This window comes from Carassius auratus, chromosome 31 (assembly GCF_003368295.1).
Source record: "Carassius auratus strain Wakin chromosome 31, ASM336829v1, whole genome shotgun sequence".
Taxonomy (NCBI): domain Eukaryota; kingdom Metazoa; phylum Chordata; class Actinopteri; order Cypriniformes; family Cyprinidae; genus Carassius; species Carassius auratus.
Window position 1 is genome coordinate 2,662,989 of NC_039273.1, and position 288,358 is coordinate 2,951,346.

General features: G+C 35.6%; 5 protein-coding genes and 1 long non-coding RNA gene across 14 annotated transcripts; 5 read left to right on the plus strand and 1 right to left on the minus strand.

The window, feature by feature from the left end:
- The first annotated feature begins 34,411 nt into the window (after positions 1 to 34,411).
- Positions 34,412 to 220,518, plus strand: cacna2d2a (calcium channel, voltage-dependent, alpha 2/delta subunit 2a). 2 transcript variants are annotated; one of them, XM_026212970.1, is made up of 39 exons: positions 34,412 to 35,067; positions 48,926 to 49,007; positions 75,933 to 76,049; positions 121,911 to 121,970; positions 147,093 to 147,137; positions 153,566 to 153,704; positions 166,208 to 166,339; positions 166,431 to 166,488; positions 180,534 to 180,584; positions 181,868 to 181,967; positions 184,951 to 185,112; positions 187,233 to 187,343; positions 187,615 to 187,693; positions 190,486 to 190,535; positions 194,646 to 194,735; positions 196,021 to 196,086; positions 196,939 to 197,013; positions 197,088 to 197,162; positions 197,300 to 197,371; positions 199,937 to 200,008; positions 200,105 to 200,166; positions 201,951 to 202,027; positions 203,846 to 203,863; positions 206,365 to 206,425; positions 208,426 to 208,523; positions 210,483 to 210,573; positions 210,731 to 210,793; positions 210,893 to 210,996; positions 211,764 to 211,862; positions 212,810 to 212,904; positions 212,983 to 213,030; positions 213,209 to 213,280; positions 213,368 to 213,520; positions 214,097 to 214,149; positions 214,398 to 214,453; positions 214,555 to 214,678; positions 214,765 to 214,874; positions 215,298 to 215,380; positions 215,652 to 220,518. In XM_026212970.1, exons 1-39 carry the CDS (start codon positions 34,952 to 34,954, stop codon positions 215,757 to 215,759), a joined length of 3,327 nt encoding a protein of 1,108 aa, XP_026068755.1. In that variant the 5' UTR covers positions 34,412 to 34,951; the 3' UTR covers positions 215,760 to 220,518. The 2 variants fall into 2 exon arrangements, with proteins under 2 accessions (XP_026068755.1, XP_026068757.1); XM_026212972.1 differs by lacking the exon at positions 203,846 to 203,863.
- A 4,463-nt stretch (positions 220,519 to 224,981) lies between these two features.
- Positions 224,982 to 225,590, plus strand: LOC113050209 (uncharacterized). Its single transcript, XR_003276746.1, has 2 exons — positions 224,982 to 225,067; positions 225,222 to 225,590. It is a non-coding gene; the product is annotated as an uncharacterized LOC113050209 (long non-coding RNA).
- A 787-nt stretch (positions 225,591 to 226,377) lies between these two features.
- On the plus strand, positions 226,378 to 236,820 carry LOC113050208 (hepatocyte growth factor-like protein). Of its 2 annotated transcripts, none has more exons than XM_026212973.1 (18): positions 226,378 to 226,512; positions 227,486 to 227,630; positions 229,385 to 229,500; positions 229,646 to 229,760; positions 230,350 to 230,486; positions 230,573 to 230,693; positions 230,911 to 231,029; positions 231,920 to 232,091; positions 232,527 to 232,657; positions 233,239 to 233,341; positions 233,418 to 233,554; positions 234,014 to 234,046; positions 234,134 to 234,248; positions 234,361 to 234,438; positions 234,526 to 234,675; positions 234,900 to 235,006; positions 235,539 to 235,678; positions 236,438 to 236,820. In XM_026212973.1, the coding sequence occupies exons 1-18, from the start codon at positions 226,458 to 226,460 to the stop codon at positions 236,597 to 236,599; spliced, it is 2,136 nt and encodes a 711-aa protein (XP_026068758.1). In that variant the 5' UTR covers positions 226,378 to 226,457; the 3' UTR covers positions 236,600 to 236,820. The 2 variants fall into 2 exon arrangements, with proteins under 2 accessions (XP_026068758.1, XP_026068759.1); XM_026212974.1 differs by having other exon boundaries at positions 234,529 to 234,675.
- Positions 236,821 to 240,058: 3,238 nt separating this feature from the next.
- On the plus strand, positions 240,059 to 246,675 carry LOC113050211 (high mobility group protein HMGI-C-like). Of its 4 annotated transcripts, none has more exons than XM_026212978.1 (7): positions 240,069 to 240,358; positions 240,570 to 240,710; positions 242,829 to 242,990; positions 243,197 to 243,280; positions 243,381 to 243,428; positions 243,910 to 243,942; positions 244,974 to 246,675. In XM_026212978.1, the coding sequence occupies exons 3-7, from the start codon at positions 242,886 to 242,888 to the stop codon at positions 245,037 to 245,039; spliced, it is 336 nt and encodes a 111-aa protein (XP_026068763.1). In that variant the 5' UTR covers positions 240,069 to 240,358; positions 240,570 to 240,710; positions 242,829 to 242,885; the 3' UTR covers positions 245,040 to 246,675. The 4 variants fall into 4 exon arrangements, with proteins under 4 accessions (XP_026068765.1, XP_026068763.1, XP_026068764.1 ...); XM_026212979.1 differs by having other exon boundaries at positions 240,573 to 240,710; XM_026212980.1 differs by having other exon boundaries at positions 240,059 to 240,729.
- Positions 246,676 to 246,756: 81 nt separating this feature from the next.
- Positions 246,757 to 254,599, minus strand: LOC113050210 (uncharacterized protein C3orf18 homolog). 2 transcript variants are annotated; one of them, XM_026212976.1, is made up of 6 exons: positions 254,290 to 254,599; positions 249,931 to 250,316; positions 249,203 to 249,228; positions 248,912 to 249,038; positions 248,458 to 248,491; positions 248,045 to 248,144 (listed from the first exon to the last, which is right to left on the minus strand). In XM_026212976.1, the coding sequence occupies exons 2-5, from the start codon at positions 250,201 to 250,203 to the stop codon at positions 248,486 to 248,488; spliced, it is 432 nt and encodes a 143-aa protein (XP_026068761.1). In that variant the 5' UTR covers positions 250,204 to 250,316; positions 254,290 to 254,599; the 3' UTR covers positions 248,045 to 248,144; positions 248,458 to 248,485. The 2 variants fall into 2 exon arrangements, with proteins under 2 accessions (XP_026068760.1, XP_026068761.1); XM_026212975.1 differs by lacking the exon at positions 248,458 to 248,491 and having other exon boundaries at positions 246,757 to 248,144.
- A 4,045-nt stretch (positions 254,600 to 258,644) lies between these two features.
- LOC113050213 (guanine nucleotide-binding protein G(I)/G(S)/G(T) subunit beta-1-like) lies at positions 258,645 to 285,009 on the plus strand. 3 transcript variants are annotated; one of them, XM_026212983.1, is made up of 11 exons: positions 258,645 to 259,026; positions 272,777 to 272,879; positions 277,798 to 277,836; positions 277,974 to 278,080; positions 278,479 to 278,542; positions 279,224 to 279,386; positions 279,829 to 279,895; positions 280,563 to 280,764; positions 280,893 to 281,109; positions 281,995 to 282,138; positions 282,705 to 285,009. In XM_026212983.1, the coding sequence occupies exons 2-10, from the start codon at positions 272,823 to 272,825 to the stop codon at positions 282,099 to 282,101; spliced, it is 1,023 nt and encodes a 340-aa protein (XP_026068768.1). In that variant the 5' UTR covers positions 258,645 to 259,026; positions 272,777 to 272,822; the 3' UTR covers positions 282,102 to 282,138; positions 282,705 to 285,009. The 3 variants fall into 3 exon arrangements, with proteins under 3 accessions (XP_026068768.1, XP_026068766.1, XP_026068767.1); XM_026212981.1 differs by having other exon boundaries at positions 258,646 to 259,026; positions 272,772 to 272,879; XM_026212982.1 differs by having other exon boundaries at positions 258,646 to 259,026; positions 272,772 to 272,879; positions 281,995 to 282,110.
- Positions 285,010 to 288,358: the final 3,349 nt, after the last annotated feature.

Genomic DNA, 288,358 nt, shown 5'->3' on the forward strand with positions numbered 1-288,358 from the left:
AGCAAACAGGTACTGGTAAGAGAGCAGCATTTAAAAGCACCAGCGTTCAGATTTAATCTGATTTCAACGATTCACTGCAAATGCTTTTTAAGAAATTATCTTGCATGGACAATATTTTAATTGAAAAGAAGCTTGAATTTTTATTTGGATAATCCATGTATTTTAACCTCAATAAATATATATTTATATTTTGCATGTTATTTTCTGTGTTGTGTGTATGTGTGTATATGTATAATATATATATGGTTTTTCAAACAGGTGTCTTTCTGCCATTGGTGAGCCAATCACATAGTCCCGCCCCCAAACTCGTGCTCTTTCCAATAGAGAGCGTAGAACCACAAAGACGATATCATACGGTTTGTGTTAGACAAGCCATGTCACAGATGAAAGAAAGTGCCAGTCTTTCCATAACTATGTAAAATCACACATCTACACTTTATTACCGCTTCAACCGTGGAAATGTCACTGCATGCTCATCATTCAGGTATGACTCCTCGACTGGGAATGTGATTCAAGGAAAATTGGCCCTCTAAACATTGAGAGCAAAAGGTTGAAAATATCCTGAATGAAAGAGTCATCTATCCATGTTTTCAGGATGTGCAATATTCATTGTCAAGGCCAAATGCTTTGTATGTTTTTACTTTCAAGAGTTCTGCGCTCCTTATCTTCCTGGCTCGCTGAGAGCTTTAATGGCGGGTTTGTTTGTTTTTTTACCTAAAAATGTGCATGAAGGTAATGCATGTGTATTGTGCCTGGATGTTTGTGAAAGTGGGTTGCTGTTATTCTCTTTGTAGAAAGTAATAGCAGCCGTTTGCCATATGGTGAGTGCTTCACAGCTGTGACTTTGTCTTTCATATTCTGTCTGCTTGTGTGATCAAGGTTGTATCTGTGTTTTAAGCAGTTTATGTTAAAGCAACTTAATGCAGTATTTTTTTTTTATTTATTTTTTTTGGTAGGGAGGAAAGAGGAGTGCAAGTAGCCCTTGTCTCAAATTCTGATTGAGATGGGTTTAACCTTGAGTGACCGCAATCTGCTGCCACATGGTCACTGGTGTTTGATTCAGTGCATACTGGAGAAATATGCTAGATTGTTCCGAGCATGCAGTACATACTAAATCCTGATTTGAAAATAAATGTTGCCAGTATATACTGTAGTGGTCACTAAAAAAACATTCTTTGAATGTTCTGTAAAGATTCCTAGCATCCGGTGCATACTAAAGAGACATGTATTTGTATATATTCCATGCTAAACAAACATTTTTTGAATGTTTCATAAATGTTCCTGTACTGAAATGCTTCCTAAAGGATCCTGATTTGAACATTGGCTGTATGTTGCTAGTACATAGTGTAGTGCACACTAAACTGTTAATGTTCCTAGCAGTCGATGCATACTAAAGAGGCATGCGTTGAGCATTGGCTAAATGTTTCTGTGTATTGCATGTCAAATAAATTATTCTTTTGCTGTTGTGTTCCAAAAAAAAAAATGTGCAAACTAAAAATACACGCTTTGAACATTTAGATACATGATTTCAGTATAAAGTCCAAGCGAAAACATTTTTTTTTCAATGTTGTGTATGAATGTTCCTAGCATGCATTGCATACTAAGTTATATTTTCTAGTAAATAGAGCACACACCAAATAATCTTGTATTTGTACAGTAGCAAAACTTTTTTCTCTAGTATGCTGTGCATGTGAAATAAATACTTGAATGGTCTGTGTAAATGTTCCAAACATGTAGTGCATAGACAAGCTTTGAACACTGGCTGAATTTTCCTAGTATATACTACATTCTAAACAAACATTCTTTGAATGTTCAGTTATTGTTCCTCAAATGCAGTGCATATTAAAGATATTAAACACTGGCTAAATGTTCCTGGTATTAGTGTATATATAGTGCATGTGATGCAAACTTTCTTTATACTTTCCGTAAATATTCTAATCATGCAGTGCAAGCTCGACATACATGCTTTGAACACTGGCTTAAAGTTTATAGTATGTACTGTACACTAAACAAAAATTATTTGAATGTTGAGTAAATGCATTGCAATAAAAGGCATTGGCTAAATGTTTCTAGTGTATATAATGTGTGTGTGCTAAACATTCTTTGTATGCACCATAAGTGTTCCTATATAAGTGCACACTAAAAAAATCCAGATTTTTTCCAAATTTATAATGCATGCTAAAGAAACATGGTTCAGAATGTTCCTAGTATGCAGTGCACGCTGTTTTGATTCATGACTTTTCCTAAATGTTTGGTAAACATTTCCCATTTTCTGGGGACATGTACTGGGGTGTCAAACCAGCAACAGATACTCAACAAAGAGTGTCTGAAATGGGAAAAACCTTGAGTGAGGTTTGTGCCTGTGTGGGCTGTGTGTATATATTTGTTTGAAATAGTTCCATTAGTGGAGACTGTACTGTGGAGTCTGACAGGCTGAATTGATTTGTACTCAAAAGATAAAAGCACTTTTAGGAAATCTAAAATTAATGTTCCTCTTTTACAGGATATGGCATGAATTTTTTGCTATCTTTTTTTTCTATTTTGTATCACATTTTTGTGACAAGGATTATTTATTGTAATTTATTTTTTTTATTTTTATAATTGTGTTTTTCTTTTGTTTTTTTTTGTTTTTTACTGAGAATTTGCTGAATTTATTAAATTTATATTCTGCAAAATGTTAGTTATTCCAATCTTTCTCCGTACTGATTCTAAAATCACAATAATATATAATATAAACACACACACACACACACACACACACACACACACACACACACACACACACACACACACACACACACACACACACACATATATATATATATATATATACATATATATATATATATATATATATATATATATATATATATATATATATATATATTATTAAATGTTACTATAAATTGCAATAATGAAATAAGTTGAAGTATTCTTAACTTAAGTATTCACACACACACACACACACACACATATATATATATATATATATATATATATACATATATATATTATTAAATGTTACTATAAATTGCAATAATGAAAAAAGTTGAAGTATTCTTAAAGTTGTATATTTTTTTTTAGTGCATGTCTGGTAGTTTGGGAACAAAGTATTTCCAAATTGATCTAATTTAACTATGAATTCAATCAGGAAAATAAGCGATGATATGGTTCTTTTAACAGAGTCTATGATGTTTGGATTGAGATTGTATTTGTCATCACTCTCCAGTCTGGATTATTGCTGTTCATCTTCTATAAACCTGTCATGTCATCTTAGAAACATTGTCTTTAACAGTGGAAAAACATCTAATCTGTTTTAGTGTGTGTATTATATTCACTCTCTCTCATGTGCTAGCTATCGTTCTCAGTCCAGATTATCATCCTGCGCCAGATCTGCTATCATAACCTTATTTTGTAAGATCCAGTCTTGCAGGTGAATCTCTTTCATCTGCAGCAGAGTGGTTTGGGAGCAGCTCACAGCTATATTTATCATTTCTGTCTCGTTTTGAACACTTGAAGACTTAGTTATCGTAATTCATCCTGAGATTTGCCAAGCACCTCCCAATTAACCCACCTCCCCTCTCCGTGTGACCTCATAAGTGACAGCGTTACACCCGCGCGCACGCCAGGGCCTCTGAAACACACACACACACACACACACACACACCATACACACGTCTGACAGTCTCAGAAACAAGGCGGGTGAGAAGTAGTCCTTACGAAATGTGCACTGAAGTCATATGATAGCTTTGTATGAGAAACAAATTTTAATTTATTTATTTGTGCAGCTCTTAAATCTCAAATTGTTGTATAAAGTTTGATAATGTTAGGGTTAGGCTATTTGAGATATTATTGACATATTATTGTAGTTTTTGTTAATGTTTTGAATTCAAATTTATTTGTAAATATTATTTTATTATGCATCTTAAAATCACTAAATGCATGTTATATTTATACATATTTGCTAAATATTACTCTGCAAGTGTGAAAAGTCACTCTAAGAAAGCTAGTTAACATTTATTGTGTTAACGTTATCTTTTATGGGTATAGGGTTTATAATTTTTAACTGTTAAAAATTGTTGTTTTATTATTTTTTCATTTATTTTATTAGTTCCCCCCCCCATATTGTGTTATATAAAATAAACCTGTTTTAGTTTATTCATTATAAATGACATTTTTACAATTGCAATAATAAATAAATGCATTTTTTTTGTCATCATTTCTAGTTTTTAATAAAAATGTCTAATAAAATATATTTTTTAATGTGATTGTAAATGTCTAAATTTATTTTCAATGATACATTTTCCCTTTTTCACTAAATCATGGCCATGATCCATACCAGATGCAAAATATTGTGCAGATTGTAAATTGAATGTGTTCTGCATTCATGCCATGTGCATTATCACATCGCTGTGGAAGTTATGTGCACTGCATGTCACGCATGTCTCATAATTCATATAAATGCCCTTGTACAGCTTTGATTTCGACCTCTGCTGTCCTACTGTATGTAAATTATACTGAAATTTTTATATTCGACAGCAAAAGGGAGGCTAATGACAAAAGAAAGATTCCCCTGTAGTTGAACCGAGGGACTGTTTGGTGTAGAAAAATGACACCAGATTTGACCCTTGCTAGTGCTCATATTCTGAATTAGAGATTGTAACAAACCCCTAACATCAACTTTTGTGTTCAGAATATATGTGCTGTTGTTCTTTAAGGACATTTTATTTTCTTTGTCAAAATGAAAGTGAAGAAAAATTAAGATAAAATATAGTAATTTAATAGTAAGCTTTTTATTTTACAGTGAAAATTTAAAATTTTTGCAATCATTAAATTAATTAGAATTTAAATTGTAAAGCACAAAAAAATATTTATATTATATTATCTGTCTTGACATTTTTAGCTTATAATAATATTGCATTATTATATAATATTTTAAATAGAATTCTATAGTTGTAGTGTAAAATAAAAATATTAATATTAGATTGTATTAACAATATCTATAACAATAAAATAAAAAAATAAATAAAATTTGTATAATAATGTTTTAATATTGCATATTTTGTCCATGATTTTATTATTAACAATAATAATTAGTATTCTAATTTTACAGTTATAATTTAAAATAAAATTATTTAAGATTGTATTCTTTTTCTTATTTTAAATCTCATCAGAAACTCATATCGTGCAGACATAATTTAAAGTATTCCCACAGATCACCATCACCTACTTTCATAAAATGGAAAAGAGCAGCAGTGAACGTTCATCAGAACATCTCCTTTTGAGCTCATGTCTTTGTAGTGACATATTGGCAACACATTTTATTTTTTTGACTGATTTATCTCTGCATGGTATGTTTTGAATAAATGTACTGTACAGTATGTGCATGATTGAACCTGTCAGCGGTTCGTACCTGCAGCGCGTGTGTGTGTGTGTGAATACAGTCAGCAGTGGTGATGGATCAGACGGAGATAATGAGAGATTAATCACAGGGATGTGATAATCACAACTGTCTCTGTCTTTACAGTGCAGCAGGCGGACGCTGCTCTTATCAGCACGTCCCATTTTCTTAAGTCATCACCCCCTCCCTCCATCCATCCCATACCCCTAGAGCAAGATAAGAGAGATCGTGCAACATGGGTGGAGGAACAAATGGACAATAGATAGAGAGTGCATGGTACAAATAGAGAAAGAGAGAGAGGCGTACAGATGCTTGGCTGGCTTGTATTGAATTGCATCGACGGCTCTGAGGTGATAAGACAGAGGCGCGGAAAGGCCTAGTTAACATGAATCTTATGCTCCGGAGGTTGTCGACACGGTTACTGCTCAACTGCCCCCTCACATCCACCCAGTCCCACCCTCAGCGGCCGCCCAGGACCACCGTGTTGTTCCCGATAAACGCTGCGGCTCTAGTGTGAGGTGGCATGACGATGGCGTGCATCTGTGTTTGATAAAGCGCGGGTTGTACAGCAATTTGTTGCTGCCTCTGGTGTCAGAGGAAACAATTATTACACTCCCACCCCAGAAATAACCCGTGGGGGCAAAAACAGAAATCTTTCAATTTTAAAAACATACGAGCGATTAAGTGTTGTTTGTTGTTGTTATTGTGCCGGCACTTGAGCGCGATCACGGAGGGTATCATTAACGCTAATATGTAGTTTTAAAACACAAAGCTGATGAAATGTCTGCACTAAGCGGTTATTTATTTCTCTTGAGCTGGCAGGCATTGTAATACAATAAATGCTGCTGATGATAGAAAGTAGATTTGTTCATTTGGCTGAATTATCAGTATGGATGCCTCTAATGGTGGGATGCAGTACGTGATTGCAGTTAGGTGGAGCTGTAGAGTCTTAAAAAGTGTTCAGTCCAAGAGCTCATCTAAAGAGTTTCATATGCCTACATGTTGAAAGCATATTTTGGGTTTAATTTTGCATGGCACAAAGGTGAAAGTATATATATAAAAAAAAACAGAATTATAACATTTTTAATTTGAAATTTCAAAATGGACAAATAAGCAATTGGTAGTAAATGCACATTTTACAGGCTATGTAAAAAGTACACTTAAACTTAAGTAAACGGTTGTACTAACCCAGAATTGGGGTTGAATATTAAAGCTACCTAAAAACACCACACGCACGAAACACTATATAAGAGTTGCTTGTGTCTTGAGTTGAGTTAAACTGGTTCTAGATCAGTTCGCCGTCACAGAGTCCCACTGGCTCTCGAAGCAAACGGCCGAATCACCAGCAGGGATGCTGCCGCATTGTGGGCCGTAATTGTAATCCCAGAGCCAAAGAAAAGGCTTGTTATGTTTGTTAATTAAAACCGCAATCAAATTTCTCCTTTTAACCATCTGCAAAAGCAAATATGTGTGCAATTCAATCCAATCACACCTACAACACACAAACACCAGGGAGGAGAGAATGGAGGGGGGAAATTGTGTCACATGCTAGTCTATTGTGCAGTTGACTGTTCCCATTTGATCAAATGGTCTTTGTGTAACATTAGAGAGAAATTAGCTTCAAATGAACAAGAATAGTAGTGAGCTCGTTAGTGTTTTTAGTATGCATTGTTTTGATGTTAACAGCTGTAAACCTAGCTATAAACATACCTACAGTTGAATTAATTTTAACTAATCTGCTTGGCAAGATTCTTTTCAATCTGTAGTTAACTTGAACGAAGAAGACAATAATGATAATGACAATGATAATGTATGCACATTTGAGTTGCCTTATGAATTGCATTGACGTATCCCATGAAACATTTACATCAAATTGGGTTTGCGTAGTTAAACTGATTTAAAATTACTTCTTTATATATATTTTCATTAAAAAAAAATTCAAGTAATTATTATTATTATTCTGAGTGCTTTTAGTTTAACTAATTTTATAATTAACTCATTTTAATTACTAAACCTGATTTGGTCTCTTTTATACAACATTTTTGTTTTTATGCTTACGAGCATCACATTATCATTTATTACCAGTTGTGATTCGAGTCTTTCATGTCCATGTAGAAAGTTCAAAATGATTAACATTTGTTTTTAGTTTGAATTCTAACTAAAAGCTTAGATAGTAGCTGTTTATATAGGCAGTGCATTATTTTGTAGAACAAAGCTTGTAGTGTTTGTGTGCATCTGCATGCAAGTGTGTGATTCCTCCAAGTGTATTTATTGATTGTGCTGGATTTGATTACATGCATATCAGTCAGCCTCACTGAGAAAACACACACACACACGCACACACACACACAGAGAGAGAGGACACCTGTCACCTTTGATAACCCTCACTCCAGTAGATGGCCTTTGTTTGCTGTCCTGCTAACCTTCACCTCTTTCCCTTCACAGGCGTGTTATATAACAGCATGTACACGAATGTGATGCTCCTGTTTGCATGATAAGTGACGGATGATCTGTACTGGTGTTTGTCCTGCTAGTTAATGTTATACATTAGAATCGAAATCTTTTAGAACAAACAAATCTGCTGACTCAAGCAATGAGAAAACACAAGGAGGAAACTGATCTTATGTTCACAGCAAGTCCTGCAGAATTCACACTAATGCTCATAGAATTCTTACATTCAAGATGCATATTCATATTTTTATTCATCATTTTTGTCTAATTTCTTTAATAATATCTTGTTTAATTTCAAGTATTTGATGTGATATCAAGGTATTTAAGTTACATTTTGTGAAAACTAATCCCATTTTGATCAGTGGTTCTCAACCTGGGGCGCAGTGGCATTTCTCTTTGTGCTGTGTGATATACAGACTGAACGGCGGCTCAGAACATCTTACCGCTGCATGTGATACGCAAACTACAGCTCTCGGCTTTTATTATTGATGTGCAAATAAACTGTGTGGTCTGTCTGCACTCTTGGCACATTGATTACTATAACATCTTACTTCTGCTTGAACACAGTTCAATAAATTCTAATTGTTGTCAAAATTAGTGTACAGTTTTATAATGGATGCTCACCATGGATGGCCATGTGGTCTGTTGAAAGCGCTATATAAATGCAGTCCATTTACCATTTACCATTCACCATAGAACCGAGTTTTGGAGAAGTTTGTGAGGATCACTGGTGTTTCCAAATGGGCATCAGATTCTCCAAACACAGACAAGAGTGCGTGTTCTTACAGAATAACTTTTCACTGATGACGTCGAGCTGCTTTCAGATTGCTGAGTTTCCACACATTCAGAATGTCTATTTTTTTTCTTTTGTATTTTTGTATTTTATGTTTGGGCAGGATTGAGCTTTATGTAGCCTTTTAAGTTGTAAAGAATATCTGCAAAGACATTTTTTTGCAAAGTATGTTTGCAAAAAAGAACACTGAATGTTTAAATATATCTTGTATTTTCTTTGTTTAAATTTAATTAAGGGGATTTGGAAAGTAATATCATTATACAATGGTTTTTATTCATCCACCCACAATCTGTTGTTCCATCCATTCATCCATCAATTCATCCATCCATCATCCATCTGTCTCTATCCATCCATGAACTTTTGTTCCATCCATCCAACTGTTATCCGACATTCTATCTATCCATCCGTCTATCTCTATCTATGCATCCATCCGTCCGTCTCTATCTTTCAATACATCCAAACAACCATTATATGACGTTCCATTAATCTGCCCGTCTCCATCCATCCATCCAACCAACCTTGATCTTTTGTTCCATCCATCCATCCATCCATCCATGATCTGTTGTTCCATCCATCCATCCATCCATGATCTGTTGTTCCATCTATGCAATCATGATCTGTTGTTCCATCCATCCATCCATCCAACCTTGATCTGTTGTTCCATCCATCCATCCATGATAGGTTGTTCCATCTATGCAATCATGATCTGTTGCTCCATCTATCAATCCATCTATCCAACCATGATCTGTTGTTCCATCCATCCATCCAACCATGATCTGTTGTTCCATCCATCCATCCATCCACAATCTGTTGTTTCATCCATCCATCCATCCATCCAACCAACCAACCATGATCTGTTAATCCATCCATCCATCCATCCACAATCTGTTGTTTCATCCATCCATCTAGGGGTGCTCCGATCACGATCGGCCGATCGTTATGCGCATCTCGTCAGTAAAGCCGGTTCTCTAATCAGCGGTTAATTCCATCAGGTGCGTGATTTCACATAGAGCAGCTGTTACTACACAGAGCCATTGTTAATAGAGAAGATGCGCAAATCACGTTAATTTTCAGCGTTTATTGGCGCATCTTCTCAGTTAACAACGGCTCTGTGAAGTAACAGCGGCTCTATGTGAAATCACGCACCTGATGGAATTAACCACTGATTAGAGAACCGGCTTTACTGACGAGATGCGCATTAACGATCGGCCGATCGTGATCGGAGCACCCCTACATCCATCCATCCAACCAACCAACCAACCATGATCTGTTAATCCATCTATCCATCCACAATCTGTTGTTCCATCTATCCATCTATCAATCCATCCACAATCTTTTGTTCCATCCATTCATCCACCGTCCATTCATTGTTCCTTTCTTGCTTCATTTTTTCCCTTTTTTTTCTTTCTTCCTTCCCCTTTCCTCATCACTTGTGAAATGTAATAATGGCTCCTTCATCACTGTAAAAGACAAAGCGCTGCCCAAAAATCTTCCATACACTCTGCTGTCAGGTCTTTCAAGAATTCATATATTAAAAATTCAGTATAGCTTAGTACAGTTTGACCTCTAAAAATTGCACTGAATATATCAACAGCTACTTTGAATGCAGAATCGTAATTCATCTCTAGAACATCAGATATTCAAACGTCGTATCTAGTGTTCTCCACCTTACAATGACGGCTTTCATTACAGTACCAATTTCACTGCGTTGCTTGTTGCAACATCATTTTGTGTAAACAATCAACATTTTCACCTCCATTGCACTCTGTCCAGCATCTCCTACTCTCTTTCAAAAAAAAATTACAGGTTGTGTACTTGGTGTGCATGTGTCTGTGAATGTGTTAATGTGTGTGTCTGTGCATTAATGGCTCCAGTCGTGTCTATAGAACTGAAATGACAATGAGCTTTTGCAAACAGTTAATAGAACAAGTTCATGCAACAATAACACAGGATTGATTTTGCTTTGTTACTGAATGTTTGTGCATGCATTTAAGTGTGGACATACACATTGACTACAAATTATACAGCATTCATTCATGAGATTTACTTTAGTTTGTAATCTAACCTGCACAGATTGTATAGATTAAAATATCAGTTTCTAAAATTATAATGCATCAAACCAGGTAATAATTGTATATTTTGTAAATGGGAATGTTATGTTCACACATGTACAGGGCAATTCATTTGGCTGCTGTTGAGGTGCTGTGTGTTTCTTTATGATAAGGACTGGATGTGTGTGTGTGTGTGTGTGTGTGTGTGTGAGAGTTTTATCTCTTTTTCCCATAAGCAAAGATGGACTTGAAATGTTTAGAACAAAATTAAATGTGAATCATTAGTATAAATTTTTTTTTTCCTTCATTGTAAAACTGGAACTTGTGATTGCCGGAATGTTATATTAAACTTTCAGGCATCACTGAATGGGATGCTAAATTGGAGATTACTACATTGTGCACAGTTCATAACTGTATTCTTCATTAACTGATGTAATATGAACGTAAAAATGTACTTGAACTACATAATGCAAGCTTTTTATTTTATTTTATTTTTTAAATATGATGTCATTCAGTAACTTGAATTTCTACATAAATTATAAGGTGATCCATACTTCAAACTTCTGTTCACCAAGGCTGCCACTATATGATCAAAAATCTAGTAATATTTCCATTTGAATATATTTCAAAATCAATAACTTGAATGCCCATTTCTGCATGAATTATAAGGTGATTCATACTTAAAACATAACTGTACGAACATATCATTTCACCATACATTTATACAAATATTACACTATTGCATATATTTGTATACATTTATATTTTGCCATCTTTTTAGTAATTTAAGTCATTTATTTATTTATTATTCTGTAGATTTTTTTAATAACCATTAATAATTCTGTCAAAGTTATGTTCCATACATGGACTTTGTTTGTGTTTCTTTAATTTCCTGGACTCCTGTTTAGTTTTGTTCTTTGACCTAGTTTTCATTAGTTCCCTTGATTAGTTTATTCTGTTCACCTGTGTCCTGTTCATTTAGTCATTAGTCCCCCTCTTGCTTTTGTATAAGTCCTCCATGTTTCTGTTCAGTTCTGGCCGGTTATTGTTTGTTTCAGTGTACACTGCGTTGTCTTCCTGGATTTCCTGTCTGCTCTTCTGTGGATTATTATTAAAGACTGTGTATTAGTTAACTCATGCATCGTGCACTTTATCTCCCATCAGCGAGTTTGATAAATTGATATTTTTTCAGTAAAATTCAATTTTTTTGTTTTAAATATAATATCTAACCATTAATTTTTTTTTCTATACCATATAATTATATATATAGATATATAGTTTTTTTTTAAATTGTAAATTAAACAGACAATTGGAATGTTTTACAGCAATATTCTAGTCTTTCTACTTCAAAATTTCATGTTTAATTAAATGTTTCTTGCCGTTTCTTTGTTATTGGTTGTGAAATTTACTAAGTTTATGATGAGAGAGAATTGTGTGTGTGTTTGTCTTTGTTTTTTATCTCTTTGTTTATGTGTTTGTGTGTTTGTTTTATGTGTGTGCTCGTTGCGTGTGATTTGAGGTCACTATTATTTAACCTTATGGCATATTATGGCTCAGCTATTAACCCCAGATTAACCTCAAACAGCAGAGGTCAGTGAGGAGAGAGAGATAACAGAAAGACTGCAGGGCAGCCATCTCACATCCGCAGATTTCAGATTTATGAAATGTATATACTCTGTCTTTCTCCCTCATTATCTAAAATACTAATTCATAAGCCTTGTCTGCCCAACTGCCATAAAACTTCGAGATCTCATATGAACAGGGACTAACAGAGCCGCAGAAATACAAACCAAACCATTGACAAAATGGTACTTAAAAAAAAAAAAAAAAAAAAAAAAAAAAAATATATATATATATATATATATATATATATATATATATATATATATATGTATATATATATATATATGTATATGTGTATATATATATACACATCGAGAGGAGCCAGCTGTGGTGGCTCGGGCATCTATTTCGGACGCCTTCCCAGGGAGGTGTTCCAGGCACGTCTCACCGGGAGGAGGCCCCGGGGAAGACCTGGGAACGCCTCGGGGTCCCCCCGGAAGAGCTGGAAGAAGTGGCTAGAGAGAGGGAAGTCTGGGCGTCTCTGCTTAGACTGTTGCCCCCGCGACCCGGCCCCGGATAAGCGGAAGATGATGGATGGATGGATATATATATATATATATATACTAATCAAAAAATTTTGTTTAATAATATTATATATATATATATATATATATATATATATATATATATATATATATATATATATATATAAAATATTATTAATTTTTTTTTTTGATCAGTTCACATAATGTAGAAACATATTCCCATATCTTATTCATTTTTAGTTTGGCAGGGAAAAGTGAGATTTACTCAATCTTTATTAACTAATAACCATAATCTGTATTTATGTAAAGTTTTCAGCATTTTTTATTTTTCGGAGTGAATCATTTTTTGTTGGTGTTTTCTTTTTCTGTTCATCTTTGGCACACAAACCCACTCTGCATTGCATTTACCCTACTGCCCATAAATATAATCCATAAATTGGTTTAAAAGTTATAACTCTAAATCCTGTTAACAGAGCCATTTGGGATTATTGTACCTAATGAACAGTTTCAACGCAATCATGTTGACCAATCGGAAGGCATTCGTTGCCATTCTACTGCTGTAACTCAAACACTGTGTTTGTATGACCTTCACTAAATGTGCTTGATTCCTCCAGGACTTTGAGAGAGTGCAGCGGGACATATTTATCCAGGAGTTTTAGCGTGCGACTCCAGAAGAGTTGGAGCAGGATTTGTTTTATTGTGGCCCCATGATGGAATTTCAGGAGAGGGAGGAGGCGGTAAAGCAGCCATGAAATTGGTGGTCGGATCAGATGTGAATCAGAGCGCAAGAGCGAAAGGAATAGAGAGGTAAGGAGAGGAGAGAGACCCTGCTGGCTGAAGGTGGGTCGGGATTAGAGGACTTCTGGGCTCTGGAGAGCCGCTTGAGAGCCAATTTTATTCTCTGGTAACTCGATCGAAGAGAAAGTCACTGGAGCCCTTTGTGTTTCGAGAGAGAGAGAGAGGGCAAGAGGGAAACACAACAGTTTAGGTGTTCAGATGATTAAAAACACAGTAAAAACTGGAAAAACTAGTGAAATATTATTACAATTTAAAATAACCTTTTGTTCTATCTGAAAAGTAAATAATGCTGTGATCAAAGCTGAATTTTCAGCATCATTACTCCAGTCTTCATGTCACACGATCAGCATTTATTTAAAAATAGAAATCTTTTATTAACATTAATTTATAAATTTATTAACGGTCATTTTTGTTCAGATTGTATCCTTGCTGAATTGAATTGTCAAAAAAAAGAAAAAAAGTACTCTAAATCTTTGAACAGCAATGAGATTGAGAAATAAAATATCTTTTTCCATCACACTTTTTCCCGTTTTCAGAATTAACTTTTCAATTTTGTAGTTTAATTATGAACACTTAATAACAACACTAATAAACAACAATAACAAAAATTTACAATAACAACAACATTAATAATAATGAATAATAATTAAAGATTTTTGCAATGTTGGACAATTTTTCCTTTGCTAAGCTCCACCCACTCGGTTACTGTTGCTCGGTCAGACATGTTTTTAAGCTTCTTGGAACAAATTGGAGATTTTTGCAGACAGTGCTATGATTTTCAGTATGATCTGCATAAAAATCAAAATGCACTGGACTGAAGTTGTGACGTTCTAAAGCATATTATCTGCTTTAACTTGCTTTAAGGAAATGTATTAAATTATGCACTAATGCAATTACAAATCAAAAAGGAAAAAGGAAAAAAATCAAAGGAAAAAGTCTCAGTTTGCGCTCCATTTAATCTGACTGCTGTTTAAAGGTGGATAAAAAAGAAAACGTAAAAGTAATTGAAAAAATTAGAGCAATTAGAGACCTAGAACAGTAGAGGTTGAGACTCAGGTTCAATCTTATGCTTTTAGACTTAAAGATGTGCTCATTTACCATTAGCCTCTCGTGACCTCTTGAGCTGGACGACAGACGGTTACAGAACATTAACGTTTGTCTGAGGAAACTCCGTCTTCCTTTGAAGCAGCTTCTCATCAGTCCACATCAGACTAGCAGCGGGATGTTACTGTTACCATGGCAGCTACAGAACACCTTGAGTTTATCACTGCCGTCTCTCACCTCCACAAACACTCAGACTCCATCAGTCTTACAGCTAGGACCTGCTGCAGTGCTTCACAGTTCAGAATGTTGATTATTAAAAGCTGTGCAGTGAAGACACAGACTTTGATGTGGTTCATTTTAGATAATAGCTTCATTCAGACAGTTCATTTCAGTGTACCAGTTAACAAAAGATTTGCTGATTCACTTTTTCAGTTGTGTTCGCAAAGTCATTTTAGACTTTGTTTTTGGCGATTCAGTTGGTTCATTTTAGTGAATACTTTACTGGTAAATAGTGTTAATAAAAGTCAGTTAGAATAGTTTATTTTAACAAAATAATAAGTCCTGGTGGTTTATTTCGAGGAATCAGTTCAACTAGGTTAGTGGTTATTGATTGCCAGCAGTTCTCTATGTATTTGAATGGACAGAACTGAGTTTGAGTTGTCGCTTAGTAGTGTTCACTAAATTCGCTTGTGACTGGGCGGATAAATAGATTTGAATTCTCATCAATCATTAATCACACATTCGTTTAATCCAACACTCTCAGTAGAGTTCAATAAGTGAATCAGTTTACTGATCGGTTCACTTAAGTTTTTTACATTATTATTATTATTTATTTTTTATTTATATAAATGTCTATTACTAGATTTTTTTATTAACTTTTATTAAGTGCATTTAGTATAAATTGATTTCATAGTTTCATCAAGTTTTATGCTGTCACCAAATTGAAATAAGCATGGTTGTTAAGCCTACAAAAATGTTTTTTACTATTCATTTAATGATAATCTAAAAGATATTATGCTCTGTATTAGCTTCAGAGCCACTGCTTTTTGTTAGTATCTTGTATGTGCAGTGGACTGCTTTTTCAAAAGCTTGTAATTGAACTCATTTTAACGATTCCTGTAGTTTGATCACTGATATGAGTGTGTGTGTGTGTGTGTGTGTGAGGTGGTTAGTCTGCAGGGTCACTTTACACTCTGCTGATTTAGGATTCGCTCTCATCAGAATTCTGCTCTTGTCAAGCGTTAAAGTAGGAGAGAGAATTGACTGTCAGTCCTTAATTGATAAACTCAAGCTCTCTCCCCTCCATGAGCAGCAGCAGCTGCCAATCAATAATCATTGAGCCTCTGCAGATGAGGGAATGTTTAGATACATATAAAATCCTCTGTGTGTGTGTGTGTGTTTGAGATGTATTTTCAGACATGCTGCCTGCAGTGAACACTAGGACAATCCCTGCTCCCTACGACTCAAGGGCAACTGTGTGGTGGTGTGTAATGGGCAAACGAGTGTGTGGGACGTGCAGTGTCTGTCAAACATTGTTCTTGTGGATTTGTCTTTGAAAAGAAATTGTATCTACATCACATTTGTCACCTGTGATGGATGCAGAAAAAAATAGGGGGCCACTATATTTCTACGATGTCAAACACTAGGGTCTAATATACAGTATATGTACATTATATATTAGGGTCTATAGTTAATATAAATATTTTACATATATACATGTATGAATTACATATTCAACATTTTAAATTCATTAATTTTTTTATAAATGTACTATATAAATATATTTATATGTAATATAAATATTTCACACACACACACACACACACACACACACACACAAATAATCACACATAAATATTCTACAAATATTATGCATGAAAAAGATATATTTATAATTGTCAAAAACTAAATGTTTTGCTTTATTTATTATAACTTTTTTAAATATGGCATCGCTACTAAATATATTGCACCAATTAAAATCATATATCCTTCAATAAAATACCATTAGGTTTGTAAAATTATCTAAATTACTCTGAAGTTCATCATATTTTTGCAAAATGTAATTTATTAATTTATATGAACTAAGTGGAGAAAGTCATATAGACCACTTTTACAGTGATTCAAAAGTGCTATTGTTGTTATGAAGATGGACACCCTAGTCCTGATTTATTTTTATTACAGTATATGAAAATTAGAGGCCTGGATATTCTCCAAAAACACCTTGTGTGTTTCATGGAACAAAGAAAGTAAGAATGAGTCAATGAAGACATTTTTATCTAAGAATTTAGCATTGTGACTTTATTTTCATGTTTAATTAAGCTATTTGAAGCAGTCACTCAGAGCATACAAACATTATTGCTGTGAGTTTTGCATCATCTGGCACCACTCACATGTGCTTTAAACCATTTTTTTAAACTTTCGTTTTTTTTTTTTTTTAAACCACACATTACACAAAATCTATGTGATGGCTTCAGTTGTGTGTAATTTTGTAGATATGCTTTAATATGTAAATGTGTTTAGCAGAAGAGTTTATCTGAAGAGATTCAGTGGTAATTCTTGGGAAATCTCAGCAGGGAGCCACACTTTCTCCAAACAACCATCTTACCTCTGCATCTGAGGTGTGTGTGTGTGTGTGTTATGCCCACTCAATGACTTTAGCGTAATTGTCTCTAAGGCTGCAGCACTTATTTCTCAGCAGACATTATCTGTCATCTAATTGGATGGAATGATTGGGAATGCCGGGAATATACAGACTCACACGTTCATTTATACAAGTCTCAACCAATCAAACATCAGTTACACACAGTTATCTCTGTTGGTGGTGTTTCAATTCGTCAATTTCTCAAAGATAATGAGACACAATTATTTGCTTAAAGCTAACATAAAAGCTGTTCACAACCAATTTTACTTCTGTATGCTTAAAAATAATGGTTCTTTATTGCCATTGATGGTTCCAAAAAGAGTCTTAAAGATCCACGTACATTTTCCATTCTTTATTCAAATTTTCTACACAAACGCACGCAGGTTTCTATTTTTTTTGTGGAAACATTCCATAGATAGGTAATGGTTTTTATACTGCACAAAATGTATTTTCTATCCCCTTACCCTAAACATACCCCTCACACGAAACTTTCTGCTATTTCAGTTTTTTTTTTTTTTTTTTTATTCTATATGATTTATAAACTTGTTTCCACATGGGGACCAAAAAAAATTGGCCACACAAGGTCAAAATGTGCTGGTATTACTTTTTTTTTTTTTTTTTGCAATAACATACATCGGTTAATCGTTTAACATAAAAAACGGTATTTAAGAGTATTTCAATGCATTTAAGAAAGTAAATATGGCCAATTTGATATTAGTAAATCGTATATTTCTAAAATAAGGAAACAAATACTTTTTTTATATTACAGTAAGTCCATGTTGTGAAGTGTGCATGCTAGAATATTTTGAATATAATTGCTAGAGCATTGTGATTTTAGTATAATATAGAGGCAAAAATCATCCTGGAATATGGTCATTTTCTTGGCCACTTTTACTCAGCACGACAAACCCAGCCTGTTCTCCAGAAATAAAAGCCACATGTGTATTTGGGAGAGACAGAGTGGTTTGGTGTATGTGTATGATTTCATGTGTTTTGGCTTTAAAAAGCCTGCATGCAAGATGAGCATCGGTGTTTAATGTATGTTTGCGTGAGTTGATGAACACTGGTAATTGATGATGTGCTGCCAAAAAATGTCTGACATATTCCCAAAAGTAAAAAGATATTTTAGAGCAGATAAACGGAGAGGAATTTTGAAAGCGCTGGTCTGTTCGCATAGAGAGCCCATTAGTCTAAATGTACTGATGGACGCTTGCCACAAAGTCCAGCCTGATTCAGACCTCTTATGAAGCTGCCGCGCACAGTGGCGGTTCTATTTTGAAATACACCCTGGGCGAGACCCCTTTCGAGCGCCCCCAACCCCCCCCCCCCCCCCCCCGCACACAAAAAAATAGCAAACAAAGTTCTGCACAAACAGCAATATTTTATTATAACAACTGTTTTCATATGATGTGAGATCATTGCATGCATGTTTCCAATTTGCCATTCCTGCACTTGTTAAATTGAGGTTCCTCTTTGAAAGCAATTTGCAGCAGAAGCACAAGAGGCTGTTGTTCTTAATTGAAGAAATCAGCCAACTTCTTGCCATCTTTTCACCACTTACTAATGTCTTATTAAAATATTAGTGGTGGCAACTTCTCCCATTACTTTCATTCCTACGGAAAACAAAGCCAGGTGGCACTTTACTTGGTCCTCTGTGAACCAGCTCAGTCCGAATCCTGTCAGTCAGATGTGAGGGCCAGTGGGGCTCAGTGGGTGTTCAGCTCCAGGCATTTCTATCAGACAGCATATTGGCATATTACTCAAAACACATAGCAGTGAAAAAACACAGTCCTACTCATAAATTATCAGAAATATTAAAATTACATTAAATTGCAGTTGTCTTGTAGCCCACACACACACACAAGATATGCACACCTGAAAGCTCATGCTGGGTAGAAGTAGAGGCAAAGAGGTCTTCATCCTCAATATCAGATATTTGTGGAGACATATGTGTAGCGGAGGAGGTGGTTGGCTCATCCTGACCAGTGGCAGAGGATGCTCCAAAATATTTTAGAAGTGCCCCTGAAATTGCAATTTAACTGCATTTGAAATCAAAAGACCATAGGATAATGTTTTATTAAGCTAAAACAGCCTAGGGTCAAATTGACTCAAAACATAATAGAAGGGTTACATAAACATGCTCTTACACACTAAATGTATGTCATTACACGCTATATCCTCCTAGATCCGGAAAAAAAATATATATATATTATTTCATTTTTTTCCCCCCATGTCATCACATTTTTTAGAGCATAGAAACAAATAGTAAAAAAAAAATACATTGAAAAATTATATTTTATTCATGTTATGCTATGGTCACTGGGACTCAGTTGTTTAAAAAAATAAAATGACTTTAAATTATATGTATAGGCAAAAACAAAAACTTTTTGGGTTTCAGGATATTTTTCAACCAAAATTTGTATATCAATCTAACTTTCATGGAGGTGCCATTAGGTTACTGCCTCAAATTATACGCATGACACACTTTTAGTTATGACTTGTAAAACTATACTTAGGAAACAATACTTAGCATACTGTGTAGCAGATAAAATGCAGTTGGTTATTTACAGGGCCTAATGTTAAACCAACTGATGGAAATGATAACTGAACTTTTAACAGTTTTATTGCAAAGCACAATATTATAAATTAGATCTCGTGATTGAGTTGAAACCAAATTAGTGTTGTATAAGCATAGCAAGCATCATAGCAAAAAGGTTAACAAAGAGTTATACCCACCACCAATTAACATTAGCCCTTCATTCATGATATGGATACTGTAATCATACAGAGACAATAGTTGCATACCTTTATCTTTTGCTCGTTTCTCCTCTTCTTCTTTTCTTTTTTTTTCGAAATTGGGCACCTGGCTTTGACCTTTTCTTCTCCATCTCTGTTTATTTGGCACTCGACAATCAACAGATTTCCCAGCCCCTCAACTGTCACTCACAACCAGAAGTCAAGACTAAACCAATTCACCTTGATGACCGCATAATCGTTTTGTATTACCTAGTTTCATTTGCAGGAACTATAGGCCTGTATTATAACAGTATGAATGAAATGTGCGTTATTTGGAAGAAAGTCGAGGTGTGTGACTGACTTTAGCCTATTATTAATTATATTACTAGTGTGGATCCCCCGTCCCCGTCCACCCCCGCCCTGTCCGTTCCATTTGAGAGAGACCCAGAGGTGAAATGTCGCACGCGCCTCTCGCCCCACTCCCTTACACTTCTCTCACAACACAAAGATTCTGTGGATATTTTCAGCAAGCAGGGGCGCCGGCAGCTGCAGGGAGCGCCAATTTGCCAATTCCACACACAGCGAAATGATATAAATGACGAAAAACCGCTTCGCGACACAGAGGATTTTTTGTTTATCTGCTCGTGTTGCCGCCCCAATGTGTCACGAAAAAATGACGCCCCGGGCGGCTGCCCGGTTCGCCCGTGCCTAAAACCGCTACTGGCCGCGCATTTAAAGGACACAAGGAAACATTTAATGGCTTTGCAAATAAACAAATGAGGACTATGAGTTTGTGGTTCAAAAAGATAGTTTTAGTAAATGACATCTTGTCATCTCAAACTGATGTGAAATATCATGTCAGGATGAATATATGCCTTCAGAAAGATGAGGTAGATGTTTTACAGTTTATTTTAGCATTGCAAACCTTGTACTCAAGATCATGAAACTACAGCATGCACCTTAGAAAGTTATTCTGAGAAATATAAATGATGCTGTCAAGACTGACAAGAACAAAATCTGATCAAACTGACTTTAACTTGTCCCTGACGAGTTCAAAAACACTTCAGAAACAAAAAAAAAAAATAAGAAAAAGTTAATCCACAAATTCTCTCAGGCCAACCAAAATGTAGCAGAGTTTGTTTCATTTTCAGAACAGAGTTGGAGAAATGTAGCATTGTATCACTTGCTCACCAATGGATCCTCTACAGTGAATGGGTGCCGTCAGAATGAGATTACAACAGCTGATAAAAACATCACATTAGTCCACACCACTCCAATCCATCAGTTAAAATCCTGGGAAGTGAAAAGCTGTGTGTGATGTGATGCAATGTAACATTTCTCCAAATGATTTTTCCCAAATCTGTTCTTAAAATGAAATAAACTCATCATATGTCATGGATGGCCTGTGAGTAAGTAAATACTCTGTTAATTCCATTTTTGAGTGAACTATTTCTTTAGGAAGCACATACAAATGATGACAGGATTTTCATTATTGGCGAAACTGTCTCTTTAAAGCTCATGTGGATTTTAACTAACTGTTGATTAAGTCAGATCCCCATTAATTGCTGTACAGAAAAGTATGTTCAAGTAATAAACAGTGTTCATTATTGGTCTGTCTGCAGGCTGTAAAAAAAACAGAAGCACAGTTGAACCGTTTCTGTGTTTACATATCTAATTAGACTGCAGATCCAGGTTTAATTATACAGATATATCAGTTGTGCAAATTGTTATTTGTGTGTCTGCTCCATGAGGTCTCTAGTGTCTCCTTGTCGGACACAGACACAGATCCACACATCACGGAGCGCACATGGTGTGTATAATGTGACCAGCTCAGTGTGGGTTAGCATGTGTGCCATGCGTTCCTGTGGGACTGAGAGATGCATCTGCAACAGTATCACTGGAAAACCAGACCTGCAAACACAGTATGACAGCGAAAGAGCTATCAGATGGTGTAACTATAATAAGTCAATTAATGCACAACACTTCGATCCCTGAAGCAGATGGGCTACAGCAACAGAAGACAACACCTGTCAGCTAAGAACAGGAAACAGAGGCTACAATTTTGGATGTGTCTCGATTTCTGCTGTGACATTCAGATGGTAGGGTCACAATTTGGTGTAAAGAACATGAAAATATGGATCCATCCTACCTTGTCTATCGTGTTGTAATGGTGTGGAGGACATTTTCTTGGCACACTTTGGGCCCCTTAATACCAACTGAGTATCGTTTAAATGCCACGGCCTACCTGAGTATTGTTGCTGACCATGTCCATCCCTTTATGACTATAGTGTACCCATCCTCTGATGGCTACTTCCAGCAGGATAATGCACCATGTTAGAGAGCTCAAATCATCTCAGACTGGTTTCGTGAACATGAAAATGAGTTCACTTTACTCAAATGACCTCCACAGTCACCAGATCTCAATCGAGCTTTGGGATGTGGTTGAACGGGAGATTCCCATCATGGATGTGCAGCCGACAAATCTGCAGCTACTGCGTGATGCTATCATGTCAACATGTACCAACATTTCTGAGGAATGTTTTCAACACCTTGTTGAATCTATACCACGAAGTATAAAGGCAGTTCTGAAGGCAAAAGGGGTCCAAATCGGTACTAGCAAGGTGTACCTAATAAAGTGGCCAGTGAGTGTGTGTGTGTGTGTAGGTATGTGGATATCTGTAAACAGTTTTTGGTTTTAACTAGGTAAAATAAAAGTTATTGTTCAATTTAAGGCTGCAGTAGGGAACTTTTGACGCTCTAGCGGTTAATAAACAGAACTGCTTGCGTCTTGCGGAAGAACATCGTAGCCGGAACTACTTCTCTCTGTTTATGTCTATGAAGAATCACAAAGGTACTGGGTTACTCCGCCGCGGTACCCCCGAAGCAATCTAAAATAGTCTGAATATAAACACTTATTATAGGTGCACCCTAGTGATTCAGGACAAGCCAAAAACACGGTTTGGAAAATAGATTCATGGTGTACTCGCTTATTATGTTCATTTTTCTACATTTTGAACACAAACAAAGTTACGGACCGCAGCTCTGATTGGTTGTTTTTTACCGGGAGCGATGGAGTTTCTGCAAATGGCAATAGGACACTGGGAGGAGCCAGAGGAGCTTGATTTTTTCACAGATTATCTGTCTCATATTCTACTGTCAGGACATAATGACAGGTTTAACAAATATGTAAAAACAATTTTTTACAAAAGTTCCCTACAGCACCTTTAATGTGTACTTGTTTCTTTGTGACATATACTAGCAATTTCTAAATAAAAATGGTTCCTATATTTTCGACAGTTTGTAATAACTACAATGACCAGCTAAGAAATATAGTTTGGAATGTTTACAGTTGACACATTAATAAAGAAATCAACCAAGTCTGTTTTATGAAAACTGTTTTACTTATTTGACATGATGTACCCTTAATAAATGGCTTTTCAGACATGCTCTGCTGCTTAGTACCATGAACTCATTAGTTAACTCATAATTAAAACAGATTACATATGCATATAGATAAAGTCATCACCATGAAACGGCATGCCTTGGCTTTAGGGGCTTGCATACGGTTCCTCAGAGTTTCTCTTAAACAGATTTACCTCTTGAACTGCTTTCTTATTTGACTTTACCTCGTGAACTGGCCTTTTGTTCATTTCTTTCAGTGTTTGTTTTCTATGATAACTTTAGTATCTAACTGAACCCCAGCAACAACATTGGAAAGTCTGCCTTAATACTAGAATCTGTACTATTAATAATACAGTTCAGCCCTAATTTTGACTCTTATAGTTGCTAAACAGTTAATTTGCAGGCACAGGTGTGTGTATGTCAGATAATTTCATTAAAGCTTCAAACATGGCTTATCCAGTCAGGTTTGAAAAAAGTCTATTTAAAGTCCATTTTCCTATAAAGTGAAGCCTGTGTGTGGTAGAATTAGACCTTATCTCTTAATCCCCTCATTAGGACATTATCAATGCTTTAATGCTACTGTAATTAATGGGCTGTTTAAAGTGACATCAAATGAGGAACCAGATGCAGTGGTCACTTTAAACCGTTAGCACATATGTGAGCATTCACATTACTGCAATTAACACACGTGCACTATAATGAGTGCACAGAACAGTCACACACTTTCATATCGACACGTGAGCATTCATATAAACAGACTCTCTCTTACAGATCTACACCAAAATGTCTGTTAGTGTCCCATTTTCGTTGTAGCCCTCCGAACACCGGCCAGCCCTCGGTTCGCAACGGTCTTCAATTAAAGCCAGCATGTGTTGCTCAGATCCTCCTCAGTAAATGTCCACTGACTCTTTTAAATGGCACTTTTCAATGCATCTGTTTGATGACTAGCATTACTCAAAGCAGAACTTCTTGTCGGCTTGAAACGGCTCTCCAAATGCACAAAGACTGTTTTGTTGAACTACAGTATATTACTAGGAATTTTTTTAATGCCCTGGAGGCCAAATGTTTCGAATGATTAAAATTTTTAAACGGTTTTTGAAAGAAGCCTCTTTTATTCACCAAGGCTGAAACTATTTAATTAAAAATACAGTAAAATCAGTAATATTGTCAAATATTTGTACACTTTAAAATGACTGTTTTCTATGTTAATATGTTAATCTAATTTATTTCTGAAATGCAAACAAAAATTTCAGCATCATTACTTTTGTAGCATTATAAATGTCTTGACTGTTGCTTTTGATTAATTTCATGTTTCCTTGCTGAATAAAATGTCAATTAATTACAACTTTTTAAAATTATACTTAATCTACCATTTAAACCTTTAAGGTATCATGATTTCCATAAAAACATTAAACAACATTAACTTTTTTCAAAATTGATAATAATCATTAATGTTTCTTGAGCAGCAAATCATCATATTAGAATGATTTCTGAAGATCATGTGACACTGAAGACTTGAGGAATGATGCTGAAAATTAAATTTTGATCACAGGAATAAATTACATTTTCAGATATATTCCAACAGGAAACAGCTCTCTTAAATTGTAATAATATTTCACAATATTATGGGTTTACTGTGTTTTTGATCAAATAAATACAGCCTTTCTGAGAAAAACAACAAAACAAAAACAACAAAACAAAACTTAATTATTCCAAACTTTTTTTGCCACCACTGTATACCACAGTGATTCCTTTATATATTTAACTGTACTTTGCAGTACCATGCAAATAATATTATGTACAGGTTTGAGGGTATTTTGGACTGTGGGTGTCTCTCTTGTGTGTTTTGGGGGTCTAACCAATGTGTTCTAGCGCGGGACAGACTTAGTTCTGCTCTCCGCTGGAGACGGATGCGTTACAAGCTCAGGCCTGACATCACTGTAGGTGTTATTAAGATGGATGAAGATATAAACAAATGCAATCGGGTGTGTTTAACAGCATAACCCTGAAGCTCTGAACACTTTTGAAATCCTGAGATGCCGTATCTTGGAGGTGTTTGCTAAGGCAGCAGCACTGCTGTTATTATTGCTCAGAGATTTGAAAAGTCGCCAAGTACATTTACGCTTACGCTTATGCATCTAGACGCTTTTATCCAAAGCAATTTACAAAAGAAGAACAAAATCAATTTGTCAAAATGCCAGCAATATTTATAATATTCAGTGCTAGGTTTAGACAGCTAGATTAGGAAGCAAACTACAACCGTTTGCAAGTGGTTGAAGCAAGTACAAATACAAATATTAAACTTCATTGCATTGTCTTATTATCTGTTTAATATTATTAGCATTATGTCTTTGGATTTTATATTTCAAACTAAGAAAATGTTAATATCATTAATATCACAAATGCATCATTTATTATATATGGTTGAAATAAAGAGATGCTATAATGTCTTATTTGGCTTCATAATATCAAAGAAACAGTTTGTAAAAATATTCATTTTAATAAATTTAATATGTCTAAACATTCAATATATAATATTGAATGTAAATGTGTGTGTGTGTGTGTGTATGTGTGTATATATATATATATATATATATATATATATATATATATATATATATATATATATTAAATTTAATTAAACTTTTAAGATTTGTAAAAGTTATGTATTTAGAATGTGTATTGAATATAAAATATAGGATTTAATTTTCACATGTATTTATTTAGTCAAAATGCTAGTAGTATTTTATATATTATGGATATGTTATCACAGTAACTACTGTAGCTATTTAAGTCTGAGAATTTCCCCGTATGTGTTGGCTCTGTTCCATTTTTACCTCTTTTCATTTATCTTTCCTTTTGCTTTTCTCAATTAATCAGTTTTTCTTCCTGTCACACACACACACACACACACACACACACACACACACACACACACACACACACACACACACACACCTCCTCTGCTGAGGCATGCATGAAAGAGGATTTCCTGAAGACCAAAGAGGGCCATTACCCAGGGGTCATTAGGTCTCAAGTAGAGCATGTCAGCGCTGTAACTCTATTTATGTATGTGTGTGTGTGTTCATAACACACATTTTCATGTTGCAGCATGTGAGTTCAGAAATGACTGTAGACTCTCCAATACAAATGCTCTTCTTTAAATTCAGTGTTTTAAATCGCCAAATAATGTTTGGTCTTAATAATTTTGACTTTATTTGTTCAGTCATTTTTCTTTTCTGTTTCAGCTGGTCAGACTTTGGTTGTCGTCTAATTCAAAAACAGCATTGCATTTGTTTTATTCTTGACATTTAAGGTGGTCTTTAGAATAATCGCCCCCCCCCCCCTAAAGTACATTTAGCCCCCGCTGGTTCCTGCCAGTTAAAATTCACAAGAAACAGCATTAAAAGCATACATATTTTCATTGCTCATGCAATATTCAGAGTAAAATGTCTTTTATAGTCACATGTCATCGTGGGAGTTAAAAACAGGATGGAGAGAAATCTTTCAAATGCACAAATCTTATCATAATAGAAATGAAAATTGTGAAATTGCATTTTTTCTTGTCAAACACATTTAAAAGCATTATTCAGAAGGGGCTACATTTCCCTAAAGAGGTACATTTGTGTTTCACAGACAAACTTTGTCATTTCAGTTCCATTCAAGCTTTCAACTTCTTCTGCTTCACACATTTAGGATAAGATTGAGTTGTGAAATACAGCATGGCCTTTGTGTTTGCAGTTTTTCCCAGGTTTCCTCACACACAGTGCTCCACACAGAGAATAAAGCTAGTGTTTCTTCAAATGTTATTGCTTTGTTCTTTGCTGCCATCTTGATGCACATTAGTAAGCGTCTGTAACCGCCACATCCAGACTATAAACCAGAGATCCCAGTCCTGTCTTAATCAGTGCATGACAGATGTTCTGTAAGTCAAGAGCGCTCATTCAGTCCAAACAGTGATAAAAATGTCTTCAAGCCATCTCAGATCAGCTCCCTAGTGCACTTCCTCCAGCTCTAATGAATCTGACTGATGAAACATCACTGCTTTACGCCGTCTCTTAGGTCTAGCTGAATGTGTGTGTGTGTGTGAGTGTGTGTGTGTGTGGGTGTGACTCATCATCAGTTTAAGGCACTCTGGCATTTGAGCATAAAACTCCCAGAATGCCCTGCAGCTGGTGGGAAAGGTCTCTGCTAATGTTCGCCGTCTGAGAACAACACCGTTATCTTCTGTCAGCCGCCGATTAATCTTTATTGTAAATCAGATGATGCCCACGACATTTCATTGACTTGCCATTAGGTGTAATGACAGTGTAAGAATTCAGATAGTTTATGTATCATATGCATATTTAAAGCACTACATGTACATAAATGCCAAGATTTTTCCATGCCAGGGAGTTTCAAACAATTGGAAATTATTTAGAGAGAAAAAAAGTGTTTTTAAAAGTGTGTTTAACAATACAATTTAATTAATTTTTTTTTTTTTTGTATTTTTTTTTTTTTTAAGGTTGGAAGTGGTTGGAATTCATGAGATACATTGTGATTTACTATATATATATATATATATATATATATATATATATATATATATATATATATATATATATATATATATTAAAAATATTTATTTATATATGTGTACTGTATTTAGAGCTACAGAATTTGACTTTACATTTTCATTTTTCTTTTTAAAGATTGGTTGGAAATCATGAAATACATTATGATTTAATATATAAACTGGTTAATATTATTTTTGAAAAAAAAAAAAATTATTTATTTATTTATATAATTGTTCAACAAGTGTTTGTATGTACTGGTAAATATTATTTATCATAATTTACTGAATTTATGTGTGCATTATTATTATACAAATTATTATATTTATTACATTATATTATTTATTCAACAAGTGTTATTTATAATAAATAGATGAATGAATAGAAATGATTCAATATTTGGGCTGGATATGCACAGTAGGGTGGATTCTCTCCCCCAAATCATTTCCCTATTTCACAAAATGCATCACATTATGGAGTAAATGTGGGTTGTGTTTTTGCTTTGAAGTTAACTTTAAGTGTGGAAAACTATAGTAAGTGCTATTTTCATAGGTCCTTGTTTTCCCAGGCTTATAAATCAGCAAACATGACTCTGAGTGGTGTTGTAAAGCAGTGTTAAACAAAGACCAGCACTGAGTGTCTTTTTTTTCTCTTTCTTTTGTGCTGAACATAATACTGCACGGCCAGAGACAGGAGAACAAGTGGATAAAGATATGTTTGTTGGCCGCTGGAAGCCGCATGTCAATAGGGTAATTTAGTGTTAGTGAGAGAATATGTTGTGGCCTCATTCTATCTTAGAGGCAGAAGCCATACACTATGATTAATTTCTCTCCAAGGATGTCCTACTTGCGTGCCTGTGTGTGTGTGTGGCCGTGCATGCATGCATTTATGTATCCATGTATACATGAGTATGTGAGTTTCCCCCTTAGTGCTGCCTTCAGCATCTGCCTCTTTTGCTTGATCAGTATCTGATGGTTACTGACAGGCTTTTCACCACTCGCAGGCTCTCAGACCGGCTGGAATCGATTGAATTTGAGGCCATTCATCGTAGTGTTTTACTCTCGTCTCATTCCCGTATGTTGTGTCTCGTTGAGGAGCAGAACGATTGCTGGAGAACTGTGTTGTCTGTCTTTCTGCCTCCTGTAGGAAAGGACGATCCCAAATGTGATCTCTTTTAACATCTCACTTCTTTTTCATAGACAGCATTCAGTTTAAATGGTGATTTTGAAATCAGATGAATTGTATTTATGTTCCTGGTCTTGTTGTAAACAGTTCATTGATGCATGCAGCTCAGAAATAATTTGTCTTCAAAATCTTACATAAATTATAATTGCAACTTGTTCTGCCTCTGAAAGAACTTTACTGTACATTTTGGAAGATGTCACCTAGGCCCATCAGCTTCTGATTGAAAACATCAGGCAAACCCTTTTTTATTGAACTTTCTTTTTTACTCAGAAATACTGCATGATTAATGGAAAAATTAACCCGAAAACATGATTTGGCTTTGTGGAAATATCAAATATGAATATTTAAATTTTTAAACTTTTTAAAATTAATTAAATAATTTAAAAAAGTTCTTCTTATTTTTCTTCAATACTATTTTATTTTCATTTTACAGTGAAATATGAAAAAAGTAACAATTATTTTTTGGGGGAAAAATATTAATACTAATTCTAATACTGAAAACTGTTATTATTCCTAAATTGTAAACAAACAAAAAAATACTATTGTAAAATAATAATTATAATAATAATTTAAAAATGTATTACTACTAACTAAACATTTTAAACAAACATTTTACTATTATGCAATATAATAATTATTATGATTATTATTATGTCATTCATATATTATCACACCATTTTTTTAATCAAAAACAGCTTTGAAAGAAATCAAAATCAAATTTTTTAAATCAGAAAAATCACAATTCTATAGATTTTTCCCCCAAGTTGCGCAGCCCTACTGTTTGATATAATGGCTTTAATTTACTGCGTCTCAGATATTTCTCCTTGGTAAACAATCCCAGTTTTGTCTCATGTGTCTCCTCTAAGACTTTACGAGATCTCGAATGTCCCAAACTGTGGTCAAGTCTGCCATTGAAGTTTGGAGGTCTCAAGATGAACTTCTCTATTTCTAATGAAACTCTCATTAAAAGACCAAATAATCTCTGTGAAAAATAAATGGTGACACTATAGTCATACTGTATGTCAAAAGAAGGAGGAGCAGCCAAAAGACCCAAGCAACTACTCAGAAACCCCAAAACCATGGAGGTGAGAAACACTCTCTAGTTTCTATTTTTATTTCTTTAGGCATTTTAGGGGGACATCTGAGAAGGCTGATCCTTAAACGAAACCGAGCTGTGAACACCATTTAGACCAGCCTCAGGGCTATGAGATTTAGGTCTAGGCTTTTCACTTTCTCTCTGTCTTTTCCTTGACACAATGTAAGACTCAATTAGGGAGAACAGCGATCTACAGCAATGCCAAACACACTCCATTGGTCTCCTCTATGCTCAGTTAAGCTGCTTGTGTGTCAGGCGCGTCTGCAGAGGAAGAGGGATCAGTGCCTACTTCTCATTTTCAGCATTGGCCACTTCCCAGGAATCAATGCTTTTCTGATGGTTGGCTGGATTCAAGAAAGGGGGCAGTGGGGTCTCCTCATTACGCTTTCACTAAGGGACTGATGCTTAATGTGTCTAAGCTGAAGGAGGCCTGCTCAACCCATTTACTCTGGTAAAAACAACATTTACACTCACAATTATACTGAGATTCAGTGGCAGTGTAATTTAAATAAACATATTACACATTTGGTTCAGGATGGTACAAATTCTGTAACATATTCATCATTTATTCAGTATTTATTTCATTTACATGAAGTACAATGGTACTGTCATGTTTTTGACAAAGTACAATAGTAATACCCATTTTATGTTATTTTATTTGTTTTACTTTCATTTTATATTTTAGAATTTTTTAACATTTTATACTTAAATGTAATATATTTTATTTTACATATGTATATTTTTTACCGTTTATATGAAATTTTTTTTACATTTTAATTTAATTTAAATGTATTATTTTTTATTTTATATTTTACACTTTATTTTTTTATTGTAGGTGTGTGTATGTATAAAAAAAATTATTTAACATTTTTTAATATTTTTTTTTCATAAAATGATTAACATTCCTTTAATTATTATTTTAAGTATTTTATAATTTTCTTTTCTTTTATTAGTTTTGTTTCGGTTGATTAATTGTAAAATCAGCAGTCAGTTTTATTTAAATGTGAAGATGAATACAGTGATAGCTCTACAGCTGAATTTACACAAGGTGTCAATACAATAAGCAGCTTTCTTCCACTTTAGGTCTTTCCCAAAACATTTTCTGTGCATCTTTCTCTCCTTACATGCCACATATCTGTTGTCATATTTTCTTGAATCTCAGTGCATTTTCATTCAGTGTTTCTCTTCTGTCTGTCTTCTCCTTCACGCTTTCCTTTCAGCAGAGGTGTGATGTGCTTTTACAGCAACCCTGATGCATTGGACTCTAAAAAAAGATGCCATCATCATGAATTAGACAACCTAATAGTTTACACATACATATGAATGCATTCTTATATCCAGCCAATCAGTTCTTCTCAATTCAGTGTCAATCCTGCTTCACGAAAGCTGTAAATAAAGGCAGACAATAGTTTTTAATGTAGTTTTTAAAACTACAAAATTTGTATAAATCAAATAAACCTTAAAGACTATAATTATCTGTCATAATATCTGATCTATGTCTATGATTTTGAATCGTACTCTAATTAGGTGCCAAAAAATGAAGGAAAATTGCATTAGCATTTGTATTTGCACTTAACATTAAGATGAATTTATTTGAAGTATGATGCTTGATTTTTTTATTCTTCATTTTTTTTAGTGCCTAATTACTTATGGTAAGAGGAAAGCTATAATGATATATTAATTATAATGAATTAATGATTAGCTTACTATTGAATATTTAAATGCATGTTTTACAAATCCTTTCCATTTAGTGAATATCATAAATAAATGAATAAATATTTTGAGCATTATCAATAGTAATGATGCTTGATTTAGCCAATTTCAAAGTCATGTGTTTAATACACTTTATTTAATACATAACATGCATTTTACATCTCATAGTAATTGGCCGACATTAATTGAAGAAAAAATCATTAATCCTCATTATTACTGTTGCTTTTACTTCACATATAATTATTTTATAATTTAATTTTAATAATAGCTATTTATATGTAAGCACACTGTCATACACCATTTAATATTAATATAGTGTATGTCTTTTAAATTATTGATAAAATTTATATATTCTTTATTCCCTAATCTAAACTCAAATACTTATCAAGAAATGCAACAGACAAATGTACAGTGACAATAATTTTAGTTGCACTATTATAGAGATTTTAAATTGTCATTGTTAGCCTCTTCGGATTCAACTACTGTTTTCAAAATGGACAAAAGAGGTTTACTTTCTTTGAAGTCTTTCGAACTTGTAAATGTATAATTATAAACACACGGCAAGGAGCAGAAATTGAATGGAAAGGAAGGCTGGCAAACTGAATCATGATGCAATTATCCATCCTGCAAACACACGGGAAATGAGGATAAACTGAATGCAGGAGTGACTGTGTGTGTGTGTGTGTGTGTGTGTGAGGCTGACACTGTGTTTTGTCTGCTCTGATCAATACTGAGTCAAGGGCACCTGAGACAGCGTGTTTGAGGAAGAGGCAGTGTGTCGTTTGTCCCTTTCTGATCAAATTGTGCGATAACATCCTCGTGATGCAGCGGCCCTGAAGGACATCTGTGTTTCACGCTCTAACTAGTACAGACAACAAGAGAATAACCAACTCATGAATTAGGGAATTCCCACAAGATGGAATGAATTCAGGCTTTCTGCTCATTGAGCACAGAACACAAAGCCAGTGTGTGTGTGTGGATCCATCTATGCATTGATTAAATGAATTTAAATGTCATTGGATTATGTAACAGTATTGATGCTGCAGGATCTTTTCTCTTCACTGACTTCACTGTTCTTTATTTTTGCACAATGTCTTATGATCAACTGGTGTTTTAGTGATTTTTAGTGTTAGAGTTCCTTGCAAAAAAATTGTTTTCAATACTTAAAATATATAGTATATCTATTTTTCTTATCATCGATAGCATAACAAAATTTGCTTTGTGAAAAACTTTTAGACCATTATGCACATGAATTCTGGTACCATAGTTCTTCTCAAAGTACCCTAGTATTACCACGTGAAACTATGATATCATAATGTTGTCAAGTCACCTTTATTTATATAGTGCTTTAAACAAAATACATTGCACTCAAAGCACTGAACAACATTCATTTGGAAAACAGTGTCTCAATAATGCAAAATGACCGTTAAAGGCAGTTCATCATTGAATTCATTGATGTCATCTCTGTTCAGTTAAATAGTGTCTGTGCATTTATTTGCAATCAAGTCAATGATATCGCTGTAGATGAAGTGACCCCAACTAAGTAAGCCAGAGGCGACAGCGGCAAGGAACCGAAACTCCATCGGTGACAGAATGGAGAAAAAAAACCTTGGGAGAAACCAGGCTCAGTTGGGGTCCAGTTCTCCTCTGACCAGACGAAACCAGTAGTTCAATTCCAGACTGCAGCAAAGTCAGATTGTGCAGAAGAATCATCTGTTTCCTGATGTCTTGTCCTGGTGGTCCTCTGAGACAAGGTCTTTACAGGGGATCTGTATCTGGGCTCTAGTTGTCCTGGTCTCCGCTGTCTTTCAGGGCAGTAGAGGTCCTTTCTAAGTGCTGATCCACCATCTGGTCTGGATACGTACTGGATCTGGTGGCCACGGTGACCTCGGAATAAGAGAGAAACAGTCTAATATTAGCGTAGATGCCATTCTTCTAATGATGTAGCAAGTACATCGGGTGTTATGGGAAGTGTTCCCGGTTCCGGTTTACCTAATTAATGCAGCCTAAAAATCCTCTAACGGATTTGGATATTAAAAGCATATTAGTATGTTATGTGTAAGTTGGTACATGAATATCACAATATGAACTGTCATCGATTCTCTTAGCTATCAATATAATTTTGGCTGATACCTCAAAACATGCGATGATATGATTATGATTACGATTTGATTGAACATTTAATTGAGTCTCTAAAAAAAGGCTAATATTGTGTCCCAATTGGGAAATCACAATATCTATCTATCTATCTATCTATCTATCTATCTATCTATCTATCTATCTATCTATCTATCTATCTATCTATCTATCTATCTATCTATCTATCTATCTATCTATCTATCTATATTTCTCTATGATAGGGAAAAACAAATAAAGTTACTAGCACTTAATTTTTACACACTGTGCATCTGGATATGTTGCACACATATGTGGTTATATCGAAGTGTGTATACAGTCTATGGTGTTTATGCACGGCTTTAGAAACAGAAAACGTAATAAATAAAAATATAAATAGATGAATACATCATTTTACATTTTTACAACGAATACTTTTTTGTTAGTGTATACAACTCCCATTGCTTTCCTGCAGAGACCTATACTTGGATTTAGTGAGTATAGTTTGGATAACTACTACTAGACAAGATGGTCTTCCTTAGTCGCGCGCCCCCGTCTGTCACGCAGTGAAAGCGCGCTTCCCCCGTGTGTGTGTGTGTGTGTGTGTGTGTGTGAGAGAGAGAGAGAGAGAGAGAGCGCAAATAAGGCTCAGCAGCGGCAGCAGCATCAGCGCATCTGCGCGTCTCCGGACTGCCTTGCATCGCTCCAATCAATCCCTCAGCCCCGTTGCAGATTGAGATTTAATAGTGGCTTTGGATCTTAACGAGCCTTCTCTATCCTCGTCGACAGCTCGGCGTCTGCCTCCGTTGGCTTGACTACCGGTTCCGTTTATATCTACCCAGTTTCTTGAAATTTTTATGGAAAATGGCGATGTTGGCTCAGTCCTCCAGTCTGCTCTGCCTTCTCTCCGTTCAAACTGTGCTGCTCCTCAGCCTGTCCTCACCGGGAACGGCGACGCTCCTCTTTCCTCAGCACTACACGTAAGTAGCTCAGAAGCGCGAGCGCGGATCGAGGCGTCGAATGCGCGCGTTTCACAGCATCCCAGTTTCGCGAGACGCTCAAGATATCTCCGTTAACGCGTCATTCTGTTTTTATTTGTAATCGCCGTTCGTATTTGTAGTCCTAAGCAATTGTACATGACTGTTTACCATTTCCAAGGAGGTTAGTCGTTCAATTATTTATCGAAAGAGTCGTGACAGGAGCACGGCGATAGTTAGGGCTTCCGCGTAGATTGCTTGCTGTTTTTGCTGTCATGTTACCGAGTACGGATACGGTAACGACTGGAGTGTGTTCTGCACGTTTTAAAAGCAGCTACTTTTTGACGAAGCGCATCGCTCAAACGAGGTTTTATTATTGTACTGGTTTCTATTAGAAGCCGGATTCCATCAGTATTTTTTTTTTCAAGTAATTGGTCAAAAAGGTCTGGGAACCCTTAAACTTCTGTTACTTTAAAACATATGCTAGTTTTAGTTTTGCACTATGCACTGAAAATACTTGTGTCTCAGGTTGAATTCAGATATGGAGAGCATGATGACTTTTTTTTTTTTTTGTATCAGTGACCTGTTTGATATTGATTATTGCATACGTAGAAACTACCCATGATAACTGCCTGGAGGAAAATTTCTCTTTCATTTTTCTTTTGTTTAAACATTAGCTTTTCTCAAAATTAGACACAAGCGAGACAACTGTTGACATACAGTAAGAGAACAGAGCTATAATGAGGTTTACTCTGAATCTGATGCATTTATTTGTGTAAAGGTGAAACAGTGGTGATGTTAACGATTTCTCTTTCCTGTGTTTGTCACAGTGGTGGACGAAGTACACAAATCAAGTACTTGAGTAAAAGTACAGATACATATGGTAAAATATTACTCCAGTAAAAGTAAAAGTACTCCTTTTTCAATTTTACTTAAGTGAAAGTACAAAAGTACTCAATTTTTTATGTACTTAAGTAAAAAAGTACTGCAAGATAGATGTTTGCAATTTTATATAGGCTACTTAATTTTATTTTATTTTAGCACATTTTTTATAATCCTACTGCTCAAAATACCTTGGATTTTTTCAAAATAACCACTATATGGAGTCAAGATATATTTTTGTTGTTGATATGGACTACATTGATGAGAGTAATGTTCACTGTGAAGCTTACACTGTGATGTACCTGAGAGAAAACAGAGCTGACCCTCTGATCTTTACCAGTAAGAACAAAGTATTTTAAAGTTAGTTGTTTTACAGAACATCAAAGTTACAGCACAGACCAAAAGTTTGGACACACCTTCTCATTCAAAGAGTTTTCTTTATTTTCATGACTATGAAAATTGTAGAGTCACACTGAAGGCATCAAGGGCTATTTGAGCAAGAAGGAGAGTGATGGGGTGCTGCCCAGATGACCTGGCCTCCACAGTCACCGGACCTGAACCCAATCCAGATGGTTTAGGGGTGAGCTGGACTGCAGACAGAAGGCAAAAGGACCAACAAGTGCTAAGCATCTCTCGGGGAACTCCTTCAAGACTGTTGGAAGACCATTTCAGGTGACGACCTCTTGAAGCTCATCAAGAGAAAGCCAAGAGTGTGCAAAGCAGTAATCAAAGCAAAAGGTGGCTACTTTGAAGAACCTACAATATGATATATTTTCAGTTGTTTCACACTTTTTTGTTATGTATATAATTCCATATATAATCCACATGTGTATATTCATAGTTTTGATGCCTTCATCGTGAATCTACTATTTTCATAGTCATGAAAATAAAGAAAACTCTTTGAATGAGAAGGTGTGTCCAAACTTTTGGTCTGTACTGTATATATGACATGATAATAAGGCCTGAAGTTAGGAAGAACATTTTAAGGAAAAAAATAATAAAAAAATTTTCATAATGATTTTTTCCTTCTCAAATCTTGTATGTGGTTTAAAAACACCCCTGGCCAAACGGGGTGCATCTCTTCCCACTGATAATTACTGTAGTTACCATGTTCTGAACATCACATCCTTTCTTTTCTAACCAGATGTAATCTATATTATGTAATCTATATATATATATATATATATATATATATATATATATATATATATATATATATATAGGTGGCTGAATAAAAATATGTGGACATTATTTATAAAAATTACATCAACTTAGCACCAACAAGCTTGTTAGCTAGACACTTAGCATCAGCTAACAATATTTACTTATTTTCAGAACGATGAACATTCATGTCTGTCTACTCGTCTAGTTAATCCAAACAATATACATATGTATAACTTTACTGTCGATAAACAATATAAAAACAGATGTCACATAGGACATTTTAATAAAACTGTTAACATTACGGCAGCGATGAATTTGAACGTGATTGAGTTATTGTATTTAATCTGTGTTGTTTTAAGGTTTTTTTGTTGTTGTTTTTTTTTTTTTTTTTTACCTAAAATGTATGTGTCTGCATCGTCTGCACTCGAGCATTTCAGTGGGCTTAAATAGATCACTCTTTACAACGGATTTAGTCCCCAAACAACTGACAGTTTTGACCTAAATATGATATTCAGTTACAATAATTAATCCAAAATTTCGACATTAATAACTTACTTTTAGCAACGTCAGACGCACGCGCGCTCACAAGATCTCCCGGTTCTTACTTCTGGGGACTCGCAGTCTCGCACTAAACGGTTCATTTGAATCAGTGAGTGGTCGACACCAGAACAGCTGCAATCGGATCATTCTAATTCGTAAACGAATCGTTTGATGTGATTCGCGATCCGATTTAAAAGTTTATTTTGAAAAGACTCAGTTCGTTCATGATGAATCAGACACCGCTTCTGCGTGTCGGAGCACGTGATATATTATAGTGAGTAACGATATGTTTTATGAAATGTAGTGAAGTAAAAAGTACGATTTTATGCTTTGGAATGTAGTGAAGTAAAAGTAAAAGTTGCTCAAAATAAAACTACTCCAGTAAAGTACAGATACTTGAAAAATGTACTTAAGTACAGTAACGAAGTAAAGCTACTCCGTTACTGTCCACCACTGGTTTGTCAGTCAGTTCTCCCTTTTTTTTCTTCCAAAAACAGCAGTCGATTTCTAATGCATTTAATCTGATATGCTAGATATGCAAGTATCCTCCCATTCATGAAGTTTAGAATTGGTGTACCGCAGCATACTATCAGTTGTTTTTGCTTTGGAGGCATGTAAAGCATCTTTTATTTATTTATTTATTTTTTTGCTGTGGACCAGCCGTTTTCTCTAGTGAGGGTGTTGGGCCCATGCCAGTTGTGCGCTCGCATGGGGCAGACGCTGGATTTGTCCACTGTGTGCCCACACATGCCAGTCCCCAGTGGATTATCTCGACTCCCATGCCGTATGAAATCACTGAATTTTGATGCTGTTTATGTAAGGTTTTACGTAATGTGAAATGAAGTTGTTTGTGATCTCATTACTGACATTTGCAGCTAAAACTTATATCTCTTTTTAGATGTATACATTCAGTGTTTTTTACTCAACTGGTGGGTTGCAGTCCAAAAATGGGTCACAAGTCCATTCAGATAGGGTTGCAATTCTGCAAATAACTCTATGATCAGGCATAGTAAGGATAGTATAACAAATTAACTTTTAGTTATAAGAGGATAATTTTTGTTTTGTTTTAATGTCTTTGGTTGCTGACATCAAAGTACATTTATATTTGATAAAATTGTTGGTACAGTGGTACAATTTGACTACTCAGTTTAAAACAAAAAGTATCTTTTATCTGGGCATATCAGAATTTGATATAAATGTAATAAAGATGTATTGTTCCATGCTTGGCACGATAATAACTAACCTATAGGTCTTCAAATAATTTCTGCCTTGCATAAGAAAAGTGTGGCGAATTTGAAAGGATTGTTTCACTTTGCAAACAGCGCAGCATATGTAATCTGTCAGCCTTGATAAGCGATGTCTATCAACCTGTCAGAATCACAGAGATGCTGCCAGAGAACAAATAGCCCATGTCTGGGTAGTATTATGCACGGTTAATAACTGATAATCTTCATAATACACTGGTATAGACTGTCTTTTGCTCTCTCTGTTTGTGTGTTTTCTGCTTGCGGTGTTGTGGCCTGTAGTCACAGATATTTGTAATGCTTATTTTACACATCGCTTTGAGCCTTGAGGCCTGCTCCTTTTTACCAAACCCAGTAAGCAAGCATGACCACCATGGAGAAGGATTTGAGAAAAGAAAAAAAAAATCTATCAATAACCAAAACTAAATCATGCTTACGTTTATCAAAGCATATTCCATTCAGTGTTTCAATCGTGTAAAGGTGATAATAGGCAAGTGGTGATGTATCCTTTTTGTTTTTAATATCTTTTAACCACGGTTTTACTGGCATAAAAGAAAGTGTCTGTCATGTTGTATTTAAAGCATTGTTCCAAAATCTAGTGAGCTGCTTACATTGGCAGTCTTTTAAGGTGTCATGTGCACACTCCAGAGACAGGAGCTATTTTAAAAATCAATAATATAATGGACAACACAATCGAAATGTTGACTGTAAATGTATTGATAAAATGATTTTCATCTAATTAAAATGCATATGTTGCTGCCTCCGTAAAACGTTCCACAGTTCTCAAGTATAAAGTTCATTGGTCAAGTATACTTCCTTATAAGCCCACAATACAGCTGTCTAGGTTATAAGTCAGCTCACTCGTTTCACAACAGAGCCTTTATGTCTTGAAAAAGTCTGGTCTTTTAACTGATAAACATCAGCTATTGAGATAAATGTGTACCTTGTTATGTAAGTCATATAAAGGCCATAACAAAATTCTAGTTGATGATAATGTTTAAGGGTGTTTTATGTTACAGATTTGCATCATGGTGACACAGTATGAGTGAGAGGCATGCGCTCTCGTGGTACAGATTACCTCCAGTCACACGGCAGGCTGGTTAATGGCTAAATGACTCAGCATTTAAATAATTAATTTGGAGAGGAAAGTAACCTCTTCTTAGTGACAGAGTCTCTAGACAGAGTCTAACCAAGTCTCCTGTCTTCTTTCATCCGTTTTTTTCCATTTTATTTAGACGTAGCTTTGAGTTCATGGTTGACAAAGACTTGTGAATGTGGTTGAATGGTTAAATGTAACTTTAAAAAAGAAACGAGAATCCCTTTTATATTTGTTATTAAATTTGAAGGTCGTTAACAGGATCCAGTGAATACATATAAATATAAATGAAAAAATATAGTGATTAGTCTAAATTATTAATGTAATTAATTATGTTTTGTCACAAAACTCTTTGAATACCAAATTCACCGGATTCTACTTCCTGTCATTCCAGTTCAACTTCCTGTGAGGGTGTGGCCAATTTAATTCAAATTCCAATTTATGTATTATATGAAATTAGAAGTCAGTTGTTACAGTAAATTCTGAATTTAACCATATTTTTTATTATAAGTATTATTGTTATTAGTACATTATAAAGTGTAGAATTTGTTTTTTACTTTGTAATTGCTAGTAAATTTTACAGTTAACAGAAACAGCACACGTTAAATTAGACATGAATTTAAGCAGAAAGACCAAAAAAATATTTTCTCTTACTAGAGTAATCTCTGTTTTATTTACAACTTAAAAATATTGCATATCGTATGTTATAAGATTATTCATGTAATTATGCAGATGGTGAAGCTTTTAAGCTTGGTTAAATCAAGACACAACTCCATGAGATATAAAAAAATAATATTTGTTTTAGCTGTCAATAATTAAGCTCTGTACAAGCTAAAATATGTCTCATAAAATGTTTAAAAATATAAAATAGTCTAAAAATCTCAATGTTATTAATGTCAGTGTTATTGTGTAGTGCGCTCTCCGTGGTGCTGAAAGTCACAGTTCAACCACATTTACATGCATACTGGAAATTTAAGCTTTTTTTCTTCAGAGAGAAGGAGATATATACAAAAAAAAAAAAAAAAAAAAAAAGCTTGTAATGATAAAATGTCAGCCATGCACAAAACATACTTTTTTCTGTTTTGAAATGGTGAGCGTTGTATGTAGAGTTTGTGTAAATTGGGTATGTTTATTACGGTACCTAGTGGATTAGTAGTAGGCAGTAAAGTTTAACGTAAGTTATTTGGGTTATATATGATACTGAACACAATGAAATAACATGTAGAATCTACTAGCGGTAATGTGAGGATTACTTCCTGTCTAACATGCTTTAGGCAGCAGTTTTGTGATTGGTTTTCAGTCTTTGCTCTACCTAATCTGCTTTCTTTCTTTCATGTGAAGTGAATTTGAAACCTCACTTTGAGTGAGCACCTCTCTGGATCTTACTGCTGGTTTTGTGGTATTTAACCTGGATATTCAGGCTGGTTAGTAAGACAACTTCAAAGACGAGAGTTTTGTAAAGAGAAGTTGTAAAAAGCAATAGAGATGGGCCAGTGTGAGAGAGTTTTTTTTCAGCCATTTGAGAAAATTAACATTTACCAGTGGTGTTTTAATTGTATTTTACAGTTATTGATTATGTAGATGTGCTTTTTTTATTTCTTGGAAATGTTTTTTAATTTTCTGCAACATAATGAATGTTGTTTCAAATTATTGCTGATTTCCAAGATAACATTATTATGAGCATATGGCTTATATATTGTGTGTGTGTGTGTGTGTGTGTGTGTGTGTGTGTGTGTGTGTGCATATATATGTTGATATGTTTAACATGATATAATATTGTCAATACATACTTGTTAAAGTCTTATATCTTATATAGTTATTTATTTTATCATTTACATTTATAGATATATGTGCGTGTGTGTACATATTCATTACATACATAATATACATTTTATATTTATTATATATAATAAAATATATAATATAATATGTAATGTATATATAATATAATAAAATATAAATATTATGTGTAAATTTTATATAATAATATAAATATAATAATAATAATCATATAAATAATATAATAAATGTTCTATATACAGCTGAAATATAAGTAGTATGTATATAATAATAATAATAATAATAATAATAATAATAATAATAATAATAATAATAATAATAATAATAATAATAATAATAATGATGATGATGTACAGTAAAAGGTGAAAAAATCTACTAAAATCAACATCGTGGTTAGGCATTATATAAATGCGTTTGGATGATGGAGTCATAAAGCATGAGCTGGCACATTTTATAGCCTGTCTGAGCATAAAAGAGCAAGCATTCTAGATTCCTGCACATGCTGGAGGTGATGTCATTAGCGGTTAGCATCAGTACTTCCTCACTCAGAAAAACCTTTATTTCTCAAACTGTGACCTTTTTTCTGTTGACACGTTTCCTTCAGCAGTGCCATTGTCTCCTCAATCCATTTATTACCATCTTGTTAAACTCCTCTTATATCATTATGAGCTGTGCAATCTCATTTCTTTCTTCACTTCCTGTGTATCTGTCAGTATCAGATCGATAGATTACAGGAATCTCCCTCGGCAGTGGCTCGACCGCGTGCATTAGGGGTTTCTGAGGTCACAGTACTTATAATAACAGGGTTTGGCTTAGTTCGGTTAATTACGTTTGAAAAGCATGAAATGTGAGAGGAAGCAATGAGTCAGAGACTGGTCTCGTGGATAAACACATTTAGGAAAATTTTAAGGAAATTATGCCACTTTTTGATCCGACGTGTTTTTTTTTAATGGTAAAATCTTTTAAGGTAAAAGCAAACCATATTGGAGATTTGTTCTTGCTTGAAAGATGCTGAATTGGCCACAGAGTGAATCACTTTGCTTTTTCCTTGAGCAAATTGAATCTCAGCTGCCAAAAGATATTTAACTTAACTGAATCAACTTCTAATGGATGTTTTGTAAGATGACACTAAACCAAAGTAGCCTTCAAATTGAATTGACTATAGGTAACTGCTTATTTCCTGATTATCACGATTACCATATCTCTTTGTTAGAATTATTGATTTGAACACACCCCTAATTTATAAGTATGCAAGGCAGCATGCATTAGACAATTTTTTGTCCATTGCTTTTAGGGGTGGATTATATAAGTTAAAATTCATACCATTCCTAACATTGCAAGCGCCATGCTTTACTAGAAATCTACTACTACACACTTGAACACACACACAAGTTTGTGCTATGGACAAAAGCTGTGTAGCAATGAAGAGATTGTGCTGCACTTTTATTTGTGATCAGAATTAGGTTTAAGATACAAGACAATAGATCCACTTGAGCACACTCAGAACAAAAATAAGATTCAAATAAATATATAAGTAAAAATTTGATTCATATACATAAAAATTAAGAAGGTTTAAATGAATTCAAGTTGCCAAGCCAACACTTGCAACACTTGCTCCGCCTTCTGGGTCTTCTGATTGGTCCACTGTTTAGGAACTGACATTGATGAGTGGTGCTGCGTGTACAAATTGAAATTATTTTCTTGACACAGCAAAAAATCAATAAAGTGGTGTAACAGAAATGAGTCGAACCAGACAAATTAAAGAGTCTATCAAAGCTGTGCGTTGAAACACGAGCCGAATTCCTCAGGAAGTCGTAAATCAGTTCTAGTGCCACAAGAACCAAGCAAGATGACCAACCAACTTGTTCACACAACACCTTTCAACATTAACACCACTAGAACAATTATTGACAATTTTAATTTGCAGAAGAGATTGTCAAATTTGTTGTTCATAATTGAAATGCAACGCTGGACATCATGAGTTAAACACTTCCATTGACTTCCCCCCACCTAGCAGAACCAGGCTGAAATTCCTGGGGGGGGGGGGGATTTAAACCTCTGTCTTCACAGAACATCCCTTTGTCAGAGAATGGCAAAGAAACTGCTTTTGTACAGATATATGGACCACAATGAACTCAAAAAGACTTATAAATGAATCAGTCCATCGCTTCACTCCATATTCATTTATGTGTAACCCACACATTTGATAACATCATATTTATAACATCATGTTATAATCACTTATTGTGTCTGTTTTTTTTTTTATAACTATGGCATAGTTTAACGATTTGTAATTATGTTTGGTATGTCTGTGATCCAATCTGCTTGCTTGAATTAGTTCAGACAATAATTTATTTGTCCCATGTATCGGTGTCGTGTTATAGGAATCATGTCCAAAATTAGACCCTGCCAGAGCAGGAAAATTCGGACCACATGCTTGGTAAGATAAACATATGATTTATGATACCCCCCGAGCCAAGACAATATCTGATTGGTCAAGACAACATTTGAGGTGTGGCCAACAGGCCAGTTTAAAAACTGAGGATATCATAAAATCTCTGCTATTAGTCATGCCTGCTCTTAGCTTTTAGCTTGTAGCTTTGCTACCTAGCTTTAGCTTTTAGCTTCTAGCCATGCTGTTTAGTCATCACTGTTCTTTGAGCGCGGTTGCAGCGTGCTTCAGCCTGCACGCCTGCTGCTACTTAGCCACGATGAGAAGGAACACAACCATGTCTCGTCAAACTTTATTTATTTTCTTTTCCGTTTGAGAGTTTCGTGTTCTGAGTTAAGTTTTGTAACGTCGAGTCTCCGACGCCTGACCTCGGGTGCCCGTTCAACTTCGACCAGCGCACACGACTCTGCACCTTCAGCCAACGCCCAACAACCACGGGCTTCCTAAGACGTCACTTCAGCCACTACTGAACTTCCAGCCAATCAGAGACACCGGGATACCCCTTTCAACGGGAGTCCCTTTCACAGGAAACGAAGGCAATGTATCCCCAGATATTTGTTGTGCTGGTGTATCTAATATAATTTCAACCCCATTGAGGAACTCAATGCGAGTGTTAATTAAGTGATTGATGGTTGCTCATGTCTATGCAATTTAACGTATTGCTGTAAACTTGGGATTCCATATTTCCATTCTCTTAAACTCATCTTTCCCTAACTTTATATATTCCTGCAACTTGTGTGAATGTGTGAGTGCGTGCGTTTATGTGTTTATGTGTGATTAGTTTATATGTCTTAGATTTATCTAATAAAGCCTTATTCATATTGAAAAGAGAAGTATCTTGTGTTTTGTGCTTACAAGTTAATGTCTTAAACTGTCGATCTTGTTACTATGCTAATTGATAGTGTTTCACTATAGTTTGGATATTAGTATCCAGCGCAGATTTGATGTTAAATCGCAGGGCGTCTCAGTGATCAGCCGTGAAACAGTGATTCTGTTCAAATTCCCTTTAAAATCTTAAATGATTCCCTTTGAGCTAAATTGACCTGTTTCCGTTACAGTGGTTCGTTATGTGTTGTTTGGCACTCTAGAAGAAATGAATTGCTTGTGTGCTGTATGTACTTTGTTGTAAATCCTGTGTCTCATAAAACATGGTGAGTTGTCACTTGCCTTTGAGGAAAACAGTGCTTCAACCGCATTAGATGCCAGTTGTGGATTTTTGGAGGAGTGTTTTCTTTGTTGCCGTTGTGACTCATTCTTATGCTGATCTTTCTATCCTTGTTATTCAGATGAAACTGACATTTCATGTTGACATTTTTTTTTTCTGTCCTATCATTCAATGACAAATTACCATGTTGTTCAGCTGATGGTGGAGATAGATGGGAGAGGGTCATATTGTTACCGGCTTCTTTGGATTTGCAGTGAAACAGCTGTTATGGAGAGAATAAATATCTGAAATCAGTGCTCTGAAAGCACTGGACTATTTATGGGTGTTTTAAGGTTTACTCAGCACTGAAAGAAGTTATGATTGCGTTCATGCATGCCATTACTTTGGTTTCAGTCTGTGTTTCTTAGTGCTTTTTACTCAGCTCAGTGTACATTGAGATGTAGGTGCTAAAAGCCCCTAAAGCTTTTAGTGTCAATATGTGCATGTATTAGAAAAGCCTCTCCATTCATTGTGTATTCTTACGTGGGCATCCATTATCTTGTATCTTAAGTGCAAAATTGGAAACATATTCTTAAATTAATGCTTATGTCTATGCTTAATATGATGCATGATTGTTCCCACAAGTTCAGACAGCAGTTTATAACATTATTCCAAAATTCAGCTATTTTATATAACTAATTTCATGTTTAGTTATTTTTGAGTCTTGGTTAAACCAACAACAACAAAAACAACAATCTTTATTTCTTCCTTTATCTTTTTTGTTGTTGTTGTTGAGTCTCAAACATTTTTCATTTGTTTGAAAACAGTTTTCTTGATGAACATTGATTTATTTATTCATTCATTTGCTTCCTTTTCACATTTTTTAATTGGTCTTTCCACTGGAATAACACTCTTTTTGTAATTTCCAAAAAGGGATATAATATAATATAATATAAATTTTTTTTGTAAATATGCAATACTCTTAAACGTATTTTACAAGTTTAAGCTTTGATAAAATAACATGAAAAAAAAAAAAAAAAAAAAAAATATATATATATATATATATATATATATATATATATAATATATATAAAAATATATATTTTTTTTATTTTTTATTATTATTATTTAAATGATACAAATGATAACAAGTTTCATCCATATAAGTACGTACAACAAGATGCACATTTACAGTGCAGTTTGTGTTTGTGTCCTCGCATACAGAACGTTTCTGGCCTAAGACAGCATTTTCTTACTTTCCACTCTCTTTCCATCTCTCTTCTGCTGAATCTCATTGTGTTAAGAGCCTTAGGAGCTGCAGGCAGATATATAGCTCTGATTTGTGGACGTTTGATTGCTTCATTCGGGTTTAGCCCAGTTAGTAAGTGTTGTTGCTGCTTAGGGAGGCACTTCTGTCAGAACCAGGCTTTCTTTATCATTCGGCTCCTTAAACATCCACTCTTACCTGCCAACAGCCGAGCAGCCCATTGCCATAGAGAGAGAGAAAGCGAGGATGAGAGTTTGGAAAGGTAGTGATTAAAGTCAAGATTAATCCAAACTGAGCCTATTTACTTTCTTAAAGTGACAGTTACCTCAAAATAAAGATCCTGTCGTCATGTACTCATGCAAATGTGCTGTTCTTATTCCTCCTAGGACATTCAAGATCACAAGATCAGAGTCTAAACAAAAACATGTATATTAATTGTTCATTATCACCCCCGAGTATGAAACAGACTGTCAGTTTTCTAATATAAAATCACTGTCAAATTCTAATAAGTCATAAAAGTCCTGCTGAGTGTCTGAAAATACTTTTTTTGTCTATCTGTTTTGATTGAATGCCTTTGACTTCTTTTAATTTATATCTTTGATGCTACTACACACAATTAATGCTAACAGTGTCAATGCCATTTATTTGCCAAATCCCAAATAAAATACCTTTATTAAGCACAATAATTGCATTAAGCACTGTACTTGTTCTGTTAATCTTAAAACACAGTGCAATGTAGTGCAAAATTAGGTAAAACAGGTAAAACAGCTGTAAAATGTTATTACAGTAATGTGCCATATTTTACTTTTTTTTTTTTTTTTTTTTTAAGCATGATGGTGAAAGATACTTTCACTTTGTCAACCCCGGGACAGTTGGTGTCATTCCATTTTTATACGATTTATTTTAATTCCTTTTTTAATTCACTCCTTATTGCTGCCTGGTCAATGCTTGCAGGGTTGGAAAGAATAAGCAATGCGTTTCTAGTAACTGAGTTTTTAATAGTTTTTTTATTTAATTTTTTATGTTATCCTTCAAAGAAATTAAAAAAAATTCAGCATCGTTCTTGTCAGTACAGGCTCATCTCTGGTCCTTCATCACCCAGAAATATAGTAAAAATAGTTTATACAGCTCTTTTGAAGTCCAACAGGCAAACCACGAACCATTTCATTCATTTATTTAATTTATGAAAGAAGAAGCAACAGCTGTTTGGTGAGCGAATTGTTCTTTTGAGTCAGATCTTTATAGTGAATCAGTTGATCCAGTTCACAGAGTCACTGGTTCTCGATCCGGTTTCTCTTGTTCAACTGGATGTCAGTGTATTGGGAAAAACAGGAAAATTGACAGGGAATGTGCACTCTTAAGAAATAAAATGTTTGTTTTTAAAAGCATTGTATTATTAAATGCTAATGGAATAGCTGAGTTCATTCATTCTTCATTCTTATCAAGTAAATAAGACTTCTCAGTCAGAAACACACACATATACAGCATTTCCTTTGGAGCTATTCTCAGGCTGTGTATCACAGATAAGGGTTATTTATTACCCCGGGCCGTGGTTACAAATCTCTGACCATTAGGCACTAGCAGATAAAACTGTTATAGGGTTTGTGTGACACTGCTGAAATTCCCCTGTAATGTTCTCCATCAGTTTCCCGAACACTGAATATTAAAACACCTCATGACACCAGATGTGCTCTAGTAGATATTAAGCTTTTTATGAAGTGTCACACTGTCCGTAAACACAAGTATATGAATATAGAGCAGTAATATAGTCCGTTTTCAGATCGCTCACTGGAGTAATTTAAACATAAGACCCAATGAAATGACTCTGAGCATGGTTTTATTTAATGCGTTGACCCATTTTAAAGCTAATGGACATGCACTTAAAGCAATGCAACTCCAATTTTGATTTCACTAAAGATTGTAAAGTTATCATTAGGAAGCTTTTACTATATATATATAGTAAACATATCAGAGACATATGAGACATACAAGGTCGCAGTCAAAATAAAAGCACTTGTTTTAATTGAATTAAATTGGATTGAATTGTTTTTATTAATTAACTAATAATATTTTTTTTTTCAACTCCCAGACAGCTGGGGGAAAAAACAAGCACTGTCATTCTATTCTATTCTATTCTATTCTATTCTATTCTATTCTATTCTGTTGCACACATTATATACTGTAGGACAGATAGTATGTGAATTGGGATTTAGCCATCGTGTGAAGGTAATCATTACAGATGTGATTAAGCAGTGCTCTCTGTGTCTAACAGGATGATGCACTGGGCAGGTCGCATAGAGAAGGAACTGGAGAAGGTGCTGCAGCTCGTCACTGGAGTCCAGCAAATGAAAGGAGTAAGTTGAACATCTTTAACTTGTTTTATTATTATATTAATATTGTGTCGTTTCAGAGCTTTAGGGCAAAGGCGTCTCTCTTCACTAAATCAGTGTGGAATCGACCATAATATTAACACTGTATTATTTACCTTTGTTGTGACGCCTTAGGAAGAAGCTTTAACTTGTTTATGATGTTATGATAACGGTGGTTGCATAAGATGATTACAGTAATAGCAGTGTTGTTTGTGGTCACTTCAATAGTGACATTTCATAACAATCATTTTCTGTTGACAGCGGTCAGATTCTTGAGAACTAAGCAATTATTCAACCAATAGATTCTGAAAGCCTGAAGTACTATATATTTAGTATTGTATACAGTATTTCACATGTATATTTCACTTGTTAAATTAGAATTCTGTATCATTTGTTGAATTGTGTGAAATAATTTGTTAATATTTAAATAGTCTGAGACCATGAAAATGCAGTTTTTAACACACACACACTATATATATATATATATATATATATATATATATATATATATATATATATATATTATTAAATTATATCCACGCACATATATATATATATCGCTGGCTATTTCTATTTTTAAGCTCTGGCAGTTTTTGTTTGTTAGCATTGAATATATTCTTCTGGCATACACAGCAGAGTACCTGATAGGGATGCTAAACATTCTCAGTTATTTGCAAGGGAAAAAATATATATTTAAATTTGTCCAGTCGTATGTGTGGGTGTCTTTTAGAAAATCAGTTTGGGACACTGAATGCATACAAACCTGTGTTTGCACTCTCAGGAGCCGGAGATTGCTGAGTCTGTGGTCCGAGTGTGTGTGTGTGTGTGTGTGTGTGTGTGCAGTGAGTCTGTGAAAGCGCATTTATCTCCGGCCCAAACAGGAGTCGTCACAGGGAGTGCTAAATGGCCCAGCATGTGCAGAAAAAGACATTTTCTAAATGGATGCCTCTCCCTATATGTGCATGTGATAGAAACCTTCCCTGGGCCACGGCAGCCCGCTAACAAGATTGCTTTCCTTTGTCACTCTCTCTTTCCTCGTCATGCCCAGTTTATTCCGATATTCTTTTCCAACCTTTCTGAAAAAATAAATCTTGCAAATGTATTCTAAGTTTTTTTTTTTTTTTTTTTGCTTCTCAAAGTTATTTTGGTGAAAGTAAATGGAACGGACTGGCTGCATTCAGCGCACAACAATCTTGAATACAGATTGCTTGAAAAATTGTAAACAGGTGAGTTGGAAATATTTGGAATGGAGAGAAGGAGACAAAATGGAGAAAGAACAAATCAGAAAGATCACTATGTTAATGCAAGCTGAACGTTAATTCTTGACCTTAACGGAAAGTCAGATAGCAGATGTTATTCAGACCTCTGGATAGATAAACTCAGTAAACATGGTTAGGACTACTGATAGAATCTGATGACATTTGGCCTTTTTGAGATCAGTATGGACTGATATCTTTACCTGTTTAGTTGAATGAACTTGAATTAAGTTTATTTTATTTTGGAGTTAATTGTGAGTAAATATATTGTGTGGCAACACAATAAAAACTGGCAAACTTGAAAAACTGGAATTTTACTGGGAAAGTGACTATTGTATAATTTTTATTGTTAATATTTAAATGAAACCATGAAAATGATGTCTTTAACACTAGAACTACCAAGGCAGTCATTTTGACCGTTTTAAAGATTTTCAATGTAATAACTTTGTTGAAATAAAACCCATATAACTACAGTTCCATGACTTTTCTTAAATTAATGTAAATTTTATTTTAACATTGTTATTTTATTAAAATTACAAAACACAAAAGAGTTCTGAGTATTTCTACCTTGAATGGCCATAACGGTCAATTTGACCGCACATATTACAGGCGTTGTATCTCCTCAGCGCTTTTTCCCGCCGTTAAAGATGTGCGTAGCTGTTGCCTAGCAACCTTTCTCTGGCAGTTTTGTATGCTTTTGCTAAGCTAAAACTTAGCTTTACCGTCAAAATGGCAACAAGAAAGAAAATGACTGTCACTGAGGTTTTATCCTTGCTTGAGAACATTGATGATGCAGAGTCTGATGGAGGAGCAGAGAGCGATGTCTCTTGGTCTCTTGACAGTTCGTCTGACACTGATTCTGAGAGTGATTCAGAGTTTATTATCTGTCCTAATATAACAGAGCTATTTATTCATTCTAGATTTCATTAGAGGCTGCATTGTTTCCGATTTGTGTGGTCCAAACATTTCCGATAATGCTAAAGCATTGTAAACTCCAAAAGTCAAAATGTATTGAATAAAGACAGATGTAATCATTTCCAAAATTCACAATATGTTTTTATCTAACGAAATATTCTGCTTCATTTTATATTTGTTGACATTTTGACTTTCAAAAACAACATTTTAACTGCTGTGAAAAACTTTGATCTCCAGCTTGCCGGATGCAAATTGCGGCATGCACTTTATATATATATATATATATACTTTATATATATATATTTTTTTTGTATAGTGCTTTTCACGATGCAAATCATTGTAAAGCAGCTTTAACGAAAATGTAATTTCTACATTATATTTAGTAATATTAGCAAATATATATTATATTATATTATATTATATTATATTATATTATATTATATTATATTATATTATATTATATTATATTATATTATATTATATTATATTATAATATTTTTTCATCTGGGGAAGGATGAATGTGGACATATGCTTTGGGTGCTGAAAAAAGTATATCATATTGCTTGTCATGGTTTAAAAAAAATAGTTAATTTTGTTAATTTGCTACCATATGAAGCAGATTTTGTTTTACTTGACAAAACAGTGTTACTGTGTGTGTGCTGGGAACTGAATAATTAAGATTAAAGAGATGCAGCTGACAAAAAGAGTTTTGGAACCCCTGAGATAAATGAACATCCTTTCTGCTGCATCACTTGCTTCCTCATTTACTTTGCTTCTTGAAATTAAATGGAATGGACATGGAAGCGCTGCTCCCTTTCTTTCTCTCTCTGTTTCTATTTCTGTCTGTCTCTGTGTCTTTAGTCATTGATTGTTAGATAAGCAGATGTACGGCTTTAATCCCACACACACTCCTTAACAAACTACACTTAGTTCAGTAGTGCGGCTAAAAATAGAACACACTCGTGTGGCTGTTTCTGGGCTCGTCTTCAAGGTTATGACAGCTCAAGTTGGGCCAGTCATCTGCATATTTTATGCCTTGTCCTCAGTTTAGCTATTTCTTATTTAAATCTTCTTTTCTTCTTTTTTTTTTTTCACACAGAAGCCAACTGTGTGTGAGTGTTTGTTGGGTGTTTGAACACCTGGACTGTTGTGTGTTTTGTGTAAGAGACAGAAATAGACACTGAGTCAAGAAAAGCTTTAGAAAGTGCTGCTGAATGCACACTACTCTCTGATTCAGATAGAAGTTTGAACTACATTTCCTTGTCCTGAAGTAAAAATACCATGGCTTGCAAGAAGAATAGTGTTAACAGTATAGTGTCTTTCTAAAATATGAGCAGTGCATCACACCACAACCAAACTAAATCACATGTTACTCATCGAAGCTGGTAATTTGACATGCTGCACACTACTAATATATATATATATTTAATCAAGTCCTGTTCATTTTATGTGATAAACAATAAAATGTTGTTATTGAATAACTGTACACATAATAGTCATAGTTGTAGTGTAACATTAACATTAACAAAAGTCATAAAATCTGTTGAAAAAATAAAGAAATCAGTTACAAAATCTAAACCAGTTTTATTCTCTTAGAATTTTTTATTAATATTATGAATTAATTAAATATTAAGTATTCTTATATTTTTGTATAATATTGTTTTTGTATTCATATTTTCTGTTTTCGTTTTAATTTTAATGTTTTTGAAATGTTGTGTGCTTTTGTCATTTTTATAATTCTTTTATAAACATGTCTATATAATGTGTTTTATTTTTTATCTGTTAAGTTATTCTATGTGAAAATTAGAAAAGTTGACAGGTGTGTGTGTGTGTGTGTGTGTGTGTGTGTGGGCGGTTTGTTCTCAGAGGTCTTTATAATCAGCTTCAGGCTTCAGCTGACACCAGCGCTTTGAAATCATCATGAATTGTTCACACACGCCCATGTATTCACACAAACACACACACTCTTGTGGACGTTGGTGTTTCATCAGGGACTGCAGATGTAATTGCTGATCGGTGGTTTGGTTTAATTAAGTTTCTAGTTTAATTGCACTTAGTACTGAAGTCAACATGAAATTAAATTTGGCTGAATGATTTAAACATTGATAATAATCAGAAATGTTTCTTGAGCAGCAAATCATATTAGAAGGATTTCTGAAGGATCATGTGACACTGAAGACTGGAGTCATCACAGGAATAAATGTTAAATGTAAAACAGTTATTTACATTTTTTTTTGTTTTGCTTTATTTTTGATCAAATAAATACAGAGATTAAATATTAAGATACTTTTCTTATATTAAACTATCAGTGTTCTGTTTTCTCTCGCACCCTGAGGCCAAAACAAAATAAAATCACATAGACCTCAAATGTGCCAGGAGCACTTTTCTATCTTTCAGTGATGAAACCCTAAAGCAAACCCGGTGAACCAGGTTCACCCGTCAGTGTGTATATGCCTAACAGTGTGCACACCGTGTCTTTAAATGTAGAGTCCACAGTTTGCAGGGATTGTCTCTCTCTGTCTTTGTGTAGTTTTGCCTTTAGGATTGTCTTAAAGGCATAATTGATTCAAATAAAATTCTGTCATCATTTACTCACCCTCATGGCAGAATTCACTAAACTAGTTGACATTGGTATTCACGTCATAACCCATGTGTGATGCAGTATCACACATGAGATCTCTTTAATATCTCATTTATTTTGCCTAGACTGCAATGAGATTACATAGAGAGCAAATGGAGAGTAAATCTTCTTTTCTAAGATGTTTCTCCTGAATCTCAAAGTGTATCACTTGCTCACTAATGGATCCTCTGCAGTGAATGGGTGCCGTTAGAATGAGAGTCAACCTGCATCTTTTCCCCACCTAAACTGTGAGCAAACGCAGGCAAGTTCCCGATAGGAATGAAAGGACACGGCAGCTTGCAGGGAATGCTGGGAAATCTGCGAGCAGAGCATTCAGCTGAATTCAGATCAGCGTTCCGGTTCCTATTGTGTAGGCTTCTACTTGTGGAATCTTAGAATGCCCTCTCGATCCATTGTTATGCTCCTTAAGCCGCTCTGAAGCACCAGCCCACACCTCTTTTTTCTTGTTTTCTCCCTCATATTTGTTTATTCACTCTGACTTCTCTTGTTTCTCCAATGGATCGGTTCGGATACACTCCACATGGTCTGTCTTTTCTCTCCAGCATGCACACACTCTTAAAGCTGGCTTTGGTTCTGATCTGTGCCACTGGCCCTTCTCCCAGGTTTTGTTGTTTGATGGGATTTGTGCTTTGGCATTACAATTGCAACAACTCTCTATCACACACACACACACACACACACACTCATTGACTTCCTGCAGTACATACAATAAAAATGATTGCATTTAGAAGCTATGCACATGTATGCCAGCTTATAAAAGCTAAATCAGACAGTTGCATGCACTTCCATCACTGTCAGATACAGAGCAGCCCACATGCACACATACTGTATGCAACAAAGGCAAAGAATGGCTTTTGGATGCTGTTAAAGTCCAGATGCAAAAATGAATGCATAAATGAATTTCACTCAAAACCAAAATTTCTTGCTTCAATAATAATAATTATTTAAAGGATTTAATATATATGTTTGTTTAATATACATTTAAATTATATAAATTAATATTAGATATATTTTTAGCATTTTTTTAATTTTGTTAAATTTTTAGAAATTCTTTGTGAGATTTACTGAGTTGACCATGTGAGTGTGACTGTAGAGGAATGTGTATTTTTGTACATGTACAGCTGTATTAGATATACTAAGTGAGCGACATAACACTTGACATAGAGAGAACCGTGTAGCGTGTGTGTGTGCGTGTGTGTGTGTGTGTGTGTGTGTGCATGGGGTGGCCAGCAGGGCTTAAAAAAAATCTATACTTTAACATGTCGCGATTCGGTAAATTTATCAAACTAAAATGAATAAAACTGTAAAGCTTTTGCAAGATAAAGGAAACTATTTTCTGCTGTCTCAGTTTTCGTTCCATGAACTTCGGATCACGTCACATTAAACCACCAACTTTGTTTCTTTTGTTTCGTTAATCTGTCAATTATTTAAGTGAAAAACATTCTGTTTAGGCCAATATAAGCTATTCCTTTTTAAGTTTTATTCTGTTTTCTCCATTCACAAGTGCTTCAGGTGCGCATGATCTGTTGAATCCATCTTACACTATCATCGGATAAGCTCTAATGCATTGTCATTGCGACTTACCTATGCTATGATGGATTTACAGCCGAGCGTGGCCATTTCATGTGTTGGATGCGTCAGCTTCACATTTGCAAATCTAAATTGCTGATTGGTTGACAGCATATTTCAAATATTAAATGAAATGATAAAAATAACATTATTGACCAGTTAATATCCATTTAAAATGTTCAATTCTGTTCGGGACTATAACATTTGATTTTGTGTCTGTTTCTGGTTCTGTTCTGGTCAAAATTTAGTTCATTTCCAGGTGTCGTTCCTTGAACCGGTTCAGAGCCCTGGTGGCTGGCACTAGCAGCTCATTTCACACACAGCCGAGACTTCAAAGGCAGCCCACATTAACCCGGTGTTGCAGAACCCTGCATGAAACCGCATTTCCCATCTTGCCTTGCTTTCCATCTTCTCCCTTCACACCCGCATTCATATTGAAATGACCTGATGTGAGCCTCGTCTGTCGAAGATAAAACTTCAAACGAGTAAGGCACATGATCAGGTGTATAAAGTCCGCACCTCAGGTGTAAGACGACGCTCAGGTGTAGCATGAAAAGGAGGATCTGAATGGTTCTGGAATCAGTGTTGTTGATATTGGGAAACTGTGACATCAACATAGAAAGACACCGTGGTAAAGTCAAAGCAAAGAAACAGAGCTCAACCAGTTAATCTGACAGAGCGTTAAATAATTGTGAGAGGCCTGATGATGACTGTGTGACAATTAGGCTGATTATAATGATGGTAGTTAAGATGTTGATAGTCTTTACAATGACACCAGAAAGCTAATGATGGTCACTTAACTGTGTGCTAATGAAAATGATAAAACTTTGTAATATAATATGATACTGATGATGGTCTAATTATGGTGATAATGCATGTAGTCTAGATGTTCAACCATCTTAAAGTCATCTCAAACTAAATGTCTGGAATATCTTTTAAAGATTTGATGACATGTAGCTCACAAACTTTGCCAAATGCCGCAATTAGTGCTTGTGTAGAAGCGCTGGATGATGTGCATATATTTATTTTATTTTATATATTGCTATTTATTGTATTTTTTTATTTTGTTAAATTTTATTTTAAATTGCTATTTATTTTATTTTAGAAAATATTTTATGGAATTAAATAAATAATATTAAATACTGTAATACATCAAGTAAATAGTAAAACCCACCTAGTATTTATTTACATCATTAAAACAATTTAGAATAATTATTATTATTGTTTTTTAACAAAATCAAATGATTTTTATGTAATTTATTTAGTTTAAAAAATATGTATGTTTTTATTTTATTTTATTTTGCTCAGACAAATCTCTTTGGAAGTTTTTGGTGTTATGCATGTAATCTTTTAAAGAAACAAAAAAATAATAAAACCTAGGTTAAAATTAATATGCGTGTAGAAAGAAATTGCGGAGTGAGAGACATAAAACCAGTGCATTTTAATGGCCATTATAAAATATGATTTAATTTCAGAAATATGTTTAAAGACCTTGGTTAACATAAAATAACCAAACCATTATCTGCACTCTGTATCGTTTCTCACAGATACAGTCTCTCTTGTGACTAACGCTGGTTGATCTCAGCGGTGTTGGTGTAGTGTGCTATAGATTTGTCTTTCTACAGTATAAAGTAACTGTGTTTGGGGCTGAACTCCAGGGCTTTGGCTCTCGATGAATTATAAATCTCAATCTGGACTGGTCTGTTATGGCAGGGATAATGTTGTGTGTGTGTGTGTGTGTGTGTGTGTGTGTGTGTGTAGCTGGACCAGTCTCAGGCAGGGATAAAGCCGTTTGTATTGGATAGAATATGCCCCAGAAAGCAGATGATATAAACGATGGACAAATCTCTGATTGAGCTAGATAATAGAGTTTATGTGTTTGGAAGCATGTGTGTTTGTATGTCACTGGGAAAAATATTAGTTATATGTTATTTAACATATGTTTTCTTTTAAACTCACAGCGACTTGCAGTGCAACTTGAAACAGGTTAGTTTGCTGTGGAGCAACATACCTGTAAGGTTAAGTGCACAATCATCAGGAAAGAGATTTACAATAAATCTACCGGATATGTGACTTGATGTGGATTACCAGAAATTAATTTCATCCTCGGTTTGTAAAAATAATGTGTTTACACTAATGCACTTTCTGTGGGTGTCTATGGGGAGAGAGCTATTGCACAGGTATTATTAACGTTAAATCACATGCTATTTCAAACATGTAGCCACAACATCTTAAACTTCATATGTGACATTTTATTGTAGAGTTACATCTGATATTATACAATTCACAGGAACTCATTGATGCCATGAAACTCACAAAGTGCTAATTACCGTGGAAGTGTTTGGTGATGTGCATACAATTTTATTTTATTTTAGAAAATAAATTCATATTAAACAGCGTTATAGAAAATACAGTTAAACCCATCAAGCATTTATATATGTCATTAGAAATAAGCTTGGGGAGCTCGAAAATTATTTCCACCACTAAACGTTGCTAAAAAAAACTAATTACCTCAGATAATGCACTTTTTGTGTCAAGTAAAGTCAACTTTATTTGTTTAGCATTTTATACAATACTGATTGTGTCAAAGCAGCTTTACAGTGTCAAACAGGAAAATAGTTTGTCAATAATGCAAGAAGACAGTAACATTGTCATTTTTCCAGATAAAGAATATAAAAAAATATATAATAACCTGCTGTTTAACTATCATAAAGTTGTCTCAAACTTGAATATCCTAGTGCTGTAAAGCAAACTTTCTCAAATGCATCAATTACAGTAGTTCTTCTGTGGAAGCGTGTGAAGTGCATAACCTTTTATAAATAATTTAAATCGAATTTTATTCATTTCAAATAAATGTTTTCTTTATACATTATTTTTTATAAATATTGTTAATTGAATAATGTTATATTTTTAATATACATTTAGCAGACGCTTTTATCCAAAGTGACTTACAGTGCATTCAGGCTATCAATTTTCTCCTGTCATGTGTTCCCTGGGATTCGAACCCCCAACTTTGCGCTTGTTAACACAATGCTTACCATTTGAGCTATAGGAACACTAAATATTATAAATAATAGAGTAAAACCTAGAAAACCTTATTTACATCATTGCATCTGACATGAAACAATGAATCTTCTTGCAGAGAATTGATGTAAGATACAAAAATACAAGCTGCATGTTTTCTTGCTCTAGAACGTCCGCAGACATCCTTTCTTAGTGCATTAATTTAATGTTCTGACCTAAGCCACAGAAAATTACAGGCTTTTTAAACTAGAAAACTCTTTTTCTGTTCTTCTTTTATATATATTTTTGGAGTGTCTACATGTCTGACACATCTTCCAATACAGCCACTGATGATTCCACTAGGTGTGTGTGTGTTTTATGTGAAGGTTTAAAATGTCTAAATCCTGCATGTGTGCTCTGTCGGCGTTAACCAGTGAGACGTTACTGCTCTAATTAACAGCTTTTAGTCATGGCTTCTTGAATGACCCCATTTAGCACAGTCCTGTGAAGTGTTACAGTGACCGCTTCATCATATGGTTCAAGCAAACAGCAGACTGAAACGGGATTTGTGTAGTACATAGTACTTTGTAGATTATATTTTATTTGACGTATTATTGGAGAAAAAAATATTGAACAGTGTTATAAATAATAAATACATATAGTAAAATCCACCCAGCATTTGTGTGTCATTACACTCTCAAGAATAAAGGTACAAAAGCTGTCACCTGGGCTGTACCTTATCAAAAGGTACACTGTTGTTCCTATTAGATTCTAATATGTACACTTTAAGGGTACCAAAATTGACCCTTTAGGTACAAACATGTACCTTTTGAAAAGGTACTGCCCAAGTGACAGCTTTTGTACCTTTATTTATGAGCGTGTAGAATAAGTTTGGAGAACATTATTTCCACCACAGAAAATCCCTTTAGAAACCTCAAATAATGCACATCATTGCACATAATTAATGTAAGACATAAAAAGACAATGACATAATGTTTAATTATCATAACTTCGTCTCTTAGATATCTTTATATCTTAGATGCCATAGTGCAAACTTTGCCAAACTAATGCCATTTTATTTTAACTGTTGTTTTGAAGCTTTGAGCATACGTGCATAAGTATAAGTGCTTTTTAATTAGCTGAAAACTGACCTGTAACACACACAGTTTTTCCACTACATTTCTGTATGAAGAAAGGGTGATAAAATTCACAAATTTTGTGTTAGTGTGTTTAGCATGTAGCAGACTTACAGTATGAGACTCTCCTTCATTTACAGTAAGCACTCATCATTACTGCGCTCTGTCTTCGGTTTTAGTTCCTGGTTATACTGTATATCCACTGAGAGCTTTACCTCTCTTCTCATTTGTGTTTTGAGCTTGTCTTTATTCCCTTCCCTTGTTTTGTCACACAGCTGTGGTGAAATCCTCGTGCTTTAGTCTGAAGGCAGCATGCATTCTCTCCGATTATGCCTGTCTTTGTCAGGTCATTTGTCCTGCCGCAATTATCATAGTGATGGAAATGAAAGACACAAAAGAAGGAACATGATTTTCAATAGGCAGCAAGTCTTTGTTCGTTTCTAATATGACCGAAAGATTAAGCAAAAAGGGGAAAGCACGGGAGAGAAAAGGCACGTTTGTTTTGTAAAACGTTAAAATGTGAGATGTATCTTTTGCATTACGGCCATGTTCATCTGCCATCTCTGTGTGTCTGTTCCTCTTCCAGACAGGCTGAGCTTTTTGTGGAATTTGTAACAGCAGAAACTTTCCTCGAGTCTAAATGGATCAGACACACTCCATAGTGTCGTTTTTCTACATCCTTTTTAGTACATCCTTTTGATATCTAGTTTAAAGGAATGTTCCGCATACAAAACTCTACAGATTACAGATTTGTGGTTTAGTGTTGATTACCACACAGATAATAATTTTGACTAGTCTTTTATTTCGCAAACGTATGTAAAACTCACACTTACAGTAATGTACTTACGATTGAAGTCAATGGGGCAAAACATGGAGGCTTTAAAGCAGAAATGTGTCGTGCAAAAGTGCTTATATCCATTCTTCCATACTGAAAGTATGCTATTTGAGCTTTAAAGTTGACTAAATCGATTTTCTAGTGGAGGGATTACTGTTGGAAGAGCTTCTAGATGCATTACCAACCAATATCAACCTTTCTGTAAGTTGCCGTGATAACCAGCTTTACATGGTCATTGCAGGTTAATAACTTTACACAGACAAGGTTAGCAAGCGATTTCATCATGTTTACCCTCATAATGCTTGAATTTGGTGCCTAAACTTACCAAAAAAGTGCATTTTCTAATTTTGTTCCATTGAAATAGACTTCCTTTCTCCCCATAGACTTCCACTGTATGTGCATTATTGTTAATAGTTTTGGTTTGTTTTTACTAAGAAGTTGACATTATTTTCAGTGGTAAATGTTTGCACTTCACAGATGTTAATAATAGGTGTTATAGAGATGCAGCATCTTTTCATCTGTATATTTAGCAGTCAGTGGCTCTGTAGTGAATGACCCTGTATTTTTACACCTTTCATTAGAGCTCTGCTTTTGTGTTCAGAGAATTTAATTGCTTCGTAATTGGGTGTTTTTTTTATTATCAAAGTGGGGTGAAATTATAGGCTTGAGGTTGATAAACAGCAGAAAGGGCTGTGAGAGAATTAGCCATGCTTGGCCAGGTGAATACTGAGTCACACCGGCAGAGCCAAATTTCCCACAATTCATTGCCTGCTTAGTGAGCTTCTTTGAAATCTTCTTCCTGCATGCATGTATATTTACATGTTAATTTATGCATTTAGCAGACGCTTTTATCCAAAGTGACTTACAGTGCATTCAGGCTATACAGTTTTTTTTTTTTTTTTACCAGTATGTGTGTTCCCTGGGAATTGAACCCATGACCTTTTGCACTGCTAATGCAATGTTTTATTAGTTACATTTCATCTAAAGATTAAAATAATAAAATAAGAAATAATTGTAAAATTGAAAAAAAAAGCATTAAAATTGAGCATAATTTAGCTTCTTTTGTGATATTACTTTCTTGATCAAAATACATTTCCCCTCTGAAGTATCAACCACAACCCATTCTTGCTATATTAAAGCGATGAAATTTACTCCACAAATACATTTTTAATTGCTTTTTTAATATTTAAGTGGCACTTGATACAAACCCCATTACAGTCTCAGGTTAATTTCAAGGTTACTAGCACATATCAGGGGGGTGCTCCATTATTTCAGTTAACTGAGCTTCCATGATGCATGGGATTATCATATTATTTATTTCTGCGACTGGTTTCTATATGGCTTTTTCTGGACGCAACAAAATAGGCAGCTTTTTAGGCATAATGCACCATAAAATCACAAAAATACTTTCCGACAGCTCTCACAAATCAAGATAGAAATCAAAAGCTTTCATAAAAAGCACTTCTGGCACAGGTAAGCCATTTTAAGATTGCACATTTGAAGCCGAGTGAATATCTTGAAATGGCAGTCTCTAAAAAATCTCCCTGAGCAGAAATGGTAGTGCATTTGAGAAGAACCCCAGGGTTATGATGCCCTCCGTGGACGTCTGGGAGTTTCTCTGATAGCGGTTTAGAGAAATGAGCGCCGGCCACATCTTCAGTCAAACCACCAAATGAGTTTGTTTTAATAGTTTATGTCTGTGCTTCCTAAGTGGCTTTTAATTCAATCTGACACTGAATATAAAAACCCAGTCGGCACTGAAACGCAGATAGCACTCAGCATATTAATATTACCCGCCACCTTCATTTATAATCATTCAAAATCGCAAGCACCACTGTTTATTTTTTTCCATTCGGCGCTGGATGCCGGTTGTAGATGAGATAGGGGTATTTCCTATTCCATAGTTGTACGATCCCTCTCCATTGCTACGGTGGGAAGAACGAGGCATTAATCTTCGCCGGTTGGACAGAGGGAAATTAATGATCATTTGCACTGACGACATAATCGGGCTTCACGCTGTCCTCCGATACTAAATTGCCATCTTTGTTCCACGTAATATCTCTCTCTCTCTTTCTCTCTCCCGCTCTCAGTCTTTGCTCGTTTCCCGGTCGTTTGCCGTTATCAGTCATTAAGTGGCTGGTTTCCATGGCAATATCGGTCTAGTAGGGTGTCAACTGACCTCTGGTCTAACGTGGTGAGATTACCTCTTCATGCATGCAGCTGCAGCAACTGTTGGTTTACATGTGAAGGTCACAAAATGCATGTATGTGTGACACGGAGTGGAAGGGTTAGCTCACCCACAAATTATGGTTCAGTCATTGCTTGCTCAACTTTGTGTTGTTTCGAACCTCTTTCTTCTGTAGGACACAAAAGGAGGTGTTTTGCAGCATGTCCTGGCTGCTCTTTTCCATACAATGAAAGTGAATGGGGACTGTGATACATGTGCATACAAATAATACCTCTAGATGCATGGCATATGTTTTTACGCCGATCATGAGATTTACAAAAACCAATGAGCTTTGATGTTAAACCTGCGGTGGCATGATTTTAGGCACCATTTTGGAATTAACTTCAAAATACTTTTCCATACAATGTAAGTGAATAGTGACTGGGATGCATTCTTGTACATTGAAACGTATGTGTCACGCTACTTTTGAAGTAATTTAAAGGACGTGACAGATGATTGTATTTAATGCCATTGACATGAAATGTGTTTTTGAGTTGCCTCAGTTAAATGTACATGAACATACACATGAATAATGACTTTAGTTTCTTTCTGTTCCTCACATAAAAGTATAGAATGACTTTAGAAGAAGGTAATGTAATGCACAAGTCATATGCTTGTGCTAGTGCTTTTTTTGTGTCATTTTTGGCACTTGACAGCACCTGGTCACCGTGCACATTATGTATGGAAAGGAGCTGCTTCAACATGGCATTTTGCATTTATGAGTTTGACTTTTATGCAAAGCAACTTCCAGTGCATTCAAGGTATACATTTTATGAGTTCATACAGTTAACTGAAACGATCAAAACCATGAAAAGAATTAAAAATAAAATTAATTTAAACTGAAATAATATAATCTATAAAAAGCTTAAACGTATTTTATTTCAGCTAATTGCCAAGGAGACATGTAATTTCCATTAAGTTTCATATAGTAATATCAAAGTTGCTAAAATAACTAAAACCAAAATTAATAAAATCTTAAAAAGACAAACATAAAAACAAACATAAAAAAACAGACAAAACACAACAAAAATCTTTAAAAATAAAGTGAAAGCTGAAAATAAAAAGATTCTTAATATTAATAAAACTGAACTAATAATGCTTTTTATGTGCATTTAAAAAATGTATGTGCATTTTTGCCTTTCCTTCCAGAATTTGTGTTTTGTTTTTTACCCAAAATTCAGATAACAATACTGTACATGGATGGAATGATAGCAAATTATACTAAAATAGTGCATAGAAAAAGGAAATTCATACAGGCTTAGAGTGACATGAGGGTTAGAAAATGATGAGTGAATGCTCATTTCTGGGTGATTTACTCCTTTAACAAAATCAGGATTTCTCACAGATCACGGTCATTGCATGACCTCCTCACAGACCCTCGTCCAGTCTTTATTTACCGTAATGGAATGTACGCATTAACACAGCATGCTGAAAGCCTTATCTCCTTACACTTCTCTTTAAGTGTCCTCTCTTCTCGCCAGTCACTTATAAAGGGCTTTGACCCTATTGGCGTTTTACACGGGCGGCATGTCTCCCTACACTCTCTTGCTTGCTCTGTCTGCCTCACCAGACAACACGTTAAATGTCGTGTGTGTGGGTTTGTGCATTTATGCTAAATGCTGGTGTCAGGGCTGCTTTGTAATGTGAGACATGCTTGTTTTATACATATTTGTGATGGTCATCATGCCTACATAATATATGAAAATGCTTTTTAGATGCCAGTATATCTATGCCTAAATACAATTTCTGTTTAAAACAGACTAAAATACACTTATAGTTGTATGCACCCAGTCAAGTGCAGTGATGTCGCACTGCAGAAAGTGTGACTGTTGTAGTTTAGGTGTTTTCTGAAGCTTTATATACACGGATATGGTTTAAACAGTCAAGGTCATTGATGGAAAAGCTAGTGATTAGGTTTTTAGTACTGTCCCCTCTCACATAGTTTTAGTTTGTGTGTATTTCTTAAAAGTTTTGCTTGAACATTCAACATTCAAGTACAATAAGAAATTGTAAATGAAATAATAAAATGAAGCTTATTTTTTGTAATTAATTGTTGTTGCATATTGTAAAAATAAAACAAACATTTATTGTCTATTTAAAAATAGTTAATAATAATATTAATATATTTATATGATTATTATTTAAAAAATACATAAAACAATTATCAAAATAGCCAGAAACTTTACAGAAATTTGTGCTTAGTTGTCATTAAAACTGTTACAAGCTAAAATCTTAATATTTCTAAAAATATTTTTGCTCATACAATCTTTTTTTATTATAATTTTTTTATATATATAAATGTAATGTACTTGATACAATATGTGAAACATTTTTTTTGTTGTTGTATTATTTATTTTTCTGAAGCATCTATGAACAGCAGTCTTCAGTGTTTTTCCTCTAGTCCGCTCAGGAATACAGCCATTATCAAGTGCGAGTGATCCCTGCAGATCTTTAGCTATCACCCTAGAGTTCTCTGTCGATTGTTTGAGGATTCTGCAGTGTGCCCTTGGACTTACTTTGTAGGACAACCACTCCAGCGGAGAGAAGCAGCTGTGCTGGATTTCATTCTAATTGTGAAGCGAAATTCTTTGGTAACCCTTTGCAGTCTTATGAGCTTCAGCAACCCTTCTCAAGGCTCCTGAAATCTTCATTCTGCACTTTTTGTGAAGGTCTGGTAAACACACTGCTCATGCGGCAGCAAAGGTCAAATGAACTTGTATGATGATTGGAACAACTCGCCTAAATTATTGTTTTCAATAAGTAATTATATTTTCCTCCAGTGACCTTGTCAGTGTGGTTTGCTAAAACTTGCATCCAAATTACCATCTCTAACCCCAAGCGTTAAATGTAAAACATGCATTGCATTATATATTTATTAGTGAATGATAAACTGCTTTTATTGTGAAATAGTTGATAACATCAGTCAATAAACCTACCATAAAAATTACAGACCCTTTATTTCTTCGTAAAAGAAAACTTACAAAATCAGCAGGGAATCAAATAAATATTTTCCCTACTGTATAATGGTGAGCAATTAAAGGCTGATCAGATCTGTCATTTCACCAGCGGGGTGCACATCTGGCAAGCCTTCATCAATCTCCTCCTCCTCGGCTGTCTGGGTTTGCAAACTTCCTGTCAGAGTAGTAGTTGTAAAGCAGTGTTCTTTTGCGGTTTGATTCTAACAGTATGTGGCCATCAATTATGTGCTCCCTTATCAGGGTAAGAAGGAGAGAGAAAAGAAAATAGCCAGTAGGGAAGATTTTAACCGTTACAGGGTGGAATCTTTTTTTCAAATGGGTATGCATGTTTTATTTTATTTTTTTTGTTTTGTTTGTGCATTCATATTAAAGTCAGCATGAAGCTGTACTTTTTTCTTGTTGTAATTCATGCATGTTATAAAAAAAGACAATTGCAGTAAACATACCTTCTATAAAATTACACATTTCTTAAAACATTTAAAACATGTTTCAAAGTAACATATTAAACAAAGATTTGAGATCAAAACAATGTGGCACTCTACTATGTGAGTAAAATGGGATACAAATGCCATTTCATGTTTATGTTAACCTGCCTTTCTTTTCCTATTTTCATACCATACCCAAATTTCTCAGTCACCCCATCATTAGCTGTCCGCGGGGCTAAAAACAGTCAACCTCCCATATACATTACATTTGATGCTGGTCCGGTTCTTGCACTCGCTCATGCCTCATCGCGCAGCTGAATAAATCACTCTAAACTGAATTTAATGGCTTCATATCTGAACGGGTTTCTATGGACTGAGACAGGGATATTTCCTTAAGTGAGAGCCAACTTTATTGACTTAGCCTGCACAAGGGCAATGGCTGTGCGCTTAGAATTCATTTGACATTTGAGGTGGCGGGGGACTCGTTTGGTGACATTTCGCCGCCATTTACAGAAATGCGTCCAGCAGAATTCAAAGATAAGAAAGACTGCGATTACATCGGTCTTTTCACGTATTGTCCAAGGACACATTTGTATGTAATTTTACCATCTGACCCATACATCCTCTGTAGGTCTCTTTTCCACAAATCCCCTCATGAAAGTAGAAACTGCTCTCATATATATATATATATATATATATATATATATATATATATACTTCAGTATTTTCTACTTGAAAGTGTCATGTTTCATTCAATTTGTTCCTTGTCTTGTGATTTTTGTTTGATGTAACATTTTTCATTGCAGTTTTTCATTTTACATTTTTGTGAAATTTACTAACAATTTCTGTAAAAAAAATAAAAAAAAATAATCATTTCTACACCAAATTATAAACCTTGTTATAACAATTTACAATTACAATTAATATCTAATTTTGTATTTTTCAAGCATCTTTTGGGGGGAAATATGGAGCTACTTGACATCTAGTATTGCAATTAAAAGAAAAACTATTTGATCATTGGGCTAATACCATTTCAGTCTTTGTACTTTTTCTCATTCACTTTCTCATCACTTTTTTTTATTTCTGAGTGAAAATCATTTCAAAACAAACCCAACACTAATTAAAAATCATAATTAATGTCTAATTTTTTTGAACTAGACAGAGGTGGTTATTGAATGGAGATTAAATCGAGACTTTTCTTAAAACTGTCCTGCTTCTCATAGGTTTCTCTTAAAAATAAATAAATAAATAAATAAATAAAATTCCATGCCAATTTTTTAAGTTATTTAAACAATAACAATGATTTTTAATTGCAGATAACATTGTCTGCAACCAAATGTTAGAGTTCTCATTGTGACCATGAACATTTCTCAACAAATTCTTGTAGAACCAGTTATCTTTGCTATTAATTTATTAATTAAATAAGCATTCATTCATACATTAATGATAATGTATGATTTGAGTCCTAATGTCAGATAAAACTGATATTTAAATAAGTCATAACTACAATAATAATCTCTTTTATTGAGTGATGAAAGATCTACTTTTGGGTGACATAATTTTCCTCGTATGAATGTGACTTGATGAATTTGGATCAGGCAGATTGTGTATCTTGGCACAAACATTATTACTTTTGATTAGCTTGAGGTTTCTGACTAATGATTGTGATTCCATCCACATCTATTTTCGGTGACAGTATGAGTGATATCTTAATTCATTCTGGCTTCTTTGAAGATTTAGTCTATGTTTGGTTCCTTGCGTATGGACAATCATAAAACACGCCCCAGTCGTGTGCCCAGAGAGGATTAATGATGAATCATTGAGGTCTGGTCTGCTTCTGGGAATTCTGCAAGAGTACATTGGGTTTAAATTAAGCAACTTAATCCAAAAAAGGTTTTTCAGTAATCGAGAACAATTAGGAGCAACATCTCTACATGCTCTTGTTCTAAATCACACACACTTTAATTTGAGCTCAATCCTGAGCAAGAACCTGCAGGCTACGGACTCACACAGAAGCCAGAGAGAGGAATGGAGATAAGATGAGACTAAAACAACTGAAGCAAACGGAAGTGGTGTGAGAAACACTCCAGCATGATTCTAGGTGTTTTTTCTGGACATTTATCCAAGTACGCACTTCACCTCAGCATGACACACGGTTTGTGGTATGATATTTTGTTGTTGAAGTTGATTTAAATGCCAAAGTTGAATGCTTAGGAGCTTTTAAGATCTCTAAGCACAAGTACGAGCTTTAGTAATAATGATGATTTAACAAATATAATTAATAATACAGTGATTCAGTGGAGGAGAAGAGACTAAACATGTGCAGTCGATAGATTGTGCTCACGTTGATGGACAGATGACGACCTTCATTAGCAAAGCAGGAGATAGAAGGGCGATTAGCATGATGAGCTCAACACACACACACACACACACACCTCTTAGCTATTGGTACAATCAGCTCACCAGGGGAGGCTTCAGGGTTTGTAGCTGTGAGAGGTTGTGTGTCAAACTCAATCAAAGACAGCCTGAAGTGTGTGTTTGTCTGCTTGCGTGTGTGTGTGTGTGAAAGAACTTATGTGTCACAGCTGGTTTCTGTTTCCACCTTCTCTACATTAATTAGTTGTCAGCTCTATCCAAGGAATACAGACGTAATTGGCAGATTACAGCACAATTTTTCTTAATTGCATCCTGTGTTGTGACATTGACTTTTAGGTGCATAACTGACATACCCACACCGAACCCAAACCTCCATCAGCCCCTTGGCCTCCAGTTTAATGTATTCTTTCATTATATAATGTTAAAACAATGTTTATATGTGGGACTTAGTGCTTTTGCATTTCTTCTGTGTAAATGTTTATTTACCCAAAATTGGCTTTAGTAATGTAGTAATTTAATGTGTAAAAAAGGTTTACAGCAATAATAACAAAACTGAGGTTTGTGGCTTGATAATAAAAATCTAAAATAGACAAAATATTAAATATTAGTCAAATTAAAATAAAATATATATTTTTATGAATAAATAATAAAATAATTGTATATATAAATAAAAAATTCTAAAATGAAAAACAAAACCTGAATAAAATGCTTTTATAAATGAATGTTATATTTGTTTGCCTGCGTGTCATGTGACTTTTAACCAGCACCAGAGATCTGTGAACGTGTAATCTACTTAAAATAATCTGACAACAATTATTTAAATAGTAATTTCAAATTGACCTTCAAATAGATATTTTAAGTAACAGTTGTCATCTCCTGAAGTTTGTGAATCACAGGCTGGATTTCGTTTCATGTTCACTTGAAATGAATCAGGCATGAATGAGTGAACTTTTGCACTTCTAGAGAGAAAGAAAGAGTGATTGAGTGGTGGAGGACAAAAGAGATTCAGAAGAGATGAAGCACACACAATAACTTATTTTAGCAAGTTAATAAAGAGCTGACATTCATATCCGTCTTAAAGACTGATACTATAAAAAGATGAGGACGTAGAGATAGAGGGTTTTTTATCCTCATTGATAAGTGTGTGACATCGCCATCTTTTATATCCGTTCTTCTGACCCTGACTTCATGTGTTTTATGGCCGGATGGTGTATGCGTGAATGTCTGTCTGAAACACCCAGATCAACAGTATATTTGAGCGTTTGAGTCGTAGCCGCTGCACTGGTACTTAGCATCAGCACACACATCTAATAGCCCATCTGCTCAAATGGTCAGTTTCCTCATAGACACTGACATGAGCCAGCAGTTAATGTGATATCTATCAGAGTTTGGCTCAATCAGACACATCATCGCTGAAAATGCTTCTGATTTATTGCCATCCCTGCTGTAGAGTTCAGCTAGAGACTAACATGAATTTGCATGCTGGTTTTTCTTCAGGCAACTTTTATTTCCCAGGAGTTGATTTGTATTAACACAATAGATAACAACTTTTTCCTTTTTGTTATAAAGGTCTGTTAGAAAATATGAAATATGAGACACATTGGCTACGTTTACATGCACCCAAATAATCCATTTTTAATCGGATCAATGGCTCAGTCGGATTGAAAAACGTTCATATAAACACCTTAATCAATCTGATTGAGCTCGATTGGAATGAAATTTCGATCGGATTGAAGGGGGTGGTTTATTCCTCTTCTAATACGATTGAGTGTGCATGTAAACACTCGATCTGATTGAACCATGAAACTGAAAGAACTGTGCATGTGCAATGACGCACAAATAACGTAGGCTAATGACGTACTGTATGATGCACGGAACTCTTGCTTTTAATGTTGTATAAATGCATGTCCTGTCATTATACAACTCTCATTTCACTCGGCTTGTTAAGTGGAGCAGGACAACCTTGTTTTGGATACTCATTCACAGTTTATATGTATATTTATCCATAAACGGGTAAATATTAATTCTGCTGTTAAAAACAAATAAAGAAACCATGTAGGAGAGTTGTTATTATGTGCAAACAGTGAGTAACTCGATATTATCCATATGTCACTTTCACTTTTCACTTCCACTATCTGAGCAGTGTTCGCATGTCAAAGAAATCTATTCCAATTTGAAGCTTATGACATATAAATGTGCACTTCAACCCGATCTCTTTTTTTAGCATTCATTTAAACACTACATTCAGATTCATCAATCGTAATGAGTTCAGTCCGATTGACCTATATATATATATATATATATATATATATATATATATAATAGTAAATATCCCTTATGAATAGAATGTTTTTCATAACATTTTAGAACATTTTCTAACCTCAAATTATGCAAATTATTATTTTTTGTTTCATTTGGGATGTTTACAATTTGAATCTTATAGCCTTAGCATTTGAAATGAGTCTACCAATAAAATACAATTTGAATTGACAGTATACTGTAATAAAAATGCTCATGACTTTTGCCAAAATAAAAAAATGCTATATGTATTACACAATGTTAAATATAGAGGATAAATTAAATAAACCATTAAGAGTGTAAGAAAGGAGAGTTTATTTCCTGAAGAGAGGAAACACAGAGCTTCTTTAAGCTGGTCACTGCAAAACTTGTTAACCAAGGATGTTATGCTGTTAAAGCTGCTATATAAAATGATTTGCTCTTCCTCTCAAATGACTTTCCTTGAGCTGATGTCATCAAGACCTCTTATTTTTAGCCCCTCCCCTTTTACCACCTGTCATATAGAGACCATCTAGTTTATTCCTGATAAAAAAAGTCCTGTTGAAAGTTCTTTTGTAGAAGTAAATTGGTTTGAACGGCTTTTTATGTTGACTCCAGCATTTAAAACACAACATGGTGTGCTGGTATAAACAGCAGCCATGTCTGTCTTCACACAACAAACGTCCATCTCTCTTTCTCCTGAGCTCCAGTTCCTCGTCCACTCTTATCCTGCTTGATCTATAGACCTCCTTTTCTATTAGTAAGTTGTCTCCAGTCTCTGTGGGAATATCGCTCACATTATATATGTTTTTTGTCACTCAAGTCCCTTAGTCCTTTCCGTCTCACCACATCTGTATCGAATCTCTCCGTTTGAATCTCTGGAGGCCATATCTTTTTCTTCCATTGACTGCTTCTTTTTAGCATTGTCTGACTCAGAGTTTGGCCATCTCTCTCCCTCTTGCTCTGTTTTATTGAACTGTTCCTGTGCCTGGCGGGATGCGTGCGCTGTCTGCTTGGCGGAGTCCACTAATATTCCTTAATGACGCAGCATCTGTCTCTGTCAACAGACCGCCTTCATGGGCTGATAAGCGGAGCCGTTTTTCTCTCAGACGCAAGCAAGTCGCGTAAAAAAAAAAAGAGAGAGAGAGAAAACCTCAAACAAATCTTTTTGCAAAGAAAAATATAAGACACAAGGTCAAATTGAAACTGTTTTGCTGCTTTGTCTCTGGAGTTTGGAAAAGGAAGCTGGCTGTCAGGGTGGGAAAGTAAATCTTCTGGAGTGTAATTACAGATACAGTGTTTACTGAGAGAGATGTTGTAGGTTATCGTTGTTTACTCACCCTCATGGCTTTCCAGTCCGGTATGACTTCATATATATATATTAGGGGTGTAACGATACACGTATTCGTATTGAACCATTCGAGGCTTTCGGTTCGGTGCACGGTACGCATTATGTACCGAATGGTTCGTTGGACTAATTAATTATATTTGAAAAAAAAAAAGAAATTGTGAAATATAATGATATGCGTTCAACAAGGTAGCCCAATAACCCTAACGACGTAACAGGCAACGCCCCTGACACCCCCGAAGAAGAAAAAAAACACCAACTTATATGTTTTATGTTAGGCTACTCAGTCAGGCGCTTGCTCACTCAGCACGCGCTGAAGGCTCGTTGCAACATGGCCAATGCGTTTAACAGACCAGAAATAGAAGATCCTCCAATAACCAACAGGTCTGGTGTTTGGGTGCACCTTACCAATCGATCGGGGCATCCAAACAAGCACGGAAATCAAAATGGACTAGTACTGTACTGTGTCAGAATTTCCTGAGCAGTACGATACAATTAACAGGCCTGTACGTTACTAGATAGAAGAACTGTTATAAATAGAACGTATGCACGGGCAGTTTTGAAAACTCCACCTACTTTGCTCTTGGCATAGTGCAGCGCAAATCGCGTTGTATCTGAAGGGCAACGCTGAGCCCAGGGTCCAGCGCAGCGCGTACCGCGTCCTGTGTGAAAGACCCTTTAGCCATTTCGCAACGAGCCTTCAGCGCGTACTGAGTGAGCGAGCGCACTCTGTAGTGGAAAACGCAGGTTTTAAGAACATGCGTAATTGAGCCCCGTTACAATATTCCTTCACGAGCCCATTTCAGCCAGACCGTAATTCCTGCTTTGTTCCAAAAAACATAAGCCCTATAGAGAACCAATTGAGTAAAAACACACAACTCAATATAAAGAGTTATAGAGTTCCATATAAAAAGTTACATCTTTGTATTTGTTCATAACTACTACAACAATATAACATTTTCATTTTTTTTATATAAGGAGCTGTTTTTGTTTTATACAGTATGCTGCTAAGAAAACACCATAGAAGATGGGTAAAGAATAGCTCCATCATTGTTCAGTGTAAAAAAAAAAAAAAATACTTTGTTAGTTTTAATAAATAAATATTTTTTTAAAAATCAAGGAAATTTATCTGCCAATTTTTTCTTTTTGCTGTATCTAAAACGTACCGAACGTACCGAACCGAACCGTGACACCAGTGAATCGTATCGAACCGAACCGTGAATTTTGTGAACCGTTACACCCCAAATATATATATATATATATATATACAGAAGGTAATGATGAACTGGGGTAGAATTGTCTTGATGGATAAATAATTTCCTTTCTTTCTTTCTTTCTTTAGTGTGATCTCAGACCATATTTGAGCTTTTTCCCTTGTTCTCTTTCTCTTGCACCATCTGTGTGTTTATACTAGCACAGTCTCAGTTTGGCATACTGGGACGCGTCTCTTCACTAATGAGACACCGTGTGTTCTGTTTCTGTCCTGTTATTGGAGATCACACTAGTTTGTGTTGTGTGTGTTTGTCTGAGAGTATCGTTATGTACTTATGTGTGTGTGATGTGTGACTGCCAGTGGAAGCATATTGAATTGGACGGGCTTTCGCTCACTCTGGTTCAGTGTGAGTGTGTTTGGCCCAGTTCATCTAGATCTCTTGGCCCGACCCAGACAGCAGACCCTCCTGCCTGCTGTTCCTGCTTCCTCCATCTCAGCGCTCACACACACACACACACACACACACAAACACAACATCGAAAGTATATTATTTTATAAACATTTTGACTTAATTTCTTTGCATGAAAGCTAAAGTCCATTAGTCACTTCAGCATTTCACACTTTACTGAATACAAATGTTTACAGATTAAATTTAAACCTGTTTTTTTTATGATTATTATTAATAGCCTCTCAATAAAGGCGGTTTAGCATTGACTATATATCTAAATGTTTTTTTTTCTTTTCCTTTGAACATATTGAAGGCATTACAAATCTGAAAATTAAAAATAAGAATGATTATTTATTGATTCTTGTATCTATCTATCTATCTATCTATCTATCTATCTATCTATCTATCTATCTATCTATCTATCTATCTATCTATCTATCTATCTATCTATCTTCAATATTTTTAATTTGTCTAACATTTTCTGGTCTAGGTGCTTCTAAATGTTTGATGAAATTAAATTATATTTAATTTAGGTTTTTTTTTTTTTTTGCTGCTATTGACCTTCCTGGCATTTAGGGGGCAGCATTTGTGTTCAGACAGGAAATGCATATCAGTAGAACACATTATGTTCATCACATCCTAAGACAGAAAGAAAAATACAAACATATTTAATTAATGAATTTATTAACTGAGTTTAAATGGGAACTGTGTCCCTGTTTTATGAGATCAGTATCTCAGTGTTTATCAAAGACACTAATGACTTTTTCAAGGGCTTTATAATTGTATTCCAAAAATAACAAGTAACACAGTTTTAAAACTAGGTTACACTAATGTCCCTTCCCTCTCTAGTCGCCAGCCCATTCCATGCACTGGCCACTATTCTGTCCCAATTCACTCAAGTTGACGTAAAACAGTGCTTGTGGTTTAGCCATTATCTGGTGACAGGGGAGCACAGCTTCAAACATGGTGTTAGAGGCCGAAGCCCTTACTAAAGCCTCCACCAGCTGTGTGTGTGTGTGTGTGTGTGTGTGTGTGTGTGTGTGAAAGAATTCCTCTTTCTAGGGGGATTGCAATTGGCTTTTTGCCTAGTCCTCAGTTTGACATAGATGGATTTGTGGGTAATGGTGTCCCTGGAGTGGAGGGGATAACTGGGCGTCCCGGGGGGTCAGATTACGGTGGACAGCATGGCGGTGTGCTGAGTCAGACTGTAAGACCAGACCTGCTACTGTATGTGTAAATCACTGGGAAAAGCATTGACATCAGGAACAATGCTGACCCATAAATCCACATCAGATTATGGCATGACTTGTACTCTTTTTCTTTTAGTTTAATTTAATTAAATACATGTTCGTGTTTTTTTTTAAATGATACTTTTTAAAGGATACTTTTTATCATTGTTTTGCACTGTGCAGTTAACCCAGTCCATTCGGAGATCTTCTAGTTCACATCTGTTTAAGTTTTGAGGTTTCACTATTTATATATATAATGTGTTTATGTTTAGTTGTTTCACTTGAAACAACTAAAGGACCTAGACCATAAACATAAGCTTACTGAATTTACACATAGGAGCCTGATTAATGCTGATGCTAATTTTAGAAGAAAAATTTCAGATGGCACTTAGAGCTGCATATATATATATATATATATATTCAGAATTATTTTACTTAACAATCAACAATTTTTGGTAAAATATGTTACCTATACATTCTAATATTTTTATATTTATTTATACTAAATAATGTATATTTACATTTATATAAATATTAATATCTAATTGAACTAAGAATAAAAAAAAAAAAAAAAAAAAAAAAAAATATATATATATATATATATATATATATATATATATATATATATATATATATATATATATATATATATATATATAAATGATAAGGTAAACAGTTAAATTAAACAACTTAAAGTATAGTGTAATGATTTTCTTGACGATTAAGTGTCTTAGAATATACCAGTAGTTTCATGGTGGCTCAGTTTACTGGATCATATTAACTAAGATATTACAAAAGATGAATGCTTTTAAATGTATCCATCCATCCATCGTTGACAAAAAAACTCTTTTAATTAATGTATTAAATTATATATATATTTTTAAGAAAATGGATAAATGTTTAGATTTCTAAATATTGAATTTCACATGTAAACTATATATTAGTTTTGAGCTGCAAAGGTCTGTCATTTTTAAAGTAATTGGATACAAAGGAAATTAATGTATGCCTGACGTTTGACCTTTAACCTCCCACAGATTTATAATGAGAAGAGGAATCAGTTTTCTGTGGAGCGAAATACACCCAAGCAGCTGGTGGAGAAGGTGGCAGGAGACATCGCCAAACTGCTCAACAGGAAACGCAAAGCTCTGGAGGTGAGCAGCGCTAACTATCGCTCTCTCCCAGCAGGAAGTCGAGCCATTGATAATCGTGGTGTAAAACTCTTATCTGTTACATTAAAACGGGCAATCGATCCACTGTCTCTGTTAATCAGAAAAAAATTGGATTTCTAAAATATTATTACCAATGCCCACTTTTCTCTATTAGCCTGCTTAACTAAGCAGGTAATGAGTTTGTATTCTTCCAATCTGCTCCCTCTTCAAATCCACAGGACATGACACAGTGACACATAAGATGCTCGTAGAGTTTTCAGGGATGAATGGAGCATCAGATTTACCAATTTCCATAAAAAATGCTGTGGTGCTACCATGATATTTGGACATATGCACCATGATATTCTTTGAAGATCTTGAAGTGCTTTATGTTGTGTTGGTTTAAATCTTTTAGAGGCTGATTGAAATATGCAGGCACACGTGACAATTGTGGAATATGCAGGCCCACGTGACAATTATAGCTGAAAAATGAGTGTTTATTAAGCTTCAGAAATGAGTCATGTGTTTTGTAAGTGAAGTACTTTAGTACTTTTGACTAAAAGTAGCATATGAACACTGCCTGAGGTCTTTCACTGGGAGACACTCAGAATGTCTTATCATAAATTGGTGTTCGAGCGAGATTAGCTGAGATTCTCCAATGTGAGTCATGCCATGCAGACATGCAGGCGACTCAGAAATGATTTCTCCTAATTCTAGTTTGACGAATTCTTCCTATTTAGTCAGTGACTTTCTACTGCATCCTAATTGCACAAATGCTACTTTGATGGTGGCGTCTTTAAAGCACATGAGAGTTTTCCCATTAAAACACTCAATGAGACGTTGTGCCTCTTTGGGATCTCTTTGAGAAGTGGCGTCACCTTTTAAAACTCCATTGCAAAAATATTGCAAAAATATTAAGGCAAGATACCATAGGTTAATATGGTGAATAAATGTAACCAATAGAAATCACCATACTTTCCCAGCTGACTGTGTTTACATTAAGTATTGGAAAAGTTTTCTTAAAAATGCAAATGAGGTGATATTTAATTGAATATGTAGTAATTTGCATACATTTCCAGAACAAAAATGTACATTGGATAAAGCCAGGTTCAAAATTATTGTTTTAACTTGTTGCCAAGTTACAGGTTTTTAGAGATGAGATTTTGGAGATCTCTTTTCATCATTTTATAAAGAAAACACTGTCAATAGCCAAAACAAATAAATAAATAAAACAAACAACAAAAACGATAAGAATTAATAATAATAATTGATAAAAACAACAACAGTGATATTGATGATAATAGTTATAATTATAATAATTTTCTCCATGTTTTTAAGAATAACATTTTGTATAAAATCAGGGAAATGCTATTTTAACAAACCCCTCTATAAAAACTCTCTTCAGACCATGTATAAAAATATACAGTATATACAATAAAAAATAGATTTTGAGAAAACGGCCTTTAAAGAAAATAAAGTTAGTGTCCATGCTGGAAATATTAGATTTAGCCATGGATGCCATATCCTGTCAGAAAATATATTTTTTGTCTGGTGTCTGTCATGTCTTCGGTGGTAGCCAAAACTGTATTAACGGTCTTCTATCAGCCATCAGAGTTTATTGAGTAATCTTAGTTGTGTATGTTTCAGAGCTCAGATTTCTTGCCTTAAACCTGTTATCGGACTTATAGCTTCATTATACTAGCTCAACAATTCTGGCCCATCCCTACCAGCTTTTATTTTTGCTCTACTGATGAAAAATTGTTTGTTTACAATGTTGCAGTTTGAATTCTGTTTCGACAACACAATCAAACTATATTTCCTTCACCATAATGGATTCATTATAATGCATTTGGGATTGGCTTTTCTGCAAATGATGCGAGTGATGCTTGTTTAAATTTGTGCCAAAATGAGGCAACTGGTAAAGGGATGTCATTTTGCTGCCTGCTGAAGATTGTTGCATGGTACAGACTTGCTAGGCAGCTCGGTAGGGTTTGGAACGGAGCCGATGTTTCAGAGCTTTGGAATTGAGTTGGTTGGCCGCAGAGTTGGCCTCTGAGTGCTTTCTTGACTGAACAGCTAAAGATAGGGCCCGCTGCTATCAGGGCCAGCGGTATGCTGGTGACTAGACCCAACCATCACCCAAAGCCCAGCAGACTCCTGATAACTGAGAGAAAGAGAGATGGAGAGAGAGAAAATGGGCCCAGAATGAGAACACCCCTTCAGGCGTTAGGAAATGCAAGGAAATTAAGTTCTGAAATCATTGATTTCAAAATGAGCTGAAGATGGAAGAAATCGAGAGGGAAGAAGGGGTGATGTAGGACATTGGATGTAGAACAAGGTAAAGCAAGAGAGAACAAGAAAGAGAGGAAAGAGGAGACATCTTGTAATCTCATGATAAAGAGTTGGTGGGGATGAGTTTTGATAGTGTTTAATAGAAGCTATACATATTAAATCTTGTATTGTGATTTATGGCTGTTTGCACAACTGAATCAGTGTTTGAATGTCGATAAATTAGCTGCAATCTCATAATCTTTCACACAAAGTAAATGATGTGCATAGAATCAACAGATTTTGGGCCAATAAAAAAAACTTATTTAAAAAAACCTTAATTTACATTACAGGAGTTTTCTACATACAATTTGGTTTATGTTTACTATAGTCATTGAAGTAGTTTTATGTGGAAATTAATTTTGAAAATTGGGTAAAAATTTTTATTTGAGGTTCTACAAAAAATTTCTGTTTCAAGAGCGGTAACTGGTCCACACCTGCGTCGACCTGTTTATTTGCTCCTGTTTCTATAGATCACAGATAATGAGTGTGATAGATAGACCCCTGCACCCCAATTCATGTACTATCTGGCATAAATAATATGTGAGATTAAGATTAGTATGTCCCAAATCATAGTCCATTGAAAATAGTTCACCAAAGCGCCAGGAGGATGCAATTTTTCCAGTGGCTTTAATTATTAGCAGAAATGCAAGCAGAATGAATGCCTATATAAATTATTTGTAAAACCATTCTTATGTAAGTTTCCCCAATGGATTACAGTCTTAAACAATTCTTATATACATTTTCTCTGAACATTGCCAATTTCAGAGTAAGTCGTTTGTCAAAACATTCCAGTGTTAGCTGTTGCATTGAAAGTGCAAAACAAATTTCTGAGTAAGTAGTTGTAAATCGTCGCATTGAATTGATTATGTACATAATCAATGCCTGTGTAAATTGTTTGTAAAAGTTCATATGTAAATTGTCGCTTTGATTGGCTGTGTACATAGAGAATTTCTAGGTAAGTCATTCATAAATTCACATCAAATTATGTGCATAATAAATAAGGATAGATTGTCTGTAGATTATTTCTTATTTAAATTGTTTGCTATATAAAATGTTTGTAAAATAAATTTCTGCATATTATGTGCACAGCATATTTCTATATAAATTGATTGTAATACATTTTATTTGTAAATTGGCTTGCATTAGTTGCACGTGTAATTATGTGCATATCTGTATAGTCTGTGCATCAGTTTTTACATAAATTGTTGCTTTTTAATTATATATTTTTTTGTAAATCATTCGTTAAATAGGATAGAATTATGTGCATATTGAACTTTTGTCCTTATTTGTTCATCAAACATTTATTTCAATAATGGTTGGATTTGCTTGATTGTGCACAACAAATATTTATGTAAACCGATTCAAATTCTTACATAAACTGTTACTTTCCATTTCATATATGACAAATTCCTATGCAAACCATTCTTACATAAACTGTTATATTCAGTTGTTGTATGAATGAGATCCCTCTGTGCTTCTTTTTTGTGTTCTACTCTAGAAACTCAATGTGCATTGGGGTCATCCATATTGTCCTGAAATGAGTTGCTTCCTGTCTGGTAGTTTTTCTGGCTGCATTTATCAGTATTTTAATGACCTGATACAGACTCTTCACAAAGGGCTGATGTTGTGCTCATGGAGAGATGGTGCTCTTCTGGAATGCCCTGACTGTTTCTGCCTGTGTCTGTGTGTTAGTGTCCTGCCGCCTATTTTTGGAAGCTCTTAAATCTTTATTACTGTGACCGCGGTGCGTGTGACTGGCAGATGTCAAGGCAGGGCCTGGGAAGCTGTCATGTAAACGAACAGTGCTGCAGCCGTATGGATCTCAGCTGAGCTCAGCTTTGTGTCTCTCACCCTCTCTCTCTTTTATAGAATCCAGCTGATACTGCAGAACAGAACCTGTCAATCAAACTCAGCACATGGCATCACTTACATTATGTCACTTACAGGCTTCTGATGCCATATTCTCCTTCTCCTAATACAAACCAATGCAAAAACAACATCTTACTAGTAAGCAGCATTTCCAACGGCTGGTGGTGTGTGTGCTCATATATGATGTAGATTGTGTATGACTGACCCTGATGAGGACTGCTATGATGAACTGGATCGTGTTGACTGGACGTCGCACAGATGCAGCATGTGACTAAGTGAATCTCTCTCGCACATGCTATGAAATCCAGTATGACATGGTGGAAGCAGACACGTAGGGGAAATGGGTTTGTTGTTGTGTACACCTAACACACTTCATCATACTGTGATTTGTTTTTCGGACTGAGGTACCCTGGTGGACTCTCCTCTGCCCGTGTATAATTGGCCGGCACCACAGATCTTCATACATGCTAAATTTAGTCCCGTGCTCTCTGACATCCCTAAAATTAAACACACAATTAGTTACTCCTGCTGTTTCACTAATGAGAGGACGGTTTTGATCGGCCTCATCAGACAGGAAATACTCAGTAGGGCAAAACGGCGCTTTTGTGTTTCTTTAGGGGCACATTAACAGGGACGGGCAACACTTTATATTAACATTGTTAATTAGTGTAACAAATATTACAGTGTAGAAAATAAATAGTCCAGACTCTTAACAAAATATATGATTTTTAAAAGGGGGGCTACAATGGTGTTTCGTGTATTCAGAGTTGTTCACAGTGTTAAAGAGATGGATTCTCATGCTAAACATGGCCAATATTTTTTTTAATAATATGGACGAATGACAGAGAATACCTGTGCTGAAAATCTTACTTCCAGGTTGGTACAAGTTTCGGCTGTTTTTTTTTCATGGATCTAATGACGTAGACGATGGTGGAACTCCTTATATGAGCATTTCTCTCGGAAAAGCACGCACGCGCACACGTCGACCAGAGGAGAGCGAGACCACGCACATCAACGCACTTCATCTGGAAATCGTCGCCAATTGCTGCATAGGATTTGTTTGAGAATGTCTCCAGATAAGTGTGTTTTTGGATGTCAGGGAAAGTTTACCGTGTTCAGCTTCCCAAAGAAACCAGCTTTACATGAAACAGCAGATGCAGTTTGTTTTTCCGGGGCAGCAACGGAGTGTATTAATGCCTTTGTGTGTTCTGGTCAGGTTAGTGATGGCATGCCTCCAGGAGCTCGGCTTTTATATGATAAAACGAAATACTTTTTGGAGATATGAAGGATGCAGTACAACTCTATAGGTACTTAAGATTTACATGAGATTAGGTGAAACTGTGTATGTTACGTACCCTTTAAAAGAAGTATTTTATGCTCACTAAGTTTGCATTTAGTGTATTTGATCATCAATACACATTCTGAAATATTACAGTTTAAAATATATTTTTTCTATTTAAAAAAAAAACAAAGATATAATTCGAGATAAATGCAGATATACAAAACGTAAACAAAGCAGCGCTTGCTTACCTTTTGAATATCAGTAACGTTGATAACGTTTATTATTTTAAGCAGCTAATGTTGTTATGAAAACATTTACACATTAGAATGACTAAACTATTCATTTTCTGCATTTCAAGCCCTGTTATTTCCCTCTGAAAAAGTAAATCTAATTAATTGGCATTTGTGTTTCAAATGGTATAAAATAGTCTTCAAGCTAATGGTAACAAAATATTGAGTTCCTGTTGATCTGTGGTGCAGAAAAACTCCAGGATGCGGAGCAGTACTTGCTTAGTCAGGAGGAGGTGAGTGTGACGATGACAGATGGAGGAGATATATTAAGAGGAAGGCAGTGTTGGGGGCTGCTAATGTATGCAGAGCAATTGCACGACTTCACAACGCTAATCTACATACACTTACGCACTTACTTTCAATTAACTTTCCACCGTTTGTAGTCTTGCCGTAAACCTATTCTCTCACCATACTGTTCCCAAAATTGACGTTGGCCTGAAGTTTCTGGGTCCACTTGTACGGCGGAAACAAAAGCAGTGCGATTATGCTTCCCCTCCATCCAAGTGCCTCTGAAAAAAGAATAAGAAAAAACTAAGAAAAGCAATTTAGTTTTCAATTTCCTGCAGGCCCACTGTGAAGCGCTCCAGTCCCTTTGGAAAGGGAGAGAAGTAGGCCGCAGTCACCTTGATGAAAATAGCACACATCAACATCAGCTTGTAAAAATCACACATAACCGCTCAAACCATTTGACTTGAATAGCTGTAAATTATCTGTACGCATCCTGTTCAGATCATAGCAGTCATTAGAGCACAGTTCTGTGGATTACAACATCCGTCTACCACATCAAAACAACATGTTCCTCTCAGATCGAAACAGCTTTGTCTTAATTTGTCTTAAAAAATCCCAAATGAGACTGCTTTAATATCTTAAAAATATTTCTTCACTGATACCAATACTACTGATGTCTCTATGAAATAGTCCCTCCCCCCACCCAATTATTAACCATTGACTAGCCATTCAGCATTACAGTATAATTGAGAGCTATCATTTGAACATCTATTAGACTTTAAGAAAATAACAGCTTTAGTTTAAGTGAACTTAAAACAATCATCACATAAACCCAAGATAATAAATGTCATATTTTACTTCCTGTACCCTTCAGCAAGTAGGAAATATACAAAAATTATATATAAAGCTAAATTCTAATGTAAATAAAGATATCACAGCATGGTTATTGCCTATGGTTATTTTGGCTGTTTTAAGAGCTGCCATTGCTAAACATGATGTGGATCTGACACACATCCTATTTTTTACAACTCTTTACCTTTTCTGATCGTCTTCAGTTCTTAAAGTCTCTATACTGAGCCGAGTTGAATCGGATGTGTTGGATGAGGGAAACAGGACTTGTGCTCCAGGACAGTATTGATAATCATTTCAGAGACATGTTCTTAAATTTAACTCATATAAAAAATACTTGCATGCACAGTTTCCATGCAGCTTTAACAGCCTATTTGATATATATATATATATATATATATATATATATATATATATATATATATATATATATATATGTATGTGTATATGTCTATGTGTGTATATATACGTGTGTGTGTGTGTATATATATATATATATATATATATGTATAATATTTATTAATCTTAGTTAATGGTTATTTTTTGCTAATATATTGTTAAGTTATATATCAAATAAAATAAATAAATATAAAATAAAAAAATAAGTTGCATCTATTATTTTAATTTAATATTTTTATCATCTTAATATATTTAAATAATCTCAATGATTCTGACATTACACTGACATGGACTGACAATGAAAAATACTTATGAAGTATTATTAATCTTAGTTCATGTTGAATTACTAACACATAATTAAAATCAAAAGATGCATTTGTTAATATTATTTAATAGTCTTGATTTACCTTTGTACAATTAGTGTGTCAACTACTGATTCAATATAAATATTTGTAAAGATTTTAAGTTACATGAAACATTCCATGAAGTTATATGAGCTTTGAAAGGGCAAACACAGAGCCAAACCGTTTTCCATTCTTGTTATCTTTTTCTTCAGATTTGTATGTCTCTCCATCTCACTATTTTGTGCATCACACCACCCTCTAGCCTGTGTCATTCAGATCTATGAACATCCATTAGCAACCATCTGTTACCACCTGCAGCAAAAGCCATTACACCTCTTTCCTGGCCTCTCTTGATGTCTCTCTCTCTCTCTCTCTCTCTCTCTCTCTCTCTCTCTCTCTCTCTCTCTCTCTCTGTCTCTCTCATACACACACATTCTGCTCGTTGCCATGCAAAACCTCACTCTCCTGCTCGGCTTATTAGACAGATGAACACCTATATGATGTTGAAGCTCCAGGTCAGAACATCCGCCGATCGACGAGCCGATCTCACTCACCTGCTGGCTGTCCAAACATCACAAACCTTGAAGCAAATCAGCTAGACACTTCTTGAATTGCACCAAACTCCCAAATCTCATCTAGTTCATCCCTAGATGTAATAAGCTGGATCTGGTGTTACCCCAAAAGCAAATATATATATATATATATATATATTTTTTTTTATTGTATTTTATACAGTCTGGATGTTGTTGTTTTTTTGTTGTTGTTGTTGTTTTTGTTGTTGTTGTTTGTTTATATAAATGGTTATATTCTTATATTTCAATTTTTGTATTGCAGAATTTTTTTTTCATTACAGAAAGAAACTACGGAGCCCCGCACATGACATGCAGAAAAACATAGTAGGCTAAATCATGTGCACGATTTACTAATTAGTTCCCTCAATGTACTAAAACATGCACACGATTACTATTGCGATCCCTCGATTTACTATTTCGTTCACTCGGTTTATAAATTGTGCACACGATTTAGCAAATTGAGGGAACGCAATAGTAATCGTGTGCACGTTTTAGTACATTGAGGAAACTAATTAGTAAATCGTGGGCACAATTTATTTATTTTTTCTTGCATGACATGTGCGGGGCTCCATAAGAAACAATCGTTATAGTTTTTATTTTATTTGTAATTAAATTAGGTGTTTATAATTAGTTTTATTATTATTTAAATCAGCACAGATTAGAGCCAGTCTAACATGCTACCATGATGTAGAAGTTCTTGGTTGCTTGTTTGTTCGTGTATTTATATATTTATTTTCCATAATAAGAATATGTGTAAGACATTTATTCAATCGTAATTGATGCAAAACATGAAAAAGAAATACAATTATTATTATTATATTCAACATTATTTTGAGAGTTTTTTTTATCATAGCCATGCATTTACAGTATATATAATCAATATCTTGAAACAACAGTCTACCAGTCAGAGTCAAGATTTCAACTATTAATTAATTAACAATTAATTAGTATAAATAGAGAATAACTTATAATGAGTCCAAAATCCACAAATAGAATCTAACACCTCATAAAAAAAAGGTCTGTCTGACCGAGAACAGAAATGATTTCTGTTTAAAACAGCTCTAATCCACTAAAGCTCTCCTTAGTATTTCACTAATAAAGTCTGCATTTCTTCATACTATTACAGTTTTCTCTCAAACATAATGCAGCATCTATTTTAATAGGAGTACTGCATCATCTGACACACTCCTGGATTGCATTGGCTGTATGTGCGCCTGACACTATTGATTTGACGCCTTAATTGTTACGAGATGCTCTTGACGAGTTAGAAATGCCTCCTGTGTTTGAACAGTTGTTCGACTAGCATCTGTTTGACGTACTCCTGTGTTTCCTGTCGAAGAGCGAGATGAATAAAAATTTGCACTCTTAGCATTTTCTGTAGAGACACGTGAAACATATATTAAAATGTCTGAGTGTGGCTCGACAATTATAGAGTGTCTCCTAAGATACCAACTGTATCTGAAGTACATAAACAATGTTTTTGGTTAATTTTTTCCCACATTGTTGTCTGTGAATGCATTTGGAGTTGATTCACGAGTCTATTCAGCCTGTTGTTTTTCTTGGCTGCAGGCTACAAATGAAAGAGATCGCTTTGTTCGAAAATGGGCTTTTGAAAATGTTCCTCTTTACAATTTAAAATGAAGAGCAAATCTCTGCTGAATCGCAAATAAAGAGTAGTGAAGAGGGAATGTTGCACTTGTGGGAATGAGAGAGAGATATAGGCATGTGCAGGTGTGAGATTTGCATATGTGGGATAAGAATATTTTTTGAGTAAATGTCATATACAAGTCAGCATGAAATGGCCTTCACAAACATTTCACTTCGGTAACCATAATATCAGGTGAAACAGGATATGCAACATGAAAAATTTCATCATGGGGTTTTTATTTATTTATTTATTCATAAATTATTTTATTATTTAATTAATTTATTGTATAATGTACTTTAAAAGAATGTACCTTTATAGAATTTCATTAATGTCCATTGAGGATTCATATACAGTTGTTAGATTTGATATTGACTTTAATTTGACAAATATAAACAAAAATAAACTGAGTTCAGATTAGCTTGCTAGCATCATACTACTCTTACTATTTATATTCTGTAGTAGGAATAGTATGGTAGTCTTTACACTTTGCCATGCTCTTGTGTACTTGTGTTATCTGACTAAACATTTCAAATTCATAATAAAAAATATGGTTGTGCACGTTCATTATGAACAGAAAATGAGTTTGAATCAGAATTTGAAGCTGACTTAATTTATGCTTCTTGCTGTCTTTGCCAATAAAATTGATGAACAGAGCAAAAACAAAAAAGCTGAAGTTAAAGAAACATTTTTTTTCCCCACAAAGTCATCTTTTCGATGTTTATCATTAACTGAACAATATAAGATCTTGTATTCACAGCATAGTTTACTTACAATAGTGAACTTATTTGAGAGTGGATGAGTAAAAATAAGAGGAAACTTACTTTCTGTAAGGAATCATTGGTTATGCATGGTATGCAAGCATTTTCATTATTATAATTTGTTTAGTTTTTTTGTATTCATCACATGCATTTGTGTGTTTGAGTTGTCCTTTTTGAAGAGTTGAACTTTCACTCACATTTTATTCTACTTTTCCTCTTGTTCTGTCAGTGACTAGTAGGAGACAGTCGGGCTGCAGTCGCTCTCAGACAGGATTTGATCAGTAGTCTGTGCGTGACACACACACACACACACACACAGAGAGAGAGAGAGAGGCGGAACGCTTTCATGTCACCATATAAAGTTGTTTGATGAGCAAACGGCAGCACCAGAGGGTCGGTCAGAGTCAGACAAGGTCTTTGATTTCCATTTGAGCAGCTAAACGAAAGCACTTGTGTCAAAGACAGAAATCACAGCTCTGGTCCGAAGGATTAAATCAGTTTTTTACGAATTAATTTTAAATGTAAAAAATGAATTCCTTTTCTTACCTATTAGCAATGTTTTATTAAGAATAAATTAGAAATAAATGTGAAAATAATAAGCGCAATTAAATTTTTTATAATACATTATAAAATGTTTTTGTTTTAGTTTTTTTGTTGAAAAAAGTTACATTGTTTGCGAACAAATTTTCTTACCCATTAGCCAATGTTTTCCTTTCCTCGGGTTAAATTAGAATACCTTTTATGTAAAAAAAAAAAAAAAAAAAAAAAAAAGTAAAAAGGTTTGCAAACAAATAACTTTTCTTACTTATTAGCAGACGTTTTCCCTTTTTACAGTAAATTCAAATATATATTTTATAAATAAAATATATTTTCTTATCTATTAGCAATGGTTTTCAAGCATAAATTAAATCCATAAGGCAAGAGTAAGACAGAGTAATATGTTTCCATTGTTTTTTCTTGTTTCACTGATTTACACTAGAGCTGATAAATGATCATTCAAAAATGAATTAGACTCCATGTTTTAATCTTGTATTGTCTTTTTAAGTGGATCCTTTTAAATTGGCCTTCATTAGCAGTCGGCTGGCTCTACAGATTGAACATTATTAGTTGAAGTGCTGACCTTTTCGACTCGTTCTGTAGCCGTCCTATCTCTTATGCCTCGGTATTTGGCTGTGCAAATAACATGAGACTTGAGGTCAGTTGTGGGCATTAGCCTGGGTTTCAGTCCACGAGGACGGCTAATCTGCGCTTCACCTCTTCTTATCTTGCCGCCTGGCCGCTCGTGGCTTCCACGGGCTCCGCTGAGGGAGAACGCTGCTCTCCACTGCCTTCAGGCTCCAGAGACTTCTGCCGAATTATCATCAGCGCTTCCCCTCCTCTCCTCGCTGCGAGATTGTCCATCTCTCTCTCCTACTTTCCTCTCTCTGGTTCTGTCAGATTTTCAGACTTGAAGGTCAGCGTGTGGGAAGTCTGGAGGCTTAGTTTAGCTGCACAAATAGTCCGTCTGCACTGGAGACACGTCTAATTTTCTTAAGAGAGCAACGAGCATATGCCTTGACAAATGCTGACTGTTTTGGCCAAGCTGAAGCGCTTGAGTGTTTTATATTGTGTGTTGTAGATCATCAGATTGAGTTGTTTGTTTCTTACGCTGGTTTAGTTTCAGCAGTTTCCTCCAAGGTGATTTTCTATGTGGAGATTGAGGCTGAGGCCCGGAAAACTTACACCCATCTTGTTGAATATCGTGCAACTTAAAATATTTTTCTTTAAAACAATGCACAATCTTCTATCTTTTTTCTTTTGTTTTCATTTGCTTTGATGCTTCTATATGCTATATATAGTATGCTATATATAGTATTGTTTAAATGCTTAAAATGATCAAAAATACAGTAATACAGTTTTTTTATATTTTATGATTTAACATAACTAACTTAAATATAACAGTTTTCTACTGAAATATATTTTAAAATGTAATTTATTGATTTTATGCAAAGCTGTATTTTCAACATCATTATTCCAGTCTTCAGTGCCACATGATCCTTCAGAAATATTTTTAATATGCTGATTTGCTGAAACATTTCTGATAATTTTTTAATGATGAAAACAGTTGTGCTGCTACGTGTTTTTGTGGAAACAGTGACACATTTTGTTTTAAGGATTCTTTGATGAATAGAATGTTCAAAAGGATAGCATTTATTCAAAATAGTAACATTTTGTAACTTTTAAAGTTTACATTTATTGTAACATTTAAATGTCTTTAGCATCACTTTTTGATCAGTTTGATTAATCCTTGCTGTAAAAGAGTATTAATAAAAAAAATAAAAAAAATCTAAATCTAAGCGAGGAATTTCGGGTATATATTTTTTAAATATGTCTACTCCATCATCATAATAGTGATGCTTGTCTTAAAAAACAGTTAAACTCCAGTTTAAGATGTTTGCTGGTTTGACTTAGTATCAGACAGCAGCTTGTCTGAGAGTATTGCAGAAGCAGCGTTTGATTTGTTACACCAGCACATCATGTTATCGCTCAGAGTCTGAGTTAGATATTATAAATGATTGTCTATTAGAGTAGATGATTGTTTATCGTGCCCTAATACCCCCATAAATAAAAGAATGCTCAGCCAGTTTAGAGCAGCAGTGAGTCTGCGTTCAACCTCAGTCTCAACCGATCACTGTCAGAGAGCGCTCCAAACGCCTGCATGCGCCTGACAGCTTGTCAGTTTTTGGTGCTATCTCAGTGGGTGAAGACCTGACTGTTATATTGATTGGCAGAATGTGTATTTTTTTTGCATGTGCTAGTGACATAATTCAGCCGCTTGTACATTTCCTAATTTCCTTCATGTGTTTAGTTGACATATTGCGGATGTTTGTGCAGGGCATAAAAAAAAAAAAAACACAAGTATAAAATATCATTGGTAGAGTCGCTTGCATAACAAGCATTTGAAAATGCAACATGCACCAATGATTGAAATGATTGGTTTATGGCTTATGTCCATGTAAGGCCTGGAGGAGAAAGGCCAACTTTGACCTTGACTAAATAACCTATAGGATGCGTGTAGATTGCCTCTCGCTCCTTTTCTACCTCTGTTTTTCTCTTTCCCTGTCCTGCATCTCATTCTCTCTCTCTCTCCTGAGATCTCTGACTTCAGTAATCCAAGTGGCTCAAGATAAAAGCGCTGGCGTTGACTCCAGTGTCTTCACTGCTTTAATACAAATTAATCCCCATCATTGATTACAAACGTACAAGCTTATGCACAGCTTATCAAAATAAGCCTGTACCTGGTTTAAAGTGTGCCGCGCCACTCTTGTGTCCGTTTGCACGTCGATGCATGTGTCGCTTGATAGACGCTTTTTGTTTAGCGGTTTTAATTTGTACATCTCAAGAGATTTTTTTATCCTTTTCATGGTAATAATGAAACATCTCTGGTGTCTCCACTAATTATTAGCGGTATTTGCTAAGCAAAGCATAACGATTCTTATTGTTCACACAGGGTTAGGGACTGAACGTTGTTGTAACCCGCTCTTCACTGCTTGTGTTTAGGACATTAATGAAGCAGTAAATAATGCAGATTATTATGCTTCTGCTTTCTACATTGATTTCTAATGTTTGTATTGCAGCAGTGTGCAAAGGTTAATATTAGATGTCATTTACAAAAAGGGTGGAAAATGGTTGTGAAAAACTAAATTATATAAAATTATATAATTCTTATTATATTATCTTCTGGAACATTTGCTTTGTGAATAATGAACATTGCATTGCTTTATATTTTATTTAAAAAATGATTATCATGATATTCTTTGAATATTTGCTTTTGGAATAATGACTAGTACATTATCCATTGCATTTATTATTTTATTTTGTAATTAGTTTTATAAATGTATATTCTATTCTATTCTATTCTATTCTATTCTATTCTATTCTATTAGATGTCAGTTTGTTTTATAATGAATCATATAATTTTCTTATTCTCTTCAGTATTTGCTTTCTGAATGACCAATGCTTTATCCCTGGCATGTATTATTTTATTTCATAATTAATTTGTATATTATATTATGAAATGATCATGATTCAGAAACCAACATTAGATATTCCAAATAGGCATTTAAAATATAATATATGCAGTGTGTTGGGAGAGAATTAATGCAGTATAGAAGTGTGTTTATTTTGTGGTCATAATACTGGATTGATGCAGTGCTAAAATCAGAACATTTAATTTGAATTAATTAGCATTTGCTGGTAATTGGAACATAATTCTAAGGATTGCTAGAAAGCACAACAGCAGATAATTTCTCAAATATGAGAAATAGATAGAGAGATAGATACAGTTGTAAAAGTAATGTTGTGGTAAGTAACTATTGTGAAATCTAGATTTGGCTGGTATGTGGATAAAAATATGGATAATATCCACAGTAAATGAATGTAAAATGCGGTAGAATGCGTTGTGAAATTCAGCAGTGTGCTTGCTGATCCCACATGGTACCCAGGAGGCTTCATATATAACGAAGAACTGTGAGATTTTATGGAGCACAGATACATCTGGGACACCCCAGAACATTTCAAAGATTGCTCAGGATGTAGACTGCATTTACCTCGAGTTGTCTGTCATGTTTCATTACGTATGACTGATTTTCCAGCAATGCTTTATCAAAGTGTGAACATTTGATATGTGCTTATGAATTCAGGCTGTCTGAAATGTGCTGTATTGTAGAGAATACACATCCTTTCAACATCCACTTACTGCATAAATAAGTGTATTATTGTTCATTTATGTTGTATTTATAATTATTATGTACTGCAAATTATTACAAATAATATTATTTAAATATATTGTCTGCAGGGTCATACACTGAATATCTGCAAATTATGTCTCTTTATAAATCAATAAGATTTGGTTCTTGAATATTAATTTGCTAATGTGACTGGGTGGCCTTTTGAAGATTATGAGCAACATCAACATGAGCTAGTTAATATTAATGTGATGCCTTCATCTTGTAGTGACATCACAACCCGTTCATCATCTCCATCACTTTTTCCTGTCTAAGTGAGCAGTTCTTGACCAAAATAAGCTCTAGCTCTAACAGTTTAACAAGACTAGAGAAGAAAAGAGAGAAAAGAAGACAAAAGAGGAATAAACAGAGAGGGAGAGAGAGAGAGAGAGAGAGTCTAACCTTGACGGAGAGAGTCTTCTGACAAGCATCTGGCGGCTGTAATAATTTGGGAAATAATCTGCGCTCACAGAGGCCCAGCAGCCTGACTGCTTCAACGCACAGCTCCTGATCGATCTCTCCATTCAATCCCCACATTACATCCATCAGAGAAAGAGAGAGAATGAAATGACTGAGACAGATGGAAACAGACGGATAGAGAAAGGAAGAAAAGTTCAGACAGATGGAAAAGGGACGCCACTGGCAGTGAGATCGACTGAAATGATACGGCCAAAACTCTCCTGCAGCCGGAGAGATTTCTGGAATTTCTAGAATTAACATTCATGCTGCAATTTAACTGTATAACATGTAGCTTTACACCAAAAGAGAGGGTCACAAATATGTGGCATACAAATATGTGGCATACAACATATATATATTAGCATACAGTACCTATACAGACTAAAAAAAAACACAGGATTAACAGAAACAACAACATGACAGATGATTTTCCGAAAGTAAATACATATGACATTTCTCACTAGTGAGGTAATAACATCGCTGGTTAGAGATGCTGCTTCAGAAGACTGTTGAGGGACTCACAGAGGTACGTTAGCCTAATTCACACAAGCTATCTCTCTCTCTCTCTGTGTGTGTGTCTCTGTCTCTCTTGCTCTCTTTCTAATAACTGCATTAATAACTGTGTTAGAATGCTATCAATCCTCCATTACCAGCTTTAAATGATGTTTTGGAACTAGCAAAAGAGGCATTGGATGAGATGAGGAAGAAATAATCCTGTCACAATAGCAATTTAGGTACAAAAAAACAGAAGAATTCCTTTATCCCTTTATCAAGGCTGGATTTATTTGATAAAAAATACAGAAAAAACTGTAATATTGTGAAATATTATTACAAATTGAAATAATGTTGTTTTGTTATAGTATACTTTAAAATCTAATTTATTTCTGTGATGCAATGCTAAATTTCAGCATCATTACTCCAGTCTTCAGTGTCACATGATCCTTCAGGAATCATTCTAATATACTGATTTATGATCAATTTGCAAGACAGTTGTACTGCTTAATTTTTCTGGAACCTGTGATTTTTTTTAGGATATTTACTGTCAATTTTTATAAATTTAACACACCATTCCTGAATCAAAAAAAAAAAAAAATAATAATAAAATAAAATATATATATATATATATATATATATATATATATATATATATATATATATATATATATATATATATATATATATATATATATATATATATATATATATATTTATTTATTTCAAAAAAGAAAGAAAAATTTACTGACCCCAAACTTTTGAATTGTATGGTATAGTGTTACAAATTATTTCTATTTTAAATAAATGCTATTATTTTAACATTTTATTCAACAAAGAATCCCAAAGAAAGTATCACAGACTCCAAAAAAAGTTTTCAACATTGATCATAAATCTATATATTAAAATGATTTCTAAATGATCATGTGACACTGAAGGCTTGAGTAATGGTTAATGAACATTCAGCTTTGCTTCACAGGAATACGTTACATTTTAAAGTTAATTAAATTAGAAAAATATTTGTCATAGTGGCGGTCCGAGTAATTCCTGTTAGTGTAAGGAATGCATTTCAACTCTGCTGGAGTGATTATCATCACAAAATGTGCATTATTTGCCTGAGACAGAAATTAAGAGCCGTTTTGGATGTAGATTTTATAATTATGCAATAGCAGGTTTACAATTGCCATCCAAAAACACAAATATCATCCCCATTAAAATCCTGCGGGCTGAGCAGCCGTTAATCAGCTTATGTGTTTCCTCTCAAGTCATTACGCTGCTCTAAACATTACTACAGAACGAGCAAGAGACTTTACCCACTAAAAGCACATCTCACTCATTTCCTACTGCATATTCAAGCAACTTTAGATGAAGATGTTTATATTTCATTAGGGTTGCACGTTTGAGTTAACTTTACGAGATTAATTAGCTGAGTGTTTAATGCCGCTAAATAGATTTAATGCAGTTTATGCATTCACCTCATTTGACATTTAAACCAGCTTTATTTTGTTCTGTCCTCCTTCTAAAGACTGATGGGAATAGATGCTCAAACATGCATGTTCAGTTTAGTCTCATTTATTTATTAATCTATTCCAGATAGGACTTTTAACAATAATAAAGTCATCTGCAGGCTTTTTATTGGCATAATTATTGTTGAACATAATTCACATTGAGCTGAACAGATATACTAAATATCACCTGTGAGCAGAATCCCATGAAATCTGCACCTGCAGATATACAAAACCCCACATTCCGTTTTCTACATGTCTTCTGTACCTTATGTTTATTTATGATATTGTTTATATATGAGATATAAATTTGGCTGATGTTCATATGAGAATCATTGTGTTTTTAGGCCCTCTCTTGTCCAGACCTTTTAACTCTCTTGTCTTCTATTGCCATGCTAGTCTGATATACAATAACATAATTAGTTATGATGTATGCTAGGAATTTTGTAAGCTTGATTTAGTTTTGGACAGACTGGGTAACTATTGCAGGAGATAAAGCAGGTTTATGCCAAATTATCAAAGAACTGAAGACCATTACAGTATTTCAGTTTGTATGCTAATTGTTCTATAAATATCAGGCAGGTTTACAGAGTGTGGAAAACGTTTGGAAAGACCTGTGATGGAGCTTTAGAGTGATGAAACGCCAAACTGTGAACAAATGTTTGATGGTGCTGAGAGGAGAAAGACACCACGAGCAGGAGTGAGAGAGAGAGAGAGAGAGAGAGAGAGAGTGAAGGGGAAAAGAGAGTGAAGGAAATGGATAAGATATGAATTGCTTTCTCCGGAGAATAATAAAAAAAATGAGATTAGATCAGAAGTTTCAAGGCAGCTATGTAAACTATCACAATACAAACAATCTCCTCAGAAAACAGCGATCTCTCCATACCTTTCGAGTCTGTTTTGTCAGGAAATGTGCATGAGAGTCTGTAAATGTGTGTTCTTTCAGGCTGTTTTTATTTTAAATGACATAATTGATGTGTATATTCAGAATGAAATGCAGGCAAACTGTGTGCATTACTATGTTATACAGTGCGCTCCATAAGTATTGGAACAGTAAAGACAAAACTGCTCTCTCTGCTGTGGAGTCAAGACATTTGCAAATATGATTAAAAGATGAATATGCGACAAAACTGCAGAATGTCACATTTTATTATTAGGTCTTTCGACACATACATGTTTTACCAAGCACTTTTAGAGTTCATCCCACTATTTGATGTGAGAATAAGTATTGGAACAGTTGAATTTAAGGCAGATGTACAATATTAAAAGCTAATATTTAGTTGCAGATCTCTTGCATGCAATCAGAGCAATGAGTCTGCAACCCATGGACATCACCGGACTCTTGGTCTTATGCTTTAAAATGCTTTCTCCAGCCTTAAATGCACCCAATTCCCAACTGTTGCTTGTTTTGAGGAGTTTCTGTCTGTAGTCTCTTCTTCAGCTGGTGAAATTAATGTTCAATCGGATTTAACGCTGGAGATTGATTTGGACAATCTAAGACTTTACATTTCCTTGCCCTGATAAAGTCCTTGACTGAACTGAGAGGATGTTTTGGGTCATTGTCTTGATCCAATATGAAGTGCTTTCTAATGAGTTTAGTGGCATTTTCTTGAATATTGGTAGCCAAGATGATTTTGTACCCTTCCAAATTCATTCTGCTCCTGCCATCATACAATAAGTCATCATTAAAATGAAGAGGTCCTGTTCTAGAGACAGCCATGCATGCCCATGCCATGACACCACCTCCACCAAGCTTTGCAGATGAGCTTGTGTGCATTTGCAGTTCCATTCTTTTCTCCAGACTTTTGCTTTCCAATCACTTAAATAAAGGTTAATCTTTGTCTCATCGGTCCATCAACTCAGTTCCAAAACTCTACTGGCTCACATTTGTGAAGAATCTTGGCTTTCTATTTTTGGTGCTGATCAGAGGTTTGCATCTTGTTGTGTAGCTTCTGTAATTCTGTGTCAAATTCTCCTGTGGACTGTAGATTGACAGAGATCTCCCCAGCTTTCTGGAGGTTGTTGGTGATTTTACTGACATGTATTTTAGGGTTCATTTTCACAGCTTTTATGATTTGTCTATCATCAACCACTGTTGTTTTTCTCAGCCGATCAGGTCATCGTTGGCTGCTGATGTCACTGGTGGTTTCCAAACTCTTAATTTCTCCATGCCCTTTGTTTTTTCTGTTGTTCTTCCTCTTTTCATTTAGCATCCAAATTGCTTGCTTTTCTTTCATAGTCGGCTTCCATGTCTTCATCCTGGTTTGTGCCGTCATCGTTGAATGCAAGACTTAGAATGCAGAAGAAATGGATATAACTGATAAGACACATTCCCTGCTTTTAATATCTGAAGAATGTAAAAAAAAATATATTTGTATAACTTGTTATTGCATGATGTAAACTTGAAATTCTGCAATTCTGAGGGAAAATACTTCAGTTGTTGGATCTAAACTCACAACTGTGAGGAAAAATTCAGAAAAAGTCAGAATTGTGAATTAAAAAAAAATCACTATTACCTTTTTTTATTCCATGGCGCAAACAAGCTTCCATTAGGAGGAGATCTTTAAAAACCATGATTAATATTTCAGAAAGATTCATACTTCTGATTCATATGCCACAGTAGAAATAGAAGGTCAAGCTCTTTGCATTCTGGGATGCTGTATTCCAAGCAGTGTGCTCTAACTGTATATTTCTTATTTTGCACACTGTGCAATACCTGCAATACAATACAATAATGCTGCACACTTGAGTATGTCATTCAGAACATACTATGTCAGTTCGTAGGGGTGTTATGATATATACCAATACCACGGTATCGCCACTTTGGAGCCACGGTTCAGTTCTGCTCTGTTCCCTCTGGGGTGTAGGGTTCATGGCATGGCACCAGCAATGCTAAACAACACTAGATTCTGTTTTAACTTAATAATAATATCAATAATTGTTCTGTAAGTTCATGTTTATTAATGTATTAACAATTAAGACTTTTTCTCAATTGAGAAAAATGTTGATTTGTAAAATGTTTCCCAAAAAATCTAATGCATAATTTATTTTAAATAAAATAAAATAATGCCTTAATAATGCAAACAAGTAACTGGAAAACTTTACTTAGGCTACAGTGGTTGAGAGCGCATTAAAGCCCATCTCTCAGAGAGTGTACGAGTACTTTATGGGTTAAAATAGCTTGAATGTTTCAATCGCGCTTGTATTGAGGCATGCAGCTCACTTTCAGAGCAAACTCTACGTGGCTATTATGAATGGGAGGCCATTTGAGCATTTTGAGAAAGTGGGAGAAGACACAATACCACTCAATCCCAAGCTCTTACACTTTCTGTGAAATTCCGTCTTACAGAAAGTCGGATCTGCTCTGATAACCTGTTATAGTGCTATTATGCTATCGTGCATAAATGTGTGGCAATTTTCTGCTTATTAATATGTTCTCATTACAGTGTTATGTATATGACAGTCCCAGTCAGTTATTAATATTCTGCATAGTTGTTAGGGTTAGGGTTAGTGTTAGGGTTAGGGTTAGGCTGTGTGCTGAAGAGATATTCACTGTAGTAGGCCTACAATGAAGAAATATATGACAGTGTATATAAACGATTTTCCATAAAAATGAACTGATATGACATATTCTTTTACAGTCGTCTTCTTAATATAATTTTATGTAGCCCATATGACAGATTTGTTCTGCACGTTGTCCTTAATGGTACTTTCCTTTTCAAAGAGATTTAAGCAATTCAGTTTCAGAACAGCCACACACATTTTAAGTGTATCAGCAGGGGACAGGTAGCCCAAGTGACTATCATGCTAGGCCATGAAAGTACCGCGGTACGTACCGTAGGTGGTGAATCGCGGTTTTTCTTACACCCGCATCGATGACATATACATCTTAAATGGGCCACTTCTATGCCTGAATTTCCGTTCTGCAGAAAGTGTGCCCACTAAAAAGACAGACAAGTTTTCTAAAAGGTGTCTGCAGGAAGTTTGCTGTTAGATCAGGTTAAAATCCAGGCCAGTTGTTCTCAGAAGACGGTGACAATTTAAAAAAGCTCATCCTGGAAGATTAGAAACTGATGTTGTGAATCCTCTGAGGTCCTGCAACACGATCAAAGTATGCTGTAGAGTAGTCTACCTAGAGTTAGTACATGTGCTTCCTTCACTTTCTGATGTTCTGAAATAGGCTTCTGATAAAGATGGAGAATATGTGTCACTAACAGTGGAAGGTCAATCATTTGATTAATTATTAAACTTCAGCAGATGTGTATTTAATCTGGTAACATGATTTCTTTAATGCATATTTTATTACATGTACTGTAATAGTAACATGTTTAAGTATTGTTATTGTATATTTTATATTCTAATTATAATCTAATTCTAATAATAAAAAATATTCTAATATATGCTCACATTGGTATTATGATTTATGCATTGCATGTTTTATAATAAAATGTGCTGTAAAATATATTTATATACTACAAACTATACATATTATATTTTATTGTATTTGTTTTATCTATATTTTATTACATATATCATCACATCATATTATATATATGTATATGTTATTTGGGTCAGCCTTAATATTTCTGTTGTATCTTACCCATTTAGAAACCCTAATCCATGTCCATATCTGACACCTATTTCATTTATTACATGTCTTGGTTGAAAGTGTCCTTTCTAAATCAAGGTCAGCCAGTGCTTTTTAGCAGAGACCAGTATCTGTCTTATTTTTTTGTAAGCTTTTAGACCCCTTTATGTCCTGAAAAGATTGTAACGACCGATAAAAGAGGAGGAAGCAATTGCAGGCAATCAGATGTAGTTTATTGATAAAGAGTGTCCAGAGTGTTGGCAATGGCAAGGAAGGTCTACGGTGGCGTGAGAAGAGCGGGATGGTGAAGTCAGCGGTGCAGGTGAAGGTGGTCAATGGTTGGAACCAGGAACAGACCGGAACACTGACACGCGGACGACAACACGAATCCAAACCAGCACACAAACACGGAAGACGATATTCCAGCTAGTGCATGGAGACATAAGAGAGGATCTGACAACAGAGAGAGAGCGAGGTGAGTATAAGTAGCAGAGGTATGATGACGATCAGCTGGAGCGAGACAATCAACACCCAGGTGATGACAATCAACTAAACGAGCACATGGAGACAACGTAAGTACAAAAACAATAACAAAACATGACACGGAGGAAACACTGGATTTCCTACCGTGACAGTACCCTCTCCCCTAGGACGTCACCTGACGTTCCCAGCCTGCTTTACCTGTAGATTGTAATCATCTATAAGGTGGTGATCCAATATGTCCCGAGCAGGAACCCAGCTCCTCTCCTCCGGACCGTAACCTTCCCAATCCACCAAGTACTGAAAACCGCGTCCCCTCCGTCTAGAGTCCAGAATATGATTAACCAAATAGGTGGTTTCCCCATTAACGAGACGAGGCGGGGGGGGAACCGGAGCAGGCGGATTAAGACGGGAAGAAATCACCGATTTAATTTTGGAGACGTGGAACACGGGATGAATCCTCCTGTACGCCGGAGGAAGGCTAAGACGCACGGTAACCGGATTAATAATCTTGGTAATAGAAAACGGGCCAATAAATTTGGGAGCAAGTTTGTTAGAAACGGACCGCATAGGAATATTCTGGGTAGAAAGCCACACTCTTTGACCGACGACGTAACGGGGAGGCTTCGACCGGTGGCGATCGGCCTTAGCCTTGGTGCGCGACCTAGCCTGGAGCAGAGCTCTGCGAGCTCTGGTCCAGGTGCGGTGACACCTCTGGACTAATGCGTGTGCGGAGGGGACCGAAACCTCGGATTCCGTACTGACAAAATTAGGTGGTTGGTACCCTAAACTACACTTAAATGGAGACATGCCCGTAGATGACACTGGCAAAGAATTGTGTGCGTACTCCACAACTGAGAGTTGCTGACACCAGGACGAAGGATTATTGGAAACCAAACATCGCAAAACCCTCTCGACATCCTGATTGGCTCGTTCGGTTTGACCATTGCTCTGGGGATGGAACCCGGAAGAAAGACTAACAGTCGCTCCTAACAATTTACAAAACTCTCGCCAAAATTTGGACACAAATTGGGGACCCCTGTCAGAAACCACGTCTGTCGGGAGGCCATGTATGCGGAAGACGTGGTCAATGACAGCTACCGCTGTTTCCTTGGCTGAAGGTAATTTGGGCAAGGGAATGAAATGAGTCGCCTTCGAGAACCGGTCCACTACGGTTAAAATCACCGTATTGCCTTTAGAGGGCGGGAGGACGGTGATAAAATCTAGCGAAATGTGGGACCAGGGTCTTGAAGGGACAGACAGCGGTAAGAGTAACCCATCTGGAGGTCGATTGGAAGTCTTACCAATAGCGCAAACTGAACAAGCCAAGACGAAATCGTGGACGTCACGAGCCATACCAGGCCACCAAAATCGTTGCTTGACCAGAAATCTAGTTCTACTAACCCCTGGGTGACAAGCAACACTGGAACAATGACCCCACTGGAGAACGTCTGACCGTAACCTCTCCGGCACAAACAATCGGTTCGGTGGGCAACGAGCCGGGGGCGTTACCCCTTCTAAGGCGGTCAACACCTTCGATTCGACCTCCCACCTGAGCGCGGAGATAATGATGGTCCCCGGTAAAATGGGCTCGGGAGTAGCAGTACGATCGGAACGCTCAAAAAGACGGGATAAAGCATCGGGTTTGATGTTTTTGGAACCCGGCCGGTAAGAAAGTGTAAAATCGAAACGACCGAAAAACAATGCCCACCGAGCCTGCCTGGAGTTAAGTCTTTTGGCGGTTCTAATGTATTCGAGATTCTTATGGTCCGTCCATACAATGAAAGGTACACCCGACCCTTCAAGCCAGTGACGCCATTCTTCCAGTGCAAGTTTGACTGCCAACAACTCTCGATTGCCAATGTCATAATTAACTTCTGCAGGAGATAAACGGTGAGAATAATACGCGCACGGATGCACCTTTCCGTCTGAGGATGCGCGTTGGGATAACACTGCTCCTACCCCCACCTCTGACGCATCGACCTCCACTATGAATTGACGTGAGCGATCAGGGGTGACGAGAATGGGAGCTGAAACAAAGCAGCTTTTCAGTTTGGCAAACGCAGCTTCAGCTGCGTCTGACCACCTGAACGTCAAACTAGGGGAGGTCAAGGCGGTCAGAGGAGCGGCTAGTTGGCTGAAATTGCGAATGAAACGCCGGTAAAAATTGGCGAACCCCAGAAATCTCTGCAGGGCCTTGCGAGACTCTGGGGATGGCCAATTCACCACAGCCTTAACCTTCTCAGGATCCATGCGAACACCCTCAGTCGAAATGATGTGTCCTAGAAAAGAAACAGACTGTGCATGAAAAACGCATTTCTCCGCCTTGACAAACAATCCATTCTCTAGCAACCGCAGAAGCACTCGTCGTACGTGTTGCACGTGTTCCTGGAGAGACGAAGAAAAGATCAATATGTCATCCAGGTAAACATATATGAACAGATCGACCATGTCTCGCAACACGTCATTAACGAGTGCTTGAAAGACTGCCGGCGAGTTGGTTAGCCCGAACGGCATAACGCAGTACTCAAAATGGCCTCTAGGGGTGTTAAAGGCAGTCTTCCACTCATCCCCCTCCCTGATGCGGACCAAATGATAAGCATTACGTAAGTCCAATTTAGTGAAAACGGACGCTCCCTGCAACCTCTCAAAAGCTGAAGACATAAGCGGCAAAGGATAGGTATTCTTTACCGTTATGTTGTTCAGCCCTCGGTAGTCAATGCAAGGTCGCAAGGATCCGTCCTTCTTTCCCACAAAAAAGAACCCCGCCCCCGCTGGAGAAGAGGAAGGGCGGATAAACCCCGTTGCTAGAGAACTGGATATATATTTCTCCATGGCCGCCGTCTCTGGAACAGACAAAGAATATAACTTGCCCTTAGGCGGAGAAGTACCTGGCAATAACTCTATCGCACAGTCATAGGGACGATGAGGAGGAAGAGAATCAGCACGAGACTTACTGAACACCTCCTTCAGGTCGTGGTACTCCGCGGGCACGCTAGCCAAATCCACTGCTTCCCCCTGAAACACAGACTCAGAAACATTAACACCAGCAGACAAAAGACAAGACAAATGACATTCCTCGCTCCAGCTAACCACAGATCCAAGGCGCCAATTGATGCTGGGGTTGTGTTTCTGAAGCCAGGTGTGACCGAGAACGATGGGGGATGAAGGTGAGTCCGTAATGTAAAATGATATCTCCTCAGTATGATTGCCAGATGTGGTGAGGGAAACAGGTAAGGTGGTCTGAGTGATGACTGGTAGTCTGTGTCCATTGAGAGCAAAGGGTGCAATGGGGTGTTTGAGGGAGGTGAGAGGAATGTTAAGCTTACTAGCGAACTGGAAGTCCATGAAATTACCCTCTGCCCCAGAATCCAACAAGGCGTGATGCTCGAGTGCGTGGGTGGACCACCGTAGACTCACCGGAAGGAGTGTCGATGTAGATGAGGTCTTTCTGGCAGAGATCCCACCCGATAGTAGCCTCCGTCTTACTATCGGGCTCGGTCTTTTACCGGACAAAGCTGGATGTGATGTTCTTGACTGCCGCAGTATAAACATAGTCCCAGGGATCTCCGCCTGATCCTCTCCTCCCGGGAGAGCCGAGCTCGCCCCACCTGCATGGGTTCAAGATCTCCCGGTGGGCTGACCGCAACATCTGAGCGCTGATACTGAGCCTCCGGTCTGTTCGCGAGAACTGCTCTCCCCCTCCGTCTGGTGGCTTGATCGAGTCGATTCTCCACTCTGATGGTTAGGTCAATCAGACTGTTGAGAGAAGTGGGGAGCTCGACGGCGCGGATCTCCTGTTGGATGCGGTCAGCCAACCCATGCAGGAAGTGATCCCACTGCGCCTCCTCGTTCCACTTACACTCCGCCGCCAGGGTGCGGAACTCAATCGAATAATCGGAAACGGACCTTTCCCCCTGACGTAGGTCCGTGAGAAGCCAAGCCGCTTCCCTCCCGGCGGCGGAGCGGTCGAAGACCCGTCTCATCTCTTCCGAAAGTGCGTGGAACGAGGCACAGCAGCTGTCTTGGTTCTCCCACACCGCCGTCCCCCAGAGGGCAGCCCTTCCCGTAAGTAGAGATAAGACGAATGCCACCTTCATTTCCTCGGTGTAGAACGTGCGGGGCTGCAGGGCGAAGTGCAGAGAACAATGAGACAAAAAAGATCGACAGAACTCTGGCTCACCCGCATATTTCTCCGGGATGGGGAGGCGTGGTTCGGGCTGGGAAATCCCCCCGGAGACGATCGGCGGTGTGGGTGGCGTGGGAGGCGCAGCGGGTGACGATAGTTGTTGTTGTTGCGTCTGGAGAACGAGCTCGGACACCTTCGTCACCATTGCTTGGAAGGCTCGACCCATCTCATCTATCGCCTTGTCTTGGCGATCCATACGACCCACAGCTCGTTGCAGAAATTCTTCGAGATGAGATGGGGAGCGATCGCCTGCTGCTTCCATGATGGTCAGATCCTACTGTAACGACCGATAAAAGAGGAGGAAGCAATTGCAGGCAATCAGATGTAGTTTATTGATAAAGAGTGTCCAGAGTGTTGGCAATGGCAAGGAAGGTCTACGGTGGCGTGAGAAGAGCGGGATGGTGAAGTCAGCGGTGCAGGTGAAGGTGGTCAATGGTTGGAACCAGGAACAGACCGGAACACTGACACGCGGACGACAACACGAATCCAAACCAGCACACAAACACGGAAGACGATATTCCAGCTAGTGCATGGAGACATAAGAGAGGATCTGACAACAGAGAGAGAGCGAGGTGAGTATAAGTAGCAGAGGTATGATGACGATCAGCTGGAGCGAGACAATCAACACCCAGGTGATGACAATCAACTAAACGAGCACATGGAGACAACGTAAGTACAAAAACAATAACAAAACATGACACGGAGGAAACACTGGATTTCCTACCGTGACAAAGATACTCTATATATTCTTCTGGTCCCTCGTTTGAAAGCCCAGCGGTGGGTCTTGGCTTGACATTAGCAGTGTCTCGGCTTGAGGAATTCTCAAGGGTCTTTTACCTGATTAGACTTAGATTAGAGAGCTCTTTCTGTCTCCCACATACACACTACATCTCTTAATCTTTCCTTTGCACCTTTTCTTTGCAAAGTCTTCCAATTACATCTAATCCCTCATTTACATCATCAGATGAATAAATGTATTTTTGGAGCGGTAGACGACCATCAGTTCTGTCTGGAGTATTTAAACTCACTGATTCTGTCTGATCTGTCTGATTTTACAGATCTGTCCTTCGTTTGGGCAAATGAAGAATCCAGCACGAGTTTAGACTCATCAGTGCTTTGCACTAGCAAATAAAGTGTCAAAAACTTTTTTGTAAAATGTACTTTTGGTGCACTAGTGGAGCGGAATTCACTTTCACTTCACTTTAAAGAAATACTTTGGGTTCAATGCAAGTTAAACTTAATTGACAGTATCTGTGGAATATTGTTGATTACTAAAAAAAATAAGAACATTTTTAATCATTTTTCTTTAAAAAGGCCAATGTTGAGGCTATACTATTGATACAGTGAGTATTTGAACATTCACTTTCATTATACATATGTCTCTCCAGATTTGTAGCTTTTTTTAAATAAAAAGAGGGTCAAAGTCAAATTATTATTATTGTTTGTTTGTTAATTTAATTTTTATGCTATACCACAAGTGTATATGCATATTTTAAATGCTTTTTGTCTATAAGAAACAACTTTTCTGAGACAGTTAATGCGACAGATCACACTTTATTGCTGTTTTGAAATATGTAGTTAAAATGTGAGTTTGGCAGACTGTTCCAGATTTTGGAATGTCCCCATTTAAGTAGAGGTGTGTGGCCGCCGAGGGAAATGACTTTTCTTGAAAGGGTTTTTATTGAGCTTTACTTGGATCCAGAATATTCATTTAAAAACTGCTTCTGAAAGATTTTTTTTGTGGTGCTCAGCAGTGTTATTTCAGTATTATTTATAAACAATTATAGTATTATCAATATTAGTAATTTGCTTTTACCTTTATATTTTCGTTCTTTAATTTTACTTCAAGTTTTAGCAAAAAAATTTGATTTATCTTTTTTTTTTTTTTGTCATTTATTTTTATTTCTGGTTTGGTAATTTTATTTCTTAAACTTATTTCAGCCAAGACAAGTTTTTAGCTTTGTTTCAACTAATGAACGTGGTTCTCAGTAGTTTGGGTTAACAGCAAACAGTACTTGTGCTTAGGAAAGCATTTTATCATATACCTAAGTTTGCCTACTTCTAATGCATCATGTTAGCATACTAAATTCCAGCATGCTATAGCAAGTAAACGACTGACTGATGTAATATCCGCTGTTAGACTGGACCGTTTTCATGTTGGGTCTTGAAATAGGCAGGGACTGGTATGAAGTCCATGTAAATGTAATGAAGTGAGCGAGTACTGATTTTGGAGTTGGGATGTTGAATTGCTCTGAGCTGCTCGTATCATGGAAATTATTTTGCCGTCCTCAACATCCACGCTCCGTTTGCTCAAGGCCTCCATTTTAATTTGCCAATCTGTTGTAATTGGTTTGAGAGCTGGCTGGCTCTGCATATTTTCTTAAAACCCCAAATCGAATCTGACACACATATATGTGTATATGTGTGTGTGGGTGTATGTCTGTTCGCTCGTGGACATCTCAAACACCAGTTCCGACACACACGAGCACACACACACACACTATCACATGTCTACGGAAAACACGGCCGACGCAGATTGTCAAACACAAACGCTGTCTGTTCACCAAAGCACCGGCATCTCACCACAGATCTTTCCCTCCTGAATATGAAAAATACAATAACTCAGAGGCACGGATATCTGTCACCACGTGCTCCAAGTGACCTTTCTTTTTTCTCACAGCGTTTCATGATTGCCGCCGTGGATCTGAAGCTACATGAACGTGATTGAAGTAAAGGGCAACGAGATGGGAAGCAAAAATAAACAGTTTGCCCTTGAGCTCCAGACACTGTGTGTGTGTGTGTGTGTGTGTGTGTGTGTGTGTGTGTGTGTTTGAGACGAGGTAGGGAGAGAAGGACGTGGAAGGGTGTGGGGCGGCTTGATAGACTAAGATAACACTGCCATGTCAGTACCTAAAAGAACATTGTTGGCTGTCATCTCTCTCCGACTATCTCGTCCGCTCTGTCTGTCTCTCTCTCCTCATCTTTACTGCTGTGTATATTACCAGACTCTGTTCGAAAGCCTTGTACGCTGCCTATCAAGACAGCGTGTTCTGACTGTATGTATATTTCTGCTGTCCAGTGATGTTGGTGTGAAAAGGATAATAATGAACAGTGTTTCTTTTTGTTTCCAATACTTTTTATAATTGCATGTAGTTTACAAATGATTTAATTAGTACATCTGAGCTATTCTAAACCCAGTGGGAAGATTGAAATGTTTATTGTTAAACTAAGTGTGCAGTTTTCAGAAATGTGTTTGGTGTTGCTTCAGTAGTGTTGTTTTTCTTTGTAGCTTTAGATTGGAATTGATCTTGCATGACTGTAATAGTTTCTTCATGTTGGGTCTTTAATTATTCAGCTACTGGTCAGTTTGTATTTTCATTTCATGTTTAATACAGGAAAAACATGAGGAAGATTTAGACAGAGGAATAAGGAATATGATCAGTGCACATAAAATATCAAGAAGAATGAGATAGCAGTAATTTTAAAATGGACAAATATTGGCTGATTAAACTGTTTTAGCTATTTAATATTCGCTAAATAGTATAACTACATAAAAAAATTACTTTAACTGCATATGAAGTGGTGTCTGTTAAATTAAGCATCACCGTTACTGTCCTTTGTAATAATCTGAACAAACTAAAATCTGAAGTATTGAATTAATGTTTCACATTTTATATAATACAGATGTAAACGGTATCTAAATCATGTGTTTTCTAGAAGTGGTATGCTGATAGTATGAAGAAAAACAAAAAAACAAGCAGTTCAAAACAAACCTAGACTTCCGTAGTGTTATTTTACTATTAACCCTTTTTAATAACCCTTAAAAAGCCATAAAAATAATAAATGTACATTTGACAAGTAAGCAAGCACTACCCAGAACAACCTAGCAACTGTTTTGACTTTATGGTATTCTTAAGAAAAGTATTGAGTAAATATTTAGAGTATATTATGCATTATTTGTCTTATGAAAGTATCACATTTTTGGTATAGCAACATGCTTGATATTCTATTTGAAATCAGTTGTGTATCAAGTGTTATAAGTGAGAAGTGCAAAGTTGTTGCATATGTAGTATTTCTGAGTAAGAATGCTGTCTTAGAAGATAGCTGTCTATGTAGATAGCAGACAGGGTGGATGCTGACTCGCAACAGAGCTTATGAGACCTTGCTGACCTTCTCTTCTGCCTCTAGCCAACCGCACATCGAGATGATATTCGGATCAACATCAGAGCGCCGCGGAGCGGTTTTCAGGGTGCCGGTGTTTGTGTGTGAATGTGCGTGTTCTGTATTTGCTTTACAAGCACAGGTGACAGACTCAATGTGGCGACATGTCTGTCTCTGTTTGTTTGTGTGGAACACGACGGCAGGCAGCGAGTGTCCTCATGCCGTCCTCTTCAGCCCACGCTTGGATTATATTCAAAAACTGTTGAGGCTATTCAGCCGGTGTCAGCACTTATGCTACCTGCACAACGTGTGTGTGTGTGTGTGTGAGTGTGTGTTTGCTATCTTTGTAGGTAACACATGTAAAACCTAACAACCCCGCGTTGCGGAACAATATCTTAAGATCCCAGTGAGTTAAACCTCTCATAAAGGGACTAAATTAAGATATATTTCAGAAATACTAATGTTATTGTCAATTGCATTGTGCTATCATAAAATGCAAAAAAATGTCAGAATTATATATTTTTTTTTAAATTGATGGGTCTTCTGAGAGATGGGTTTTGCTCAACTATTTAGACTCATATAAAAATGAGTGTTAAAATGTATCAGATATCAATCAAAAAAAGTGGGTTTGCATCAAAAAGTCTTTGTTTTGTCATTTAGGATAGGTGAATTATCTTCATTTAGGTGAAGTATGTTGTATTTTGATGTTTAAGATTGACAGCGAACATCTTGAGTGTTTTGAAGGAGGGAAAGCCTGTCTGAGACTGAGAACAGACGGAGACATTCAAAATTCAAGGGTTTTCCAGAGAATGGGCTTTCTCGATTGTCTGAGCAGACATGTAGATTAGTGGTGGATTTCTACACCCACTCCACTCTTGTGTGTTTGTCTTGTTTACTTGTCATCCGACCCATTATCCTGTTTATTCTCGTCCACTTGAGCTTGTTGTCTGAAAAGAGTTTTAGTTAAATTCAGACAGTCGTGAGAGTGAGAGAGTGAGAGGAAGAACAGAGGAGAGGAGTGAAACCAGGAGGAGGAACAAGAGAAGGAATTCTGCTTTTAAAACCAACAGATGAAATGTAAAGCTCTGATATTAATTAAAGTGCGAAGAAAAAAAAAATGTTTGAAAATGAGTTGTGTTTGATACATGTCTCACATAATAGATTAAAGGATAGATATATAACATAAATTAATGATTTAAAAGTTTGAAGTCAGTAAGATTTTTGTTTAAAAGAAGTCTCTTTTGCTCACCAGGGCTACATTCATTTGATGAAAAATACAATAAACCAGTCATATTTTGAAATATGAAGATTTAAAATAACTGTTTACTATTTGAATATTTCTAAAATATAATTTATTGCTGTGATTAAAGAAACAGCATTTATTTGAAATAGAATCTTTATTACATTACAAATGTCTTTAATGTCATGTATCCTTACTGAATAAATGATTAAATATTAATTCCTTTCATACTTTCTGAATACAAGTATTAATTCCTCTCCAACATTTGAACAGTAGTACACACAATAAACTGTTTTATATTTCTAAGTATGCAAAACTGTATGTAATATGGAACATTTCAAACAGTAGTATTCCACATTGTTGTCACATGGCCTGACCATTTTGCATGTTTAATTCAGTAAATATCGTTCCGTTCGGGAATAAATTCAGTGATTATGCATTTCAGTATATTTAGTTTGACTAAAATGTCTTGAAACATAATGTGATATTTTAAGCAAAATCTGGAAGAATTTTGGTATGATCTATTGGAAACTGATTGAAGTGGCTGCTGTGAGGGCAAATGAGTAATTAACAAAGAGGGAGAAAAACACACACACGATGGCCAGAAGCTGAAAGTTTTGAATTCCTGTTTCTCTGTGGTCATATCTATGTGAGTGTGTGCCCATCTGTTATTGTGTGTGTTTTCCGATTCAGTGGCTGTAGTGATTGGGTTTAATCCCAGCTGAGCGCTGAAGAATGAAGGAAGGGTTTAGAGCCTCTCTGTTCCACCACGTCTAGAAACATCTGAGACCTGGACACTGCTGCATCTTCCCTCAGGTTGAGGCCAGATCTTCTAAATTTGTTCATTGGGAACTGTGGGAAATGTTAAAGGTTCTTCATGGAACCATCTATGCATATAAAGAACCTTTATTTCTTGGAGTATCATTCACCCATCACTGAGAAAACCTTCATTTTTAAGAGAATAATTCAAGTTTATTTACATAGTGCTTTTTACAATACAAATCATTGCAAAGCAACTTTACAGAAAATTAAGTTTCTACAATATTTAGTTGTTGCTTATCAGTGGTGACTGTCAGGTTATGTGCATAAGACAGAAATTATCAGGAAAATTAACACAAGACGTAGTCAACCAGATGATAAACACTATTAACAGCAATTATTATATCATGCAATCACACTTGTAGCAATATTTGGTAGTTCTGTATGTTTTAGGGTTAGCATCATCTGAGGTCCTCTGAGGGGTTGGCATCATCTCTTCTCAGGTGTTCTGGATCCAGACTGGAGCTTGTGTAAGTAAACCAGAGAATCAAATAAAGACTAATTAGCATAGCAGCTGTTCCAACCAAGTAAAATTAATTAGTTTAACCCAAGCTAAATAATAATAATGCGCATTAGATCAGAAATAACTGCAGTCACAAATTATGAGATGCATTATTTGAATGCTTGGCAAAAGAGATGTGTTTTTAATCTAGATTTAAACAGAGAGAGTTTGTCTGAACCCCGAATATTATCAGGAAGGCTATTTTTGACTGTAGAGGAAGTAACAGTACATCCGATGAGTTTCAAATTGCAATCTACTAGATTCCGTGTACTGTTTTTTGGTCCAATAAGTTATACCTCTGTCTTATCCAAATTTAATAGGATAAAATTATTGGTCATCCAAACTTTTACATTTCTAACACACTCTGTTAGCTCAGATAATTTAGAAGTTTCACCTGGTCTCGTTGAGATATAGAGCTGAGTATCATCAGCATAACAGTGTAAACTAATCCCGTATTTTCTAATATTATTACAAAGGGGCAACATGTATATTGAAAATAGCAGAGGATCTAGGACGGATCCTTGTGGCACTCCATATTTTACTGGTGATAAATGAGATGACTCCCTATTTAAATAAACAAAATGGTAGCGATCGGACAGGTAGGATCTAAACCATCTTAGAGCCTGCTCTTGAATACCTGTATAGTTTTGTAATCGATCTATGAGTATGTCTATGATCTGTGGTGTCGAACGCAGCCCTAGGATCAAGTAAAACTAGCAATGAGATGCAGCCTTGATCTGATGCAAGAAGCAAGTCTTTTGTCATTTTAACAAGTGCAGTTTAAGTACTATGGATTAAAATGATGAGTGGCCCCAGTGACATTTTGCTTGACTCCAAAAGAGTTTATTAGGTCAGTAAACACAAGTCCTAATGCATCATTTGTATTATCAATGTGAATATTAAAATCTCCAACAATTAGCTCTTTGTCGACTGTAACCAACAAGTCTGAGAGGAAATCTGCAAATTATTTTAGGAATTCTGTATACAGGCATGGTGGTCTATACACAGTAGCCAGAGCAAGAGATACAATAGATTTATTTTGCATTTCTGACAGTGTAGAAGTATTTCTAATGAGTTATATCTATATCCTTTATTCTGGGTAACATTGAGAATATCACTATATATTGTTGCAATGCTCATGCTTATAACAGTAGTTCGGTGGAATAGACTCATTTAGACCAATAAAATAATTTGGTTTGAGCCAGTATAGGAGAAACAACTGAGAAGCATTGATGTGTTTTGATGAATTCTCCTTTTAAGAGAGACGATTAACATTTTCAAGGGATCTCAAAAATCTCCATATCATTTCAATGGTCTCCAGGAGAAACATTTGATATATTAAAGAAATCTCATTTGTGAATGTATTATCCTGTGGGCCAGTTAGACTATCATGTAGGCCTCATGAAAGCTTCTTTATGTGTTTTTAACCTGTACTTCTTTTTAAGTAAAGGTTGCATGTATTTGTTTGTTCAAATGTTTTACTTTTCCATACAGTCATTTATCTGTCTATCCATCTGTCTGTGTGTTCATCCATGAAGAGCCACAGCAACAGAGATGTTGACTTCTCTTGCACACGTTCAGCAGGAATTGTGTGTACAGAATAAGCCTTGAACTCTGTTAATTGACCTCAGTGCATCAGATCTAATGAGTCACATCCTGATGTGTCATGTCTGCATATATTTGGAATAACATGCTGCCATATTACTCTATATACTGTACATGCTGAGCACTTAATGCAGTATGTTGTTTTCACTACCCAACCAATTCCTGATACATAAAATCACTTTTCAATCAATTCAATCTGTTTTTCACTGAATATCCTGTTTAAATTGGAAATAGGTCACATTATGAAGGTAAAATATGTTGCAGATGCCATTTCATTTCGATTTAAAGATATGTTTTGCTTAAACTTTGGATAAAATTCTAAATAATCATATTTATTTACAATATACTGTAGTTGGACTGCACAGAATTAACCATATAATTTTTTATTTCAGTTTATTTATTAAGTGAAAATGTATATATGATACCAGCATTTTCCGCTAGCATTCTGAGCACTGTCATGTGTGTTGAGCATGAGAACACAATGGCCAATCAGAGCTGTTTAAAAATCCACTCAACAGTGCTCAGAATGCTTGCGTGAAATGCTTGTATCGACACATTTTTTACATTTCAGTACCGATTGATTCTGTCATTGGTACTTTTCACAACACTAATATCAAGTAACAAAAATATTTCTTGAATTTCTTGGAGAAAACAGAAAAACTATAGGATCACATACAAAGGAATATAGGCATATACACTAAATATATTTCACTTAAATCATATTGACAGATTAACGAAACGAAAGAAAAAATGTGCTAAATGATGGTTCATTGTGACACGTTCCAAAGTTTTAGGGAAGGAAAGCGAAACAGCAGAGAGGAAATCTACTAAAGATGATGCTGTATTAGCTGTGATAGCTAAGTGCAGCTGGTTATTGGCTAACGTTAGATCTCTATTTTTTCCTTTTCTTTTTGAGTAAAAAAAAATAAACACTATACTTTATTATTATTATATTATTATTAGTAGTCAAATTATAGGCACATAATAATGTTTTTTAAAAAATAACATTATTAACCAATTTTCTTCCACCCAAACCAGTTTTGGAACGGTAATAATATCAGAGGAACACAGAACAGAAACATTAAAATATCGATTCTGCTCCGTGAACCAATTGAATTATTTTTTTTTTTCATTTTCAAGCCCTGCATTAGGTATTGTTATCTTTATTTTGTGTAATGTAGTATGCCTACAGTCTCTGTGTGTGTGTGTGTGTGTTCTCTTGTACATGAGTGATTATAGTTTAGTTATAGTTATAGTTATAAAATAGATTTTTGAGTTACTGTGAAAAAGCAGTTATATGAATATTAAGATTTTTCATTTTTACAGCTCTTGGAAAGATTTGATTTTCTTGGAATAGAATAAATCTCTCTCTCTCTCTCTCTCTCTCTCTCTCTCTCTACAGTATATATATATATATATATATATATATATATATATATATAGAGAGAGAGAGAGAGAGAGAGAGAGAGAGAGAGAGAGAGAGAGAGACGGAGAGAGATGGCAAGCTAAGAGAGAGAAAAGGGGGAGTGAAAAGAAAATGAGGCACAAGAAGAAAATATCTATCTGTTATCTGCCTTTAGTTTTTAGCCATTTATTTTGTGTAATGATGTCAGCATGGTGCCGATCATTCCCCCTGCTGGACGGGTCAGATGCTGCAGTTTAATTCTGTGGGTCAGGGGTTTGGGGTTGTTTAAATCTCTGCCATAGTAATACTGAAGCGTGCTTTAGCAATCACACCAAATAATGTCTAAGAGAGAGATGGAGCGCAGGAAAGACAGACAAAACGAAAAGGAAAGACGATGGATTGATAGAAAGCAAGTTGAGGCAATAAGAGGAAAACAAGAAGACAGTACAAAACAATAAGTCTGAGAGATTGAATTGCTGTGACACACGATTACTGATCAGACAGATAAGAAGAAGCCATATTGAATTTTCACTCTGCAGTTTCGCTGACTTTTAAAATGACACTTTGTTGTCTGCAAAGTCCAGGACAATGCCTTAATTAAAAGAAAATGTGAAATGACATTCACATCTTTTTAATTTTGCCATATTTTAAACTGAGGGGGTCATATGACGTTGCTAAAAAGAACATAATGTTCATTACGACCAGAGAGATTTATTAAGACAGTACACAGGATCAGTTCTGACTTCACTTTGTCTTTGTGTATTACCCTGTGAATGCCAAGCTAAACACACTTGACAAATTTGCTCTCTACTGTAAATATTGCTCCAATCAGAAGTGTCATAGGTGTTTAACTGTGCATGTGTGATTTGTGCACAGCTTAGCGGTCATCAATCAGTGATCCGGTGGCCTCTCAGAGTTAAATGTCAGCTAATGTAGTCTCGACATTAACAGCGAATCCCCTCAGGTTAACCGTACTGAGCTGATTATATTCATCCGCAGATTTTATAATACTGTGAGTGTGTGTGATACAGTCTTTCGCATGCAGCTTTGTGTAAACTATCGGTTGCATTAAATTGTAGCACTTTCACAAGTAAAGTCGTGGCCTAATGGTTAGAGGGTTGGACTCCCAATCGAAGGGTTGTGGGTTCTAGTCTCGGGCCGGCAGGAATTGTGGGTGGGGGTAGTGCATGTACAGTTCTCTCTCCACCTTCAATACCACGACTTAGGTGCCCTTGAGCAAGGCATTGAACCCCCAACTGCTCCCCGGGCGCCGCAGCATAAATGGCTGCCCACTGCTCCGGGTGTGTGCTCACAGTGTGTGTGTGTGTGTTCACTGCTCTGTGTGTGTGCATTTCGGATGGGTTAAATGCAGAGCACAAATTCTGAGTATGGGTCACCATACTTGGCTGAATGTCACTTCACTTTTTTTTTTTTTTTTTTTTTTTAAACTGGTTTTAATAGTGGTGGCTAATAATCCAGGTGACTATTTATGTATTTAATATATTACTTTATTTATTTTTGTTTCCTTTCCAACTTTATTGTTTAAATTAACTTTTTACAATAACTTGTATTAAATTTTTTGTTATGTTTGTAGTTTGAAAACTACTAAATAAACAGCTAAATAAACTAAAATATAATAATGGAGATAAAAAATGTTTATGTATTTATATTTATTTATTTTCCCTTTCCAAATCAATTTAAATAATAAATAATTTATATAATTTATTTAGCCCCTTCAGCTTTAATTAATTTAGTTATTTGTTGTCTAAAATATATATATATATATATATTCAAAGTGTATTCAGCGTAGTTGTTTGTACACTAAAAAAGCAAACAATAAAATAAAAAATGTGTATAAAAACTAAACAATATAAAATAAATGAATACAGGTCTGTTTGCTTTTGCTGATTTCTCCAGGTTGCTATTTTTTTTATTGCTTGACTAATTTATTGATATGACTCATATCTATTTTGTTGTTCATAGTCTGAAAATAATAATATTAATGTTAATATAAAAATAAATAAATAGATATGTGTCAAATCAAATCCCTGTGTGGAGTGAATTTGATTTAAATGCGATTTATTAAAATGTGTTTCAGTCTAAATCGTCAGATCAAAAAGTGTTTTCTGGATACTTCATACACAATGCACACATTAAAACATAGATTTAGCCAATTTTTTATTAATTCCTACCCCATAGTTTGAACTTTGCAGCTTTCACTATGTAGTATGTAGAGATAGTGTAATTTTGCGCCAATAATGGCACCAAACACAATTGCAGTGATACTGATCACTGCCAAACATTGCAATTCCATTTAATGCTGCTAGTGATGCAGAAATTACATACTTGGACCAGTTTGTTTCATATTGAATGGAAGTCTTACTTATAATCTTACTTATAAGCACAACTGTGACTTAAAATGCATATAAAAGCATATGAGGGTGTATAGAAATCTGGTCAATAAGACATAGTGTTTAATAGGGTTTCAATTGGCACCCTGGAGTGGAGTGTTATTTGGCGCTTACATTACTCCTAATGGTGTAGCCATTAAACGCAACTGCCCTTGAATTAGACTCACCTCTCGAACGCTCGCTCTGTTATTTCTCTAACATTAGGTACATTACCGCAGCCAGTCTATTAGTCGTTTAAGCTGCAGTTTGAAAGCTTTTGAATGCAGTCAGTGAAAGGTATGTAATTGATATTTTTGAAGGCTTTTGATGAGTGCTCTTTTGTTGAGAGTCAGGTGAAGGAGATTGTCTGGAAGTCTGCTCACATTCCCGGTGGAAACGAGTGGGTGTTTTTGCACCTTGAGCCCGGAGACGGGCGGCAGGTGTTCGTGGGTGAGTCTGGATGCAGATCAGGTGAATCTCCCCAGGAGAATCATGAAAAACAGGGCTTGAGAGAGAGACAAGAGCGCGTGAATCACCTGTGTGGGAGCAGCTCTGATTGTGCTACGTCCGATGGTGTCCAAAAATGGAGATGGAAAACAATATCATGCTCCCACGCATGATTAAAGCCGTGGTTCACCCAGAATGGAATATTCTTGCTAATCTTTTACTCACGCTCATGTTTCACCTTTCTTTCTTCTGTGCTGCACAAAAGGAGGTACTTAGAAGAATGTCCATGCTGCTCTTAGCCAAAAAGGCTGATGTATATGCATTTGACAGATTCTTTGCACAATTCATGACTGCATTCAAGTTATATTTTATCAGTTTGTCTGTTGCCCACGAATATAACCCATGATTTTTCTGGGTTGTGCACCATTCAGAACTGAATTCAGACTGCCTTGCAGAATTGCATTTTGAATTTGAATGTAGGAAGACTTTAATGGAATTTAAATTCAGTGCTTTGATCAAAATTCTTCTTCCTATTACTTCTTATTTTTAATGTTAGTATAATTCTGGTTTTATACAATCAGGTTGTTCAAGTGGGTTGACTGATTGTTGGATAGACCTATTTATTTATTTGATTAATTATATTTTTTTAACTAATCCAAGAGAAATTGAAATATATATATATATATATATATATATATATATATATATATATATATAAATAATAATAAAATGAAAAGAATAATAATATATATTTACGGAAGTTCTAAGCGGCCATGCATTAGAATTTTTTTCCTTTTTGTTTTCTCGTTATAACGACTTAATTTTCTCGTTATCTCGACATAACGAAAGTCGTTTTCTCGTTATAACGATTTATTTTTCTCGTTATCTCGACATAACGAAGTTCGTTTTCTCGTTATAACGACTTATTTTTCTCGTTATCTCGACATAACGAAAGTTAGTTTTCTCGTTATAACGACATGACAGTTTTACTGTTGCTATAGTAACGAACTCAACTTTGACAGACATCTGATGGACAACCATGCAGGCGCTCTTACTGTAGCCTAAATTTCAACAAATTTAGCTTCGCCTAGGTAATAACGTCTACAATACTGTATATAAATAAAGGCTGATCAATCACTATTGAGAGACAGTACAACAAACGTTTTGTTTTTGTAATTAACATGTTTAAATGACAAAACCGCGCCATTAGAGCTGCTTGGATTAAACTCACTTTTCATTTTCCCTTTATTTGAAATAAAATTATATATAATTTGTAATTTGTAGTACTCATTATATGATGTGGCAGATATCATGTGTGTTACAAGCTTCTGTTTGAAAAGAGCGTCCATGTGTAGGACTACCTGTAGTGTGTGTGTGTGTGTGTGTGTGTGTGTGTGTAGAAAAAAACGATTGCAACATTATAGAACAAAACTGAATTAAATTAGCCTATGGATTTTACATATACATCACATTTCTCATCAATATGGTTAACAATAAAGATTAGTAATAAGGAAAAGAAGCACATCAGCCTACATCGTTAAATCCCGTCCTACTGTAGATAAACAGAATACAGTGACGTCAACCTTGTTTTTGATAAGCAGTTATTTTATGACACAGAACGCGTTGGTGAAACTCATGCATCTAGCAGGAACTTAATACACAAAATATTCATATTGATTCAAGCATTTAACATTTATGAATTAATTAAATATCAGTAATGAAGACTGCACAAATTATAGTGATCATGAGGAAGGTCCGCGTACAGTAAAGTGGATAGTGTACAACGCCCCATCAGTTATATTCAGGTCTATAGTGCCACCTGCTGGCGCAGTTGTGTAACTTCTTACAGAAAATTAAGTCGTTATAACGAGAAAATGAACTTCGTTATGTCGAGAAAACGAACTTCGTTATGTCGAGAAAATGAGAAAATGAAGTCGTTATAACGAGAAAACGAACTTCGTTATGTCGAGAAAACGAGAAAATTAAGTCGTTATAACGAGAAAACAAGAAGAAAAAATATTATAATGCATGGCCGCTTAGAACTTCCGTATATTTTTTAATTTGTTTAAATTATAATACTATAAATTCTCATAACAATAATTCAGTTTCAAATTCCAGTTTATTTGTTTGTTTGTTTTTTATGGGAAAGAAATAGGAGGATTTCATATCCTGTTGTCCTTTCTTTATTTTGCTGACATCTCAGCTGTGAACCTCAACCAAAGTGGCTCTCGTTAGAAGAACACCTTGTTCAAAAGTCTGAAGAGTTCTGGTGATTATTAGTGGGGAAAAACTTTTGCAAACTTTCCTCTGTCCTTATCCGGGCGAACTCACTGATCTGTGGTGCTGTCTAAAGCTGTCAGGTGTTCGTTTCTCCTTCATGAGCACAGGAAGTGAGAACTGCATAGGTGAGATAAAAACTCTACTTTTTACTTCCAGATGGGGAGAGCATCTTTTCCACAGTTTTAATAGGATCAGCTACTTGTACATATTGCATGGTCCACATTTAACCAATTATAAGTGCTGATGCAAGCAATATGCAGCCAATTAAACACTTTAGAGGGCAACATGTTGGACTGGAATCAGTGTTAATTTTGACAGCGAATTCGGATTTAGTCTTAGTCTTAGTCTTTTGAATAACACACCATTTAGTTTTAGTCACATTTTAGTCATCTGAAATGTTTTAGTCTTAGTCTAGTTTTAGTCGACTAAATATCATAAGAGTTTTAGTCTTAGTCTAGTCTTAAGTCTTTTAGTCTTAGTCTAGTTTTTTTTTTTTTTAGTAGAACAAAGTCAACTTAGTTGACTTGACTAAATGTTTCCATCAGTCTGTTATGGAATGGTATTTATAAAATAAACATAAGGCCTGCTCTCAATGAAAAATATACATGCTCTCTGAAAAAGATATGCATTCGTCCTGAATGATATGCAATGCATATGACATTCTTTCAAGATGAAGTACAGTATTATTGAAATAGACAACCACATATATTATATTTGTATTGTTTGTTCATTCTATTTCTTTATTTGTGCTATTTACACAAAGTTTACATTTTTTTAAGTTTGTTTTTGTTCATTTAAAATAGCACTGCATAGTCTTCACTGTAAAATAAAATACACAATCAAACCAAAATGTATTCAGACACCTTCAACGTTTCTTACAATATCACAGTTTATTTGCCTGTAGTTTAGAAATTGGTAATAAAATATGACAATAACTCAGGATTAAACTGTGTCAGAACAACAAATTCATCTTGATAATGTCTGATGCAATGCTTAATTTGGTTCAGTCTGTGGTGTGAAAAGGTTTCATTAGCAATTAAAGAAAGAAACACTTAAGCAAAACATGCTCAGGTCCCTATTATTTTTATTTTTTAGTCACTAGTAAAACAATATAATCTATTCTATCTGATTTTTGGATTGACTTTGGATAAATTCTTGTTAAAACTACAAAGTAATTCAATCAAGAGCAGTGAGTGATTTACTTTCATTTTCATACATTAAAGACTCTGACAGCAGAGCTAGTAAATTAGGCGCGGTCACTTTAAGAGACAAATGCATCCATTATAAAGATACGCATCCGATTTCTTTCCAACTCTTCACTTTCACTGAAGACATAACTACAGACTTTTTCGAACACACTTTCCAAGACGGGTATTTCGACATATTTAGTATGTATTTGTTGTCGGTACAAAAGCAAGAAGACTTTGAGACGCGTCTCTGCTTGCTCCCTGAACACCAGAACACCGCGCTGCTGAATTGAGCTCTTTCACTTTTCGCTCTTTTTCTTATGTTTATTAAAATGCGATTTGTATTTGTTCGTTCAGGTGCAGGAGGACGCAAATGTCCTGAAGGAGATCTCGGTTCAGTGTTGCGCGTAACCATCTGCTCAGTTCAGCGTTCCTGCATCGCGGGGCTGAAGCCAACTTGATGCGTTGAATGCTCGGAGCTCGTTATAAAACGTATTCTTAAAATACACATTTCTGTTTTAATAAATGCTCATATTAAAACATAGCATTACACATAAGTAGGTACAAAAATAATCAGTGATACATTTACGACCCCATAAAAATTTGGGTCCAAATGGCATTTCAAAAGGTCGCAGTGTAGTTCCCTGTGTAAACAACTTAACTGTTATGAAAACGTCCTCGAAACTGTGCGAATTTCTGCAAACTCATCTTTGTTCTCTTTTCTGTGTAACTGCTGCTGCGTTTGTTTAGCTGTTGCGCTTGCATTTGCCGCGACTTTTTAAAATGGCTCGGCTGCTTCTGCATAGATCAACCTACCCTCAAAGATTCGCTCTGATTGGATCTCTTCTCCATTCGTCCCTCCCATATATTTTCGTCTAATTTTTATTCGTTGACTAAAGTGTCAGTTATATTTCGTCACGTTTTTCGTCATCATATCTGACTTTTTATTTAGTTTTTATTTAGTTTTCGTCCGTGAAAAAGGTTAGTTGACGAATATTTTTCGTCATAGTCTTCGTCAACGAAATTAACACTGACTGGAATCAAGTCAACTCAGAATTTCCTGCATCCTATTTAGAAAATTGCAGTAGCATACAAATATAAGTAGGAATATCTCACATCTTAATTTAAAATATTAGGCTGCATCCTAATTTGCATACTGTGCATTCTTATAAGTATGCAAAATTCGCTTTAGTGCATGCTAAATCATATTGATTGGTTCAGTATTTTCATAACATGCACGGTGTTTGAACTAATATTGACCACACTGGTGTTACTGATTAGGAGTTTATCATAAAAATATTATTTAGAATGCACTAATGCAAATTTAGCATTATACGAAGAATGCATGTAGTACGCAAATTAAGATGCAGTCTAAAATTGTTTGTACTGTAACACCATTTGTACATTAAATGTACTTTATTGGCCAATATTACCCAAATCATGGTGTGCTATGATTAGAGATGGTTATTTTGTGTCAGATGTTTGGGAAAACATTTCAAGAAGCATTTTTAGACGTGTGAATTCATGAATGATGGATTTAAAAAGAATGCAGATGCTGAACTTACATGCAAACACAAATAGTGTGCAACAATAAGCTTTTTCATTTCATTTGAAAACACACTTTGAAGACTACTACTGTATGTCCCAGTACTTCCATACTTTGACTACATACTCAAAAGTACATACTTGCCATTATCAGTGAAGCACGTACTTAGTGTGTAGTAGAAGAATGCAAATTGTGCAGCAGCCTGTGAGTCAGTGTAGTGGAAAATAAATCTGTTCATGAATGTAGATTTCTGTGAAACATCTGTCACTATGACTTTCTGGGAAAAGTTTCCTGACATATTGAGCAGGTTGAAGTGACTTATCACCATTAGCACAGAGGAGTGGGATGTTTCTGTAGAGCTGGAGCTTTTCAATGATGGTGACGCATGTAATGAATCTATAACATGTTGAGCAGCCCACGTGTTCTGTGAACTGTGTCAAGAGACGATTTATCCTACATTTAAAACAATACATTCAACACTTTATATAAGATTTGTTATATTCCAGTGCTGCATTCTTTATGCTAATTTATAAAGACTTTTTACATCTTATACCCTACAATGAAGTAAATAAACTGATAGGCAGCATTTGCAGAAAATAATACTATAATGCATGTAGTTATAGCTGAATTGAATTAATTGCATTGCATTTTATTGTAGATAAAATATGTACTCTTGTGTGTATCCTTTTGCTACCAATGAGTCTAGTTGACGTACTTTTGAAAAGCAGTTTTCCTGCAGTTTGATGTGCTGTACTTCATCTAAATTGATTAAAATCATGTGCTAATTTATTTATAATTATTATAATTATTTGTGCAGCGTGAGCTCATATTAATTAAAAAACTTCATGGAAAATTTGTATGCATAAAAATATATTTCTCACACCTCAGACCTTTTTAAAATGAACTAGTGAAGACAAAAAATGTGGATGGCTCGATCATTTTGAATCTCTTTGACCCAGAAACACTTTGGAGATTTAAGTGCTGGAATAAAAAGTGCAGTATTAGCCATCATTTGAATAATGATGCGTCCGCAACAGTCTGAAGTAGAGAAGTAAAAATAATCATAAAGTTTGTACTTGAAAGCCCAAAACGTATGTGTTTCTGAGTCGAAGTGATCCAAAAGGATGGACCAAGTTCAGACTTCATGTCATTGTTGTTCTGTTACCCATTATTCTTCACCTTTGACATTTCTTTCTTTCTTTCTTTCTTTCTTTCTTTCTTTCTTTCTTTCAGAGGTTGGCTAGAGAGGCTGAAGACATCCAACGGGAGCATCCATGGCAAGACGGAATCAAGGTAAGATCAACTGTGACAATCTTACTCAGTTTACTCAATCGATTGCTTTCTTTCAGTAATGGTAGAAGAGAAACAATTATCTATCTATCCATCTATCTATATACACACACACACACACACACACCCATATATATATTAATGTTAGCATAATTCTGGTTTTATACAATCAGGTTGTTCAAGTGGGTTGATTGATTGTTGGATAGATCTATTTATTTATTTGATTAATTATATTTTTTTTAACTAATCCAAGAGAAATTGAAATATATATATATATATATATATATATATATATATATATATATATATATATATATATATATATATATATATATATATATATATATAAATAATAATAAAAAAATTAAAAGAATAATAATATATATTTACGGAAGTTCTAAGCGGCCATGCATTAGAATTTTTTTCCTTTTTGTGTATATATATATATATATATATATATATATATATATATATATATATATATATATATATATATATATATATATATATATATATATAGTTTAAAGCAAACAAAAAGTGATTAAACAAAATATATTTTATTTTAGTACTTTAAATGAAAATAGGAAATTATGCTTTGGAAAGAAGCTAAAAAGTTCAAATATTTTTTTTTTAAGGTTTTATTCTTATTTAATGGTAACAACCATGCCATGAAAAGTTTGTTTGACAGACAGACAGAAATTGTAAAGCTGCTAAAGTATTGGCATGTCAATAAATGCCACACCTACCTTGTGTTGTTTTATAGCTAGCATGCAAAAGTTCCGGGTATCAGCCGGGCCGTATTTTTACATAGGAGCATAGTTGCTTTGAAATGGTCCCTGGTCTGGGACGCCCCATTGACTACTCGAAGAGGCTTTTTTCAGTGCAGTCGACTGGCTAAGTTAGTCATGTTGTCAAATGCTAGAGTAACTCTTTCAATGGAGCTCCTTGAGCAAAACTCCCAGGCGCCCATGGAGGGTCGAGCTCAGACGCCACGGCAGTATTATGAGGAACAGGTTGAATCTGTGAGCTTATATGCTGTGACAACCAAAAGATGGTGTAGATTGCTGATTAGTTTGATATTTCACATTCACTTGTAACCATCACATTTTGTATTATGTATTAGTAATAAAGTTGTCCGAGCTTGTTTTTTAGAGCAGGTTTGTTCATGGCTACAAAAACACCATACCAATGCACTCTATACATGCGACTCACACAGACATAAACACACATTCATGACACACACACACTGCTGTGCGATGTTGGCTGTCTCCATGGAGACCCTGCCTTGCTGTCATGCTACACTTCCCACAAATGGATTTTTAACCCCGTTGCTCCCGCGGGATATTTGAGAAAAGGCTGTAAAACTAATAATTATGAGACCTCCTCTCTGAGTGCCCATCTCTATTCATGGCTGCTTAGCCACTTAAGTCAGCAGTGAAGGAGGGAGGCGATGGAGGACGCAGGCCGCTGTCTGTCACCCTGTATGCCGCCGCATCAGCTCAAATGACCTAACAGACTTCAGACTTTATACAGATCATATTATAAACGTACAAGCACATACTTTGTCATCTTTGTTTTCTGTGTATCACTAAACAGTGGCTATTTCGGAAGGTTTTGTAAAGCCTTGGATGTCTTTGTAGGTGGGTTTTATTTTTAAAGTCAGCATGAAATGAAAATTCCCCCATTCTGTACTCTTAATGCATGTTATTGATCTTATTTTTAATGATTCATCCATATATACTTTTTATTTAAAAAAAAAAAAAGTTGGCAAAAAATGGAAATTGACCCTATGGTGGACCACCCTGAATGTGGATCACAGCTGAGATCATTTGAGAGTTGAATGAGAAATGTTTCAAGCTCATATTGAGATCTTAGTCTTTATTACTGTAATTACTGAGGTCTGTAATTAACAAAAACACACAATAATCCACAAGTAATCCACACCACTCCAGTCCATCAATTGACATTTTACGATGTGAAAAGCTGCATATTTCTAAGAAAAAAAATCTATCACCAAAGTATTTTAACTTTAAACCATAACTTGTGGCTAAAAAAGCCTAGTCCACAATCTATAATAGTGTTTCCTCCAGTGAAAAAGTCCATCTCCTGTGGTCCTGAAATCCACTGACAAATTAGTTTAGTAATGTTTTGGACTGTTTGTGGTTGTAAATCGAGCTTGGCTTTTTCAATGGAGAAAGTATATTATGAATAGGACTCAACTGATTGATTAAAAATGTCTTGATGGATTTGTTTCTTACAAACATGCAGATTTTTATTTCATGAGATGTTAACTGATGGACTGGAGTGGGTTTCAATTACTTGTGGATTATTGTGATGTTTTTATCAGCTGTTTGGACTCTCATTCTGACGGCACCCATTCACTGCAGAGCATCCATCAGTGAGTAAGTGATGTAATGTAAAATTTCTCCAAATCTGTTCCCATGAAGAAACAAACTCATCTACATCTTGGATGGGCTGAGGGTGTGCAAATTTTAAGTAAATTTCCATTTTTGGAAGAACCAATCCTTTAAGTAAAAAATGTCCATTTAGATTGATTGCTTGTTGCTTGGAGAAACAATTAAGACATTAATGAGATCTTATTTATGCATTGGAAAGTATTGCTAGACTATTGAGATTGGTCAAAGCACAAACACCTGTTGACTTGTGCTTTTTTTCTAATGTTAGAGGTCAGAACTATTGCACATTTCAGTCTGTCTTTCGTCTGTCTATTTTTGCAGTATTCATTTAGCCGTCTTTCATATACGTCTTCTCTCTCTCTCAGTTTTCTTCACTCTCTCCTCTGTGCACACCTTCCTTTTTCACTATCTCTCTCTTTCCTCTCGCACCTCCTTCTTATCTGTCCTCGTTTCTAATCAGGCGTGAAAACAGTTTGAAAATATCATATTGTTGCAAATACTGCAATTGAATTCTAATGTTGTGCGGACATTAATAATGTATTTCGGGGCTGATTTCATTTGCCTTTATAATTAGGCCAGGTAATGAAGCACTGTAGGGGCCAAACCAATTCACTATCTTCACAGGAGAGACAAGAACGAGAGGAAGGCCGTTGGGGATGCTGGAATACAGCATGGGGTCTCTCTATTTGTCGGTTTTAGATTTGTAACAGTTTCACCGTCTCTTCTGGAGCGATGCTGTAATTAGATTAGTCTCACATGCTCTTTAGCACATTAGGAGCGCAAAAATGCACACGTCTCAGAGCAACAGCTGGAGGAAAACCGAGAGATGGTGAGAAAAAGAGGCCATTTGTGTCACATGGATCAGATGCAAAATGGTAGCATTCTTAGAAGTACAACATGTTCCAAATTATTATGAAAGTGACATATCAATATGATTCCGGTACAATAAAGAGATTTCATTTCAGCTAACTGGTATTAATCTCAGACTGGTTTGGTCAATAGTTTGTCAGGTTTTCTTAGGTAAACAGAGATTATTGAACCGTAAAAATATTTGTGAGTGACTCTTGGTCAGACAGGTGTTTGAAGCATGAAGATCCTCTCCGTGCAGACTGGCATTTTCAGTCACTGCGAACCAAACCTCACAAAGAGAAACCTGCGCAGTGGCTGTAGAAACACATTTTCAAACTGTTTTGCACCATGGTATTTATGCAGCATGAGATAGTGTGTTATCCTGCATGAAAATCCAAGAACAATATTCTTCATTTTATACCACAGCAGAAAATGGTCAGTTAGATTGCAGAAGTCATTTTGACACCCTTAAATGACCTTACATCTCACAAGCATCACCCAGCGCCTCCTCGCTGATATTGCAGTCTCATTGGAATAGGATGGCCATTCATCAACTATAAGAAATCCATTTATCTGGACCATCCTTTGTCCTGAAGCATTCTTAAGCAGTGTTTGGAATAATGCCGTTTAAAAGAACGACGTTAGGTAACGTGACGTTAGGTTATTTTTTCAGTAACGGGGTAATCTAACTAATTATTTTTTGCGTCGTTATAAGGCCGTTAACATTACCGGACATTAAATGCGATGCGTTACTTTACTTTGCAGTGGTTTAATAAACTATGTAATCCGAACTCACCCCTGCCTCACACAGCGAGTGGCGTCACACACACACGCATGCACGCACACACGCGAGATTCGCAGCAGCAGCAGAGATTGCGAGTCAGTTTGCAAAAAAAGTTTGCATTTTCAAGGTGTAGATATAAGCACGTGCAACGTGGATGTAATGTGGACATGTAATATGTGACACACGCATTTACAATGCTAGTGGTCAAAAACACTTTTCATACAAAAGATAATAATTGGAAGTGCAGGATAAAACTCTTGCTGTCTTGCTGACGTGCAATAAATATTGAAAGTTATGTACGAACACCTGTCTGTTCTACTCATTTTAACTAACTTGTGAAAACCGCTCCAAAAAAAAAAAAAAAAAAAAAGCATTTTTGACATAAAGCAACTTTTTTTTTTGTTTTTTACAGTAACGCAAATAGTTACTTTCCCTGGTAACGAGTTACTTTTATTATAGAGTAATTCGGGTACTAACTCAGTTACTTTTGGGAACAAGTAGTGAGTAACTATAACTAATTAATTTTTTAAAGTAACATTCCCAACAGTGTTCGTAAGTGAATAAAACGATTTAAAAACAAGTCTTCTTGTGTTTTTACAGCCACTGTGCAGGTTTCTCTTTGTGAGATTTGGTTAGCAGGGACTGAAACCGCCAGTCTGCATAGAGAGGATTTGTTACTGAGATCATGTGAATTTGCCTGATCATGTGTTCTCAAAATCATGTGACAGTTTAAAAGGGATTTTGTCCTTTTAAAACGTGCACTGCTTTTATTAGTAGCCTGTTATATTCAGTGGGTTTGACTGTTAAATAATGGGTCGTTTTAAAGTAGCTTCCCCATCTCCCCAAATCATACGATATATGATATGATATGATATTTGATATGATATGATATGATATGATATGATATGATATGATATGATATGATATGATACGGTATGATATGCATGTGCTCGTTTTCTAACTAGCAAAGCTGGTAAAATCGCGTTCCTTTAATGGTCTTTTCATGAGCCCTGACACAAATTAAATATCATTAGTATATGCAGTCATGTGTGTTTGTTAGTATATGTCCATGTGTGTTCTTCTCTATGCATGGCCAGCTGTGGGAACGAGAACACCTGCCCGTCTGTGTGTGTTTGCAAAGCTTTTGTTCATTACCTGCTTCAGTCCATATGTGCTTTGTGCTAACAGAGGTGACATCATCGGCCCAGATTCCCCGAATACCGTGGCTGCTGTTGCCGTAGTGACCGGCGAGGCAGCTCGTACTTCATTGATTGAGTCACCATTACTTTGCCCCGCGCGCTTCCCCTGATGGCCAGACATCGCAGCTGCCATATACACTTAATTACCATGACAGGCATGATAGATAACCGCACACCTCATCTGTTCCGAAAGTCCTGCGTCTGTCCTCGCCGTCACTCTTTTGATCTACATGATTAATGTACTGTTGTAAAACACTATGAGACACTTTACAGAAAGTCAATTACTGACATAAATCATACTGTAGATTTTTATTGTTGAATATTAATATATAAAACAGTACTTTTTAAGATCGAAATTGTATTCATTTTTTTTTTACATGAAAATGCATTAATAAATATTCTTTCTTTCTTTATTTCAACTTCCTATTAGCAGTATGTGTTGCGGGACAACACTTGTTGTGTGGGTAGAGACTCTTTTGTGCGGAGAATAATTAAGGTGTGCTCACACTAAGCAATCTTAACCCCCAAAGCCTGGTTCGCTTGACTAGTCGCTGATCGCTCCATTTAGCAGTCCCTGGCTCGGTTGGAAGAGGTGGGCAAGAGCGCAGTTCAGTTATATATTGATCAGTGAGTGTTTTATACCTTATTTGATATATAATTTTTTATTTATTTTATAGACATTTAAATTTCATGATGAATATATTTAATACATTTTATTTCAGTTTTAAATGTTTATATTTTTAGTTTTTATTGAGTTATAATAAATATTGTTAAATATTATTACATATTATTCTTATTATACATTATTGTTTAAAATATAAAGAAATGAAAAGTGTGTACAAACTTCTTTATTTTTTATATATATTTCTTACCAATTTCATATATTTTAGTTTTATTTATTCATTTTATTTATTCATGTATTTAAGTATTTAAGTTATTTAAGTCATATTTAGTTTTAATTTTCTAATATATTTGGTAGAATTTAAATTCATGTATCATGTATTTCATGTATTATATATTAATATATTTATATATATTTATTTTTTTCATTTTTTTTTATTTTTCATATAATAACTATAGTAATGCAAATAATAATATAAAATATCAAATATGCCAGAGCTGCATAACAGGTATGACCTGATTGTCCTTGTCAATATAATGAATTGTGGATCATCAAGATTATAGCAGCGGTAGTGTTAGCATTATATGATTTCATATCATACTATATGTAGTGTTTGACATGTTGCATTTGTTTGTCCAGCCACCTGTCTCTGTCCACAATACAGAATGAGCTGTTTTAATGCAGTGCTTGTCATGTTTAACCACAGTATCGAGCTCTCGTGGCTTGGCTTGTAATAACAGCAATGCAAGTCATGGCACGCTGTCCTTTTAAATCCATCTGAATGCAATAGTGTGTGAAATAGTCGTTAAATTATTTTATTGCGTCTTATTTCTCAAGGTCGTTTAGGCTAGCCTCTCTGTCAGAATTGGTTTGAGAGCCATTTCTTGGCTGATTAATGCGATTGTCTCATTTAAACTGGTGCATGCAGCACAACGACTACCAAAAGACTACATCTTCTCTGGCTCGATGCCCCGCCACTGTTTCACTGGATATTTTAATACCATATTTAATACTATTCAATCCTGTAACTACTGAATGCTTCATTTGTCAATATTTGACTCATAAGAGTAATTTGTTAGTGAATTTGGTAGTAACCAAAGTACCTTTTGATGCACATCTGCGTAGACATAAAGGAATTTACATACAAATAAAAGCCTTCTGCATGTCAAATAAGAAATAAGAGTCAAGATACAATAAGATACAAATAAGAGTCTTCTGCGATCACAAACTGTAGTTGCTTTTTAATAAAGTTCTGCAACGTGCTATTATGATAATAGCTACATTTGTTTTTGCTGCGCTTAGCACTATGTAATAACTATTTTCAATGTGACACAACTCATTAATGTGGCTGTAATCGTACCATCACTACAATTAAAGCTCTAATCACTACCAATGAATGCATTTGGATGGTTTCGTCCATATCTGTTTCTGCTAGTGTTAGCTGTGCTTATCAGCGTATGTCACAGTACTTGTAGCTGTCAGTTTGAAGGTAAAGAGCTGCGAGGAAGCCCAAGCCTGTTTGATTAGATGCGTTTGAAGAGTGTTGTGAGGAAAGGCTCGTGCTGTGTAAGACAGCAGTGAGAGGAGCGAGAGACGGGGAAAAGATGTGCACTTTCCATCCAACGTGTCAGCAGTATGTTTGAAATGCATTAGCGCTAATAGCTGTGCCATTAGAGGAGAGAGGAGAGGAGAGGCGCTCTGTGCTATGAGAGAGACTGCTGTCTTCCAGGCCATTTGCCATAATCATCATTCTCTAATCAATCAAGCCTTTCATCAGAAAACAAGAAGCTTGCAGTTCTTCTTTTGACATTGCATTCATGAAAATTTCCCTCCGCATATGTTAGGATGTATTCTGACTTTAGGATTATGGTTTGGGATATGCATTCACTCGGATGTGGTCTGTTAAATTTAGGAATTTGATTACAGTGTGTACTGTATTGTGTGACTGAATTACATTTGTAAAGATTTGTAGGAACTTAAAAATATCTATAAAACACCTGCACAATTTAATGGAGACTGTGAAAATAAAAATAACTAATTTTTGAAAATGTGCTCATTTTGCCAGCACAGGTCATGTATTTGTGATTTGTTATTTGATCCGGCTGCAAGTTTTACCTTTGTAACATTTTTGGATGATTTAGACAACACTTCCCTAATCAAGGTCATGTGACAGTGGTGTAGTGTACTACTATTTGAAATGTTTGTCACATTGTTTGGGAAAGTTTTTTATTTCAGTCAGAGTCATACACACAACTCATTGTGTTAGACAGTCATACATGATCAGTAACATTAGATGCCTGAGGGAATCACTTCTCACTCTTCTGTCATGTTCATTTTGACTCTCTTTCCTCTGGAGGGTCACTAACACGGGTCGCATGTTCCATTATCTCTCCCTTGAATATGCCTCATGCCTCTAGAAACTCAACCTGCAGCTATAAAGACTTACAAAGAGTTCACAGGCTCCTACGGCCCTCAACATCATCATTTTAAACCTGGCAGCAGATGCATTTCTTAGAAATCGGCTCTTTGAAAAGGTGCCTTAAACATTTACTCATCATCCAGTTTTTCCAAACCTGTATGGGTTTCTTTCTTCAGTTGAGCACAAAAGCGATGTTTTGAAGAATGTTGGTAACCAAACAGGTGACTGTAGCCAATGACTTTCAAGTTATGAAAAAATAAAATAAATATTATGGAAGTAAATGGTTACCAACTGTTTGGTCACTCACTGAGTGTGATTCATAAACCAGTTATTCAGACCAGTTTGGATCAGTTGATTTAATGATTGTTTTTACTTTCTACTGAAAATTCAATCTGTTCCCCAAGCAAAGCACTTTTACGGATTCAAATGACTTTGTTTGGACGATTTTATAGTGCTTTCATGTCCATTTTGAAGCTTTAGTCCTAGTTGTAATTGCAACAATCTTCATGTGTTTGAAACAACAATTAATGACCAAATATATATTTTTTTTAATTTTACAATTTTCTTTACAACTCCACAAATTGACTGAATTTTATTTATTTTTTTAATAGGAGGGTGATTAAAAACCATGATTTGACATTGTGTTAAACCAGATTATCAAGCTGACAGATATAAAATTAATAGCATAATAAAATAAGAAGAAAATGCAACAGCCAGAACAAATTCACAGCCACACACACTATGCGCTCAAGGACATATGGAAGAGGTCCAGAATGGAGGTTGTTCTAATACATCTCTACTTTTAGCTTGATTAAAGGTCTTTAAGATGGCCCTCTAAAGCCAGTAATGTATGCAATGGCTAATGGACCCCAAGCACTTAGAGGGGCTGGGGAGAGAGAGCAGTTTTGTTCCACTTTGAAGAGCCAATTATCTCAAAGACTGTTTTTATTGTGGCAGAACTGCACTGCTTGGCTGCGGGGCAAAGCTGGCACCAACTGTAGTACCGATCCAAGCCACTTTCATTAAAACAAAAAAAAACTTTCACTTAGCATTCATTTAAAAAGGGGGGGGGCAGTTGGGAGTGAATGACCAGAGCTCTTCCACCCTCAATACCACACTGAGACCCTTGATCAAATGCACTGAACCCCCAACTGCTCTCCTGGCGCCGCAGCAAAAATGGCTGCCCACTGCTCCGAGTGTGTGTGTGTGTGTGTGTGTGTGTGTGTGTGTGTGTGTTCATTACTCACTGCTGTGTGTGTGCAGAGCACAAATTCCAACTATGAGATACCATACTTTGCCACACGTCACATCATTTTCACTTTTTTCATTTTCATTAGTGGTCAGAGAGATGGATGTAATCTACAGATACTGGAGCACATCTGGCAAATATGAAAAATATGACAAAACTATTTGTAATGGAAAACTATAGTGTAATACTTTTTTGAATAGCATGTGAATCAGTATGCAAAACCTTTTAAACATTTCCCATGGCATCTTTCAGCAAGTGGCGTCCAGCATCTGCATGCATTCATTCATTCATTCATCCAATTATTCATATAGTATAGAGTTTACTTTTAGCATGTATTATTTATATTTATACTACTTTAAAAATGTTGGCAGATAAAATAAAGAAATCATGTATATGTATTTATTTTTAATTAGTTTGTTTATTTAATTATTATTGTTTATTACAAAATATTGTTATTATACATTTAGTTTGTTTATTATATATTTAGGTATATTTAGAGGTCATCTATAGCTTATTTATTTTATTTATAAAATAATATTACCTGGTTGTATTTGACTTTGAGTTATTTTGTATTTTGTAATTAAAAGAATAGGTAGGTTTTTTTTATTTCACTTTAATCAGTTCCTCAGTTCAAGCCTCAAAATTGCTTAAGATTACTTTAAAAAACTGTAGGGAGGGAAACTTTAATTAATTAATTAATTAAATAAATAAAGCATACAATATATGTTGAATTATCACCTTAATTTCTCTATTGAAAATTACAAGACCCTTGATTCATTTTTTACAGTGTATTATTTGAAAAATGTTGGCAGATAAAATGAAAAGATAATGTTACTAATGTTAAAATCATGGCAGCTATTGCTCAATTTGTCACATTTGAAGGCATTGCATTGTGGGATACAGTATATTGTGCATTTTGATGAATGTTGTAGGTCATCTGTGTTGCACAAAGCAAATCTGCATACAGGGCACAGTGTACATATACTGCATACTGTTAATATATGATATTGTTAATATAATATTTGATATTGTATGATATTGTGAGCTGTGCTGTGAACAGCCTGAGAGACATAAGAGCCTTTTTCATGATGAAATGAGTCTTAATCTCGACCTATAGTTTCAGTCCAGCGCACATCAACATGCATGTCGTCTGCACCCTCTGCCTCCAGTGGTTGCCTTGGTGACCCTTCAGCTTTTGTAATTTTAGCATCCTGATTGGAGTCGTCTCTGTAATTTACTGGAGTGTCTCTCCTCCAGGTAGAAGCACTCAGGCTGCTTTAGCTCTCAGCCTCCTCTGCACTCCTGCAAACCACGTCTTCACTGAATATTCTGACGCTTCTCTCCGGGAGCCATCACACTTCTGTAGGCTGTAGAAGCAGTTAGTTTGTGTCAAAGTCAAGGAGAAATAGAAAGGTCAAAGAGAAAAACTGACTTTTACCTGCACGGCATCCATGCAGGCCTAAAACTAGAGTACTCGTCTTCACTTTCTTCACTACTGTCTACACTTTTACAACTATGCATCATTTCAACCGAAAAGTGAGGAGAAGCTTTTTAAAGAATTCTTTACTCTAGTTCTTGTGCCCTGTGCTGTTGCTTTTTTCTTTAATCTCTAAAAGACTTTATAAAGACACTCAAAAAGCATTTCTTGATGACATGAGTTTTTGTAATCTAGTGTTCTGCTAATACCATTAAAGATGGTTTATTTTGAAGCGTGTTCTCAGAAATGCTATTAGCCCCACGTATGTAACAGTTCTCGTCTTGGTGTCTGATGTCTCGCTTTATTACTTGATTCGTATCCCTTGATATACCGGCTTTAGTAGCTGCCACTTACACCACATGTGCACTTTTTTCAAGTCGCTTTTGTAAGAAAGCATCCGCAGGCAACATAATTGTAAATGATTGCACAGTCTATATAAATTGTGAGGTGTTGTGAGGTCTCCCACGCAACTTCGCAAGGCCGGACCGAATGAAGAGATGGGGCTCAGGGGTTGAGGTGTCTCTAAAGCCTCTCCATCGATCCCTCAATACAGATCGATAGCTCCCCAAATCCACCTCGCCACGCTCCAAAAGACAACAGCCCATCTCATCACACGCTAAACCCCCATGAAGGGCTTTCTCTCCATCAGTGTGTGTGTGTTCGTCCAAGATTAAAGGCAAAGTGAAAAGAGAAAACTAGCTCTTTTGAAAATGGTTGAAATTACACAATTTTTCTCATGGACGCGTTCAGTTGGTTGATGAGTTTTCTAACACTTCCGTTGAATTGAATGGTGTTGTTTGCAGAGTAATTTTGTCATACATTTGATGCTCGCAGATTTAGATAAAGTAAAGCACCACATGTTGATCAGCCGTAATATTCTGCTTCTTTTAGCATAAAGTCATTTGGAAAACAATCAGTAGTATATTTCACAGCTAGTTAGTCGGTCGATGCAGCGTTGATTCAAGTACTGCAACAGTTTAAAGCATGTTTGAAAGTTCAGCACAAAAGCATGAAGTCTTGAGGGTTTTCCTCGCTTATAAAGAGAACATTGTTTATCAGGTGGAAGACTTGAGACCTGTTTTTTTATGCAGCATGTTCTTTTTTTTATCTGGCCTTGTTCACATTGAGGCAAATAACACAAAAACCCCACCCACTTCTGTGCCACACTAAAAACTAAACTGAAATTACTTCTGATGAAATATAATTGGTCTGTCATTGCTTATTTTATATTCTCAGGTGTCTAAATCTTTGTGAATGTTGTATCTGGTTGTAGATCAGTTTGCAAGAAGATGTTTTTCAAATTCAAAAATAACTTTTTACAGTGATGTTTCCTAAGGAAGGCATCATTCAAAACTACCATTGCTCATACATGTTTATTTCAAGCAGTTACCTTAACTATTTGTGCTACAGCCGATAAATCCTATTGATCTGTATTAAGTAAATACTTATTACATAGAACCATGTAATAAGTATTGCAACAGGAAGTTTTTTTGTTTTTTTTTGAAAGGGTAGAGATTATAAAATCTGTAAGTAACCAACCCCCCATAGCAGTTGCATAGCACCGGCCTGCCAATCACCCCTAACATCCTTAGCAACTATCTAATTAAACTAATCATTTATGTATTATTAGTGTTTGATTAATTGTGAGGGCAGATGACCTGTATGTGGGTGATTCTTCTATTAGAATAACTTTTCCTTTTATTCATAGTATTCTTTTTTACATTGTATAATTATTGAAGTGTTTTTAAATATAAGATGATTATAATAGTTTTAAACTTTATTTACTCACTTTTTGTATTTATTTATTTATGTTTTATTTATTGCATTTGTGTCTTTATTTTATTTTTATTTTTTTTGATGAAATGTTAACTTTGGCATAATTTCTAAACCACTGTTGGAACTTGTTAGATCTCTGTAATTGTTTAATATGGTAAAATCAGTTAAATGAAAAAAAGTTTTTTTTTTGTTTATGAGCACAATTTTATTTACAACACAACTAAAATATCTAAAAACTGGAGGAACCTGCTTTATATTCAATTCCTTTTTTCATCTTCATGGTGTTTTTCACCAAATGTTTCTCTTTCTTTGGATCTTGCTGGTGTAAAAACAGACGGCATTGAAGGAGAAACCTGTTTTGACAGCCATCTAACCGACTGCTGTATGTATAAATATGTTTGTGCTCATATGACAGATAACAATTTCGTCCCTTCTATATTGCTGGACATTTTGAGCACATTCACACTTTTCAATTGTAAATGATATGCCTGGGAAATGTTAACAGGCCATTTGCATGGTGATTATGCAATGTGTGTGTGTGTATGTGTGTGTGTGTGTGAGAGAGAGAGAGAGAGAGAGAGAGAGAGTATAGCTTGAAGATGATCTGGTGATGTGTTGGTCTAGTCAATACATATGTGTATGAAATGAGCCTTTTGTACATCTACTACAGCTGGACTGACATGCATCCATCTCTCTCTCTCTCTCTCTCTCTCTCTCTCTCTCTCTCTCTCTCTCGGTGTCCTTGACTCGATGAGTATTCTCTCTGAAAGGTTGCCTGTGATTTATATGTTGTCTGCAGATTTTATGGACATCGCTGCATTTTGATGGAAATGATTACAGGGTCGCAAATAACAGGGTTATGACGGCAGCGACTGATTGTTGATTGGCTGCTCTCAGGACGGCTCTGAAGAGGGCCAGCGGCTCTTTGGCTCTCTCATGGAAAAGCGCTCATTTAAAAACACTTTTAAATAAGTAAAGGGGGGGGGGGGGCAACAAATGTTGGACAAAACGTGCTATAATAGTGAGGAGAGATCAATTTTGCATGAAATGTATCAGTACTGTTAATGCTGATGTGTTGTTTGTTGAAATGTTCAATTTGCCTTAATTTCTCTGTTTTGGACTTATCATCCACACAGACTTTTTCCTCTATAATTAAGAATTTAAAATAGTAATAATATTTATTAATACGGTAGTAGTAGTAGTATTCTACTAGCATTTTATACTAGAAGTATTTTTTTATTTTTTTGCATTGTTTTTTATTTTAAAGCTTTTTTTGAATATTTGAGCTGAATATTTCATTCAAAATGAATGAATTTCTTTTTTCTTTTTTTACATTCGAAGTTATTTGGCTGCTAACTTTGACTTATTTTTACTTTTATTTATTATTAACAAGAAAATAATTTTCTGATATTCGTACAGGATTGTTCAGTATGTAAAACATTTTTGCATAGAATTTCTGAGAAAAAAAAGTGTATATATTTGCATTGAATTAAAAAAAAAAATCGGACTATAAATCGCCCCTAAGTATAAGTCACATCAGTCCAAAAATACGTCATGAAGAGGTAAAAAAAACATATATAAGTTGCACCTGACTATAAGTCGCAAGATCAGCCAAACTATGAATAAAAAGTACGACTTATAGTCCGGAAAATACTATATGTATATATATATCATACTGCTATGGTTAATGTGTTGTGATATCATTTTACACATACTATAATGTAAGATTTAATAGACGGTGGCCATCTCTAACTATTGCTGTGACCCTTATTTAGAATTAATGATTAGAACAAACCCATTTTTACACAAATTATTTCTCAAATTGTAATTGTTATATGTTTACTAAGCAACCATCCCTGAGATTTCTGACTGGAAGATAATCAACTATTGAAAAAATCCCACTGAAGGAAGGACCTGAGTATCATAGATGCTTGTGGGTGGGCTCTTTTGACTTTTGATATTGATCTTTGTTCGTTAAAACACTTTTATCCAGATCAGTTTAAGCTTGTTGCAGTGTGTGTGTGAGTGTGTGTGTGTTGCCGTGAATCATGCCATTATCAGGCAGTGTGTCCACGCCGTGTTACGATTTTATCTGCTGCTAGACACAGACTCCTCAATGGAACCCTTTCACAGAACAATAGAGGACCGTATTACCCACAATGCAACGGGACAGCATTCCCTCGCCTTATCAGAGGATTGGAATATTCACAGAGCGATTGTGCTGCCTGCAGCTCCAGTGATCTGACGGCAATAGAAAAGCCACAAAAGGAGAGAAATTAGGAGGAAATAAGGTGTAAGAAAAACAGGTTATGAAGGAGAAAAGGTGGAGAGATGCATAAAAGGATTGGGATTTTAAATTAAATGGTTTTAAATGAAGAATGACAAAAAAATCTGAATTGAAAATGCATAATTTGTATGCAACTTGCTATACATAATATTTAATTATATATTGTCTTATATATATTTATACCTACAGTGTGTGTGTGTGTGTGTGTGTGTGTGTTTTCTCTATATTTCTACTTCGGTATTATATATATATATATATATATATATATATATATATATATATATATATATATATATATATATATATATATATATATATAAAATTTAACAATATTTGTATGAGCTGCCAGTTGAAATGAGACTGTGGCACGTGCAGCACACTGATGTGTTTGTTACTCATGGAAAATGGCATTCACTGCATCCAAATTTGTGCCGCTTACTTTAGCTGTTTTATCCACGTTTATTTGTGTATTGGCAATAAAATGAACATCTGTGCACTGCTCAAACACAGTAATTGTTTAAAAACCCTGGGATTGTGATCGTATGCTAATAGGGCTCTGGACCCTCAGGCCCCTCACACACATCTGCATTTGATGTCAAACTAAAATTGATCCTATTCATTTCTTTAAAAAATGGTCTAGTTATATTGTGCACAGTTCATAGGTGCATGTTACTTTAAAGAAAAAAGATCCTACTAATTTACTACTCCTACTTTACTGATCCTTCATCAAATTATTATTCACAGCATGTTTTCTTCCTGCTGATGTATTAACCAATAATAACTTTTCATGTTCCAGTCGACTGCTTTATTTCCAATTCAATTATTTAGAAATACCTCAGTATTGATATCTGGATAATTTGCTGTTTAATTCTTCAGTTGAAACTGTTTCTGAAAACTTTGCTAACTCTAGTGATTTTCAAAGAAAAATCCAGACCTTCTTTTAGATAGACAAGTACCAGGGTTATTACAGTAAAAGTAAAAAAAAAAAAAAAAAAAAAAACACTTTCACTACTTGGAATAAAATCAGTTTTGACTGAAATAAAATAAAATCAAATGTATAAGTCAAAATAACTACATTTGTATTTAAAACAACAGCCTGGCACTACAATTGAAATGAAAACATCAAAATATTAACTAAAACTACACAAATAAACTGGTGTAGAGTGATCATTGAAGAGCTGACACTAGAAGATAAAGAGCTTACAAAGTGCTGAAAAGTGCCTTAAAAAATTCAATACATTCACATCTCTCTCGCTATCTTAGCTGACATGTGTGTAATGAGTTAATGTAATGGGTTTTGATGTAAAGTACAACAGGGATCGATCATCTGTATGTTTCTCTGCCTTCCTGTCACTTTGTCTTATCTATTGACGAGTCGACAGAATAAAGCATGCAACGTATTGATGGATTCAGGAAACAGAAAACAACTGCATGTTAAACTTTAAACACAAGCGTATCTGCAGTATTGAGGTTTTTCTGACAGGAATGTTTCCCAGCAGTAATGTATCGTCTCCTCCGCTGTGGATCATCCGTCAGCGTTTGTGTGACAAATACAGAGTCTGACAGCCACTTTAAACTTAACACAATCACGATTCAAGATGAGTTGTTTCCCGGTGTGAAATCAGAATTGACCCTGTTTACTCTCTTTAAATATTCCTGGTGTTATTGTAAACATTTCGTCGATCAGGGCCGTGCACAGACCTTTTGAGGGGCATGTGCTGAAACTGAAAAAGGGCACCCCCCTCCCTTTTTTTATATCAAGATTATTTAGTAAGCCTGCATAACAGGAAGAAATGGTCACATCTTCATGACAAATTCATTAACACAAAATAATAGTCTCAAAAGCTTTACATTTATTCACGATTAATAACAACCATAATAATAATAGTAGATAATTAGATAATATAGATAAACAGGGTTTTAAGGGCTTCTTTAAACCTAATTACAACAGCTCTTGTGTACTCCCTCTTTTTTTAAATTGCATTTATAGCGAAAAAAAATACTTGACTCATACATAAACATGTTAAACAAATAATACAAATTAGCTTATAACACCAAACAGAAACCAAAATCTTTTTTTATTGAACTTTATGCACTTTTTTATGAACTTTGCAAAGAAAAAAAATATATATATATTCTCTTTTTTAGCTATTCTGTTTGGTTTTATAAGCTAATTTGTATTATTTGGTTTACATGATTATGAATGACATTGAGAAGAGGGGAAGGTGAGCAATGAGTCAAGTATTTTTGACAAACTTTTTTGAAATATAATTTAATTATGTCCAACTCAATTCCAGATTATAAGAAACTATAGCCATACCGTAACTATAACATATCCAACATCCGCCTACCATGTTTTACTACATTTTATACATGTCAGGACAAACGGAGAGTATACCAAAACATGATTAGCCTAAATGTTAATAAATTAAGTGTATCAGCAATCATAAATCAAAGAAGAAATTTCTTAGAAATATATTTTATAAATGTTATCTAGGTGACGAGGATCACTCGTCGCTTTGTGTAAGTTCCAGTACGAAACAGCGCGGGGGCGCACCTGTTATGATTTTCCGATGGTAAAAACAAATTATATGTTGTTGTATTACTTATCAATATATAGTTTTTGACCAGCGAATGTGTGCAAATGTGAATTTTTTTTTGTCCGTCATTAAAACGGCGACGGTGCCTGCCGCTGCCGGCATCACATTACACTTTAATCTACAGGTTACAAACTAGTTTTTGTAGCTATATAGACGGAGCGCTTGGTTTTTCCTGTGGTAAAATGCATTTGGCCAGAATCGCATTTTATAAAAGATTAAATGCTACTGTATGCACAGGCCATTTAAGTGTTGGCTATGTATTGGCTATGACTAGATGGCAAATGTTAGCCCTCTCTCTCAGGCGACACCCCACATGTCTCAGTCAGTCAGTCAGTCAGACATCAAATAAATAAAATATGAGCCTTTATAGACATAGTGTTTAGTAGTACTTATTCAAACAACAAGATATTTATTTACCCTTCGCAAAACTTTGTTCAGCTCAGCTGTTGTCTACTGTGCGGCTGATGTGGAACTTCAGTTGATTCAATGAATATAGAGGGGGCGGAGTTATCAGCTTACTGACAGCTTGAGGATCGAATAAGATTTACACAAGCTCGTTTTAAGAACTTTCATTTGCTAAATATTTTTAAAACAGACAGACAGATGCAAAGGGTGACCAATAGCATTGATAAAAAAATATTAAAAAACACCACCAAAAAAAAGGGCACTTCGGAGTGTAAGGGCAAAAAAGGGCATGTGCTCTGCACAGGTTGAGCCCTACCTGTGCACGTGCCTGTCGTCGATGCATGTTAAGATATATAGAGACACTTTCACAAAACAAAAGATTTATCCATATTTTAATCATTTAAAATATAATACAGTTTTGTATGATCACTTTTTCTTATATATATTTTATGTTAAGATTTGACTATTTCTTTCATTCGCTTCAGTCTTTCATATATCAGTAAAGATCAAAATAAGTATGTTGTTTAATTTGAATGCTGAATGATTAAAAAAAGTTATTTCACCCATATTTTTTACATTTTATGTTCATAAAAGTTATTTGAAACATTAAAGGAGACATACAATTATAAGTTTTATACAATTTATATTTATAGAATAATTATTTTTCTAATTAATTAATTAATTAATTAAGTATAATTAAGTATTTATATTTATTTTATGGTATAAATATTTAATGAACATTTGATATATAATTAGGGGTTCGAGCACAAAGTGCTGAAACCTTTTATGCAGTTTATTTGTATATCAGCTCTGAATCTTTTGCTCCCAGATTACTTTTATACAACGTTCCTGATATTTACACTCAATGTATATTCTTGTAATTTATATTCTTTGTTTCATAAATTCATAACTTGCTCCACTCCTGGAATAACTTTCCTTTTCACAAATGCCTATTAGAGTATATTAACCAGCTGTTAGAGCAGTGCTATTTTATTACTACTACTACTATTATTGTATTTGTTAATAATTTGATTTCGCTTTTTTCTTTTTTTCTTTTTCTTTTGCTATGTTCAGCTTTATTTAACAGTTTATTTATTTAATAACCCTACGATAATAACCCTTGTAGACACTGTTCAGTTTGTGACTGATATTGAAGTTTTACAGCAGTGCTGCATTTCAGGACACACAGAATCAAGAATATTTTGATAATAATTTTTGCTCCCAGATTGAAATTAATCAATTTGCGATGGACAAAATCGAATCCCGCCCTGTTCCCGCTCATATTCTAGTTGAATATCCCATTTCGCTGGGAAATCCATTGGATTCCTTGAATAAGTGAGTTGCGTACTGTGCAATGTGTGTTTTAAAGATCAGATCGGGGGGGACGGCGTCTGTGTATGTGTGTGTGTGTGTGTGTGTGTGTGTATGTGTGTGTGTGCTGTAATTATGAAGCAATTAGTGTGTGTCTGGAGGAAATAGAGGCTCCGTTCTAAGCTGTCTCCATGGATAACACAGAGATCGTTTGTAATTTAAATGTCAAAGTCTCTGAGGCTGCTGTGAATGTATGTGGATGGAGATGATCAAATGAGTTGAGCTGCATTCAAAAGAGCCTTTGAAAGATGAAAGATGTGTTCATTTGAGCCCATGTATATTCATTGATGCTGAATATATATTAATTGATAAATAGCAGCTTGTAATTTGTGTTTTGTTGCAGGTGTCAAGTAATTTGTGTATGGTAATGTTGCAATGAACTAGTGTACTGTTTTCTGCATACTGTGCAGTATATTCTGTATAATGTTTACTGTGAATTTTAAAAATAGTAAAAATCAGATATTTCATAATTTTTTGGTTGTTTGTTTTTAATTCGGAGAGATCCGCGTTTTAAATGTATTTACTTGAACATATGCATATTACATCTGGTAAAATGTCATAACTGTTTGAAATATCAATTATGACTCCAGGATGAGAACATTAAAAACATTTGTCTTTTTCTGAAAAAGTTTGTCTAGAGCATTGCATCATGGGATACAGTCTTCCATGTTCTAGTTATATGCTAAACATTTTAGTGAATGTATTAAGTCAGTTTGACTATATAATGGAGAATTAGTATTAGTATGGTGGTTTGCTATTATGAACATATCTCCCCCTGCTGGTAGAAACAATCACTGCTCATTCATCACTAGTGTCAAGCATGAAACAACAACCAACTTAACTACTTAAAAAAAAAAAAAAACTTTTGTCACTATTTGCTCTCCATGATGTTTTTCCAGAAGTCTATGATTTTCTTTCTCCTGTGGAAAACAGAAAGTCCATGGTGCTCTGCTTTTAAACATTGGATTTTTAGTCTCCTTCAACAAAAGAAAGCTGGGTTTCTGACAGGTACAACATGTTGATAGAATTTTACATCTGTATGACCCAGCTGTCGAATCTGAGAACTAGTGAAATGACAAGAAGGTGAAACAGTGAAATGAAAGGACAAATCAGCATTATTATGGATGTGGAACAAAGACTGTTTCTATAGCAACAGAAGCTGACCTCCAGTAGCCTGGCTGTAATCACAGACCGAGGAGCACTGAACAAGAACTGTGCTGATATTTCATTTGTGTTTTTATTGTTTTATTGACTGTTGTCATTGTACTACTTTTGACTTGCACGCAGCGAAACTACAAGCACTTTGGCAGGAAAAATGCACACACTGAAAAATAGATTTGATGCATCTAGATAATTAAAATTAGTTAATGCACCACAATTCTTGAAGATTTTTTTTTTTTCACAGTTTTTTGTGCAATAAATTTAAATGAAATAGATTAGTGGTATTTTCTAAACTAGCATCATCTATCCTTGTAGTCTTTAATTAAATACTCTACTAAATGAAATGATATTATATTTCTTTTTATATGCCAGTAAACCGTAAAAACTCATCTGTATGAATGTGTGTTTATTGTGAAGGGATGGAGTGAGTTGAAACGGGGTGCAGATGAGAAACAGACCGGTTATAACAGATGGGCCTTGATGGACTCGAGTGTCCCGGCAAAACTTACCATACTCGCTTATTGGAGAGATATTTATTTATTTATTTTTATATTATTTTCATTGTGATTTTTTTTGTGTGTGATTCATTTTTTTATAAAATAAAATTTTTACGTCTTTTAGTTTCAATCTTTCTGAAAATCCTGCTATGAATTGTTCCACGTATGTAAATGAAACTGCAGTAAAATTAAGTGAACAAAGAACCGAGTTTGATTTTTTATGGGTTTATTTTTACGTTAATAACCCTGAATATCATGGTTTACCTATAATAGATAACCATACACACATACTTTGGCAAAGTATAGCGATGTGCAAAGAACATGGTAATACCCTTATATCTGTTTTTGCTAGGAGAGAGAAAATGTAACATTATGCTACATGTGTGTAGTCCATTATTAGTGTTTGACAGGTGTGTTAGTGTGTTGAGCACAGGTGTGTGATGACACACTGCTTGTGCTGAGCTGCTGCACGACTGTAAGATCACAGTTCACATGTTTACGGTTCACACACACACACACACGCTGCAGCCCACTGGCTCACTAGAGACACCCACACTCCGCCAGAGGGATTGTCTCTGCTGAGAACTTCTATTAATAGAGTCTACTGCCGCCCATCCTCTTCTCTCCTCTCCTCCCTATCTCTTGCTCCTCTTTTCTCAGCTCTTATTGCTCCATCCCTCTCTATCTCTCTGCAAATTCTGTCTTCTCTTTCATTTTCTGTCCTTCTCATTCTCTGTCACCCGGATCCTTCCTTTAAACCCCTCAGAGAGTGTGTGACCTTTCCACAGTGTGAGGGTCATTTTACAAAACGTGTGCCTTATCAACATATGTGTCATTAATGAATTTAACAGTGCATTTTGCTTTGCGCTGGTATAAACAAAATGTGTCAGCATAAATTCAGTAACCCTTTAAAGATTTTAATTTTTTCTTTACTTGCCTTTTTTCATGCATTTTTTTTTGTTGGCCTTACGTTATGCACATACAATAAATACAGTTTATTTATTTAATTTTTTTAGAATTTTTTATATACTGATTTAAATTTCAGTTATACATTTATGCTATAAATAAATAATTAGAAATATTTATTTATTCCTAATATAACTCGGTAATATATTAAAATAGTATTGTGTGTGTGTGTGACATATATTTATAGATATTTATAATCTATTCATTTTACATATAGAATAATATATTTATAGGATAGTGTATATTAAAACAGTATCATAAGATATGTTTAATACATATTATTTATATGAATATATGTAATATTTATATGCATAATATTTATTAGTTCATCTCATGGTTCATATTTTGTATATTTACATTTTATTTATATATTTAATTTATATTTATTTTATTTTTTTCAAGGACTACAGTAGGTTTATTTTTTTGTTGTATTTGTCAGAAGGTCTCAAACTTTTAACCCAATTACCATGATTTTTGTAAATGTAAACAGCTAATAAAAGTAAGACAGGCATTTCTAGAAATTTCAGAATGAAAGAACTGATCTAATAAATATCTTGAACTGAAGGCATCCTTTAATGCATCGATTAACTCCTTAACTCCGGTGGCAGGAGTGTGTTTTTGTGGAAAGAAGCTTGAGAGACCCAGAGGGGCCGGAAGAGAGGTTTGGGGAGGAGAGGGCGGGAGGTCATCGCTCACGGACTGACTGGCTTTTTCATTTGAAGGAATGGAACTTTTCTCTCGCTCTATTTCTGTCTCTATCTGCTGATCTCCTGACAGAGTCTCGCGGGACGCTGCTGTGCGCGGGTGTGTGTGTGTGTGTGAGTTGCAAGGTTGTGTAGATTTGTCAGCATTTTGACCGCCGCCTTGTGTCCAGCTCAGACGCTGTGGTTGTCACTGTGTTTTTGGCGCTGGTTTGTTTGGATTGGCACTTTAGACAGTGACGGGAATAGAACTGGCATGGACCGAGAACCGGAGAGAAACAGGGTATTTCGGAATCGCATACTAGCATTCTACCCATTCTGTTTCTGCAGTTATCAGACTGCTTATAGTTATTATAATCATAGAATACTTTGATGAATCTACACAAACAACTATATTTCCAGATTAAGTAAAATAAGCTCCAATTCTTGACATCTCTTTCTTGACACATTAACTGCACTAACAAACATCATTAAGACCATTTTCGAAATGCAATGATATCAAATGACTGCAGCCACTGAACTATTCATGCATATATATACAAACAATAACATAATACTGTTTGAAGCGTGCTATTTTGCATATATGTGCAGTAATGCATTATACAGTATACTCTGCTGAGTGCATGATGGAGTATGTTTCTAAACATATCAAACAGTGGTATGCTACATTGTCAAATGATCTCATTATGTTGCATCATGTGTAAGTATTCAAGTGGCATCCAGTTATCTTAACAATAAATACAATTACTAGTATTTTTACTTTAATCTTTCATCCATCCAATCAAAAATGAGTCAAGAAAGAGATCACTGCTTATACGGTTTGGACTCATTTGTCACTTTGGAAATAGAAAGTGAAGTGTAGTTATTATTATATATATACTGGACTACTGGTCAAATCTTTGGGAGAATTGGAATTGTTTTAACATTTGACAATATTACTGTATTTTACTGTGTTTTTGATCAAATAAATGAAGTCTTGGTGAGCAGAAGAGACTTCATTATTCCAAACTTTTGACTGCCTGTGTATATGCACAGTATTTTGTGCAGTCCATACAGAAAAAGAGAAAGTAGTTTGCTGTTCCAAATGAAGAAAACAAGTGATCCCTTGTGATGGTTCCCCCTGTGTGTACACAAGAGAGGGAGGAGATCAGACAGAGACCCCCGAGAGACATCAGGACTCATGATCATGCTACTGAGAGATGCTACAGCACTGATGCTGATCCATTCAGATCTCAGACACAACATCACTCGCATTTACACAACCACGGGATGCTTCTCTATTCCGAAATATGGCAAATTATGTCCGGAATGTTTCTAGGAACATCCTTTGGTCTATTTCAGCTTGTGTGTCATGAATGTTTCTCTCATTTTTTGGAACAGTTTCAAGCACACTTTATAATGTTTCCATTATTAGACATGAGGTTAAATTTACTTTTTGAGTTTTGGTTTTTGAGTAAAGATATGTCAGTATTTAATGTGAAATATATCTAACATTAAATACCAACATATATTCATTGAAGTGGCGAAAAACGTTATTTTCTGTTCTATTATAACAAATTATGAAACTCTAAAGCAATGGATGTTTGCTCCAGTTTACTAAAGATTTTTGTTAAATAAAGATTAATATATAACTTTATATTTGTAAATATTTAATGTATGTATTAATATTATTAGTCCTGTTTGTTTTCTCACAAATTGTTTGTTTTTTCACCTTTAATGTCAAATGGAAAAGCAGTGTCTCAGTATTTATATGATATGTATTGTATATTGATGATTAATGTATGAATTGTGAGGCTGGTGTCAGCTAAACATCTTAATCGATATAAATGCTTAGGTTTAGATGGTTGGGTGAGATTTGAGTGAGTGAGTGATCCTATAATGTCATCCTTGTGATAAAATAATAAGAAGAAAAGCATGATTTTGTCAGAAGATGCTAGTGATCATCTGGTCAAACTAATGGCTTGTCAAATTTCATCTCACGTCAAGTCAGTGAGTTATTATTTTAAAAGAAGGCTCAGTCTTTCTGCTTTGCGATCAGATGTCTAATTCAGAAAACAAAAAAAGATTTGCATGTGATAGTGAATACAAAAGCAGACAGCATCAAAACAAATGGTATTTACTGTCTCACGACAGCGGCCCCAGGACAGCGCTGCAGTTTCATTATTGCTTTATTTTCTTGGCAAACCAATAAGCTAATAAGCTAATCTTTCTTTTTTTTTGGTCTCATATGAAAATATAATGTAGAAGGCAGGGGACATGAGCTGGAAAGTTATTAATGGTCCTTAAGGCAATCATTTTTACATAAATGTTTACGTCACTAATATTTATGTGTTGTTTCATTTTAGGAAAATGACATCCAGTACTACGACTCCAAAGGCGACTCGGATGGTGTAAGTGACCAATATTTGTGTTTGTTTTTTACTGTTTCAAATGAAAACTCTTGGTTTTTGTGTGCTTTTGTCAGGAGTAGTTTCTTGTATGTTTAGTATTTAATAGCTGTAGAGGTTTTCCCTGAATCTTTTTCCTCTGATCTCGAAGTGTGTCATCACATTAGGATAAAATCTGAGTTAGGCCACAAATAGCATGTACTGTAACGTTATTTTGTAAATATCGTGTGTTTATACTAGTGTTCTAAATATTTACTTTATTATTATTTCAAAAGTTAGGTATGTTCAATATTGGTTAACATTATATATTTATATTTATAATATTATAATAATATCTATGTATTTATTCAATGTTATGTATTATTATTACTATTCTTATATAAAAAAAATCATACAAAGATTAATAAAAAAAGTAAAAAGTTTGTTTATACTAATCTTCTAAGGAAGTATTTTGAATTAATCTGTTATTATTTTATTTGTTTATTTACTGTTGTTGTTGTTATTACTATTATTTCTATAAAACTATATAAAAAGTAATGCTAAATTGAGTTTAGTTGTCAGTAAGAATATTTATATATTTTTATTACATATTTGACAATAGGCTTGTTTAGTTTCCTTACATAAATCATTATTAATTTAAAGGTCCAGTCTTAAAGTCAAAGAAACCTAAAGGATTTTAGGAGAAAAGTGAGACGATGTTGATACTTTAAGTGATGTGAAAGAGCAAACTTTGAGCAACTAAGTTCTCCTCTGGGACACAAATATACATGTCACCGATTTTTTTTTTTAACATATTTTATACTCAGTAACAACCTTTTCACTATATAAGTGAAAGGTCACGGTGACTCTCTTCTGCGGTTGATTGATTTGACAGCGTGCAGAAGGACGCGGTTATATCAGGCCGGATGAGTAGAGGAGGAATGGAGGAATTGTAGAGCCAGAGACGTCATAAATCAGAGAGTGATTTTGTGCAGTAGAAGCACGGCAGGCGTGTGATTAATGATTGGGCGCTTTAGGGGCTGTCAACGTCTCTAATTGGAGGACATCGCTCATCATTAAAGGGGCCAAGGGGACGGCAGCCCACCGACACCCTCGTGACCCCTGCCAGCCCACGAAACACAGGGTCAGAAAGAGTGCTTTCATATCCACGACTGCAGTCACACACCTGCATAACTCCAGAAACTCTCTGAACCAATATCAGCACAGCTTCTACTGTATTAATCACATTATTAATACATTATTATGTATTGTGTTGTTTTGTTTTTATTATGTTTTGAGGTTTTATATTTTGGTTTTATTATATTCATAATTAATTAGGTTCATTAGATTAATTAAATGTGTTTAATAACATTACAGTTAACATATTTAGCTTGTTTATCAATATAATAGTTTAGGAGTGATTTCTAAAGGCTACCAGGAATCATTACTTTTATTAATTTCAATAATAAACAAATCTGTTTGCCATTTTTCATTACATTTTTCCAGTTGTCAGAGGATTTGGCAAAGATTATTATAAAAAAAAAAAAAATAATAATAATAATAATAATAATGTTTATTTATTTATTTTTAGTGTTTTATTACATGTACTACTCTAAAGAATAATAATAATAATAATAATATAATAATAATAATAATAATAATAATAATGTTTATTCATTTATTTTTTTAGTGTTTTATTACATGTACTACTCTAAAGAATAATAATAATATAAATATAAAAGACAAATAGTAATAAAAATAAAAATGTATTATTATTATTAGTATTAGTATCCATTACAATTTGTCCAGCAAAAAAAAAAAAAAAAAAAAAAAAAAAAAAAAAAAATATATATATATATATATATATATATATATATATATATATATATATATATATATATATATATATATATATATATATATATATATATATATCTTTATTTATTTCATTTTAGTACTTTTATTACATTAATAATAATAATAATGATTATAATTAAAAAATATATTATTTTTATTACTATTTGTATCTGAATTTGTACAAATTAAAAAATTTACATTTTCAATATATTGATATTGTTTCAGTGTCTATTCAAATGTAATAAATATCTATGAGTATGAATGCAATAACAACAGAGGAGTTGCCGTCGTGTTTTAGTCAACAAAGTCAGACAAAAGCTGTTTGGTGTTTTTCTGACTGCCAGTGGAAATCAGGTCCATCAGCTCAACCTGAGGTTTCTCTTTTTATCATCACTGTCTTTTCTATCTATTTCGTCTCTGTCGTCTCGCTTGGCAAACTGTGGCATGGTGCCATTCCATTCCCTCCCACTCTCCTCCTCTTCCATGCTGTTTTGTGATGCCCTTTGGAGCTTTGCTCTCCTCCACCTACTGCAGGAAAGATCTGCGGGTTTTCCTGCCCTGGAAGTTGTAATCTTCAGTCCTGCAGGCAGATCTCCATCACGAGCCGTTCTAATGATGTTGACTCTTCCTCAGACCCACTGAGGAAACCTTTGGCTTGATGTGCCGCAGGAAACTTTTATGTCTTATTTTTGAGATGTGTTTCAGATACTTTGCAACAGGAAAATCAAAAGAAAAATGATCAGAAATCCAGATGGTTAACCGATATCTAAAAGAGTTCAAAACTGAAGAAAATAAATTGTAACGATCGTAATCCAGATGGTGCAGTGGCTTCATCTTTAATTGATTACATCGCCATTGAACACACAAAGTTATTTACATTAAAACACCAACATCTGCCTGCTGGATGTCAAGTTGCCAAATGCTCTGATGTACAAATAACAGATTCGAGGTTCACTTACGCCATGTACATGCATAAAGAGGTTTTAAATTTTAAATTCACAACGTTTTGGCATTAAACATTACATGTACTGCAAAAGAAAAAAAAAAGATTTAAATTAGGGTTAGGGTTTAAATAAATGATGCCATTTTTGTTTCTACAAGTCATCATTAGGGTTATTATGTTGCTAAATTTGACTGTGCCACTAGCACACTAACCCTCAGAAGGCAAAAGTGGAAACAGCGTGTAATTTTGTTTGTGATTAAAATGAACCCTTGAAAGATAAAGGTGCGATTGAGAGAGTCCTCAAAATGTAGTTTCGGGCTCTCTCAACATTTAATTAAACCTTCAAAACAGGGTGATCAAATTAACAAACGAGGTAATGAATAGAGTTAAACAGGTGGTGTATGAACAGGGAAAATGAGCCAATCACTCCGTCCTGTGTGGATTTTGAGCTAATAATTAGAAGCTGTCTTGAGTAATTATGACTGGCTTCGTCTGATGGTAAAAAACACTCGAGTGAAGGATAGTCAGGTGGAAGAGTAAACAAATAAAGGACATCGAGCTGAGATCCCCTCAAAGACGACTTTTCCAAATCAGTTAACTGAAACGTGTCTGAACAAGCTGAAAATGGGGGGTAATTGTGTGTGCTATCTTGAAAAACACAGAAATGTCTATTATCAGGGTGGTGCGGTCATTTATAGCTTTCCTTCACTTTAATATCTCAGTTTAACAAGCAGACTGCAGTGATTTTATGCATCAGATCAAAATTGACTTTTATGTACATCCTTTATAAATGTTCCTAGTTTTATTATACATTATTCATCCCTGCATCAAAGAAATTCACTGTTTGTTTTTATGTTAGCATCTTCTCTTCTTTGCTTTTTCTTTTCATTTTTCAACATACTGTTGCCTTCACCTTTATTAAGTAAAATGTATTGAAAATGTCATTTTCATGTTGGCTTTGTTCAGAAGAGCATGCTAGCATATTACTATATCTGCAGTATACAGTACTTTGAATGCAATGTGAAAATGTTTATGCATGAAAATGCAACATGACCTTCTGCATTTGCCAGAATATGCAGTGCAGAACTACTGAATACTGTATCCCTCAATGCAGTGTCCTCCACTTGATCTTCCATTTCCAGTGTGACTAAAGAACCATAAGTAACATCAGCCAACATTTATTACATCATCTTGACTCATCGTTTGATCCGAATGCCAAAAGTTAGGATATTTCTACACAAAATTGAATTGAAAATATGAAATCCGTTTGATATTGATATCTTTGTTTATTTCACAACTTTACAGCACTACGGATTAAACATGCAAAATAGTGAGGCCATGCGACAAGTGTTGCACACTACTGTTTTCAACATTTATCATGACATATTGCATACTATTTCATGTACTAATTTTCAAAACTACATTACCCACTAGTAATGTATTCTGAACACAGCTGTTGTATTTAAAGGAATAGTTTGCACAAAAAGGACAATTTGCTAAAAATGTACTCCTCTTAAGGCCATCTAAGATGTAGTTTATTTATTAATTGGAACAGATATGGAGAAATGTAGCATTACATAATTTGCTCACCAAATGGATCCTCTGCAGTGTATGGGTGCCGTCAGAATGAGAGTCCAAACATCTGATAAGAACATCACAATAATCCACAAGTCATCCACACCACTCCAGATAAACATCGTGTGAAGTGAAAAGCAGCGTCTTTGTAAGAAACAAATCCATCATTAGGGCATTTTAACTTCAGACTGTTGCTTCTGGCCAAAATACCAGACTCTTATTCTGACGGCACCCATTCACTGCAGAGGATGTGATACAAAATTTCTCCAACTCTGTTCTGGTGATATGTTTTCAAGATGAGTACATTTTTAGCAAATTTTCTTTTCAGGATGAACTACTAAGTATCAATATTTGAAAACTAATTTTTAAATAAGTGGTTAATCCTGTTAGTTCGGCAAAAAAAAAACATTATTAGCTAGAGTCAGATATGAGCTAGTCATGAGTAAAGTCAGTGCACCGTGTCATTTCAAATTATTTGCAAGGAAAACTGAAAGAAATCCCAAAATGCTTTTCGATCTCCAAGAGGTTATTTGCGTTCTTTATGTGTGTCACATTGAGGGGTATTGGAAAACCACTGTCCCCATGTTCAGCTCAACAACAGTTTATAATTGCATTTTAATAGACGATTAAAGTCAGGCCATATATCAGCCCTCACACTTGGCAGGAGGCTTGAATTTAATTTTTAGGAAAAAACAAAACAAAACAACAAAAAAACAGTGTTTACTATGTCAACCCCAATTAACTCCTGCCACTCTGTTACTGTACACCACACTTCACCCTGCCACGAAGGCAAGGGTGTTTGATCGTGAGATGAAGAATCAAAGACAAAGAGAAAGATTAATGTTTGTATAATGATTATTGAAGAAAAGGTCAGACCGGAGATTAAAGACGACAAAATTTGCCATATTCTTGTTTATTTTGCATGTTTAATTAAATTTTGTGTAAGAATGTCTATGCTTGAAATAATGAAAGGGATATGAATCAGGATTATCATTTAAGTTTTTTTTATCACACTGAAAATTATAAAGTTGAGCGCATTGCATTGTGGGATTCTGGTTGCATCTATATTTTGCAAATGTATTTTGCAAATGTAGAATGATTTCTGAAGGATCATGTGACACTGAATATTTTAGTAATGATGCTGAAAATTCAGCTTTGCAACACAGGAATAACTTACTTTTTAAAATAGAAAGCATTTATATTAGGTTACAATATTTTACAATATTACACTTTTTACTGATTTTTTTATCAAATAAATGCAACCTTGGTGAGCAGAAGAGACTTCTTTCAAAACTTAAAAAAATTAGAATTATTCCAAACTTGTGTTCGACATTATACATAATATACATATTGGACAAAATTGTATGGAAGAGCAGCATTCCAACTAAATGCAATTATCATGCAGTTTATGCATAGACTCAATTATTATGCTAAGCACACAAGACTGTGGTATTTAATAAATGCAAACCATTAAAATCCTGTGATCCTGCCATTTTTTTTTTTTTTTTTTGCTGGCTTGATACTTTCACTCACTGAAGTTCTTTGAAAGCCAGACTTTTTGAGTCAAATTTTGATTCAAGATGCATTAAAATGCTAATTACCTGCTTGTGTGGCAGATTCAAGTCGAGGGTAGAGCAGCCATCATTCGCCAAACACTCTGGTGATTTATTGACATGGTTAATCATCTGAAGGACTTCAGTGCCAATGGATCTTGAGCCATCACCAACTCTAATTGATTTTCTGTAATTTGCAAACACTTTGATACCTGCTGTTGTATTGTGTCTTGGATGAATAGGCTGGCGATGTATTACGCTTTTCCTCCAAAGAGCCACCACCTTTGAGTTGTGGGGGCATGATTACCCCTGTCATGTCAGTGCAATTAGTGTTTGTCTAATTAATCATGGATGCATGTGTGTATGTGTCTAAATGATTTTTTGGTTTGCTGTGTGTCAATCAAAGCCGTGTGTGTGTGTGTAGAGCGATAGTGCCCTCTTAGTAACATAGACATGTGTGTTTGTGTGTGTGTGTGTGTGTGTGTGTGTGTGTGCTGATGTTTCTCTGCTTCTTCTCGTTGCAGCAGGATGATGATGATGGAGAAAACCTCTTGCAAAATCCAAACTCTCTTTCTTTGGAGTTTGTGGATGATCCCAACTTCAAGAATAAAGTCAACTACTCGTACACAGCCGTGCAGATTCCTACTGACATCTACAAAGGCTGTGAGTACTGACAAAAAACACATACACTACTGTTCAAAAGCTTGGCAACAGTAGCATTTATTATTTTCAGCAAGGATGCATTAAATTGAATTAAAAGTGATGGGAAAGTCATTTATTATGTTGCTACATATTTCAAATAAATCCAGTTCTTTTGAACTTCCTGGACATCAAAGAATATGAAAATAAAAGTGCATCATAGATTCCACAAAAAAAAAAAAAAAAAAAAAAAAAAAAAAATATATATATATATATATATATATATATATATATATATATATATATATATATATATATATATATATATATATATATATATATATATGTATATATATATATATATATATATATGTATATATATATATATATATATATATATATATATATATTAGTGCTGTCAAAATTAGCGCGTTAACGCATTCGATTAATTTGAAATATTTAACGCGTTAAAAAAAAATAACGCAATTAACGCGGTTGCAGTTTTTTTTTATTTCCAGTTGTGGCCTATGTGTGTTCAACGTGCAAAGAAATATGGATAAGACCAAGGAAGGACTTTTAGACGGAAAGTTTCAGTATAAAACTCTGCCGGATTACTCTTCAGTCTGCCGCACGAAACATTACTCTTCATTTAGTCTGCCACAAGAAACAGCAACATTAAAATCATGAACTCTAATGTCATTGTTTAAAAAAAAAAAAAACAATGACTGTAACAGTGCGTAAATCAGACCTTTCTGTAACGCTAACGTTAATAAGCTTAAACGAAGTATTTTTTGTACACAGTGCCACGAACTGTCAATCACCCCTGTACGCGTGCATCACTGTCCTCCTCGCAGCTGCAGCAACTTGCGCTCTCTCTCTTCATCAAGCTTTAAAACAAAAAGGGAACAAAAAGATCATATTGTCTTTGTGCATAGGCTATTGATTAATTAGATAAATGAATATCTAAATTTGTGCCTTGCCGTCTACGGTATTTTTTTAGAACTTAGAAAAAAGATGCTGCAGCCAATGAACAGCCAGCGGGGGCTGCAGGACGACTCAACCTCCGCAGACAGTTTTTAATGTTTATCAGACAATAAATACTCAAGATTTTGCTTTAGTATAACTCACAACGAGTTTCACACACCTTCTCCGGCCACGTTGAGTTGTTGACACTTAACAGTGGGAAAAGCGACACATGCGCTATTCACTTGTATAACTGAAGGGTAAATGGGTAATGTAGTTTCTGCTCTGGGTGGGATGAATTAGGAAGCTTGCATTGTGAAGGGCGCTCTGAAAATCGGCAGTGCAGGTAAAAGATTAAAACCTCTATTAAAACAGATGTCCAAATGAGCGTACCGGTACGCTACAAGCACGTTCTGGGCGCACGGAGAGGTGGCGGTACGCTCAAGAGCTATATTTGGAAGTGGCGGTACTGAGTACCGGTGCCTACCGGCTCACTTAAAGCACTGGCAATGACTATACTTTGGAATTTTTTTGCAATCCACTTAGAATTCAACATGGAAATCATTTTTGTTTTTTATTGGCATTGATTGTTTTGAAATTCAAATGGTACTTACATGCCTGTGTTTTTATTTCTGTAATAAATATGGCTTTCAAGCCAACAGTTAATTTGGAGGATATTGATGGTTTATTGCAGGTATGTTGTTTACATGAGAAAATCTGTGTTACAAGTTAAACAAAAATTCCAATAAACAATCATATTTTGAATTTAAATAGTTTCTTTGTCTTGAGTTTACATTAATTATTTACATTTTACATTTACATATCCAAAAAGTTTCAGTCTTTTAATTGCGATTAATCGCGATTAATCGCGATTAATTTTAAAAAATTGTGCGATTAATTAGTTAATTTTTTTTAATCGATTGACAGCACTAATATATATATATATATATATATATATATATATATATATAAAACAAACTTTTCAGAATTGATAATAATCCTTAATGTTTCTTGAGTAGCAAATCATCATATTAGAATGATTTCTGAAGATCATGTGATACTGAAGACTGGAGTAATGATGCAGAAATGTATCTTTAATCACAGTAAAAAATGATGGTAACACTTTATTATAAGATGTCTGTGTTACATGTTATATGTTCTTACGGTTATAATAACAATTAATTATGCAAAATTACATGCAAGTAACCCTAAGCCAAACCGAAATCCTAACCCTCCCATATAGTGAGTACATGTAGTTAATATTACTCAGTATTATATACATAATTACACTATAACAAGGACACCTAAATTATATTTTAAAATATATTTAAATAAAAAATTATTATTTTAAATGGTAATAATATTTCACAATATTACTGCTTTTACTGTATGGAGACTGTTCTTCCTTCAAAAATGAACAAAAAAATAAATCAACCGTATTACTGGACTGCATTGGCTCAGCAATTTGCTAAATTGAATGTATTGTGTTATTCTATCACATTTTACACTTTTACTGATGGTTTTTGAGGATAAGAGCGAGTCACACAACCTGTCAATGTTGACATCGGTCTACTACTGTAACTTTAACATCCACACAGCATATGATTAATAAGTCTATTTTGCTTATTATGCATTAAAGCACTGCGAGTTGCAATTTAGTAATAGTGGCAATAGTGAATGCATTGTAATGTTTTTTCCCTCTTCTATCAAATCAAACCTGTGACCAGTGGGTCTTGAATCACCAGCTGAGAACTTCTGATCTAAATGAACTCTAGTCAGAACTCTAAATAATCATTTTTAAAGATCAGTTACAACTCCGTATACACATTTTCTTTTATTGCAGTGTCTAATGATCGCTAGCTGTGTAGCTGTACTGTTTAGTAGGATTTATTTGGACGTGAACCTTCTTTTACCTCTTTCCTCGTGGGACTGAAGCATTTTCATCTCGCATTTTAAGCCGAGTATGTGAAAATATCCAGCGGTTTGTGTGCGTGATGTGATATCTCTCTGTCTGATGTCTGTGGAGGATTTTACAACTGAAGTCTTGTGTCTTTGATAACATCTCCCGGGAATCCCTTGAGCGGTCCTTCGAGATGACAGCAAGATTCAACGTGCATGTTCTTAAATGCACACAGAATGGTCTAATGACAGACAATTGTAAACTACACACACGTATAAACTACATTTGTAGAGTACAGCTTTAGGAGAAAAATGTTCACTCTTTAGAAAGTGTTTCTGCGTCGCTCTGTGATTTGTAAGTGTGTTGACTAGGATAGATGTTTGTAGAATGTCCTGAGTGCCTCCTTCATCTGTCTGTGGATGTTTGTGGGCTTATGGGTAATGGATGATTGTTGAAAGATGGATGCTAGAAGAGTGTGATCCAACATTTGGACTCTGCTCTGACACATACCCATCACATGTCACTCTATAGAGGGTCTCTGGAGTCTCAGAGCTCTTTGATGCATAACATGGACGCTTCTCTGACTGAGAACAATTACACAGGTTATTTGAGATGTGAACAACATACATTTCAACTGTGTTTTAGATGACGGTTTACTTTAAAAACAAGCACATTATTGCATAAATAGAAGTAAAACACATTGGATCCATGCCTTAGTGGTTTACACACATACTGTACATTTATTTTTAGATTGATTCTATTTTATTTAAATTTATGTTATTTTTATTAGGGGCACATTAGGACCAGGAGCATGAATTAAAAAAAAATTATATATATATATATATATATATATATATATATATATATATATATATATATATATATATATATATATATATATATCATTTTCTTTTCTAGTTGACTTTAATTTAATTGTATATGGAGTTATTGTTATTCTGAACTGAAACTAAATGAGAAATACAAACATAAAAAACATTATTTAATATTAATTAAACATTAACAGAAATAAAATGTAAAATAATAACATTTAAAATGTAATAAAATACAATATAAAAAATAAAAACTGAAAATCCAACAGAAAATATAAACTTTATTGTAAACAAATTATAAATACAAGTATTTCTTCTTTTCTTGAATTATATAATTATATAATAGCAAGTCTTTCTACTGTGAATTTTAATCAGGTTTTTTTACTTTAGAAATACACTATTTTAATCCGTGAACTTTTGTGACGTCTTGACTGTCTGCTGTAACTTGGTGTAACTGTGGGCTCATGGGAGTTGTAGTTCAATAAAGGCATAAGAGATAACCTCTCACAATACAGTATAGCCTCTCATACCTTATTGCTTACGTAAAAACCCCACTAATAAATCACAGAGAAACCACAAACAGGGATGTTGTGTCCCGCCAGAAACTCTCCAGAGCTCCCACAATCCACACACAGGTCGAGTGAGGACTCAGTCAGGCTTTAGCCGGCCGTTCTGTGTAGCGCTGATGTGAGCGGACGTCTGAGAGACAGAATGAGACCAAAGCAGAAACTTTCCTCTAACCGCAGTGGATCTGACTGAAAATGTTGTGTGTGTGTGTGTGTGTCTCTCTCTTCATGCAGTAAATGGGCCGGCATGTGTGTGTGAGTCCTGCTTTAGTGGCTCTGCAAGGCCTCCTCGGCCATTTATTGAGATTGAGAACGTTTCCTTGCCCGTCTGTAATGAACCGTTTTATGATTCATTATCCCGCCGATGAATTCCGCTGCCAAGTCTCCAAACTTTCTAATTAGCACGGGTCAAACAGCCACACAGTTTCCGTCTAATTATCGATGCCTATTACTGAAGGGACACTGGAGGAAAGCCATAGTGAGGTGGGTGGTGCGATGCTCAGACGAGGTGTTAGGAGAAAACCAGCAGCGCAGCAGAAAACTCTAGTGCTCAGATGTTGCTCTTTCATAACTCGGGAGTCTTAATGAACATCTCATTTCGGCGCAACTTCTCAGATATTTTAATAACACTTTACAAAAAAGTTCCATTAGTTAGTAGTTAAAAAATACTTCTAAAATAATTTATTTGTCTTAGTTAATGTTAATTTCACTATTTATTAATACATTACCTGAAGACTCTTCTGTCCGTTAGTCCACTATCACACCGTCAGCTCAACTCCAGCTGACTGAGAAACTCACACATAGTCTAATACAGATCAAGTTCATTCGTTATTATTCTGAGCAAATGTCTTTGAATTGAATCTCTGCTGTAAGAAACTGTCCCTGTCTCAAGTTGTTTTTCAGGCCTCGGTTGTTGTTGGAGATACTGTAGGAAATGATGCTTATTAAAAGACTAATTGTGTGTGTGAATGAAAGGCGAGGAGGAGCAGCTTTCATTTGTCTGAATGAACATATAAACACCTCCCGTGAATGATCACAACCTTTTCTCACCGTTCCTCTCAGACTTTGTGAAAAACAAACCAGGAACCAGTGAAAAGCAGGTCTGGTTTGATTGTAATCATGTTTTTGTTCCTTTCAGATGCCATCTGTGGGAAAAAAGACATGCAAGTTGACATACCAATATAAGAAGTGATATTGTATTTACATTTACACATCACTTTTATTTAAAGTGACTTGCATTGCATTCAAGCTAGATATTGTATCAGTTCAGAACCATTTCCTCAACATGGCTAGTTTATTTTAGACAAAATAAGAACAGAAGCATGTAAATGTATCAGGAAATATTTTATATAATACATTTTAATGTTAATTTTATTTTATTTTATTAAAAATAAGTCCAGGAGCTTATTCATATGTAAAAGTAAAAATTAATTCTGAGCAATTTTAATGTCATTCTTTTTTAACCATCTTGGCAACACTTTATATGCAGTCTGTCTTTCAGTATTAATATTAACGGTTATTAATATGAATTCATTTTGAAAATTAATGCATAAAGTTATTCATGATAACTAACAACTGATTTTACAGTGTACTATAAGGCATTATGAATGCATTATAGTGAATTAAGAATTTCGTTATAATGCATAATATAATCCTGGTTTCACAGGAAGTGCTACGACCACCTCTAATGGTGTTTTACATGCTTACAGTTTCTGTATAGTCTGACGGTGTCATTACCAGGACTGTACTGTAATATCAGACCACCGTCAATCACAGCATCTGTGTGTGTACCAACCCAAGATTTCATTTTCTTCCCTCTGCTGGAAGCCAGATATAACCGAACCCTCTTTGAGATGAGACTCTACAATAAGAAGTGGGACTGCTATAAACAGTGGATTTAAGTCGTTTTTTCTTCCCTCCCTCTTCAGCGCCTCCTCGCTCCACGCGCTCGTCCAGCTCAGTGAAGGGGCACTATCGCTCTCCGCCACACTAATTAAAAACCTTAACGCAGCCAATGGCTTCCTTCATTCACCAGAACATTCACAAATTATATTTCCGCTGTTTATTGGTTACAGTATCATTTTAATTAGATTTTTTTTTTCGCTTTCCACTTTTCCACCAGCAGTCTGAGATTCTGCTCTTCGTAAGCAGTTGTGTTTTACCCCTGTTGTTCTTGCTGAAGCCTTTTTTTTTTAAATATATATATGTATATATATATATATATATATATATATATATATGTGTGTGTGTGTGTGTGTGTGTGTGTGTGTGTGTGAATACTATATGTGGTCAAAGCTGAACTGGACACATGCTTTATTTAGTAAACCCTAATCAGCCTTTTTCAAAATGTTTAAACCTATGTTAATCATTTAGATATTTGCATTAAATTGTACCTATTATTTGAACTTTTAAAGGGGACATCATCCATTTTCCACAAGTTAGTATGATTCTTTAGGGTGTTTATGAAATGTCTGTAACATACTAAGGTTAAAATTCTTAAATAGTCTTGTGAAACAACACTTTTTTTACCATGCTAAAAACAGCTCTCACATCAACTCGTTTCAGTGCATGTCTCTTTAAATGATAATGAGCTACTGCTTACCCCACCCTTCCCTTCTGTGGGGTGTGGCTATTTGAATCAGGTGGTCTTATTCAAATAGCCAGCTTTGTATTTAGAAACCAGCTGCAAACTGAAACATAAAACAGCCCATAAAAAACTTGCTGTGTGTTTTCTTTTTAGCTTTTCTGAGCAGAAATTTAACTAAATGCAAAAAAAACCTAAGAAATTGAAAGTTTCATCCATTGGCTCTTTTAAGAAAAAAAATTGTGTAACTTTTTCTCTGTAAAATCTAATCAACAGGGATTGTGGTATTTTTTTTTTTTTTTTATTTTTTCATTTGTGCTGTGAGGTTGATTCAGTCATACACTATGAAAGAAATCGGGTCATAGTAAATAAAAGAAAGAACACTGTAGTGTGTGTTATTAATGCGTGTGTGTGTTTGATGGGCTGATGGCTGGTTGATGCTGTGGCAGATCATGCATTGTGTGTCTGTATCGTGGTGTTCGCTCCATCACCTGAGGTCAGGGTGTGTGTGTTATGATGTACGATCCACTGTTCTGACAGATCACTGACACTGATAGTGGATGTGTCTCGCCGTCTGTGGCCTTGATGTGCTCAGGATGAGATGTGGATGCTAAGGTGAGCTACAGTTTGAGAGCTGTGAATGTGATTGTGCAACAAATAGAGTATGTTTGTTCCCTGTCTTATTTGTTAAACAGCAAAATTGGAAATAAGATTGGGTTATTTTACTCTCTTACAAACAAAACTAAAAAAATTTTATATGGGTTGGATTGAATGGTAATCTTGTGAGCATTTCACTTTTTTTCTATAAAGTTGTATATAACATTCTCATAATTTTGATAAACATTAAGAAATTATAGAGCTGGCTGACCATTTTTTAAAACTTCTTCAAACAGTACAGGGTTATTTTTTTAAATAAATAAATATAATAATATATTTTATTTATGGGTCTATTTCATGACACTCAATGACACATTATGAGCGCAATAAAATAGTATAAAAAGAAATAAAGCATAATAATAAAAAAGCACAAATAGCATAAAAATGTGTGGCATATATAAAACAGACACAAACAGTGAAAAAAAATCTAACAGAATAAGCTCTTCTAAAAATATTGGTTTTAAATAAATGTTGTAAATTAAGTACTTAAAGAATGAAAGAAATATTATGCATCCTGTAACAGAATTTTGTAATATATATATTATTATTTTTAAATATGATAAAAAACTATATGCAATTTTTTTTTAATCTATTTTGTTGCAAAATGCATTAATTAAAATGATTTAATTAAATTACAATTGTCCGTGTACTACAAAAGTGTGGTTTTGGATATGTTTGTGGTAAGTTGATGTTAAAATTATTAAACATAGATTAATAACATCATGTTAAAATATTTTAAATAGATGTTTAAATAGAATTAATAAATAAATATATAAAATAAATAGTATATATATATAATCATAAAATATTATATAAAAAATGTATTATATATTTGTAAAATAGAAAAATATTACATTTTTCATCTAAAATATTCAAATATTCAAATATTAGTTTAGATTATAACTTGACTAGATAGACATAGTGGCTTTGGAGTTATTTATTTTCAGTGCGTCTTAATGACTGATTCATTCTGACTGAATCAATAATGAAAGTGAACTCTGATCCAGACAGAAATTATAATCAGAATTATCCATTTTATGTATTTATTTATTGAAATGGTTTGTAACAGTTATTCAAGAATGAATAACAAGAATCTAACCACTTTTGTATATGATGAAAAGTGTCTATATGAACATCCTCCATCATTCAGCAGCCGTGCTGAGCAGCTCTCATCCAGCACACAGAGTCCGGTAGCGCTGCTTTACTGGGTAATAATAAGCATGACGGGATACGGTATGAAGGATTTCTGGCTCTCAGCACACCCCATAAATCGGCCTCGTAACCTGGGCTGCTCCTCGTGTGGCGCTTTGCTCCATAACAGACCGAGCGTTCAGCACAACCGCTGCTCTTAAAAGTGTCTGAGGGATTGTGCATGATGGATTCGCACACACACACACACACACACACACACACACACACTCTTATTCTGAAGGATATCCCCATGTAGATCCACCCCGCCACACACAAATTCTCCCTCAGAGGATATTTTTCTTTTTATCTATTGTCCGGTGCATGCCGTGTCCTCAGTAAATAAATCAACCAGGGCCTTTGTTTTGCATCTGTTTCCTTATCTACCCAGCCCTCGTAATTCTGCTTAGACAACCTGCCACAGCCCTGTGTGTGTGTGTGTGTGTGTGTGTGTGTGAGAGAGAGAGAGAGTTTGTCTCAGCTGCTGTCCACTCTGGCGTGGTTGAATCTGCATATACCACCCTGTGTGTGTTTGTAATGCTATAAACAGTGTGTATCCTTGACTCAAAGACACACTTATACACACCCTTAAATGTCAGACACTGATATATAAGAGTAAAAAACATCATATATAGATTTAGAATTAGTGCACTTTAACCTGATTTTACTAACGTTTAGTTCTATACAAAAGATTGGTATTTCAAATAAATGCTGTTCTTTTGAACTTTCTATTTATGAAATAATCCTGACAATTTACATTTATCACTGTTTCCAAAAAATATGAAGCAGATAATAAATCAGAAATGTTTCTTGAGCAGCCAATCAGCATATCAGAATGATTTCTGAAGAATCATGTGACACTGAAGACTGGAGGAATGATGCTGAAAATTATGCTTTGCATCACAGAAATAAATACAAATTTACAATATATTCAAATAGAAAGCATTTATTTGAAATTGTAATAATATTTTTAAATGTAATTGTTTTTAACACATTTTTTTAATCGCATAATAGCTGCTTTTGTGAGCATAAAAGTCTTTCAGAAACTCTCACAGACACACACACACACTTTTGGCAATTTGAGGGAGAATAATAGTGCAATGTGAACTGCAATGCATCGTGGGATGCAGTTTCATGTGCTCTGGATGCATGCATACATTCATGCACATTTTGTCAAATGTAGTTCATCATCCAGTTATTGCACGCATACAGAAAGTTGACAAACTGGGAGCCGACTGCATACTGCAGAAAAAAGATAAGGAAGCAGAAAGTGAATGAGAGAGTGTTCGTTCAACACGGAAGAAAAGAGAAGAGGAAGAGATGGATGGTGGAGGATGTTTTCTGGCAGTGTCAGGTCAGCGTTTGCGCTGTGTGTCATGGAGGTGGGTAGCTGTGGATCAGACTCTAGCGACGGAGAGACCACAAAAGATGGAGAGACATTAGTGACACGCTGAGCATAATGAACAGAGACAGAGGAGGACAACAGAGAGCTGAGCGGAGAAGACAGACAGATGAGAGAGTGAGACACCTGGCAAAAGTTTTACTTGCTCTCTGATACAAACAGCATGTGACAAAAGTGGAGAACACGCTTAGAGAGAAGCTAGCGCACCTGTTCAAGCGTTCTACAGAGGTGGGATGATATCAAGACACAACCAAATCCAGTGTGTGCAGAACATTCCTTCATCGAACTGAGATAGAAATTATCATCAAACATTAGTTTAGTCTTCTCTAAAGCTCACTTGAATCAGTTCGAGATCATCAGACATGATGTTCTGGTGCATTTTTGTAAGCCAGCTTCTGTATTTTCATGCAGAACTGTTTTATTTTGTGTCAATTATTGGTTAGCAAATCAGTAAGACTGCTGCCTTTGTTTTCAGACACTGTTTTAGTTTTGCGTTTTTATTAAGGGCATTTCCTGCCTTGCTGATCTAACATTAAGATGGATTTATTCGCTTTATGACCGAGCACAAAGACCTCTTTTTTTGTGGCTTTTAGATTAGTTCTGCTAAATTTAAGGTCATCAAAAAGCTAGTGTACAAAGTAAAAAGTTCTTAATAATTAAAATTATATATAATTCTTTTGTTTAAAAAAAGGATGCATTAAATTGAAAGTAACATTAAAAGTGAAATTAAAGATATTTAAATATTTTAAATAAATTCTGTTCTTTTGAACTTTTTGTTTATCATTAAATCCTGGAGGAAAATGTATCACAACTGTTTCCAACATTTTACTGAGTTGCAAATCAGCATATAAGAATGATTTCTGAAGGATCGTGTGACAGAAGACTGAAAATGATGCTGAAAATACAGCTTTGCATCACAGGAATAAATGATATTTTAAGATTATATTCAAACAGAAAACAGCTATTTAATATTGTAAAAAATATAATTTCACATTACTACTGTTTTTACTGTATTGTGATTAAATAAATGCGGCCGTAGTGTGCAGAAGAAACTTCGTTAAAAATAAAAATATCTTTCTAACCGCAAAACTTGTGAACAGTAGTATTAAAATATACTCTTTTTCTCTTCTAAGACTAAAATGGACCAAAGACTTATATGTTTTGACAGAAGTATATACAAACTGTGTCCGATAATATGCTCTCTAGCCACTTATAAAATGTAGCATCTAGTTCAGGATTTGTCATTGTGTCATTGGTTGTATCTTTGCATCTTTAGTTCTTTAAAGCACCAGTACACACAGTAGATGCTAAAGAACTGGAGAATAAGAAGATCTTGAGCTTCTCCTTTCCTGGTGTGTATGTGTGTGTGTGTAGAACAGAAGTGGGTGGTTTCTCCCTCCATACAGTGATAACCTTGTCCAAGGTCAGGCGTGATGTCTGACCGCTCTCCTCGGGCACCGCAGGGATAGATGGTGTCTGACCGTTGGCCTCTCTGAATATTTCCATATTAATGGAGCTCTGATGCGAGTGTCTCGGTTATCACAAACATCTGCCTCTCGTTTTTGGTCTGATATTGTTTGTGGATATGTGACCCTGTATCACAAAACCAGTCATAAGGGTCATATTCCTAATGATTTTTGGCATTAAAAGAAAAATCGATAATTTTGACCCATACAATGTTTTTTTGGGCTATTGATAAAAATATATCCCAGAGACGTAAGACTGCTTTTGTGCTCCAGGGTCACATTTGAGGATTTTTTTGTCAGCAGTTTAAAAGACCACGTGTCTCTTTACTTAGCATTTACTTCAACAGATCACCTCTGTGGATTGTCTTATATCATTAACATTGTTAATGTTGAATTCTATTTGTAGAAAGTGCATATATTATGACAAAGCACAGAATATCAAGAAAATTTGAGGAAAGTTGCAAAATTGCAAAATAAACATTGCAATAAAAAAGATTAATGGAAAATAAAATACACTACAATTCAGTAAGTTTTCAATCAGTATCAGATTTTTTTTTATGCCTTTCAAAGAAATGTTTCATGCTCACAGAGGCTGCATTTATTTATTATATCATTAAGCAGTAAACAAAAAAAAGTCAAAATATTATTTTAAATAACTGTTTTCTATTTGAATATATTGTCAAATGTAATTTATTTCTGTGATCAAAGCTGTATTTTCAGCATCATTCCTCCAGTCTTCAATGTCACATGATCTTCAGAAATCATTATAATATACTCATTTGCTGCTCAAGAAACATTTACTATTATTATTATCAATGTTGAAAACTTTTAATACTGTAATAAATAGTTTAAACTGATTAATATTTTATGGAAAAATATTAATTTACTATTTCAAACTGAAGCTTGTCCAGTTTGAAATAGTAAAAGGTTTGTCCACAGACTGTAATGTTTGGTAATGGTGTCTCCTGCAGCTCCCACGATCCTGAACGAGCTGAACTGGACTCAGTCTCTGGAGAGGATCTTCATTGAAAACAGTCGTGAGGATCCTTCGCTGCGCTGGCAGGTGTTCGGCAGCGCCACTGGAGTCACCAGATACTACCCCGGTAAAGCTCTTCTGTAGGAAACTCTTCTGTAATCCACACTACATCCATTTCTGCCAGCAAACCCTTAGTGTGTTGTGTTTTCCCTCTCTAGCCACAAAGTGGAGAGCACCCAACAAGATTGACCTGTACGATGTGAGGAGACGCCCGTGGTGAGTAGCGTCAGCCGCTGGAGGAAAGACTCCATTCAGTCTGACTTTGATCTTGTTGTTTTCTCTGCTGCGAAGAGCAAGCAAGCGTGTGAAGTTCAAATGAAGTCAGCGGGGTCAGTCTGTCCCCATGTGCTCATGACAGATCTATAGGGAAGACTTTACATTATGATTTCTTGCGTCGTTGCGTTCCTACACCAGTAAGTTAATGCTTTAGCAAGCTTTTTTCTGTGTGGGCACAAGCCTGGCTCAGATGCAACCTCCAAAATGAGAATAAAACCTAGCTGTGAAGAGGAAATCAATGGAAAATTGGCAGAATTCATTTTTTTAGCTGAATTCATTCATTCATTCGTTCATTCATTTATTCAGCTGAAGTAATTTTTTATTGAGCAGAATTTATTTAGCTGAATTTAAATGTAAAATATTTAAAATATTAAGTATTAAAAATGAGTATTAAGATTTAAATTATTTTAATTAATTGTTATGTAATTATGTTTTATTTAACAATTATTTTTATATATTTATATATTTGGCTGAAATTATTTTATTTTTATTAGATTTGATTAGATTGATTTATGCATGTATTTATGCATTTATTTAGATGGCGTAAAAATATGTATTTATCATTATGCATTTTTAAGCTGAAGTCATTTGTTAATCGGTTTAATTCTGCAAAGTTATTTATTTATTTACTTGTGTATTTATTAAGTTATTGTGTTTATTTAATTGAGCATAAGTTGTTTATTTAGCTGAAGTTGTTTGATTTCATTTTATTCAGACATTTTCTTTTTATTTATTTTGCTGACAGTTTTCATGCCTTCTTTCATGCACATTTATGATGTGGAAATATACTACACTATACCTGTCACAGGAACAGTCCCCTCAGGTTTAGCCCAGGGTTAGGTGTCATGATCGAAGGCATAACTTTAGCCGCTACGCCACATCACCCCTGCACACAGAAATACATATTTGTCAACTTAATGTAGAAAGAAAAAGCTATTTAGGTGGAAAAGCAAGGTATTTAAATGGAAAACAACTTGTTATCGGGTGCTGGCGTGTTAGCCGGCTGGATGAGCGTGCCACGGTGTTTCCCAGAGTATGGGAGTCGAAGCGAGCTGCTAATGAGCCTCTTCTTTGACAGAGTAATTAAGTTCACACTCAGGGAAAGTGTCTCTGGTGCAAAAAAAAAGCAATCCCCAATATACCTGTAAGAAGCTTTTAACCTAAAGACAAACAACATGAGCAGGCAGCTAGTTAGCTTGTTTGGCTGACAAAGCGCTAATGTTGCTGATGAGCCGGAGCGAGCTCTACATTGTTTTTGTTGTGATGCAACACGCTCTGAAGACATAATGAGTTGCTTTTAATGCTTTTGTGAGTGTGTAGGCTAGCGGTGCTGTACAGAAACACAACAGCTCTATAAGCGCAGGGATGATGAATGCTCCACATGCTGCTTCTGTTTTCATACGTCTACAGTATGCGGGTTTGTGCGGTGTGAGGTATCACCAAACTCCTCCTCAGATGTCTTAATAAGCCATTCATTTCATGATTATGGTGCATATCACAGGATAAGCATAAAAAATGTTTGTATATGATGCATCCATGTAATCTGATATTCCAGAATATTATATATCTTTTTATACAAATTCACAGTTCACAATTACAGATGAAAGATATTTTATTTGATTTTATTTCTGCTTTTGTAAAAAAAATTATTGGACTCAAATCAAAATAAAATATGATGAATAAAAAATAAATCATGTGAGGCATCAATGCAATAACAGATTCTTATTTTGTGACACTTAAAACAAAAACAAAACCATCAGTACAGCAAAACTGTCAATAATTATGGGATAAGACACATTTTAAAGCTGTTTTATTTACAAAAATTCTGTAAATGTATGATTATATTTATATTAAATTATAATTATATTCATTTAATTTTATTAGTCAACCGGTTCTTGACTCGAGAACGAGTCAATCTTTCGTTCGTTATCTGGTGATTAGTCACATGGCAGTTAGTGCTCAGGTGATTCACTTGTAAAACAAACTGGGCCAGGTGAGCAGAGATGGCAGAGGAAGATTACTCTGATTTGTGTGAATGCTGAATGGCTCTTTATAGGTATTACAGCGCTCTACTTTTGGCACATTTGTAGCAGCAGCGCTAGCATCTAAGCATGTGTCACACTAGCCGTCTGCTTGCTGCTCTTTAACCCCCCGCACACATCGCCAGAGCAGCTTTGAGACTGTTGCTTGGCAACCTGCACTCGGCTCTTCTGATTGGCAGAGCTGTGGCAGCAGGGGAAGTCAGGATGTGTCAGGTCAAGTTGGCATGATTATGGTCTTTGTGTATTACATTCTTTGCACTGCTTGACCACTCAAATAACAGCCTGCTGCTTAGCTCAGCTAATGTCCCAAAGACACTAGAGCAGGAGTTTGGAAGGAACTTTTAATATACTGTGTAATATGTAATAATGTGCTGTTTTAAAACAGATAGTTCTGGTACTGGATGCTGCATTGGTTTATATAGCGTTGCAACCACGCTAAACACAATACAGCTACAGTTTACTCTGTTTTCACTGAGAAGTGTCTAACAGCTATTAGCTACTATTAACCACAAGTTCACATGTCAAGGACTTTGTCTTGAAGCAGAAGGATGATATTATGATAAAAACACTTTGTTTAGAATTATAAATGCAGTTATTTATGAGATCTTACAATATGAAATATATGTTTAAAAATTAAATATGTGTGTAAGGCAATATTTCATATTTTATATAGCTATTTAAAAATGTAAACTGGAGAAAAATATGTTTATATATATATATATATATATATATATATATATATATATATATATATATATATATGAAAAAAAGTCATATATTTACCTACTGTTTAAAAACAGGTATTCAAATAGTACCTAATTAAATTGGCATATTAATGCACAAATAATTGTCTCCTTTTTTCGTTTTTCTTTTTAAATATAAAGACATTTCAAACACATTTGAGCATTTTTGCAGCTTTTGAAGAAATCTTTGGTGGAGGTGATCAGCACTCTGACAGTCTCTTCATCATCTCTGACTCTGGCTGGAAAATGAATGGCCCAGTCGACACACTTAATTGTCTCCAATTCCTCTGACATGAATTATTAACATGCCTCTATTACAACGTATGTCTGCACACGTTACAGAAGGACGGTGGGAGAGTGATGGAGAGAGCGTGAGTGACGGCTAAAGGTGCGAGGATTGATTGGAAGAGTTTGAAGGAGAAACAGAGAGAGGTGTACTGTATGTTTTGTTATCGGAGTGTTACAGAGAAGCCATTACCATGCAGGTTCAGCCCAGCGTAGCAGATATTCAGCACAGCCAAAGCACATATTGATTTCTGAGAAAAGTCAATCTGGCTCCTAAGTAAATATTATGGCAGCTGCTCAAAACGCCATGAAGAGCTGCCGAAACTAGATGGAGGCCTGTCAGCCCTGCTTCTGCTCTCCAGTCAGATTAAACACTGATGGTGAAACTGTCAGTCTGTTTCAGTGCAAATGCACTCTGAGAAACTGATTTGCATTAATATTTGTGGTCGAGTGATAAAATCCAGATATAGAACGAGGGATCCGATGCATATTTCAGTCCCATATATATTTTAAAGTACCATAGTCTGATACCAGTATTATACCATGGTTCTGCCACAGTCCATTTATTGTAAAGGAACACTTACAAAACAGTGAAAAGGTATATGATGGTCAATTAATTTTTAATTACATTGGCATATTTCAAAGTAGTAATGGCAGCAAAAGCTCTGTTTTTACCATCGGTCATGGTATTTTTGCCCATGTAAACATCCTGTTGCATGAAGTATCATGGTATTTTTCAAAATATCATAGTACTGCTATAATACTTTTTTACATGTTACTCCAAGGTACTTCAATGCATACTCTGAAATTACCATGGTACAAGTCTAAATATTAGGACCATGTTCACATGTATACAATACCACAGTATTTTTGGTATTTTTTATTGTAAATGGTGCATACATTTCAGTATTTCAAAGTATCATAGTATTATAATCATTGTACCATGGTAAGCCACAGTACTATTGTACAGGAAAAGAGTACCATAGTTTTTCAGACATGTACTATGATAGTACTGTGGTATTAATGGAAGTACCATGGTACATGAATTTCATTACAATGGTATATTTTAAAGTACTATAGCATTACCAGTAATTACCAGTTTTATATTTTAGTATTTACATAAATTACCATGCTATTCTTGGATATGGTAAAAGTACTATGGTATAGGATATGTTACATGTTACACAATTTTCAGTACTATTTTTTCAGAGAACCATAATATTACCAAAAATGAACAAAAATAATGTCAAAATAAGATTGGAAGAGGTTCTGTTTTGAATTCATGAAACGTTGTATGTTTCTCCTCTAGTTTAATCTCTGTAAAAGCCTAAAAGGACAAACTGACTGGTCATCCATCCATACAGATCTGCTGATCTCTGCATCAATTTATTGAATAATCAAGCAAATAAAAGTGGAATAAACACACGACAACATCTCTTTAACACAGCTCACCTGCTTCACAGGCCTCAGTGTTTTAATCTTAATTCAATCTGTTGAAGAACACATCCAGAGGAGAGCTAAGAGAGCAGCGGGCCATAAAATAAAAATCCCATCAGCGCATACACACACACACACAATTCCTTTAGCAAACACTCATGGGCTCCAGACACACGTATTTAAAGGGAAGTGAAGTCAGTACACTTCAGTAAACCCCGTCACGAGCTGCATCGCACCTGCAGATGTGACAGTGGGAAACCAGCAGCTGCACACGTGTGGAAGTCAACCATATCATTTCAGCCGTGATAAGCACCTACAATTGACTAATTTTTAGTGGGAGAGCGTGAGAGCCAGGAATAGGAAAGCGAGACAGGGAGAGACAGACAGGCAAGGTCAGAGAGCATAAACACTCTCGCTCTCGAGGTAATGCATTGATTTTTACCCACGCTGCACCGTGATAAAAGTACCTCATGAATTCCAATGTCTTTCTCCTATTTGAGGGAATGCAACGCAATCAAAGCGGCACGAGGCACATTACAATGTCAATCCGTGCTTTTACTCTACCAGCACCTTCCCTGGAAATGTGTTTTCTGTCAGCGCTTGGAAATGGGCCGTTTTTGTGATGAGGTTTTTCAGCCCCTCCAGCCTTCGCTTTCATACAAACGGCGAGATTGTCTCTCCTTTAGCAGTGTTTTACTGGGTTAACCTGTTTACTGTGCATGATGATGCTGAAGTATTATAGTGAATGCTTGGCATTTTCTGGGTTTCTGCTGCTACTTTATTTTGAAATCACGTGTCGTGCGTACAGTGTTGTCTTTTCCATTCTGTCTGAAATGAGCACTTGTCAAAAGCAAGTTAAATTTTGAGGAATTTTTTTTTTTTTTTTTATTGTGCTATGTACGGAACATTGTACTGTTTCTGCATTATTTGGTTCATAGTATGCAGAAAAATATGTAATATATTATTGAACATTTTGCTGAATTTGGTTGTTTCCCACAATGCATTGCATTTATATTGACCTTTTTTTCAAAATTATTTTACCAGTTATTTGTTAAAGTACGTTTGAATAGAAAAATAACAAACTCATAAATTATTTCCACAGATGATAACTGGATATCACTTGCTGTTTTGATTAATTTATCAAATGAAATTAAATACTATTCAAAGTATGCTAACTTTACTAGAAAATGTGTAAAAAAATTATATATATATATATATATATATATATATAATACAAAATTGTAAAGGGTTTCCTTTTGCTTTGCAGACTGGTGAAAGTCAAAATATTTTAAAAGATAATGCGTTACACAGAAAGGCTGGTTAATGTATGACGTTCAGCTGGAAAGAAAGGAAAAGCAGCTAAATAATGTAAGATAACAACAGAATGTATTTATACACTCCTGTAGCTGATCTGTGTGGCAGTAGCAATGCAAGCGTTATGGGTTCAGTTCCCAAAGACTGGATCTATTGATAAAATAATAAATAGATCAAATGTATACCTTGACGATCATAGAAAACACTCAACACAATATATGCTATTATTTTAGCTTATTTTTTATTTATTTTATATAATATGCTCTTATTTAGTTTAAATAAATGTATTTATATATACATTTTTATTTAATGTATTTATTTAAATAAAATATTCAAATATAAAATTGTTTATATATTTATTTATTTATTTATTGTCTTTCCTGCTTTACACTTTTGATCCAGTTTATAATTTAAATATGGCATTGTGCACTCCGAATATTGTTGGCTCTTAAGGAAAATTGTTTGTGATGTTCTTCATTTGTGCATTGCTTTGAATAAAAGCATCTTCTGAATGTATAAATTTAAACATCAAATCACTTGCCATTTGCAAGTTTATTTTAGATCCAGGTTGTCTCCATCTTACCAGTCGAAATTAGGACACACTTGACTTTTTCATTATTTTTTTTAAACATTAAAAATCTAAAGCCGCACTTTTACTTTTATACATTTGTAAATTGAATTTTATTTTGCATGAATATGAATTTTATTTTTTTTGTGAAGGAAAAACATCATCATACATGCTCCGTCCTGTTTGAGAGCATCACATGGTGCACTTCATGAAGCAGAGATGGAATATAGAGAAAAACTGTTTGGTCACTAGTTTTTATACTCCATTGTGTTTTTCATAGCTAGGATGTATGGAGCCAGAAGAGTCTCAATAAAGATAAATGCACACACTACAGTCACATATGCACACACAGGATTCATAGATGCACACACATGATTCATAAATACACACACAAGATGCACAAATGCGGTTCATTTCGTGCATATTTCAAATCTGCGGTGACCAAAGTGTGGCAGTAATGAGCCACCGGAGGTTTTACTCAGCCAGTACAGCAGGTGAAGTAGCGAATAGCCAATAGCTGGCCTCGTTTTATGTCACGTGCTTCCCGAACAGCGTCTCTGCAGCATTCAGCGGGAAGTGGGAGTACTTTACTTTGAGCTTTCAAAATGAAGAGTAACCTGTAAACTCTGCACTACTGAACTGTTTAAGGGGCCGTTCACATATTGTGTCTTTTGCGTGCTCAAGTTCGTTATTTCCTATGTAGGCGCGCAGTATGCACTCTCATAATGGAAGCGACGCGGTCGCGACACGCACGCGGTGCGATGCGCCCGTTTTTCCAGGCGCGTCCACACTGCATCCATTTATCCTTTGCTGAAATTTCCGGGTCTTCATGGAGAGGGCACGTCATGGAGAGAGCACGTCATGGTTGCTTAGCAAAGGCAGACGCCTCAGGGGCGCTTGTGCCCGAGTGCTTTGGAAAGAAGGAGAAAGCGGCGCGACTAGCGTTTTCCACGCGTTTTTAGGTGCGATATGTGAACGGCCCCTAAGAATTTTATTTGTGCAGATTCTCCAGTACAAGGTTGTTTGCAAATGTTTAGTCGTAAAAAGCTGATAACATTTGCTTTTTAACAGTTAACATTTAAAGCTTTACAAACATGTTATGTGATCAGTTTGTCGTTTACCAGTTCATAATTCAGACTTGCAGCCTAATTATGACTGAATGAGAGAGGTAAATGTTTGAGTATATTTAAAATGCACTTCTTTTCTAAGTATTCACTGCTCTTTTTCACACAGCAGGTTTTTTGTGTGTGTCCCAATTTTTTTTTTCTGGACAACCTTCTGATGGATTTTACTTTAAATTGTGAGTTCCATTCAGGTTTCATGCCATTGGCACTTTTTTTTCGAAGGATTGTTTACAATTTCACAGCATAAGCTATAAAGCTTTTTCCCAGTAAATAATAAAATACAATGCACTGCAATTTTATTCTGTTTTATCCTTATACTTCGTGAAAATATGTTCTCAAAGATTCCTTAAGCTTTGTTTGGGATGTTAAACTACTTTAGGAGCTCTAAGGACTGCCATGGTGAAAACAATATTTGAAATCTCCTTGTGAATTTTGCTAGAGTATGGGTCAGTGTTTTGATTGCAGGAGAGTTCGACAAAGGATTACTAACATAATAAAACAACTCCAGGTATATTTTTGATGAGGATATGACAATGCAAAATGGTTAAAATCTCTTACAAATCTATGCTGAATGATAAAGACCCTTTATTAATAATTTCCTTGGGGAAAAAATTGAAAAAACTAAAATATAAGTACATAAACCGATTAATCGATTAATCGTAATAATAATCGACAGATTAATCGATTATCAAAATAATCGTTAGTTGCAGCCCTACAAAATTCACAAATGCACACACAAAATTTAAAAAGCACAGAAGATTCACAAATGCATACAAAATTCAGAAATGCACACAAAAATCAGAAATACACACACAATTCAGAAATGCAAACAACATTTACAAATGCACTCAAGATTCACAAATGCACAGGACAAGATTCAGAAATGTATTTCTGATGCACACACACATATATCTTGATTCACAAACTGCTTGCGGTCTGTGAACTTCACTGCATTTGTGTGTGAATTTTGAGACTCCCCTGACTTGGCTCGACACACAAATGCTTTTTTTTAAACAGGGAATGATCAGCAACCAATCAGATATCTCCCTTCTTTTAGCCAATCACAAGAATGCACCCCACGTGGGGGGATTGTTTACTTATAAGCCAATCACATGAACGTGTTCACACAGCAATTGTATTAAATTGTATGAAAATACAGATGTTTAGATTACAATTCAGGTTTATTTTTTATTATTTTTTACTAAATATAAATTTAAAAATGTCTCAATACATATAGCCCAGTGACTGCAATAAAAAAGTTAACCATGGATTCATAAATTTGCAATAGGCAATTATTTCATTTTATTGAAATATTTTAATGAAAGTAAAAAAAAAAAAAATGTTTAAACCTTTTTGAATATTTAAATATATCTAAATATTCTTTTGGATGCAATATAGAAGTCACTTTAATTATAATATTCAGTCCCTACATGAAGAGAGAGTCAGTGGTCCGCTGCGAGAGGAAAGTGGCTCTCTGGCTGCGAAAAGTGGGTCTCCGGCTGTCGTTCGCTTAGGAAAGTGAGTTGATCGCTGCGTGAGGAAAGTGAATCGTTCGCTCAACTTCGCTGCTTGAGGAAAGTGAATCGTTCGCTGAGGAAAGTGAGTCGCTCGCTGGGTGAGGAAAGTGAGTCGTTCGCTGCGTGACTCGTGAGGAGAGTGAATCGTTCGCTGAGGAAAGTGAGTCGTTCGCTGCGTGACTCGTGAGGAAAGTGAGTCGCTCGCTGGGTGAGGAAAGTGAGTCGTTCGCTGCGTGACTCGTGAGGAAAGTGAGTCGTTCGCTACGCAAAGTGAGTCGCCGGCTGTGTGAGGTAAGTGAGTCGTTCGCTGAGGAAAGTGAGTCGTTCGCTGCGTGAGGAAAGTGAGTCGTTCGCTGATTGGCTTATAAGTAAACAATCCCCCACGTGGGGTGCATTCTTGTGATTGGCTAAAACAAGGGAGATATCTGATTGGTTGCAGATCATTCCCTGTTTAAAAAAAGGCATTTGTGTGAGCCAAGTCAAGGGAGTCTCAAAATTCACACACAAATGCAGTGAAGTTCACAGACCGCAAGCAGTTTGTAAATCAAGATATATGTGTTTGTGCATCAGAAATACATTTCTGAATCTTGTCCTGTGCATTTGTGAATCTTGAGTGCATTTGTAAATGTTGTTTGCATTTCTAAATTGTGTGTGTATTTCTGAATTTTGTGTGCATTTCTGAATTTTGTATGCGTTTGTGAATCTCCTGTGCTTTTTAAATTTTGTGTGTGCATTTGTGAATTTTGTGTGCATTTGTGTATCCTGTGTGTGTATTTATGAATTATGTGTGTGCATGTATGAATCCTATTTGTGCATATGTGACTGTAGTGTGTGCATTTATCTTTATTGAAACTCTTCTGGCTCCATAAGGATGGCTTCATTATTTATATTTATGATAATTTTTGAATAATAAAGATTGAGTAGGTGGGTCCAAAGGTTTGGCGGTGCCGCAGAAGATGCTCTGGATGACCGTGCTGCTGATAGTCCTTCTTGAGAGTGTGTTTAGTGATGGCCCATCTGCATGTCACCTGGCCGGGGCGCTGGGGATTGTGGGTAATGACTGGGAAGGAATGGCATCGCTGGGCTTCGGTGGAGGGGTAATTACGGAGTGCAATCCATGCAGAAACTGCACATCTGGATCCATCAGGCTGATCCACGGATGGTACAGTGAGCTGAGCAAAGATCAGGAACGTCAGTGTCACAGAGTTGAGAGGAATATAGACTGGAGTGCGAAAAATACCATGATACTGACAGTTAATCGTACCTTTTACTGTCGACCAAAGACTTTGTGCTAGTTTTGTCAGCTTTTCTCATGAAGTCAACAGGGCATTTTACTTTTTTGTTGTTATTTTCCAAGCCGTTTTTTCACAAAAAAAGAAAAGAAGAAAGACTAAATCCTGAAAAGCCTCTGTATGAGAATTAATCAAAAAATAAATGAATCAATTTAGATTTTATGTTGATTTTAAGGTGCATTCACACTTATGGCGTAGCTATACTACAAATATTTGTTGACAAAAATTGTTTTAATCATTTATCACATCAATTGGACATAAATCCTGATACATTTAGTTTAATATTATTAATGAATGTAATATAAAAAATATAAAATTATATTTAGATAAAATTTATTTATTTTTATATATAAATTAAATAGTAATTTTTAACATAGTTTACATGTTTTTGTGTTTTACACACACACATATATAATCTAATTTCCTTCATTTAGTCCATTGATTTTTCATCATGCGGTATGCTTGGAAAATTGGATTGTTTTTTATTGGAGTTTTATCGTTGCTCCTAATGCTCTCCTCTCAACCTCCAATTATGCCTCCTGTGTTTACTGAAACTGTATTCATGGAAATGTGTGTTTGTTTGATCAGAAAAACAGGGCGACACTATTAGAAGTGAGAACATTAGCAAACACGGCACAAACTGAATCCAGTACGCTGTGGATTGATTGCATAAAAGCAAACAGAACTGGGAGGAATTTTAAATACCTCTCTGTTTCTCGCAGAAATTAATTTTGGTGCCTGGTGTCATACTGTGTACTTTGCAGTTTGAGCGCACTGAGGTTAGCATGTTAAGCTATAAGATATGCATACTGTAATTAAATTAAGTAATTAAACTACACTCTCGTATCGTTCACAACCTGTGTGACGTCTTACCATGAAGCGCAAAAGGACAGAGCGGTCTAGGCTGGATATGCATTTTGAAATAAATAAGGACTGCAGCTGTAAGCTTCAAAAATATAGAAAATACACACCCTAGATAGATAGATAGATAGATGTCTGACGACACAGATGAGTTAGTCGTCACTACTTTAAGATAGTAAAATGATTTGAATAGACAATTTGTTTAACATAAACGTAATAGACGTTCAAATACTTCCATACTGCTGTACCAGAAGCATAAAAGTTGTCTCCTTTTTCTCACTCACATTAAACTCATTCAAATGAAATACTTTGGTAATTAAACTGATAAAGGTAGTACCTCTGTACTTTAAAAAAACACTCTTTTTATAGCCAGCTCTCATGGAGAAGGTCTAACCTTTCAGGTAGCATCTTCAGTTATCAAGAACTAATTTCATTTCACCCACTTCGACAGCCGAAAGCTTTGTACTCATGTCTGATCACTGTTATTGTGAGCTACAGTCTTTCAGCTGTGTTTGTCCTTTAAGCCAACTCTAATAGTCCTCGTTCCACATCTAGCACCCTCCAGTGGCATTACGACCGCATTGGCCACCAAAATGAGGGTCAGAGTTCAGCGTACAGGTTTGCAGTGGAGTGCGCTAGTTAGATTTGTGTTGTGTTGTGGCTCGCCAGGGCTTTTCCATTTTTCCAGAGCTTAGCCATCCTTCAAAACCCTTCCTCAACGAGCCGCGGCCACCTGGCACCACTTCTCACGTCGCCTCTTCAGCCTGATTACCGCGACAGAAGAGACCCTAGACGATCGGTCTGCTCCTGCGAGCACAAAGCGCTAACTACCTGTCTGCACTACAGCCAATCACCTCACCACGTTTTCCAGCTCTTTAGACTACAGCTTTACGACGTCCATCAGTCTCTCGCTCTGATTGTCAGGTGTAATGTGTTTTTAATTGCACGGGGAAAAGTGAAAACGGCTTCACTAGTGTTTTCTGTGTGTCAGCCTCTATCAGCGGTGGACAGATGCTGCATTAGGCCCTTTATTTATTTATTTTGTTGTCGGTGACACAAAAGTGCCATGCATCGCTCATTGTCTTTATGCACTCAAATTGAGCACCTTGCTAAAAATGGCTAAAGACAAAGTGTTTCTACTCGCCGCACGATCTGCTAGTGCTTTCACAAAGACACAGAGAGACGTGCGGACTGCATAATGTGTTTGTCAGATGAGTCAGCCTAAGAATAAACGCCTGACGTTTCACCTGACGCTGTGCTTCTCAGACTTAGAAGTTAGCTTAGCGCAAACACAAGACAAGTCAAAGCTTGATTGGGGATAATGAGCTTGAAAATAGGACTTATGATAAGCTTTGGTGAACCATTTCTATTAATATGTGCTTAAATGTATGTGAAATTACTTGATTTATCAAATGATAGTCAGTGTTTTGAATATGTAGACACAATATACATTTTTTTTTTTGCATATATGTCTTCTGTTGTGTATCAAATTTGTTCATGCTTTTATGTCTCATATAGTTTGATATTGGAGAATATGGAGCTCAAACTCAAGTACCAAAAACACCCTTAAATAGCTAAAATATGCAATAAGTCCAGAAAGTAAACTAAAATGTAAATCAATGAGATCTTTATAACAGTATCACAAATTATCTTACAATAAATGCATTTAAATTTTAGTTTTCGCAATATATTGTATATATACTGTATGTCTATGATTATAGTAAGATGATATTTAAATGCGTAGTTTTATTATCAAAGCTCTGTCGTCACAAAACACATAATGCAATGCAATGCAGTGATGATTGAGAGATGATCAAATAAACGTTCCTCAAAAGCCTGATGATCAAAGCTGAAAAAAAAAATATATATATGTACAGATAATAAGCTTAAGCTAAACCTAAGTTGCTTCAGTCTAGTAAGTGTTCATCTTAAAATATTGGCAACAATAGAAAAGTTGTTCTTGCGTTTATAAAATCAGTAAAGATTTCACATCAAAAAGGCACGCGAAGCACCTGTCACAGTGTCTGGGTTGTTGTTCCCCGGGGTTCCACTAGATGTCCTCCTTCTCACGGTGTCTGTCCCAGATCACTTCCTGTTCCCTTATATGGTCACCTTCCTCCTTGTTACGTAATTGATTGTTCACCCCACCTGTCTCCTGTTTCCCCATTATCCTTCTGTGTATAAATACCCAGTCTGTCTTAGTCTATGTTACGGAGTCCTTGTTTAATGTTATGTATTATTCATGTCCGTCAACTCTCGTCTTGCCTTGCTCTGCTTTGCCTTGCCTTGCCTTGCCTTGTGTTCGTGTCTTGTTGTATGTGGATTGATGTTTTGGTTTCGACCCCTGCCTGGACTGTTTACCCCTCTGGATTATCCCTTGAAATAAATCATACTTACCTGCAATTGGTTCTCGTCGTGTTTCAAGCGTCTCGTAACGTGACAGCACCAGCTTTACAGTTAAAGGTCTTTAGCTTGTTAAATAGTGTAAACTGTCAATCAGACGACACAAGGCATGCATTAGATTGTGTCATGTGTGGTACAGTATGGATCATAGGCTAAGTTGCGGTGTTTTTTGGCTGTAAAACACCTTCAGATTGCCGTATTAATTATATTACTTTATATTTGTTGTTTTATAAAAGGAACTAGCTACTTGAGTCTGGTAAAACCATCGGTAAGACTTCATATTATGCCTTTAATCATGGTAAAATCACCGTAACTCACAGCCTCTATGGCTTATTGTTTTATTTTAGCCATTTAAATCAAATATCAGCACTGACTAGTCTTGTTTTGTACTTTTACTAGGTACATTCAGGGAGCTTCTTCCCCAAAGGACATGGTCATCATCGTGGACGTGTAAGTATCCTCTTGACCACACACACACTCTCGATCCATCTCTCTGTGTGTCTCATATGCACTGCATGACCACACTGTCTGTCATCTGTGTTGATAAATGTGTTGTTTATGATGCCTTAACAGCAGTGTGGTGCTGTACTGCCACCTGTCTGCTGAGAAGAACGTTATTCCATCTTATTAACCTCATGCCTCAACATCAAAATGCTACAGTGTTCCTCCAAATATGACTTAGAGGTTATATGCGATGAAAAATGGCATTACTGTTGCTGATATCTGGGCTGCTGGTGGAGAATATAAAGCTTCCTGCGACTCCGATCTTATCTGACCTTTAAAATGCATAATCTAAAAAACGCTTTTGCATCATACATGAACAGATGTGTTTACAGATGCAATCAGTGAAAAGTATGCATAGCATTTTTTTTCATTGCATCATAATTTTAGCTATAATGTAATGCAATATCGAAATAATTATTTTGTTGTTAAATGCCACGTTTAGTGAATCATCCTTCCTTTGAAATGTTTTAGTTATCAAACCTTAAGTGCTGTGCATTTAGAGTCATTAGAAACACTTTTGCATAGTTTAGCAAATAAGTGATTGCCTCAATCATACATTATGTGCATAATGTCCAAAAAAAAAAAAAAACATTAATATTCTTAAGTAAACCTCTCAAGAAAAACTGCTTAATGGAGGTTAATTGTCACTTGTTGGCAATCCTCCATAGCCTTAAATAGATACCGATATCTAATTAAAAAGTACACCGATTGCAGCTGTCGCTTTGCCAAAGCAATCTCATGCCAATCAAGAGCACCATCACACTGAACGTTTCTGACAATCTTAGACTGATCTCATTGTGACAACCGGAAGCATGAGACAATAGTGCTGTCACCAGGGGTTTATTTTCCCAGAGTGCTCTGCTTTATTAACCCTTGTAACTCTGGAAGCCAAATGACACATGAACTCGTGCTCTGTGATTGCTTTTTCAGTAGCTGCTGTAGGCTATTAATAAATCCAATTTGCAGCATAGAATTTAAATGTACTTTGTTTTTGCAAATCGAATGTCTTCATTCTCTTTGTGGAGATTGCACTTTTTAATGTGCCGTCTACGGTTTACTTTTGATGGACAGGAACTGGGGAGACACTTAGCAACAACGTCTGCTTGGCAACGGCAGTTTTGGGCTTTTGTTTCTGTACAGTGCCATTTTGAGACATGACGGGTTTGATAGATAAATGTTGCGTTCTGTGCATGTGATGCATTTGATGTGTGTTTTCTGTGTGTTTGTAGGAGCGGCAGTGTCAGTGGACTGACCCTGAAGCTGATGAAAACCTCTGTCATCGAGATGCTGGACACACTTTCTGATGACGACTACGTAAATGTGGCTCGGGTAGGTTTTTTGAATAGTATCAACTAATAATGGCATAGCCCAAATTTCATATATTGTTTATACAGTACATTGTATTTTAATTATCATTACTGTTTTGTCTTATTATCAATATAAATAATTATATAAATTAATATTTAATAATTATATAAAGTAATACTAATAAATATTTGTATTATTAATTTTATATATATATATATATATATATATATATATATATATATATATATATATATATATATATATATATATATATATATATATATATATATATGTGTGTGTGTGTGTGTGTGTGTTGTGTGTGTGTGTGTGTGTGGTAATATGTAGTAATATTTAATAATTATGTAAGGTAATATTTCTAATGAAATATTTTGGTAACACTTTACTATAAGGTCCATTGGTTGACATAATAAACTACTTTAGTCAACATGAACTAAGAATGAACAATACTTCTACAGTATTTATTAATCTTAGTTAATGTTAATTGCAACATTTACTTATGCATTATTAAAATCAAAAGTTTTGCTTGTTAACATTAGTCAATGCACTGTGAAAATAATATTAACAAATATATTGTTCATTGTTTGTTCATGGTAGTTAATATTGAAGTGTTACCAATATTTTTTATTATAATATTTCATATAATTATTCTGCCACATACATATAGGATTTTTTTCCCACTCTATATATTTTCTCATAATAACAAGATACTGAGATACTTCTCATTAAAATGTCATTTTCTCATAATAACCAGATGTTATTTCATTGAAACGATATATTTTATCATAAAAACGAGAGTATATATTATTAAAATGAACATTTTTCTCATTAAAACATTTTTCTTCTATTGACATTTTTAAAACATAGTTTTCCCCATTGTGACAGTATATTATATTTCTTTCTTTTATTAGTAGCATAATCAAATTTCTACATTATTGTCAGAGGAGTTGCCAATTTTGACAAGAAACCTGGTTGAACTTGACATTAAACATCAGTGGAAAAAAATGTTGTTTTCAAAAATATAAAATCTTGTTATTATGTGAAAAACATTTTTAGGATATAATATGTTGTTATTATGAGACAAATCTGAAGTGAGTTGCATCGCTTGATAATGGAGAATATGCTGTTATTCTGATTGAATACATATGAGACAACACTCAGATTAATATTCAGATCTGTGAATCCTCCATGAATCTAAACCTGTATGATAATGTAAATGCAGAATGCACAGTAACATTTAATCTACGGCGGGTTCATTATTGCAACTGCACAATAGCAGCCCACAAATGCAACCCACACAAGTATGCATGCACATATACAGACGCACACACATAATGAAACAGTAGCACACCAGTAATCCGGGTTGATCCGGGGCTCTTAGTGTGTGTTTCCTAATCCTGGCTCTGAGAGCGCAAAATGAGCATCATAATCTGAGCCGGAACACGGCTCATTCTGCAGCCCGCTGAAGAAAAGCAGTCTTAGACCACATAAGAGTCACTATGTGTGTTCATTGCCGTTAACCTCCAGACGCCTAAAGTATCATGAAATCAAAGTGAAACCTTATGGCTTTTTAAAGGAGCATTTCAGACTTTTACAATTAGGTTTGTGTCACGCATTCTTCTTTATTTGTGGAACACAAAAAGAGAGATTCAAACTCTTCAGGTGACTCTTCTCCATCCAGATGCTATAGCAATAACTCTGGTCTATGGTCTGTAAAAGTAGCCCATGATAGTTTTGTGTGATAAATTGGCTGAAATATAAGTCAATTTTTGCTGATAATCTCCCTTAAAGTGAGCTGAGGCATCACTGAGTCGGTGATCTGAACTCAAGAACCGAATTAGTCCAAAAAATGGTTCGTTCATGAATCAAACACTGGTAGATTTTCTCCCTTTAATCCCGTCTCTATCAAAGAAGAGTAAAAGACATCTCAAATGGAGTTTTCTTTTCTGTAGGCAGTTTTAGAAAGCCATTTCTCTTTGTTGCATTGGCATTTTCTTTCCTCCGCACCTGCAGTGTAAAACCTTGTAATCAAGACAGCCGGATGTACCTCACAGCTGTGCTTCCTCAGACACACACACACACACAAATGCTTTATGCTGAGTTCTGTGCATTCAGTAAGTAAAGCTGTACTGATGCTACAGGTATTTATGGAATCTTGTTTCTGCCATGGGATAAAAATAAAAAATAATTGTAATTGTAACTTTTATCTCACAGTTCAAAATGTTCTTGGAATTCAGAGGAAAAAAGGTCAGAATTGTGGGATATAAACTCAGAATTATGAGATAAAAAGTAGCAATTTTATTTTTATTTTATTATTATTTTTTTTAATCCTGTTGTAGAAACAAGCTTTCAAAGATATTGTGTCAAAAGAAAAAAAAAAAGAAAACCTTTAGTACTAGTGTAAACTGTTTTTAAGTGTAAATAATAACAAGTGGGATCTGCGTTTATGATTGTAAAATAAACAATAAATAAAATAACAATTTTCAGTTAATTGTAGATAAATTCATTTCACATATCTTATACAATTTTGCTTCTTAAGAAAATGCATCTATTTGTGTATGCTTTCAGTGAAGAAGTGTGCTATTTCCTTTTCACTTGACAGATGTTAAAATAGACCAAAAAACAAGTAACCGCCCAGAACACTTTAGCAACCACATGGCAACACCTTGTCAACCACTCAGGACCCTTTAACATAACAGCAGTGTGTTTTTCATGATCAAAACAGACTCGCATGTAAAGATGTTCCAATTTGAGCACTATTAAACCATCCAGATGATTAGTGTTGTGAAATAGATTTGAAATAGATTTCAGGTTCCATCCGAGTTGATTCATCTGTAGTGGAAGCAAATTATGAATTGCGAAGAAGTGACTCCATTAGCGAGTGTTAACAGCAGAAATGATGATGCTGTGAGATCTAATGGAGATGAATAATGAAGCTTTTAATGGACTTGCTGAAGCAGCTGCTGTCTGTCTGTCTCTCTGTCAGTTCAATGAGAAAGCGTACGCCGTGGTGCCCTGCTTCACCACGCTGGTCCAAGCCAACATAAAAAACAAGAAGATCTTTAAAGATGCTGTGATGAACATGCAAGCCAAGGGGACGACAGACTACAAGACCGGCTTTCAGTTTGCCTTTGACCAGCTGTTAAACGTAAGACACACACACTCATGTCTTCATAGTTATCTACATGTAGATACACTGGAATTTTGTATTCAGATTTTAAGAGGACATGTATCCTTTTTCTTTTTTTCTTTTCCTGTGATGTGAATTAATTATCTTTAATTTGAAGTGCTTGATCACTGACACACAAGTAAGTTCAGTTTTAATAAACTAACTAAACTATCTGAAGTTTGGGTTTGGTGCCATTTTTTTCATGTTTTTGAAAGAAGTCTCTTATGCTCACCAGATTTGATCAAAAATACAGCATAAAGAGCAATATTGACACATAGTATTACTATTTATAAATAATTTTAAATGTAATATATTCATGTAATGCAAAGCTGAACAATAACATTCATTTGAAATAGATATATTTTGTAATATTATAAATGCATCCTTGCTGAATAAAATTAATAATATAAATAAATAGACTAGAGAAATAAATGAGAAAATATTTTTTTAAATGTTGAGAAAATCCACCTTGGGCATGCATATCAAACTCAAATGTTAAGTAAAAAATATAGATATATATTTTTTTTTTAGAAAAAAAAAAAAATGATTTACTTCAGCTATTATTCATTTTACCTTTGAGGAGATCCCTGGATGTTCCAAAAGAGAGTTTTTTTGCTAGATTTAGCTGGATTTGGCTTAGTTAAATTTGTAAGTGCCAAAACATCCTCTTACCAACTCAGCGGAAAATTGTATTCTCAGATGCTGCCTTTTCAAAGTGTTCAGAGATTTAACAGAGTTCACAGTTATATTCAATTTAAGTGTCAGCTTTTTCTCATATTTCTGAGCAATAAAAACAGACAAAATGAGGCGATAGATTCAGTAAGCCTTAAATGATCTTGCTGAAAGAATCTGAGGAGAAATGTTTGAGACCACAATAAATATAATAATGCAGAAGCATGTTGATGGAGTGTACAGTGGTGAGAGATTTGTGTGGCTTCCTCACAAGTATTTTAGTTTTGGCCGACTGCTGCTCAAACAGATCGTGATGGCTTGATTGGTGAGGTACAGACAAATCTGTATTCTCTTCAGAAAGACTCGTTCTTTCTGACTTTCACTGTCGCTCTCAGATCCACAAGCCATTTTAATTTTTCTGCCTGCTGACTCCTGATAGGCCGAGAAGAGAGCGCTGTAAATTTGTAATTGCAGCAGTATTATTTATCTTTATTAGAATCTTGTCAGAGTGATGTGGCGTAGGCCGAATGTCAGTGACAGCTGTGATTGGATGGGATAGGGAGAGGGGACTTTTGGCTAACTCATCAGAGATAGGACAGTCGCCGGCAGCTGGCACAAAAGCAGACGTATGATTAGAGGAACAGACGTGCCCGCACACACACACGCATGGATAAGTGCTGGGACACATGTGCGAGTGCCAAATGGGAAACTGTTATAGCCTAGGTCATTTGTGTAGTGAATTCTGTGAAAATATGTCTTATTTTGGATCGATGCCAAGGCTTTTTAGGTCAGGTAGAATCGGCAGTCTGTAATCCAGTTTGTTTGTTGGCTTCTGTGACTGCAATACACTGTGTTTTCCACTTACTGGCAACCCAGGGTGTCAAATCTATTGGGTAATCTGGAAGTGGGCGGAGCCACACAGAGCAAAACAAAAACAGACATTCCGACATGGAACATAGATTTCAAAGTAGAATAACTGACTGTAGCATTGTTTTTGACAGACTACTTTACTGAATAGTGGTTCATGATGTATTTAAACACGTATCAGATACACGTAACAAGCATCGGTTATTATAAATGGACATTTCCGGAGCCCCGCACATGACATGCAAGAAAAAAATTTAAAAAGTCTTGCACATGATTTACTTATTCACTCCCTTGATGTATTAAAACGTTCACACAAATACAATTTTTTTCTCTCGATTTGCTAAATTGTATGCACAATTTACTAATTCATTCACTCGATTTATAAATCGTGTGCACGATTTAGCAAATCGAGGGAACGAATTAGTAAATTGTGCAAACAATTTATAAATCAATGGAACAAATTAGTAAATTGTGTGCACAATTTATAAATCTATTGAACAAAATACAAAATTTGTACCCTAGAAACGGATCTTCTGCATTCCTGTTTCTGTTTCTCACAGGAGACCAGCGCTCCGAGAGCATACTGCAATAAGATGATAATGATGTTCACAGACGGTGGCGAGGATCGCGCTCAGGACATCTTTGAGAAGTACAACTGGCCAAACAAAACAGTGAGTCGAGGCGATTCAGTTCAGACGATTCAATACTGGTGTTTCCGTCTGTGTGGTATTGGCCTTCCAGTAACAAGCAGTTTTTCTGTCCTCTCTAAAATAGAAAATAACACGTGACACAACAAAATCACAGCTGATCAAAATATTTAGATGTTTAGCTGTGTGGAGCAAGTTTTCAGACCAAAGTGATAACATCCAAGCCGTGACTTGAGAAGGAACTACTCTGTATTTGCTACACAGATTATGTGATCTAACTGTCTTCCATCCACAGGTGAGAGTTTTCACATTCTCGGTGGGGCAGCACAACTATGACGTCACTCCTTTGCAGTGGATCGCCTGTGCCAACAAGGGTAAGAGAGTGAGCATGTAGATTTGGTTAAATCTGAACTTTTCAGCTGTTTCAGACTAGAAACACCTAGCGATACCCTAGAAACAGTTTATGTTAAGAACAGCTCGGCAAGCAAATAGCAACTTGCTAAAAAAAAAAAAAAAACATTTTATGTTTCTTGATATGCTTTTTTATTCTCAAAGACAGGCAGCCACTGATTTGCATTTAATGAATCGCCAAGGACTACAGTTTCAGACAAAAATATCTTCTTTACTAATGTATTCAAGAAAAAAATCACCTACATCTTGAAAGGCCCGAGGGTGAGAAATTGACAGCATTTTGGGGTAAACTATCCCTTTAAAGCCAAAATTTAGTAAAATCACTAAGAGGTTATATGTAATCCTGGTCAATAGCGCTCGAGTAATTTTGACCTATCTGACCTAACAAGTTAATTCCAGGCCTGTAGCCAAACACTCTCACTCTCAGCAGATTAGTTAATAACAAATGGTTGCAGAACACTTCCCCTGCCACCCTCCTTTCGTTCTAATTAATTAGCCGAAGAGGAACTGCCGTCGCAGCGATAACCACGTCCGCAACTTCTCGGCGCCTCTAGCCAAAAGTGCTTCCACTTAAGGATTAGTCCTCCGTGCGGCTGTGTTCTCCGCTGTAATGACTGGCAGTGAGGGGACGGAGTCTGGCACAGCAAGCATCACGCTTTTCTCAGCGGACTCCAGGCTTTCATTTCACTCGCCGATATCACAAAGCGGCAGAGAAACGCCCCTGACACCCTCACAAAGCCCACATCCACGTCCGCTTCTCTCCCTTCGCTGTAGAATATGTGTTCGACACCATATCTGACTGAAAGCATTCGCAGCCACTGCAATGTTAGCATGCATACACAACGTTTCCTTCTCTGAACATGCACAAAGTGCTCTTTGACGGGCTTGTTAAGATGTGGATTGCATCGGATTGTCTGCGTCTTATTGTTTTGTTGTACATGTCGCCCGTGAGGCGGAGACAAATGGATTCAGTGTTTTGTAATCATGACCAAGTCAAGGGATCGGACTGGTGGCAACAATGAGAGACATGTTTGTTTGACACGGCTTAGTGTGTGTAGTCACTCCACCGGCTGTCTCTCAGCGAGCTCGTTCACACTCCACTGACACAGACGAAGTCTCGTATGGCCACCGCTGAATCAGAGCCTCAGTCTCTTTGATTCCCAGCGACTCGCATTCATTTGATTAGAAGTTTTAGTTTTTATACTCTAATTCTCGACTTTTATATGCTTTTAAAGACTTACCAAAATACCACCCTATTTTTTCATTACAAAATTCTGTTGTTGTATGTAATAGTTAGATAATTCTTCAAAGCTTTTTCATACATAAAATATGAATTTCATGTTTTTTTTTTCTTAAACCCTCAAAGTGCATGGCCCTGTTTACCTTCATTATAAGTGAATAACTAGTTTGAAAGAGTTGATCAGATTATTTTCTTTGGTAACCTGACGTTATACCTCAAATGTTTTCACTTGGGCATGTCTTATATTGAACCAATGACATTTCTTTAATTTAGATACCGGATAGCAAGAAAATCACAGCCGTATTTTGCTGGCCCAGCCTTTAGCCACTCTACACCCGAGCTCTGCGTTAATGATGGTTTCAGCTCAAATAAGCCACAAAATGTTTGGTCCTGAAGTTATCAAGACTGAAATTGTTCAGTGACCTTTACAGCAATAACAGCACACCGAGTGAAGGCTGAACTGAATTCATGTTCAGCCGAATGATTTCAACCACGTCTGTGTTTTCATCCTAAACATAATTAGAAAAACCTGTTTAGAAAATATCCACATTCAAAATTACAGCATCGGGGGAAAACTATACTATCAACCTAAAATGCCTACGTATTTCAAGATTTTATTGATTCTGATGAATTTGTGTAAATATAGATTCAGATTAATGAGGATTATATAAATCTGTTTTATTTTAACACTGGTTTTTGGTGTTTTTTCAGTATGTAACAAAAGCATTACAGTGTTTACAATTAATTATTCTCACGTCTGTTAGTTTTGAACATCTCTGTGTTTTATGCTATGCCACACATACAGTAGTTAGATTTTTAATGCATCATGACAAATTCACAAATATACAAAAAAGTCAATATCTAACGTAATACTTTAACATGTCAAATATGCAAGTATTCATTTTTCTTCTTGTGTGTGTTGAGAGAGTTTGAAGCGGCAGTCTGAAGTTTGTTGAGACTTTGAGGACAGCACCTCTAATGCTGTGCTCTTTGTTCAGACTTGTGTCTGATAGTGTGTCGAGCAGCCCATACTGACCCTGTCTGTGTGTCCACTCTCTCAATAATCATCATCTGAATACTTAACGAGGCACACACATCAAACCGCTGCACGGCACAGTCTCTGGCTAACATACTGTATGCATAGCACTCGGTCAGTCTGTCTGCATGCTGAAATATAATGTGTGTTGCTAAACTAACAATTAAACACATTCATGAGCACAACTGGATGAAATGTGTTTTTAAATGAAAAGAATCTGTTTTCTATCAACTTTTGAATAGATTACATTTATAATCAAAAATTCCCTCAAAATGATTGCATTAAATTTGCCACAGTGAATACTGCTATTCAAAAGAATACAATAAAACTGCTTTAGATTCTTGTCAGAACAAGGTAATTTAATAACACATGCACACTCTTACAGTTGTTGCCTAGTTAGTCAGCTCACTATATTTAGGTGCGGAGCAAATACGCCCAGATTAACTAGCTCTATTAATGGTTTGTTTATTTCTGAACAGGTTACTACTTTGAGATCCCTTCCATCGGAGCCATAAGAATCAACACACAGGTTAGTCTTCTTTACTGCTGCTTGGTTTATTTTTTACATATATACACAATACAATACATTTTAAATGTTTGGGGTCAGTAATATGTTTTTAAGAAATGAATATGTTAATAATTAATCTCAAGTATGAATTAAAAGAGACAGTAAAGATGTATAATGTTACAAAAGATTTGTATTTCAAATAAATTCAATTATTTTCAACTTTCTATTCATCAAAGAATCTCTAAAGATATCAAAGATTTCTGAAGCATCATGTGACACTGAAGACTGGAGTTATGATGATGAATATTCAGCTCTGCATCGCAGGAATAAATTACATTTTACAATATATTACAATAGAAAAAATATATGTTTTGAATTGTAATAGTATTTCACAATATTACTGTTTTACTGTAGAAATGCAGCCTTGGTGAGCAGAATAGACTTTTAAAAATATTTCTAACCAAATATATATAATTTGGGGTTAAATAGATTTTTTTTACATTTTGAAAGACTGCATGTTATTGATGTTTTATTCAGATTGTTGTTAGACATGAAGTAGAGTACTTGAAGTAAAACCCTTTTAATGGTGGTAAAATCACTGTAGCACACGGTCTCGAGAGGCTCATTTCTTTTATTAAACTACAACAACAACAGCCATGTGAGAGTCAATACTGATGCATTAAAATAAAGTATTTATCTCGTTCACACGTGTGCTCATATCAGCTTCAAAAGCGCTGCGGCAGCCAATCAGATTTTCCATTTTAATAAGGCCTCCATACATGAATCCAATTCACTGTAAGTTCATTCAGCTTCACCAGCTTTGAAGCTCTGTGATGTTATCACCAATTTTAGAGATATATATGTCACGCTAGAGAGCATAGAGAGAACTATAAAGATCAACGGATAAAGCGATACAGACTTCTATATATAGTGTCAGTAAAATTCAAACGGGACTGTGATTTCTCTAATCCACTTTCCGTACAGTTTTCATTATCCTCCAGCAATCTTTCCCGAGGCCCATGAAACCTGCCGAAATAACATCGCTCTTCCCCGAAAGCAGTCGGTCCAATTTCCCCCCTCTTCTGTGCGATTATTCAGTGCTCTTCACTTCTCTCTCAGCCTTTCTTCTTTATCTCCTCTCTATCACCTTTTACTATCTGTTCCCCTCTTTTTCCATTCCAACTTTGCTTTATTCATTCGTGTCCCATTCCGCCTCCCTCTTTCTCCCTCCCAGCGTACGTCGAACCTCTCCGCAGGCGAGCTGATCAGGTGCTTGAATAAACCATCAGCTGTTCCATTAGGCTGGGTGTAATTTTATTCAGAGAGCTGCCACTTATTCTAACAGCCTGCGTGAGACAGGTATATATATCGCCACACCTGTGCAGCTCCTCAGCACCTCCTCCCTGTGGACGGCCCGAGCCAAAAATAACTGCGCTTCCACAGCGATCGCTTGCACATGCTGGTGGATTTCTGACAGGAAAAAATATCCAAGCTGCAAAAAACTTCTTCTAATGAATGTCTAATTTCATGGAAAAGTCAAATTATTTATATAGTGTTTTTCAAAACTGCTTTACGGTAAATCATGGAGTTGAGGCTTATAAGATCTTGATATCTTCATGCTTTATAGTCACAGATTATAGCTGGGCGATAATATACAGTAGTTTACATTTTAAAAGGATACAAGCATTATTTTGTGTAAATTAGGGTGAACTAAATCCATTAGAAAAGATTGTTACTTGAAATAAAAGAAATGGAAAGTTAAAAGTAATACAAATGGCAAAATAAAAGAATAAATACAAATTAATTACTGGAACTTTTAAAATTTTAAAGGAAAATGGAAAATATGAAATAAAAACGTTAAACTTGAATAAGATATCAATGTCAGTGGTCTCAAATATAACTAACCCCAAACGAGAGAGTATATGAAGTTTTGGCTTGATAAGATTTTTTATTTTATTTTATTGAATCTTGTTCACCAAGGCATTATTTGTTTGATTAAAGATACAGTAAAACCAGATATATTGTGAAATATTATTACAATTAAAAAAGCTTTTTATCTGAATATTTTAAATATTAATATATTTAAGATGCAAAGCTTAATTTTTCAATCCACATAATCTAATATGTTGATTTGCTGCTTAAGGAACTTTTTTTTTATTATTGATGCTGAAAACAGTTGTATATTGTTTTCGGGATTCTTTAATTTAAAGTTCAAAAGAACAACATTTATTTGAAATTGAATCTTTTGTAACATTATGCATGTATTTATTGCCACTCTTTTGATCAATTTAACTGAAAAAAAAACATTCATTTCTTAAGAAAAATATATTGTTGATGCTATACTTTTGAACGGAAGTGTGTAAAGGATTATTTTATCATACAGTACAGTTAATTTGAATGAATCACATGCAGCATAAATATCCAGATTATTAGCGTGATTGGAAAGCTATTGAGGTGATTATGAAAGTGATTGTGAAACCTTTACTCTCTACTTGTGTAACATTAAAGTGTCACATTGCTAAGTTTAATGAGAACGATATGAACGCAGCTCCTTCATAATTGAGCTGCTGCATTGAATTCATGAACATTTATGGACAGACTGGAAATCTACAAGCGAATCTGTGCAGTGGCCTGCTGTGTCACTGCTCTTTATCCCCTCGTTCCGCAGAGAGCACCATTACCGGCCCACCGCTGTTTACCTTTCTCCTTTCTCCCGTGTGAAAAGGTCCGCCTGTCATCGTCTCTGCTGAAATGTTTCCCCACGGCACGTTAAACGGTGTTTTAGTGAGCTAATAATAGAATAGGTTACGCCTGTCAGCACTTCCATGTTCCAGCAAGAAATAAAAGTGGCCTAATGCTGCAGTTTGATCAAAAGGCCACACTTACACAAGTGGCTTTCATAGAGACAAATATTCCCCACATGAGTTTCTGGCCCTCCATCAGTTGTGTTAAGATGTTGAAGCTGGAAGATTGCATTTTTCAATGTGTTTGCCCAGCCCGCCATCCACACAGAGTGGTGAAATTCATGAAATGTCACAATAAACATGAAAAAAATGAATTATATTTTGTGTAAAAGCTCTCACAGTCACCAAAAACATGCACAAACAAACAAAAAAGTGGTGAAATTCAAATTTTTTATGTTTATTAAAAATGTATAATAATAATTGAAAATTGACAAATAAAATATAGCAAAACGTGGATATTTCTATAGCAAATGTAAGTTTATAAATTAAGATAAAAGTATTTTTAGGATTCATTTGAAACTGTGAATCTATCTGTCTATATATACATATATTTAAATATTTTTAGTTTACACATTTTTCATTTCAATTTTTTTGGCTTTAATGTATATTTATTTCTTTTTTTATTGCTTCAGCTTAAACTTATTTTAATAATTATACTTATTTTACAATTATTTCTCATTTTCAGTGTTTAGATTTTACATGTTTTCATCTAAAAATTATGCTTCTATTTATTTAAGCTTCATTTTGATTAACTAATATTTTGAATGATAGATCTATAGATATAATAATAAATATATATATATATATATATATATATATATATATATATATATATATATATACAGTGATGAGAATGAGATTTTGTCCTAAAATAAGTTTAATTTCTTCTTTTTGACTCTTTTGGGGTCTAATATGACCCAATTCTTCAGTTTTATTGAAGCCTCCCAAAGAGTGTTGTGTTGAAATCCAAAGTGTCATTTATAAACGTGTGCTTATTGCGACCCAACAAGTGTGGTCCTGTGGCAGCCCACCCTGCCCCTCCGGAGCGAGAGTGTGTTTTCTAGCAGCTTTAATAGCTGCTTTATGATGATTTGTTACGGCTGGAAGTGCCTCTGTGCAGCTGGCTCTACTGGCCCCTCGGGCAGACGCTTTAACAGCGTGCTTTATGTAATGGAGCGGCGAGCCGCAGTCGTTTGCTTTATGACAGAGGGAGGTGTGGACTCCTGCCTTTAGTGTCGCACTTGAAGAGCTCAGAGTGTTATTAGTTGTAACCTGTAGAGAATAGATTGCTTCTATTGGTGATTCTGGGTGTGTTTGTGGTAAGACTGATCAGTAATAAAGTACTTGTAGTATTTATGTTGAATTCTTTGTGTTTTTTTGTTATCAGGAGTATTTGGATGTTCTTGGACGGCCAATGGTGCTGGCAGGTGAACGGGCGAAACAAGTGCAGTGGACCAATGTTTACCAGGATGCTCTGGTATGGATGATTACCATCATCATCATCATCATCAACTCAACAAACTCAAAATTGCACTGTATAATTTCAAAAATGAATGAATGAATTATGCATTTATATAGCGCTTTATTGTGTATTGTTGTACACCCAAGGCACTTTTACAATCATGTGGGGGTCTCTGCTCAACCACCACCAGTGTGCAGCATCCACTTGGATGAAATATGGCCTATGGATCAACCTGTGCAGTATCTGAGCCCACTTGATCTGTGTGTTTATTTAAACTTTGTTTGTCTTGCAGATAAATCAAGTATCTATATTAATATCATAATCAAAAGTAGACGTTTATAATTCCATTACCTTATTTTGGGTTCATGACCAAACCACTGATTAAGGGGCATTTACATAACAGCATTTTCAGCTAAAAACAAAAACCTTTGTATAAAGTGACATCGTAAACGTACCCTTACACATTTCTGGAAGAAATCCTGATATCATTGCACAAAGATTTTACACACTTTTAGGCTGAATATTACAAAATAGCATATTGACAGTAAATAGTTGGATTTTATTTCATTTCTGTGTCACAGCTGGCTGTATAATTCACAAATAAATCCACAGATTGGTGCACTTCTTTCAAATGATTCACTAATTAGTGACTCAGTCAGAATAGAACACCAGCACCATCGGTCTGAATCATGAACTGAATCAGTCAGGTGACTCACTTTCTGAGTGAATCAGCTTGGATGACTCTCTAACTGAACCGCTCTCTGTTAAATCTGAGTTATAAACTTTTTGAAATGTATGTCCATTTGTAAGGTTAGTAAAACTTTATTCAGTCTACTTTCTGACTGGTTGGTCCAGGGACAAAGTGTATTTAAATATACATATGCACAACAGAGCTCTATTAAAATAAGTCTTTTGTTTATAAGTTGTTGTAGAAATGCTGTTAGAAATGTTGTTCGGCGCGTTAGGGGTTTACAGCACCCCTCTGCAAGAACTACATTCTGTAGGAAACACTGAAACACACAAGCATTGATTTAAGACTCTTTCAGGTTGCATTGTTTGAGGCAGCCACTGGCTGGGATATTGTGTATTCTTTGGTTTCTTTCCAGAATGCACTAATTTGAATCTCCACAGCTAGTTTGCTTTGTCATTGACCATATAATTTTACTATGAGTTGGATGGCGGTTTATAAGCGTCAGTCTTTTATTCATGTGTTCAGTGTACTGTGAACTTCTTTTAGTTCACAGCGATTAAAAACAAACATTTTATATTGCAGTGTTTGCTTTTGTTTTGTATTTTACAGGGTCTGGGGCTCGTCATTACCGGCACAATGCCAGTCTTCAATCTCACCACTGACGGAGACTCCAAAGTAAGTCACGAGCAGATCCCTGTAAATGAACATCTAGTCATTTGTTTCTCGTTACCCGCTGGATGATACAAATGTTGCATTATGGAGTTTTTGCATTATTAGTGTGATCACGTTCCAGTTCTAATTCTTAGCATGTTCCCTAACTGACATTGACAAACTGTTTGAGAGCGGTGTTGAGAAAAAGAAAAGTCGTGTTGATGCATATTGAATAAGTCTTGACCCTGAAGACACACAAGGGTGTTTGAATGTGATTCAAAGTTCGGTTTGAAGATTAATATCATAGTGCATCGAGTTGTATTTGAAAACTTTTGAATGCAGTTGCCATCACTTTCCATGATTTATATTTCCAGGTAAAACTATTTTTAACATTGTCTGTTTGGCTGGATGGATCAGAATTGAATCAGTAGTGCTTGCACAAATCTTTTATTGTGCATTGATAGATGAGTAATCTTTCCATTATATGATCAACTGTCCTGTAAGTGTGACTGATAAATGCAGAGCACATTATAATTCAACACTGCATGTCATCACATATTCTTTAGTTTCCTGGAGGCATATTCGCTTCTCAATTTATTTGTTCTTCATTTAATGGCATTAGCAGATGATTTCTTACCACAGCTATATTTTTTTGGACTTTGACAATGGTAATGATAACTATGATACAACAATTCAATATTACATATAACATAAAAATCAAGAAATGTGCCTGTTTGACAAACATTTCACTCTCCAGGCATTAATCCAGCTTTGTTTCAACTGTTTTGATTGTTATATTACCTGTTGTTTTGTCAAATATCAATTCTGCCCCCTTGTGGTTATTGTATTTTCAGTCTGTTGGTTTCTTTATTGCAGAATCAGTTGATTCTTGGTGTCATGGGTGTAGACATCGCCCTCAATGAAATTAAAGAACTCACACCACGGTATAAGGTAAGCGAAATAAATCACTTTTTCTGTCTCTTCTCTTTTGATCATCAGTCATTCATTTGCATTTCTGTGTACAGCTTGGAGCCAATGGTTACACGTTTGCCATAGATCCCAATGGCTATGTGCTGCTGCACCCCAACCTACAGCCTAAGGTGAAAAGCATTACGTTTGTAGACCTTAAATTTAGCCCAAAATGTGGTTATTTTCATTTTTTATCTTTCATTTCTAAATGCATTTTCATCTCTGTAACCATAAATATATATATAAATTTCTCTTCGGATTTGTGTAGATCATTAACTTCAGAGAGCCGGTCACATTGGACTTCTTGGATGCTGAACTTCCAGACCGCAACAAGGAGGAGGTGAACATCTCTAAAACAAGTTCTTCCTGCAAATGTGCCGAATACATTATTAAAATGTCATTAAATTACTCATCAGACAACATGGTCCAGTTTAGCAAAGTAGGACATGCTTCTGGATGAAGAAAGTTTTTGGGTCTTGGAACTAAATTGCCAATTCACTCACTCTGTTTAGGATTAAGATTTTTTGCTAATACTTTTAATTAGCAAGGATGCTTAAATTGATCAAAAGGTGACAGTAAAGACATGTATAATGTCTATTTCAAATAAATGTTGTTCTCTTTAACTTTTTATTCATCAGAGAATCCTGATATTAAAAAAATGTATCATGGTTTTCACAAAATTATTAAGCAGCACAACTGTTTTCAACATTGGTAATAATCAGAAATGTTTCTTGAGCAACAAATCTGCATAGAATGATTTCTGAAGAATCATGTGACACTGAATACTGGAGTAATGATGCTGAAAATACAGCTTTGATCACAGAAATAAATGACATTTTACAATATATTCAAATAGAAAGTTATTTTAAATTGTAGCAATATTTCCTGAAATATTACTGCTTTTACTGTATTTTTGATCAAGACTTCTTTAAAGTCTTCAGTTTCTTTTTACCAACCTCAAACTTTTAAACAATGGCGTACCTGGAAAACTTTAAAGCGACTTGAGAAAGTCACAGCTTAATTTTAAATCATGTTTAATTCCTTTTAATGTGTTTACAATCCAAGAAAACACTGCAAATGAGTAATCTGATATATTAATACGATGAGACCATTTTAAATAATGATAATGAAATAAAGTAACATAATTGTAACGATATTGAAACTCCATATACATTGGGAAGAAGGAGGCGGGAACCGGCTCACAATCAAAAACTTTAATATTCAAAAATAAATACAAAACAGCGCACCAGCCCCTTGCGGACGACTGGTGCGTGCAAATAAAAACCAAAACATAAAATAATGTCCCAGGCCTGGTCCTCTCTCGTCCTTCACTATAGTCGCTCCAGTTTTATATCCTTCCATCTCCTACGTGGGACTCAAGACCGGCGGTGGGGCGCAGGTGCAGCTCATCTCCAATCACTACACCTGGCCTCACTCCTCGTTCCCAAGCCTCTCGGCCCTGCCCCACTCGCCCCATGGCGAACGGCGCCGACTCCTCCGCTCCCTCACGGACGGCAGCCGCCCCTCCATATCGTGGGCGGCCGGCAGGGAGCTCGCACGTCCCCGGCAACTCGCTCCAGCCCACCGCCTCGAGCGTCCATGGCGGCACATACTTCGCCAGCTCGAGGGCACCGCGGATTCAACACAGCGGCGAGGGATCTTCAGCAGCGCGTCCCTCCTTCTCCCGGGCTTCGGCACCACTGTAACAATAAAATCTCCATACTCATCGGGAAGAAGGAGGCGAGAACCAGCGCACAATCAAAACATTTTAATAATTGAAAAATAAATACAAAACAGCGCACCAGCCCCTCACGGACGACTGGTGCGCACAAAATAAAAAGCAAACATAAAATAATGTCCCAGGCCTGGTCCTCTCTCGTCCTTCACGGTCGTCGCTCCAGTTTTATATCCTTCCATCTCCTACGTGTGACTCAATACCGGCGGTGGGGCGCAGGTGCAGCTCATCTTCAATCACTACACCTGGCCTCACTCCTCGTTCCCAAGCCTCTCGGCCCTGCCCCACTCGCCACAATAATCTTAAGGACTACAGTCGTGTTGCCCTAACATCTGTGGTCATGAAGTGGTTTGAGAGACTGGTGTTGGCTTATCTGAAGGACATCTCTGCACCCTTACTGGCCCCCCTGTGGTTTGCTTATCAAGAAAACAGGTCTGTGGATGATGGAGTCAACATGGGACTGCATTGTAACCTATAATCTAGTCAAACGGACTTCTCTGAGGATCCTCTTTGGGGACTTTAGTTCAGCTTCCAATGCAATCGACCCAGCACTCTTCCAGACCAAACTAACCCAGATCTCTGTTCCTAGCTCTATCTATCTATCAATGGATCACCAGCTTTTTGACAGATAGACAAGATCTAGGGAGACTGGGGAAATTCATTTCGAACAGCCTCAAAATCAGCACTGGCGCCCCCCAGGAATGTGTGCTCTCTCCACTGCTCTTTTCCCTGTACACCAATGACTGCACATCTACCAACCCCTATTTCAAGCTCCTGAAGTTTGCAGAAAACACTAAAGTCATCAGCCTCATCCAGGATTGTAATGAGTCTACATATAGAAGCAAGGTTGAGCAGCTGGCTGTCTTAAATCTTCTCCCCTATTGTTCACTAAAAAGATGTGCAAATACCACTTTTATTTACTTAATACTACCCTACAGTCCTTTTTTTTTCCATTCCTTGTAAATTCTATTCTATTCCATCTATGTACCACAACAAATTTTGTTTATTTCTGTTATAAATGTGTATTTTCTTATTATCAGTGCCGTTGTTGTTGTCTGTGTACTGAAAGCTTCTGTTACCAGAACAAATTACTTGTACTGTATGTGCAAACACACTTGTCAATAATGCTCTTTCTGATTCTGATTCTGTCTTGTATTTATCTTTTTGTAGATCCGCCGTCAAATGATTGATGGCAGAGCAGGACAGAGGAGAATCAAGACACTGGTGAAGTCAGTGGATGAGGTGAGTCACATGATATCTTATTAAATATAATGGCATACAGTGTGATGATCTTACGACTGGTTGGTAATGTCTTGCTATTTCTGTGGGTATTTTCAGCGTTACATCGACGAGGTCCAGAGGACGTACATATGGAGTCCAGTGGAGGGTACAGATTACAGGTCATTATGACACACTCTCATTCAAACTGCATTTCTGTTGATGACTTTAAGATTAATGATTTCAATCTCTTTCTATTAATTGTCAATATAAAGATAAGGGGCCCTATCTTGCACCCAGCGCAATTGACTTTGTACACCGACGCATGTGTCATTCCTATTTTGCACCCGCGCAAAGCGCGCTTTTCCCTCCACAGAAGCACGTCGCTAAACTAGTGAATGAACTTGCGCTCCCTGGGCGGTTCAGCGCAAAAAAAGGAGGCGTGTTCCGGCGCAAACAATCCCTGGTGCTATTTTGCTGTTCCATTAAACAATTGCGCCACTGACCAGAAAAAACCTAGTCTAAAGTCAGTGGCTCGTTGCCCGTTGTTCATTATGCTATTTTAAGGGCGCATGCTTGACCATAATGTATAGCGTGCACAACGCGCATACACTTTGCTCATGTAATCTACACAGATGCAACAGTTATTTTTGCAAATCAAAAACTGTTACACTAAAAAATATATTAAAAATATTAAAAAATAAAAATATTAACACATGAGATGACGGAAATCATTGTGGTGTGCCACGAAGATGTGAAAAAATAGGCATAAATCTAGCTTACAAATTATTCAGGCTAATTGTAGTAATTAAGGATCAGACCTGTTTGCCCAATAGTGGCAAGACATATAGGCTATGTAAGGACATCTGACAAATATGTTTGTCCGTCAAGAACCAGGAAAAAAATCGATGAAACAATTGTGGCTATTTCCTCCCACGCCTGTTTAACCGACGCAATTTTGGGTGGGTTTCTCCCATCCCCATACAACACAACTTCTCTGTCTTTCACTGCTCTTACAAGAACATCAGTCTCCTCGGCTGTGAACCGCTCCTGGCGTGCGCCAGCAAATACGCCATAATAATAGCAATCCATAATGGAACTTGCGCACCTGCTTTTAAAGGGAATGTTGGATGACGCTCTGATTGGTTTATTTCACGTTACGCCCAAACCACACCTATGAATAATGAAGCTACTTCAGACCAACCCATTTTAGATTTGCGCCGGGCGCAAGAGCCATTTATCCCGCCGGGAAAATAGCAACAGCGCCGAGACCCGCCCACAAACTTACTTGCGCTTTGCGCTTTGACACTTGCGTTTCAGATCGTTAAAATAGGGCCCATAAAGTGCTTTAAGTTGCCATTGTTTATGAAATGTGCTATATAAGTAAACTTGTCTTACCTAAATATAACTGGGTTGCAAGTCTAGTTAGAATTTACTCACTTATAAAAAAAATATTAATTTTGTAATTTTGCTATCAGCACAACAGTATTTGAATATATATCTGAATATAATATTTTTACTCAGTATTTTTGTCTTGTTTTACTGTACAAATATCTAAAGATCTTTAAATAAAGATACATTTACTTAAGAAGCAAAGCTACATAATGTTTTCTGAAAAATTTGTCAAAACTGAGTTATTGCTTAAAAGAAAACATGCCAACCAGAAAAATAAAAAAATAATATTGTATTCCCTTCCCTTTTTGTTGTTTTAAGTATAGAATCACTTAATATATTTAGTCATTTCGCTTCTCAAATAATTGTTTGCTGATTTAGTAATGTTTTTTTTTTCTTCAGTGCAGACCCTTATTTTTAAATGTTTTTTAAACGTTACATTTTATGCTTTAAACTTGTCACATATCATGCACTTGCTTTGAAAAGTGTGATTTGTTGCTAGTTTGTATCCTAGAAAGTGCCAAAGGTGGTCATATGCAAATGATATTGAAATTCTTCCTTTCTTTCCTTGCAGTCTTGGTTTAGTTCTGCCGTCCTACAGTGAACTCCACATCAAGGCCAACCTGAGTGACCAGATCCTCCAGGTCCAGTGTAAGTACCAGGGGCAGGCTAACGCAAAGCCTGCTTACCTTTCTTTCTTCCCAAAGAGACTTCCTTTTCCCCCTCCCGCCCCTCTCGTCCAATCAACGGAAGCCCCTCCCCTTTCTCTGACATCACAGCAGTGTCGGGTCCGAGCGTGGATTCCCGGCGAGCGGCGTCGTGTTTCAGCGCTGGGAAAGCGAGAGTGGACGTGTTCTTCTGTGAAACCCCACCCCACCTCCTCCCTCTTCCCTCCTGTCCTCATGCTGTTCTGTACTGAGGTGATTTTTCTTTCCCTGCACGGATGAAAAGAAAAAACCCTCACTAAAAACCAGAGAGGTGAAAGCTGTGGTTTTACTGTGTTTACTGAGTTGAAAATAATGGTGACCATGTGCTATTATTTTTCCTTTTGCCGAAACATTAAAAAAATGCTCTCGTCTTCTCTCTCACAATGACGATTCTGAAGCATCTTTTGTCTGGACAGGTTTTGTGTCTTTGTTTTTCGTTAGTGAGATGTGAAAAGAGGCATGCTTTTGCTTTTCACTGTGTGCTTTATGTGTTCAGTCGAGTGTATTATTTGCTTTGATGCGTGTGGATGCTCATTGTGCTGTATTGTTTGCTGGCAGCTTTGGAATCAGTCAATAAATAAGAAAAAAAATATCCCACAATGCCCCCTGATGGGCCATTTTCATGGAACGCTTTTGGTTTTGCTTTCTTTCCTTCTTTTTCCTTGTTTTTTGATTGTTTTCGTTTGTTATTTATATAAATATGTTGTATTTAGTTGTAGTAGTTGATTTTAGTCAGTCTCTCGTTTGTTTGATATTTTGTTTATTCTCTTTCGTTGGGTTAATTAGTTCTTTATTTCTGTCTTATTCATTCTTTAGTTCTTTTGTTTGATCTTGAGCAGTTTATTCTGCTTTTCTTTTATTCTTTCAGTTGCTCATTTGATGTTTCATCAATCACTTTTGCTTTCATTTTTGTTCTTTGTTTGTTTGTTCACTTTTGTTTTTGTTTATTTTCAGTTGTTCATTCTTTTGTTTTAATTCCTCCTTGATTTAGTATTTTTTTGTGCATCTTTCATTCTCTCTTATTTGTTTGTTTCAGCTTATGTTAATTCTTCAGTATGTTTTGTTTTATCTTTTTCATTTGATTCATTTATCTTTTTCAGTTCTCCCTCTCTCTTTCTGTTTTCTTTTTTTACAGGTATATTTAGTTTATTAGTTTAGTGCATTTTTGCAAGTTTGTTGTTTCAGTTGTTTTGCTCCTTTTTGTTTGTTTGTTTGTTTGTTTGTTTGAATTTTAGTTTGTGTTTGTTTATATATATTTTTTTATACGTTCATTAAGTATGCAGTTCATTCATTATTTCGTTCATTTTATTTTTTGTTTCTTTTAGTTAATGCTTTCATTCCTCTTAGCTTTAAATTTAGTTTTCTTTCTTTCTTTCTGTCGTTTTTTCCAAAGCGTTCCTCTCTTCCTAGCTCATATGTGATTCTCATTTTGTGACACTTTATTTTCCTCCATGTTTGGTCGTACGGTGAAGGTTCATTCGCTCTGATTCTGCTCACCTGTCCTCAGATGTTCTCTCCTCGTCTCCGTCCTCGTGGAGTTCGATCACTGCCTCCGTCTACTTGTTGCATATATTCTTTGCGACATGTCATTCATTTTGGTGTCCTGTTCTCAGTTGTTCATTACTGTTTTGACTGACTTGATTTTCCTTCTTTTGAGAAAAACAATATTTTTATTCAAACAGTCATTGAATAAAATATTGTCTGTGACCCCCCTCCTCCCTTACCCGTCCCCCCTGTTTCTTTTCTGCTCTCTCCTCCTCAGACGGATCAGTCTTCAAGGGCAAGTATACACCATATTGGTCCAGTACCTTTGTTACTCTACTTCCTTCCTCGTACCCTTGTCCTGAACTCCCCGCTGACGCCCACCTCCACCTGTTCCAGCCTGCTTGCCTCCTCTGTTCCTCCTGCCCGCCTTGCCTTCAAGACCCTCCTCTTCCTCTCTCTCCTCCTCTTCCTCACTCTCTCTCTCACCCACCCACCCTCTTGCTGCGGCCTACACCCACATCTTTCTCTTTCTCCTTTTCAAGCTCTCTCTCTCTTTCTCTCTCGGCTCGGACAAACGTTTAAGGTCTCTCCCTGACATCTCCTGAAGAATAAAATATGATCTTTCTCTCCCTGTCAAACGTATTTCTGCTCCCTGTGTCCATTACATTTGGGAATATTCTCCTCCATCTGTCTCCTCCTCCTCCCCTCATTCTTCCTCGGTGACAGTGTTAAATCCTCAAATTGGTGTATTTGTTGTAGAAATTGTCAGTTGTTATTTGTCATGGTCAGTAGACGTCCTAGTCATATAGATAGTTTGAAAGCATAGTAAACTTTAGTCTTCCAGTAGTACAAGTTAGTATTACGGTAGTACAGGTATGAGCTTATTGTGATTGCACTTTGAGTCTAGTGTATCGTTGTCTGTTTGTTCAGAAAATTTTACCCAAAAATACAAACTCATCATTTAGACTCTCTCTCATTTTGTCCGAAAATCATTTTTTTAAAAAACATAAGAAGATACAGTCCAATCAATAGTAATTCAGTAAATGCACAGCTAAACAGTTTTTAATCTGGATTTATATGTGGCTATAGTTTTAGGTACCAGTGCCCTTGATTAATACAATCTTTCACTGAGAAAAGAGCAGCTTGAACATCCTCCAAAACATCTCCTGTTGTGCACCACAGAGGCTAGAGGGTGAATAAATGATCTTGAATATTTATTTTTGTCCAAATTCTTCCTTTAAATCTTGAATATTAAGCAGAAATGTTTGCCATACATGCTAATACTTAAAGACTTAAAGATGTCTATGTGTATGTATTGTTGCCTTTAGTTTAGCCAGCCAGTTTATTCTCTTGCTATTAATATATTTACTAGTTCTTGTTATGGATTGGGCAGGAATAGGCTGCTAGATGGTCTCCTTTAGGTCCTCTCGTGCTGTTTTGGTGACGGAGCGCTTGGTAGCGTCCGGTTTGTTTGTCATCCTCCTCTTACACTCCTTGTTCTCATCAGCTTGACCCCTCTGTACGTCTATCGCCCCCCAGACTGCCACCACAGACACTCTGCTATATCTTCACATATCCTGACACGGAAGTGCAAGACATTGTGGAGGGAAAAACTACCGGGGCACAGCAGTGCTGTGGGTTTTATTGGATACATATATATTCTGTATATACAGATTAATTGCTACTTGAAGGCTGAATTTACATTACTATTTGTGAAATATCAAGACATAAGATATAAAAAATGACATCCCTGCCTCTTGAAAAAAAAGGCTGATTACAAAAAAATCCTATCGTTACCTAATTTGACAATGCTTAGTTCGAAAATAACAATAAAAAAATTCCATCATGGACAGGTTTTTTTTTTTTTTTAATAAGAAAAAATATATATTTTTTAATTTTATGTGTATATGCTCCCTCTCTCTCTCTCTCTCCCTCCCTCTCTCTCTCTCTCTTCCTCTCTCGCTCTCTCCCTCTCCCTCTCCCTCTCTCCCTCTCCCTCTCTCCCTCTCTCTCTCTCTCTCTCTCTCTCTCACTATATATATAATATGTTTTGGTTTTAGTGACAAAAATAAGTACTCGAAATGCATCAATGTATCAAAGTGAAAAATTACGTTCAAATACAATTTAATGACCTTTTTTTTTATCTGTCATTTTCTGTCACTGTTTGGTGTAGTGAAACACTCGCATGTGATTCAGCAGGTGTGAGGCAGGACGATGTGCTGAAGGCGAATGCTGGAGTAACATCAGGGTAATGTGTAGTAGATTAAACTGGGTTGCCCTCTCTCTTCCCTCCACAATGCTGGGTACTTTCTCTGATTGAGTCTCTGAAACGGCTCTGCGGTGCCAGTCTGAGGGGCGATCACCTCCATCAGGACCCCTGCCTCACCCACTCCCAGCTAAACGGTTGGCCATGTTGATGCCTGTTGAAAATGAAAGCGGCGCTCCACGCTGTTCGTGGGAAAGGCATCGGAGAACTCGCTACATCTCAGTATGTATCCAGAGGGTCGAGCCAGTTCTCCGATTTGCTAAAGAATGAAATTCGGATGAAATTTGAATCAAGCTAGAAGTGTCTGCTTTCCAAACGACTCCATTATTTCGGCCAGTGCGACTCCATTGAAGGCACCATAGTGGCTAACGCTGGTATTCCACCATGATTCCTCAGTGTTGCTATGGTAACGCCCCCACTGCGTTCCTGCACCTTCTGAAGAGCAGCTGATGTTCATTTGTTTCTCAGAAGCCTCGGTGTGTTCTCCGTCCTCCGCTTCCCCTGGATAATCTTGCCCATTTCTGTTGCAGATTTTGAGTCTCTCCTGCCAAACACTTTTGAGTCAGAGGGACATGTGTTCATTGCCCCCAGGTAGCTTTGTATGATTCTTAAAGCCACGTTACTGTTTTCGTGCATACGTCCATCGCTAACTTCCTTTACAACATACCGTAGTCACTGTAGTCTCTGTGTGTGTGTGTGCTGTGTGTAACGTGTCTTTCCATTTTAACTCAAGTCAATGTGTTTGTTGTGTCTTGTCTGTCTAGAGTCCTTGCCATCACCTGTAGGAAAGAAAAAAATCCTAATAAAATCTCAATTGTATCTCCTAGACAGCATTAAGAGCAAATGGAGGACTTTACTGTTCTGGGTTCATCACAAGTACACTTTTTTTTTTTTTTTGTATTGGCATTCATGGTTCCATGAAGAAACTTAAACTCCCGCTGAATATTTCTATGCAACAAAAACTTCTTTGTAGTGGGGTAAAAAAGGGTTCTTTGGATTTTTTAAATGTTCTTCAAAAATTGTTTTTTAAAGGAATAGTTCACCCAAAAATTAAAAATTGCTGTAACTTTGGTTTTAACTGTAACGGATAACTTTACATGTGAAATTTTTAAGTAGAAACACTAAAATAGTGTTTTCTTGTAAAGCATACATTTATTTACAATTTTGGAAAATAATTTTACAATGTAGTTGTACATTACAATGGTAGCAAAACCAATAATGCATTGCAATGTCTTTGCCCGATGAACTTCTATTGTTAGTATATTATCATAAATGAGTTGAGCAACAAACTGATCATATTTTCTGTGGTAATTATTTACAGCGAAGCTTAACTTGTTTTGAGCCTGGAAAACTCCTGCTTTTTACATTTTTAACCTGAGAAAAAGACAACATTAATCTTACAGTACATAGTCTCACATATGTCTCCTTTAGTTTCAGAAGAGATCTCAACAATGTCTCAAATTGGGATTAGATTTTCCAAGATACCAAAGTCTGCAATTACTCTTTTATGGCTAAATTACTATTTTAGGAAGAGCTCAAATGTTCCTCTATGCTACTCTCAGTTTTATATCTCTGTATTCAACATTATATTTTACTTAAATAAGAAAAAAACACAGGCGCTCTAAAGAAAAAACCAAGCGCGACCTCTGAGCAGTAAACTTTGTCATGTGCTGTCATGGATCAGTATCTTCTGACGTTCAGTAGATTCTCCACATCTCACGCGTGCGTCTCTTCTGTATCTGTGTGTGCATGGCGTTCTCCTCACTTCCTTACGTACGGCATCAGTATCAAGGGGAAGATTGACTTTGGTTTGCATGTTAAATCACTGATGGATCTGGAGAAGTTCATGTGCATGTGTCTATGAATGATCATCTTTCTCTCTGTGTTTTTAAAGCATAAACACTCCAAAAATCATGTTCTTAGTCAGTAACTGTGTAATGTTTTCCAGTAAAAATGTCTTTCAACATCCCTGGAACTAGATTAGTTTAAATAAAAATAAAAAGTGCAATAATTATGACTGGTTTTCAGAGAATGAGCCTTAAATTTGAATTAAGTGAAAAAATGGTGTAGGATTTATTTTGAAACCAATTTTCACTCAGAAAGTGAAAGTAAATTTTACTAATAATTTCTAAAAAAAAAAAAAAATTAAATTAAACACTAAATTATTAAGCAGAGGAACTGAAATTGTGTTTTTTTTTTTTTTTTTTTAGTAGTAATTTCTAAAATACTACATTTAAACAATTTCTACATGGGGTTATACCAAATACACTGCAGTTTTACTTCTCATGTAGATTTATCTTGTCTCATTGATGGTTAAATATTTTTACTGGAAACCAGACAAAGATACTGGTTGAGAATATATGGAATATTTTTTGTTTGTTTGTTTGTTGTTTTATTGCAGTGCACTTATGTTTCATGTAAATGTGGTGTTTTATGTGCTCAAGATGTATACATGAATGTGAAAAAATATTTCAATGCAAAACAAACTCTGACTGTCTGTTAAGGGTTTGCAGTCTATATTATAACTGTTTATGATGTTCATCTTTATCCGAGAGAGTTTTCCAGTGTGGAATGATGTGTGTTTTCCTCAGGGAATACTGCAAAGACCTGGAGCTGTCCAACAACAACACAGAGTTCCTGCTCAACTTCATCGCTCTGATGGAGAAGGTCACGCCGGACTCCAAACAATGTGAGGCTCACAGATCTTGTGTGAATTACTGAATAGTTTAACGCCCTTTTAAAGGACTTCCTGTCAGTAATTTTCAATGCGCAGTCAGTTGAGCATTATCCAAACAACATATGTTCCTGTTAAAAAGAACATCTTAAACCTGCCTTGCTGTTTACACTGAGCTGTAAGACCACCTTAAATATATACAGTATTGTTCAAAATAATAGCAGTACAATGTGACTAACCAGAATAATCAAGGTTTTTAGTATATTTTTTATTGCTACGTGGCAAACAAGTTACCAGTAGGTTCAGTAGATTGTCAGAAAACAAACAAGACCCAGCATTCATGATATGCACGCTCTTAAGGCTGTGCAATTGGGCAATTAGTTGAAAGGGGTGTGTTCAAAAAAATAGCAGTGTCTACCTTTGACTGTACAAACTCAAAACTATTTTGTACAAACATTTTTTTTTTCTGGGATTTAGCAATCCTGTGAATCACTAAACTAATATTTAGTTGTATGACCACAGTTTTTTAAAACTGCTTGACATCTGTGTGGCATGGAGTCAACCAACTTGTGGCACCTCTCAGCTGTTATTCCACTCCATGATTCTTTAACAACATTCCACAATTCATTCACATTTCTTGGTTTTGCTTCAGAAACAGCATTTTTGATATCACCCCACAAGTTCTCAATTGGATTAAGGTCTGGAGATTGGGCTGGCCACTCCATAACATTAATTTTGTTGGTTTGGAACCAAGACTTTGCCCGTTTACTAGTGTGTTTTGGGTCATTGTCTTGTTGAAACAACCATTTCAAGGGCATGTCCTCTTCAGCATAGGGCAACATGACCTCTTCAAGTTTTTTAACATATGCAAACTGATCCATGATCCCTGGTATGCGATAAATAGGCCCAACACCATAGTAGGAGAAACATGCCCATATCATGATGCTTGCACCTCCATGCTTCACTGTCTTCACTGTGTACTGTGGCTTGAATTCAGAGTTTGGGGGTCGTCTCACAAACTGCCTGTGGCCCTTGGACCCAAAAAGAACAATTTTACTCTCATCAGTCCACAAAATGTTCCTCCATTTCTCTTTAGGCCAGTTGATGTGTTCTTTGGCAAATTGTAACCTCTTCTGCACATGCCTTTTTTTTAACAGAGGGACTTTGCGGGGGATTCTTGAAAATAGATTAGCTTCACACAGACGTCTTCTAACTGTCACAGTACTTACAGGTAACTCCAGACTGTCTTTGATCATCCTGGAGGTGATCATTGGCTGAGCCTTTGCCATTCTGGTTATTCTTCTATCCATTTTGATGGTTGTCTTCCGTTTTCTTCCACGTCTCTCTGGTTTTGCTCTCCATTTTAAGGCATTGGAGATCATTTTAGCTGAACAGCCTATCATTTTTTGCACCTCTTTATAGGTTTTCCCCTCTCTAATCAACTTTTTAATCAAAGTACGCTGTTCTTCTGAACAATGTCTTGAACGACTCATTTTCCTCAGCTTTCAAATGCATGTTCAACAAGTGTTGGCTTCATCCTTAAATAGGGGCCACCTGATTCACACCTGTTTCTTCACAAAATTGATGACCTCAGTGATTGAATGCCACACTGCTATTTTTTTGAACACACCCCTTTCAACTAATTCAACTAATTGCCCAATTGCACAGCCTTAAGAGCGTGCATATCATGAATGCTGGGTCTCATTTGTTTTCTGAGAATCTACTGAACCTACTGGTAACTTGTTTGCCACGTAGCAATAAAAAAATATACGAAAAACCTTGATTATTCTGGTTAGTCACATTGTACTGCTATTATTTTGAACAATACTGTATATGGTATAATTATATTATTCATTTATTATTAGTTTTAGTTTTAGTTGACAATAACAACTGTAAGCATAATTCACATTCTGAATCTCTTTGACAATTCATATATCTCGTATATAATAATTTCATCATCATTATTCCACACAGGCGACAATTTCTTGTTGCATAATCTGATCTTGGACACGGGCATCATTAAAGAGCTGGTAGATAAAGTCTGGAAGAACAAGGACCTCAACACGTATGTTCATATTAAGGAAGAACCACTGACATTCTTCCAATTCATTATTAGATTGATACCTTTAGAAGACATCAACCTAAACATCTCAAGCACAAAATATCATGCATTAGAGCTAGGGATAAATGGGAATGAATATGTGTGTGTTCTGGTGCTCTAGGTACGGCTTCATAACAGTCTTTGCTGCCACAGATGGAGGCGTCACTCGAGTTTTCCCTAATAGGTGAGTCTGGTTCTTTTTTCTGTATTTGTCACTGTGTTGTTTTTAATAGCTGCTAAGGTAAAGTGTGTGTGTGTGTGTGTGTGTGTGTGTGTACATCAGGGCCTCTGAGACCTGGGAGGAGAATCCAGAGCCGTTTAATGCTAGTTATTACCGCCGCAGTCTGGACAACAAGGGCTACATCTTCAGAGCCCCCTACCGCACTGGTGAGAGAGAAACACACATCAGATGACTGGACACTCTTCACCCTCATATAAAAGTCTTTTGAGACAGTGTTTTCACAATGCAAAGTGTTATTAAAATTATATATCATATATAAAGAAAAAATAGATAATGTAAAAAAGTATTTATTTAAATAATAATTATAATTCAATATAATTTATAATATTGTATATATAATATATTATTCTATATTATAAATTATATTTAAATTATTATTTTTAATTGTAATAATTATAATTGATTAATTGTTAATGAATATATATATAAATTCATAGTCTTTGAAGTAAAAACAGTTCAAATTTAAATTATATATATTTGTATATTAACAAATACATGCTATATTTTACATTATCTTTAATATATATATGAAATATCATTTATAAATTATATTTTTATAATCATAATTATGATTTTTATTAAATGTATTTATAAATGGAATAAAGGTTTGTATATTATTATTTAAATATTATATACATATTATTATTATATATATATATATATATATATATATATATATATATATATATATATATATATATATATACACACACACACATAGATGTACATAAGCAGAATATAGTTAATTAGCAGATTATACAACTCTTCCTGTCTTTTATTTGCTATGTATTAAAACTCAGTTCATCATTTCAGAATTTTTAATAGCAGTTACAGTATAATTTATAATACATCATTGAATTTATAATTGAATAGTTTTTAAGAGCTGATTTGTTTGTTTCGTTATGTTGTCCAGCCAATGATGACATACTGAATCCAGAGAACGACACCATCGGTATTCTGGTTAGCACCGCTGTGGACGTTTCCATAGGAAGCAGAAACCTCAAACCTGCAGGTAAAACACAACTTCACGTACACTGTATGTGACTCAGGGACAGGCAGACGTCTGCTTCTGGTCCACATGGAGGCCTTTTGACAAAGTCCTGGCCTAATGGTTAGAGAGTTTGACTCCTAACCCTAGGGTTGTGGGTTCGAGTCTCGGCTCAGCAATACCTCGACTTAGGTGCCCTTCAGCAAGGCATCGAACCCCCAACTGCATAAATGATGAACACTGCTCCGGGTGTGTGTGTGTGTGTGTGTGTGTTCACTGCTGTGTGTGTGCACTTTAGATGGGTTAAATGCAGAGCACGAATTCAGAGTATGGGTCACCATATGTCCTTCACTTTATGTGTGCAAACGAAGGCAAGATCAAATGTGGGATTTGAGATGATAAATCAATAGCTTAAGAATTTCATCATAACTAATAGACAGTCGGTGGCTCCGTATGAATACTTGATCTCTCTCAGTACAATAAATCCTGAGACATTTTGCTATTTTTGACTTAAACCTTTACAAATCGACAGTGATATGCTGCGCTTCTTCACTGAGCTTGTGATCATCCTGTCACGTCAGGATTACCTGACATGTGGAGTAGAAGAGATAAAGGCTGCTTTATGAATCGGGCTTAAGAAGAATGACATATTCTGCTCCGAACATTGTTGAAAAGTCGACTCTGGTGAATTATGTTGATGTAAATATGCCACCAAAGTTAAAGTGCCTTGTGACTTGTAAAGTGCATTGATTGAATTATTTCTGAAGGATCATGTGACACTGAAGACTGGAGAAAAAATGGTGGCAGGGCATGTCAAATTGTGAACTAACTAATAATGATTAAAATAAAAAAGCACTATATGTTGTTCATGTAAAAGGAACAGTTGCAAAAGCCTTTAAATTGGAAAATGGTGAAGACCATAGGTTTTAGGGTTTCTCTTTTCACTCTGTTTCTGTCTTACACTCTCTTAGTTGTGGGTGTGAAGCTTGACCTTGAGGCTTGGACCGACAAATTCAAGATCCTGGCGAGCAACCACACCAACAGCAACCGACAGAGCTCTCAAACGGTAAAATGAACACACACACACACACACAGCTATACACAAGCACATGCTGCTCTAAATACTGTTGTTTCTGTCTGACAGTGTGGGCCAACCAGCGGCTGTGAAATGGACTGCGAAGCCAACAGTGATGTAAGAGACTCCTAATGCACTCAGATCAGTCAATGCTGAGATCTAAAGTGCACATCCATACATTCACATCCTTCTTTTCAGACTTTGTCCATTAAGTGTAGCCGATGAATCCAGTGATTTTCTATTAAAACGACTGATTAATGATGGCAACAGTAACAGTGTCCGTCTTTCTTTGCAGGACTTGCTTTGTTATTTGATAGATGATGGCGGCTTCCTCGTCATGTCCAATCAGAAAGACTACTTGAATAAGGTCAGGACGTTCAACAGCTAAGTAAAGTGAAAACAGACTGTGTTTGATTCTGTTTCTCACTCTGTGCTCTTCCTCTCCAATCTGTAGATCGGGATGTTCTTCGGCGAGGTCGATGCCACCCTGTTTTACGCCCTCTATAACAACTCCTTCTACAAACGCAAGCAGTCTTACGACTATCAGTCGGTGTGTGACCCGGTGCCCAGCAGCAACACCGGGGCCGCCCCACGAGGAGTGTTTGTGGTACGAGCGTGGATGGACGGGATAAGTCAATGCATCCTAATAACCAGACACCTCATTCGATCCAATTGTAAACTACCGTATTTTCCGGACTATAAGTCGCACTTTTTTTCATAGTTTGGCTGGTCCTGCGACTTATAGTCAGGTGCGACTTATTTATCAAAATTAATTTGACATGAACCAAGAGAAATGAACCAAGACAAAAAATGACCGTCTACAGCCACGAGAGGGCGCTCTATGCTGCTCACTGCTCCTGTAGCCTACACTAAGCAGCATAGAGCGCCCTCTCGTGGCTGTAGACGGTAATGTTTTCTCTTGGTTCTAAATAAATGCGACTTATAGTCCAGTGCGACTTATATATGTTTTTTTTCCTCATCATGACGTATTTTTGGACTGATGCGACTTATACTCAGGTGCGACTTATAGTCGGAAAAATACGGTAGTTGAAAGGGCTGGTATAGATTTTAAACAATCTGTTTTTTAAAAAAAATTTACGAATAGATGCATAAAGAGATGTGTGCATAGGGTAGATGAGTATTTGGCATGTGGCATGATCAAATGTAATGTGTTTTCTCTCAGCCTACTATTGCTGATGTGTTAAATGTTGCCTGGTGGACGTCAGCAGCTGCCTGGTGAGTTTCTGTCTTAAAGTCAATGCTAATATCTGATTTCAATGATACTCATTCATTTGTGTGTGTCCTAAATTGTGTGGGAAAGTTTATAAATCATACAGGATTATTATTATTTTTTTTTATTTTTTTTGAGAATGTAAAAATGCAGGAAGTTTTCTATGAGGGGTAGGTTTAGGTGTAGGGCAATAGAATATATGGTTTGTACAGTATAAGGATAGTAAACCAGAAGTGTGTGTCGTCCTTTATAGGTCACTGCTGCAGCAGATGCTGTATGGATTCGCCTATCAGAGTTGGTTCATGACAGGTGTGTGACGTTTAAATTGATTTGTTTAAGTGAAAAACAAATCAATCGATTTCAAACGAAATTGATCAATAAGAAGACTGATCTGACATGTGGTAATGTAGATGAGGTGGATGCTGAAGGAATGGAGTCTAGAGAGACCAGCTGTGTGACGGTACAGACACAGTTTTACTTCAGTAACATCAGCAGCTCATACAACATACTGCAGGACTGTGACAACTGCTCCAGGTCAGACTCACAGCTGTCATGCGGGCGGGATACATCATATACATACAGACTACAGGCGGTTGTTAATAAGAATGTCTGTTTTACAGGTTAATTCATGCTAGGAGAATAAACAACACTAACCTGCTGTTTGTGGTGGCTGAAAAACTGTCCTGCGACTCCTGTGAAATAGAGAAACTGTCTCAGGTGGAGACAGAATGTATCCTTACCCATAAACGTGCATTTCTTGCATTGGTTTTATTTTCTGAAATGATGATGCATTGCACGCTGCTGTTCGAACGTTTGGGTTTGGTTGCATTTATTTGATCAACATTTTTTTATTATTATTATTATTGCATATATGTTTTCTGTTGTAATATATTTTACAATGTAATTTATTCCTGTTTTTCCTAATTTATTACTTCAGTTTTACATGATCCTTCAGAAATCTATGTAATATGCTGATTTTCTACTCAAGAAACATTTCTGATTATCAGTGTTTAAAAACTGTGTAAACTGTGATAAATTCTATTTTTCCAGATTTTTTGATGAATATTAAAACCACCCCAACCCTAGACTTTTGAACAGTAGTGTACAATTAAAAAATAATATAACAAAATTCCTTAACACCAACGTTTCTCAGACAAAGAAACAAATACATGCGAGACAATAGCCACTGCTCGGTATAGAAAAGGAACCACGACCTGTTTCGACTACAGTGTTTTAGTGAGTACACATGCACATTTCCACTCGTTTATTCAAAGAAATCTTCTGGAATTTTTACAGTTGAATGTCTATGGATGGCATAATGAGCTCTGTAAACCCCGCCCACAAAAATAACATCAGTGATGCATAACCAAGACAGTTTAAGTAGCAAATAAATTAAACTTAGAATATGTGCCTAAATAAAAATACAACTTTGACAATCCTGCATTTAAACCCACCAGAATACTTGTAAGTTCATTAATGGAGACACGTCTCTCTCTTTCTCTTCCAGGAGAACACATCAGACTGTGGGCGGGGTCACTCCTTCCGCCCCTCCCTCCTCACTTTACTCCTCCTCCAGTTCCTCCTCCTGTGTGTTGTGGCCCGCCCCTCTGTTTAACTCAATCCTCCTGTCCTCCTCTCCCTTCTTCTCGTCTCCTTAATTCCGCTTTTCTCCTTTATCTCCCCATTGCTCTAGTCATAGGTAATATAAAGGGACTTCCTCCTGCCCTTATATGGAAGCCCAGTCGTACTGCTTCATCCACTTAGCTTCACAGGTTGTTGCTTAGTGACCGTTGCAGAACTTTATCGTCTCCTGCCAATCAAATCATTTGTGGAAGGAGCTAAAAGTGTCTTTGCGAAAACTGGAAGCTTGCGATGTGGAAACCGACGGCCATCTTGGTGTAAAATGACCTGGACTGTTCCCTCCTGCCTTTGCGGTCATGAGGGGGTTGGGTTTTGTTTGACTCCGCCTTTAAATGGGAAAGGTCATCCTCATCATCCTCATCTTCATCCTGTGACCCAATGTCGCGAGGCTACAGGACATTCTGACGCCGTCTAGCTTCCGGTAATAAGAAAATAACCAGAACTTTAAGTGATTCTCAAAAAAGTATCAATAACAACATGAGTATTGAAAACATACCTCCATATATTAGGGTATTTAATGAAAGGCTATTTACTCAGTTATCTTTTGTTTATTTATGCACTATATCTACTTCTTGCCAAAATGAGACTTGTTGTGTGGTCTAATATTTCTAGCCAAATTAGGAGGTAAGAAAACCACAGAAAAAGAAAGTAGTGAAATTAAAGAGGTATTGCACCATTCCTTCATCCATCACAAGGGCTTCATATATTTCTTATTCTATTTATATCACAACACTGATCCGATTAGGTTAGGCTTTTTTTATGTTTATTATTTGTATCACAAGATAAACTATATTGATGCCTCGGTAATATAATAATAATATGTATTAACGTGTTCATTTTTAAAGGACTAGTTCACCCAAAAATGACAATTTTGTCCGATTTATTCAGCCTCATGCCGTTCCAAACACGTTTGCTGTTATTTTTTTACCAAATTAGAAATTTTTAAGAATCAGGATAGTGACCGTGATTTCCAGCTCCAAACAAAAAACATTTCATAAAGTCTCATAAAAGCAGTGAGCATGAAGTTGTCTAAAGTCATATGATAGTTTAGTGTTATGATCAGACCCATAAGCTACTGTATGGCTTCAACTTGGAATATTGCGCATAAAGCATATGGATTACTCTTATTGAATGGAAAACATTAAGGTGAACTGTTCCTTTAAATGAGATGTGCTAACGAAGAGATTTTTGATGGATTGAAATGCAGTTTGAGTGTTTTTAGCAAGGATATGTGTTTGCAGTCTTTGTAATTCTGTGCTGTACAGTTTTTCACAATCTCAGAATGTCAACCACATTTTGCATCACTTCACAACACATGCTGTTTGTTTGCACCATTATTTGCACTAATGGTCTGTGAATAGCAACCATGATCCTAGTCAAAATGAACATTCATGTAGAACAGAAATGTTTTATTTTTCATATGTAGGTTAGGCCCAAAACATACTCAATGCAAACATTTCTAGATATAGGCTGGATTAAATGTTCAATAATGTGCCGATACAATTGAAGCATTTGCGTCTGCTTGCATACTTGTATAGAGTATGTTTCAGGCCTCATTATCTGTCATGACATTATATCATAGGTTGAAATGTTGATAATGCTATGAATCTTAAGCAAAAATTCTTGTTTTGGACTCTGCATCAACCTTCTTTTAGCTGTGCCTTGATGCACTTTTATATTGGACAGCATTGAGCTTCACTTTCAGGCAGTTTAGTGCAGTAAAAGTCTTTTATGGGCCTTAAAACTCACAGGTTGTGTTAGACATCGAATACTATAGTACTGCACATTACATTCCTCATGTTATTTAAAAAATATGCATTAATATTCACAAATTAACATTTAAGTTTTACAACACAAGTTTTATTCTGGTCACACACCAACTTTACATTTGTCAAAATAAGCATTACAATAAATTGATTACTATATTTACCATGATTAGTTGCGGCCTATTAAGAAAAACTGTTATTTTGCCTTTTTTTTTTTTTTTTTTTTTTTTTTTACCAAAGTTCGTTTAAAAATGTCTGGTCAAATAATCAAGACAAGAGTGAAATAGTTAATAAGATAATCACAGTTGATATTGCTTCTGGTCATTCATCACACCGGAAATGGCAGGTCAAGTTGAGTGCATTGCATTGTGGGATACTGTATCAAGTGTTCTACACTTCTGGAAAACCTGCAAACTGTGTGCAATGTGCATACAGCAGAAATAGTATGGTTAGTATGCTAGTATGCTATTCCGGACACAGCTCGTGCCTCCAAACATCATCACCTGATTGATTTAAGGGAATGCAATTAATATGTTTTTTTTTTTTTTTTAGAGTATTTTTGAGCCGCAGTGTTTACCATAACCTTCAGCTTCATCCCTGCAATGTACCCAAACTTGACAAGCACCTTTATTTTGTCAGTAAACGGGGCTAAATCTTAACCTTGCTGGCTGATTCTCAGTTGTATTTTAGTGGCCATCACTTTCATTGCTCCTTTAAACATTTCAAGTTCAGTAGCAAGAGGTTTAAAGATGGCTCATCGGTTTTAGGATCATCTTTGTTAGAGCTTTTCATGCATTCAATGGAGGCGGTTCCTTACATAAATATGGCGATGGCTTTACTGCTGTAGTTTATATAAAATGAGAGGTTTGCTGTTGGTTGAGGAAGTGAATCTGTGTTTGCCGTTATGTGACATAACTGTGGAAATGGATAATTTTATGAGAAGTATTTTGAGAGTATTGTCAGTTGTTTGTGTTGAAGGAATGATCTGTGTCAAACGAATGTTACATATCTGTCTCTTGGCAGAATCTGTTAAACGCCTGTTTTAGTCGCCTGTGCAATTTTAAAAGACAGCACTTAACATGTTAAACATTCCCTCTCTCTGTCTATTTTAAGTTAGTTCACCCAAAATGTATCATTTATTCACCCTCATGTCATTTGGAAAGGACATCTCCATTTGTTTTATGAATGAAAGAAACTTATATATGCCATAAGGGTGAGAAAATTTGAATTCAGCTTGGGTGATCTATTATTTCTTTTCTGATTTTCTTGTCTGTCAGGATGTCATGAATTTTTTAACACACCTTATTTGAGAGGTGAAAATGCATGTGTGATGCTAGTGGACATGATTCTTACGTCACTTAGTTTGTGTGTCATCCACCTTCAGAACTAAATGGTTAAAGAGAAAATGAGGTATATATGTTAAGCTTGATTCAGTGGACTGTACATATCACTAATATCCTGACACTGTCACATCTGACTCCTGTTTATAATTCACATTCTGACTCGATTTATGAATCCATTTACAGTTTGAATATATATTTTAGACCCCATTGAGTCCTAGAAATGAAAAGAAAAAAAAACATTTCTGAAATACAAGTGCAATGACATATGTGGCACTGTTAAAAGAAAAAGAAAGTTTGAAAAAGACGGTTTAAGTTTCAGTATGATGTGCAAAGTTTAAGGGATAGTTCACCTGTAATTAATAATGTATCATTTATTCAAAATTAAAATATAGCTACCAGAGGCTTTCAAGGTCCGAAAAGGACATAATTCTCTCTAAAAATATATATATATCATAGAGGCTGTACATATTTGTTGTGCACTATATTACAAATTACTGAGAAGAATTTAAGTTATTCAGTTTTAGCAAGGATATGTGTTTGCAGTCTTTAAAAAAATTTAAATAATCCTCTCAAATTAGATTTTGGGTGCATTCAAATGGTTTGGACTGATTTGAGAGTAAGTAAATAATGGGTGAACAATCCCTCTAACTCACAATTTTTATGTTGAAACATGTTAAACGGCTAATGTGTACCTCTTTCTTTGCCTGATTATGGAAACAATCTGCTATTTCCTTTCATATCAGGGCAAAGAGTGCTCAGAAAGGTGGAAATATGCCTTTTTCTTTATTCTGGTGAGTTGTTTTAAAATTTGCCACACTTTTTTTAATTCCTGTATTTCATTTTTGGGGGGAAAGTGTGTAATTGTTTTAAAACTGGAACACTGTCGATGTACAGGGGCACTGAACTGCCCCTGTACTGAATTAGGGAAACACATTTTGGCAAGACACTGCGATTAAATGATCATGAATGTGTCGGTCTTGTGTCACAATTCCAAGTACACTGTGGAACAAAAGTCGTTGTTTTTAAGTGGTCTGAAAGATTTGCTTTTGCCAAAAAAAAAAAAAAGAGAGAGAGAAAAATAGTATTTAAAAAGAAAAGCTAAAAGAGGAAGCAGCTTACTCAAGGGGAGGGGCCTGATGCATAACACGCCCACTGGGAGGAGTCATTAGCTCAGACCCTCCCCTGGCCCCTCCCCCTCCAAAGCAACATCATTGTAGGGGCGTTTCCATCAGCGAGACGTGTGTATGTGATTATGTAGTCTTTAGTCTGGTGCTCTGTGACAAATGTGTACAAAAAATATATATTAAAAAAACATACAAAGGAGAAACTAAAGTGAGGTTTTCAAATGTTTTAACACTTAAAAAAATAGAAACACAGTACTGCTGATAATAATCATGAGTTAAGGTCTGAAATCATGGTGAGCGCTTTTCTTCGTTCGTTTATTGGATTGTGTGTTGGGGGCTCAGTGCCTCGTCTCTGGGTCCATGTTGCTTTATTTTTTTGTACAGACAACAAAAAAAGACATGGGAAAATTTGTAAAATATTGTGTCTGTGACTCCTTGTAAAATATTTTCGAATTGTTTATTACAGAGAATCAGTTATTAAATAATGTTCATATTTTTCACTTCAGTGCATTGTGCAGTGGTTATTTTTCTGATGCAATCAACATGTTTTCGAGGTTCGTTAGAAATATATAAACATAAATGTGATTTCGAAGTCATTGGTCCCAATTTTAACATTCTACATTCATAAGACATGCTTAAAATATATTGAATTATTAATTTTAGTTGCAGTTTTAATTTATCTGTCATTTGAAAACAAAAATTGCTGTGATAAAGGTAAATAATAAAAAGTAAAAAATTACACCATAGCCTATAGTTAAAAGTATGCTGACAGGCAGCATATTATCACAAAATCTACTGAAATTAATACTGCATCTGTTTTTGAAAAATAATGGTCATAATTTTAATCTAAATTGCCCCTCATTTACTGTAATATGAGTTTCTTGTTACTTATTGAAGTGATGAATGTTATGAATGTTACTTATTAAAATGATTCTTCATTGCTCATACTTTATTTTAAAAAAGGGTATACACCTAGTTTTCAGTCTAATTAGTTCCCAATGGTTAAAATCAAGTCCCGTGAGATTTTCTTTGACTCAAAAGTTATGTAAACTGGTTTGCAAACAGCGTTTCATGTTGATTTTTTTAGGTCTTTGACACACCTCTCAACACAAGTGTCATGCATCCACGTGAAAAGCATTGCAAATAATGGCACAAAAAAAAAGTTACATACAAAAATAAAAAGGTGACATAATCAGTTATGAAGTATGAAACTGGATGCACTTACGTAATTAACGTTTTAAATAGAACAATTTTACACTATGTTTTTTTTTTAAAAGATCATGATGGCTGTAGAAAGGTCAGGACTGCCTTATGCCAGGTCTCTGGATCTTCAAGGTAACAAAGATGCCCCGCCCCCTGCATTACCACCACTTTGTGATTGGGCGGATGTCTCAGGTTGCTTAGCAATGCTTCCAAGCTGAGTATCCTGTGCTGTGTCTAAAACCGCTCCCTATCCATCTGATCTGAGCTCAAAATGCTGCTTGAGCAAGTGTCAAGATTATAAAATTAATAAATACATAAAACTATGAACGTGTTAATGTGTGTTTATTTTTGTTCTCAGTATTTTAACAACATTGATAATTAGCATTGATTAATGATTAATAAAAGCATTCCAAAAAAAATAAAAAAATAATATACCATCGATGAAACCACGAAGCTGACATGGAGGTATGTATAATTACAATATAAAGTAATTTGGAGTATTATTACTATTATTTTCTAAAGGTACATGTAATATAAAAGTACATATGGCAATGTTTTTGCAACAGCTCCAAGTCTCACGCACATGTATACTTCTGAATCCATTCACTTATTTGTTCACTCACTGATAAAGTGATCTCAACTGCCATACACTGTATAAAGGTTAGTGAAAAAGTGAGCGATTTTGGACACAGCACTGGTCTCCATAAACTATAAGAGCTGGAGTCTGTACATGTACACAAGGATGAACATCTCTCGTTTTTTAGCACATTTTAGAATAGATGGATGTGTGTTTCAGTTTCTTCTCTGATGGATTCATTCCTCTCTCACCTGTATGCTGCTGTACTGCTCTAATATGAACTACTCTGTGCAGATGGGAGCTACAGGGATGTAGGGCTTGACCTGCTCAGAGAGCTGGATGAGGAACGGCAGCGAATACATGCAGCTGAGAGACGGACTGATGACCACCACAGGGAGAAACACGCTTAAAGCCAGCTGACCCACTGGAGCCGGAGCCGCCTAAGAATGACCCAAACCTGAGAGAGCAACGACACAAATGAGCGGGTTTAGGGTGAAATCGGTGCATGTGTTAAAGTACTATATATATATATATATATATATATATATATATATATATATATATACACCATGGGTATTGAGGGTGGAGGAGAGTGCTGTTCTTTCACTCCAACCACCAACAACTGCCAGCACTGAGACTCGAACATGAGGCCTTTGGGTTACAAGTCCAACTCATAACCATTAGGCCCCAGATTTTGGCGGTACCACTCAATGGTAGCGTCTGATCTTTGTGTGGAGATCTTTAGAAAGTAACTACAGTTGGAATAAGTCACACAATATAAAATATTCAATCAATTTTGGTTTGTTAAAGTTCAATAATTCACCCATGGACTTGACTGTGACACTGACTACGTTTACATGCTGTTAAAATTCGGGTTATGGTCGGGTTAAGGTCACTATTTGGGTTTCTGAAACATTCGGGATAACCCGTTAACATGCGTGAGCAGAGAGAGTTACTCCTGTATACATGGAATGTGTAATCAGTCGCCAATATCCCGATGTAAACAGCGACGCACGGTTAGCGTCTGGACGTAATACGCAATATGCGTCATTTCCGAAGGTTTTTAAAAACCGGGATATGAGCATATCCGGGTTTTTGCCGGTGTTTACATGGCCGTGCCCGACCGGGTTATTGCTAATATCCCGGTTTTGAACGGGTTATTGCCTGCATGTAAACGTAGTCATTGTAAAGGTTTTAACCAGTGTAATTAAACTGCTACAGAGATCGACTCCCGGAAGATTCTGTCAGTTTTACCAGAGAAACACATTGACCTCTAGCGGCTAACTATAAAACTTCAACCTCCATAAACGCTACATAAAAGTATTTTATGCTAATTATTAATTCATGATTTATTCTTAAATGACAAAACTGCAAGCAGCTTTTAAAATCACTATGCTGTCACTGCCAAACGATCCTAACATGTCATTATACAATTGTTTTGCCTTTTTTTTTATTATGGCAGGGTAAATGGCTCATATTTAGCGTTTCACACGTTTTCTACTTGTAATGAGATTATGACTAAAATAATACGCTGTTTACATTTTATCTATGGCTACTTGTCGATGCGAATGCTGATTTGATTTGACACCTTCGGAGAGAATCGGTTCCTGATCACTTCTGAGTGAATCTTGGGTTAATTTACACATGTTTAAAGTGTGGTTTGGGGTTATATAATTGTGATCAGATCATCTACAATCAGTAGCGGTTTTAGGCACGGGCGAACCGGGCAGCCGCCCGGGGCGTCATTTTTTCGTGACACATTGGGGGCGGCAGCACGAGCAGATAAACAAAAAATCATCTGTGTCGCGAAGCGGTTTTTCGCCATTTATATCATTTCACTGTGTGTGGAATTGGCAAATTGGCGCTCCCTGCAGCTGCCGGCGCCCCTGCTTGCTGAAAATATCCACTGAAGCTTTGTGTTGTGAGAGAAGTGTAAGGGAGTGGGGCGAGAGGCGCGTGCGACATTTCACCTCTGGGTCTCTCTTAAATGGAACGGACAGGGCGGGGGTGGACGGGGACGGGGGATCCACACTAGTAATATAATTAATAATAGGCTAAAGTCAGTCACACACCTCGACTTTCTTCCAAATAACGCACATTTCATTCATAATGTTATAATACAGGCCTATAGTTCCTGCAAATGAAACAAGGTAATACAAAACGATTATGCAGTCATCAAGGTGAATTGGTTTAGTCTTGACTTCTGGTCCTGAGTGACAGGTGGAGGGTGGGAAATCTGTTGATTGTCGAGTGCCAAATAAACAGAGATGGAGAAGAAAAGGTCAAAGCCAGGTGCCCAATTTCGAAAAAAAAGAAAAGAAGAAGAGGAGAAACGAGCAACAGATAGGTATGCAACTATTGTCTCTGTATGATTACAGTATCCATATCATGAATGAAGGGCTAATGTTAATTGGTGGTGGGTATAACTCTTTGTTAACCTTTTTGCTATGATGCTTGCTATGCTTATACAACAATAATTTGGTTTCAACTCAATCATGAGATCTAATTTATAATATTGTGCTTTGCAATAAAACTGTTAAAAGTTCAGTTATCATTTCCATCAGTTGGTTTAACATTAGGCCCTGTAAATAACCAAGGGCATTTTATTTGCTACACAGTATGCTAAGTATTGTTTCCTAAGTATAGTTTTACAAGTCATAACTAAAAGTGTGTCATGCGTATAATTTGAGGCAGTAACCTAATGGCACCTCCATGAAAGTTAGATTGATATACAAATTTTGGTTGAAAAATATCATGAAACCCAAAAAGTTTTTGTTTTTGCCTATACATATAATTTAAAGTCATTTTATTTTTTTAAACAACTGAGTCCCAGTGACCATAGCATAACGTGAATAAAATATATTTCAATGTATTTTTTTTACTATTTGTTTCTATGCTCTAAACAATGTGATGACATGGGGGGAAAAATGAAATGAATAAATGTTTTTATTTTCCGGGTCTAGGAGGATATAGCGTGTAATGACAGACATTTAGTGTGTAAGAGCATGTTTATGTAACCCTTCTATTATGTTTTGAGTTAATTTGACCCTAGGCTGTTTTAGCTTTATAAAACATTATCCTATGGTCTTTTGATTTCAAATGAAGTTAAATTGCAATTTCAGGGGCACTTCTAAAATATTTTGGAGCATCCTCTGCCACTGGTCAGGATGAGCCAACCACCTCCTCCGCTACACATATGTCTCCACAAATATCTGATATTGAGGATGAAGACCTCTTTGCCTCTACTTCTACCCAGCATGAGCTTTCAGGTGTGCATATCGTGTGTGTGTGTATGTGTGTGTGTGTGGGCTACAAGACAACTGCAATTTAATGTAATTTTAATATTTCTGATAATTTATGAGTAGGACTGTGTTTTTTCACTGCTATGTGTTTTGAATAATATGTCAATATGCTGTCTGATAGAAATGCCTGGAGCTGAACCCCCACTGAGCCCCACTGGCCCTCACATCTGACTGACTGGATTCGGACTGAGCTGGTTCACAGAGGACCAAGTAAAGTGCCACCTGGCTTTGTTTTCCGTAGGAATGAGAGTAATGGGAGAAGTTGCCACCACTAATATTTTAATAAGACATTAGTAAGTGGTGAAAAGATGGCAAGAAGTTGGCTGATTTCTTCAATTAAGAACAACAGCCTCTTTTGCTTCTGCTGCAAATTGTTCTCCAAGAGGAACATCAATTTAACAAGTGCAGGAATGGCAAATTGGAAACATGCATGCAATGATCTCACATCATATGAAAACAGTTGTTATAATAAAATATTGCTGTTTGTGCAGAACTTTGTTTGCTAGTTTTTTTGTGTGTGTGTGTTGCGGGGGGGGGGGGGGGTTTGGGGGGTGCTCGAAAGGGGTCTCGCCCAGGGTGTATTTCAATGTAGAACCGCCACTGTCTACAATCGTGTCAAACGGTGCTCGTACGTTTGTAAACCAATCTAGTGAATGAATTATCCCGTCATATTTGTTTGTTCACTGAAGTCAATAACAAAATATTGCTTAATCACCTATTTAAGCTACTATTATGTTTTCTTTTGTATTTTGATAAAGCATGCTCTTGGGAAAAAAGGAATTAAGATAGGAATATGTCCAAAGGCTAAATTAAAGTAACGAATCAATGCTTTAATGACTCACTCACGTGAATGATTAAATTGCTTGCTCATAAACAGTCGTCTTTGACATGAATGATGAAGAAATCCAAAATAAGATGATTAAGAAAAAAAATATGGTGGATATAAAATAAAAAGTAGTTATTTAATGTTAGTAGGCTGTATAGTAATATTTAATTAACAAATATGAAAAAAATATTTAAATAGTTTGATTATTAGGCTACCACGAGTTTTAAGTTACTACTAATAATAACTTAAGGCTTTGTTATTATTATTATTATTATTATTGCCATTACTATTATTATCATCACTTTCTTTGTTTTTGATATATGTTTGAGAGATGTTTACATCAGCAAGATTTATTGGGAAATGTCCTGTTCTGTCAAGTCAACTGAGGAGTAAACACACACACACATGCACGCACACACACACACACACACACACACACACACACACCACCCCCTTCATCAATTCAACCATTTGAGAAGAATCAAAGTCCTCAGATGAGCTCTGCTGTTGGAGTAAAGCAGCTCTTATACGATGATTCCTCTCTTCTATCTCACAGCTCTGCTGCTTTGGCCTGACACCGTTCATGGTAAGATCAATATTTTGATACATTAAACATTGTATTTTAAGGTGAATTGTTTTTAGTCAGCCTAATTGTTGACTCTTAAACATGCAGCGAACACTAGTTACTCCATTCAGCATGTTTCTGCTCAAACACCATAAGTACTAATATTATAATAAAACTGCGGGTAGTATTATTTACCATGCATTGTCATAAGACAAATTTACAGACAAAATATCAAAGTTCCTTAATCTTAGAGGTCCTATATTAATTAATTACTACTTTACAAGTAATTACATTCATATTTTGGCCAAAACAATGGTGTGTTTTTAAAGAACAGACTAGACTGAGCTAAACAAAACACTAGTGTATAGACTAGAGAGATGTACTGCACCTTCTTGATATTTGAGTAACTCTTGCAAGATTCAATGTGAAAACATGGAATTATCATAGTAAATTAATATGATTCAGTGCCATGGTAAATATTGGTCACTTTAGGACTTCTTGTTCTTATTATTTTGTGTTATTAATGGTCTTTTTCATCATGTGTACAGGAACATATTCATATAGGTGTTTAATGTTTTTTATACATATCTACTCTGTAGTCATTTGGGCATCGCTTCATGATCATGCCATGACACTGGGAATTTTGTGGAACTGATGTAGTTTACAGATCCAAAGGTCATGTGTGTTTAAGCCCCTCTGACACACACACACACACACACAGAAGGAACATCACATTTTAAGAGTCTGCCAGATTCACTAACATCAATCCAAACAAGGTTACGTTTTATAGACTTGAGGCTTGTTTTTGAACATGCACTGTAACAAAGATTTCATTTTATTTTAAACCAAATAGTTTTTATCTAATAACCTCTGTCACAAAAAAGTTCTGTCCTTTCTTTTTGGTTTTGGGAGTTTCAGCTTGATTTTCTTTTTTACTAAATAAATCCAAAGTGGTCAAATAACTAGTGCATCTTTCTGATGTGTGTTTTCACAGCATTCCGCAGCGCACTGAATGATTTCCAGCGATCCGAGGGGAGAGAGCTGGTCCTGAAATCCTGGAACGTCAACCGTCTGACTGAACTTCCGGGAATCACTTTGGAGGATTGTGCTAAACGCTGCACACAGAGTCCAGAATGCAGGTCTCATATCCCTACTTTCCATCCCAGCATGCATTGCATGTATCAGCTCTGTACCCAAAACATAATTCTCACTATGTAGTTGAATGATTTAAAAAAGAAAGGGGAAAAAAAATCTAATTTGACAAATTTCATTTGTTTAGTACTTTTTCCTTATTTTGTCTGTAAATGTGAAAAAGAAATATATTATTAACTATACTTATTACAATACTTTTACATAATATATTTAAGTGCAAACTAAATGTAATGTTTCGGATACTTCATTTCATGTTATTTAAATGCAAATATACTATTTATTATATTAATAAATATACATTTATTTTAAATGCAATTAGCTAAACTTAGCTTTTTGACCCACTTAAGTAATATATCTTTGTATGTAATTTCATAATTAACTTATATTGTCCTTTGCAATTTTTTGCACTGTTAACTTTAAATATATAAAAAATATTTATATTATAATATTATTATAATATAATATTTATATTATAATATCAAATAACACACCACTTGTTCTTAATATGTTAGTCAACACATCAAAATAAGAGTACTTCCTTAAAGCATGGAAAAGTTTATTAAAACTGAATGATTTCAAATGCAGTACTTTCATTTGGCATTTTTACAAACTGCACTTCCTAAGAGTGTACGGTCTATGTTTAAGTACACTTAAATGGGCTTTTCAATCTTCCCCCGCCCATCGAGTGCTTGAAGTGCGTCAGAAACAGAGCGCGCACACGATCAGTTGTTGGTAATTTGTTGTGTAGCGTGCCCGACGCCGCATCCAATGTAGACAGCACTGCTTTTGTTAACACACAGCTCGTAGAAACGCGCCTGGCAACTCGCGCCAGTTCTAGACACGGTGAAAGTTTCCTGATTGTGACGGAAGGCCGAATTTACATGACACATTATAAATGAGCATAGTCTGCGATAGATACAGTGCCAAAAAAAGAGAAGAGGATAAAGACAGAGGTAAAGAGATGTAGTCAAAGAACATTTTATTGCATAGGAGTACGCTAAGATACTATAATTTCATGGCAGTTATTTTTACCTTAAACTTAATGTTAGCAGTTGTTCTGAGTTCTGAGTCCCCAGACTGTGATTTTGTACAGTCATGTCAGTTTTAAGACGCATTTTTTATTATCACTTTTTTATTAATGTTTTACTCTACAGTTGTGCAGTTTTGGGGGGATACAGTACAGGCCAAAAGTTTGGAAACATTACTATTTTTAATGTTTTTGAAAGAAGTTTCTTCTGCTCATCAAGCCTGCATTTATTTGATCAAAAATACAGAAAAAATGTAATATTGTGATATATTATTACAGTTTAAAATAATTTGTTTTCAATTTATTATACTTTAAATTATCATTTATTTCTGTGATGCAAAGCTGAATTTTCAGCATCATTACTCCATTCTTCAGTGTCACATGTGACATCCAGTCTATCACATGATCCTTTAGAAATCATTCTAATATGATGATTTATTATGAGTGTTGGAAACAGTTCTGCTGTAATGTGTGTGTGTGTGTGTGTGTGTGTGTGTGTATGTGTATATATATATATATATATATATATATATATATATATATATATATATATGCTAAATCATGAACACAATGACAGGGTGAAATTGGCTGTGATGCATGGGGCGCCAGGTAAAATCATGCCTAGGGCAGCAAATTGGTCAGGGCCGGCCCTGACACTTAAGCACACTTCTTTTACTCAAGGGAGTAGTATATGTATTTTTTTTTACTTTCCAGAGCTTTCAATTATGAGTTTCGTCCATCTTTGGTGTGTAAACATCTGCCCTCGGTGGGTGATGGAGACAATGCAGACATCGAGAGAAACGTGAACTGTGACCTTTATGAGATGAAAGGTGACAAATGAATTCTCAACATGTTTTTCAGTAGATTTTTTTAAGTATTAAATAGATTGAAAGATTATAAGGAGGTGTGCTATGTTATTAGCCATTAAAAACCATATCGCTTAACCACCACTTGTTAACCACCACCTGTACTCAGTCTATGTAAGGAAGTGCATTGTGGGTAAAGGAGAAGACTATCGAGGGAAAGTGTCGACGACTAAGAGTGGACGAACATGTCAACAGTGGTGGTCCAAATTTCCTCATGATCACGGGTATGATATGAAACATAGAATACAGAATGTTGCATAAACTTTATGTATATTTGTATGTTTTTACAGTACGTGTACTTATAGTGTATTTACAGTGTATTTATCTAAGATAAAGAAGTTCTGGTAATACAAGGTGACTACATGGGGTAGGGTTAGGTTTAGGGGTAGGTTCAGGGTTAGTACCTAGTTATTACATAGTTATTGTAATTACTATAATAAGTACATAGTATGTACATGGGGAACAGGACTGTAAAATAAAGTACAACCTATGTTTTTTTATTATTATTTAATTGTAACATAGCAGTACCTACTTTATACTTAGAATGTCCCGTAAAGTTTTTTGGACACTCTTGTTTGGGTGCACAAAAAGATCAAGAATGTGTATTTAAAAGGTAAAGAGGGTCAGTTTCATGTTGTCCAAATCAACTGTACATGGTTAACAAAAGCAATTATACTAGCAGTTTTTGTTTAATATGATATGATTGGTTTCAACATACGATTTAAAAGTTTGGAATTTTTAGAGATGTTTTTGAAGGAAGTCAAAACATGCTGAACTGCAGTATTAGAATGATGTCACCACTGTTTTGAGTAGTAGGACTCCGTCTGCTGCTAATGGCCTGGAGCTCAACTATTGCCGTAATCCGGACAGTGACCCCAACGGACCCTGGTGTTACACCACTGACCCTGATCGCAGATATGAGAGCTGCGACATTCCCCAGTGCAAAGACGGTAAGGCCAGTTACACGTTTGCAGTGTGCTTTTACTTTCATAAGCGGTTTGTTCTGAGCAGATGTTTGTGTATGTTTCTCTATTAGAGGTTTGCATCACTTGTAATGGAGAAGACTACAGAGGTCAGATGGATCACACAGTGAGCGGGAAAGAGTGTCAGAGATGGGACCAACAGTCTCCGCATCAACACATCTACCAGCCAGAGAAGTGAATATAATATAACCTATACCACAGAACTAAAGTCACACTTAATAATGTGGGAATTTAATTACAAATTTAAAAGTTTCTCTATCTGTGCTAAAATGCTGCAGATCTATTCTCAGAGCTTTTTGGCAATTTATTTTAATTAGGTATTGCTGTGATTTTCAGTGGATGGTGATATAATAATGTAAAATAACATCATATCCGATGTTTGTGAATCCAGGCATCCTGATAAAAGTTTGGCTGATAATTATTGTCGTAACCCGGATGCGTCTCCGGTGCCCTGGTGCTACACCACCGACCCGACGTTGGAGAGAGAGCGCTGTGATATTCGCAAGTGCCGTGAGTATTTCTGCTCCTTACAACAAGGATAAATATTTCATTTCATGGTATTAAATTTTTCTTGTATTTAGATGTTTTAGGTTTTTGGAAATTGTATGACTTTTGTTAATCACTTTGTTTTCACCATGAATATAGACTTACTTATGACAAGGTGTTAAAAAATCAGGCACCGGTAAAACAATTTTACTATAATAAAATATTAGCGATACATATGTTGCATAAAAGTTGATCTTCTTTGAGCACACAGCTATTTTTAAATGTTCATCAAAGAATAAACATGCATTTTATAACAACACCGCATTAGATATCAAGACTTGTTTACAAGTGATACATTATTTTAAAGTCAATCTCACAGAGATTTAACTTGAGAAAAATGTCAATTAAAATGCTTTTACAACACTAATAACCTTTAACAGTCGTTTGCATTCTGTTAGCAGTGCATGGATTTTAATCTCCATACAAATGGTTTGGATGATTATTCATTCATTTTGTTTAGAGGACACAGATCTTCATCTTCTTGAGGACATTGCTGTCATTTCCAATCACATCAGTGCTGTTCGAAGAGACAACTATATAAACGAAAGTCAGAAACACGCATATGTTGTTCTGTTTGAGAGCACAACATTAATAGCAGTTCATTGCGTTGGGTTCATGAGTTATTAAAACAAAAGTATTATTCTTTATGAATATGCAATGATTGATCGGTCAGGAGCATGTGTGTGACATTCACACAATTGAGTTTTAAAATATAAAGGCTACTAAAGTGGAGTTGCTGAAATGTGTTTTTTTTTTTTTTTTTTTTTTTTTTGACAGACAATTGGACAACAAATTACTGCATCTGTCCAATATATAGCCATATTTAATTTGCCTTCTTTCTTTCCATCCTACAGCTGAGTCTCCCAAGCATCATTCTCACTCCGGCTACACCACTGATTGTTTTCAGGGTCGTGGAGAAGATTACAGGGGCAAAGTGAACGAAACAAGCTCTGGAATCCCCTGTCAGCGCTGGGACGCCCAGAAACCACACAAACACCAATTTTCCCCCAAAACCTATGAGTGCAAGTGAGTTAAAGGAATACTTTGCCAAAAATGAAAATGAGCTGAAAATATACTCATCCTCAGGCCATGGATGTCAATGGGTGCCGTCAGAACGAGAGTCTAAACACATCATGGAGTCATATTTTGGCCAGAAGCAACAGTTTAAACATCGTAATGATGGATTTGTTGCTTACAAACATGCAGCTTTTGGCTTCACTAGACATTATTTGATGCACTGGAGTGATGTGGATTCCTATTATTGTGATGTTTTTTATTAGCTATTTTGGACTCCTGTTCTGACGGCACCCATTCACCGCAGAGGATCCACTGGTGAGCAAGTCATGCGATGCTACATATCTCCAAATCTGTTCTGAGAAAGAAACAAATGTCATCAAAACAGTATAAACTGGTTGACTGTGACTCTTTATCCTTCTATTTCTTCCCTCTTTCCACCTTTAGGGGTCTGGAGGAGAACTACTGCCGTAACCCGGATGGTTCAGAGGCGCCCTGGTGTTTCACGTCTCTCTCGGCAATGAGGACGGCTCTCTGTCTGCAGATCAAACGCTGTGCTGATGACATTGAGGCAGAAGGTACAGCTGGCGCCTGCTAGTGATTAAAAACATCAACTACACTTTCATTTTTAAAGACATTTTGGCTGTGCTTTGTCATTGTGGGAAGAGAAAAATCTTAATGAATTATCAATGCACACTTCATATGTATTTAATATGCATACTGTATATACAGTACCATTCAAAATTTGGGGTCAGTAAGATAATAAAGGAAATAATACTTTTATTAATAATAACATTTGTTACAAAACATTTCTCTTTAAAATAAACACTGTTTTTTAACATTCTATTTATCAACTGAAGAAAAATATATCACTGTTTTCAACATTGGTAATTATCAGAAATGTTCCTTGAAGAATCATGTGACACTGAAGACTGGAGGAATGACGCTGAAAATTCAGCTTTGATCACAGAAATAAATGACATTTTAAAATCTATTCAAATAGAAAACAGTTATTTTAAATTCTAATAATATTTAACCATTTTACTGTTGTACTGTATTTTTGATCAAATCAATGCAGCCTTGGTGAGCAGAAGAGATTACCTTCAAAAGCTTTTTTAATGGCAGTGTGAATAACCATGTTTTCTTCTTCTTAAACTAGATTGCTATAATGAAATTGGCAAAAACTATCAGGGTGTTGTCCGCAAGACACGTAAAGGTATTCTCTGCCAGAAATGGAGTGTCAATACACCTCACAAAACCAAGTAAGAATAAAATTCCATTTAAAGTTGGCCTAAAGTGAACATAAATTTGAGATAATTTATGTACTTCTATTTGCAGGATAAACCCCAAAACACACCCAGATGCCAACCTGACCGACAACTACTGCAGAAACCCTGACGGAGACCGTCACGGGCCCTGGTGCTACACCACTGACCCCAAGACTGAGTTCGACTACTGTGCCATCAAGCAGTGTGGTGAAGCACCAGTGTCTTTTAAAAGCTGTTTTATCTTCTAATAACCAGGCTCTCACACAGTCTGTGCACTTTTTTGCAACTTTCTGACATTTTGTGTGTGTGTGTGTGTGTGTGTGTGTGTGTGTGTGTGTGTGTGTGTGTGTGTGTGTGAAATGTAGCAGGAGATAAAATATGGTGAAACATGCAGAATGTACTAAAAGTCCAAATGTGCTATTTTCTGTGAAATTCTTCAAGCATACTAATAATCGTTAGCCTTAACATTTTACATTATTCATCTTTAAAATATTTTATATCAATAATAGATTATTAATAATGCACAATAATTATAGCAATAAAAATAGTTAATAATACTAAATAATGTATAATATTTGTTTATAAATTATTAATGGTAATATATTTAAAATAAATACTGTTAGTTAATTAAACTATATTTTTTTGTTCTTCTTCATGTTGTTATAGCTGGAGAGAAAGTGCCAATCATTGGGCCAACGAGTAAGTCAAAAACAATGTATAGGAACCAGTACAGATTTTGGTGTGTATGATTGTGCTTCTAACTTGTCCTCCACTGTGTGTAAAAAGCGGATGTTGTCTTTAACGAATGTGGAAAGCGGGATGACCGGAAAGTGAAGAGCAGGTTACGAATAGTGGGCGGCAAACCTGGAAACTCTCCCTGGACCGTCAGCCTTCGAAACCAGTTAGTCTTAATATAAACTGTTCCAATTATGTCACTTTATGGAAGTGAAATTGCTTTGCAAACAGTGTTTCTTGTTGACAAATATATTTGTGGTCACTAAATGTCTTCTCAGGAAAGGAAATCACTTCTGTGGAGGTTCTCTGGTCAGTTCCAAATGGGTGATCAGCACTAAACAATGCTTCTCATCTTGGTAAGTCAGTGTTCTTCAGTAATTAATGTTCAGAGTTGGACAGCAAGGGCGTTTTATGAAATATGCACATGTTTGTTGGTGTTTAAGCAGTTATGTGGACCTCACGGGATATAGTGCAATGATGGGTACCTTGTTCCGTGATCCAAAGGATGGCGAACCAGACAGACAAACTATTTCCCTCACCAAGATCGTCTGTGGTCCTTCTGAATCCCACCTGGTCATGCTTCAGCTAGAAACGTACTTCTTACCAAACACAAACACAGAAATTTACAACATTCTTTGGTTCTACACTCTTAAAAATAAAGGAAGGTAAATGATGGGGTAATTCTCACCCATGAACAATGAACATTTTTTTCTTCAAGTGAAGAACATTTTAACATCCTTTATTTTTAAGGCGTTCTTTAGAGTGTCTTTACTACACATTCACCCTCTAATAATCATATCTGGCTCTTCTCCTGCAGTCCTGCCCAGTTCAACGAGCGTGTGTCTCAAATATGTCTTCCTCCTGAGCGCTACATCGTTCCAGAGGGAACCGTCTGTGAAATTGCTGGTTGGGGAGAAACAAAAGGTGAAACTGTAGTCTGTTTTATCTATAATCCCTCCTGTTATACACTACTGTTCAAAAGTTTGGGTCCAGAATGATTTAAGACATTAATATTGTCGCTAAAGATTTACATTTCAAATAAATACTGTTATTTCTAACTTACTGTTCATTAAAGAATCTTGAAGAAAATGTATAATACTGATAATAAGAAGAAACGATTCTAGAGCAGCAAATCAGCATATTAGATGATTTCTGAAGGATCATGTGACACTAAAGACAGATTTGCATCACAGGAATACATTACAATTTAAAATTTATTCAAATTGAAAACTTGAACTTCATTTAAATTGTAAAAATATTACTGTATTTTTGATCAGCCTCATCTTGTCGCACTTCTCTTCGTATAAAGCTGCAGTTCTGTCTGTACAAGTTGAATATAACTGTATATGATGTATTCCTTTTGTGCATCATTCGTCATGCAGTGTGGGGTTAATGTAAAAGATGTTTTGTCCTCTTTCGCTTCCCATCACTGATCCTCTCTGCTTCTCTCTCTCAGGAAAGGGGGATGAGACCGTACTGAATGTGGCTCAGATGCCTGTAATGAACAATAAAGACTGTAACACGTATTTCAAGGGCCGTGTCGGTGAGAATGAGATATGCACCATGCCCTTCGTGGCCGGAGTCGGTGCCTGTGAGGTACAGATGTGTGAACTGTTTTGTTCTCCACTTTTGCACATTTAAGCGTCATGGATAATTGGATATCAATAATTTGGAAACAAATATGAGTTTATGTGACTGGTGATTCTGGTTACATGTGACGGACTACTTTTCTTCTGTATGTTCTGACAAGAAAAAGCAATTTCATTTACAATAAGATTTAATCTTTTAATTTGAGGGATTTTTAATTGATAAACCATTTTTGTTGGTTTCATCCAGTGTTCGGTAGGAAATTGGATTTAATCTTTTCATTTTAAAGACTTTTTTTATGTGTTAAATTTGGTTTGTCTGTCTTTTGGTAGAAAATAAGACTTTTTGTATGATAATTTTGTTTGGTTTTATACATATTTTCATGGAAAATGTAATTTAATCATTTAATTTTAAGACTTTTTGTATGATAAATTATTTTGGATTGATTTCATTCATCTTTAGATAAAAAATGTATGAAATCTTTTATTTTTAAGTTTTCTTTTTAAGATAAACATTTTTGGTTAGTGTGTAAAATCTGGCTGCTTAAGTTACACTAGAGAACCGCCGAACTAGACATTGCTTAACTTGCAAAAAGCTTGCAAAATGTGTATAAAGCATTAAGAACTTCAAACATTTCCTTTCTACGCGTTTATGTGACTGCATGAGTTTTAAGTTCTGCTTTTGCAATACAGATGTAAGTGAGGATTGTGAAATGAGTAAGACGTGCTTGATGCATGTGCGCTGTAACGTTCTTTTTCACTCTTCCAGAGAGACTACGGCGGCCCTCTGGCCTGTCAGAACAGCGACTGTTGGGTCCTAGAAGGAGTGATCATACCAATGCGCCGCTGCGGACATCCTGGCCAACCGAACATCTTTATCCGTGTGTCTTTTTATGTGGATTGGATCAAGAAGGTCATGGAGATGACCTGATGACAGAACAGCTTATATCATAACACAACACACAACATCAGCACATCATTTACCAGACGGCTCATTCTCCTATATTCTAAAATCTAAATATATTAAGTAGATGGAATGTAATATACATAAAAAATACTGTGTTTTATAATATTATGTATGCTTTTTTGTAACATTCTGAATTTAGGGTTTAATTTATGTAATATGTGTTCTTGCATTTATGGAACATAGATATACAGGTGCACATATATTTACAATAAAACGATATAGAATTTAGTCGATTTTAAAAAATTCAGTTTTTACTCTCCAATATTCTGCTATTATGTTCCATATATATATATATATATATATATATATATATATATATATATATATATATATATATATTACATTTAAATTTAGCCATTTAAGATTTTTATCCAAAGTGACTTATAAATGAGGACAATGGAAGCAATCAAAATCGACGAGAGCAATGAAATGCATGTTCTATAACAAGTCTCAGCGTTTTTTGTTGTTGTTATTGTTGTTGTTTTTTATTATTATATAATAAAAATAAAACAGGTAGAATAGTAAATGAATAGAGTGCAAGTCTAAAAGTGTCAAGTGTTTTTTTTAAAGAATGCAATTAGAATAGAGATTGCTAGATTTCGATGGTAAAGATGGAAGAAATGTGTTTTTAGCCCATTCTTGAAGATGTCAGTTGTTTTAGCACTTAGTGAACATGGGCATCATTCATGACTTGTGTACTTGCTACGTGACTATGGCAAGCTGTTTTAGCTTAAAATATTCCAAGCGTTACTCGTCAAAATTGCATTTTTACTGGTAACAATTAAATTAGAGAGCTCTACAGTTAAAATATTACTAGTAATGCCAAGTAGAACTCTCTAAATCAATTATTCACTAGATATAATTATAATAAGAAGGCTCTCTAATATAATTAGAGAGCTCTGCAATTGCATTCTTACTAGTAAGAACTGAATAAGAGAGCTCTCTGATTTATTTCTTACTAGTAACAATTATGATTATAGAGGTCTCTAAATCAATTATTACTAGTAAGAATGTAATTGCAGAGATCTCTAATTCAATTTGAAATGTAAAAAATGCAGTTACAGAGCTCTACATTTGTATTCTTACAAGTAAAATCTTATATTCATTAGATGCAAAACAGACAGATGTTATAAATATAAAAAACAAATACTCATACAGAGATATTTTTGCCCTCATAACTTGCATTCTGGCATCCTAACTGCAGTCTAATAGGCTTCATCATGCAGTAAATGCTTCTGGTAACAGTACAGGACCCAGCCTCAGCATTATTGTGTGAGTGGATAATGTAATCTTGCAAAGCTTAACAAAAACAGGTATTTTACAACCAATAATTAAATATTGCATATTGCTGAGTATACATTTATATGCACGTTTTCTGTGCAAGTGTGAATTCACCTTTAAAATAACTTAAAGTCTACCTATATTTCTTCTCTGTAAAGCATAATCATTTTATAATGATTTTAATCAATATATAATAATACTTAACAGATCATTTGAGCCTCAGCACTGCTATTCATCATTTAAAGCTGCTTGACTGAACAAGCTGCTTGAGTCCCAATTTTCTTTTCTTTTGTTAATTATTTTTGCCTTTATTTCAGTAGGCAGTGTAAGTTAATTAGGGGGAGGGGTGCACGATTGGAAGGGTCCACAACATGATCCGGGACTCTAACTCACGATACCTGTGGTGCAACAGCGTTATTAATTGACTTCCCAAAAGGCTATCGGAACAGACAGTTACATGTTTTATGAATATGCTCTACAATTACATTCTTACTAGTAAGAATTACAGTTAGAGAGATCTCTAGTACAATTCTTACTAGTAACTAAACAATTGAGAACTGGTGTGGGGGGGGGGGCAATTGGGGTCTTTTTACACCACAGACCACAGGTTAAACCACATTATTAAAATATAATTATATTTTCCTTAAAATGTTCTTCCTAACGTCAGGCTTTATTGTCATGTCACATATAACTCTGATGTTCTGCAAAACTTCAAACTTTAAAACACTTTTTTCTTACTGGTGAAAATCAGATGGTCAACTCTGTTTTCTCTCAGGTACATCGTAGTGTAAGCTTCAAAGTGAACACTACTCTCGTCAACGTAGTCCATATCAACAACAAAAATATATCTTATAGTGGTTCTCTTTGTATAGTGATTATTCCATACAGTGGTTATTTTGGGGAAAACCATATAGTGGTTATTTGGGGAAAATCCCAGATACTTTGGCCAGTAGGATTTAAAAAAAATAGATTAATTATAGAGCTGTGTAACTTCATTTTTACTGGTAAGAATTAAAGAGGTCTGTAATGGTAATTGTAACTAGTAAACATTGCATTAGTACGCGTGGGAATGTCATATTATGTCGTGGCCGCAAGATCATTTTGTCGAGGGAACAACATCCATTTTTATTATTAGATTATTAGAGATGGATTCATTATTTTTTTATTTTGAATTAAGAAATAATTATATTATTTATACATAGAAATTTTATGCATTTATATTTTATGCATTTATGAAATTGTATGTAAATGTTGAGCATTTACAGTACGCTATTATTTACAAAAGTATTCTGAACATTAAGTAAAAAAGATAGAAATTGAAGCAAAAAAAATTATATAAACGAATTAAAAAATATAACCAATATTAATAGGCTAATAATAATAATAATAATGTACACATATTACGGTGGAAAGAATATCAGTTAATGAACTTACAAGACTGTAGGAAGCATTAATTATATTTTATTATAACCTTTATGTCATATTTATTTATGACAAACTTCAGTTGAATGCTGACGATCACATCCAATACAGCCCGGTAGCCAAAGCATATGGCAAATATAATAATGTTCAAATTTCTATGTATAAATAATAAAATAATATCTTAATTCTAAATAAAATATTAATAAATACATCTCTAATTTTCAGGTTGCTATGGTCATGCAGGTTTGTTTACGCATTAAACTTGCCATGAGAAATGGATGTCGTTCCTTCAACATAGCATCTTAAGGCCACGACATAAGGATGTCGTTATCTTGACAAAATTATCTCATTGCCACGACATAATATGACGTTCCCACAAACTAATATCTCGTTCCCATGAGTTATTATGTCGTGTCGACAACAAAACTAAGTAAACTGAACAAGTCACCTTACGGGCACCGTAAATTAGAGAGCTCTCTAATTGGAAATCTTACTAGTAAGAATTCGATTGTAGAGTTATTTAAATGTAATTCTTACAAGTAAAAAAAAAAGTTGTAGAGTTCTGCAATTAAAAATGAATGGAAGTCAAGTGTGATATATGACATTTTGATATATTATTTTGTAGAGCTCTCTTATTGGAATTTTAACTTCCAATAGCGCTCTAATTATAATTGTTACTAGTAAGAACTGAATTGTAGAGCTTCTAATTGAATTGTTATTAGTTAAAGTGCAATTAGGCTAAATCAGTAATGCTGGGAATAATTTTAAGCTAAAACGGCTTTCCATACGCGACGCCACTTACTGTACAAACAACCAAGTCAACCAATCAGGCCTGCCTTTCTCAAAACCATCGTTAGTAAACTATGGTCGTTATTTCCATTGAACTTTATTGGTAACGACAGAATTTGCCACCATCGTTGCTTTTGGGAAACGCGCCCCAGAATAGTCGCCTACGCTGCAAGTAAACGCGACAAACTGACGTCACCATCCCTCCGACTGATCGGATACTATTGGGTTGCGGTGAATATGTTGTTAATTTCCTTATATTGAATGCTAAATTCTTCATTCATCCTTTGTCTTTCCCCCTTTTTCTTGCTGAATTTGAGCTGTTGTTTCATCTCTTAAACTTACAAATAACAAAAAGAGTTCCAAATGATGTATATAAGATAATATGACAACTTTTCTTACAAAATCTTGTAATTTTATCTCTATGCTTTTCTTTTTCTTTCAGTAGGTGTAGTGCTCCAGTTCGGCACAGAGAGTACATGATTGACGTGAGGATCTGACGTAGAAGGAGGCGGGGCGAGCAATGATGTCAATCAAGTTATGTTGTTGTAGGTGATTGCGAAGTGCTGAGGACAACGTAAGCAAGGTAAAGTGGTCTACCCGAGGTATTTACAACTTATGATTGCATTGTTTTTTAATAACAAATCAGTTTTGTTTATGCTACAGTTGTCTTATTATTAGTACTGAAAGAGAAATCTAAAGATAATCACTATCTTTTGCAGGTCTCATGTCAGTGAGTTTTTGATATTGCATGTTACATGTCTGAAACATTTTGACAAGTATTCTTTTTGGTACTTTTTATAGTAAAAAAAAATATATATATATATATAAATTTCAAAACCATTATTGTAATCTGTTATGCTTAGAAATACTATGTAAATACCATGGTACATAATTTTGTAGTACTATTTGTAGTACTATGGTGTATACTGATACTATCACTGTACTATGGCACCGCTACAATACATTTAGCAAGAAATGTGTACCGTATCAGAAGGTATTTTATTTTATTGATATGCCATGGTATTTACATAGAACTTAAAATATGACTTAAGAATTATCATGTGATATGTCCAAAACTGGTCTACCATGGTATCTTGTCCACGAAAACATGGTAATGACATCGTACTTGTAGTTACTTTTAGTTATTTGAGTTCTGTTGTTGTGTTTATCACTGACAATTTGCTTTACTTGCTTTAGCCGCTGAGGTTGTTGTTGTAGTGTCTTTAACAATATTGTGCTTCTGTCTGTTTAAATGTTGCTAGGGCTGTGTTTACATCCTCAGGACACCACAAAATGTGCTCATTACAAACTGTAGTTGACGACCGCCCGCAGCATTTTTCTGTAGGTCTGAAAGTATTTGAATATGTTGTAATTGCCCACCATATGGGCAAAGAACTTAAAGACCACTAAAATTCACACTGAGTAGCTCGCGTATCATTTCCCGCCTTTCCCAGACCTCCAGGTTTTATTTTATTTTATAATTTATTTGTGTTCATTTCATTGTACTTGGATATATACTGTACTACTGGATATATATTGTAGTACTCTGTCGCATTAAATTTACGAAGCACTCTGTGGTTCTTCCAAGAATACCATAGTACTACCACGATAAACCACATGACAAGGCCATACTTTATGGTACTTTTTTGTAAAATGTTGCAGTACTATGGTACATTTGAATACTTATTTTGTGGGTGCTGCCTGGATATACCTGGAAAACCCCTGTTTTCTGTAATCTGTCATAATGGGAATGAAGTACCTTATGTTGACTTTTAAAGACCATTGCAAATGAATATGCTAATCAAATAGTACAATAGTGTTGTCGCATGTAAAGCTTATTCAGTCTACTTATTAGAAGCCACTGAGACGTAGTTTATGGCGAAGAGTGGTTAGTTATATTTGCAGGGGAGGAACATGGAAAGTTCTGTTTCATGTGAATAGATGCCATTGAAAAGGCTCCTAGAAGGTCCTTCTCTGCCAGCAGGGGTTAAATAATGATGAAATTCATGTGTATGTACATTCAAGGCCAGTAAATGACCTATCATTTGAACATGCAGCATTAGGTCTGAAGAGTCTGCAGCGAATACTATTGAATACTTGTGCCACTTTTAGACACTAGAAATTACTCTTATGTTTTCTTTGGTTTTACAGCCTCATGATGTATAGAGAGCGAGAGAGACTTAATATTTCATATTCCCACACGCTGGGTTGTTACTGTTTAAATTATGACTAATGTCTGTGTCATTGTAAGAATGAGATGATGTCAGAGATGCAGTGACCGTTAAAGATGAGAAGTTAATTATGAGAAAGATTTCTGGGCAAATTTAAGAAATGTATAAGACGTTATGCAAGTTGAGGTGTGATTTGTGTTGATTTAAACCTCCCACGCCTCAAACCGCAGTGATTTTTAATCAGCTTAACTGTTTCCATTTTCATGTGTTCATATGGAAAAAGTATGTAGAGTAAAATATGCATGCATAATTGAGATTAAACTGTAATTAATCTACATATAGTAGTTGCACCGGTTTCTTGTCTTTCGTATTACTCCTCGCTCTCTTTCCTCTCACATAATAAAATCATTTAAAGGATAATGTACAGTCAGCTGGTCATTATCCCAAAATAAAGAGGTTTGTTTTCTGATTTAATGCTATGCCTCACATGTTGTTGGATTTACACTGATGGAAAGCTCTTTCTTTTCCAGATCCATCTCGTTGAGGTTGTGTGTATCCATGCATGTTTGAAGAGGTTTGAACTCAGGATGGATGTGGAGGAGACTGGAACAGGTCAGATGGAGGCAGCGGCCCCAGAGGAAGAGGTACCAGCTCCCAAACGCGGGAGAGGACGACCTCGCAAACAACCACAGGTCAGAGAGATGCAGTGATAGATAGATAGATAGATAGATAGGTAGATAGATAGATAGATAGATAGATAGATAGATAGATAGATAGATAGATAGATAGATAGATAGATAGATAGATAGATAGATAGATAGATAGATAGATAGATAGATAGTGAGGTTTAAAAAAGCTGATATAAATGAATTAAAACCAATTGAACTGAATCCCTCAGGAGCCTGTGGAAACCTCTGCTCCCAGGAGGCCGAGAGGAAGGCCGAGAGGCAGTAAAAATAAAGGCCAGCGGGTCACAGCCAAAGTAAGAGAACTTACTGGAGAGCACTTAAACTTAAGCTGAATGATTCTTGTTATATGGATATAACAAGCTCTCTCATTCCTTCATCTCTTGTTGGATGTAGGTAGAGCCACCTAGAGAACGGAGACCTCGAGGTAGACCAAGAAAATGGGTGAGAATCACACACACTTTCCTTTAATCTCTGCCGCATGGTTAAATGAGCATCTGATGAACTCAAATATAAAAGAAATGACATGCAATAAAAATACATTTAAATGTATTAAACATATATGACTTGGAAATTGTAATAAATGAGTGGTTCCTGCAGCTTATGATTTGTAATTTGTTTGCTTAAGTACGTTATGTCTTCATTGTTCTTTACTCTTTCAAATGAGTAAACAAAATCCCTTTTTATGTTTTATTACCCTTTTAAATATGGATTCAAACATTACTCTATGTACTTGTTTGGATATTCATGGCTTTAATGTTAAGTGCATATTAGGCCAAAACGAAGTCTTTATTTTTCTTGCTTTACTGTTTTTGTGTTGAGCTGGAGAGAGTGAAATCAAAACAAGTGGCAAGATCTTACTGGATCATAGCACTTTTCAAAGGTAAAAAAAAATGTCTTATTTTTCTCTCTCTTTAATTTATAGCCTCAGAAGGACGTTCATCAGGAAGAACAGCAGGTAAAAACTAAACACATACAACATTTAATAAGTCCTGGTATACACTTTTATCATTTCCAGTTTCAAAATATGTTTTAAAATATTTTTAAATGAATAAATATATTCAAATGTTGGGTCAGGGATATTTGAAAACTAAATTCTCACCAAGGCTGCAATTATTTCATTAACATCCAGTAAGATCAGCAATATTTGTGAATAGTATCATGATTAAAACAACTGTTTTCTTGTGTAATATATTTTAAAATGTAATTTATTCCTGTGATCAAAACTAAATGTTCAGCATCATTACTCCAGTCTTCAGTGTCACATGATCTTTCAGAAATCTTTCTAATATGCTGATTTGTTGATAATTATCAATGTTGAATCCAATTTTGATGCTTCATATTTTTGTGGAAACTGTGATTTAAAAAAATCTCAGGACTCTTTGATGAATAGAAAGTTCAAAAGAACAGCATTTATTTGAAATATGAATATTTTATAACATTATAAATGTCTTACTGTTGATCAATTTAAAGCATCCTTGCTGAATAAAAGTATTACTTAAAAAAAAAAATTCTCACTCATTTAAAGTGACTCAGCTTAATAATGAAAAACCACTTTATAAAAATGCAACAGTTTTCACAGAAATGTTTTTCACTCATTTAAAGTGACTCGACTTAATAATGAAACCCGATTATTCGGGTCGATTATTTTCGTTATCGATCATATGGATTAGTTGTTTGCAACCCATAATGAACAAAATGAATAGTTCTGCATGAGAATCGCCTCATTCTATTAAAAACTAAACTTGATAAACGTGTGAATTAGTGACTGTCGAGAGTTGCAGACCTGAAACGGGCGATGTGTTCAGAAACCGTGTAAAACTCCCCGTTACTCATACAGTTCTCAGGTTAGCACCGAGGCAAATGACTCAGCATGTTTAAGGGAAATCCAGCACAACTCCTTACATTTCATGGTTTCCTGTCCCAACTGATATGATTCTCAGGTCATGCACACACATTCCTCATGTGTTCTCTTTCGTCTCCACCCAGCCTCATCCTGCGGTTCAAGGGGCGAAGTCAACAGAGGAGCTGTTTCCTTCGCAGGAGAGTGACTAAAACTACCTCAGTGTTGACTTTGCCACTACATCAGGGGTAATTCTCCATCTCAACACTGTAAAAGTGAACATGTGTCAGTGCTCAAACTGTGGCCACAATTGAGGGCTCGCTTTGTGCCCTAGGCAAGATCAGACTACATTTATCAAAAGCGACCCTAAATTCTGTATACTTCCATGTCATTTTGTTGAACACCTGTCTTCAAGTTACACAGCCATTTTCTCTTATTTGGAAATCCCTGACATCCTCAGGTCATCCAAGATGTAGATGAGTTTGTTTCTTCATCAGAACAGTCCAGACAGCTAATAGAAACATCACAGTAATCCACACCACTCCAGTTCATCAGTCAACATCTTGCGAAGTGAAAAGTTGCATGTTTGTAAGAAACAAATCCATCATTAGGATGTCGCTTCGGGCAAAAAGATGAGACCATAATCTAGAATAACGCTTCCTCCAGTGAAAAAGTTCATCCTGTTTGTTTCTTGCATCAAAATACAATAACTTTAGATCTGTTTCAGACGGCACCCATTCACTGCAGAGGATCCATTGGTGAGCAAGTGAAGCAATGTTAAATTTATTCAAATCTGTCCTGATGAAGAAACAAACTCATCTACATCTTGGATCTCTTGAAGGTGTTTAAATGTTTAGCTAATTAAAATTTTTGGGTGAACTATTGAAGTCAACTTTGAAATCAAACTTTTATTGTGCATAATTTGATGGCCAGACTTGTTTGGCTCAATACATTTATTTAATGTTCCAGATGTTGGGATCAAAAAGAAATCCAAAGATGATAACATTAAGAAACTGTAATATGTATCACCGTGTATGGATGATGCCTGGGTTATATTAGGTTTATTTAATCTTCTCTGGATTCTGGAAACATTATATTGCCAAAACCTGTAATTTACAACACAATCAAATGTTGCCACTTTTTAAATGATTGATTTTAATGTATAACGTTCTTTTTCTTGTATTATTTTAATGTTTACAATGGAAAGAATAGATTCAAATGCATCTATTTACACCAAATGAGAATAATGACTTTATTAATGATGTAAAACAGCAATCATTATAATTCACAACACGATGATAGTGAAATTCAGTACCTCAATGATTTTGTTTGTTCGTTCTAGACTATGGATGATTTGTCGTTTGTTTTTAAAGCATGTATTGTCAATGGTCAGGCTCGGGAACAGGATAACATTTTGGCTCTATATTTTCATAATTAGTATATAGATATTTTTGAATCATTCGATCTAATTTTTACTGCTATGAATTGTGTCATTGTGCTGATATGTGGGTGGTGTTTACAACATGACTGTTTAAAACTTCTCCTATCGTCAGTACAGTTGTGTTAATATTACAGTTCAGATAAAGTAGATGCACTTAAAAACAGGTATAATGATACCAATTTGTTTTACAAAAAAAAATTTTTCTAATCATAAAGTTTTAGATTTGAAGTCAATCGAGCATTGTTGAAACGCATCAGGGTATATAGTGTCAGCTATAGAAGTCGTTTACGTATTAAACATTTGACGATGTGCCTCAGGTACCTTACCTCTTTTTTATATCCTTCAATGGCCAGTAATGCTTTTTATGCAGCTGTATGTCAGTGAATAAAGTTCCTGTTTGAAACTCATTTACATGATCCATCAGTTATTGTCTTTATTGCATTTATCCAAAACGATTCCCTAGTTTTCAAGAACACACCTGCACGTCATCGTGTAAATATCCTTTTATTATGTCCTTCATTGTCGCAAAAGATAAAAATGTCTTTAAAATGACCCGCTGCTGGTTTGTGGTGCACAGAGAATTGTTACAATTTGCTATTTCATCTACACAACCACAGACAGACAGACACGCGCCGCACACACACAGGGAAAAAAAATCATCATTTATGCATATTCACATACAATGTGACAGAACTTTTGTGCTACAGTGTTTAACAGTGTTCTTACAAACAAAAGGAGTTCAAAATTGTATTTGGATTCCCTTCTTAAAAATAAAAGGTTTTTTATCAATCATTCGGAAGCATAGTTAGCCTAATTCAGTGTTTCTAAAATCATTGTTTTGTACATCGTCACATTATGCATATTTTAAAAACCAAGAGGTTTTAAGTGAGTCTTACAATAGAAATGAAAATAATACAGATCCAGCTGACTTCTGGAGTAGTGAAGACCTTTTTCTCTTTTTTTTTTTAGTGTCCTTAAAATGTGTAATATAAAAAATATTCTCATCACTGTGTATTTGTTGCAATAATTTCTGTCATTTGCACTCAGAGATTCTGGGTTTATGTTCTTTGTCATAATTTAAAAAATACAATGTTCTTAAAGGAACAGTCCTCTGGATCGTCTTCAGTGAATGGGTGCCATGAGAATGAGAGTCCAAACAGCTTATAATAAAAACATCACAATTATCCACAAGTAATTTCAAATATGAGTCATCTGTTCATAATATTGCTTTCTGAAGTGAAAAACTCGCATAGATCAATCACCATTAACAAGCCAAAACAAATATGTCAGTGGGGATAGGAGATGGACTTTTTCACTGGACGAAGTAATATCATGAATTATGGACTTTTTAAAGTTAAAAAGCCTTGATGGATTTGTTTCTTACAAACATGAAGATTTTGGCTTCACAAGATCTTAACTGATGGACTGGAGTGGATTACTGTGATGTTTTTATCAGCTGTTTGGACTCTCATTCTGACGGCACCCATTCACTGCAGAGCATCCATTGATGTACAAGTGATGCAATGCTACATTTCTCCAAATCTGTTCCCATGAAAAAACAAACTGGAAATCTTGGATGGCCTGAGGGTGAGTCAAGTTTCAGCTTATTTTTCATTTTGGAGTGAGATATTGCTTTAACACTTGGGGTCATATCTTTTGTTTAAGAAATTATTAACTACAAAAGCAGCAATTAACCCAATATCATACCAAATATTAATGCAGATATTCCTGAATCCCGGTGACTTGATGTCCAGTTTTCTGTACCTCTTTCTTCTTGTGCAGCATGAGAGTGTGGTCATGCATTAATGGCATCAGCCACGTCAGTGAAAACCAGTCGACTGGGCTTCTGAGTTGTTCCCTGACTTGTGGTCAGTGTCTGTGGCGAGAAAGAGAGAGTGAAAGTAAGTAAACAATGCAGGACATCGACGCCAGAACATTATAGAATATAATTAATACAAATGTAAATCTAGTTCTACAATGGAACATTGCACAAATATGAATTAGCTAAATAAAATGAATTCTGTTATGTTGAGAGTATGAGAATGAGACAAATGAGGATCCGAGTGCCAAAGCACAAATTAAGGAGAGTTCAAATATGGATTCATTCACAGCTGTAGTTTACTGATGACTACAAATGATATTAAAGGGATGTGTGGTAACTGACACGTTAACAGTGAAGAATACTTTACCACAAATAACAAACCACATGGCCTGGTGTCAGAACTTAAGAGAAATGAGAATGATAGAAATCGAAATTAAGAAAAAAACATTCAAAAAGTATGGCATACCTGTAAAAAAAAAAATTCAGAGACTCACCATGCTGTCTTAGTTTTGCAATAAATTCCATATTGTAGTTTTATTATAATTATATATTATACAGTTTGCAGTATCTACAAAAAAATTTAATTTACTAAGATAAGAGGGATCATACAAAATGCATGTTATTTTTAATATACTGACCTAAATTAAATATTACACATAAAAGTTACAACAATTAGAAAACTCCTTCAGGTCTCACAAAATAAATCGATCAATCTATCAATCTATAAAATTTTAAATAATAACCATTTTAGTTTAGAATCAGCAACATTTTTGTTTGTTTGTATGTCTTTGTCTTTGACTCGTGTGGTGGAGTTCTCTTACTTTGGAGTTTGGTCCTCCTGGGCTTCCGTCTCGTCCATGATCCAAGAGTTCCTGCTCGAGATCATCCTGTTCTTCAGCTGGATCAAAGTTATACATGGGCATCAGCTGGTGTCTCAGTTTCTCCAGCCTGTAGAAGAAAAGCATCACCGCATCATTACTGACACTCTTCTATGTGGGAAACATCAGAGGCTTCCACTTAGACCCAAAAAGGATTTCAGTCTTGAATTAAATATTCACTGAAGAACCTTGAGTTTTTGTAGTGAAGTGATACATGAATGTGCAATTGCTCACCTTTTCTTTTTCTTGATGTATATAAACTGGAGAAGAAAAATGCATGAATTATATACATTTCATGAATTACGTTTTTAATCAATTAAATTGGCAAGAAATTCCAGGGTATCTAACTAAACAACTATAAGCACGAACACTCAATGATAATCAAGTCTGAAGCACTACATGTGGAAAAGGTTAGTATTCTAGTCAAATAAATGTCTGTTATCATCTATGTAACTCAAAATATACATGACTTTAAGTCTATTTCAACTACATGACTCAATAATTTTGTCAGAAAAGAGAAAGTGTCATTTTAAATATAGATACTTGTATTAAACTTTAAAACAATATTGATTGTATCAATAAAATTGCATAAAAAGTTTCTGCTGAAAAATACAGTGAAAACCGTAATATTGTAAAATATTATTTTAATTTCAAATAAGTTTTCTATTTGAATATACTTTAAAATGTCATGTGCATTAATTTTCAGCATTAATCTTCAGTGTCGCATGGTCCCTCAGAAATCGTTCTAATGCTGATCTGCTGCTCAAAAACATTTATTATTATCAGTGTTGAAAACAGTTGTGCTGCTTAGTATTTTGTGGAAACTGTGACACAATTTCTTTTAGGATTCTGTACTGAGTTCCAAATAAATACATTTGTTCTAAATCTTTTTATAAGAGTCTTCACAGGTGCTTTTGATCAATTTGATCTGACATGCTTGTGTTGAGCATTTTGGGGTGTACCACGACAACAGCCAGCCCAATGACTGTGATGATACCAAAGGGCACGAGCACCATCCCCATCCCGGCGCCTTCCACTGAAGCCATGGGCAGCTGTGTGGAGTTCAGGCTGGTCTCGTTGGTGGACGATGTGACGGAGCTGAAGGTGGTCCTGGACGTTATGTGTTCTGGCTCAGCTCTGGGCTCTGCTGAAGCTGTGAGAAGAGGAGTGAAGGTGGTGAGGGAGAGAGTGGGGGCGGGGAACGGGGTCAGGGTTTGGGTGGAGGTCAGATACATGGTTCTTGCTGGAGGCGAGCCAGGTGTGTTTTGAAGACAACCCTACTGTGATTGATTCCTCCAGCAGACCTCGGCCATGATGCTCATGATGATCCTAAACTCCTGGAAGAATCCTGTGAATGAAGATTTAATGTTAGATACAATTTGGCTTTGTTTTCAAAAACTATAAATGGTAATAAAAGTAGGTCAATATAATGACAGTTGGATTTCATTTTTAAACTCATATTTGTTTTATTTTCAACATTGATAAGTTTCCATTCTTTCTGAAGACTGGTTGAAAACAAGAGGATGAATCATTTCATTTTATTCTGTTGACAGATATAGATTTATTTATTTTCAGGTGCATGTATCGAAGTATATTTTGATGGTAAAGAAACCGTATAACCTAATTGAAACATATATTTTCTAGATAATATTTTACACATACTATAATATTTTTGTTATAAATAATATAATAACGTGGAAATAAAGACAGTTTTTCTGCTCACCAAGGGTGCATTTATGTGAAATACCATAAACAGTAATATTGTGAAATATTATTACAATTTAAAATAACAGTTTTTTTATTTGAATATATTTTAAAATGTTATTTATTCCAGTGATGTGAAGCTGAATTTTCAGCATCATTACTCCAGTCTTCAATATTTTTGAATAATCATTCAGAAATCATTCTAATATTTCTGATTTGAAGTTCTAGAAACATTTATTATAATGTTGAAAACTGTAGTGCAGCTTCATACTTTTGTGTAAACCATGATACTTTTAATCAGTATTCTCTAAAGCATAGAATGTTCAAGAGAACAGCATTATTTCTTACTGTCACTTTTGATCAATTTGTTCAGAAAAATCTCATTGACCTCAAAAACTCTGCAAATAATGTGCTTTGGTCAAAGGATGTTAAGACACATATACTTACTCTTATAAGAAAGTGCTAAAAGGTTTCATATTTCTTTATGAACATCTGAGATTTAATTAAGAAACATTCTGGAATCTTCGGTCTTTGAAAGCACCCAATCAATTAGAAACTCAAAAATGAGGGAAAAGGAATTTTAGATACATTCATGTTTTGAAAGCAGCAGCTCTATCAGTGAGAAAAGCTGTCTGATTGCATGATCTTGGCTGAATGTGTGTGTGTGTGTGTGTGTGTGTGTACACGAGTACAAACCCTGTGGACACCAAATGGATGTGTGAGCTTTTAAGATACTGTTGGCAAACCTCAAGCTTCCTTCCACATCACAACCGTTAGAATCCGTGTGTATGTTCGTTTGTGGATGTGGGGGCTGGAGGCAGGAACGAGGTTCAACGCTTAAAATAGAGAATAGGAGAATCTGCTCTTGAGATCTAGGTGGATGTGAGTGAGAATGTAGAAATCTCCTAAACCGCAGCCTGTCTCCATTCACAAAGAACTGCTCGTGCAGTTAAAGGGGCATTTTTAAAAAAAAAACACGAAAATTCTTAGCACTTTCATATCATTCCAAATCCTTATGACTTTATTTAAATCAAAGTATGTAATTATTTTGAAGCCAAATGATTATTTAGCTATTTGCTGAAAATTTTACTTCGGTCTGTTCCTCACACTAAGATACTGTATGATCTCTGTGATGAAAACTCTGTGATTTTGTCATATGTACAAATTTGATACTTTTATTGAGATTATAAAATAGTAATAAATATAAAATTCCTCCATCCAGACATGACCATTTTGATAAATGATCAACAGCAATTTACAAAACTTTTAAAACAAAGATGCACAGCTTTTGAAGGCATGAATGACACTTGTTTTTGAATATAAAATTTGACATACATGTACGGTTAAAAAGTTTGTTGTGTTGCTCTGTATAGTCAGTGCAACCTTTATTCTGCGAATACACCACCATTCAACATTTTGAGGTCAGCAAGATGTTTTATAAAATAAACAAATACTTTTATTTAACAAGGATGCATCAAATTGATCAAAAAGTGACAGTCAAGACTTAATGTTTCAAAAGATTTCTATTTCAAATGAATCCAGTGCAATTGTTTTCAACATGGACACTGAAGACCAGAGTAATGATGCTGAAAATACAGCTTCAATCACAGGAATAAATTACTTTTTAAAATATTTTATAATATTCAGATAGAAAAGAGTTATTTTAAATTGTAATAATATTTCACAATATTACTGCTTTTACTGTTTTTTTTAAACCACTAAATGCAGCCTTGGTGAGACTTCTTTCAAAAACAATAATGCATAATAATATTTCTCAAACTTAGAACGGTACTGTTTTTGTACAATATGGAAAGATGTATGTATGTCAAACTTCTTTTTAATAACATTTTGATATTACTTTGATAACAACTAAACATCATCATGCAAAAAAAAAAAAAAATCGAATTCTTCCTACTGTAATGTAAAAAGAAATGAAATAAGTGACTGGATTTATAATGGTATTTGTTACTGCCTTATAATTTAGCAGATTTTATACTAATGTGACTTGAGAAAAATGAGTGCAGATAAAGGAAAGTCATACAGGTTGGAAATACATTAAGGCAGGTAAATAATGGCAGAATTGTCATTTAAATGGTCCTAATACATTTTATATTTATAATATCTTTTTACTGTTTTTTTTTAAGCGAAGTTTAAATTGGACATATTTACATGAGATTCACCCATAGTTCTCCTGAAAGTGTGTGTGCGTGTGTGTGTGTGTGTGTGTGTGTGTGTGTGTGTGTGTGTGTGTGTGTGTATTTGTGTTGCCGTTATGTAGTTTTCTCCCTCGCTGCAGCAGCCGGGCAGAAGTGGGTGTCTTGGCAGGATGTGGGTACAAGAGTGGCACAGAGAGAGAGAAAGAGAGACAGCACCAGTTTGATACTGTACCTAGTAAAGCAAGTACCCAGAAACTGAAAGAGATACGTTTCGTAAGAGATGAACACAGATGTGCTCTTGCTTTCCCTCGCTGTTTCTCTCTCTTTCTCTCTCACTTTCTAACAACAGGCCACCTGCGGCTGACATGCTGACACGCTGACTCTGTTTTCTGATATACTCACCCACTTGCAGATTTTAGATGAGACCAGAATATCAGTCTTGGACTCTTTAATTTAACCATCAGCAAATACCCATAAATACCACAGCAACCAGCTAAAACCAATGTAATTTAAGTATTATTTATACAGTATTTATGAATATTTTGAATGAGCTTTTATTCTATATTTTCTGTTTAAATGTTAATCTCAAGTTTTTAGCAATTTTGTTTAATAAAGTTAAGCACTTTGAAAATTTTCTTCTGTGCAAAATGTGTGTTATTTTAGTTGTAAAAAAAAAGAAAATCTATTATGCATCAATTCCTGGATTACGTTTGCTCTTTGCAAACACTGCCTTTTTTCGGATAGTATCCTTGCACGTACTGTACAATTTTTCCCCTTTTCATTGTCATTACAGTGTATAACACTGGGGTCTTAGCTCTGCACAGGCAAGCAATTCTCATGATTTCATTTTTTGCTAACACATTTAATGTTTAAGTCTTTTGGCTGTACTTTCAAAGCGTTTGTTTTAAATCGATCCTGGTGCAGTGAATTGCTCTGTAGGCTTCCATTGCAAGAGCAGTACTGTAAATGTGATTTTGTTTGTTTACATGCACTGAAACAGTCAACAGCAACAGTCAAAACTCCTACAGATCCTTGTCTTCCTTACTCATCTTTGTCCCTGTCAAAGGGCATTCAAACACAGATATCTGCAGCCATTCCCTGTAATCTGTGTATTTGAGGGGAGTTAATTAGATTCTTATACATAATCACTTAGTGGGAACGGTCGGTCTTGTCTCTTTACTGTGTGTTTCACAAACAGTCTGCACGCTTAATGAAGAACATGTTAGTCCTTCGACCAATCAGAATGCTCGGGCTCTCTTAAGCCTGCCTCTTCGACCAATCACAGGCCTTTACAAGATAAAGATAGACATGCCATCATAGACACCAAAATAACATGCCTGTTACTGTGCCTTATCAGTAATAAATCTGTTTTCCTGCATGAACTGCATTTAATAAGTGTATATGTTCTGAAGTCTGATGAGGAACTGTTTGTCTCTGGCTGCTGATATGAGAGATACTGACCAATTCATGAAGAAATGTGACCGCGGCTGATGTCCTTCCAAGGTTTTCCAGGCAGCCTATGGAAAACCTTAAGAGGGAACTTCTCCTTTCACCCTCCTCCTTTGTTCCTCAGCTAGAACAGAGCAGCTGAGAGGCTGTAAATTGAAAGGTTTTTCCCCCTCCGGGTCCCTACTTTCACCACATGTTCTCCCTCTATACAAAGTCACATCTCGATTCTTGCTTCTCAGCTGATTTCTGGTTTCTTTCATAGCATTTTATGCAAAAGCAAAATGAGAAGAGCTACAAGGATGCTACAAACCCAAGCTGTGTGATCCAGTAATGTCCCTCCTCCTTTCCTGAACTGCTATTGGATGACTGTTGGGCAGCTGAATGTGATTGGCTCGTCTGGCTGTCCGTCTGTCTTGGCAGAGATAAGGACAGGATTTAATGGTTGGACACACCAGATGCTGTGACTGTGTCCAGGGAAGAGAGTTCAGGGATTTTAACCCTTTGCTGCCTCACAGGTACATTATGTGGACAAAGGTGAGATGTGTTATGGTTAGTATCTCAAACATCTAGGAAAAGCATTTTTGATTATTTACTGTATTGATTAATTATATTAATATTAATGTGTTAGGAACATGCCGGGGTCATGTTGCAGTGTGCATAATTGTTTATTATTATTGTTATATATTATATATGTTATATATTATTTTAACAGAATATATATAATGATGTAATTGACATGAAAATTTTATTATTTTAATAAATAATACAAAAATGATTATGAAAATTGTATTATGTTAATAAGCCTAGTACTGATCAAAACTGTATAAATACTGTAAAATATTTATAATACCAAATGTATTTAATTAAATAATTTATATATGTTTTTTTTTTTTTTTTTTGCTTGTTCATTGTAGGCCTACTAAAATTAAATTAGGCAATATATTTATTTAATTAATTATTAGTAGTAATTATTAGTAATACTAAGGGCTTTTTTTAATCCAAAAAAAAAAAAAAAAAGCCCTGCATTCTGCATCCTGAGTTTTTAGCCTCTTTCATGGTACAGAGCCATCAAACCCTGGAAACTTCTACTTTTGAAGGTGCCTTTACCTGTCAAAATAACATTTTATTATTACTTTTAAACATCAGTATTATTAAAGTGCCTTTTATCCAACATATGTGTTGATACTAAGTGCTAGCTGCTTTATGTGGGACAACTAATCCTTTTTTTAAATTAATTCTTGACTAAAATTAATCCAAAAGATGGATGGATTATGAATGGTGTAATTCTAGAAATGGGCTCAAGACTAAAGCACATCAGTTGCTTAATGTTTTGTAACAATTATTAAAATCATGTACACACAACCTACAGATGGCGTCGTCCATATGCTATTAAAATATGTTTCTGGCCAACGCTGCCTCCTAGCGGTGACAATGCCTTAGTGCTGATCCACTCTAATCCTCTTATCTGTCTGCTTGTGAAACACAGGCCAAACTGCTCTGAAATTAACTGCCTAACATGCTAAGAGGAGGAAATACAGAGTAAATATAATCCTTAGTTACAGGATAATAAATGTAAGCAACACTCGGTGTAGCATATGTGATTTTTTTTTACTTCATTTGTGATTTCATATCCCTTCCATTTCTCTAGTGAAATGCTTTTGTTTTACATTGTTCATTGCAAATTATGTTATATATGTAGCAATTTTAGAGAAAAGTTAACATTTGAAAAAAATTATGGATTTCAGACATCCATCATTTTTGTTGTTTATTTACCAAAGCCAATATAAAAATAAAAATTCTATGCCAGAAGCACGACTTTTAGTAATCAACCTGTTTTTCGGTTATTTCTTTTAAGAAACATAAGATGAAAAGAATATATCAAATGCATTTATTTAAAAATTATTATTTTGTAAAAAAAAAATAATAATATTTTTTATTTTTTTATTTACAGATAAGTCCTACATGTGATCTGAAAGTGTCTTTCTCAGACAAAATACATAAAATTATAATCTAAAATATTATTAATTTAAAAAATGTAACATACAGCATAATGGATATCAAGCAGTATAACATACAGTAAATATTGATAGCATAATCATGGTGATAAATATGAAAATCACATAATAGCATGTTTATAGCATACAATAGACTTTGACATGTTCTTTACAGGTTTTCTGAGATTTAATATAATCTTCAAAATAAGAAATAAGAAATTGTTTTTATAAAGAAAGGGAAGACTATTTAGGACCTTTTAATTTTCTTTAAATCATAAAATTATTTTAATTTATCTCTTAATTCATGTTACATTAAGTCTAAAATGGTGACACATGGTATGAACAGTATAAAGGTAAAAGGATTTCACAGGATGTTATTTGGTGAATTTCAGCTGCAAACTGCTAAATATATGTCAGATAACTATTTGAGCACATTAAAATTGAAATGCAATGTCATTAGCAGTCATTTCACATCCGTATTGTGACCAAAATAACTGTATTTCTGAGTACACCAGGAAACTGAAAATAAAGGAAGGGACTTGATTTTATCCATTGGAAATCAATCAGACATTTAATTATCTCTATATGACGGGTGGTTTGAGAGGAAGGGATGAAAAATAAGTGTTGTGATGTCAGCTGAAAAGGGAAGTACAACATTTGTTTCATGTTGTAGATATTCATGATGCCAAGTCACTGTGAGGGCCCCAAATCTAGTGAACTTAAAATACATTCTGGATAATTTTACCAAAGGCCCTCTCATTGTCACTATAAGGCTGGTGAAAATACTTCTCAAAAGCATCACATAATTGCTTAAAGTTCCTAATAAAATTTCTGATTTCAACACTAAAAGAGGTGTTAAAATGCTCTGCTATTATTTGTTTTGGGAACATAATACTAAGGAATTCTTTGAAGTGCCTTGAAATACAATGCAAATACCTCGGTCAGTGATGGTCAGCAAACTAACAAATGAATACCAGCGTACTGCATGACTCACCTGACATGTTAATATCATGTTTAACACTAACAAGTGCTAAAATGTAGGCTACCATGGCACAACCATTAGAAACATAACTTTATTGCATTGATAAATCATCATTTCAGTAGTCTCAAAACCAAATTACAGCTTTTCCTCCACTATTAGAAGTTTAGTTTCAGTTTGGTTGTCTCTTTTATTTGTTGTTGTATCAGGAGAATGGGGCTAGTTGTCGCATGTCAATTGCTGATTTCAAACACATCATTCAAAACCATAGTTGAATGCATTCAGAGAGTCAACTATATAATCAAGGTAGATTTCAACCTTTTTAAAGGCAGGCTCCCGGTGTATAAGAACATGCATAGCTATTGGGCAAAGCTGTCATAAAAGGCCAACATCTGTTAAATAACTTTCTTCTTTTTTTTACAAAATATTTTCTCGCCAATAAAGTGAAAGAATTATCATTTAAAATAATAAAGATTTTATGATTACATATAAAAACAATATTAAGACAAGATGCTCATTTTGCCAAGTGCACACAGAAACTGTTTAGCATTTATTTTGGACATGTTTCTATACTGAACATCTATGGAAAGATATTGAAACATTTATTAAAAATAATATCCAACAAGACATATCTGTTACTTTTAAAAATATTATTTTTGGACACTGTTTCCGATTCTAATAACGACAAAGCTTGTTTTGTTATAAATTTAATTCATTTTCTTGGCAAGAAAATTATTTTCTATATCTTTTTTTTTTTTTTTAAGAATTTATATTGTATCTTAATACTATTTCATCCTCTTTAAAACAAAGAAAACTAGAAAAACAACCTCAATTTGAAATGACTTTAATTTGTATACTCTAATTGAAATGTAAATTGATATCTTACCCTCGTGTTCTTTTTTTCTTTATCTTTTTTTTTCTTTTAGCAATTGTTGAATTGTTTGTTTTGTTTTGTATGTTCAAGATGGCACATTGTTAATACATGTTCTGAACTCTACGCAAAGTTTTATATCATTGATGTCATCTTTGTATTGTTTGCATTCATAATAAAAAAATATTTTTTTTTATGATAACGGTGGAAATGTTAAATTTCCTTTTATATTCATGTATTTAAGTTGTATGCCTATAATTTTTGATAAACTCATACAAATATTGTCTGGAGTAAAAAAGAAAATTGTGACAACTAGCCCCAGGCTTCTTTCTTACAAGTCTTTGCGCAAGCATAATTTATAAGTTTACGTTATAATGGTATATCTTTTGTATAATGGTAAAAAGTATATGTAAATAGCCTCCACTGTGCAGCTGTGTGTACTGATGTTGCTAAATTGTCTTGGAAATATTTATGTCAATTCCATTCCTGCGTAAGAGCGCCGCTGTTCTCGCTCGCGCGCGCGGGGTTTCCCAAAGCAGACTGCAGGGTCACCGCGCCCATCTCCGTCTGATGGCCGGATGAGAGGTGAACTAAACTGGAGAGAAGTGCTCCTTCAAGGAAGGCAACGGGAAGTGGCCACCGACGGACTAATTCGTTGACCAACGTCTGCAATCGGACATTTATGACAGCAGTTTTTCATTCGCAGTTGAGATCCCCCCCTCAAACAGGCTCATTTCCCGCCCGCTGGAGCGAGTTTTGTCGCTGTGGAAGTGGACTCGGTACTTCTCCCGCTGCTAGTTAGCGAGCTAGCTCGTCTAGTTCGTTGATGCGTGGATTTGACAGCTACACCATCGTATTTTTCGGTCAATGCCATATAAACAAAGGCCTTTTACGACTGAGAACAGGTATGGAACACTATATGCTTATTTCAAAGTGTGTGGAATTGGTGGTTTCGTTTAAAACGGAAGAATATGTTGAATAAAAAGCTGGTCACCATAGAGAATGAAGGGGGGTGGGGTGAGGCGCAGGTAGCGGCTAGCCGACCGATTTACATGGACAACAATACCAGGCAAATTGACCAACAACGGTTCTTTTAAACAGTTATATACGTGTATGTTTTTCCAATGTGGATTTTTCGTGCATTTAATCGCTCAAATCGTTATTAAAGCGTGAATGGAGTCGGCCGATTTCACTGGAGGCCGTTTTGGGCGAGCCCGCTTGCTAGCATCTAAAAACGGCGTTAAGTTACCTCAGAAATTAAACCGATAAAGGATTGTGCGAACTCGGTCGTGTGGTGCTAAGGGTTAATTTAAAAGTATTGAATGTTGAGCAAGGGTGATGAAGGTTTTGGTTGAGAGGCTGATCTGTAAGCTAACTGGCTAATTACAGGAGCTTCTGTTGGCAAAATATTCGGCTTTTCGAGCCAGCTAACGTTAGGCCTTCCTCTGTGTTACAGAATCGAGGATTTCTGCTCACCAAATGCTGGTTGAGACATTGCCTTGTACTAGATGTGAATATTGATTGAATTGCAGTCGGTAAATAAAAATTATGGTCATTTATTTCTTCACCCAATTGTGTATTAAAGTCTCCTACCGCAATTCTAGTGTGTGCGAGTTATATGTAACGTTATATATTAAACTTACGTCCAAATAGATTTATTATGAGTCCAAATGGCTTCACATGAATCCCGGTGTGCATTTAAGCGACTTGGTGTGTAAGTGTTAGTCTTTATTGCATTAAGTTTGCGCTGCTGCTTTTTAACAAGACTTTAAACAACATAATTGGATTTCCTTAACTATTCCTAATTCTCTATTTAAAAGGCCAGATACAAATGTACACCGCCTTCCCTCCCGACATCTCAGTGATGATCCACTACGATCCTCCCTTTTGGGGATGTTTAATACATGTTAAATGTGTTTTCTCCGGTGATTCCGGACAGCATTTATCAAAATAATACAGCAAAAGCGCTGCGGTTCTTCAGATACGCGAAATGAATGGAGCCTGATGGCTTTTATTATCGCTGTTGGAATATTTTAAGAACGGGCGAGTAGCTCAGTATTGAGGTCACTATTAAGGGATTGGTCGGGGGAATATAGGCTATGGGATAAATGTGTTACTGCGCCCTCTTTTATCCCCCTAACGTTACCGATCGAGTTTGCCTTTCTCTTCGCTGGCATTTAGATAAACGGACACCGTTCATGAATAAATAAACGGAATCAATGAATTCTTCAATGTGGGGCCCAAGAACAAGATGGCGTCCGCCGTCTCTCTCCGGCTTCCCTCTCCGCACTCACATCAGCATGCCGTTCATTTAACCCGCTGAACCGGCGAGGAAACGCACCATTCCGCTGTAAACACGGCTATTTGTTTTAAAAATGAGCCCTGGTAAATATCCCGATGCAAAAGTTGATGCATTTTTAGATCTTTACGCGACTAGTGCACTACAGCTGCGCGCCTGTCAGCATACTCGAAATGAATTGTGAAATAATCGCGTATCGAGTATTATTTCGAGTGTGTTGTGACGTAATTGTACAGAAATGAAACTCTTTTTTGTTTCTAACTTGTGCTATTCAGTGCTCTGGACTTCTGCTGGTGTTTTATTTGTAGATTTCTATATTAAATTGCACATAACGCTCACGATAGCATGTGGTGTTTAAGCAATGCGAATTTGTAAGGTTTATTCATTTAAAACGAAAGTAAAATGGTGATGCACTGCAAATATTGAATTTGTAGTTGTGGAAGCCACGCAAACATCCTGCTTTTTGTCCTTCCGAGTTGATTCCCTTAAGTTGATATTCATTTGTTGTATTTATCATATTCAATGTTCCTTTTTAATTTACTAACGCATTACTTGTAATCCATATGCATTTGCATGTTGGAAGTCCTTCTGATTGAGTTGTGTGTGATCTACATTGTTTGCAGAACAATTTTTAATTGAATACACACTGATTTATTTTTGTAATTGTGGGTAACCTAAAAGCATGAGTTTGATTCCCATTGGATGCCTCAGAAGCTGAGAAGTGGAGGGTTGTGATGGTAAAATTGACTTCTGTTCAGATAATGGAGTTTCTGAATATCCTTTTTAAAATTTCATGTTGACACCCATTTGTCATTCAGTTGTTGAGATTGTTAATAGAAAATCATTCTATTTCTTTCTCCTAATTCTGGTTTGAAGCATTTTTCTAGTTTTCATGGTGTTTCATGTGACGTGGCCTGAAACAACTTAATTTGGTCTTTTCTGTAATAAAACATTTACATTTATGCATTTAGCAGACACTTTTATCTATAATAAAGTTCAGTGATTGGTTGATTTCAGAATGCAAGCTCTTTTAACAGTCTCACAAATTCTTCGACTGCAAGCCCAGCTCCGGACAGCTGTTTTTCCGTGAGTGACACTGAGAGGGATTACAGATTTACTGTACATGGATTTTAGCTTTTAGGATTACAGGCTTGGATAGTGATAGTGCTGGTTACTGTCTTTCCTGTGATCCAGCTTTAGCAATATGCATTTTATTTTACTTCTGTTAATGCCTAATAAAATCTGAATCATCCTCCAACAGTTGGAGTAATTTATGTTGACAGAATAAAGTTCTGTTCGGAGATCAGTGGCGATGTGCGTTACCATGTAAAACATTTTTAGAGTGTTTGGATCATTTACAAAGGTTTTTGTGAAATAAATGTTTTCTCAAAGGATCTAAGAAAGATTTGCCCTAAAGTGACCTGCAAATACGCAGTCTGTGGCACCTTTAGGCCATTTCTTACAGCTCTCTTTTTGTCCTGCAGTCAGCTGACTCTGATCAAGTGTTTGTTGAGAGGGTGAGATTGAGCTCTGCTAGCACACATGTTGATGCCTTACTGCATTCGACTTTGCTTTGTGCTATCTTATACTCTGCTCTTTGACACAGAATATTCAGTATTTTTCCATAATGAAGTTTAATTCCAGCAGACAATAAGAGGTGAACCCTGCTCCTGGTGTGGGTTTGTAACTACATCATGTTTGTGTATATTGATGACAATATCAGTATCAGCCAATATTTGTTATCTTCCTTTTTAAATGATCAGCGTCATATTGTTAGCCCGGTATATCCAGGTTTTTTTCCATTGCTTGTTTTCAATGGAAAAAAATGTTATAAATGGTTAATAAATGGTCTGTTTATTTTGTTTGACTTTTTAAAGGTGATCTGCAATAGCATGATTAGGTCAATATTGTAAGATTTTAATATCGGTGTTTTGAAATATTCAAGTTTATTTTATTTTTTCACATATATTGGCAGGGTTTGGATTGATATTAAATGGCAATAATATTAATTTTCTTATTCCCCAAATCAAGCAGTGATTTGGGGAAATCACATTTATATGCATAAAAAAAAGATATCTATTTTTAATATGGATAGTATTTCGGGTTTTGACCAAAAAAAAAAACAGTAATCGCAATCCATATCCAACAAACTTGACATATTGGTGCCTCTCTCATAGTATTCATGTTGGGTTGAGTAGTTGTGCTGTACTGAATGTGAGATAAGGGACTTACCTTTTGTAACCATGTCATTTTGATCAGCAAGATTAGAGGACTTAGGCGTATTGTCTTGATGCAGGCCCATTTAAGAGGTCAGCCTATCAGGAAGAAGCAAGTATATAGGAAAGGATAAGATGTTCACCAAGAGAAACATTTTCTGGCTGTCAAACACAAGGAGCCTTGTGCAAGCCACGCAAGGTAAGAAATTCAGAGTAACCGGAAACTTCAAGGAATTTTTAAAGGTCTTGGCCATGTGACAGTGAATCTGGTATCTCAGGAATTTCTAAGCAAGTAGCAGGAAGTTACTTGCAATGTGCTTGTCATCATCAACATACTTTTTTAAATATCTTCTCTGTTAGACCATATCCATAGTCATTTTGAGTTGTGTGTTTTCTTATCTTCTGCCTTTCTTTATCAGTTTTTGAGATATGTTTGCTATGCGTGTAACTTCCCAAATGTTCTTTAATCGTTTGATCATGCAAGAAACCCTACATGTGACGCTTAATTCTTTCTAGGGGTGACCCTGAATAGTCAACGATTTGATGCGTGATATATCGGTCGGCCGATATATTGGGCCGATGTTTGTCATTTTTTAATATATTGGCATCGGCCGATATGTGTGTTTAGTAGCACCGATTTAAAGTCAGGCACGTCGGCGGGCAGCCCCGTGTTATTGGCGCGGTGGAAAGTGCTGCTGCTGCCACTGCATGTGAAGCACCCCAAGCCAAAACTTTTGGAAGATTCAACAACAGACCTGGGAAATAAGAGTAGTCAGAGAATTTCACTCTGTAAATGGGGTGGAGAAGTTGGCAGCTCTCACAAACACTGCAGCGTGATTGAGTGCTCCGTTACTCCGCCCCGCTCACAGACAGCACCGCGCTCCGAGAGACAGCTGTCCTGGAGCTGTCCAGAACGGTGAATAACATTTGTCCCGAAGCATGGTTTGATGCAGACAATAACCAGTTTTCCATCCAACTCATTTGTATTTAGGGATGTCAACATTTGATAATTTCCATGATCAATCGTCGTTTAACGATCAAGTGATAACCTTAATTCTGCAAAATGCGTCTGCAGCAGTATTATTATTATTATGTGCAAAAGCCACTTGGAAAAAAAGCTTTCTCACACGAGATAAAGGGGTTTTAGTCTGAATAGAATGCTAGTAGCAGGACTGTAAAATGAATAAATGTGATTATGATCATTTGATAAAACGAAGAGAGTGCGCCATCCGTTTAAGATTATTTTACTTTGACCGTTTCCCGTCAAGGAGACCTCTGAATGCGCCTCTTTAAATGGTTTCATGGTGCTCGTTTTTCATGTATTTTAAAACGCAGTGTTTTCAAATGACACTATAGTAGTGGTGCAACGGATCATCATTGATCCGTGATCCGTTCGGATCAATATCTTCGGTTCGGCACACACGTGACCCGTGGATTGAATTATGAAAAAAAAAAAAAAAAAAAAGTTGCGCATGTTCAGTCCACACTCAGTGGTAATGCGGAGCGGAGGAGCTTAAACGCCCCGCGCATTTAGGCTTTCCTGTCAGATATAATGATGAAGGAAACAAGTGAAAAGATTGTGCCAGATCTTTATGAACAGGAGAAGAAAAAAGTTGTGGATGAACTATCCCAAGCATCCCCTGTTGTGCTCAGGGGATTGAGAGCTATGTGACGATAACTGCTTACTTCATCACAGCAGACTGAGAGATGAGAAGTCGGGGTATTATGTTATAAAGAAGATATTATGCCAGTTTATTTCATATATTTTAATTTAATAATTTAATGTTAATAAAAAAAAAGACAAAACGTATGTTTATTTGTCTTGGCCTTTTTTTTGCTGATCCGAAAAATGATCCGATCCATACGAGGACGAGCGAGCGCAGGTTTGACGAGATGTATTTGGAGGTTATTGCTCACCTCTCGTTCTGCACATATCCAAATGTTTCCATATTCGCAGTGTATCTGAATGTTAAACTATAATATATATATATATATATATATATATATATATATATATATATTTAATGTAAACTAGACGGAACAAATCATCCTCTTCACATGAGCAAAAACGTCCTTGGCATAACAGCAGAGTGGACCGGTATACGGTGTATTTAAACTGATCATTGTAACTTTTTAAATGTTTGGTTGACTGTACTTTATTTTGATAATGAACAGACTGCGATGTAAGTTCGAAATTAGAATGCACTTTAGATGTTCAACGGTTCTATGTAGTAACAGCTGCTCTATGTGAAGCACCTGGTGGAATTTACCACTGATTAGAGAACCTGCTTTACTGACGAGATGCGCATAACGATCAGACGATCGTGATCGGAGCACCCCTAGTCCTATTTGGTGAACTGGTTTAACTGGTTCACTAAGAAGAACCGGTTAAATCGATCGATTCATTCACGAACCAGACATCACTTGTACAAAGGGAAGATAAATTGATATGTAGTCTATTAAATATGTGCGTTAGTTTAATGAGCATTTTCTTAGAACAGTTGTAAACCTCAGTTGCGCTCTTGAAGATAGTTTTTGGCTGTAACTGAATGGAGGATGACAGACATCCGCAGCGATAGTTTATTTGAACTTGAATTTAATGACTTCAATATTAATCTCTACCTCACATTGAACTATGGAACAGCTTCAGAACATAAGAGATGCTCTTGATATGCATTGTGATGCAGCTCTTGTAAATTATCTTTTTTGTTCATTGTATGTCTTTTCAAAGCTTAAGTTACTTAACGTTTTTCTTTAGTTTTAATTTGCCTAACTATTGACCTGACCCTGTAGATGCCATAATATCACTGTCTCTCTCCTGCTGTCAGTATTTTATTTTTTATTTTTTTATTTTATTTTTTTATAAATGAGCATTTACACAGTTGGCTAGAGTAGAGCAGTGCTGATTGGGGAGAACGGAGGTGCGCTCACTCTATTGGTTAGTAACTCTGTCACTCAATGCTGCAGTCATGCATATGCTCTAGAACAGACTAATATCGCGTCCACATCGCAGGCTTTGCGATTAGCAAATTGCAATGTCTCATTTGTTGCCTTGCCCCCAAAACATGATTCGACTATCAGTAGAATATCTGCAAGATTAGAAAATTCTGATTCCACTATGAAAATCCCTAGTCTTCGATTAGCGTATCCATCTTGCTCATTCACGCAGCCAACTTTCACTTTTCAAGCTGGGAACCATTGATGTCACAATTAGGACATGGCATAATGCACAAGAGAGGAATGGCAATTACAGGAAATGGATCCAACCAAATTTTTAGTGCTCCATTTAGATTGCTCAACCACAGATATCTGGGCGTAAAGAGCATATGTGTGGCTTCTCTGTTATGTAGTGCTAATATCACTCAAAAGTATTGATCATTGCCTTATTGTCCACAGCTGATCCAAATCTTGTAATTATCATCATTTCTTCATCCTTTCTCCAATCAGCCCTTCCCAGGTGTTGTTGTTCTACTGGACAGTCTTTGCTCAAGCTTGAATCTTGAACGCTTGAATATTGTGCTTGTGCAAATTGTTTTGCAAATTGTCAAATTTTGATATTGGCCTAGAATAGTCAATTCACCCATTTATAGAACAACTCAAATAAATATAAGAATTTTGACCGATTAATACAGTCAGTTAAGCAGTTTAAAAAGTAATTTATTTATTTTTTTCAGTAATTTATCAAAATATTTAAAAGGTTTGCTGCATGGTTAAATTACGCTATGGGTTTAAAGTGTTTTTTCCATATGTTTGACAAACTGTAACAGGCTGCATTGTCAAGGTAGCAATGCTTAACTGTGTGCATGCATGTGGCGTCGGTGCAATCAATGAAAAAAATTTACCTAAACTCTGCATATGACGGCGCTGAGAGCTCTTGAAAACTCTCTTGTTCGTCATCATTGTGAACAGTTCTGTCTAATACGGATAATGTATGTCTAATAATCAGAACGATTAAACAAAGGAATTCATGTATACAGAAAGTTGAGTTGCTGTTATATTAGGCCTATTAGTAATAGACAAACATTATAATACTTTCCTGTTTGCCTTCAGCATCAATCAAATATGCATTTATATAATTTAAACAAATCTTTGAATGACTAATGAACATTTCATTTCACAAACCTTACAAACTTAGTCGAATCCAGCTGTGAGATCTTGTAACGTGTGCATTTTTATCCAGCATGATCACGTGTTGTCTGCAGGACAGTCAGTCCATGTGAATTGAATGCTTTAACTTTAAACTTGTGATTTCAAATTATGAAAGTGAAAGTCATGATATTTGCCAAGTATGGTAACCCATACTCGGAATTGGTTCTCTGCATTTAACCCATCCAAGTGCACACACACAGCAGTGGAAATGTGAACACATCATGAACACACACCTGGAGCAGTGGGCAGCTATATCCAGCGGCCTGGGGAGCAACTGGTGGTTCAGTGCTTTGCTTTAGCCATGGGTATTGAGGGTGGAAGAAAGCGCTGTTCATTAAAAAAAACATATCGGTTGACCACTTATATCCTGGATGTTGATCCAGTAACATGTTGTACTTGGTGAAATCATGCTCACCATACATATACTAGTCCCTCCAGAAAAACGTGATTATGCAATCGCCTGATTTAATGCATAATCAGCCAAAGGCCGCATATTTATGCGGGGTCGTATTTTTTCAAAGACGCCGATCTTTTGCCGCATAAATTGCTGATTTCTCAAAGCAAAATATGCGGGGCTAGCATGATTTCTGATCTCTGTATTTTCGTTGCAAAAAACTCACATATATATATGCGGAAAGTTGAAAAAAAATTGCGTTTACTTCACACAAGTAAAGCTCCATTTTCCCCCTGACCTTATGAAGTGACGTAATTTCGTTACGTGAACATCATCTGCAAACCCCGCATTGAAACCAGGGTGAAACTTGAAGCGCGCAAATCATTCTTATTTGCCAACAAAAATAAGCGCGAAGCAGTTTCCCGATTTGTTACATGACAGTGGAGCCAAATTACATTGCGAGAACTTGCGAAAACTGCGGTTTGATGAAATGGAGAAAAAACGGTGATTCCCCCAACACCCCCTTCTCTCTAGGCTACTAACACTGTTGTTGTTTCATTCGGAAGTTGATGCAACTTTACAGTTGTAAGATTGCACTTTTTTGTTACAGAACAGTACCAAGAACTTAGTTGTAATTATATTAGTAGTATGTAAAATAATTTACGTTGCAGTAAGAGATTGCAATTTAAATATTCTGTGATTTAGTATGCTCGCTTATCATAGGAAGTAATAAGAAATTACTTTTTACATTTAAGGTAGTAGCCTAGTGAGAAAAAAAAAAACAGTTTTTGCAAGTTCACGCAATTTCATAAAATTTCTGAAAATGTGCCGCAAAATCAAGGATTTTTGCCCGCAACAATCACAAAAAAAATCTGTGTTTTTCTGGAGGGACTGATATACACATATGTGTATTTGTATGGTGAGTGTGATTTCACCAAGTACAACATGTTCCTGGATCAACATCCCAATTTTTTGGACAATAATGTTGATCCAGGAACATGTCTTACTTGGCAAAATCACAGCGACTGCATATGTATGTGTGTGAGTAGTCTAGATTTATGTTTTTCTCCCGCTTTCAGAAGCATTGCAGGTGGGTGATGTGATATGAAGACCATGTGAATCTTCATGTTCTGTTTTTTGCTGCTTTTTGTGCATGTAAAATTAATCTGTGGGAAATTTTAGTATTTTTAATGGTTTACAGACTTATCCTTTCTATTTTAATTAAATTTTAATTTTAAAATAATGTTGTTGGTCAACGGTTAATAATTGGTTAACAAGCAAAATGAACATCCCTAATCAGTAGGGCTGAACGATATGGACAAAATTTCATATCTCAATTTTCATGCCAGATATCTCGATATCGATACGATATGACCACGTGTTCTTTTGCTAAGCACGACCTGCACAACACGTCACTCTGGTTTACATCGTCTTTTCTGAATCCAAAATACTTCCAAATTATGGAAGATGATTTATGTTTTGGCACCAAGTCAGATTCTGCACTGCCACCGGCCGCATTACCTCCCGCACTCATTTCTTTCTTTCTAATTTATCCGCTTTCTCTGTACAGTGTGCATAGATGTTGGAACATGGGGGGCTGGGGGGACGGCCAGAGACAGGCGCACTCAGAGCCAGTGCTGTCACTTTTGTGAAAAAATCATTTTCGATTTTTAAGACATAAGTGTTCATTGAATCGGTTGTAAAATCGATTTTCCATGTCTAAAAAAAAAAAAAAAAGGTTTCCTTTTTCAACGTCAAATAATGGACGAACGTAAAGAGAGCGCTGGAAATGCACAAGTCAGCAATATTTCTTATTTATTGGCATGAACTTTCATGAAGAATAACAAACGGCAACAGGAGTGCAACATTCTCAAAAATATATATGCAGAGGGGACGGCTGCCATAACAAAAGAAAAACATCACTGCAGGCTTCATTTATGATTTAGGCAATTCAAAAATCTCCAAGATTATTTTTTAATAATGATTCAATCCATTAACAAAAAAAAAAACTGTTCAAAAATGAAACTTTAAATTGACTTGAGAACAGGCCATGTGTGTTTTTTTTATTCAACGTATCCGGCACTAGGCAGGCATATTGTAATGCGCAAAAAGGCGCAAAAGAAGGCCATTACAGATTCGCAACTTTTCAGTGTTTTCAACCACATACTGTTTATTTTAGTTTTCAAACAAATAAATTCACTTAAGTACTAAAAAACAATACATTTAGAGTTTGTAAAATACACACTGATGTCTATGGAAGAGGTAATAATAATCCTTTCCATTATAATTCGACACGTTTTATTCATATCAGATACACATTGTGTAAGTAACTTCAGTTTTTACATATTCTATTCCCAGTTCACCAGCCACTTACTTTTAAGTATTTCGGGAGAAGTGGATGATTTCACGTGTTGTAAACATAGAGGTTGTAAATCCAACAGATCAGATTGTCTGAACTGCGTCTGCGGCACAAACTAACACGGCGGCACCCATCGCGCATACAGCTCAACTAAAGCGATCGTTATAAAGGTGTTTAAACAACAATATACTTCCACTTGCATGTATTTGACAATCGGAATATCAGATATTTCATGCCATAACTAACAGATTTGTGAATATTCTGAATAAAAGAGGAAAAATTATATAAAAGCAGATCATCATTCATTCAGCGCTGTTGCTGCTGCAGTGTGTCACGTTACAAGCAATGACGCGTCACCATGGAAAGGCGGCCCCCCCTCTCACAATATAGTTCCTACGTCCCTGGTAGTGTGTGCGCGCTGGCTTTAGCGCTGCAGTCAAGGGCACTCGTAAAACTGATGTTTGTTGTGACTGCCAGAGTTGTATGCAGGGCGAGCGCGGAGAGGGGAAATCTATATCGTTGCTTTTTTCTATATTAATATCTTGAAAGTTCATATCTAGATATAGATACGATAACGATATATCATTCAGCCCTACTAATCAGTAATATTTTGTATTTGAATAGACCATAAATGCAACTTGGCCTTGTCTGCTCAACCAAATCTTCCTTACTATATCTGTGGAGTAACAGCCCATTGCAGTGCACATGACCATGAATGTGCCACAGTTGTACATGTGTTAATCAGGGATGGAACAGTCACTGAAAAAAATGTAACCGCTCTGTTCTCTACACACGGTTCGGCATGTGCTGGGACAGCGGTTCAACTTAAATCTGTCAAAGCATCTGTAATATGGTTTGCTATAAATAACACGTTAAACAAATGCATGCGCATTCTGGCTTCCCAGACAAAAATTGTATTAAAAACCGTGGACAAATTATTCACTCTTTTTTCAATGCGAATGCCTTATGCTGGAATATGAGCAGTCATTTATTCCGTCATCACCCGGGTGCTGATAGCGCACAGGTGAGACTTGAACACACACGTTGATATGTTTAAACTAAACTCATTTAAGCTTTGTCAGTTTAAACATTTAAGTGGCAAAAGATGCAAGCTTGCATGCGCAGTGAGAAGATTTTTATAGTTTTTCCATAAACATAGCACATACTGAACTGTACCGAAACCTTGACTCTAAAACTGTGAAAAAGATGAACCGTTTCACTCCTAGTGTGAATTTGAAACTTTTGTTCATCATTGCATCTCCTACAGCATGTAGATCCTTTCCTTGCACTTCACGTTCCTTTAAAATGAATCCCATCTTTAGCTGCCTTTCTCCAGCGTTAGATGTATACACTCTGATGGCCCAGTAACACATCTGCCTTTATCAGCCGTTTGTCTGAGCGCATGAAGAATTTGGGTCAGCAGGATAGGTGCTGCTCTTCCAATCAGTGTCCCCGGTGTGTCTTAACTGGATTTGCCTTAAGGAGCTGAATCAAGCGTGTCCTAGGATTATGTCGATGACACTGTGGAGAGAGAGGTGTGAAAACACTGCTGTGGGCTAGGAACGCTAATAGGATGAGAGCTGGTCTAGAAGGACTTGCTGTTCGTCAGTCAAGTGTTTGCTCTAAATTTAAGATTAAATTGGACTATACATGTGCCGGTATTCTGTAATGTGATATATCACGGCAATGAATATTCACAATATTGTTATTGTGGACACTTCAAAATACCGTGAATAATTGTGTATGACAAATTATTCCGAATTTGGAATGCATTTTTGGGAATAGTTCACATCAACTGGTCAAAATGCATCACACCCCGTGTGCTGCTTAAGACAAGTGTGCCACTCTGATGTAAACAAGCACGCATGAGAAGCACATGGGGAACTCGTGAGAGACATTCACTCTCGGACATCAGATGGCGTTAAACTGCAGAAAATGACTTTATTTTCATTTTAATCTGGACTACTGCATGCTCTAGTTATTGTTTGAAAGTGTTTTACATTTTTATTGTACGTTCAAACTTTACAATAGGTCTTCATTAATTAAAATGAGTTCATTCATTAGTTAACACAAACTGCCAATTATAAATTCTTCTGAACATTCATTAGGTGTTCCGATATTTAATAACGCGTTAAAATTTAAAGTTGCAACTGTGTATAATATATGTATTTAATTTATTGTATTTAAATGTTCAGTTATTTTTGTTATAAGAAAAAATATCAAACCTGTGATACTGTAATTATGACTACTTATACCGTTATAATACCGTATACTGTCAACATGAAAATTGGATACCGGCATATCCCTAAAATGGACAGGCTTTAAGGGTTTCAGAGTGTGTCGGTTTATTTTTATAAAGGAATTGCTGCTTGGAATCAGCATTTCAGCCTGGAAACCAGACAAAGAATAGTTGCTTACTATGGACATTGAAATGACATTAAAAGGAAATAACTTGCTCCACATTTGAAACAACTGTCCTTTTGTTTTTTTTTTTGCTGATTTAATCAAGCTCATTTTTTTATTATTTTTTTCAGCCCCTCCCTTCAACCACATGACCCCATTGTTCGATGTAGTGCCCAGTTTTCATCCAATCAATTCCCAATAGAAAAAATAGAGTTCTGCCCTGCATCGTCATTTAAATATACTGCTTGTTTTTTTTTTTTTTTTTGGCATTTTATTTCCATAATGTGCCAAATTAAATTTTAGTCCGTTTTTTTTCGAGCTCTAATTTAGGATATTGTGTTTGTTTTTTTTTCCATTGCTGGTTATTTACATAATGAAAGGACAGAATCACAGCTCGCTCATTCCTTGCTGTTGTTGTTTTTGTACTTCTGCATTTTTCATTAAGGAGCAACAACTCATTTCACCACAAGAGGAAATGGTTCTTTGGTTGCTTTCAGTAGGTAATGCTGCGGGGTGGGATCTTGAATTTACAGCCTTGTGTATTGATAAACACTCTACTAGCGATCCATTAACAAATGTTACAAATGTACATGACATGGTAAATGCAAAGATTATTCCTCTTCTAGATGCAGCTAGTGTGCAATGTTAGTGCAAACAATATGGTTGTTTCTATATCTGATGCTGAGACCAGTTTACTTGTTTTAAAACCGTGAATAAGCACATTCAAATTCAAACTTGGTCTCAAGATGGCCAAATTTGTCTGTCATTTGAAGGGGGATAACATTGGATTCATAGCCTAAATGTCTTTTCTTTCTTTTTCTCTGCTGTTGATCAGAACGTGTCCCGGCAGTAGGAGTGAGGCTGAGCTTTAGAAGAGGAAAATGAGTGAACTGGACCAGTTACGCCAGGAGGCCGAGCAGCTGAAGAACCAGATCAGAGTGAGGACCTTTCTGATATCATACACAACTGCATTATACAGCATTTTAAGTTGGGTAGTTCACCCAAAAATGAAAATTGTAATTTACTTACCCTCTAGTTGTTCCAAACCTGTACATCTGACTTCTGCTGAAGACAAAAGATATTTTGAAAAAAAAAATTGGTAACCAAACTGTACCTGGTCTCCATAGATTTGCACTATATATATATATATATATATATATATATATATATATATATATATGTATATATATGTATGTATATATAATTATATATATTATTTATTTCATATTATGGGTGTCAACGATGGCCAGCAACTGTTCGGTTACCAACATTCTTCAAAGTATCATCTTTCATGTTCAGTCGAAGAAAGAAATTCATACAGGTCGGAACAACCTGGGAGTGAGTAAATGATGACAGAATTATCATTATTGGGTAAATTATCCTATTAAAGGGTTAGTTCACCCTAACATGAAAATTATGTCATTAATTACTCACTCATTTCGTTCCACACCCATAAGACCTTCGTTCATCTTCAGAACACAAATTAAGATATTTTTGATGACAGAATGCTGTCAGAGCGAGTAAAAGCCTAAATTATATCTTTCCGACCGTAACAAGCGATCGATTCAATTCAGAAAATTTGAACTAAACCGCTTGGTTCATATGGATTAGTTTTCCAATCTAACATATTTATATAGTATTTTATTAATTTTTTCACCACAAATGCTCATCTTGTCTAGCTCTGCGAGGCACATGGCGTACTCTGTCTGTTTACAACTGTTCAAGACAGGGTATTTCTTAAAACTCCGAACATTTTTTTTCCTACATCGTTATTTTACCTACTATTTTTATTTTGGGGGGGGGGGGGGGGGGGGTAAAAGGTATTTGACCCTCTTTGCACGTTCACTTTGTAAACTCTGGGTCTGTGCTTCTGCATTGATGTGGGATGATTTTGAAGTTGGAGGAGAAATGAATATATATATATATATATATATATATATATATATATATATATATATATATATATATATATATATATATATATATATATATATATATATATATATATAATATTTCGACATTTATAAATGAATTTACCCTCACAGCAAGGTGTTTGAGGAAGGGGAGGTTCAAGGTTTCCCATGCAAGTGGGCGGGCATAAATATGCTAATGTTTCATGTTGACGTGAACTTCAAACAGCTTAAGATTTTTTTTTTTTTTAATGAGTCGTTTTCATGAGTCAACATTTCTTTTGAAAGACAATAACTTTATACACTGCACTTTTAGATTTAAAACTTTGCATTATTTTTTCATTCACTTGGAGCTGTGTTACACATTGCATGAAAGGTAATTTAAAAAAATCCATAATAGGGCCACTTTAAAACTCCAGGTTGAAAAGAGTAAGTGTAGCCTCCGGTTGTTGCTGTGTTAAATTTCAACCACCAGAAAAAAACAAAAAGTTTGCGTTCATATTAATAGAGATTTTGACATGTCTGCTATATTTAAAATATCAGTTGTATTAAAACTAGACATATTTCCAATCAAGCTATTAAGTCCTATGAAGTATGTGCGTGTTTGTTTTTATTTTTTTTATTTTTTTTTAACCCGGTTTACTCGGTAGTCTCTTGTTACCCAGACGTATTTGCTTAAACAAAAGACATTTAAATACAGAGGGCGGTTATTTACATAATTCTACACTATGCAGGAAAAACATTTACTGTAACTGTTCTGTTCTTATTCCTCACTGAGTTCCAGAAAACATTTACACCCGATACTTCCTCCATGAAGCCGCTTTACATTTTATGTCGGCCTGAGATAATTTGACCAATTCTCAGTTCTTATGTTCTGAAATATCCTCATTTGTGACCCTGGAGCGCAAAACCAGTCATAAGTCGCTGGGGTATATTTGTAGCAATAGCCAAAATACATTGTGTGAGTCAAAATTATTGCTTTTTCTTGTATGCAAAAAATCATTAGAATATTAAGCAAAGATGTTCTGTGAAGATGTTTTGTACATTTCCTACCGTAAATATATTAAAACTTAATTTTTGTTTAGTAATATGCATTAAGAAATTAATTTGGACAAATCCAAAGGTGATTTTTCTAAATATTTAGATTGCACCCTCAGGGTCCAGGGCCACATTTGTCTAAAATCTTTGACCTTTTAGCCCTAATCAATCAAATCAATGATTAAATTAACCATAACAGGTCAATAATGCTACCAGTTAGATTACTCTGTTTGATTCCAGATTTTTATTCGTCACATACATGGTTATATGGAGAGCATATGACCAGCAGTGAAATGTACGTCAGGTCCACTTCATGGACAGTGCAATAATTAAAGAATATACAGGAGTGTACAAGAGAAGAATGTGCAAACAGGTTGTACAGCGTCTTTACATAGCAGCAATAGAGGAAAAAAAAGTAAATAAAAACAGAAATTGCCTGATCGCTTTCTGTGTGAACGCAATCAAAAACAAAACAGACAAGTATTTTGAAGGCAGATCAACGTTCACAATGAAACAATATGTGCAAACTGTAATGAAGCGGAGATCAGGTAGTTCCTCACTATCCACGCTGAAGCTGAAATCATTTGCTAGTTTAAAGGAACGTTAAATTGCCTAGCGTTTTCAACTCGGGACCTTTACGGGGGATGTGTGTGAACGCATGCACATATTCTGTGAAATCACTGTCGGTGTGAAAGGGGCAGAATCTAGCAACCCAGGAACAATTGCTGGGATACATTACCCGTGTATTTTCCAGAATTGAAGTGTGAAAGGGGCTGTTTTTTTTGCCACCATGCTATGGAAGCGCTTACCAGATGGCAGCAAAGTGAAAAGACAGTTACCAGGGTGGTTGGATACCTTAATGATTTGAACAGCTCTGCTTTTGCAGTGTTTGAGGTAGATGTCCTGTAGAGAGGGGAAAGCAGACCCTGAGATGCGCTCAGCTAAGCACACAACTCTCTGCAGGGCTTTGCATTCTTGACTGGAGCTGTTCCCATACCACAATGAGATACACTGAGTCAATACACTTTCTATAGCCCCTGAATAGAAAGCTTTCAGGATTGCTGGCGAAACCCTGAATTTTCTCATCTTGTTGCAGATGGTACAGTCTTTGCCTGGCTTTATTAACTTGAGTTTGAATGTGTGATGTCCAAGTCAGGTCCTCAGAGATGTTTACACCAAGGTACTTCAAGCTGCTCATCCTTTCCACAGGGGTCCTGAAGATCATAAGAGGAGAATAGGGCAGCTTCTGTATCTTCTTAATTTCACAATCAGATATTTAGTTTTAATAACATTCATAGAGAGACAATTGTCCTGGCACCATGATGTGAGTTTCTCTAACTCATCCAGGTATGCGGTCTCATTATTGTTGGAAATGAGGCCCAGATCCTCAGTATCATCAGCAAATTTGATAATAGATGTGGATCTGTGGTAAGACACGCAGTCATGTGTGTAGAGAGTAGGGATGGGCATGATTAATCGACGATCGATAATTGATCGTTAAGATTTTCCTCGATCATGTTAATTTGTTATCGATTAATCTAAAGCATTTTTTTTAATCTAATGCAGGTTGCGTTGCGTAGTGCGAGTCTTCAAGCAATTAAATGAATTTCACTGTGTGGCAGCAATTAAATATTTTACCACCATGGGGCAATATTTGACACCCTACTCGGTTATCTGTGATCTTCCGTTTTGATTTCAAAGAATAATCATGAAGATGTCACGGCGAAGTGTGGCGTGGGACCATTTTGATTTAAAAAGCGAACTAGTTAACTGCAAACATTGCGATACCGTGTTTAAGTACAACACGGCCACGGCTCAAATGATGTACCTGTGCATCCCGGCAAATTTTCATGAGGCTCTGTCTACAGTCTTTGTCTCCGCTGGTCGTCATGTACAAACATTTCATTAAAATGAACCGTAACTCCGTGAATACTCAACGAAGAGACATGAGAGAGATATCTATAGAAAGCCTGGAATGTCTACTTTTAAACTAAACAAGTGCTTCCGAAAAACAAATATTCTGAGATAAAGTAATCCATATGAAAACAACGCAATGTCTGTTTTTCATATCTTCCTTCATTATATTTAATGTGACCACGCCCCCGCGCTGAACGCGCTATTCAGATTCAAACTGAATCGCGCGCTTGAATACGCCCACACAGAAGAAAAGGCAGCGAGGCTGTTCTTCAAGTTTTTATTTTATTTTACTGTTTGCTTCGCGATGAGAGGACTAAGACATTATTCACCCCAAAAAGATGTGATGTGGTTGATGATTTGAGAAATGGATTTCCTCAGAAAAAAGAATGAAGCACTTTATTCAGACTCAAAACGCATATATGCGTTAATCGACTCGAAAGGGTTAAGAACGCCTGCTAGCAGCTGCAGGTTCCGCTGCTTTAGAGCACTGCATATGCACGCGGATATATGTTCGGTTTGCCTGAACGTAGTTTAACTGTCTGCCACAAGTTGATCTTGTAATAAAGGTCTCACCGAGGAAAAACACGCTGTATTTTTGTATTCATTGCATTTTTTTATTATAAAAATTAAATAATTATAAAAATATTAATGATTAATCGATAGTCGATCGTTAATTCTCCCGACGATCTACTAAGAAAATTTAATCAAATGCCCATCCCTAGTAGAGAGAGTAGAGCAGACGTTCAGGGTGATGGAGTTGGAGGAGAACTGGCCTACTTTCACCACTTGAGGTTTACCAGTGAGGAAATCAAGAATCCAGTTGCAGAGTGAAGAATTCAGGCCGAGATCCATGAGTTTACAAGCTAGCTTGATGGGGACTACTGCATGGTTATTATATACTAAACATTAAATGTTTTGTATATTCCATAATCATGAAATAATGCCTCGTTCCACAGCATCTAAACTTTTCTCCTTTTCTTTATTTTCCTAGGATGCAAGGAAAGCTTGTGCAGATGCTACACTATCACAGGTAAGAAACAGTTTTATTCAAATTTTCTGTTTAAATGTGTCAATTTAAGTAACAGTTATTTAAATCAATGGATTAATCTCTATAATTGATGCCATCTGTGTATATGTTTTTTTTTAAATTTGCATACTTGTTTTCAGATCACAGCCAACATCGACCCTGTTGGCCGAATCCAGATGCGCACAAGAAGAACACTGCGAGGACATCTGGCTAAAATCTACGCCATGCACTGGGGCACCGATTCCAGGTACAGAACAGCTTCATCACCTTATTTGCATGATGGCATGACCTTATTTTTAAGCCCTTTGAAAACATCCTTCTACATCAGGGTGAGATACACCGAGGGGTTTCCCTTACACGGTGGAGGTGGACAGGTTCATGGCTCATGTGGTGGCCACTGCATGCTATCCCTATTGAATTGAATCATGTTCTTTTATTGTGTTTGTGTAGGTGGTGAGCGATGGTTATATGTAGGTGTTATGACTAAGCATGTTGTTACTATTATAGCCACAGCCAAGAAAAATCCATACCATTTTTGTGCCGAATGGTGCTGGGAATAGTTTGAGATTGTTCTGGGAGACAATCCTCCTGATTGTAGTTGTGTAAACCGCACTCGCTCACCTGTGGACCTTGTTTTCTGTTCAGGCTGCTCGTCAGTGCCTCCCAGGATGGAAAACTCATTATTTGGGACAGTTATACCACAAATAAGGTATTATATCTGTCATTCTTTTCTTGAATTTTGATTTCATATAAAACCTTTCACTAGCACAGGATGAGTTTTAGCAAGTTGCACCTCTTTTCTGGGGTGGAATTAATTTTTACCTTTTTATGGCCTTTTTTTTTTTTTTTTTTTTAATGTGCATTACCATTTGAGTAAAATTCTTATTTAAATCAGTCAAACCACAGAAACCACACATTTTCTAATTCTTATTATAATGGTTTTGTTAACTTTTTTTTGTTTTTGTTTTTTTTGGGGTTTTTTTTAAAATGTGCATTATACATCTTAAAAATATGACCATACATTCATCTTAATAATCAACCACATAAAAAAAAAAAAATGGAAATATATATTTGTTCAGTGAACTCCTGTTTATTTTCTTGAATTAATTCAGACCAAGCATCACTATTACTTGGGAAAATAAAAAAGCAAAACAACAACTGTTAAACCTAGTAACTAGTTGTGAGGATGTTGCAGGAAGGGCATGACTAAAATCTCAAATGCTCAAAAAAAGTTGCAAGCAAGTTCCTGATCTTTGCATGGACATGTTTTGCCCTAACAGGAGCCAGTATAGACCCTCTGATGATCAGCTATTTGAAATAGTTTCTGCTACAGATTTTTATTAGTTCCTGTGCTCTGTCTTTTCCTGAGCATTCATGTGTTGTGTTTCAGGTCCACGCCATTCCTCTGCGCTCCTCCTGGGTGATGACCTGTGCCTACGCTCCTTCAGGGAATTACGTTGCTTGTGGAGGCTTAGACAACATCTGCTCCATCTACAGCCTCAAGACTCGTGAGGGGAACGTGCGCGTCAGCCGTGAGCTGGCCGGACACACAGGTACAGGACGTGTCCTTCGCAGACACAAACACACACACACTCTCTCTCTCTCTCTCGGATCTTGGCTCTTGTGAATATACACAAGGGTCTGTGTTTTGCAAACCTGTTATTACAGCATGAAACTGCACTGGGGTTTTCTGCACCCTCTTTAATGTATCTCATCTGATCGACTTTAATGGCAGCATCAGCGATTACGTAATGCACTCTCACTAAATCAAGAGAAAAATAGGAAAATATATTTTTATATTAATTTAATTTTTTTGCTACTTTGTGGTATCTATTTTAATGACATAAGCCGTAAGACAGCAGTGTAAATAATCCTCCACACAATGACACATTGTTCATTCACAGATTACTTCGATATTAAGTGTAATAGATTTCTTAAGATTTTGAGAAGTAATATTGGTTTGGAATCATGTATTAAACTTCCTCCCCTCTTCAGGATACCTCTCTTGCTGCCGCTTCCTTGATGACAACCAGATTGTGACAAGTTCTGGCGACACCACCTGGTGAGTGTGAGGAACTGCGTCCCAGCGACCCAACGCTTGGACATCTCCGATACTAAAGCTTACATCTGAAGTTAGGACCAGATTATGCTGTCAATGCCTAGAGGAATATTTGTATTTTTCAGTCAGGAAGCAGATTATGCATTTAAAAAAAATTATTAATTAAAAGGTCATATGCTTCGTATTTGTTATATTATGTCTGTATTCTCCTATAAAAAATGGCCCTTCTATAAAATCAACTTTCAGGAAATTACATCTTTTGAACCATTTCTACAACATTATGGGGAAGACAAAAAATAATTTCTTCCCACTTTTTTATTTTTCAAGACAATTTACCTGCCACCTTGTGCTTAAGAAAAATGGATCTTAATTTGTGTGAATAACTAATATTATCTAAAATTATTACATTTAAAAATACATTGTTGCTTTGTTTTAACCATTGAAACTTCCTGTAAAAATGTACTATAAAAAAATGTAATAAGCGATACAAGAATAAGCAGTATTTAATTTAGATATTTAATTATTGTTGTTATAAATGTTGACATGATCATATTTTCCAGCTCTTATTTGCAGCTCTGAGAAATGTTGCAGTTCACTTCTTAAGGCATTTTGATTCCTCAGTTATGTGTCTGTGTTTTGAAGCATCTGAATGTTGTGATCTGTCCCGCAGTGCTCTCTGGGACATAGAGACCGGTCAGCAGACGACCACGTTCGCAGGTCACACCGGTGATGTGATGAGTCTATCCCTGGCTCCAGACACCAGGCTGTTCGTGTCAGGAGCCTGCGATGCCTCCGCCAAACTCTGGGACGTCCGTGAGGGCATGTGCAGACAGACCTTCACTGGCCACGAGTCGGACATCAACGCCATCTGTGTGAGTATTCCTACCTAATTCTAATTAGCAACTGTATAGATTAAAACTTAATTAGGCATTTTTTTTAATATGCGCTATAGTGCATGTAATTTCTAGAAGTATTGAAAGAGCCCATATTCCCCCCACAGTTCTTCCCCAATGGAAACGCGTTTGCGACTGGCTCTGACGATGCCACCTGCCGGCTCTTTGACCTGCGCGCTGACCAGGAGCTCATGGTCTACTCTCACGACAACATCATCTGCGGCATAACCTCCGTGGCCTTCTCGAAGAGCGGCCGCCTGTTGCTCGCCGGCTACGATGACTTCAACTGCAACGTGTGGGATGCCCTCAAGGCTGACCGCGCTGGTGAGATACACACACACACGCACGCACACACAGATGGCTGCAAACATATGCTACTAATAGTGCTCTAGTGACTGCCCTGAAAGCAAACAAACCAACCAACCATACGACACACACACAGTGCTGTTGTTTTACATATGGTTCAGTGCTTGCATTATAACATGCCACATGTTTGTCTCTTTTGCATACACCAACCTGCACAGAGTAAGAGGTCTGTTGAGAAAAAATGCACATTTTAAAGCCTTTATAATGTTGAAATATTACTTTTTAAGTCTTCAAATGAGTTGAAATGCACACTGCTATTTAGTGGGTTGCATGCACTAAATTGAGTAAAAAGCTTTTCTGTTCCCAGTGTTATTAGTGTATGCATACAGTACAATGCTGGCCACGTTTCAGCTCATTTGAAGATTGAAAACATTAGTTGAACATTGTAACGGCTTTAAAATTGGATTTGTTTATTAACAGACTTGGCTTAAATATTACGTTTCCAATAAGTTGCATGGTTAGATCTTTTTTTTTTTTTTTTTTTTAAACTAACGTGCAATTTTCACTCAGAAATTGCTAGTAAATTTTATGTAATTACAGAGAAGTAAAGAAAGTAACATTTAATTATTCATGACATTTTGGAGAAGACTAAACCGAATGGTAAGATCTTGTAAAATGTACCACAATATTCTGTTTTATTTGAGACTTTGACCATGTAAAAGCAAAACTTTAAGTTCATCACTATTGCAAAAACTCTTTTTCACAAAAAATTTTCACTCAGCCACTTTTACATTTAAAAGGTATGTAACATTTGAAAGTAGGAAAAACTGAAATAGTATTTTCTTGTCGAGCATAAAATGTTCAATAAAACATTGTGATTTACTGAGGTTTGGACTCTTTCAGGTGTGCTGGCCGGCCATGACAACCGAGTAAGCTGTCTGGGTGTAACTGATGATGGTATGGCAGTGGCTACAGGGTCCTGGGACAGCTTCCTCAAGATCTGGAACTGAACGCTGAAGGTGCTTTCAATACAACATGTCCGATACAGTAAGAGTCAGCCTCTTCCAGCACAGCCTAATGTCAAACAAGAGATACTTTGTGTGTTTTACCCGCCATGTAAATCTATCCTCGTGTCACCTCCTGCTATTTTTGGATAGACTTTAGTAAAGATCAGAGGGCTGACCTGTAATGGCCAGCTCTTTTGCAACTTTATAGTTCTAGAGAATATACCTGTGATAGCTGATATAGTGCTATATTATGAACAGTCAATCGATCATAATGTTATATTGTTATTATTTTAGTTTCAGATTTACTTTGAAACTATTTTCCCTCAAGAATTGATAGTAAAGTTTTACAAATACAAGGAAACTGCAAAGAACAAGCAGAAAAACTAAATACTTCAGTAGTTTTCAACCTTGCCATTTTAATTATTTAAATTCAAAAATATATTTTTCCAACCATTTATGCCTAAATGAGTTTAGTTTTTTCAGTGTACCTTCTTGCAATATAATAGTAATTTGTGCATTTATCATGCAAGTTTATATGGAGTTACTAAATAAGTAATTCTCTGAATATCTGCTTTATCGTTTTCATCTCTTTTTATCTGTCCGCAGATATCATTTGAACTCCAAAGTTGACTGGAAGACCATTCCAACTTTAGAATGTTAAATTTCACAACATCGTCAACAACAAAACACCTTCTAAAACTGACTGACACCACCATGAAAAGAAATAAAACTTCTAAGGGAATACAATGCCTTTCCTACACCAAGAAGAGCACAATTTGTTTTATCACCCAGCTTAAAAAAGAAAAAGAAAAAAAAAACAAGAAGAATTCCTGTGGTATTAAATGAATAACTTGCATTCCCTCTCGGACCATTCTGTGTCACCCTGTAAGAGAAAACACAAAACACTATCATCCCACGCTTGTGTATCATGTGTCTAGAAAGCAAATGTTGGAGTGTAATTGTACAAATTATTTAACTCTTATTTTTTCTTCTTCTTCTTTTGTTCCTTTTATCTGATAGTCCATCTTCTAGATCTTTTTCCCGCCTGTTTTATCTGTTTAGATGATATGTTTCAGATTAGTAAAACTTTTAATCCTGTTATAAAACCATGTGAAAACAAGAAGAGTCATGTAAAATGCTGAAACTAGACCAGGATGGAAGAGCAGCTTTTTTGACCATGCCAATCATGTGTTTTGTTTTATTTGTTCTTTTCGTGTGCACTAGGTTGCTCTAGAGGTTGTGTAGTTTTCATGAGCTTGCCTCGAGCGAGAGGTAAAGTTCACGCGCCCTCTTGTGAAAGCTTAATATTCATATTTTGGGCGTCCCCCAAACAACGTTCACCTCTGATCTGTTCCGATTGTTAACATCGCTGGGTTATTGCCGATCACCGGCTAATAAGAACAGCCTTAGCTTTCTACAAAATGTAATCCTGATCTGTGCATTAGTTAACTTTCAGTGTGCATCCTGGTCCTTTGTCATTAAAGAAAAAAAGAAAATGCCATATCTCTTTGAAATACTTTGCCATTTCTGAGTACGAGGTACTCGCTTCATTTATCTACGAATGGCTGTTGTAAATATGGGTATCCGACTTGCACGCGAATGCAGCATTATATCCTAGCTAATGTTTCTTTCCAGTCTCGTCACAGCTTTGTTTGCACAATAAGAAACTTGACTAACGTTTTAAGCGTTAACTAACCAAGCACATGCTGTTAATCACATTGAATGCTAATTTTAATGTAGAAAATGCACAAAAAAAAGTAAAAAAAAAGAAAAAACTTACCAAAAAAAAAAATACAATCCTCTCTTTCATTGGATTTAAAACGGTTCAAACTAACCCCTTAGCTTATCTTCTGGTTTTACGTTTATACGTTCCTTTTGAGCTTTTGGCTTCAAGTCCGAATTTTGGGATTGTTTTGGTTGGCGGGTGTTAGGGAGGTCGGGTGGGGAATGTTTAGTTTTTTTTAGTTTTTTTTCAGTGGTGTCGGGATGGGTGTTTAGAAAAACGAAACCTTTTTCTTTCTTTTTAGCCCAGTTCCAGAGAGAGAACAGATAGCCCTGTCTGTGCTTGGAAATACAGTTACTACTATGTGAATGAAATGTTGTACAAATCAGTGTCTGAAAATAATGATAATTCTGAATTTTTTTTTTTTTTAAGTTAAGTGTTTTATTTCATCTGCCATGAATTAACGTAGTCGCATGCTGTAGAATTTGCTTAAACAGGAGCTGATGTCTTTAGGCCCACTTACCTCCACCGGGACGGCGAAACCGATATGAAATTGTTGATTCCAGATGTTTAAGACATGCTGTGCATACATCCTTTACTTTTACTGGCGAAGCTATGCACCAATGTGAGAAATCACGAAGGAGATACGACACATATTTCCTGCAGACGACCTGTAAATCATGGCCATGCCTCCTGAAATTTTCCCAAATTAAATGACAGTTGCGAAAAGTCCCGTTCGAGATGCTCGAAAAGCCGCGAGTTTTCTAAATCAAAATGTTCGATCTGAGAATCGCGAGAAATTCTGTCTTTTCTTTAAACGTTTTTAAATTGCATCTGACATGGCAGTCTTCTGTTCTTTTTCCACTATAAACAGATGCACTTTCTTTAATAGTTGTGACTTTTTTTATTATTATTATTATGGTTTGTTTTTTTCTTTCTCTGCGATAATGTACAATAATTGTGATGTATTTGTGTGTGCTGCCACCAGTAAAGATTAATTACAGTTCAATTAAAATGGATTCCCCTTATTTTCTCTCTTCATTAATAACTGTAGATCTCAGCACTCCCTATCTCACCTTTTGTATTTAAGTTCAGTCTGTTGGTGTACCACAGAAAGCTGGATGCAACATAGATACTATATTAAAATGTACTGTTATTTAAGATGTAATAAAACAAGTTTGAGATGTCTCTGATGTGCTGATGTTTTGCTAGAGAGTTTGCTACAGCAGACAGTAACTGTAATAAAAGAGCTTTTTTAAGGTCTGCTCAGTCTGAATTAGCAGTTACTCATTCTTCAGACTTCCTGGAGTAAATGATGCCACTATCATTTGATATTTGGGTATGTTTCCAGTCTAATGTTTGCTGGCCTTTACTAGAAATGAGTTCAGGTAGACATTTCCTCATCGAGTCATAATAATCTTTTATGAATAACTTTTTATCAGTTTTCCAGGCTGCTGGGAAACTCGAGATATCTGAAAAGTTTTTTCTGGGGAAAAAAAAAAAAACTTTAAATGTTTGCACTTTTGCTACAGTTACTTCGTATACAATTTGAAAGTTCTGGAAACTAAGGTCTAATAAACATTATTGGTCAACAACAGCAAACAAAGTGTGTACTATTTACCCAAAAGCCAAAGAAAACAACGAAAAACACAAACTGTTAACATGGCTGTATAAACAAAGTTTGTTCCAATGAAAACATCACTATTGTGTCCAACAAGAAGTTCTTCTGTAGTGCGCTTGACTGAATAAAGACTTATTAGGTTGATATGCACGAGGCTCCTTTTTTGGTAGCCTTCAAAACAGACTTGGTCTCTGTAAGTGGCCATTACTGTTCTTAAGAATAACATTTCTAAATAAACCAGCTGTCGAGAAGGCTGTTCATCTCAGCAGGTCCTGGACTTGCACTGGAAATGGAGATGGTGTCATGATTACTGTTCTACGTCTATTATTAACCCTTTGTAATCAGAGTTTGATTCATGGTGTTGATTGTGATCTGGGCCTTTGTGATAATTCACCGAAAAGTGACAATTGACTAAAATAAGATTCCTCTGTTCATAATATTGCTTTGAAATTGAATATTTTGAATTTTGAACATTGCAGACAAGTTGAAAAGGACAACTCGTCTGAATCGGGAGGGAAATATGCACAGATCAAACACCATTTACATGCCCAAACAAATCTGTTGGTGGAATTTAATGTGAGAGGACAACGGGATGGGTTTTACACTGGAGGAAGCATTATCATCTATGGACTCATATTTTAGTTTAACATTAAGATATTCTTGATGGATTTGTTTCTTATAAAAATGCAGCTTTCGCCTCACAAGATATTAATTGATGGACTGGAGTTGTCTGGATTATTGTATTGTTTTATCATCTGTTTGGACTCGGCACCCATTCAACTGCAGAGGATCCATCGGTGAGTGAGTTATGTGAGGCTAAGTTTCTCCAAATCTGTTCTGATCAAGAAACAAACTGTAAATCTTGGTTGGCCTGAGTTCACTCTAAAAAAGAACATTTGCTGAAAGCTTACTCACTGTAAGCTTTCAGCAAATGTTCTTTTTTAGACTGAACGACTCCTTTAAAGGAAAAAAAAATGTTTATTTCTTCTGTGGAACACAAAAGGAGATTTTTTTAAGATCATTTTGGGTCCAAACCCCATTAACTTTAATTAAATGGTCATAAAACCATGGTATTATTTAAAATATATATCTTGTGTGTTCTGCAGAAGTCAAACGATATAGAGGGAGAATTTGTGTTTTTGTCCCTTTTCAGCTCCTTTAAGTGGGCTGCATTGCTCTGAAATGTATCGATAAGTTCGTAATGGGATCATGAATTTGAAAACGATTGCAATTTAATATGTGAATGTGTCTTTGAACATGTTTCTACAATACATTCTTTGTGAATTTATACAAATGGCTCATTGTTGCCACTTATATATGCAATGATCAGAAGTTATCTTGAGAAAAAGCAGACAAAAATAATAAAACCTAATTTATGAGTTACGTCTTTTGATAATACAGATATCTAACCAGCCAATCATGTGCCAGAATAAAAGAATGCAGAAATGGTCCAAAGGAACAGCTATTTTTGAAATATGGTCAAATTGCAGCTAATTGCTGCATGAATATGTAGTCAGAAACAAGATGCTATCATGACATCATGACCCCATGTGTCTCTATATCTAGTGTACTGAATTCATATTTTACCACTTTTAATAAATGGATTTTAATGCAGCAATCTTAGGTGGTCAAGAATGTTTAGATTAGGACATGTGACTCGACAACTCGGCCACATATCTGTTTTCTCTTTCTGGTGTGTTGTTTTTCCTCCTTTTCTCCAAAGGAAATGATTTTGGGCCAATTATGCCTTATCTGACAGATCTATTCCTGTTTAGGAATGAAAACCATATGGAAGATGCCTCAGTTTAACCATAGCTTCCTTTAGAAACAAATGAGTTTCTGAGACACAGTCACACTCGTGATTGTTAGAAATGATAATAAATTAAAATATACACCACACTGTAACAAAAAATTTGTTATACACTCTTAAAAATAAAGGTGCTTCATGATGCCATAGAAGAACCTTTTTTGTCTAAATGGTTCCATAAAGAACTTTTTAACATCAAAAGAACCTTTCTGATTCAAAAAAGGTTGTTTGTGGCGAAAGAAGTTTCTACAGATTATAAAAAGGTAAGAAAGAGAGAGTTCTTTAAAGAACCTTTGACTAAATGGTTCTTGTGTGGCATCGTTGTGAAGAACTGTTTGAAGAGTGTATGGTGGTCCCAGATTATGATTTAGTGACTCTCAAAGAGGAATCAATGCTAAATAACAGAGTGCATCTTTTAAACAGTAACAAGTAGGACACAGTATACACTGCAGTAAGAAGTACACTAGTTTGTCATGCTGCTAAGCTCACTTGTCTGGTTCAAACAGTTTACTTGAGTCCCATAATTTTGCTTTCATAAACATCCTTATTGCATATAATGCTTTACAACCAGATTTCACAATAAAAGGAAAGTCAAGACCATCACATAAAATGTAACATGACATTAAGCATGTCAATGATAACATACAAAAGTGGTAAAACTATTCTGTAGGATGCATTCATGAATGCATTGAGGTGGCATTGATAATACTGGCCCTTGGCTCAGATAAATGTTGTTTGCAAATTAACAGTGATAGAATTTCTGTCAATTTGTCTCTAGGCTGATTAACCTTGTGGTAATTAGATGCAGTCAGTGAAAATCCTGAAATCATATAGTTACACAATCTTCCCATCTTCAATCATATTAACCGAAGCTGCTGCCAAGTTCCACCAAATGTTCCACTGAATTTCCTCTCAATGGGGTAATAGATAATGATCTTTTGTTGTTTGTTTTTGGGATAGAATGTTTCTTTGAAGTCTTTGATGTTTTGGAATTCTTATTTTCAGAAATCATATGATCCATTGATTTAATGAAAACAATTAAAAATTTCCGATAAATCTATTTTTGACATTCCGTCTGAAACTCTAAAGAAGCGTGTGAGATATCTATC

Excerpts from the sequence above, each read along its gene's own strand:
- LOC113050210 (XM_026212975.1), bottom strand. The coding sequence starts at position 250,203 with ATGTATCTGACCTCCACCCAAACCCTGACCCCGTTCCCCGCCCCCACT. Across the intron at positions 249,229-249,930 it reads TTGGGCTGGCTGTTGTCGTG|TTTATATACATCAAGAAAAA; the intron begins GTACACCCCAAA and ends TTTCTTCTCCAG. Across the intron at positions 248,145-248,911 it reads CAGGAGGACCAAACTCCAAA|ACACTGACCACAAGTCAGGG; the intron begins GTAAGAGAACTC and ends TTCTCGCCACAG.
- cacna2d2a (XM_026212970.1), top strand. The coding sequence starts at position 34,952 with ATGGCGATGTTGGCTCAGTCCTCCAGTCTGCTCTGCCTTCTCTCCGTT. Across the intron at positions 121,971-147,092 it reads CATGGCAAGACGGAATCAAG|GAAAATGACATCCAGTACTA; the intron begins GTAAGATCAACT and ends GTTTCATTTTAG. Across the intron at positions 196,087-196,938 it reads CCACTGACGGAGACTCCAAA|AATCAGTTGATTCTTGGTGT; the intron begins GTAAGTCACGAG and ends TCTTTATTGCAG.
- LOC113050211 (XM_026212980.1), top strand. The coding sequence starts at position 242,886 with ATGGATGTGGAGGAGACTGGAACAGGTCAGATGGAGGCAGCGGCCCCA. Across the intron at positions 243,429-243,909 it reads GAGGTAGACCAAGAAAATGG|CCTCAGAAGGACGTTCATCA; the intron begins GTGAGAATCACA and ends TTTAATTTATAG. Across the intron at positions 243,943-244,973 it reads TTCATCAGGAAGAACAGCAG|CCTCATCCTGCGGTTCAAGG; the intron begins GTAAAAACTAAA and ends GTCTCCACCCAG.
- LOC113050208 (XM_026212973.1), top strand. The coding sequence starts at position 226,458 with ATGATTCCTCTCTTCTATCTCACAGCTCTGCTGCTTTGGCCTGACACC. Across the intron at positions 230,487-230,572 it reads CATTCCCCAGTGCAAAGACG|AGGTTTGCATCACTTGTAAT; the intron begins GTAAGGCCAGTT and ends TTTCTCTATTAG. Across the intron at positions 233,342-233,417 it reads AATACACCTCACAAAACCAA|GATAAACCCCAAAACACACC; the intron begins GTAAGAATAAAA and ends TTCTATTTGCAG.
- LOC113050213 (XM_026212983.1), top strand. The coding sequence starts at position 272,823 with ATGAGTGAACTGGACCAGTTACGCCAGGAGGCCGAGCAGCTGAAGAAC. Across the intron at positions 279,896-280,562 it reads AGTTCTGGCGACACCACCTG|TGCTCTCTGGGACATAGAGA; the intron begins GTGAGTGTGAGG and ends TCTGTCCCGCAG. Across the intron at positions 280,765-280,892 it reads CGGACATCAACGCCATCTGT|TTCTTCCCCAATGGAAACGC; the intron begins GTGAGTATTCCT and ends TTCCCCCCACAG.